Below are 231,874 nucleotides of genomic sequence, written 5' to 3'. Positions count from 1 at the left end.
TTTTGTCCACTCTCCCTCACCCATGGAGTATAAATGAGAAAAACAAAGCTGAATAGCTGTTCCTTAACAGTAAAATAGATACTTTCTGGCCCAACTAACCATTTCTCAGGATGGGAGTGTAGTATAAACATTTAACATGTGAAGGTTGCTGTACATTCTGCCATGCGGCCCAAAAGGCAAGCCCAGTACCTGGGAGGCACTGAGGAGGCTACTGGACAGCTAACAAACCTTAAGTCCCAGAGGAAACCCAGATTAGCTATGAACTTTGCAAGCAAGGGCTGCCCTGCCTGCATTTAGGGGACCATGGAGATTAGAATTAGAATTATAGAAAGAGAAGGTCCATAAACCAAGAACAATGTGATTTTGCTACTATATTTGTTAATTCATTCCCTTGTTCAAGCAGGGGTGATATTAAAACTATACCAATCAGATCAAATGCTAGCTCTAATTATTTGGTAAGTATATATCAGTCCTGGATTTAGTAGAAATTTATTGGGCTGGGAATGCAGCTCAGTGGTAGAATACTTGTGTAGCCTGGATTCAATCCCTAGCACCACACAAAAAAGCAGCTGTTTATTGAGTGCCTACTATATGCCAGCACTGTGCTAGACACTGTATGATTCTGGGCAAGTTATTTCTTTTCTCTGAGCTTCAGTTTTCTCACCTGTAAAAAACAGAAGTAAGTGTTCTCTGGGGTCCCTCCAGGTCTAACATTTACAATCAACAAAATAACTTTTGATCAGTTTTAGGGAAAAAATGGGAGCAGGTATAGAAAAACAGCAGCTGACCCAAGACTCATAATGTGAGGAAAATCCCAAATGATTCCCAGTTATTGTTTGACTTGAGAATTGAACTCAGAACAAATTCTACAATCTTCCCTCCATTATGTTTCCAAAGACACTAGAGGGTAGATAAAGATAGTTCTAATCAAAAGGTGACAAACTTTCTTTTTTGCACCCTCTTTCCAGCTGCTACTGCCCTCACATACTCTTTCAGTGGCTAGCAATGGATTGTCCATGCTGGCAAGAGTCCATGCTCCAGGCCTTTCCTAACTTCCTCAGTTCAGTCTTGCCTTGCCTCATTTCCTGTTTCTTTTGGGTTCTGCCTCCTCGTAAGACATTCAATCAGTTCAAGTTTGGATAAGATTCATCTTATAAGCAGCCTCCTCCAAACCATGCTACCACTTTAATGGTGGGTGTTTAAAAGCCTATTATTGTGGGAAGTATACATCGCTACAAGTTAAGAAACATTTAAAAAAAATAAGCTGGGCCAGCCTGGGCAAATAGTTTGCAAGATTCCATCTCCAAAGACATAACCACAGCAAAATGGACTGGAGGTGTGGTTCAAGTAGTAGAGTGCCTTCTTTGCAAGTGGGAAGCCCTGAGTTGAAGCCCCAGTACCACCAAAAGTCTGGACACAGTGAGTCACACCTGTAGTCCCAGCTACACCAGAGGCTGAGGAGGAGGGATGGCTTGAGACTCCATTTCAGAAAACCCTGAAGTATACACTTTTAAAAATAAAAAAAATTGCTTAGTGTTATCAAATATCCACTCAATGTCACATTTCCCCAGTTGTCTTATGAATGTTTTTTCTACAATTTGCTCAAATCAGGATCCAACAAAGTTCATGGTGGCTTTTTAAAATACTAATGCTTTGTGATATATAGGGGTAAGCTTTTGGGAAAAAAATGATTGACACTTAAAAGTTGTTCTATATCAGTACGTAGTAATGAATAGGGCCCTGTCACCTCAAAGTAGCTCCCTTTTCCCTCCCAGATTGCTGTTATTAAATATTTGTTTACTATCTCACTGGATTCAGGAATTTGTTTATAAGCACACTAAGACACTAGTAGAAATGTAAAAGGAGTGAAAGCTCAAGTTTGGCCTTGAAATTTTTAATTTTTTAAACATCCAAGACATAGTCTTCCTTTTAAAAGATCTGGTTTGGAAGTATAGCTCAGTGGTATGGTGTGCTTAGTGTGCTTAGGTTCCATCCCTGGCACCCAAAACAAGACAAAACAACTCTCCCTGTGAGTGCCTACACATACCCATACTTGCCAGCTTCTGATATGTCTAGGGGATGTTTCTGCAAATGGCAGCACAGAGCACATCTGTCTTGTATTATTCCCCACCCCACACACAGGATAAAGACTAAAATAAGCATGTTGGAAATGTAATATTAAAAGAATGAATCAAAAGCATGAATTAATTGACACCAAAATGTTACACCCCCCCCCTTTTGAGTACTGGGGTTTGAACTTGGAGCCTTGAACTTGCTCAGCAATTGCTCTACCACTTCAGCCACGCCCCAAGTCCTTTTGTTTTTTAGTTTGTCTTCAGATAGGTTCTCCTAACAACCTTTCTCTGGACTGGCCTCTGACCATGATCCTCCCACCTCTGCCTCTCAATTAGTTGGGACCATGGTCCTCAACACCGAACCCAACTTGTTTCTGAGATGGGCTCTTGCTTGCTTGGGCTGGCCTCAAATCACGATTCTCCCAGTCTCTACTTCCCAAGTAGCTGGGATTACAGGCATGGCCACCATGCCCAGCCCTTCTTGATAGTTTTAGGTGCACAGAAAACTTGAAATAAGAGTGGAAAAATGGGTTTATGAATCTGAATGTTAAGCTGACAAAAATTATGTGTGGTTATATATGAGCCTCTCAAATATGCTGAGTTCATGCTTGATCATGAAGTTTTCAGTAAGTCACTGCCTTGAATGTCATTGGGAAATACTGAATCAAACCATATGAGTGTCCCCAGTGAGATATATAGATACAAGAAAGTGAAAAAAGGCTGATTACATTGAACCATGGAATCTGGAAATTGTATCCCTGTTGTCAGGAGTTGTTTTATTCCACTTTCCCTTTTTAATCATTCACTCAAGAAGCTTTTAACTGTCTATAGATTTTGTATAAGATGCTGTAGTGGATTCCAACAGAATAGGGCATGCTTTCTATCATATTGTTACTTATAGTCCAGGGAGGGATGGCAGATTTGTTTCATCTAGTGGCCTGGTTTTGCCTGCAGTCCTGTTTTGACAAAACTTTGGAGACTAGATTGGGTTTGGGTTCAGGGGGAAGACAGCTAAGATGATAAGCAGTGGTAGGGCGGTGAGCATTTTTCCCTCTTAGTTACTACCCTGGGCTAAGAGCTCAAGGGAGATTCATACCTATCTATCGAATCTATCTATCTATATCTATCTGTCTATCATCTATCTACCTATCTATACAATGAATACTATATGAGGAAGAATGTTCAAAAATTAAAACTATAAAAGGAGATTCAAGAAAAGTGCTGTGGAGAGGCAGTGAAAAGAATGATGGGGATGTTGGGGCCAGGAGAAGACCTAAGAAAATATTCTTGAAGGAGGAGTCTTGATACATGGGTAGAAGCTGAAAAGGTTAGCAAAAGGAGGGCATTCTTGTCCTTGGGAGCAGTTTGATTAAAGGCATAGATGGCAGAAAGGATTGTGAGGGAAAATGATGGAGAGAAGCAGATGAGCCTGGAAATTAGGATAGAAGCAGTGGGGATATGCCTTGGGCCTGCTAAACTGGAGAAGAGATGAAGGTCTGAAATAGTTTAGAAGTGGACTCACCAGGATTAGATGAATGGGAGGGAGATGCTCAGAACAATACAGTCGTGGTGTGTGTATGCTTGTGATTCCAGCACTTAGGAGGCTGAGGCAAGAGGATCGTGAGTTTCAGGTGAGCCTGGGCTACATAGTGAGAACCTGTCTCAAACACAAAACATACAAAAATTATGTAAGAAAAATCCAGGCTTGGGTGGGGAGGGGTGGATATAAATTCCATTTTGGACAGGGATCCATTAGGTCATGCTTTCTATCAGGAATGGGAGTACTCAGGGATGGCAACAAAAGAACAGCTTTGAAAAACAAGGTCATGGGAGCCAGCCACTGAGAGACCAATGAGGTCACTCCCAGAATGCACTGCAAAATCTAAGCTTGCTGTGTGGGCAGTCGTCAGATGGCAAGCACTCACCAGGCACTTGTAGATCTAGAGTAACATACTGCTGCCACCTGGGGGCCACATGGAGAAATTGTAATGGCAACTTTGTGAAAGCACTTAGAGAAGACTTTATTTTGAAGCCAGCAAAGACCCCCTCCTCTCTAAAACCTTTTATATTTCTTTCTTGAATTCTTTCAGCCTAGTTCTACTTATCTGTCCACAATGAAGAAAACTGTGGAGGCACATGTTCTATGTCATTCTTTCTAGAGTGACCCCTCAATGCAGACCACTTCAATTAGCTACATCCTAGCACTGAATTGAGAGTTGTCCTGCTGCTGCTGCCTTGTAGCTACAGACCAAAGTTCTGGTGTAGCCCACAACTCCCAGCTGAACTCACTGAATCCCACTGAGCTACTGCATGGCTCTGACCTTTGATTCTAGAATACCAAATTTTTGGCTCATTTATGCTTCCTTTTGCTAACATCCTGTTCTGAAGTGGAACTGGATCTTCATTTGTTCATTCACTCAGTCAACAAACTCATTGAGTGTCTATGGCGTGCCAGGTACTGGGGGAATACATTAGGTAGCATAGGCAGATAGAGCCCTTCAACAAGCTGCATTACAGTTTAATTAAAGTCAAAAAAGTCTTTTTTTTCAGTGCTGGACACAGAACTCAGGGCCTTAACACATGAGAGGCAAGCATTCTACCACTGAGCGACATTCCCCAGACCCCAAACATTCATTTTAAATGTGGAAATTGCTATGAAGGAAAGGTTAATGATGTAGTGAGAGAAGGTAATATGGGAATTTGACCTAGTCTTGTAGGGTAGCAAAAACTTTTCGGAGGATGTAATATTTAAGCCAAAATTTGAGCAATTGATAACAATTAGCCAGGAGTTAACTGTTCTGAAAATTATGAAACACCTAAGGCCAGGGAAAAAAGGGACTAGCCTTTTGGTTCCTCTGTCTTAAAATGATAATGCAGCAGGGAAACTTAACCACTTCACACAGGACAGTCTCTAGGAGAATCTTTAATCCTGGGTTGGCATGTCCACTAAAGTGAAAAGTATATGTCTAAAATAAAAAGAATAATTTCAACAACAACGGCGATCAGAAAATTCAGAAATGTAGAAATAGAGAATCCCCCCTCCCAAAAAAAAACCCTAAAAATTAGATTGCCCTGTTTAGAAAGGAATAAGTTTAAATAGATTAAAAAATGCTCAGGGTGGGGATGTAGCTCAGTGGTAGAGTACTTGCCTAGCCTGTGCAAGGCCCTGGGTTCAATCCTCAGCACTGCAAAAGGAATAAAAGTTTCTTAAAAAGAAAAGAGATAACTAATATTTTTGAGGTTTTGAAATACTCTGTTTTAGTTTTTTCATTTTTCTTTTTAGGATTTGAACCCTTCCCCCCCCCTTTTTTTTTGCAGTATTGGCGCTTGAACTCAGGGCCTCATGCTTGCTAGGCAAGGCACTTTACCACCTGAGCCACTCCACCAGTCCTTCTTTTGTGCTGGGTACTTTTGAGATAGGGTTTCCCAAACTATCTGCCTGGGCTGGCTTTGAACCCAGATCCTCCTGATCTCTGCCTCCTGAGTAGCTAGGATTACAGTGTTAGTCGCCAGCGCCTGGCCCATTTTCTTTGTTTTTTCTTTCTTTACTTTTTAAGACAAGGTCTCACTATGTAGACCAGGCTGGCCTAAAATTCATGATTCTCTTGCCTTATCCTCCCTAGTGCTGGGATTATAGGCACGTACCACCATGCTCAGATTGAATTGAACCAATTTTTAAAAAATTCCACATGTACTCATTTGAATAACTCAATAATAATGTCTTAAATCTTTTAATATATCAGACCTGGACCAAATCAAGATATCAAAATCTGCCTGAGTCACAGATTCTTCAATCAAATAGGGATAATAATAATAATAATAATAATAGCTTCTCCTAGTTGTGTGTTTTTTTGAGTCACCACTTATAAAGCACTTAAATCAATGTCTGATACATAGTAAGCACACAATACCTGTTAGTCATCTTATCTCAGGGCTGTTTATACATGTTTAGGAGGAAATACTTTAGGCTGATGGAGCACTGAAGTGGTTTTAACACTGTCATGGAAGAAGCTTACCTAGCATGTGCAAGGCCCTGGGTTGCATCTGTAGGTACACAGGAGCCCACCCTGACACTAGAAATGGTAAGCGAAGAAAAGAATCATGCTCAGTATGTCACTTACAAGTCACTAGTTTGCAAAAGTACACACAGAGAAATTTACTCTGTAGCTCATGCTTACAACAGATCTCCCCTCCCTCATTTCTAATAAGAAATCATCTAGTCTCTGCCTAAATACCCCAGCAACAAAGAGTGGCCTAGTGGCCCAACTGGGGTGGTTTGACCTCTTACTGCACAATTTATAGTCCTGAGAACAGAAACTCCAACAAATATCATGCCAATTTTTCAGGCTGGCTGAGAAAACTTAAGCATTAGAGTCGTAAACATGTATGTTTCCCAAGAAAAGTAGCCACTAAATATGGGGGTGAATTTGAAGATCAAACTGAGGATGTGCTTCTGAATCTTAGTACCTAGAACATAATAAGCCTTCAGTCTAACACCCTCCCGACTGAGCTATTTTGGCAGGGCACATAATAAGCCTTCAATGAATGACTGCCATTGTTCTTGTCATCATTGACTACAAGTGGGCTTGGATATTTAGTATACCTGTCAAGTGACAGGGGACAGGGCTCAAAATGGAAGGGTATAAAAATTTACTTATTTTGCCTGTCTCATAGTTTTGCTTATCTCAATCACCTACTATTCTAAATCGTCAATACTAAAAATGTAATACAAATATTTGAGTTAATTCATTCATAATATCATAGTTCTACCATGAGAATTTTCATAGTGCTTTCATCTCCATGATTTCTTTTGACCCTAGTGACAATCCAATTAGTGCTATTGTTACTGCCTCCATTTTACAAAATGAGGAAACCGGCTCATCCAGAGCTTAGTTAATGGATCACAGAACTGGCATTTGAGCCAGACCTCTAGGTCATACTTTAACACTCCCTTCATTGAAAGTATTCAGGATGACCACCAGCCTAATCTTCTCCCCTCCATTTTGTCAGTGAGCACCCAGGGTTTTCTTCTGCACCCTTCTCAGAGATGAGAGATCTCATCTCTGCCACAACAGCCCAGTCAATCTGTCTGTGGGGATTTTTGAAGTGGCCAGCTCTTTGACTTCACAGTAAGTCCAAAAGGCCACTTAGCTTCAGTCTTCTCAGTTAATCTGGAACAACAGGGAGAGGGTCGGTCTATGTTTTCTGTGAAGGGTTGGTTGGGTGTTAGCCAGGCCCATCTACAGTGGTGCTCTGGTGAGTGCTTTCTTGTGGCAGAGACCTAGGGCAGAGGAGAGGAACTGGTGGAAATAGCAGTTTTAGATGCCAGGTCCCTCATCAGGAGTTTGACACTGGGCTCGGTCAGATTTGGTGGCCTGTGCTCTCCTGTTGGTAATATACTTCCTCTGACCTGGAAATCCTACCACTGTGTTCCTGGAGTTTGGCCAAATTTTAAAAACTTGCTACATTATTGTAATTTAAGCAGCTTCTAGAACACCTATTTACTAGGGTACAGAGCACAAGAGAAAATTTAGGTCTGCTCTTAAATGGCATACTTTCACTGCATAAATTTTCCCAGTATACAAAGCTTTGGAACATGCTATTTCCATACTAAATTATATAAATATGTTATGTTATGGTTTAGAGCTCAAATGTCCTCCAAAGTCCACATGTTGAAAGGCTGGTCCCCAGCCCATGGGGAGGTGGTGGTACAGTCATTGATGGTTGTGCTCTTGCAGGGGATATTGGGACCCTGCCCCTTCCTTTCTTTTTCTCTCTTTGCTTCCTGGCTTCCATGAAGCAAGCACATGTTCCACCATGGGCTCTCACCATGAGGTACAGCCTTGCCACAGGCCCAAAGAGACAGGACAAATCAGTCTTGAACTGTAACCTCTGAAACCATGAGCCAAAACAAATATTTCTTCTTTTTAAGTTGATACTCTCAGTTATTTTGTCATAGTGATGGAACGCTAACATAAAATAGCTTAATAAAACAGTATTTGTAGGGCTGGTGGAATGGCTCAAGTGGTAGAGAGTCTGCCTAAAACAGTATTTGTTTAGAAAATTCTTTGAATTCCCCAGTGATCAATGGTTATGTTCAACTCAAATAAACTTAATGCAGTGGAAAGCACAAAGGCTTTGGAGTTAGATGAACGTGTTTTCAAAACATAACTCTGGCTCTTACAAGCTATGTGACCTTACATCTCAGTTAACCTGAGCATCAGTTTCTATCAAGTATATATCAATTCACAAGATCAGTTTGAGGAATAAGGGAATTGCGTATGTAAAGCACCTAATATAATGCCTGCCACATTGGAACATGCAATAAACATTTATTCCTTTTAATGTCCTTTGAGCTAACTGAAGAGGCGGAACCAATCTTAAAAAGTGAAGCATCAGAAATGTAAATGATTGGGGCTGGGTATTAGCTCTGCAAGCCCCTGAGGTGAATAATCCCCAAGACCATCAGAAAAAGAAAAAAGAAAGAAAAATAAATGTTTTAAAATACAATTCCAGTGTTTCTATGGATCTAAAATAAATGGAGGGAAAGAAAAATAACAGAATGCAACAGGGACTGAGCGTCAAAAAACATTCTCAAGGATTTATGAGGACAATCTTCCCTAATCCTCAGGATAACATTTGAGCTGGATGAGGTTGTAATATCTGTTTACAGATATGGAAACTGAGGCACAGAAGGATCACAAAACTAAAAACTAAGTGGTTGACTTAATGGCAGAATTTGAACCTGGTTGGTTTGGCTGCAGAGCCTGCCTACTTTATCTCTATTACCTTATCCTTCATGCTTTGGTCAAAGAACCAAAGAAATACTTCTTTTTGGAAGGCCAAATGTACCTTGCCCTTTACCCAAACCTTTTCCATCTCTACTCCCTCCTTTAATCTTATGGACACATAATTTATCAACCCCTTAAATATCTGAATTAAATAGCCTGCCCAGTTCAATCTCTCTCTCTCTCTCTCTCTCTCTCTCTCTCTCTCTCTCTCTCTGTCTGGCAGTGCTGGGTATGAAACCCAGGGCCTTGCACATGTTAGGCAAGGGCTCTACCACTGAGCTACATCACTAGCCCTACTTAGTGGTATAGTTCTTGCTTTCTTTTAGCTTTGTCATCTTTATATGCATATCTAAACAATATAGTTTAATTTCACCTGTGTTTAAACTTCTATATGAATCCACATCATAAGTATTTTTTAAAAAGCAGCTTTATAACCAATCCGGGTTATAATACATATAAACATGGGAAATGTCACAATGAAACTCCCTGTATAGCTATCTTATACAAACAAAAATGTCTTTTTTTTTTTTTCAAAAACAGAGAACAGGTAAAATTGTCTGGGGGTTGGCACCAGTGGGAGTGGGGAGGATGTAGCAAAAGGGTGTAGAAAGGGTGTAGAAGGTGTACAATATTCTGTACACATGTATGTAAATGGAAAAATGAGACCTATTGAAACTATTCCAGGAATGGTGGGAGGAGAGATAAAGGAGAATGATGGAGGGGGTGAATTCAACCATGATATATTGTAAGAACTTTTGCAAATGCCACAATGTACCCCAGCACAATAATAATAAAAACAGATAATTTAAAAAGCAGCTTTATTGTGATACATTGTACACACACAAGTTCATTCTTTTAAAGTTGTACAATTTAATAATTTTAATATATAATCAGAGTTATATGTCCATTATCACAATCAATTTCAGAGTATTTTCACCTCAAAAAAAAACCCTATACCCATTGGCAATCATTTTCCTTCTTCCCACAGCCTGTGATAATCATTTACCTACTTTCTACCTCTATGGATTTGTCTCTTCTGAACATGCCATGGAAAGAGAATCATAAAATATGAGACCTTTTGTGTCTGTCCTCTTTCACCTACCATAATGTTTTCAAGAATCATCTATGTTGTAGCGTGAGTCAAAACTTTCCTTTTGTCTGTTCATCAGTGAATGGACATTTGGGTTGTTTCTACTTTTTGGAATTAATAATATTCTGCTATGAGTGTTAGTAAACAAGTTTGGTATGAACATATGTTTTCATTCCTTTTGGGAACTCATCTAGGAATGGAATTGCTAGAACATATGTTGATTCTATGCTTAACTTTTTTTTTGGCAGTACTGGGGTTTGAACTCAGGGCCTTGCGCTTGCTAGGCAGACACTCTCCACTTAAGCCACACCTCCAGCCCTATATTTAACCTTTTGAGGAAATTCCAGACTGTTTTCCTAAGTGGCTGCACAATTTTACCTTCCCATCAGCAATATTTGAGGGTTCCAGTTTCCCCATATCCCTGCAAACACTTGTCAATGTATTTATTTATTACAGCGTATGAAGAGGTATTTCATTGTGGTTTTAATGTGCATTTCCTTGACGTGTAACAATGTGGACATCCTTTCATGTGCTTATTGGCCATCCCTGTATCCTCCCTGGAGAAATGTCTATTCAATCAGGCTTAGTAGTTAGTAAAATGATGACTTCTACTAAAAATAAAACAAAAATAACGCTGGGGGAAACAACAGATGAAACAAATAAGCAATAAATTTATATTTGCTACTTCTTGAATGCTGCTAGCCCATGTCAGGAACTATACCTGACAGTTCATTCTAATCCCATTTATTGCATATAACAAAGTGCAGTTATTTTACCTCAGATTTATATGTGAGGATAGAAGTTAGGTAACGCAACAAAAGTCAGACACTGCTTGTGAGTTGCAGCATTGGAATTTGTACAGAGGGCTGGCTGTCCTGAAAGTCATGTTCTTTCCACAACACTACACGCTTACATATTCTCCTGCCAGAGTTTAAGGCATTGACAATTAAAAAATAAAATGCAGAATAATGTTCGAGCGGTAAGTAATAATATCTGTCATGAAAATTATATTAGTTAATAAAAACATTACTATCATGTTTATGGGTGATCAATTGCAAATGAATTTGATGAGCCATTTTGATTCTCAAATTATTAGAGTTCCTATACAAAGCTCTGTCCTAGCCTGCTGTGTTGTTTTATAATAATGTTACATAACAATAGGAAATTATGTAATGACATGCTCACTCAATGCTAAATCATGTTGCCATTATAATGTCATTGTAACTTTACTATTAAGGTGCTTAATGTCTTTATGCCTCTTTCTGTGGGTATCTAGAAATGTTAGCCCTGTGCACTCTGAGATCTTCTTCTATGAGAAGCAAAGTGCTATCTAACCTAGTATTGACATACATTCATTTGTCATTTTAGAAAAGATACTAGGAGCTTCTGAACAAACCCAAAAGCAAACAAACAAACAAAATGTCTATTTGGACCCTCTGCCCATATTTAAATTGGGTTATTTGTCTTTTTAGTATTAAGTTGTAAAAATACTTTATATATTCTAGGTCAAAGTCCCTTATCAGATACCTGATTTGCACCTGTTTTCTCTCATTCCCTGGATAATTTTTTTTTTACTTTTCCTGACAGTGTCCTTTCATTCACAAACGTTTTAAACTTCGGTGAAGTACATTTTATCTATGTTTTCTTCTGTTATTTATACACTGATGTCATATCTAGGAATGCTTTGTCTAACTTGAGGACACAAAGATTTGCTTCTATGATTTCTTCTAAGACTTTTATAATTTTATTTATTGTACTTAGGATGATGATCCATTTTGAGTTAGTTTTTGTATGTAGTGTGAGGTAGTGGTCCAAATTCATTTTTTTGCATGTGAATATTCTGTTGTACCTACACTATTTGTTGACTAGCTTATTCTTTCCATACTGAATGGTCTGGTTACTCATGTCAAAAAATCAATTGACCATAAATGCATGGGTTTATTTCTGGACTTTCAGTTCTATTCCACTGATCTATATATGTATCACTAGTCCAGACCTGTAGTCTTGATTAATATAGCTTTGTAGAAAGGTTTGATGTTGGGAAGTGTGGCTCCTCCAACTTTTTTGTTTTTGTTTTTGTTTTTTGGCAGTACTGGGGTTTGAACTCAGGGCCTCACATTTGCTAGGCTGGCGCTCTTACTGCTTGAGCCTCTCTGCCAGCCCTATTTCTTTTTTATTTTGTTTGTGTGTGTGTGTGTGTGTGTGTGTGTGTGTGTGTGTGTGACAGGGTTTTACTATATAGCCCAGGCTGGCCTTGAATTAGAGACCCTTCTTCCTCTGCCTCCCAAGTGCTAGGATGACAGTTGTGTACCACCATTGGATTTGTCTCTTTTAAATAGCATGTTGCTGTATTTATTAAACCCATTTGATAATACTTGTTTTTTTTTAACTTGAACATTTAGATCAGAACATTTAATAAAATTATTATTATATTTGGGTTGAAAACTATCATTCTATTTTGTGCTTTTATTCATCCCACTTATGTTTCTTTCACTCTTCTTCCCTAACTTAAAAAAGATTGGGCTCAGGATATAGTTTGGTGGTAGAACACATGCTTTATATGCTTATGTGTAAGGCCTTGGGTTCAATTCTCATCACCCAAATAAATAAAATAACTGAGAATTCTTTTGTTAACTATTCAACTTTTCCCCTCTCAACTAGTTTGGAAATTTATATCCTGTTGGTATTATTTTAATAGTCATATCCAATTAATTACTGTATATATAATTACTTTATCAAAGTGTAAGGCTAATGATCACCTAAAACTAAGTCACTTTTAATATGATACGAGGACCTTGGAAAAATCATTTATGCCCCTTTGGTGACTTTTTTTATTGTATGGTATTTGGATTTTTAAAAACCAAGAATAGATATTTTGTCTGTTTCTTAAATGTTATCTTTTTTATCAATGTTCATATATTGTCCACATAATACTACTGCTTTCCTCACTCTTCCTTCCTGTATTTAGTTCTTCTGAGATCATTTTCCTACTGAAGTACATCCTTTAGAATTTCCATTATTGTGATCTACTAGTGATAAACTCTCTCATTTTTGGTTTGTCTAAAAATACCTTGACTCTCTCTTGAATTTTTTGTGACTGGTGCTGCCCTTAGGGTGTCAGATTGATATGGACAGGTGCTCCCATAAGCATCCCCATGCGAGCTTTGACTTCAATGAGTCCAAATCCTAGTGTTAAGTGCTCATCAGCATTCAGCTCCTTTGGTGGAATCACAATGCCTATCTCAACAGGGTTGCTGAAACCCATAAATAAGATAACCAGTGCAAAACTGCTGGCATAGAGGAAGGAGGCAGCCAAAGGTGGTTATTGTTTCAACTGAAAACTTAGCTATTAACCTTCAGGATTTAAAGGTTTAATTTTAGGAGAATGATGGAGGGGTGAATTTAACTATGATATATTTTAAGAACTTTTGTAAATGTCACAATGTGCCTCCAGTACAACATTAATTAATTTTAAAATAAATTTAATTTTTAAAATTATAAAATAAAATATGGCCCCCTTAAAGGCAGCAGAGCTGAAATCCTTGCAATTGGAACCCCTTCTCTCCCCTAACCCCTCTCCTACAACCTAAGGCCAGGGATAACATATCCTGTATATAAATGCTATACAAATGCTGCATTTATATTGAAGAGACTCTGGTTTTGTTCTGAGGACCTAGCTCAGGAACCTTTACACAATCAGCATTTTTTGACAGTGCTGGGGTTTGAACTCAGGGCCTCATGCTTGCTAGGCAGGCACTTTACCACTTGAGTCAGGTCTTCAGTCCACAATCAGCATTTTTTATCAGTTCTGAGATCTAGCCTTTGTCTTTTTTGATGGTTCCAGGACCCACTGCTGATCACCAGATCTGTTGATGAAACCAACTTAAATGCTGAACAAGATTCTACTTAGAGGTCAGGGTCAGATGTCATAGTACTGGGGAGCAGAAGCCAGAGTTTGAAGAAAACCATAAGCTACTGTTAGCCTCACCCCTGACTGTGCAAGGTGAGCAACCTGCTTTCTCTGTACCTCCAACACCCTCCATCATTGAGCTGCTCCTTTTCTGGGGCCAGTGATGTCACATGCCACAAAAGAGAAGTCCCCTTTGAGCCCACAGAAGAGCAACCTAACAACCTACTCTTAAGCTGAGAAGTGCAAGAACTGTATCATTGACGGGGGCTACTGTTCAAGGGTCTACTCAAATAGTTTCACATACTTCTTCAAGTACTGATTGAAGCAGGAGGATATTAATGAAGAAAGATTGTAGGGGAATGTTTTTTAACCATTACTGGTTCAGTTTTGAAAATCTACAAAGCTATGGTCTTAGAAAAATATACAGTCTATATCAGTTTCCTGTTGCTGCCTGTTCCCCCTCCCATTCATATGTTTCAATTACAACCATCAAAGTGATGGTATTAGAGGGTGGAGCCTTTGGGAGATGAATAGGTCATGAGGAAAGAGCCCTCATGGCTGGATTAATGCCCTTACAATAGAGACTTCAGATAGCTAGCTTGACCCCTTCACTATGTGAGGACAGAGCAAGACAATGCCCTCTATAAACCAGACACTGAATCTGCTAGCATCTTGGAATCCCTGGCCTCCAGCACTATATAAGAAATCAATTTCTGCTACTTATAAACCACCCAGTGTTTGGTATTTGTTACAGCAGTCTGGACAGACTACCATAACAAACCACCACAAACTTGATGGCTTAAAAGTAGAGAAATGCTAGCAAGCACAAGTCCCTGAGTTCAAACTCCAGGGCAACAAAAAAGTATTTTCTCACAGTCCTGGAAGCCAGAAGTTTAGAATCACTTTAACTGGACTGAATCCAAGGTGTTTGCTGGTGTGCACTCCATTCCTTACTTCTTCCAGCGTCTGTTGGCTTCTAGCATCTCTCTGCTTGTGGCCAATCACTCCAATACTCTGCCCTATCTTCACACCTTGGCCTCTTTTGTGTGCATCACCTCTCCCTCTTCCTCTCTCTTATAAAGATACTTGTAATTGAATTTCAGGTCCACCTGGATAATCTCCCCAAGTCAACATCCTTACCTTAATCACATCTGCAAATACCCTTCTACTGCACAAAGTAACACTTACAGGTTCTATGCATTAGGACTTGATATACTGGGGTGGTCATTATTCACCCTGCTGCAGAGCCCAACATCTTTGCATACACTTTCGGAAAGATCATGGCCCTGGTTGCCAAAAGCCAGGTGTCCTTGGCTGACGCTCCCTGCTCAAGGCAGCCAGGCATGAGGGAAGGGTCTGTCAGCTACTATTCAAGGGGCCTATGGGCTCATTCACTGAAAAAAAAATAAAACTTTAAAGGGTGATTACAATAAAGATCAAGAAAATTGACATTATTAACAGTATTCCCCTAACCACAGCCCTCAGAGAGGGTTGGGTTCCTCTGATATGTTTCATCTACACCTCAGAATCAACCAAAAACACAAAATCATACCTACAACTCCTTATAAATCAAAATCCCCTACGGACAGAACCCAGGAATCTGCACCACTAACAAGATCCCCCAAATATTATGGAGCCATGGTGCTCCAAGTCTTCCTTCTGTTAAGTGGACACAATACCACTTCCCTCACAACAAAAGAGATGTCAGCAGTTTATTTTCACAAAGTGTTAATTCCCCTCTCCTTCCCCTTATATTAAGGTGAGGAACTTCCACTGTTTTACTTGATTTGGGTCCTGCCTCATGTTTAATATACTGGGCCTCCATATGGAAATGCAAATCAAAACCACACTAAGATTCCACCTCACCCTTGTTAGAACAGCAATCATCAAAAACACCACCACCATCAAATGTTGGCAAGGATGTGGGGAAAAAGAAACCCTCAGACACTGCTGGTGGGAATGTAAGCTAGTACAACCACTCTGGAAAACAATATGAAGGCTTTTTTAAAAACTAAACACAGATCTGCCATTTGATCCAGCAATACCACTCCTAGGGATATTCCCAAAGGAGTGTGACTCCGGTTACTCCAGAGGCACCTGTACACCCATGTTTATTGCAGCACTATTCACTATAGCCAAGTTATGGAAACAGCCAAGATGCCCCACTACTGACTAATGGATTAAGAAAATGTGGTATTTATACACAATGGAATTTTACTCAGCCATGAAGAAGAATGAAATCTTATCTTTCACAAGTAAATGGATGGAACTGGAGAACATCATCTTAAGCGAAGTTAGCCAGGCTCTGAAGGCCAAAAATCGTATGTTCTCCCTCATATGCGGACTTTAGACCTAAAACAAATGCAGTAATATTATTGGACATAGGCCACACGCTAAGGGGAGAACACATACAGGAGGAATAGGGAAAGGTAGGAAAACCAAAACTTGAAAGTGTTTGATGTGTCCACTGTTGAGGAGCTAATACAGTAACCTTAAAGACAGAGGTCAATATGGGAAGGTGACCAGGAAGTAGTGAAGAGGTCAGGTAAAGATGAATCAGTTCGGGTTGTAATACACATGTGCAAGGAAGCAATGCTAGGAATCTCTCTGTATAGCTATCCTCATCGCGAGTAGCAAAAACGGTGTCTTTCTTATTATTGCTTATGTCTTCTCTTCAACAAAATTGGAGAAGAGGGCAGAACAGGTTCTGCCTGGAAGGGGGGTAGGGGGGCACCAGATGGGAGAAATGGCCCAAACAATGTATACACATATGAATAAGTGAATTTTAAAAAGAGCACAAAGGAGAAAAACAAAATGCACTGGGCCTCAAAACACAGAATTGAGTCTGCGGAGAAGGAAAGAAGATAGAGTCTCAAATTCTGGGGTAAAAATGCAAAGTAGCTCCCTAAGCCTGCAGTGCAATATTCGCTGCGCCAGCTTGTTGCATCCCTCCTTCCCCAGGCCCCCCCATTCCCGTTTCTGGGGGCGTCTGTTCACTTCAGCCAATGCGGCGCCAGGAGCCCGCCCCCGCACTCCACTGATTGGCTGCACTGGTCAGCTCGTCACGCTCTTTTGTCTCAGTGGGCAGGAGATAAAAGCAGCTGTGGCTGCCTTGGGAACCGCGCTGCTTCCATTCGGCTACCCCTTGCTGGGCGGCAGTGTGAAGTAGCTCCATAGGGCAGCCCCCTGGTCGCTTAGCGGCCGAGGAGCCGCCCGCCCTTTTCTCCTGCAGGGCAGCGGGACCAGAAAGCAGGAACTGTTGACCAATTGTCCACTGCCTACCAGCGGCGCACAGGTAAAGGAGGAGGAGAGATTCCCTGGTGCGGAGAGGGAACTGGGAAAGCCTGCCAGTACTGGGTGGCTCCCACCTTCAAGAACTGGCCAACTGTGAGGCAGTTGCCCTATCTTCACATGGGGGTGCTTCTCCCCATGACTCGGCTGCCTTGAGGAAGGAGGTCTGGTTCATCTGGATGCTGCTAATTGGGTAGGATATGTCTGGATTGGAGAGGGGGCAGGGAAGGGGGCCACGCGTGGGAGGAGGGAGAAAGAGGGCAAAGGAAACGTCTTTGTCTTGAACCCCTTTTGCACCTACCTCCTCATAGCTTCCCCGGGAAGATTGCGAGTGGGTGTGTCCAACTCCTATTCCCTTTTTGCATAGCAGCCTCTCAAAGCGGAATCTGAACTTGAATTCTGTGCAGCTGACGTTAGAGCTGGTAAGCCGATGGTCCCCCGGGGTAAAATGGGGGGGGTCATTTTGGATTATGTTCAGAGGGTGGGAGGGAGAATTTTCCGCTTGGCGACTGCAGAGGTGGTGGGAGGGGAGAGGGAACAGCGGGATGACGATTGAGATTGCTTCTGACCCTTTGGTTCCCTGCCCTCCTCCGCTGTGGCGCAGTCTTGATGCCTAGAGCACCCGAATCTGCGATTTTCTGTAGACCGAGATCGATCAGACCCTGGAGGCAAGCTTTCTCACGGAGGGCAGGTTGCAGAGGCTGGAAATAAGGCGCACTCCTATTTTCCCAGCGTGTGTAAGCATCTAAGAAATAACGGGGGCGGTGGGGGAGGGGAGGTTGCGAAGGGGGTGTGGTTAAGACCAACAGGTCATGAAGTTAATGAGATCTTATTTTATTTTCCACGAATCTGTGACAGCTGTTCTCTATTTTGAAAGCCCAGTATCGGTTCTACACGCTGCTCAACCTAGAATTCGGAGCAACAGTTGCAGTACCTCTTGAAGGACTGGAAGGGAGGGGATGGATGTGGCTGCAAAAAGCACCTGTGCCTAGCGCGAGGACACTGGCTAGTTCTGGAAGGTTTTAATTGCCAGTCTCCAGTGTATTTTTAGGGCAGTGGGCAGATATGAAATGTAACGCAGGCTATTGAGGTAGGGAGTGAACACAGCTACAGCTTGTTCCTTTATTAACTGTCCTTTTTTTCTTCTTCTTCTTTACAGACCCTGCTGGAATAGGAGGAAGGCAGAGCCTCCAGCACGCCTGCAGATTAAGCCTTTTTTTTTTTTTCCTAGAAAGCTTGACCATTTTGTTGTATTGAGATACCCTATCGTTTATCAGGCATGGCTAGCATCCTTGCACGTGTGGGTAACAGCCGGCGGCAGAACGCAGCCTTGCCGCCTTGGGCCCATTCCATGCTGAGGTCCCTGGGGAGGAGTCTTGGTCCTTTGATGGCCAACATGGCAGAGAGAAACATGAAGTTATTCTCTGGGAGGGCAGTGCCAGCCCAGGGGGAAGAAACTTTTGAAAACTGGTTGATTCAAGTCAAGGGGGTCTTGCCAAATTGGAATATGTCAGAGGAGGAAAAGCTGAAACGCCTGATGAAAACCCTCAGGGGCCCTGCAAGGGAGGTCATGCGTTTGCTTCAGGCTGCCAACCCCAACCTAAGTGTGGCTGATTTTTTGAGGGCAATGAAACTGGTATTTGGGGAGTCTGAGAGCAGCGTGACCGCCCATGGTAAATTTGTTAACACCCTGCAAGCGCAGGGGGAGAAAGCCTCCCTTTATGTGATCCGTTTGGAGGTGCAGCTCCAGAACGCTATTCAGGCAGGCGTCCTAGCTGAGAGAGATGCGAACCAGACTCGCCTGAACCAGCTCCTTGTAGGGGCTGAGCTGAGTAGGGACCTGCGCTGCAGGCTAAAGGGTCTTCTCAGGATGTATGCAAATGAGCAGGAGCGCCTTCCCAATTTCCTGGATTTAATCAGGATGGTAAGGGAGGAAGAGGATTGGGATGATGCCTTTACTAAACGGAAGCGGCCCAAAAGATCTGAACCAATAATGGAACGAGCAGACAGCCCTGTGGCGTTTCAGGGGTCCCCGCCTAGAGCAAGTAGCAGTGCTGACTGCAATGTGATAGAGATAGATGATACCCTGGATGACTCGGATGAGGATGTGATTCTGGTGGAGTCTGAGGACCCGCCACTCTCACCCTCGGGTGCCCCACCTCTCAGAAGCAGGGCCACATTTGGGGACCAAGTGCTGGTCATTGATTCCCCTGACAATTCCCGGGCTCAGTCTCCTTCCACCAGCCGTGGCTTGGGGCGGAAGAATAATGGTTCTGGGGATGTTCGTAGATCCAGGAAGCGAAAACATGCAAATGGCTGTTCTCATTGTGGCCAGGAGGGCCATTCAAAAGAAACCTGTGACAATGAGAGTGACAAGGCCCAGGTTTTTGAGAATCTGATCATCACCCTGAAGGAGCTGACACATACACAGGAGGAGAGGCCAAGAGAGGCACCTGGGGAACCCAGTGAGCCCTCTGAGCTACAGTAAGGCGCCCACTCTCAGCCTTAAATGAGCCCTTACCTATATTCTGAGTTCAATGGTGGGAAACCAGGAGAGGGCAACTTCTAATTGCATGAATTAATCCACAAAGCGGCTTGCTTTTGGGGTGGAGAAAGGGTCTGGTATACCAACCAGTACAATGGAAGGAGATGGCCTGACCCCTGTCCTTGCTCCCTCTCTCCAAGAGTCTATTTTCTGTGTGTGCCCATTTCCTTGATGGCTTTATTCGCTTTGTGAAAGTGGCTTAATTCATTGTTAGATCTTAAAATATGATTATTTTTAGAAAGTACAAATTACCCAGAACTCTCCACCCTATATAACCACTGTCAGCCCTTTGGTGAATGTCCTTCCAGCTACTTCCCTCTACCTATATACTCAGATATATTTAAAGATAAAAGTGATCAAATATAAGTGCTGTTCTATATGCTGTATTTTTTCATCAAATAATATATGTTGTGGCCTATGTCAATAAATATATATATCAGCATTTACTTTAGTGTCTCTGGTATTATTTTAGGAAGAAGGAAAAAGAAAATATAGTGAAAAGCTATAAAGGAGTGGGGTCATATTCAGAGGTGGGGTTTTATCGTCATTTTGCAGATGAAGAAAAGATTAAATGGGCTGAAATATTTCCCAAAGGTAAAGGATTCCTATACCACAACTAACCTGTCCCCTACCCACAGAGCCAAATTAGGGCATGTATTGCCACTACCTCATTGATTTCTTCTCTGATGTATCCAGAAGAAAGTGACGGGTAGTCTGCTGCTGAAAGGCCCATGCAACATGGAAATTCCATTCCTGTTTGCTGTGGAGAAGGCAGTTCTCCCTCTGGGCAGACTCCTTACATTTCTGCTGTTGTGATTCTGTTCACAACAATGAGTCTCTTCTGTGAGCTGACACTACCCTCTGCCTCCTCCCTGGTTAAGGAGAGAGTAGCCAGTCTTGGGGGCTCAACTCCTGACAGTCCCTGTAAACTCTGGTGCTGTATGCTACATGACTCAGCCCAAGGACTTCAAACTAACTCCATTCCAACCCAAGCTCACCCTTCATAGGGAGGGATGAAAAGCAATCTATTTGCCAGAGCACAAGAAAGAATATGGGAAGCCCTATACACCTTGATAGCAGAGTGGAAAGTATTCCCATGGGAAAGAGAAAAAAGGGGCCATCCTAGAAACCTGCCCCTCATGAGCCCACCCTGTCTCATCTGGTCTCAAATTTAAGGGTGATTAAAGAAGACAGTGTGACCTTAGACCCCGAGGGTTCCTATGCTTCCCGTAGGTACATAAATTCCTATTTTTAAAAGCAGGACAGGGTTAGTCATGGAGTGGGGATGACTGTATGCAAGGTAGAGGAGTAGAGAGAGAGAGAAGAATATATGCATCTGAGGCCCAAGGGAATTTGTCCTGCAGGAAGTAGGGGCTCCACAGAACTGAAAGGAGAAGCATAGAGCTTTATGGGTTGGGACAGGGGTGAGATCACTATGACCAGGGGGACTCACATAGAGATTTCCAAGAACCGCGAAGTCTGGTAGGAATCGCAGAGCTGGTTTCAGGCAACATCCTCGGCTGTGTTGTACCAGGAGTGGCATGGGTTGAGGGTCCCAGAAAAGGGCAATAGGGTTTTAATTATGTTAGCAGTTGATAGCCCACTCAGTAGGGACCCAGGCTGAGGCCCTGAGGGACAGATGGTAGCCAATTGCTACAAGAAGTCTTCCCTGGGCTACCATGCCCAGACCCTCTTTCTAGAAACAGCCCCTCAGCTCCTCCTCAGCTTTTTGTTCCTGCTCCACCCATGACCTTATGATCTGACCTTACCATCACCATACCCTCTCCCTGAAGCCACACTTGTGTTTTGGTGACAGATATTGAGGCTCGCCTACTGTACTCTGCTGCCGTCTTTCTCCTCCTCCAGCACTCAATGGTGATTAGGCCTTCACCTCCAGAAAGAAACTGGGAGGGTCTCTCTGCCTCTGACCCTCTAGCTGAGAACTGAATCGGCTCTGCAAGAAGGCTACTTCTGGCATCCTTCCAGGGTACCTCTGAGCCCCTGGCAGCTCCCTCCTGTACCCCCAGGCAGAAGCAGCAATCCTTGTGCCCCAAAGCCACAGGAGCCCCCGACATACTCTGACTTGCATAGTTTTAACCCATAATTACTATCTACTTCTCCCTAAAACTACCCTTGGTGGGTATCTAGTCCTCACATCTAGTCCAGTTTAGAAAATGGCTCCCTTCCTAGCTCACCTTTTCTTGATTTTATGCTATAAACACTTGTTGAATGATTTGGCCAATAACACAGATTATACTGCCATATTTCCTTCCTTCCTTCTCTCCCTCCCTCCTTCTTTCCTTTCTTTATTGTGGTGGTATTGGTGTTTGAACTCAGGGCTTCACACTTGCTAGGCAGGTGCTCTAGCCATGCCTCCAGCCCTTTTTGCTCTGGTTATTTTGGAGATAGCATCTCCCTTTGAGATTCTCCTATTTTATGCTTCCCACTATGTCTGGGATAACAGCTGTGTGCCACCATGTCCAGCTTTTTTCTGTTGAAATGGGGTCTCACAAACGTTTTTCCCTGGGCTGGCCTGGAGCCTCAATCCTCTTGATCTCAGCCTCCCAAGTGGCTAAGCTTATAGGTGTGAGACACTGCATTCAGCTGATGCTATCATTTCTTTCTGGCACCAGGCTGAGTAGAAAAATGAAAAGAAAAAGAAATCAATTCTGTCCAGACCACCACCCTCCTTTTCACTGGAGTTAGCTGGGGCCTTCAGAATAGACCGCTGTTTGAAAAATCTGTTCTGTGATCCATCCAGTTTTTTTTCCCTCCCTTACCCTCTTCTCTGTGTCCATGTGAAACTGACAAGAATTTAACTTCACTAACCTAATGTATCCAACATTACTTTTTTATTTTGTGAGACATTGGCTTTTCCTTTATGCAAGAACTATGTATTTTCTCCAATTGGATACCTGGGTACTCAGAACACACTAATGGAGTTAGACAAAAGAAGGCTATTAGAGAATTCTGTGTCTGATAGCCTTCCTTTCAAGCTGTGGGCTTATGTTCCTCCTGCTTTCATTCTCATTGGTCACTAAGGGATGAAAACCGCTCCTTTCTCAGAAGAAGCTGGACTCTTGAGTGCCCTTTTGCATTATCTCTCTCCTTCCTGGCATCTTTTCTCACAGTTTCCATGACATCCTTCTTTCATGGCTCCCTCCTCCCTGGCCATTTTGGTGCTCACTTCTTAGTCTGGGTTGCTGACTCTTCTTCCTCTTCCTGATCTTTGTACTGACATTTTGTAGGGTTTGTGTCCCAGGCACCCTGTATTAAATGCACTTGCTCCTTTAATCCTCATACCAACCATGTAAGATATGCATTAATATTATCACACATTTAAGATAAGAAAACAGACTGAAAAATTAACTAGGGTGTGCAGCTAGTCAGTCATGGAACCAGAGGTCAGACTAACTAGGGTGACTAACTCCAAAGTTTATCTTCCTTCTGTGTTCACAGCACCCTACCATGTAGTGCCACTGTTCACATGTGATGCTGTGAAAGGAAAGTGAGGTTTAGAAATCCAGAATAGGGCCTGCCTTTTGTAAGTGTGCCCAGTGTAGGCGTGATTGGCACAGGGACTGCCCCTTGCAGGCTCCCAAAAAATGGCAGCTGCTAGGCCACAACCCATTACTCTGCTACAGAAGGAGGGTCGGGAGACAGGAAATGCTGTCCCTGCCATGCAGACAGTGCTTATTTAGTGCTAATCTGAGAATGTGACAGTCTGCTTCCTTGAGTGACACCAAGCCTGGCTTCTGACAGACATAGTAGTCGATTCAAAAATGCCTGCGATTTAACCATGATGATGATAATGGGATGTTAAATGCTGAAGTGGATTTCTTAGGCCAGAACAACACTAGCCCTATGCGGGTTTGTATACACCTTAGCTATGTATTGTATGGTGTCAATATTTGTCATTTACCTGAATCCTGAGGAAAAGGACACCCACTCTTAGTTGTTTGCTAAGCCCCAGAAACAAACGGCTAGCTTTGACCAGTCCGATAAATACTTCAGGTGGATTATTTTATTTAATCCTCATAAACACCTTGTAAAACAGATACTATTAATATGTCTATTCTATAGATTAGGAGACTGAGGCTGAGTTCACATTCTCTCGGCTACAAATACATATTTTCAGTACCAAAACTTCTTAAACAAAACTGCCTTATTATGTTTTGGTTTTTTTCCACAAGGTTGCTGGGATCCAGATTCAAGATAATTATTTGACCACTCTGTCATCCTGGTCGCCTTGCTTCAGCAGAGAAGGGAGGCCTCCACCCACTCGGGCTTGAGACGGCTCACTTGCGCCCTATGTTGTCAAACCTGGTGCCAGCCATGCTACCATTTTCGCAGCAGAGACCAAGATCATACCACCCTCTCTCTCGCCCAAGTACCACTAATCCATTGTCCGGCGGGGCTCGGCGGAGCTCGGCGGGGTTCGGCGGGGTTCGGCGGAGCTCGGCGGGGCTGGGCGGGGTTCGGCGGGACTCGGCGGAGCTCGGGGATTCTCGGCGAGGTCCGGCGGGGCTCGGGTGGACTCGGCAAGATTCGGCAGGGCTCGGCGAGCTCGGCGGGGCTCGGCGGGGCTCGTCAGGGCTCGTGCTGACGGCTCCGGCTTTGCCTGCTTCCGGACACCAGGGTGCGCTACGGCACAATGGCGTATCCCACGAGGGGCGGCTGCCACGTGACTAGGTATCATGCGCGGGGTCGTGGGGTCATTCGGGGGAGCCCAAGACAGTTGCGAGGAGGGAGCCGCGCGGCACTGTCCAGCCAGCTGGCTGCTTTCCTTCCTCCAAGGCCCTTGTAGCTCTGCGGGGGGGCCGAACGGTGGGGCTGTAGCGGGAAAGCGCCTGAAGTCTTGGCACAGCCGCGTGAGTTTCCCGGGCACTGGTGGCCCAGGGAGGAGACGCCTCCCCCTGACTTTGTGGCGTTTTTTGGCCTTCCCGGAAGACAAAGAAGGAGGGATTTGTCCCAGCCTTTCTCCCAGCTTGGAGATGCCCTTACATCCGGTTTTGCCTCTCCATCACCCTTGGAGAGCTATGCTTTCCCTTGGCGCACCCCCAAGGTAGCGGGATTAAGGGGCGGACTTTGTATCTCTTGGATGATCTGGCAGGACATCCTTGCTCAATAAGCACTGATCGAGTTGCCATTCCCACCTCCCCGCATTAAGTCAGTCACATTCTCACTGGTATGCCATGCTAGAGCAATTCACCTGGTTCTGAAACAGGGGTTGAGAGTTCCAAGAAGTGAACGACCTGAGAAGTTTTTCGCTTGCAGTAGGGGCTTTGGGCACACACAGACTTGAACTAGCAGAGACGTCAGGGAATCCACACAACACGCGCAACCAAGTGGACACACACTGTATACACACACTGTACACCTTAAGACAGTTTCACAGAGAGATGCTAACTTCGATGTTCCTGTTGGCACAACCCCAAGTTTCACCCAACAAAAATGCCTCCGAAACGGAATTCACCACACTTCTTCATAGGGGTAATCTAACTGAGGAGAGGGGTTAGAGAGGAACAGAATAATATGATAAATCGAGGGTTTTTTTCCAGCCTTATCCTTTACATACTATAAAATTCACTCATTTTAAGTATAGTTATTTTTAGTAAATTTATCGAGTTGTGCAACTATCACCACAATTTAGTTTTAGAATGTTTCTATCACCATCCAAAATTTCCTTAAGCTGGTTTGCAATTAATCTCCCTTATCCCCTTAAACCCCAAACAACTACTTAGTCTGCCTTCTGTCCCTATATAGGTGATTTTTCTGGACATTTCATAAGAATGAACTCATATAATGTGTGGTCTTTTGTGACTGGGTTCTACCACTTGATGTCAAGGTTCATTTATGTTGTAATATGATCAATTCTCCCTTTTTTCTGGCTGAATAGTATTCTATTATATGGATATATCACGTTTTGTTTTTCCATTTATCAGTTGATGGACATTTGGATTATTTCCACTTTTTTGCCTATTATGGATAATCCTACTGGTTTCTATAGAAATGTTTGTGTGGATGTATGTTTTCAGTTCTCTTGGGTATGTACCTAGGAGTTGAATTGCTGGGTCATATGATAACTATATGTGTGGCCTTTTTAAGAACTTTTTCCAAAGTGGCTGTAATATTTTCTGTTCCCACTGGTAAATGAGTGAGGATTCCAGTTTCTCTTCACCAACACGTTTTTGTCTTTTTGATTGGCATCTCATTGTGGTATAATTTACCTAGACAATGATTTTTGGTTGTATTTGGTTTATCTAGTTTCACTTCACTTTAGTGAGTGCCTTTTCAATGATATAAAAATTAGGAGCTGAAATGAATGATACATGCTCCCTCCTTGCAAGTAGCCCAGGGAGACAGAGAAACAGGTAATTACAGTAGAGTGTATTAAGTGCTGTGATGGATCTGAGTAGGAGATGCACAAAAGAGAGACAGTGGGAGGAGATGAAAGAAAGAAGTCTTTTCTAGAAGGAGTCTTAATGTACTTCGGGTTTTATTTCATTTATTTTAGCAAAATTATACATGTGCATAGTTTTTAAAAAAATCAAATACTACAAGATTTATACTTTTGTTTTTTAGGGTTTTTTTTGGGGTTACAGGGCTCAGGGTCTTGTGCTTACTAAGCAGGCACACTCTACCTCTTGAGCCACACCCCCAACCCTTTTTGCTTTGGTTATTTTTGAATAGGGTCTTGAATTTATGCCTGGGCCAGCTGGACCTTGATCCTCCCGTTTACGCTTCCCACATAACTAGGATGACAGACGTGTGACCGTGCCCAATTTTTATTGGTTTTGATATGGGGTTTCTACTAACTTTTTGTCCCAGCTGGTCTTGAACCATGATCCTCCCAGTCTACCTCTGGAGTAGCTAGGATTATAGGTGTGAGCCACTGTGTCTGGCTAAGATTTGTCCTTTTTTATTTTTTTATTTAAAAGAATTTCTTGATTCCCTCTCCCTTCTCTGTACTCTGAAAGCAACTGTTTTCTGTTCTTTTAACTCTTTGGGTATTATCGTCTGTATGTGTAAGTGGCATATTTTCATTTGAAAGAGAAAAAAACCAATCAGCCCTGGCATACGCAGATTGATTTTTGATTTTTAAATTGGCCATCCCCATTAAATAGTAACACATAATTAATAATGAAATCCATCTCACAATGCAGTCTACTTTCTGTCAAGCTGAATGAACAGAGACAGGCGTTCTCAGCAGTTAGGTACCAAGTATACATGTTTTAAAGGATTGTCTGAGAAGTCGTTTTCTTCATTGGTAGTCTAGTATCATATAGCTTCAGTAAGCCAGCATCAGAATGCAACTGTGAACTAACAAGAATGCTATTTTCACTCAAACTTGTAAAGCAAAAGCAAAGTCCTCCAAAGCAGTGTGGTGTAGTCCAACAAATTATGACCTTTGAGCTAAGGATGCTGTTTTTCACATGATCACTTACAATTTTCCTGATACAGAAGAGCAGTTTTCAAACTCAATGAAGCAATATGTTATTCTATTCCATTCTTTTTTTGAGCAGACCCACATAACAAAACTTTCTAGTAAGTTATTATTACATTTGGAATTTGATTAATAAAATTTGTGAAACTATGTTTTTCTCATTATGTAAATAATGTTCACATGACATCATTGCTTTTGCTTTTTGGTCCATAAATCCTAAAATATAAACTATTTTGCCGTAAAAGAAAAGTGAATGTTTAATGGAAGAAAAAGAGAACTGAAAAGTAGTTGCTACGTACTTGCTGTGTCACCTTGAGAAGTCACTTCACTTCTCTGGTTTTTGTTTTTATTCTTTATAAAATAGTGATAAAGGGTGATGAGTCAATAAGATAAACTCCAGGGTGAATCCCCCAGTCTCCTAGGTTTCTGTTAATTAATTAATTATTCAGATAGTTATTGAGTTACTATTACATACCAAGAACTGTTAAAGGCATTGGAAATATAGCAGGAAACAAAATTCCTGTCCCAAAAGGAATACTAGTGTACTTGAAAAAAGACTTAAGATGCAACGTGTGTTGTGAGATTGGGTCAAAATTTGAACAAACTAGCTTTATAGGAAAATTTGGGGATAACTAAGGAAATTTGAATATGAGCTGGTCTTAGATGAAATAAAACTTTACTGACATGGAATGGCACAGGTCATTAACTGAGAAGCAGTTGCAAAGCATGCACGGTATCCTCACTTGGTAGAAGTGTGTATATGTGTGTATACACACTTAGGAAAAGATATGGAAGGATATATACTAAGCTGTTAGTAGTGATGATTTCTGTGTGACTGGAATACGATGTTTTTTTATTTATTTTATTTTCTAGCTTTCTACAATAAACATATATTGCCTTTGTAAAAATTAAAGATTATTTTTAATTTTAAAAAGAATCTCTCTTCATGGAGCTTATATGCTAGTGTCTCTTATAAGTATTCATATTATCAAATCTGTCACTTTTTTGTGTTCCCAACTACCGGTAATGAAGGATGAAGGAGCACTCTGTGAAACAGCTATAGAATATTAACTGCTGCTGCTGGAAGTTCCCTTGGAGTGTTACTGGTGAGTAGAGCTTCCTTATACACTAGGAATTTTGAATAGGGTGGGGTTTTGCAGGGCGGTCAGCAGTTACCAAAGAAGGACCTTAGAGGCAAATGTCACAGTGTTCATCTAAGTACTGTTTAGGAAAGAGAGGCCCTGTCTGGTACTAGAGGTATATACAGATCTTTGTTGCATTGTTGAACACTTCAGTCTACTAAAACCTGATGTGATTGAGCGTTCAAATCATGTAAGCTCCTCTAATCCTTATTCTAGGCTATGGGTCAGCACTCCACAGCCTGTGGACCATATGCGGCCAACACCTATTTTTGTAAGTCAAATTTTATTGGGATAGAGCCACAATTACTTGTTTGCTTAGGGTCTGTCCCTGCTTTTGCCCTACAAAGGCAGAGATTAATAGGTGTGACAGAGTCTGCATATAACCTACAAAGTCAAAAACATTTACTATCTGGCCCTTTAAAGAAAAAGTTTGTAGACCCTTTTTCTGAGCTCAGGAAAACACTGTCTCAGTAGCCATTCCTGTGGGAGGAGAATGCTGACTTATGATTGTGTCAACAAGTTGATGTTCTGATTTATAAACCTCATTCTTTCCTGAGATTTATTACCGTGTGCCAGGATTCTCAATTTCTGGCTCTAGATTGGATTTCTTATTCTGCAAAGCTGAGTTGAAGGCCAGGTCATGAAAAATGAGAGGAAATTCATTAAGTTAAATGCTGTCCTGTGAGCTTTATCAACAGCTAGTTGGTGTTCCATTCATACAACTAAGAGCTATCCATGCTTCTAATTCAGTGAAAGTGTTTTCTCCTCTGACTCCACACCCAGATTTCACTGCCCGCACAGGTGCTTCCATTCTACCTTTTGTAAACCTTGATCCTAACCGTTAACATCTGCCCAGTAAATCTTGGATTTTTTCTCTTTCCACTGGAGAGAGAAAGCACCGTATTCACTTGTCTCTTGGTATATCCCCTGAGCCTGGCTAGTAGCTACCTGATAGGGTTTTTCAAGGATTAAATGAGACTTATTAGCTATTCAGTAAATACCTGTTGAATGAGTGGATACATTACATTATAGGAAGTAATTTGGATTGTATTGGGAATTGTGAAATTCTGCGTCAGCAGTACCTGAAGAAATGTGGCACTGTTTTGTTTGTCTTATTTATACAAGAAATAGGTTTTTTCCCTTGTATTACCCACCCAGACTGGAACATCATTCATTTCTCCTTCTCCTTCCCATTTCCCTTCTTCTTCTCCTCCTCTTTCTCTTACTTCTCTCTCCTCCTTCTCCCTAGCCCTCCTCCTCCCTCCTCTTCCTTCCTCTTTCCATAGGGTCTTTTGCCTTCTAAGCACATGTTTTACCACTGAGCCACACCCCAGCCCCTCACCATTTGTCCTATTAGCACTTCTTAAGTGCCTATTGTGTGCCAGATATTATGCTAGATGTTAGGGATAGGAAGGATATATGCAATCTCTGCTCTCATGGAGTTTTCATTCTCATGAGAAAGAGGGTTAATAAACAAGTAAATTGATATGTAAGAATATATTATAGCTGGATACCTGTGGCTCACACCTGTAATCCTAGTTACTCAGGAGACGGAGATCAGGAGGATCACGGTTCAAGGTCAGCCCTGACAAATAGTTCTCGAGACCCCATCTCCAAAATAACCAGAGCAAAATGAACTGGAGGCATGGCTCAAGCAGTAGAGTGCCTGCTTCATGAGCACAAAGCCTTGAGTTCAAAACCCCATTCACACACATATACACACACACATTATGATAAATGATAAAGAAAATAAATAGGCTAAATTGGAGTATTTGATGAAGGCTGTTACACAATTAGTGATTAGGGATAGCTTCTTTGAATAGGTGACATTTGAGATATGACTGGAAGAATCAGCCAACCATGAAAAGAGCTGGGGAAGTACATTTTAGACAGAGAATAGTGTAGTGCAAAGGCCCTGAAGTCAGAAAGGATTTGGCACATTCAAGGAATGAAGAAAGGCAAGGGAAGCTAAAAGAACAAAGAGGTTGGACTCATTCTAGAAGTAGAGAGAAGCCATTTAATGATTTTTAAGAAAATTAAAAAATTTTCTGGGCATGGGGGTGCATGCCTGTAATCCCAACACTCAGGATGCTGAGGCAGGAGGACCAAAAGTTCCAGGCCTGCCTGGTCTACATAGTGAGACCTGGTCTCAAAAAAGAAAAAATAAAGCTGGGCATGGTGGCTCAAGCAGAGATCAGGGGGATCAGAGTTTGAGGCCAGCCTGGGCAAAAAGTCCATGAAACCCCATCTCAAGCAATGGCTGAGTGAGGTGGTGCACCTATCATCCCACCTATGTGGGGAAGTATAACTAGGAAGATTGCATTCTAGGCCAGCCTGGGCTTAAGGCTAGACCCTATCTAAAAAACAACCAAAGTAAAAGGAGAGTTGGGGGGATAGTTCAAGCAGTCGAGCACCTGCCTAGCAAGTATGAGTCTCGCAGCCTGCGCGAGCTCGTCCTAGGAACCTAACAAAGAGTGATGGGAGATTGAGAAAAGACAGAAGACAAACATGCATAAAAGCTTGAGTCAGGTGGGCTCGGCACTCTGGTGGAGACACACAACAGCCTCCACCACCTCCAGCAAATTTATTATATACAGCAACAAACCAGGAAGTAAAGCAACAGTTCTGGGGCGGGAGGAGGCGTGACATTGTAGTTATTGGGAACAGGGGGAACCTGTGATCGCTACTCTCTGGACATAAACATCTTACGAAAAGCAGCCATGCTGTATTTTGCCCTTGCCCCTTTCTGGAGCTGGGGGCTATGCCAAATCCCAGCCTGCAGATTATTTGACATAGCTGTGCTCATGTCAAGTTCTCATAGGCGTCTCATAATCCACTCCCAACATCTCCCCCTTTTTTATTTCTTAAATGCTCCCGATGAAGCCCAACCCTTAATCCAAGGAACTGTGTTTGCACCATGTGTCATCCGACTGAAACAACAAGAAAGCAGATGAACAATAACACACTTATTCCTGCCAAATACCAGAAGGAGTACTTTAGCAAGTTAAACAGATGGAAACCCTTGAGTTCATCCAGGACAGTTTTTGCAATGTTAGCTGGAGAAACAGCGTTATCATAAGCTTTTTGCATGGCCTATATTTGTTGCCTTAATAGCCATAAGTCTACAGTGTCGTTTGTTGTGTTCCCATGCACCCATAAGATGAGCTTTTACCTGTAAAGTTAGTCACTAGACTGAGGCACCAAATGTCCTGAGGAATGACCTCCCATGTGCACCATATCATTGGTAAAGACAGATATAGGGTGGCTTTGCCAAGTGATAGGATGCACCATTGGTGAGTTGGGCATGAAAGTCCAGTATTCATCACCCTGGACAACACCCACCTGTATTGTAATTATGACCAATGCTGCCAGCAATGTTGCTGTGGGATTCCCAGCCATCCCCAGGTTACTGGTTACCAATTGTTGTCATGTCCATTAATTTCTTGATTTGACCCCAGGTGGTTGGCTCACTGTTCTGTGTCTGTCTTGCTGGCAGCTGTCTCCTTGGCCATCCTCTGGTCGATGGAGATGAATCAGCCTCAGGAGTTCCCTGTCCTGGGGCGAGTCTTCCAGTCTCAGCCTCCTTATCTTTGGGACCAGGGGGTCCATGAGGCTTGACAAACAGTGATGGTACCCACACTGGGTGTTCTGCATCTTCAGGAAAAACACAAACATGCCCTCAACCCCACATAGCCAAACAATCAACCTTGTGGCAGTTTTTGTTGTAATAGGCAGCAGTGCCATGCCCAGAAGCATCAGTGAAAATTGTGACAGCCTCTGACCGGGGGGAGGATAGAATAATTTTTGGAAAGACATATGTGTGAAGGGAGGCAAACTGTAAAAATTTTGAATGCAGATGATGTTCCCTGACCTGTCCTGGAAAATTATCCAGTGCAGACTGCCATAAGTCTGAAAATTGCCATAACCAATGCTGTTGATCTATTGAAAATGGGACAACAATGTTACTGGGCTCATGCCCCAGCAATTCACAGCAAGTGCATCCCTTAGCGGTCAGCCTAGCCACCAGCTCATGACATGGTGTAAGAACCTTAGCAGGAGAGTGACCTAAGTGTAACCATTCCAACACCCCCTGCAATTGCCAGAGTGCTTCCACAGCTGCGGCACCACAGGAATGGAGCTAGGTTTGGCCGGCTGAGCTCTTTTAGGAGGCAGGGCCACCTGTGACTCAGTCACTCTTGGGCCCACCTGTTCCCGGCAGTGGTGCTGTGCTCCGCAAATCCTGTTTCTCCCCTCTGACACCAAGGGCATATCTTGGGGAGTCAAGTCAGATACTGAAGAGGAGAATCTTTGTTTATGTGAGGGAGTGGGAACCAAACAATCTCTAATCATGGACCATGAACCGAAAGTAAAAATTGGCATCTAAATTTACTGTGCCGTCCTCAGGGAACCACGGGCAAGTATCCTGTACAAAATCTAAAAACTGCATAAGCTGAAGTGACTTGACCCTGCTTCTTCTAATCTTTAGCATAGCTTTTAAAGCCTGTATATAGAGTTCTCGGCCTTTTAGATTTGTACTGTCCCATGTTTTTACACCTGACTGTATTCACTTCACTCTCCCCCTCACCTTATTTTTTACTACACGCATGCTTCTTGGAGAGTGTCTCCTCCTCTCGGCCTTCAAGTTCCCCATAGTTAGGTCCCTGTTCGGGTACCACCTCCTGTGGCCTGTGCTAGCTCATCCTAGGAACCTAACTGGGAGTGATGGGAGATTGAGAAAAGACAAAAGACAAACATGCAAAATGCTGGGGTCAGGTGGGCTAGGCGCTCTGGTGGAGACCACAACAGCTTCCACCACCTCCAGTGAGTTTATTATATACAGTGGCAAACCAGGAAGTCCAGCAACAGTTCTGGGGCGGAACCTGTGATCGCTACTCTCTGGACATAAACATCTTACGAAAAGCAGCTGTGCTGCATTTTGCCCTTGTCCCCTTCTGCAACTGGGGGCTGTTCCCATCCCAGCCTGCAGATTATTGACATAGCTGTGCTCACTCCCTTCTGCAGCTGGGGGCTATGTCAAATCCCAGCCTTCAGATTATTTGACATAACTGTGCTCATGTCAAGTTCTCATAGGCGTCTCATAATCTGCTCCCCACACTTGAGGCCCTAAGTTCAACCCCCAGTACTGCAAAAAGAAGGAAGGAAGAAAGGAAGGAAGGAAGGAAGGAAGGATGGATAAGTTTAATTTAAAAAGTATCTGAGCCTGACACCTGTGGCTCTTGCCTGTAAGCAATAGGCTGAGATGAGAGTATTGCAGTTCCAAGACAGCCTGGGCAAAAACGTTCATGAGACGCCATCTCAAAAGAAAATGCTGATAACATTTCGTTCTTCTTCATGGCTGCATAAAATTCCACTGTGTATAGATACCACATTTTCTTAATCCATTCGTCAGTAGTGGGGCATCTTGGCTGTTTCCATAACTTGACTGTTGTGAATAGTGTCGCAATAAACATGGGTGTGCAGGTGCCTCTGGAGTAACCTGTGTCACAGTCTTTTGGGTATATCCCCAAGAGTGGTATTGCTGGATCAAATGGTAGATCAGTGTTTAGCTTTTTAAGTAGCCTCCAAATTTTTTTCCAGAGTGGTTGTACTAGTCTACATTCCCACCAACAGTGTAAGAGGGTTCCTTTTTCCCCCCATCCTCGCCAACACCTGTTGTTGGTGGTGTTGCTAACGAAATGTTATCATTAGCCGGTAAATGGGTGGAATTGGAGAACATCATTCTGAGTGAGGTTAGCCTGGCCCAAAAGACCAAAAATCGTATGTTCTCCCTCATATGTGGACATTAGATCAAGGGCAAACACAACAATGGGATTGGACTTTGAGCACATGATAAAATCGAGAGCACACAAGGGAGGGGTGAAGATAGGTAAGACACCTGAAAAATTAGCTAGCGTTTGTTGCCCTTAATGCAGAGAAACTAAAGCAGATACCTTAAAAGCAACTGAGGCCAATAGGAAAAGGGGACCAGGAACTAGAGAAAAGGTTAGATCAAAAAGAATTAACCTAGAAGGTAACACACACACACAGGAAATTAATGTGAGTCAACTCCCTGTATAGCAGGCTATCCTTATCTCAACCAGCAAAAACCCTTGTTCCTTCCTATTATGGCTTATACTCTGTCTACAACAAAATTAGAAATAAGGGCAAAATAGTTTCTGCTGGGTATTGGGGGGGAGAGGGAGGGGGCAGAGTGGGTGGTAAGGGAGGGGGTGGGGGCAGGGGGGAGAAAATGACCCAAGCCTTGTATGCACATATGAATAATAAAAGAAAAAAAAAAGAAAATGATGGTAATGGTGGTATGTGCCTGTCATCCTAGCTATGGCAGTAAAGCATAAAATAGAAGGATCATAGTCTGGGCTGATCTAGGCAAAAAGTGAGACCCTATCTCAAAAATAATCAGAGCAAAAAGGGCTGGAGCTGTGACATAAGTATTAGAGCACCTGCCTAGCAAGTGTGAAGCCCTGAGTTCAAACTTCGGTACCTCCAAAAAAATCTGCTTGGTAGACAGAATATAGGACCCAATGATGTCCACTTACAAATTTCCCAGAACTTGTGAATATGTTCCCTCATAGGACAAAAAGGACTTTCCAAATGTGATTAAGCTAAGGATCTTGTGATGTATTATACTGGATTATCCAGGTAAGCACAATGTAATTATAAAGGTTCTTAGAAGAGGAAGGCAGAAGGGCCAAAGTCAGAGGAAGGAGATGGGAATTAGAAAGCAGGGGTAAAAGCTACAGAGAGATTTAGAAGCACTGTGCTGCTGTCTAGTAGATGGTTGTAGGGGCCATAAGCCAAGGAATATAGTTGGTATCTAGATGCTGCAAAAGACAAGGAAAGACATTCTCCTCTAGAGCCCCCAATGGGAATGCAGCCCTGTTGATGTCTTTATGTTAGCCCCATGAGACCCATTTAAACCTTTTACCTTCGGAACTATAATATAATACATCTGTGATGTTTTCTTTTTTTATTTTTTGGTGGTACTGAGGTTTGAACTAAGAGCCTCACACTTGATAACCAGGTGCTCTACATCTTGAGCCACTCCACCAGCATCTGTGATTTTTTTTAGTAAAAGTAACATTAAAGTTTATTAGGAGAGGAACAGGGGGCAGAAAAGAGAGAGAGAGAGGCCTTTCCTATTCCCCATGGAGGAAATTGGAGCAAAGACTGTTCTGTGATGTTTTGAGCCACTAACTTTGTGGCAGTTTGTTACAGGAGCCCTGTGTGGTGTTCAAACTATGTGGGTTCAAACTGTGTAGCCTCAAACTGATGAGATCAGTAACTTGTCAGGATGGATGGGAACAGGGCAGAAAGAATGGGGGAATAGGAGTGGAATAGAAGGGATGAGAAAGTGCACTTCTTGCAGCATACATTTTTTTATTCATTTACTCACATGTGCATACATTGTTTGGGTCATTTCTCCCCCCACCCCCTTCCCCTGCCCTTTCCCCCTCCCCCTTCACTTCCAGGCAAAAGCTGTTCTGTGCTTTTCTCCAGTTCCATTGAAGAGTAGAAATAAGCAATAATAGGAAAGACATAGCATTTTTGCTAGTTGAGATAAGGACAGCTATAGAGAGAGATTCCTAGCATTGCTTTCATGTACAAATGTGTTACAACCCAGGTTGATTCATCTCTAACTGATCTTTACATGGGTTCCTTCCTGTTCCCCTTCTGTCATTTTGAGGTTTCTGTAGTAATTCCTCTGGAGTGGGGACATCAAATGCTTTCATGTTTTGGGTTTGCTATCTAACCCCATACCTGCCATATATGTTCTCCCCATGTCATGTAATCCAAGTCCTACAACATTGCTGTTTTTGCCCTAGATCTAAAGACTGCATATGAGGGAGAACATACGAGTTTTGGTGTTCTGAGTCTGTCTAACCTCCCTCAGAATGATGTTCTCCAGTTCCATCCATTTACTTTCAAATGATAAGATTTCATTCTTTTTCATGGCTGAGTAAAATTCCATTGTGTATAAATACCACATTTTCTTGATCCACTCATCAGTAGTGGGGCATCTTGGTTGTTTCCATAACTTGGCTATTGTGAGTAGCGTGCAGCATACATTTTTGTATATAGTTACGATTTTTAGGATCATGTTGATGTTTCACCTACAAAAATTAATATGGGCAAAGAGGTGCCCAAAATGGAATACAAATAGACCCAAAGGAACTACATTACAAATAAATTTGTAACTATATTACAAATACATAAGGACCACAATGAAATGATGGGAGAAAATAGCCTAGGTATTATCGACTGAGTTGTGTTCCCTGCAAGTATTGAAGCCTTAATCACCAATGTGACTATTTTTGGAACTAGAACCTTTAAGGAGGTAATTAAGCTTAAATGAATTCATAAGCATGGAGCCTTATAAAAAAAGGAAGAACTACCAGGAGTGCATGCTACAAAAAAGGCTATCTGCAAGCCCAGGAGAGAGGCCTCACCAGAAACCAACACTGCTGACAATTTGATCTTGAACTTCCAGCTCCCAGAACTGTGAGAACAAAATACTTTTTTGGGGAAGTTCTCTTTTCATTTTATTTTATTTTTTTAATACACGATCTTTTTATTTTTTATCATCATATTATTATACTGGGGTACATTGTGACATTTTCAAAAGTGCCTACAATATATCATAGTTGAATTCACCTCCTTTATCATTCTCCTTCATCCCCCTTCCCCCATTCCTGGAATAGTTTCAGCAGGTCTCATTTTTCCATTTGCATACATGAGTACATGATATTTCTACCATGTTCACCCTCCCACAACCCCTTATATCCTCCTCCTCCCACTAGCACCAGCCTCCAGACAAAGCCTGATTTATGTTCCTGTTCTCCGTTTTTGAGAAAAAATACATTTTTTTGTTTTGTTTAAGATATCTATACAGAAAGTTTCATTATGACATTTCCATATATGTATGTATTGTATCCCGAATTGGTTCATCCCCTCCATTTTTCTCCTTTCTAGCCTTGGTGATTTCAGCAAGTTTAAAAATTCTATATTCATTCTTGTATAGAAAGTACCTCAACCATAGTCACCTTCTTTTTTTTTTTTCATTTTTTTTTCTCCCCCCTGCCCCCACCCCCTCCCTTACCACCCACTCCACCCCCTCCCGCTCCCCCCCTCAATACCCAGCAGAAACTATTTTGCCCTTATCTCTAATTTTGTTGTAGAGAGAGTATAAGCAATAATAGGAAGGAACAAGGGGTTTTGCTGGTTGAGATAAAGATAGCTATACAGGGCATTGACTCACATTGATTTCCTGTGCGTGGGTGTTACCTTCTAGGTTAATTCTTTTTGATCTAACCTTTTCTCTAGTACCTGGTCCCCTTTTCCTATTGGCCTCAGTTGCTTTAAGGTATCTGCTTTAGTTTCTCTGCATTAAGGGCAACAAATGCTAGCTAGTTTTTTAGGTGTCTTACCTATCCTCACCCCTCCCTTGTGTGCTCTCGCTTTTATCATGTGCTCATAGTCCAATCCCATTGTTGTGTTTGCCCTTGATCTAATGTCCACATATGAGGGAGAACATACGATTTTTGGTTTTTTGAGCCAGGCTAACCTCACTCAGAATGATGTTCTCCAATTCCATCCATTTACCAGCGAATGATAACATTTCGTTCTTCTTCATGGCTGCATAAAATTCCATTGTGTATAGATACCACATTTTCTTAATCCATTCGTCAGTGGTGGGGCATCTTGGCTGTTTCCATAACTTGGCTATTGCATAGTCACCTTCTTAAACTTCCTTCTTTTACCCTTCCCCTCCAACTAGTGCCCTCTCCTTAGCATAGCCTGTTTTTCATTTTTGTCCTTCATTGTTTTGGTGTCTGTTCGTTGATCACTGGGATTTTTGCCTTGGTATTGTATCTGTACATACATTGTGCTTAAGTCAGTGTAACTCTCCTTCACTGCACTTCCTTGCCCTTTTCTTCCCATTCTGTGTTGTTTAATGGTTTTTAGTGATTTTCTCGTGTCTTGAGTTCAAAATACTTTTTGTTTCATTTGTTGTATTTCATTATGATATTCCTAGCTGATTTAACTTTGTAAAACAATATTTTAACTATAAGAGAGTGGTTCTCAAATTTCAATATGCATCAGAGGGGATGCTAAAACTCAGATTGACAATCCCTGATCCTAGAATTTCTGATCCAATAGGTCTGGGTTGGGGGGGGGGGGGTCCAAGAATTTGCTTTTGTAATTAGTTCCTGAATGATGCTAATGCTCCTGGTCCAGGGACCAGACTTTAGAATTAAAGATGAATTGCCAACTGTAATTCGTATTATTCTCCACAGGAGTATAGTTCTGAATATGTGTATGTTTCAGTCTTGAACAAATAAGTAAATATATGGTGAATAATGAGAGCAGATAAAGACAGAGATCTAGCATTAACCTTGTGGTAATCAGTGCTATCAGTATGAATTGTTTTATATGTGCACACATCCCTTTCCCTCCCATGCTCATACATAAATACAGAAATAGAAATTGATATTTGTGTATATACATATATTTCCTACTTTTCTCTGAAAAAGGCCTAGAAGCAAGGACATTCCAATACCAATGAACATACCTACCACTCAGATCTTGGTTTTAAAATACCATTTTCCATCTTCAACAAAATTGGAGAAGAGGGCAGAACAGGTTCTGCCCTGCCTGGAAGCAAGGGGAGGTAGGGGGGATAGAGAGAGGGTGGGGGGCGTGGCCCAAACAACGTATGCATATATGAATAAATAAAAAATATAAATAAAATAAACATAAAAGTAGTATTTAAAATACACTAATAAAGTAAAATACCATTTTCCAAATAGAGGGAACTGGGATTCCTTGGAAAAATGGCCACCTTCAGGGCCAAGGAAGGAAAAGTATAAGATGAACTTGAAATGTTTTCTCATGCCAGAAAGTAAGAAAGTATTTATGACATAATGGAGACATGTCAAAAAGACACAGGAGTCAACTTGAAGGGATTCCTATTGCCAAAATCTGGGATAATTTAAGCTATAAAGTAAATTAATAATGGATTATAACCCAGAGAATAAAATATGAATCCATGAGTTCCTGCTAATATAAAGAAACAACTGAATAAAATAAATAAATGAGGAAGATGGGAAAGTACATTTTACAGAATTCCAATTAACTGATATAGAGAAAATAATGGAAATAGAAACTTGTCATGTGGTAATAACCACAGTAATAATTGTTTCAAGCAAGAATGGATGCTAAAATTAATGAAAATCAGTATAAGAAAGAGAATATTTATAGCTTCAGAGTATTTCTCCATACTTATAAATTACAAAGGGCCAAATATTAACTTTACTCTGGAGAAACCCAGCAGACACCCTCTTAACCAACGATCAAAGTTAGCATCACTGGGATTAAGAAAATGTGGTATCTATACACAATGGAATTTTATGCAGCCATGAAGAAGCACGAAATGTTATCATTTGCTGGTAAATGGATGGAATTGGAGAACATCATTCTGAGTGAGGTTAGCCTGGCCCAAAAGACCAAAAATCATATGTTCTCCCTCATATGTGGACATTAGATCAAGGGCAAACACAACAATGGGATTGGACTTTGAGCACATGATAAAAGCGAGAGCACACAAGGGAGGGGTGAGGATAGGTAAGACACCTAAAAAACTAGCTAGCATTTGTTGCCCTTAACGCAGAGAAACTAAGGCAGATACCTTAAAAGCAACTGAGGCCAATAGGAAAAATTAGCTAGCATTTGTTGCCCTTAACGCAGAGAAACTAAGGCAGATACCTTAAAAGCAACTGTGGCCAACAGGAACTAGAGAAAAGGTTAGATAAAAAAGAATTAACCTAGAAGGTAACACACACACACAGGAAATCAATGTGAGTCAATGCCCTGTATAGCTATCCTTATCTCAACCAGCAAAAACCCTTGTTCCTTCCTATTATTGCTTATACTCTCTCTACAACAAAATTAGAAATAAGGGCAAAATAGTTTCTGCTGGGTATTGAGGGGGTGGGGGGGAGAGGGAGGGGGCAGAGTGGGTGGTAAGGGAGGGGGTGGGGGCAGGGGGGAGAAATGACCCAAGCCTTGTATGGACATATGAATAATAAAAGAAAAAAATTAAAAAAAATGTTAGTATCACTAGTAATAGAACAGACTGACACCCTGTGCCTCTTGATATGACACGTGAGAAGGATACATCATCACAAATCTGTAGTTTTCTTACCACAACATACAGTCTGAATTGAGTCATGAAGACCATCAGACAAGCCCCAAATTGAAAATGTCAGTGTTTTTGAAAAATGTTAAGCCAATGGGAAAAAAAAATAGTGAGGGGCTGTTTCAGGTCAAAGGAGCTTAAGGAGACATGTGTGATCCTGGAGCAGAAAAAGGATGTTGGTGGGACAATTAGGGAAAAGTGTACATGATATATACATTAGATAATAATAGTAATAATACTTGAATGTTAATTCTTGACATATCAGCACTGTGGTTATGTCAGAATATAATATTTGGGAAATCTTGGTGAAGAATGATGGGGATTTTTTGTACTATTTTTGCAACTTTTTTGGTAAGTCTGTAATTGCTTCAAAATGACAACTTGATGATAAAATATGAGTTATTTGCCTCTCCCCAAGTATCCCTCAGTAATCTGATTGCTCTGTGCAGTATGACTTATGGAGAGGACAGAGTTAAGTGGAGAGACCAGTCAGGAGGCTATTGCACTATACCAAAGGACAGATGATGGTGGCCTGACCTAGAGAGATGATAGTAGTGGAAATGGAAAGGGGTGGATGGATTCAGGATGCATTTTGACATCTCCATGGAAATGACATTGCACAGAGGGAATGGAAGGGGGGAACAACATCATTGAAAAAGGTGGTTTTCTAGGCATTACCTTCAGATACAGTGTGGAATGGAATAGACCCTACATGCATTACAAGTGTTTTCATTAGATGTTGTGGATTCAGAGTACTCTATTGTGCAAGATGGATTGTTTACTGTGGAATTTTTTAAATTATCTTTATCTTTTTTACCCATCATTTTTAGTAGTGTTGCTGTCATCCAAGGGGAAACAAGGAAAGGAGCTTTCTTTGGTTTCCTCTTGTGTTTACCTTTGCCAAAGTCCCTTTTGCTAATCTCTCTCTGTTCTTCTCACTCAAATTGTGTTGTCATACAATCTTTGTCTTCTTAGGTTTCCACATTAATATGTCCTTTCCTACACTTGAGTCTTTACCTAGAATACTGTTATTACAATCTTGTCTCTTTTGGTGAACTAATTCAAGTTATAACACAAATATATATATATATGGAACTGTCACAAAGAAATTCCCTGTACAGCTACCTTAAACAAACAAAAATGTCATTTTTTTTCTTTGACAAAATCAGAGAGCAGAAGGGTGGAACAGGTTGGTACCAATGGGAGGGGGAGGATGTGGGGAGTGTGGGAAGGTGAATAAGGTGCAAATACTGTGTACACATGTATGTAAATAGAAAAATGATACCTGTTGAAATTATTTCAGGAATGGAGGGGAAGAATAAAGGAGAATGACGGAGGGGGTGAATTCAAATATAATATATTTGATACATTGTAAGAATTTTTGTAAATGCCACAATGTACCCCCAATACAACAATAAAAATTATGTAAAAAAATTTGGTTTCTTTTAAGGCTCATCTCAAGAACCATTCTACTCCAAGATGTCTTTCTAGATTTACTCAGCCTCAAAGTAAACCTTCTCTTTTCTAGGCAAGTCATAGCTTTTAGTTTATTCCTCTTATTTCCCCCACATTCACACATTAGCAGTCACACTCACTGCTTTGTACTTACTTATATTTATGATTTACATTCCTTGCCAGATTTTCAATTCTTTGAATGTAGGTACATATGTTGTTCAATTTTATTTATTTATCAGTTATCATATTATTATACTGGGAGTACATCATGATATTTACAAAAGTACTTAAAATATATCTTAGTTATATTCACGCCCTCCATCATTCTCCTTTAACCGCCTTCTCCCATTCTTAGAATAGTTTCTTTTTTTTTAAATTTTATTCATATGTACATACAATGTTTGGGTCATTTCTTTCCCCTTCCCCTCACCCTATTTTGCCCTTTAGTCTAATTTTGTTGAAGAGAGTGTATAAGCAATAATAAGAAGGACCAAGGGTTTATGCTAGTTGAGATAAGGATAGCTATACAGGGAGTTGACTTGCATTGCTTTCCTGTACATATGTGTTACCTTCTAAATTAGTTCTTCTCAAACTAACCTTTTCTCTAGTTCCTGGTCCCCTTCTCCTATTGGCCTCTGTCACTTTAAAGTATCTGCATTAGTTTCTCTGTATTGAAGGCAACAAATGCTATCTAGATTTTTGGGTGTCTTACCTATCCTCACCCCTCCCTTGTGTGCTCTCCCTTTATCATGTGATCAAAGTCCAATCCCCTTGTTGTGTTTGCCCTTGATCTAATGTCTGCATATGAGGGAGAACATACAATTTTTGATCTTTTGAGCCAAGCTAACCTCACTCAGAATAATGTTCTCCAGTTCCATCCATTTACCTGCAAATGATAACATTTCATTCTTCTTCATGGCTGCATAAAATTCCGTTGTGTATAAATACCACATTTTCTTAATCCATTTGTCAGTAGTGGGGCATCTTGGCTGTTTCCATAACTTGGCTATTGTGAATAGTGCTGCAATAAACATGGGTATGCAGGTGCCTCTGGAGTAACTTGAGTCGCATTCTTTTTGGTATATCCCCAAGAGTGGTGTTGCTGGATCATATGGTAGATCTATGTTTAGATTTTTAAGGAGCCTCCAAATTTTTTTCCAGAGTGGTTGTACTAGTTTACATTCCCACCAGCAGTGTAAGAGGGTTCCTTTTTCCCCCCGCATTGTCACCAACACTTGTTGTTAGTGGTGTTGCTAATGATGGCTATTCTAACAGGGGTGAGGTGGAATCTTAGTGTACTTTTAATTTGCATTTCCTTTATTGCTAGGGATGGTGAGCATTTTTTCATGTGTCTTTTTGGCCATTTGAATTTCTTTTTTTTGAGAAAGATCTGTTTAGTTCACTTGCCCATTTCTTTATTGGTTCATTAATTTTGGGAGAATTGTTTTTTGAGTTCCCTATATATTCTGGTTATCAGTCCTTTGTCTGATGTGTAGCTGGCAAATATTTTCTCCCAGTCTGTGGGTGGTCTCTTCAGTTTAGAGACCATTTCTTTTGTTGAGCAGAAGCTTTTTAGTTTTATGAAGTCCCATTTATCTATGTTATCTCTTAGTTGCTGAGCTGCTGGGATTCCATTGAGAAAGTTCTTGGCTATACCTATTAGTTCCAAAGTATTTCCTACTCTTTCCTGTACCAACTTTAGAGATTGGGGTCTGATATTAAGATCCTTGATCCATTTTGAGTTAATATTGGTATAGGGTGATAAACATGGATCCAGTTTCAGTTTTTCGCAGACTGCTAACCAGTTTTCCCAGCAGTTTTTGTTGAAGAGGCTGTCTTTTCTCCATTGTATATTTTTAGCGCCTTTGTCAAAGACAAGTTGGTTATAGTTGTGTGGCTTCATATCTGGGTCCTCTATTCTGTTCCACAGGTCTTCATGTCTGTTTTTGTGCCAGTACCATGCTGTTTGTATTGCTACTGCTTTGTACTATAGTTTGAAGTCAGGTATTGTGATACCTCCAGCGTTGTTCTTTTGACTGAGTATTGCCTTGGCTATTCGTGGCCTCTTGTGTTTCCATATAAATTTACTGGTAGATTTTTCAATCTCTTTGATGAATGTCATTGGGATTTTGATGGGAATTGCATTAAGCATGTAGATTACTTTTGGGAGTATAGACATTTTTACTATGTTGACTCTACCAATCCATGAGCATGGGAGATCTCTCCACTTTCTATACTCTTCCTCAATCTCTTTCTTCAGAAGTTTATAGTTTTCCTTGTAGAGGTCATTCACATCCTTTGTTAGGTTTACACCTAGGTATTTGATTTTTATGAGGCTATTATTGTAAATGGAATTGTTTTCATATATTCTTTCTCAGTTTGTTCATTATTAGTGTATAGAAATGCTAATGATTTTTCTATGTTGATTTTATATCCTGCTACCTTGCTATAGCTGTTGATGGTGTCTAGGAGCTTTTGAGTAGAGTTTTTTAGGTCTTCAAGGTATAGGATCATATCATCTGCAAATAGGGATATTTTGACAGTTTCTTTACCTATTTGTATTCCTTTTATTCCTTCTTCTGGCCTAATTGTTCTGGCTAGGAATTCCAGTACTATGTTGAATAGGAGTGGAGATAGTGGGCATCCTTGTCTTGTTCCTGATTTAGAGGGAATGATTTCAGTTTTTCACCGTTAAGTATAATGCTGGCTGTAGGTTTGTCATATGTAGCTTTTATAATGTTGAGGTACTTTCCTTCTATTCCTAGTTTTCTTAGAGCTTTTATCATGAAATGGTGTTGGATCTTCTCAAAGGCTTTTTCTGCATCTATTGAGATGATCAAGTGGTTTTTGTCTTTGCTTCTGTTAATGTTTATTACGTTTATTGATTTTTGTATGTTGAACCACCCCTGCATTCCTGGGATGAAGCCTACTTGGTCGTGGTGAATGATGTTTTTGATGTGTTGTTGAATTTGGTTTGCCATTATTTTATTGAGGATTTTTGCATCAATGTTCATTAAGGAGATTGGCCTATAGTTCTCCTTTTTGGAGTTGTCTTTCCCTGGTTTTGGGATAAGTGTAATAGTGGCTTGATAAAACGTATTAGGCAGTTTTCCTTCCCTTTCTATTTCATGGAACAGTTTAAGGAGGATTAGTATCTGTTCTTCTTTAAAGGTCTGATAGAATTCAGCAGAGAATCCATCAGGTCCTGGACTCTTCTTTTTAGTGAGACTCTTGATTGCTGCTTCAGTTTCATTTTGTGTTATAGATCTATTCAGGTGATTAATGTCCTCTTGTTCAGTTTTGGTTGATCATAAGTATCTAGAAATCTGTCCATTTCTTTAAGTTTTCAAATTTATTTGAATATAGGTTCTCAAAGTAGTCTCTGATGATTTCCTGGACTTCCATGGTGTTTGTTGTTATCTCTCCTTTTGCATTCCTGATTTTACTAATGTGGGTTTTTTCTCTCCTCATTTTAGTCAGGTTTGCCAGGGGTCTACCAATCTTGTTTATTTTTTCAAAGAATCAACTTTTTGTTTCATTAATTCTTTGTATGTTTTTTTTGGTTTCTATTTCATTGATTTCAGCTCTTATTTTTATTATTTCTCTCCTTCTATTTGTTTTGGGATTTGCTTGTTCTTGTTTTTCTAGGAGTTTGCGATGTATCATTAGGTCATTGATTTGGGATCTTTCAGTCTTTTTAATATATGCACTCATGGCTATAAACTTTCCTCTCAGGACTGCCTTAGCTGTGTCCCATAGGTTCCGGTAGGTTGTATTTTCATTTTCATTGACTTCCAGGAACTTTCAAATTTCCTCTTTTATTTCATCAATGACCCATTGTTTATTAAACAATGGGTTATTCAGTTTCCAGCTGTTTACATGTTTTTTGTCTTTACTTTTGTTGTTGAGTTCTAGTTTTATTGCATTGTGATCAGATAGAATGCATGGTATAATTTCTATTTTCTTATATTTGCTGAGGCTTGCTTTCTGCCCTAGGATATGATCTATTTTGGTGAATGTTCTGTGGGATGCTGAGAGGAGTGTATATTGTGTAGAAGTTGGATGAAATGTTCTGTAGATATCAACTAAGTCCATTTGATCTATGGTATATTTTAGATCTAGGATTTCCTTATTGATTTTTTGTTTGGATGACCTATCTATTGATGATAATGGGGTGTTAAAGTCTCTCACGACCACTGTGTTGGAGTTAATATATACTTTTAGGTCCTTCAGGGTATGTTTGATGAAATTGGGTGTGTTGACATTGGGTGCATATAGGTTGATAATTATTTCCTTTTGGTCTATTTCCCTTTTTATTAGTATGGAATGTTCTTCTTTATCTCGTTTGATCAATGTAGGTTTGAAGTCTACTTTGTCAGAGATAAGTATTGCTACTCCTGCCTGTTTTCAGGGACCATTGGCTTGGTAAATCTTCTTCCAGCCTTTCATCCTAAGCCTATGCTTATTTCTGTCAGTGAGATAGGTGTCCTGTAAGCAACAAATTGTTGGGTCTTCCTTTTTAATTCAGTTCATCAAGCGGTTCCTTTTAATGGAGGAATTAAGTCCATTAACATTAAGTGTTAGTACTGATAGGTATGTGGTGATTCCTGTCATTTAGTTGTCTTAGTTGTTTGAAGGTTTGAATGTGTGTATCTAAATTGATGTTTCTCTCTACTTTCTTGCTTTTTCTTTTCCTGTAATCTGGTACTGCCTGCCCTATCATGGTTATATTGGGTTTCGCTTTCTGTGTGCAGAACCCCTTGAAGAATCTTTTGTAGTGGTGGCTTGTGGTCATATATTGTTTTAGTTTCTGCTTATCATGGAAGACTTTTATTGCTCCATCTATTTTGAATGATAGTTTTGCTGGGTATAGTATCCTAGGGTTGAAGTTATTTTCATTCCGTGCCCGGCAAACCTCACCCCAAGCTCTTCTTGCTTAATGTTTCTGTTGAGAAGTCTGCTGTGATTTTGGTGGGTTTACCTTTGTATGTTATTTGTTTTTTCTCTTTTACAGCCATCAATATTCTTTCTCGAGTCTCTGTACTTGTTTTAATGATAATATGCCATGGGGTAGTTCTATTTTGGTCAGGTCTGTTAGGTGTTCTGGAGGCCTCTTGCACCTATATGGGCATAGATTTCTCTAGATTTGGGAAATTTTCTGTAATTATCTTGTTAAATATATTATGCATTTCCTTTGCTTGCACCTCTTGTCCTTCTTCAATGCCCATGATTCTCAGGTTTGGTCTTTTAATAGAATCAGTAAGCTCTTGCATTTTCTTTTCACAGGTCTTGAGTTGTTTAACTAATAGTTCTTTGGTTTTTCCTTTAATTACCATTTCATCTTCGAGTTCTGAGATTCTATCTTCTGTTTGTTCTATTCTGCTGGATTGGCCTTCCATTTTGTTTTGCATTTCTGTTTCGTTCTTTTTTCTGAGGTTTTCCATATCCTGAGTCCCTTCCTCTTTAATATTGTCTATTTTCAACCTGAGTTCATTTATCTCTTTATTAATTGTGTTCTTTGTTTCACTTTGGTGTTTATACAGTGCTTCTATGGTTTCTTTTATTTGTTCTTGTGCTTTCTCAAAGTCTCTATTTTTGTTGTCTTGGAATTTCTTGAGTGTCTCCTGTACATTTTGGTTGACCATATCCAGTATCATCTCTATAAAATTCTCATTGATTACTTGCAGGATTTCTTCTTTCAGGGTGTGCTGGGAATCATTGGGTTCTTTGGCAAAGTTTATCTTCGCTTTGTTGGAGTCTGGATCTGAGTATCTGTTTTCTTCATTTCCCTCTGGTTCCTGTACTAATTTATTACTGGGGGGGAAACTGGTTTCCCTCTTTTTTCCTTCTTCCTGTCATTGCCCTTACTATTGTTACTGTCCCTGTACTGTGTGTAATTCAGTATTGTCTAGCTTGTAATAATTACAATGGTGATATCTAGAATGGAAGGGTGAGAGGAGAGGGAAAGTAAAGAAGGTAAAGAAAAAGGAAAAAACAAACAAATAATTGAAAAAACAAATAAACAAACAATAAGAAAAAAACAGTGCCAAAGAAATAAACAGGGAGAGATAGTGTACTAATCAACAGTAAGCTAAACAGGCATTAGAGAGACAGATAGAGGGTTAAAAAAACCCCAAAACTCCCCAAGTTCAAATGCAATAAAGTTTCAGTCTTAATAATTGTGGTGTTAGTCCCTCAGCCTCCAATCTTAGATAGTGTCTCAGAAGTAGTTTGGTCATTGTCTCATCAAAGGGGAAAACAACAAAAAACAAACCAAACAGACAAACAGAAAAAACAAACAACAACAAAAAAAACCAAAAATTCCAAGTTCAAATGGAATTTTAATCCTTCAGCTTCCAATTCTACTTCTGTGATTGCCTTATCAAAGGAAGTGAAAATAAAAAGTGTCTGGAGACAGTTCTGTGAATCGCTATCTGAGGCTGTGGCTCACCTGCCCGCTGCTGTCAGCCTGCTGTTGCTGGAGGCTTTATTTATGCAGATCTCGGGAGTGAGCTTAACACTCACCTAGCCCCACAGGCTTTGTTTATTTAGAGTTCTCCTGGGCGCGACCGTCACTGCTACATGCCTTCCCTTCTGCAAGCACACTGGGGGAGGTGGCGCTACACCCGCCTTCTCTGGCCAGCTTGTTTATTTACAGATCGCATGGGAAGTGCCCCTTCCCCAGTCTCCAGTGGAACCCTCCTCATGACACTGTTACAAGCTTTCCCACTCCAAGGTTGCTGGGCAGGGGCCACCACTGCTGCCTTCTCAGGCCAGTTTGTTCATTTACAGTTCTGTGAGGGATTGCCCCTCCCCCACTCTTTGGAGCTCAGGGCACCCTGCCCTCTTTGCTATGTGTCTTTTTGTTGTTATTGTTTAATTATTCAGTTTTTTTTCTCTTTTTTTCCTGGGTGGGGGTCAGTCTGTCCAGGGGGCTATGCTGATCTGGCCCAGGGTTGTCTGTTGGAGTACCGCATGCCGCTTAGCTCACCTGGTGGTCTGCTTCTCTCAAGCTGGTAGGAGCTGGCATCTGGTGGCGCGGGAGCCCTCCTGGTTTCTCCGTTTACCGTGGAGTGGGGGATGCTATACATGGGCTGGGTGTGTGGTGGTGTCGGAGTTTTACCTCTTCTTGGTGTTTTTTCCTGCAAGGTGTATCTCCAGCATCTCTCCAAGATTTTACTTTAGGAAGCATGCTTTCTGCTTCTTCCCTCTAGTCACCATCTTGGAATCTCTCCTTAGAATAGTTTCAAAGGTCTCATTTTTCCCTTTTCATGCATAAGCACATAATATTTTCACCATATTGACCCTCCTTCACCCTTTCTTTATATTCTACACCCCATTGGTACCAACCTCCAGACAGGTCCTGTTTTACCTTTTTATCCCCCATTTTTGAAAAAAGACATTTTTGTTTGTTTAAGATAGCTATACAAGGCATTTCATTATGACATTTCCATGTATATAAGTATTATCTTCTGAATTGGTTCACCCCCTCCATTTTTCCCTTTCTACCTTAGTCCTTTTCTTATGGTGATTTCAACAGGTTTAAAAATTCTATATTGATTATTGTATAGAAAGTACATCAACAATATTCACCTTCTTTGCTTCCTTATTTTACCCTCCCTTTCCTGTTAGTGCCTTCCCATTTGCGTGACCTGTTTTTCATTCCTGTCCTTCATTGTTTAGGTTCATTGTTCAGTCAGTGGGATTTTTGCCTTGGTATTATACCTGTGTATGCACTGTGCTTAAGTCAGTGTGTTGTTTAGCATTTTTTATTATAAATTTTTTATTAGGGTATATTTGTTATACGGGGGGATTCATAGTGACAGTTCTGATTAGGTTTATATTATATACTACTTAGATCACCCCTATCTTCTCTCCCCCTCACCCTCCTCTCCACCTCTCTGATCCACTTAAAGCAATTGCAAGAAGGTTCTTTGTTTTATTTCATATAAGTGTATGATGTCCATCAACCATATACCCTCACCTTAATCTCCTTCATTTACTCTCCCCCTCCCACTAGTACCCCCTCCCCCAGACACACACTGCACCTATTTTACAGTCCTGTCTTTCATTATTAGCATATAAGTTGATGCTCAAAGGGATTTCTCTGTGTCTCCCTATTTGGGTATTTTGAGTATACGTTCAACCCCTTCCTACTCTCCTTTACCCCTCTACCTCACACCCCCCCTTTTCAACAGCTTTCAATACACATCCTTATATCCTGTACTTTACAGATGTTATGTTTTATGATATTATTGATGCTCTATCATTGTCTTTTCCTTTCCCTCTTTCCCCGAGTTCCTTAGAGTAGTTCCACTGTTACAAACATGTTCTACATCTGAGTTTGTATATGATCATGCTTGTTTTGTGTATATGCTTATCTTTTGGATCTATCTTCCATGTATGAGAGAACACATGTCTTTCTGAGCCTGGCTTACTTCACTTAGTGTTGTTCAACTTTAAATCAACCATTTTCCATATTGTCAGATGCCAAAGAGGTTCAACAGTAAAATAAGTTGATAAATTACCCCATGTGCCTGACATTTACTCTTTACTTGCCCTTGTTTCTCTTGAGGACTTTTACTGTGAAATGTTGCAGTTACTTCCTTTGTCTCCAGTGAAGTTACAATGGGGATTGTAACTTCAAGCAGCTGCCTGTTCCTTCTGTTCTACTTTGGTGGAGTTACTTCCACCAGGGGGAGCTCCTTACTACAGATAGGTCAATTTCTTTTTCTTTAGGAGATAAAAGTAAGACTTCCTCCCATAAAATGATAAAGCAATGGAAAAACAAATAGTAAGAAATAGGAACTGAACATCTCCTAGAACATGACTTTGTCCCAGCACTAGCTGGCTACTCAAATGCCACTTCACTTGTCATACTGTGTTTTGGTAGGGTTCTGACTCATGTGTCAAGATTTCTCACTTCCCAATATACTTCATTCATTCCATCTGCAAATACATATTAAGTGCATACTTTGTATTAGGTATTGTTATAGATGCAGAGGCTTCATCTCTGAATAAAACAGTCTGAATCCCTGACTGTATAGAGCTTATATTCATATGTAACAGTCAATAAGTAAGATAAATGAATACAAAACATAGTCTGTTAGATAGGGGTAAACGTGAAACAGAAAAAAAAACAATGTATAGATGGAAAGCAATGGGGAATTTTGAGTAGAAGAATGATATGATCTGACTTTTATTTTCAAAAGATTGTTCTGGTCGTTTTGTGGAAAGTAAACACTAGCTTGAGCCAGGATGGTAAAGGCAGAATTGGGGAGAAGTTGTTGGATTTTCAGATATATTTTGAAAGAAGAGTCACTGGATATGCTAACATACCAGATGAGCATGCAAGGGAAATCAAGTAAAGCAGGGCCACCATGTTGCACAACATCAATAACATTAATGAAAATGTGAATTGTTCCCTCTGGAGTTGTATAACACATCTCTGTCCAAAATGATGCCACATTTTTAATCTGATAACCTGGAAGGATGGAGTTACCACTAACTGCAAGGGTGAGTATTATGGGATGAACAGGGTTGGGAGCATCTCAGAAATTCAATTTTGAAAATGTTGAATTTAAAACGCCAAATAGATATATAAATGGAGATGTTGAATATGTTGAGGGATATATGAACCTGGTATTCAGAGAAGTAGCCTGGGCTGGAGGTAAAAATTTCTGAGTCATAGGCATCTAGATAGTGTTTGAAATATGATATACATGAAATCATCAAAGCAATTTCAGAATAGAGAAGAATAGAGGACCAAACCCCAGGATGCTCCAACATTTGGAAATAAGAATATAAGGAAGAATCAGCAAGAGATTCAGAAATGGTCAGAAGGTAGAAAGAAAACCTAAAGTGAATGGTCTCTTGGAAGCCAAGTGAAGAAAGTACTTTAAGAAAGAAGTTGTGGTCAGCTGTAAAAGATACTACTGGCAAAGTACGCTATATGAGTACACTATATGCATGTATGTAAATATCATGGTGAAACCCCTTTGTACAATTAATTTGTGCTAATAAAATTAAAAGTAAATAAAATTTATTTACACAGTAAACAGATATACGAGGCTGCTACTGGCATAACATGGCGTTTTGTTTTACACTAAGCTTTTTAAAAAAAAGTAGAAGGAATACAATCTAAAATAACAATAAAAATGTATAATAAACACAAAAAAACTACTCTGGGGGCTGGAAGTATAGCTCAGTGGAAGAGTACTTCCCTAGGTGGCATGTGGCCCTGAGTTCCATCCCCAGCACTGCAGATGAAACCAAACCAAACAAAACTTCTGGTTGGCTAACAAGATGAGGGCTAAGAATTTTTTTTTCCGATGGCACTGGGGTCTCACACTTGCTAAATAGGTGCTCTACCAGTTGAGCCACTCCACCAAACCTAAGAATTCTTGGTAGAATTTAGCAAAACAGAGGTCACCAGTAGCCTTGATGACAGCTATTTCAGTTGACAAAAGCTTAATTCAAACATTTCAAAGGAGAAAGGCTGGGAAAATGGTAGACAGGGAGTATAGACAAATTTTTTGAAGAGTTTGGCTATAAAGCAAGGCACAGAAAGAAGGCAGTAACTCAAATGATGTGTGAGGCAAGAGGGGTATTTAGAATGGGAGAAGTATTTGCAAGTTGCCCCAGGAGGTCTCACTGGGAGTTGGAGTTCATTTGTTCTTATTTAAATGCATCAATGGGTGTCTTCATCAGTAATCCTCAGGGAAACTGGATGTCATGGGAGCAGGTATTGGTAATCTGTTTAAGAAGAATGAACTCTACTGAAATTCATGGTCAGCCTTTAATAAAACTGACTCACAACCTCTGTAGTTAGCAAAAGAGTATCATCTGAAAAAAGTGTGAGCAGTGAGGCCTAGCTGTCCCTGCTTGCCAACATAGTGAGTCTAGCTCCTTAGCCAACTTTGATGTGTCTGGCCTCAGTTACACAAACAAAAGGCTGTGGTTCCCCTTCTGGGAACATTGTTTTTTTTTTGTATGGAACACAGAGGCAAATAAATTCCTACAGATACAGAGGATGACTATACCCTGGCTAGAGTTTGAACCAAGTGAAAAAACTGACAAACTCCAGCCACATTTCTGCTAATTACTTCCCTGTTCCTTGCAGAGAACTGGCCTTAGCAGTAAGAAAGAGTGCAGTGCTAGACTTGCTTCTTAGCTTTCTGCTTTAGCAATGATGGCTTTGAAAACACACAAGTTTTCCTGACTTCCATGTAGTGTTTTTGTATGAATTTCTTTCCTATTCTCATTTCTTCAAGTCCCTGCTCATGTGTCAGGGCTGAACTGTGCAGAGCATTCTTTAAGTCTCCTCTCAGGCAAAATGAGTTGTTTCCACAGCCTTTCTCCTTGCTCTTTCCTGGCACATACCAGGAGTATGTTAGAGTAGTGTGCAGTTGAGAACTGAAGAGGCAGTGGAGTGTGGTGGACAAGAGCATGGCCTCTGGAGTTAAGCTGCTATTAGGGTTTGGATCTTAAAGGACTCCTGCAGGTCAGTGTGTTGAACGCTTGGTTGCCAGCATGATGCTACTGGGAGGTGGTAGAACCTTTAGGAGGTTGGGCTTAGTGGAAGGAAGTTAGATCATTGGGGGTATGCCCTTGAAGGGAATATTGGGATCTTAGCGCTCCCCCCACCATGTACTCCCTGCCTGCAGGTATTGCCAAACCAAAGGCCTAAGGCAAAGGGGCCTAGTGACCATGGACTGAAACTGTGAGCCAAAATAAATCTTTTTCTCAGCCTCCCATGCCTCATTTTCTCATCTGTCTCATTTCAGTATGATAATAATAATATTAACAATAATCATAAATTGTTAGGTTTGTAATGGAGATTGTGTAAAGATGATAAAAATTTATACACGATATTTAGAACACTACCTCACACATAGTAAGTACTCAATAAGCTTTTCTCATTTGTTTCTCTTGAGGAATAAGACTATATTTTTATCTTTTTACCATTAATCCTTAGCAGGCTTGGCATGGGATACTAGGTGCTTAATTAATTTGTATGAGCATAAACCAGGTTTCTAAAACAAACCAATTTAAGTCCATGTTTGGTGGTTTCATATGTGTATAGATAGCCTTTTTCCAAGATCATTCATTCAGTCCTGTGTACCACTCTGTAGTGGTTAAGATGAATGCTCTAGAGTCTGATCAACTATTTGGTGTGGTTGTTTTGCCACTTAATAGTTGGGTGAGAAAGGCATGTTATCTAACCTCTTAGTACCTTAGCCTCCTCACCTGGAAAATGAGAAAAAAATATAGGAAGTTAAACACAGAGTTACCAAGCACTCAAATGTTAAAAATACATATTGTTAATATTACCACTAAGGAAATGATTTAATGAACACCCCTGACGTTGCAGGTACTGCCCTGCAGTACTGACAACAGTAATACAGAGAAGAATGAGACTTGGTCTGTGATCCCAGAAAACCTATAAGCTAGAAAGGAGACAAAATGAAAATAAATCTGTATGGGTAGAGCATATCAGGGGAAGAGAACAGTTTTACAGAAGAGGAGCAGTGATAGGGAAAGGCAGGGAAGTAAGGTTTTATAGAGGAGGGAAACTTGAGCTTAGTGTCTGTGAGTTGACAATCCTGGGATATTAATATCAAATAAATATCCAAATCCCTTTTGTAATTCACCAGAAATGAGTTTTATAATAGAGTTCTACCATTACATTTCCTTAAGACTATTTAGCAAGAGGCCCCATCCTATATTTTGAAATCCAGAGAAGCTGTTCCGGGCTGACATTGTGTGACCAGGCCTTCTGAAGTGCAGCAAAAATGGTATTGAACAGTTTTCCTTGGGCTAGCCTCCTTTTTCCTTTTGTAGTTAAGCCAGATGTCTCTGTCCTGCCCACTCCCTCCCTCCCAATAATTTTTCTGAAAAGGTTGGCATTTGGGCTTTTCCCATCCTCACCCCAACAATCAGGCAGGAAGAAAGTAGAGAGTGGCATGTGTTGCAAGAAAAGGTCAGGGCCCTATTCTAGCTCACATTTTTAATAGGGTCTCTCAAAGATGGTGGGAGTAGAGCTATATTTAAATTATTGACATTAAGGATGGGGTGTGAGTATAGGAAAACCTTTATGTCCTCTGCCTCTCAGAAAACTGATCAAGTTCCCCCAAGTAGTTAATGAGAACAATAGAATTTAGAGTTTCTGGTGTTCCTTTGGAGCTGATTTTGGCAGATGATAAGCAGCTTGTAAAAGGGCTTATTATGAGGAGAGCCTTGGCTGCCTGACTTTTAAGGTTGATTATTTATTTTGCATGTTGTATAACAGGAGCATTAGGCAATGCTCAGAAGAGGCCTTGTGGGTCATAGATGTAAGGGCTTCTCTGACTCTCTCTTCCAACAGAATTGGATTCTAGCTGCAGAGTAAAAGGCAAGCTTCTATATAGGGACCAGGCCCTGTGTCTTGTAGAGCCCCCAATCACCAAGCAGACTTCCTCATTGGTTTCTTTAGGGATTGAAAGCATGAGAATTTCTGTCAAGTCCCAATCCCAAGATAAATATTTTTGTGCATATATAAGTTCTCAAACTTATACTGCTAATGTGACTTGCTTTAGAAAGAAATGTTTTTAAAGACATAAACAGTTTGGTCATTTGCAATAAGCAGTCATAATGGGGCCCCTGTCATTTCAGTAAGTAGAAGCCTTGAAAGATAGGGCCTTCAGCTGCTTATTGTGAAAAAATAGATAAGAAGTCTCCCCTCCTCCATGAAGAGTGCAAAGGCCAAAGTTGTTCCAGCTTATTTGTTTCAAACTTTAAAGCATTGTTCCTCCTCTCTTAGACTGGACTTGCTGGCTTACTGAGAGAGCTCTAGAGGCTAGTGAGGGAAGTTCCTCTTCTTCCTATTCTAAACTTTTAAAAAGTGGACTGAGCCTGGGCCCACAAGAAATTGAGATGGTTTTGATAGAGATAAACTTAGTTATAACTGTCTCTTTTGTTTGGTGTTTATGGAGCCTGAATTTATGAGGAAGTTCTGTATACAAAAGCTATAAGCCAGCATTCATGTCTAGTGCTGTCAGTAAAATGGGAAGTAGCAGAAGGAAGTGACGGGTGCCTAGAAAGAGATTTTATGAGCTATTCAATGAATTTTGGATGCTCTATGATATTAGAAGACATGTTATCTTTGGGAGAACTGACATTTCCACTTGAAGTTACTATTTCAAGAAGCCCTTCTCTTCCTCTGAGACGTTTTGTTGAACAGTCTTGGGAAATGTGAAAACTGGTCATCCTGGTAGAATTAGTTTCTTTAAAAGACACTATACATTTTAGTCATGACTAGTTTAATTTCTTACACCAAAGACTCTGGCATTCTTGATTTGGTTCCTTCATTACTCAGGATAGGCTAGACTCTGATGCAGTAACAAACAACATAGGTTTATTTGTTGCTCACATAAATTTTTATGCATAGTGGCTGGCTCTTTTTATCATGTAGCAATGCCATCTGCAGCACCTGATCTCCAAGGACACCATGTCAAAGAAGAAGACAGTTGAAGGCCCATGTGCTTCATTGCCTCATCCTCAAGGTGACACACTTCACTTCTGCATTTATTTCATTGGCAGAAACTAATCCTCTTGCTCCAGTTTAAGTGCAAGGGAGAACGGGATATGAAGGGGCATGTCTGGTAGATTTGGTAGCTATTGGCAGTCTGCTACATTCTCTGGGTACCAACTGACCATTGACTTCCACCCCACTTACAGGGAATGTATGAGTAATGGTGATTTTCTAATTCTGTGAGAGACTAAACCATGAGCATCAGACTGTTGGCTTTGGTCTAACAAACTGCTGCTCCCATCCCAAGAATCACACTCACACTCATAAGAATTGCCCCAGGTCAAGAACTTTTGTCATTCTAGCTTGGAGCAATGGGAGTATTTGTTAAGAAGGTGTGATAGTTGTTCTTTATGAGATTGATCTCACAAGATTGGGCCCTAATGCCTTAGGGTTACTTCGCCACAAATTAATTTATCCCTCTGACAAAGTTAACTGAGGAGAATTCCTTATTGTCCTTAAGCATTACTGAGAGATGGGAAGTTAATGTGGTCCTTCTCTCAGGAGAAGCATTTGTCACTAAAAGTAAAGGCAAATTCTTAGAAGGAACCTAAGTGATAAAAAGTTGACTGTTCCTGACCTGCCCATAGTATTTAACTGAACCATAGCCACCAGTATATACTAGAGTGTGTGTGTGTATGTGCACATGTGCACACGCATATGCTATAATTCTATGTTTTATGGTGACTTTGGTTGCCTGACCCTTGCAACAATTTATTGTTTTCCCTTTGAATTTCAGGGATGAACAAATGAAAGAAATAATTTGTTCTTATTGCCTTTAGGACCTTCCACAGGAAAGGAGTGGTTGGTGTCAGTGTAGATCAACCCAAAGGAGAGGAAATCTGCCAGAACTGCAACTCAGCAGTTCTGAGGGCTTTTCTGAAGGGTAAGCCCTCATAAGTAAGTTATGCACTCTGTGAATAATTGGTTGGTCCATTAGCAGGTTGGCTTAGAAGAGTGGGAGGGGCAGAAACGTAAGGTGGTAGAGGTAAAGAAGGGTTATATCTGACATAGGACTATGATTAGTTTTCACTTTCCTTCCTTTGGTGTCATTGCTATATTCAATGTGGATTTTATTATCTTGAATCTAGATGAGACTTACTCAAATAGTCAGCTCTTGAATGTAAATTACATCCTTTTGTTGAATCACTGCCAAATTCATTATGGTAAAAGATTTTTTAAGACCCAAATGCAGTATTCATTTTGATTTGAGTTCAAACTTTAAATTTATTTCACACACACATATGTACATATATATATATGTATATATCATGTCCTTTATAATGTGCTCCTAATTAATTTTTTCACTTCTCTTAAAAAAATTTCCTCATGTAGTTGGGAAATATCACCTGGCATTTGCTATTTATGTATCCCCATAACAACATTTCAATTCTTCCACTTCACATTCTTCCTCTTTCTACTTTATATCCCAGCAGTTGATCGCTACTTTCCTTCCCTTCCTCAACGTCAAATCCTAAGCTTTCCCCTCTCTTTCATGTCTTCGATTTGAGTTGCTGCGTATGATATTAAGTAAAACTTTTAATTTTCTGAAGGTATCTAACTTTGAGCCAGTTAGAATCTCTCAGATTTATGGGCTCTTTCCAAGGAGTTCAGAGTTATTCACCTTAAAAACACATCCCATTGTACTTCATTTCTCATATTCAAATATTTATAAATGAGGTACAGACCAGGTTTCTCCTCTGTGTTTTATTTTATTGTATTTGTTTCATATATGTGTATACATATTTACTTATTCACTTATTTATTATTTTGAGACAGGGTCTTGCTATGTAGCCCAAGCTGGCCTCAAACTTGCTCTGTAGCCCAGGCTGGTCTCCAACTTTAGATCTTCCTGCCTCAGCCTCCCAAATTTGGGATTATAGGGGTATACCACCATGCCTGTCCTGTGATACCCTTTGTTATTTAAGAAAGGACACAATGTATATGTACTTCAAAATACCACCTTGTAGCTGCATATACATTTATTTTCTATGTCAACCTAAAAATAAATTTGAAAACATATATATATAAATCAAGATTCAGAGATGATGAACAACTTGTCCATTATCATCCTGTTGATTCTTTGATGTTCAGACCAAAATAATGAAATTATGACCAGTGAATTCTGCATGATTACCTCCTTCCTGGGCTACTGAGACAGATTGATGGTAACTGATATACAATTTGTAGGGGTGAATGTCTGGCAGAGGCAGACATTCTGTAGTTAGAGGTCCTTTAAGAAAGGGACCCTAGTGTCTATTTTATATCACATGCATAGCTGAGCATTTGGTATCTGGCCCAGCTCTCCCAGTAGAATCCTACAGAGGGTGTGAATATAGTGGGCAGCTAGTTACCAAGAATGTTATGGACCACACAAATACAGACGTTTTCAAGTATTGCTTCCTAATGTAGCAAATGATGGCTGATGATGGGAGGAAGAATGCCTTTTATATAGCTTATTGAATGAGGTAACTATGAAAGTGGTTTGTAAATTGTGAAACTATGGAACTTGTGATGGTTGTTGCTATGACATTGTAAATTACATGTGTTGCTTTCCTTTCAAGGTTTTCTTTTCTTTTCTTTCTTTTTTTTGGGGGGGGGAGTGGGACTGGGGTTTGAACTCAGGACTGCACACTTGCAAAGCAGGTGCTCTCCTGCTTGAGACACACTTTCAGTCCATTTTGCTCTGGTGATTTTGGAGATGGAGTCTTTTGAACTACTTGTCTGGGCTGGCCTCAAACCATGATCCTCTAGATCTTGCCTCCCAAGTAGCTAGGATTACAGGTGTGAGCCACTGTACCTGACTTCTTCTCAAGTTTCTTACGGAAAACCTCTAACATCTCAAATATTGCTATGATTATGAAAGTTCAAAATTCACCTAATTTAGTCAGGTGTATTGGCTCACACCTGTAATCTCAGCTACTCAGGAGACAGAGTTTGGGAGGATTGTGGTTTGAGGCCAGCCTAGGCAAAAGGTTAATGAGACTCCCATCTCAACAAATAAGCCAGCATGGTTTGGCATGCCTGTCATCCCAGCTATGCCAGAAGCTATAGGTTGGAGTATCTTGGTCTGAGGCTGTCCCAAGCAAAAACATGAGCCCCTACCTTAAAAATAACAAAAGTTTTTACTTTTGTAAAAATGGTAGATCAAATGGTAGATCTCTTGCCTATCAAGTGTGAAGTCTTGAGTTCAATCCCCAATACTGCCAAAAAAAAAATCACCTAATTTAGCTTACTTCTGGATTAGTGCATTTTTTTTTATGTCATTGGGTTTCCCTCAGAATCTGCCTAAGCTCAAAAAGTTGCCTTTTTAATTTCCTCAGTGCTTATAGTTCCTCTGGAAACAGCACAGAGATGCTCGTTGGAGGTTCCCTGAGCCAGTGTTGCCCCTGCTTTGTCAGCATTTACTTCATTTTCTGAAAGAAGAGTCTGGCCTCATGTTTCTTCTTAATTGTTCTTCCCAATATTTTTGTTACTCTGAACTGACTGAGCCAGGGACTCTGCAGGAGAGGGGCTGAAGGCATGATGTAATTTCAGGCACAGCACTTAGCCCCAGGCCGGCTTCTGGCACCCTCTGCTCTCTGAAAAATTGCCTCTACCACAGAAGGAAGAAACAGTGGCTAACTCCCTCAGACATAGAAATAGCACTAAAGCTGTAAACTTTATTCTCCAGACCTTTTCTAGTGTTTTGTTTATAACATAGCTCTAAAGAGTTTTGTAAGCTGGTTTCCTGGCTGTGCAGATCAGAAGCAACAGGATGCGACATTGCAGTGAGGGATGGAGTGAAGTAGCCCAGATAAACTGTCAAGGGAAGTGCCCACTGAAAGCCTGATGTCCTGGGAAGGGGCAGAAAAACAGCATAGCATAATGAAAGATGTGATTGTAATTACCTGGAATTAGTTGGAAAAAGGTTCAAGTGGGTTAAGAAATCTGGGAAGTGTAGACATGGATGACACACATCTGTAATCCCAACACTTGGGAGATGGAGGCAGGAGAATTCTGAGTTCAAGGCTAGCCTGAGCTATGATGTGAGACCCTGTCTCAAATGTATATTTTGTATATCATCAAAATTTAAAAATTTTTAGTGTTAGCTTGGGGATATGGCTCAGTGGTAGAATGCTTGCTTAGCATTTCATGAGGACTTGGGTTCAGTCCCCAGCACTGAAAAAAAAAGTGTTAAAAGGGTAAGTGTTCCTTATATGTCCAAATCCAAGTATTTCTAACTTGATTATAACTCACCTAAGCCAGATTTATAAGTATTTACTATAATGACAATATAATGCTTTTTTATTGTAAGAATTTGAAACCTTGGGTTTATGAAGGTGATTCAGGTATTGAGTAAGAATGTGATTTGGATGAAGAATTCATCCATTCCCTGATTTGGTACCAACAGAGGTATCACTCTTCAGACTTCCTCCGAGGCCCCCTCAGCTGCCCATAGGTTTTTCCTTACATTTCTTCTATTGGACCAGAGCCACTGGGATCCTGCGTGGAAGTTTGGGCAGTTGGGGATCACAGGTTGGGGCTGGGGACCTAAAACAGGAAGTGACTCCAGTCCTCAGACAAGTCCCTGCCAGGTTGTTGCCACATTTGCTGTGCTAATGAACTAGCCTAGCCCATTTGTCAGAGCCTCTGAGTCAGAAACCTGGGCATGGCACAGAGGCTCACATTCAGATTCCGCTGTTATAGCCCATCCTATTCACATGGCCATGAGCTTTCTGACAGGCTGCTGTGAACTGGCAGGCCCTGGGTGCTAGGCAATGCTGCTTGGACCAGAGCTTTCTGCTGCTATCACATGCATCTGCAATTGCCTCCTTCCTTTTGCTTGCTGATTAATAGCCCAGTCACATACCTCTGCCAGCAAGAAGGTCTGCTTTATTCACTCCTCTCACTGACACCCCCACCCCCACCCTATAATACAGAGTAAGACTGACTTGGCTCAAAGCAAAGAAGCATTGAGGCCTCATAGCCCATAAAGCAGTCAGAAACATGTCTCACTTAGCTCTTGCAATTGTAATGCTTTGGCTCTGCCTTGTGCCACCCTTCCCTCTTCTGGCCCTTACCATACTTCATCAAGGAATGACTATTAATTGGGACATTCACTTCTTTGAAGACAATTCTTACAGCTTTAGAACTACAATAAACTGGGCATTAAAATGGAGTAAAGTACTAGACTGGGAATCAGGAAATCTGAATTCTGGTCCTCGATCAGCTGTGGCCAGCTCCATAATCCTGGACATCTTACTCATTTGCCAGAGGAGTGGAGGGGTGAATGTTGCACAAGATGATCTCTCATGTATAAGCACTAAACCTTTCATTTGCTTTCCTATTCAAACAGACCAAGGTGTTGTGGTCCACTTCCTAGAGATACTCTCCTTTTCTCTGTATCCATGTCTCTCTCTCTCTCTCTCTCTCTCTTTCTTGGGTTTGAACTTAGGGCATCAAGCTTGCTAGGCAGGTGTTCTACCACTTGAGCCATGTCCCTAATCATTTTTTACTTTAGTTAGTTTTTATTTTTCAGGTAGGGTGTTGTGTTTGTGCTTGGGGCCAGCCTTGGACCATGATCCTCCTACCCTATACCTCCTGCATAGCTTGAATAATAGGCGTGAACCACTATGCCTGGTTTATTGATTCAGATGGTGTCTCACTAACTTTTTGCCTGGGCTGGCCTTGAACTGCAATCTTTCTGATCTCCACCTCCTGAGTAGCTGGCATGAACAACTATACCTGGCTCTCAACCTCTGTTTTGGTGAAGTAGTTATTCATCTTGCTGATTTGAAACTGTCCTGGGAATATGGTAAGATTGTAACAATACAGGTGCATAGGTCCTAAGAGTTTTTATTTTGGAAATGACATGGAATTAAAGATTAATATCTATTTTAGTCTCATATGAAATTTTAAGCACCAAATCACAGGGAGAACATCCAAGCTAACCATCCTCAGTGCAGTGATATTTGAGAGTGGGTATCTCAGCCTCAGTTTACTCTCTTGCAGGTGACTTGGGTGGGAACAGAAGGAATATGCTGTGCTATCACCTTGCATCATTAGCACTGCCCAGAAAAAAACTGGGGAGACACTGAAAAGGGTGTGGCAGCAAACTTGGACAAGGATACCAGACAAGTGGCAGACTTTATTAAATGCCCACTGTTTGGTAATGTGCCAGGCGTTGTGGAGCAGGGAGACTAACAGGACAGCTTTCTGTAAACAAGCCCTGCCTGTTCTTGCTTTTCAGCCTGCATCAAGTTGTTTTCTTCATTTGGCATGCCCTCTTTCTCCTCTTAACTTATTCAGACTCCTATCCCTCCAACAAGTTCCACCTCTTCTGTTAAGTTCAACAAACCTTCGTTGAGGACAACCCAGTTATTCAGTCCTCTTTTAGTGATACAAAGATGAATAAAGGCCGATTGTATTATATTGTCCTCTTTGGGTCACTATTGCTTCATGTATATTCCTCTTCAGCTAAAAGTTAAGCTCCTGGAGGGCAGTGATTGTGTTTGGGAGGTCCTCCAATCACCTCAAGTTGAGTGATTCACTAGAAGAACTCACAAGACTCAATAGCAGGCTTTACTTACAGCTAAGGTTTATGACAGAAAAGGACACAGAGCAAAGGCATCAGGAAAAATATATGCATTGGTCCAGGACAGGCTTCTAAATCTTTCCTTATGTGGGACCATGCAGGAAATCAACAGCAAATTACTGGAACAACTGTGAAATGTTCAGGAAAACCTGCCCAAGTTTTACAGTCTCTGAGGCTTTTATAGAATGAAGCTCAGGACTCCCAACATCAAAACTAGGTACACTGTGAATCTTGCTAAACAATCTTGAGAAGTCACGACAAGCTAGTACAGCATGCCCTATTGTTCTAGACATGTCAGACAACGTCAAGATATCACCAATCAGTGACATAAAGAACATTCGGGGGACTGTATTCCAAGGGGTGGACCTAGGGGCAACCATAATTCCAGGCTTCCCTGAAATTATGATTACCCCTAGCTCACAGAAGGACTGATCAACCAGACTTTCTATGTTAACCCTTTCTTCAAACATGTCTTACACATTTCACATGTCTCTTCAGAGTATTTAGCATGGAATATCACAAGAGTCCCCATGGACATCATTACCTCAAGATGTCCAAATCTGAACTCAAATTTCCCTCTTCTTACCTTGCTCTTCATCTCGCTAACTGTCAGCATCATTCATACTGCTGCTCAAGCCAAGATCTGGGTGTTATTGTTAATTCTTCTCTCCCTCTCACCTCCCATAGCAACAAGAATTCCTAATGATTCTCACCCAGATGCATATACCAAATGCATCATCTCACATTTTCCCAACCACCTTAGTCTAAACCACCATCATATTTCATCTGGTCTACTTGCTTCCTAAGTGATGCTCTTTGTCTCCCCTGCAGTTGGTTCTCCACTCACCACCTGGAGTGATCCTTCAATATGTGTATCACATTATATCACTTCTGGCCATTCACAACTTCTGGTGGCTTCTCAACAGCTTGGAATAAAATTGAAAAAATATGTTCTTCTGTATACTTATCATACTCTAGCCTCAGACTTAGTGAATGGGTTTGTTTCCTCCTCACATGATATTCCATCTCCCAGGACTGTTCTTTCTCTAACTCTTCAAAGGCCTGGATCCTTCTCCTCCTTTAAATTTCACTTCCACTGTTAGCTCCTTATGAAGCCTTTTCTGACCACCCTATGTAGGGTAGCCCTGCCCTTCTTGTCTGAAATCGTGATTATTTGTTTATATATATTTTTTCAGTCTGTACTTACTATATTGAAGCTCATGAGAGAAGACTTGTCTGTCTTGTTCACAAAAATATCCCCAACATCTAACCCCATGTCAAATTCAGAGTAGGCATTCAGTAAATATTTTCTGATGATTGTAGTATGTAATTAATAATTATATTTGATTCCTTAAAAGTGATGAACTGGTCTCTGCCTTAAAGGTTTACATTCTACTGAAGAGTTGAATAGGAAACCCCCCAAAATAGACAAAATATTTTTGTGCATTCAGGTATCTGACACAGGACACTCCATAATTCTCCTGAACAGCAGCATCCAGCAAGAAACAGAAGGGCCACCTAGAGCAGCTAGAATCTATCCTGCTCAGTATTCTCTCTTGCAGGAGCTTCTGGGCGTGGCATTGGAAGGTAGATCCCAGAAGCTTGTAAGTAAGCAACAGAACCAGGGCTGAACACTCAGAATTTGCATAAAAGCTGTCAGCTGTTGTCATCTTTAGGTAATGGAATTATAGTGGTTTTTATTTTCTACTTTATATTTTCCTTTATGCTCTTAATTTTATATAATAACCACTTATTTTATAATCAGAAAAAATAGTCACTCCATTCAGATGTTCCTGCCACATAGCTATGTACTAATTTCTGGGGGAAGTTTCCAGGGATGAGGGTAGAGCTAAGGGTCTTGAGGCAGGAAACATGAAATATTTACCTTGGGCCTGGCTTCCCCTGCCCTGTGAATAGTTGAGTTTTTTTCCTAAGAGTTTTTTTCCTAAGTACCTACTAGAACTACCTCCTAGCTGTAGACTGGAAAATGACCGCATCATTTTAAATTCCTCACTTCTGAGTAATTAGAATTTGCTAAGGAAAGGAATGGCATGTGAGGCAGTGACAAGGGGCAGGGACTGTCTGATTTCTGAATTTCCCGCTAAAATTGCCTGCCTAAATTCCTGCATTCCATACTGCCTGTATTAGAGCCAGGTGTGATATAGCAGGAGTTCTGATTTGGTACCTCTTTATTGCTTCTGTGCCACTAGACTTTTGCCTTTGACTAGACAGCCACCTTGGTTAGTCCAGGAAGACTTGTTGCCAGTGGATCCACATAGCTTTATGCTATTCCAGAAGTATATTATCTACTGCACCTTCCACTTGATCACAACCAGTCTTTTCCCAAATTTGTTTTTTTGGGGTTCTTTTTTTGAGGGGGGAGTACTGAGGTTTTGACTCAGGGCTTCATGCTTACCAGGCAAGCACTATACCACTTCAGGTACACCTCCAATGCTTTTTGCGTTTTAGTTTGTTTTTCAGTTAGGGTCTCATGCTTTTGCTTAGGCCAGCCTTGAGCTGCAATTCTCTTACTTTCATCTTTGAGTAACTAGGATTATAGGCGTACAGAGCTTGTTTTTTAAAGATAGGGTCCCACTAACTTTTTGTGATAGAATCACAATCCTATCTTTGCCTCCCAAATAGCTGGAGTTTCAGGCATGTGGCCCCAAAACTTGGATCTTTTGAGGAAAGATGAGATGAGGAAATGCATCAGATTCCATGCCAACCCTTCTCTGGGCCTAGGAAAACTTACTCAATACTCTTCTTGTCTTAATAAGAGTAAATGAGCATATGAAAGTAAGACAATTAGCAAGCTTTCCTGAAGGTGAACTCAGATACCTATGAATACAACCTAGCTCTCCTACTTTTTAGACCCCTTGTGCTTGTCTATATTTAGCCAAGCCGCCTCAAGCCTTGTCCACTTCCTCTAAAAGCCAAAGTAGGCACAGTTTTCCCATAAATATTCCTGTCCTTGCCAACTCACACCAGCCAACCATTCAGATGTTGATTTAAAAACATACAACCTCCCCTTGCACCCAGCTCCTAGTGCCTACAGGGAATATATCCCAAGGGGTCAATAGCCTGACTTTTTCCCAAAGTCAAGTGACCTCAGTCGAATGTCCTAACATGAGAGGTGCATCTCCTACTGCTTTATCTGGACAGAGCTCAGCTAATGACTCCCTCTCAAATCCACAGTTCCTGGCTACATTTCTTTGCATGTGTTGACTTCCTTTCTTCTCTTCACAGGAAAAGTAGAAACCAGTAACTCTTGTTTTCAGGATCATTGACTCTTGTCTTCTGACCTTCTAGTCCTTTCTTTGCTCTGTTATCACTCTGCTACAACCACTCCAAACGTCACTGAGCCAGAACTGCATGTTGCTTATTGTCCCCATTCTATAGCTTTGTTTTCAGAGCTAGTATTGCCCACACATCACAGGGATGAAGGAAGAGCCCTCCCCCAGCTTAATTAGAGGGATAAATCTGTTAGGGTTCAGAAGTCAGATGTGGATTGATCTACAATCTATTCTAGAGGACCTTTTGTATTATCCCCTGGTTTTAATAACCTGTCATATCTGTTCTCCATGACCATGGATAAATGAATGCATCATATATAGATCTCCCATCTCTGGGAGCTTTGGGGCCTTTCTGCCTTACTTGTCCCTCTGTGTGGAACAGATTATAACTGCCTGCCTTCTAGCATTCTATCAAATTTCATTTATATTGGCAGTGCCAGCATTGGCCTTTAAAAAGTTTCCAGGTCCTTTTCACCAACTCCAGAGTCATAGTGGCCACAAGAGGTTATACTCTAGTAGTCATCTCCTCTCAGGCAGGTGGGCCAGGGTAGGGTGAGGTCTCCCTCTGGAGAACTAATCAAGCAGCAGGTCAGGTGAGGCAGGGTATGGCTGAAGGCAACAGTTAGGAATCTCTACTTTTTGGGGACCTTTTGTGCTTCTGGTTGTACAGTGTTTCTCTTCTACATAGTCTTCTAGGTTGGAGGCAGGATGAGGATGAATGGAATCTGGATCTCTGCATTCACAAACCAAGAGAGGGGAGGGAGCACCCGGGATGCAAAGGTGCAAAAGTGAGGGAACAGCAGTGATAGAGGGGACAAAGATGAAAGTTATTACTTTGATGAATGCCTCAAATTTTCCCCCAGACTCCAAAGTGAGAAGAGCCAGACTGGCAGAGTAGAAAGGAAGGACCAGCACCTGGAAGAACCTAACAGAGCCTACCCTGTCTTACAACATGCACTCTAGTGCAATACTGTCCTATAGCCTTCCTGTGATTATGCAGATACTCTCTCTGTGCTCTCCCATATGGTAACCGCCAGCTTCTTGTGGCTTTTGAGCACTTGAAAGTTGGCTTGTGTGACTAAGGCACCAAATTTAAAATTTTATATAAATTTGCCTAACTACATGTGTCTAGTGGCTGTCCTTGAAGGTGAAGGTGGTGTAGCTCTAGAGTCACAGTTGGCACTGGTGACTGGAGGTCATCTACCATAGTGATTAAAAAACAGATTCTGTAGTCAGGAAGTCTTGGCATTAAACCTAGTTTGACACTAACTCTGTAACCTTGGACAAGGTATCTAACCTCTTTGAGACCATTCACCCCTCCAAAACATGGAGATAATAAAAGTGCTTAAATTATAGAAGACTGTTGGAAAGATTAAATTAGATAATCCATGTAAAATCTTAACAAGCTGCCTGGCATCTATGCAGCTCTCGGTAAGTGGCTGCTGTTATGAACTCTGTACCAGGCTTCCTTCTCTTTTTATTCTCTTTTATCTTAGGTCATCCATTTCCAGGTCTTTAAATGTTTTCAGTTTCTACAATCCCTATCTCTCACCCTGACCTCACTGAGGCCTACATTTCTATAGCCAGTCATCTATTTAGGATCTGCAGTTAGATGACTAGTATATGTCTCAAACTTAACAAGTCTGAAACTCAGTTTTTAAATTTCTTTGTTTTCAGTATTAAGAGTGGAACCCAGAGCCTTGTGCATGTTAGGCAAATGCTTTACCACTGAACTGCATCTCTAGTGCCAAAACTCAGTTCATGAAGCAACCCACACCATCACCTATTCCTTCCCTAGTCTTTTAGTCTCACAGAATGGCACCCATCTAGTTGTTTAAGCCACAAACCTGGGAGTCTTCTTTGATTTCTCTCTCAATCCCCCCATTACATCAGCAAATCCTGCCAGCCCTATCTCCAATAAACATATTTCATCTCTCTCTATTTCCCTCCAGCTTCTTGGCCTCCACTATCATCTCTCTCAGGTTACTGTAGCAGTCTTGTCCCTGGCCTCCTTACTTCCATTCTCTGTACAACAGCCAGAGCCAACTTTTATATCAGGCCATATCACTCTGCCTGTTCAAAACCTTCCAAAGATTTTCATTTACATTTTGTATAACATGTAAGCTCTTTTACTTGGACTCAATATGATCCAGCCCTTGCTGAAATCCCTGGTCTTACCCCGTACTACTTTCCTTGTTCACTATGCTCCCAACTATAATTTGTTCTTTTCAGGGTATTTGCCATCTGCCTAAAATTTTATTTTCTCACCTTCTGTATCATCACCCAGGTCTCAGCTCAAAAATCAGCTGCTCAGAGAGGCTTTGCCTGATCATCCCAACTAAGTAGCCTAGTGCCCTGGTCAGTGTCTCATCCTCCTGTTTTATTTTCTGCCTACTACTTACTATCATCCAAATGATCTGTTTCACTAATCAGTTTGCTTGCTTATTATATATCTTCCTTACCACTAGAATGTAAGCTGCATGATAGTGATGACTTTATTTGCCTTGTTCCTGCTGGGTGTCTAGTATCTGCCACAGTACCCAGTAGGTGCTTAATGGGTACCTGTTGCTTAATGGAACCTGACTAAGTAAGTCAGATTATGGATGACTGTTTTTTCTTTTTCCTCTTTTGGCAGTAGTGGGGTTTGAACCCAGTGTCTCACACTTGCTAGGCAGGTGCTCTACCACTTGAGCCACTCCACCATCCCTGTGGATGACTGATGTCAAGTCATGAGAAATGTTTGTATGATCACTTCAAGAAAAGCCTGAAAAGTACAGTGTGGATTCTAAAGAGGTGAGTAAGGGAAGGAATGCCTACGAAGCAACTTGGAGGAATAAGCAGAGTGGTAGGAGGAGAAACAAGAACGTGTGATGTTACAGAAGGCAATCCCTAGAAGTAACCAGTGCTAACAGATGGGTGGCTTTCCTTCCAAATCATGTTCTGTATATTTACATACATTCACAAATGTTTATATTACATGAATATGTAGTTTTAGTGTTTGTGTAAATGAGCTCATAGTGCATGTATTATTCTATCACTTGCTTTTTAAAAAACAGCTTTATTGAGCTATAACTCATATACTAAATGATCCACACATTTAAAGTATACAATTCAAGCCTGGCATTATGGGACATGCCTGTAATTCTAGCACTCAGGAAGCTGAAGCAGGAGAATAGCGAGTTTCAGGCCAGCTTGGGCTACATGGTGAGACCCTGTCTCAAAAGAGAGAGATTCTAATGTATGTAAGTTCAGCGGTTTTTAGTATATTCATGTATATACTAAACATCACCATGGTCAATTTTTAGAACATTTTCATCACCTCAGAGAGAAACCCTATATCTTTCAGGTATCTCCCCTGAATCCCTCATGCACTCTGCACCTTTAGCATCCATTAATCTTCTTTGTCTCTGTAAGTATTCTTATTCTGACTTTCATATAAATGGAAGCACATACTATGTGGTCTTTTGTAATTGGTTTATTTTACTTACCACTGTATTTTCAAGATTTATTCATGTTGTGGCATGACTCAATCAGAATTTCATTTTTTATTGCTGAATAACATTGCATTATATATATATCTCACATTTTACACACACACACACACACACACACACACACACACAATACACCACACTTGGTTATTCATTCATCAGTTGGAGAACATTTGGGTTGTTTCCATGTTTCCACTTTTATGATATTATGAATAATGTTATGGGAATTCATGTTCAAGTTTTTGTATGGATGTGTACTTTCATGTTTCTTAGGTATATACTTAGGAATGGAATTGCTGGGTCATTTGGTAGCTCTGTGTTTAAATTTTTTGAGGAATTGATGGACTGTTTTTCAAAGTTGCTAAATCATTTTATACTCTTATATGAGGGTTCTAATTTCTTCACACTCACCAATATTTGTTAGTGCCTGTCATTTTTATTTAGCCATACTAGAGACTGTGATCACTTGCTTTTTTATTCATATGTCTTAAATATTGTTACATATGGGCATATACAGATATCTTACATATTTAACTGCTATGTAATATTCCAGATAGACCATGATTTTCAAGAACGTTCTTTCTTTACCATTGTGTTTATTTCCTCACCCAGGACTTAACAGTCTGGCAATAGAAAACAGCAATGGTGGATGATTGAATTGCTTCAGATCTGGAAGTTGTGTGACAGGTAAGGCAGAAAGGTTGGGTAGAGAAGGATATTGCTGGTAATGGATAAAGAGTACTTGGTGTGAGTTATCAGCCCTACTGCCTGTGAGTCCAAGTGTGTGACAGTGACCAGGAGCTGGAACCCTAAAGAAAGAGGTTCCACATGAAAGTGGAAAGACAGCTTTGTGTTTTGTTATGCCTCTACCCATTTCTTCTATTGAGTTATTTCTGAATTGCATTACTCATTGCTTTTCTTTCTTAAAAAGATGATTCAGAACATAATATAACGTTGTCTTGTGACTCAAGGTGGCCATTATGACCATCTGTTTTTTCCTTGGATCGTGAGGCATGTAGGAACATGCTTTTCTTTATTAAGTGGGCCCAGATTGCAGTGCTGTTGAAGAAGTTCTATGTTCTTCAACTTTCAGCTTACATCCTTTTGGTGCCAGAGCCTGACATCAATGCGCTGGTGCTTCTAATATTCAGCTGTTTGACCAATAGTAGACTGACTATATGTATTTCCTGTGAAGGATTATTAATGAGTTTTATTCATTGTATAGATACTCATTTCTCTTCTAGATTTGTGGTTATATTATGGCAAAGGCTATGAGGAATTAAATTTCCAAAGTGTTGATGCCTTTTCTTTTAGGGGGAGACAGACTGAACTCAGGGTCTGGTGCTTTGTAAACAGGTGCTCTACCACTTACTTGAGCCCCATTCCCACCCTTGTTGGTGCTTCTTTACCTTAATTTGATATAGGCTATTTGATGAGCTAGTTCTCTAGCATTGAAGAATTTAATGAATACACTTGTATTCACCTTGCTCATATTCTTTTTAATAATAAAGAACTGTTCTGTCCAATACAGTAGCCATTAGCTACATTTGGCTTTTAAAATTTAAATATAAGTTAAAAGTAAATAAAATTAAAAATTCAGTTCCTTAGTTGTACTAGCCACATGTGACTAGTGGCTTCCATACTGAAGAACACAGATGTAAAACATTTCCATCATAACAGAAAGTTGTTTTGGACAGCAATGGTGTAGACATGGAACTACTCTCCTGTCAGACTTCATGTTTCCAGACTATTCTCATGTTTTTAGTGTGTATTTGCAGAGCAACCATTCTCCTCCTAGTACTCTACAATACCCTCTGACCTCCAATCCCTGACCATGTTACTATTAATTTTCTATTGCTGTTCTAAAAAAACACAAATGTAGTAGCTTAAAAAACCACAAATATATTATTATACACATAAGTTGTGGAGATCAAAATCCAAAATCAGCCATTTTCTAGCTTCTAGATATTGCTTTCATTCTTTGGTTCATGGCTCCTTACTCTATCTCCAAAGCTAGTAGTATAACATCTTTAAGTCTTTCTCTTACTCTTTGCCTTCTGATTCCATAGCCATATCATTTTCTTTGGCTCTGACCTTCCTTCATCTCTTTTATTTTTTTTTTTTTTTTTCATTTTTCTTTTATTATTCATATGTGCATACAAGGCTTGGTTCATTTCTCCCCCCTGCCCCCACCCCCTCCCTTACCACCCACTCCACCCCCTCCCGCTCCCCCCCTCAATACCCAGCAGAAACTATTTTGCCCTTATCTCTAATTTTGTTGTAGAGAGAGTATAAGCAATAATAGGAAGGAACAAGGGGTTTTGCTGGTTGAGATAAGGATAGCTATACAGGGCATTGACTCACATTGATTTCCTGTGTGTGGGTGTTACCTTCTAGGTTAATTCTTTTTGATCTAACCTTTTCTCTAGTTCCTGGTCCCCTTTTCCTATTGGCCTCAGTTGCTTTAAGGTATCTGCTTTAGTTTCTCTGCGTTAAGGGCAACAAATGCTAGCTAGTTTTTTAGGTGTCTTACCTATCCTCACCCCTCCCTTGTGTGCTCTCGCTTTTATCATGTGCTCATAGTCCAATCCCCTTGTTGTGATTGCCCTTGATCTAATGTCCACATATGAGGGAGAACATACGATTTTTGGTCTTTTGAGCCAGGCTAACCTCACTCAGAATGATGTTCTCCAATTCCATCCATTTACCAGCGAATGATAACATTTCGTTCTTCTTCATGGCTGCATAAAATTCCATTGTGTATAGATACCACATTTTCTTAATCCATTCGTCAGTGCTGGGACATCTTGGCTGTTTCCATAACTTGGCTATTGTGAATAGTGCTGCAATAAACATGGATGTGCAGGTGCCTCTGGAGTAACAGTCTTTTGGGTATATCCCCAAGAGTGGTATTGCTGGATCAAATGGTAGATCGATGTCCATCTTTTTAAGTAGCCTCCAAATTTTTTTCCAGAGTGGTTGTACTAGTCTACATTCCCACCAACAGTGTAAAAGGGTTCCTTTTTCCCCACATCCTCGCCAACACCTGTTGTTGGTGGTGTTGCTGATGATGGCTATTCTAACAGGGGTGAGGTGGAATCTTAGTGTGGTTTTAATTTGCATTTCCTTTATTGCTAGAGATGGTGAGCATTTTTTCATGTGTTTTCTGGCCATTTGAATTTCTTCTTTTGAGAAAGTTCTGTTTAGTTCACATGCCCATTTCTTTATTGGTTCATTAGTTTTGGGAGAATTTAGTTTTTTAAGTTCCCTGTATATTCTGGTTATCAGTCCTTTGTCTGATGTATAATTGGCAAATATTTTCTCCCACTCTGTGGGTGTTCTCTTCAGTTTAGAGACCATTTCTTTTGATGAACAGAAGCTTTTTAGTTTTATGAGGTCCCATTTATCTATGCTATCTCTTAGTTGCTGTGCTGCTGGGGTTTCATTGAGAAAGTTTTTACCTATACCTACTAACTCCAGAGTATTTCCTACTCTTTCTTGTATCAACTTAAGAGTTTGGGGTCTGATATTAAGATCCTTGATCCATTTTGAGTTAATCTTGGTATAGGGTGATATACATGGATCTAGTTTCAGTTTTTTGCAGACTGCTAACCAGTTTTCCCAGCAGTTTTTGTTGAAGAGGCTGCTATTTCTCCATCGTATATTTTTAGCTCCTTTGTCAAAGATAAGTTGCTCATAGTTGTGTGGCTTCATATCTGGATCCTCTATTCTGTTCCACTGGTCTTCATGTCTGTTTTTGTGCCAGTACCATGCTGTTTTTATTGTTATTGCTTTGTAATATAGTTTGAAGTCAGGTATTGTGATACCTCCTGCATTGTTCTTTTGACTGAGTATTGCCTTGGCTATTCGTGGCCTCTTGTGTTTCCATATAAATTTCACAGTAGATTTTTCAATCTCTTTAATGAATGTCATTGGAATTTTGATGGGAATTGCATTAAACATGTAGATTACTTTGGGGAGTATCGACATTTTTACTATGTTGATTCTACCAATCCATGAGCATGGGAGATCTCTCCACTTTCTATAGTCTTCCTCAATCTCTTTCTTCAGAAGTGTATAGTTTTCCTTGTAGAGGTCTTTCACATCTTTTGTTAGGTTTACACCTAGGTATTTGATTTTTTTTGAGGCTATTGTAAATGGAATTGTTTTCATACATTCTTTTTCCGTTTGCTCATTGTTAGTGTATAGAAATGCTAATGATTTTTCTATGTTGATTTTATATCCTGCTACTTTGCTATAGCTATTGATGATGTCTAGAAGCTTCTGAGTAGAGTTTTTTGGGTCTTTAAGGTATAGGATCATGTCGTCTGCAAATAGGGATATTTTGACAGTTTCTTTACCTATTTGTATTCCTTTTATTCCTTCTTCTTGCCTAATTGCTCTGGCTAGGAATTCCAGTACTATGTTGAATAGGAGTGGAGATAGTGGGCATCCTTGTCTGGTTCCTGATTTTAGAGGGAACGGTTTTAATTTTTCTCCGTTAAGTATAATACTGGCTGTAGGTTTGTCATATATAGCTTTTATAATGTTGAGGAACTTTCCTTCTATTCCTAGTTTTCTTAGAGCTTTTATCATGAAATGATGTTGGATCTTATCAAAGGCTTTTTCTGCATCTATTGAGATGATCAAGTGGTTTTTGTCTTTGCTTCTGTTAATGTGGTTTATTACGTTTATTGATTTTCGTATGTTGAACCACCCCTGCATCCCTGGGATGAAGCCTACCTGGTCGTGGTGGATAATCTTTTTGATGTGTTGCTGAATTCGGTTTGCCATTATTTTGTTGAGGATTTTTGCATCAATGTTCATTAAGGAGATTGGCCTATAGTTCTCCTTTTTGGAGGTGTCTTTGCCTGGTTTTGGGATAAGTGTAATAGTGGCTTCATAAAATGTGTTTGGCAGTTTTCCTTCCCTTTCTATTTCATGGAACAGTTTAAGGAGGGTTGGTATCAGTTCTTCTTTAAAGGTCTGATAGAATTCAGCAGAGAATCCATCAGGTCCTGGACTTTTCTTTTTGGGGAGACTCTTGATTGCTGCTTCAATTTCATTTTGTGTTATAGGTCTATTCAGGTGATTAATTTCCTCTTGGTTCAGTTTTGGATGATCATATGTATCTAGAAATCTGTCCATTTCTTTTAGATTTTCAAATTTATTTGAATATAGGTTCTCAAAGTAGTCTCTGATGATTTCCTGGATTTCCATGGTGTTTGTTGTTATCTCCCCTTTTGCATTCCTGATTCTACTAATTTGGGTTTTTTCTCTCCTCATTTTAGTCAGGTTTGCCAGGGGTCTATCGATCTTGTTTATTTTTTCAAAGAACCAACTTTTTGTTTCATTAATTCTTTGTATGGTTTTTTTGGTTTCTATTTCGTTGATTTCAGCTCTTATTTTTATTATTTCTCTCCTTCTATTTGTTTTGGGATTTGCTTGTTCTTGTTTTTCTAGGAGTTTGAGATGTATCATTAGGTCATTGATTTGGGATCTTTCAATCTTTTTAATATATGCACTCATGGCTATAAACTTTCCTCTCAAGACTGCCTTAGCTGTGTCCCATAGGTTCCGGTAGGTTGTGTTTTCATTTTCATTGACTTCTAGGAACTTTTTAATTTCCTCTTTTATTGCATCGATGATCCATTCTTCATTAAGTAATGAGTTATTTAGTTTCCAGCTGTTTGCATGTTTTTTGTCTTTACTTTTGTTGTTGAGTTCTACTTTTACTGCATTGTGGTCAGATAGTATGCACGGTATTATTTCTATTTTCTTATATTTGCTGAGGCTTGCTTTGTGCCCTAAGATATGATCTATTTTGGAGAAGGTTCCATGGGCTGCTGAGAAGAATGTATATTGTGTAGAGGTTGGATGAAATGTTCTATAGACATCTACTAGGTCCACTTGATCTATTGCATATTTTAGATCTTGGATTTCTTTATTGAGTTTTTGTTTGGATGACCTATCTATTGATGATAATGGAGTGTTAAAGTCTCCCACAACCACTGTGTTGGCGTTTATATATGCTTTTAGGTCTTTTAGGGTATGTTTGATGAAATTGGGTGCGTTGACATTGGGTACGTACAGATTGATGATTATTATTTCCTTTTGGTCTATTTCCCCTTTTATTAGTATGGAATGTCCTTCTTTGTCTCGTTTGATCAATGTAGGTTTGAAGTCTACTTTGTCAGAGATAAGTATTGCTACTCCTGCTTGTTTTCGGGGGCCATTAGCTTGGTAAATCTTCTTCCAGCCTTTCATCCTAAGCATATGCTTATTTCTGTCGGTGAGATGAGTCTCCTGTAAGCAACAAATTGTTGGATCTTCTTTTTTAATCCATTTTGTCAAACGGTGTCTTTTGATGGGTGAATTAAGTCCATTGACATTAAGTGTTAGTACTGATAGGTATGTGGTGATTCCTGCCATTTAGTTATCTTAGTTGTTTGAAGGTTTGATTGTGTGTACCTAACTTGATGTTACTCTCTACTGTCTTGCTTTTTCTTATCCTGTGGTTTGGTGCTGCCTGCCTTTTCATGGTTAAGTTGGGTGTCACTTTCTGTGTGCAGGATCCCTTGCAGAATCTTTTGTAATGGTGGCTTTGTGGTCACATATTGTTTTAGTTTCTGCTTATCATGGAAGACTTTTATTGCTCCATCTATTTTGAATGATAGCTTTGCTGGGTAGAGTATCCTGGGGTTGAAGTTATTTTCATTCAGTGCCCGGAAGATCTCACCCCACGCTCTTCTTGCTTTTAATGTTTCTGTTGAGAAGTCTGCTGTGATTTTGATGGGTTTACCTTTGTATGTTACTTGTTTTTTCTCTCTTGCAGCCTTCAATATTCTTTCCTTAGTTTCTGAACTTGTTGTTTTAATGATGATATGTCGTGGAGTAGTTCTATTTTGATCTGGTCTGTTTGGTGTCCTGGAGGCCTCTTGCATTTGTATGGGAATATCTTTCTCTAGATTTGGGAAATTTTCCGTTATTATTTTGTTGAATATATTACGCATTCCCTTCGCTTGCACCTCTTCTCCTTCTTCGATGCCCATGATTCTCAAGTTTGGTCTTTTGATGGAGTCGGTGAGTTCTTGCATTTTCTTTTCACAGGTCTTGAGTTGTTTAATTAATAGTTCTTCGGTTTTTCCTTTAATTACCATTTCATCTTCAAGTTCTGAGATTCTGTCTTCTGTTTGTTCTATTCTGCTGGATTGGCTTTCCGTTTTGTTTTGCAGTTCTGTTTCGTTCTTTTTTCTGAGGTTTTCCATATCCTGGCTGTTTTCTTCTTTATTGTTGTCTATTTTTGTCCTGAGTTCATTTATCCATTTATTCATTGTGTTCTCTCTTTCACTTTGGTGTTTATACAGTGCTTCTATGGTTTCCTTTATTTCTTCTTTTGCTTTTTCAAATTCTCTATTTTTATTGTCTTGGAATTTCTTGAGTGTCTCCTGTACATTTTGGTTGACCCTATCCAGTATCATCTCTATAAAATTCTCATTGAGTACTTGTAGTATGTCTTCTTTTAAATTATTCTTGTAGGCTTCATTGGGTCCTTTGGCATAGTTTATCCTCATTTTGTTGGAGTCTGGCTCTGAGTTTCTGTTCTCTTCATTCCCCTCTGGTTCCTGTACTAATTTTTTGCTGTGGGGAAACTGGTTTCCTTGTTTTTTCTGTCTTCCTGTCATTGTCCTTGGTGTTGTTACTGTCCCTGTACTGTGTGTAATTAAGTATTTTCTAGCTTGTAATAATAACAATGGTAATATTGAGAACGGAAGAGTGAGCTGAGATGGAAAGCAAGAAGTTAAAGAAAAGGGGAAAACAAATATACAGACAAGAGGGAGAAAGCAGAACAAGGTATCAGACAAGAGAGTTTCAAAGGTATAAACAGGGAGTGTTAGTGTACTAATCGACAGTAAGCTGAACAGACAATAGAGAGACAGAGAGAGGATTGAAAATCAAAGATAAAAAAATAAAAAATAAGTATATGAAAGTAATATCTATTTATAAAAATGAATTAAAATAAAATGGAAAATAGGAAATTAAAAAAAAAAAAACCAAAAAACTTCCAAGTTTATATGCAATGCAATTTCAGTCTTAATAATTTGGATGTCCGTCTTAATCTCCAGTCCTGGAGTTGGTGCCTCAGATGTTGTTCTGTAGTTGTCTCATCAAAGGGGATGCATAAAGTAGAACAAAACTACACTCACACACACACAGAAGAAAAAATAAAAAAGCCCCACCAAGTGTCCCCAGTTCAAATGCAATAGTTTCAGTAAGTTTTTCGGCTTGCAGGTGTAATTCGGTTGTTCTCTCATCAAAGGTAGGGAGAAAAAGAAAAAAAAGCGTCTGGAGGCAGTTCTGAGAGTGGTATCTGCAACTGTGGCTTGCCTGCCTGCTGCTCTCAGCCTGTAGCTGGAGGCGTTATTTATGCAGATCTCTGGGGTGAGCTAGCGCTCACCTGGTCCCACAGGCTTTGTTTGCTCAGAGTTCTCCTGTGCGGGGGAGGGGGGCCTCTGCTACAGGCTTTCCCCTTTCCAAGCACTGGGAAAGGCGACACTGCCCCGCGTTGTCAGGCCTGCGTGTTTATTTACAGTTCACGTGGGAAGTGGGTCTTCCCTCCTCTCACAAGCGTCCCCGCTCCTGGTTGCTGGCGCGCCCCGCTCCCGCCAGAGCCTCTCCGGCCCGCCCGGCTCGTTTATTTACAGTCCCGGGAAGGATTCCCTTCCCCCAATCTTCAGCGCTCAGGGCGCCCCACCCTCTTTCCAGCGTGTCTTAACTGTTCTTATTGCTTAGTACTCAGTTTCTCTTTTTTTCCCGGGTGGAGGTCAGTCTGTCCAGGGGGCTATGCTGCTCTGGCCCAGGCTTGTCTGTGGGGGAACCGCGGTACCGCGAAGCTCACCTGGTCCGCGTCTTCCCAAGCCGTATGGGCGCCGGCCACTGGCGGCCCCGGGGGCCTCCTCGGTTCTCCGTTTTACGTGAAGTGGAGATTCTCTGCACCGGCTGGAGATGTGGAGGAGTCAAAGTTATGCCTTTTCTCGGTGATTATGCCTGCAAAGTGTGTCTCCAGCGTCTCTCCAAGATTTCACTATAGGAGGCTCGCTTTCTGCTTCCTACCTCTAGCCGCCATCTTGGAATCCTTCCTTCATCTCTTTTATAAGGATTCTATAATTAGATTAGGCCCCCTTGGATTATCCAGGGTAATCTCATTTAAAAATCCTTCACTTAATCACATCTGCAGAGGTCCTTTTATCTCGTAAGGTATCATATTCCCAGATCCCATGGATTAGCATGTAGGCATCTTTAGGGGATAATTATTCAGCATGCCAATGCAATCTTCTCCAGTGACACCTCATTCTCCTTGAGGACCAATGCTGTACAAGATATATGCCATGCAGTGATAGCCCAAGGTTTTATCCAAAGGGAAGAGAATGTCTTAAAATCTTATTATCTGCCTCTAGCCTATCTGGAAATGCCAAAATTTGGTTGTTCTGACTCCTTAGAATATGATTATTCTGGAGTATAGTTGTACAGGATTATCTTACGGGGAAGACAATCCCACAGCTCACTCAGTGTCCTGTGAAAATGTTTCTCCACTGTAATACAGTCATTTCAGGGCTGATCTCTGCCAGTCTTTCTTCTCAACACACATACACATATCCCTGGTGGCTTGAGATATCATCCAAAGCAAAGCCCCCTGAGCTTCTCTGTGCCCAAGAATGAGTGACTCACGAAAGCCTGTATCATGCTTCTAGGAGAAACAGCAACAAAAATCAATACAAATTAGACCTCCATTTCCAGTCTGGATAAGATGGCCTAGCTCATGTCTTTCTGTTCCTCTCAGCTAAATATAAACCCAGGAAGTGATGCAAAGGATGACTAAATGAAAATTCTGAAAGTTGTAAAGGGGAAGGCAGAATGGTTAGGAACCCCAGAACTGGGGAACCCTAGAATTGGAGGAACACCATAAGTAGCAGGGCTCCTTATCACTCCCAACTCAAAAGATGAAAGCATCCAGGCCCAGCAACAGAAGTTAGGTAGGTTCCTTCCTTCTTTGGGTTGAATGGAAGTCCTGCTAACAATATGAGGAAAGCCTGACAACCCCAGCAAAGGGGATCTGGCAGGTAACACCACTGATAATAAGCAACCAAGAAAAGTGCTCTCTTTCTTCGCCAGGCCAGAGATTCCCCTACCTCATCTAAAGATACTTTACAGCCAGGACACCTTCAAAGAGAAATCCTACAAGTAGCCTTGTCTAAGAAGCCTTTTTGTCTGCATGGTCATGAGGGTCCCTGCTCCCCCTGAGAGATACCAGAAGATCAGGCAGCACTGGCAAGGAGAATTCCATCATAGCAAACAGAGGCAAGAAAGAGTTTTTGTTCCCACACTAGAAAATCATCTTCCTTCACATACCAGAGGCACCAGGCAACCTGGTCTGGGGAAGACTCTGCTTCTGCAGACAGCACCAGCAGGGATCAGTGGACCCATCAGCACCACATTAATCAAGCAGACCTCTGAAAGTAAATTGTCCCTGGAATCATAGCCTATCCAACCAGGCCAGGAGCTATGTGATAAACCTAATCAGGGTAAAGGCCTGCTAAACTAAGATTTAAATAGGAATCAGAATCTCTTAATAGTTAACATATGCAGAATACAATAAAATCACTCTAAGCTGATACCAACACCAAAATGAATTGGATGTTATCTGACAGGGTTTTAAGGTCACTATCACAAAAATCCTTTGATAAATAATTGCAAAGTCTCTTGAAACAAATGAACAAATGGAAAATCTCAGCAAAGAAGTAGAAGTTTTGAAAAAGAGCCAAGTACACTTAAGGGTAGTCTGACATACAGTGCATCTAATTTCTGATTAGGAACATAGATAAGGGCAGGGAGAGGATGAGATGAGAAATAGATATGTGGCTTTGTGATGGAATTGCAGTCAAATTATTTCATCACAAAAGACTTTTATGTTATTAGAGGATGCAGACCTCAACATTGACTGAGTGAGGTTTTCTGAGGAGCAAGTATTTCCTGGGGACTCTGAGCTAGGAAACTTGGTTTTGAGCTTCATGTAGCCCAGTGACTGTCTCTGATCTCCTGCTCTCTGTGAACAGAAATTACTTTGAATCCATGCAGGGAGGCCGATCAAATACAAATAATAATAAACAACCAGATAGTAACCTTTCCTTGTAGTGAGTGCTTACTCTGTGCCAAGCATTGAACCAATCTCTTTATAAGCATTCATTCATGGAATCCTCACAGCAGCCCTCTGTAGAGGGCGTTTTTGAAATCTCAGATTTAATTGGGTTAAAGTCCCACCAGCAGACACCTGTGAGTGGCTGCGAACCTGCAAAGCCATGGGATGGATGCAAGAATAGGTGCTAACCATGATGACATCCTTCACAGATTCACCTAACTAGAACCCATGTCAGGAAGGGGAAAGCATGATCTTGGGATGGAATGACAAGGAAGTCCCAAAGGATGAGTGGGCATGTTGGGAAGACTCCTTAACAGGGATATTTGAATTGGTCTTTCAAATAGTGATGAGAACATGGACACAATGAAGACCTGGATTCAAGTTTTAATTCTTTGGCTTCCTGGCTGTAGGATCTTAGCTAAAGGATTTTACCTAAATGGTACTTGGCTTCCACATATGTAAAATGGTATAATCATTTATATAATCATTTTTTGGGATATTGTAAGAATGAAATGAGATTCTCAGAGCAGCCCCAGGCAGGGGCAGTCTGTGCCTCTTTTCCCAAAGGCTCCTTCTGATGTTCCTTCCTCCAGGAAGTTTTCCTTTATCTCTTCCTCCTCCAAATTCACACTTAATCAAACATTTTGTACCTGATCAAAACACCTGTTCACATGTAAAAAACCAAATGGAAATTACAGAACTGAAAAATGTAATAACATAAGTTTTTAAAGTTTGCTGGGAATAAAAAGAAAAAAAAGTTTGCTGGGATAATATCAGTAGTAGAGTGGAGATGGCAGAGAATCAGTGAACTTACTGACAGGTCCATAGAATTTACACAATCTAAGCAACAGAAAGAAAATAAACTGAAAAAAATGGAGAGAGCCTCAGGTACCTGTGGGAGGTAACAAAATACTGAACATTTTATCATCAGAGCCTCATAAGGATACCAAGACCAATCAAAGACCATATAAAACAAGAAAACTATAAGAAAAGACCAATATCTTTAATGAGTTTAGACATAATCACCAACAAAATAATAGAAAAATGAATGTAACAGTAATATAAAAGAACAATATCCCATGACAAAATGGGAATTTTTCTGTGTATTGCAAGTCTGATTCAATTTTTTCAAAATTCAATTGATGCAATATACTATAGCAACAAACTAAAGAAGAAAAATCATATGACCAGAAAAAGTATTTGACAAAGTCAACGTCTATTAATGATGAAAACTCTCAATACACTAGGAATAGAGGGGACCTCTTTAACCTCATAAAGAACATGTAAAAAAAAAAACCCATACAATTGAATTTATGCTAAATGGTAAGACTGAATAAAGCAAGCATGTCTGTTCTCACTGTTTCTATTTGTTATTGTATTAGAAGTTCTAGCTAGTACAATGGGAAGAAAAAAAATTCTAGCACAACTAGACAAGAAAAAAATAAAAAGGCATATAGACAGGAAAGGATCAAGTAAAGCTATCTCTATTTACTGAAGAATTGATCAATTGCATAGACAATCACAAGCAAGCTTGAAAGTTTTCTCTTAGAACTAAAAATTGACATCAGTAAGAATATATAATACAAGATCAATACACAAAAATAACCACATTTCTATATACTAGAAATGTGGAAATCTAAATAAAAGCACAATATCATTCATAATTGCTCCAAAGTAAATGAAATATTTAGGCATAAGCGTAAAAATGCACAGGATCCCTATACTTAGAATTGCAAAATACTGATGAAAGAACTCAAGACTTTGGTAACTGGAGAGACTTTGTTCATGTACTGCAAGACTCAGCATAACAAAGGTGCCATATAGGTTAATGAAATCCCCCATCAAAATTCCAGCAAGGATTTTATAGACATAGGAAAGATTAATCTAAAATTTATATGTTAAGGCAAAGGGCCTAGAGTAGCTAAATAATTTTGATAAAGAATGAAGTAGGGGGCTGGCAGAGTGGCTCAAGTGGTAGATTGCCTGCCTAGCAAGTGTGAGACCCCAAATTCAAACCCCAGAACCACAAAAAAAAGAAAGAAAGAAAGAAAGAAAAAGGAATGAAGTGGGGACTGGGTATGGTGGTGCATGTCTGCAATCCCAGCTACTTGGGATGTAAAGATATAGAGGATCATGGTTCAAGGCCAGCCAGGCAAAAAAGTTAGTAAGACCCTATCTCAAAAACAGTCTGGGTGTGGTAGCACATATTTATAATCCCAACTACTTGGATTGTGATCCAAGGCCTGCCAGGCAAAGGTGCAAGACAATATCTGAAAAACAAACTAAAAGCAAAAAGGGCTGGGAGCATGACTGAAGTGATAGAGCACTTGTAAGCAAGCATGAAACCCTGAGTTCAATCCCTAGTACCTCAAAAAATAAAAAGAACGAACTAGGGAGAGTCATTCTGCCTAGTGTAAGTGCTTACTGTATAGATACAGCAATCAAAACTATGATAATGGTAATGGGTGGACACATAAATCAATGGAAAATAACAACACAGAAATAAACCCACACAAATTTGCTCAATTGATTTTTGACAAAAGTGTAAAAGCAATTCAATGGAGAAAGGATAGCCTTTCCAACAAATAGTTGCAAAACATGCAAAAACAGAGTCAACTCTTGACAGCCTACTTTATATCAAATCAATTCAAGATGGATCACAGAATTAAATGTAAAGTATTAAACTATACAAGTTAGAAAATAACACAAGAGAAAATCTTCATGATTTAAGGCTCAGCAAAGAGTTCCTAGGCTCGACACCATGAGCATCATCCATAAGTGAAAAAATCCTTTAAATTGGACTTCACTAAAAATTTAGTGTAGCTTAATGAATGCCTCATTAAGAGAATGAAAAGACAAGCTGAATACTGGGCAAAAATGTTTGTAAACCATATCTCCAACAAAGGACATATCTAGAATGTATGAAGAACTCTTAAAACTCAATCCAGTTAGAAAAGGGACAAAAGATATGCACAGACATTTCATCAAAAAGGATGTGCAGGTGGCAAACAACACATGAAAGTATGTTCAATGTCATTAGCCATCAATGACCAGAATGAATTGTCATTACATGCCTCTCAGAATGGTTAAAATTAAAAAAGTAGTGGTGATACCAAATGCTGGCAAGGATACAGAGAAACCAGATTATTTATACATTACTGCTGCTCAGCAATTAATAGAAATGGGTACAGATTCACCCAATATCTTGAGTAAGTCTCCTGGAAATTTTGCTGTGGGGGAAAAAAGCAATCTTAAACAATTCCATATTATATGATTATTTAAAATATCTTGAAATTATATTACAAGTTGGGAACAGATTAGTGTGTCTTATGGGTTAGGCAGTGGGACAGATAGGAGGTTGGGAGAGCTACAAAGGGTAGCAGAAAGGTGATAGTGCAGTTCAGTATTGTGTTGGTGGAGACCTGAATCTACACATGATAAAGTTCCATAGGACTAAATGTACAGACACATAGACACAAACAAATGAGTCTAAGTAAAAGAATGATGGACTGTAGCTATGTCCTAGTTATGACATTATAGTATAATTTTACAAGACGTTACTACTGAGGGAACCTGGGTAAAGTGTGCATAGTATCCCTCTATACTGTTTGTTACAGTTGCATGTGAAACTAAAGTTAACTTGAAATAAAATTTTAATTTAAAAGAAAGATAAAGGAACAAATTTAAGCCTGAAACATTTTGTCAGAAACTGGACTGAGGAATCTGGTTCACTATATAGGCATGAAGCTAATTGTCTATCTGGCTACCAAACTGGATAGTTACAAAGAACAATGACTCCCCATTCCTGGGTATCCAGCACCTTAGGGGTCTGTGCTGATACAAAGAAGTACGTGTCACTTTCTGGAAATCTTGGTAGCCAAATTTAATTAAAAATCACTTTAATGGAAAAACTAGCATTTGCTGTATAAAGCTTCATAGTAGAGGTCAGCACTTAGAAATCAAAATAGGCTATCTTCATCTGTCCTCATCCTAGTCCTTCTAAAACAGGAATCATTTGGTTTTGCATTGTTCATGAGGTCAAGATGTTAGGTTTTCTCAGGCCTGTTAACTCTGAATAGTGAAAAGTCATCTCCCCTAACCCTGAACAGTCAGCTAGCTCTGACAACAAGAACAATAAAGGGGAGTAGAGGCTGTGGGTGATTGACTACAAGCCCCATATCATTGTTAGGCCATGGCCTCTGAACATATGCTCTACCTTCTTCAATTTGACTCCTTCCTTAATAGGAGGTTCGAGAGTTTTCATAACTTTTTCTTCAAAGGTCTTTTCATGCCTGTTTTCAGACCTGGGATAGCTTGAACTTACCACAATTTTTAGAAGACAAACTGATTTTAGAGAGGACTAAACAATGGGAAATGTAATTTTCCTTTTTTCTGAATTTTATTTTTCAAATTATATAGAAAAATTGTAATTGTGTATAGGTGTATGAACTTTAATACCTATCTAGATTCATGTACTCACCACTACAGTTATTCCATCCCCCAAAATTCCTCATGCTGCTCCTTTCTCTCTACCACTAAGTCCTGACAACCACTGATGTATCCTCTATCATTATAATTTTGTGTTTTTGAGAACATCATATAAATGGCATTGTACTATAGGCAATTTTGAAACTGGCTTCTTTCATTCAGCACAGTGTTCTTGAGATTCATTACGTTGTTGCATCTATCAGTAGTTCATTCAAGCACAATTTTTACTTAAAACATGCTCCTCACTTATTTTTTTTTAGATTGGTTCTATAAGCAAGTTGAGGATGGCATAGCAATAATTTAATTTATTTGAAATTAAATCACATTTGGTCAAATGACTGTCATTTACATGTTTCGTTATTTACATATTTCCTTTTTTCAGTTCTTCATCTCTTCTTCTGGTTAAAAAACCCAGAAAGGAAAGAAGTAAATAGTAATTTCATTAAAAAGCATTATGGAGTTCTAAAACCAGAAAGCAGCATCTCTTAATACCTGTACTATTCTTGGATCACTTCTCTGACCAACTAGAGAACCTACTAGGACACAGCATCCAGCTGACTTTTGTCCATACATATGGTTCTTGCCAGGAGCTTCCATGAAATTCTAGAGTCAGTCCCACATACAGGAACAGGTACAACTGTGTCAGAAATTAATATTTTAAGGAGTTCTTAAACTGCCCTCCCAAGTACCTCAAAATGTCTCTTGCTAAGGTTTAAACATGTGTGAACTTTACACAATTATAGTCAGCCATTTGGGCTAAGAAATTCCAGGAGATATCTCTGAAAAATGCAGATGCATCACTTGTGAGGATATGCCATTAGAAAATTGGCCCTGAGGAATTAGAATGACACCTTTTGATTTGAGGTATAGGGAATATCTGGGGTAGTGTTAAGTGATAAGGAATGGGAACCTCAGTGGAAAGAATGGGAACCCCAGTGAAAATTAAGGGTTGAGACAGGAAACAGGTAGATCCAGGTGTCAGCCAGAGATACTGAGACCCAGAAAGTGGGCTAGACATAGAGGAAAATGTCTAAAGAGTTGGAGCATGCTGAGAACAAACTTTTCCTATTTCATAACTAGATTATGTGTTGGTGGGCCAACACATGTTGATGTGTTGATGGACAGCTAGATGCCTTATTTGCTTTTGCCTCATCTACATACCAAATAAACACTAAGTAAAAGCCTTGAAACCCAATTCAATAAAAACAGTATATGAGAATCCAGTGTACTTAGCTAAAACTGGGAGTGAGGGTACCCTCTGGTTGCAAAAGAGCTTTCTTCTTTATTTAGTTTCCTCTCCTTTTGTGTTTACAGTCTTTCTGTTCTCTCCCCAAAGCAAGCACTCTTTAAGTTCTACTTGTAAAAGAAACTCAACTGCCAAGTACTGAAGACTGCCAGTTTCTATAAGGGAAGGGATTCATTCTCAGATGGTAGGATTTGTCCTGGAACCAAGGATAATAGGGCAGTCATTGCATGTTTCATGTAAGAACTGAACTCCCCTTCTGCCTAAGGTGAACCAGAGCCTTAGTCTTTCCCATGAATGTTATTTTACAACTTTCTCCCTACATAGACACAAGTAACTAGTGAAGTAAGGAGTGTAAGTCCAGAACTACAGCTGCATTTCTGTCAATTAGCCATTGCCCAACAACAGGTAAATTAGTAGATAGTGCTTGAATTGACACGCCTTCAATCTAATGGCTTATGAAACAGATGGCTACTTGTTTTATTTATATATAAGTGGCTCTTAGTATATCAAAAGTATGTTTAAAGCAACAAAAGAATAATCAAAAGCATAACTTACCACCTTGGTTCTTAACAGACTCAAGCCACATAATGACAGCATCCCTTGGTTAAATAAGCAAAGCAACAGATTGGCAGCAGAAGTACTAAGGCAACCACAGTCTCATACCTGAAGGGTTATGGCCACAGCACTTTCATACCTTAAAGTAAGTTATATCAGGCAGCTGTGCTCACAAGTGACCTAGGATGAAGGAGATCTGAGAATTAAGATATTCTAAACCTCTTCAAATTAATAGTCATAAATGAAGTGCTATTTGAGAAACAGTAGAAATAAAACATACTTAGGAAGCCAGTAAGGCATTTTTGAGACACAAATGAGAATGGGAAAGAAATGTATCTTTAGAGCTAATATGTTCAGGACCCATTCATGCTGAGGCACAAATATTTTCAGTTGGAGCAGCAACCTTACCTCCATTTTTGTTGATCTCATTTTCCATTTCAGTTGCTCTTTCTCTGTACCCAGCTCCCCTGTGGGGCTGCACACTAATTATCTCATGGTGGTGATACCATCTGCTGAAAAAGCTGGCAGGCGAGCATTCTCCACCTTCCAAAATTGTGGCCTGCCTCTACTTGCCCTGATACAGGAAGGAGAAGTGATGTCCTCTGTACCCTGATCAAGGGACTGAATCAGATTCACAGGTTAAAGCAGAAACTTAGAACTTAACCAGTTCTTCATGCTGGAGTTTCTGCTTGTGATGCTCAGTACTAAAGTTTTGGAACTTAGCTTATGTCTGCACATTGCCTAGATGGTAGACCAGATGACACATTCAGCTTAGTTGTAGCAGTTGTAAGAATTACCAGATGAGGTTCATTGTCCTGAGTCTGATATAAAGGAACTAGTTAATTACTTAGACACTGCTTTTACCTCTTACCATTGGACACACGGGCACATGCACATAAATGCTGTTTGGCCACAAGAGGGAGAGAGGATATGGATGATTTAGAATAATCTCATCCTCAACCCTGGAAAAAAACTTGGAAGGACATGGTTTACTCATAGACCAGTTGTACCATCTTTTTTTTAGAAAAGACAGTACAATTTTATTCACAGTCATCCTCAAGTGTTTTTAACCTTTAGAAAAGAAGTTAGGAACATAGGCATTATACTGGTAAAATGTACCTAGTTGAGAATAAGAAGGTAGTCTAACTACCCCCCACCCAAGTGAAGTTGTATAAGGTTTGTAAGAGGAGCTGGTGAGTTGAGACAGTATTTAAATGTAATTCATTTTTATATATTAAAATATTCTTAATTCTATGACAACTGTGAGGGAATTATAAAGAGAGAATAATTCCACTATCTCCTCAAAAGTTAGCAGGGCTAGGGAATAAATATTTTTTGACCAGGAAAAAAGGTAGTTTGGGTTTCCCCTTTTGAGCCATTGATTTGATCTCAATGGGACACAACCTTACTCTTGTACAGATCAGCACTGACATAAAGAAGGAGCAAGAGGTCAATCACATTTCCCCATTTCTCCTTGCTGATTCTCACTTCCTGTTACTTACCATATTTTATGATTGACTAGGTTCTTTTATTTTCTCCTTTTGTCATGAGTTTATAAAGAATATGGTCAGCTTCTACTCATTTGTATTGTGATACAGCTATAAGAGAAGTATAGGTAATTTAGAAACTAAAGAGTTATAGGGTGTTCCAACTGAAGGAGCCATAGAAACAACTGGGGCCAGCCTCTTCATTTTCACATATAGTAAAACAAACCCAGAGAGGGAAGGCAGCAGATCTCATGTTTCCCATTCCTATTCTTTTCCCAGAGTATAATGTATGACTTTATTGCTATATACCTTCCTTTCTAATTAGGATCTTAAAAAGTTAGTAGTTGGCATTCCTGGGGCATGTAACTAATTAGGTGTTAAGGGAAATAGATCCAAAGCCATACAAATGATAGGGAAAGCTAGAACTAAAACTAAACTCTCATCCCAAATGATCAGCTTGGAGCTCAACTCTAGCTTTCATTGCTAAATGTTGACATTGTCTTAGGTTCTGTCCTTGGCCTTCTTCTCCAAAGAGTAGCTCTGTATTCAGGGTTAGTCCATCTGGCCAACTAATAAGACTAAGTTCGAATTGGAGAGTTATAACTTTAGTTTTTATGATTATTTATCTATTTCAGGGATAATGTGTTACTTTTCCAGTTCAACACCAACATTTCACCTGCCCATCTTTTATAATTCTTTGTTCTTCCATTATGCTGTCTGCTACATTTATAACCTCAACAAAATCTCTTTGTTTTTAACAATAAAACCCTTTTTACTTGGTGTCCACCTCATCTATTACATTGTCAGCTGAGCCTCTTGAAAGAATACTCTATAGTGATGTATTCCTTCCTTCCTTTTTATTCACCCCATGCCATTCCTTCCCAGTTCTCTCCTCTGACTGTTCGTCAAGGAACTAATTTGATACTAATTATTTTGGTGGTTAATGCTCAGCATAAATCTCCTTTATCAGACTACTTCCCAACCTGTACTTCCTCATGGAGTGGTAAAGCCCTGGGGAAATATCCAGTTGGACTGGGATAGATTTCTAACCAGATCTGAATGTCTGACCTGTGGGAGTCCATTCTGCCTCCAAGAAGTAGTGAGATGAAGGGAGCCAGGCTTAGATGTCACTTACACTCACTGTGGCCATGTGAGAATGGATGAGTGAATAGGAGACATTATTTGGCAGAGGGGGGAGTGAGGAAAATAAATCCAATGAACACAGTGGAGGACAAGGAAAAGATATCATGAGCCAAAGAGAGATGTGGAGTAGGAGAAGAAGAAGGAAGAGAGGGAAAGAGATGTGAAAAACAGTAAGAAAAGAGAGAGGAGTGATTAAATAGCATAGGAGAGGGCCTAGAAACTTTCTGGATTTTGTGATATGCCTGTGCTTGCTGCATTAAATTGTAGTATTATTACCCTGTATTCTTATAGTAACTCTTGCGTTTTATTACTTTATTTTAGAGAATTTTTTTCTTGCAAACTTTTCCCCAAGATACGTTTTGCTCCATATCTCAAATTCTCCTTGATTGATCTCATCTACTTTCTTTTGCATAGTTTTAAAATGTTTTTATTCCTATCAATGTCATACATGCTCATAGTTGGTTTTTTTTGAAAAAAATTACCAAAGCCTAATAATGATAGCCAGAGGTCCCCATTGCCCACTTTTTTTCTGCTTCCCAGAAGGAATCACTCTTTGAGATGTTCCTTGGGGCATTTACCTCATTTAAAAATATGCCTTCCTTGTCTTTTAAAACTTATTGAGGTAAAATGTACATAGCTTACAATTTACCAATTTAACCATTTTAAGTACATTTAAGTGGCATCAAGTGCATTCACATTGTTGTGCAACCATTGCCACCATCTAGCTCCAGAACTTTCTCATCATGTCAAACTGAAACTGTATCCATTAAAGAATCACTTCCTGTTTTCTTCCTCCAGCCCTTGGTAACCACTATTCTCCTCCTCCTCCTCCTCCTCCTCCTCTTCCTCTTCCTCTTCCTCCTCTCTTCTCTTCTTTCTTCTTCATCTCCCTATGTAGTCCAGGCTGGCTTCAAACTCTCGATCCTTCTTCCTCAGCCTCCTGTGAGCTGGGTTTGCCAGCATGTGCCAGCAAGTGTGCTCAGCTCTGCTTTTTTCCTCTATGAATTTGATTATTCTAGGTACCTCATGTAAATACAATTATGCAGTATTTCTCCTTCTGTGTCTGCCTTTTTCACTTAGCACAATGCCTTCAAGGTTTATCATATTGTGACATGTATCAGAATTTCCTTCCTTTTAAGGCTGAATGATATTCCATTGTATGGATGTAGCACATTTTGTTCATCCATTCATTCATTGATGGACATTGGGTTATTAGCCTTTTAGCTATTGAACCTTTGCCTATGAACATGCTGCTTTGAGTACAGGTGTATAAGTATCTCCTCAAGTCCTCTTTGTTATTTCTTTTAGGTATGTACTTATGGGTGGATGACCTTAGAAGGACAGTTCTTGGCTATTGTGAATAAATCTGTGAATCATATGATAGTTCCATGTTTACTTTTTGAAGGTACTGCCATACTATTTTCTACATCTTGTTATTTCTTGGCACATAGTTTTGTTTGTTTGTTTGTTGATACTGGGGATTGAACCCATGGCCTTGTGCTTGCTAGACAAGCATTCTGCCACTGAGCCACACCTCCAGCCCTTGGTACACATTTTTAAAACATCATCTCCTGACTATGAATTATGTTAGTTGAGGATTTATCCATTCTTAAAATATTATGTAGCCCCTGTATCCTGATGATTTCCCATCTGTATCTCTAGTTCTACCTTTCCCTTGAGCTATATTGTCCAGATGCTCCATGTAGCAGTTAAGCTCACTGTATCCAAAACAATTAAAATACAGTAGGGGAGCACAAATGGTTATTACACTGTTCCCTACCTCAGTGAGTGTTGCCAGTATCTACCTAGTCACACAAACAGAAAATCTGGATATTACCGAAGTGCTTCTGGACCTTACCATCTTATGGATCACCAAGGCTTCCTGATTTTACCTCTTAAGTATTTATTTATTCCATTTCCTTTTATTTTACTGTCATGATCCTAGTTCAGAATTTTCTTTTTAGCCTGACAAGATGTAAGTTTTATTGGAGAGCATGATTGAGGAGGGTCTAGTAAATTTTAATTATCTATTTTTTGTTATTGCACATCTTGTATTTTAATTTCATTTTTAAGCAGTTGTTAAGATATCGTTGACATATAAAATTGTATACATTTTAAGGTGCACATCTTGATTTTTGTTTGTTTGCCTGGTTTTTGGTGATAACTGAGGTTTGAACTCAGGGCCTGGTGATTTCTAGGCAGGCACTGTATCACTTGAGCCATGCCCCCATCCCTTTTTTTTCCCTCTAGTTATTTTTTAGTTATGGTCTCGCATTTTTGCCTGGGGCCAGCCTCAGACTAAGATCCTCAGTCATCCTTTACCTTTGGCATGTGCTACCACACTCATCTTTACTGGTTGAGATAGGTTCTTGCTAACTTTCAGCCTAGGCTAGCCATAAACCTCAAGCTTCCCAAGCTCTGCACCCTGAGTAGTTAGGATTACAGGTGTGAGCCTGCCTTTTAGCAGAACTGGGGTTTGAACTCAGGGCCTTGTACTTGCTAGGCAAGCACTCTACCACTTTGAGGCACACCTCCAGCTGATGTTTTGCTATACATATATATTGCAAAATGAGCACTGCAATCAAGATAATTAACACATCTATTATCTATATATTTATTATGTATATATAGAAGATTTAATATCTATCCTCTAAGCACATTATGAGTGACTGTTGATACCATGTTGTACATTAGATTTCAAGAACTTTTTTTATCTTGCATAACTGAAATTTTATAGCCTTTGATTAATATTACCTTATTTCCCTCTTCCCCCCAGATCAGCCAACTTCTGTTCTACTCCTTACTTCTTTTCACTTGACTATTTTAGATTGTACGTATTGATGAGATCATATATTTTTTCTCTTTTTGTGTCTGACTGATTTCATTAGTATAATGTTCTCCAGCTCCTTCTATGTTGCTGAAAATGGTAACATTTCTGTCTTAGACTGAGTAATATCCCATTGTGCACCTGTGCATACTATTTTCCTTATTCATTCATCCATCAAGGGACGTATAGGTTGCTTCCACAACTTGGCTATTGTAACTAATGCTTAAATAACCCGGGGATTGCAGATATCTCTCTGCAATCTTGATTTCAGTTCCTTTGGGTATGTACCCAGGGGAGTATTGATAGATGCTATGGTAGTTCTATTTCTAATTTTTTTTGAGGAACCTCTACATTGTTTTCCATAATGGCTATACTACTTTACATTCCTGCCAACAGCGTATGACAGTTCCCTCTTTTCCACATCCTCACGAACGTTTATGACCTTTAGTATTTTTGGTAACAGTCATCTTAACAAGTGTGAGGTGGGATTTCGTGGTGGTTTTAATTTGCATTCACCCGGTAATTAGAGATTTTGAATACCATTTGAATTTTCTTCTCTAGAGGAGTATCTATTTAAGGCTTTTGCCCACTTTTTAATTGGCTTATTTGCATTTTGGTACTAAGTTATATGAATTTCTTTATATATTTGGGTTATTAATCCCTTATTGTATTTATGTTTGCAGTAAGTGTGAGTTCAAACCCCAGTACTATCCAAAAAATGGTCAGAATGTTTATATGTCTGCAAATATTTTCTCTCATCACTTAAGTTGACCTTTCATTTTGTTGATTGCTTCCTTTGCTGTGCAGAAGCTTTTGAGTTTGACGCAGTCCCTATTATTTGTTCATTTGTTGTTGTTGCCTATAATTTTGGTATCATAGTCAAAATATCACTGCCAAGACCAATGTCAAAAAAGTTTTTCTTGGGCTGAGGATGTAGCTTAATGGTAGAGCACTTGCCTAGTATGTGTGAGGCTCTGGGTTCAGTCCCCAGCACCACAAAAAAGGGTTTTCTTTCTATTTTCTCCCAGGAGTTTTATAGTTTTAGGTCTTAGATTTAAATAAGTAATCTACTTTAAGTTGATTTTTGTGTATGATGTGAGTTGTGAATCCATTTTTATTCTTCCACATATGGATACCCAGTTTTATCAGCTCCATTTGTTAAAGAGACTGTCCTTTCTCCATTTTGTGTTCTTGGTATCCTTGTTGAAGTTCAGTTGACCATAGAGATGTGGGTTTATGTCCCAGTCCTCTATTTGGTTCCATGGGTCTGTGTGTCTATTTTTATGCCAATACCACACTTTGATTACTATAGCTTTGTAATCTAATTTGAAACCAGAGAGTGTGATGCTTCTAACACTGTTCTTCTTACTCAAGATTGCTTTGGTTAGTTGGGGTCTCTTGTGGTTCCATGTGAATTTTAGGATTTTTTTCTATTTCTGTAAAGACTGCCACTGGAATTTTGGTAGAGATGACATTGAAGCTCTAGATTATTTTGGGTAGCATAGACATTTTAACAATAATTAATTTTCTAATCCATGAACATGGAATGTCTTTCCTTATTATTTGTGTCTTTAAAATTTTCATTCATTAATGTTTTTATAATGTCTAGTATAGACCTCTTCAGTTAATTTCTAAGTATTTTATTCCCATTTGCTAATGTAAATGTGATTGTTTTCTTAATTTCCCTTCTCGATAGCTTGTTGCTAGTGACTAGGCTTCCACTGACTTTGTATGTTGATTTTGTACATGTAACTTTCTGAAATTCATTTATTACTTCTAACAGGTTTTTTGGTGAGACTTTTCTGCATATATGATTATATCATTTACAAACAAATAATCATACTTCTTTATTTGCAGCACTGGAGTTTTAACTCAGGGCCTTGTAGTTGCTAGGCAAGCATCCTACAACTTGGCCACACTCCCAGCCCTTAATTATATTTCTTCAATTCCAGTTTGAATGCTTTTATTTTTTCTCTTGTCTAATTGCTCTGGCTTGGATTTCCAGTACTGTGTTAAGTAGCAGTGGCAAGAGTAGGTATTCTTGTTACAGATCTTAGAGGAAAAGCTTTTGGGGAAAGGGTGTAGAAGGGTAAATGTGGTGAAAATGTTATGTACTCATGTATGAAAATGGAAAAATGAGACCTGTTGAAACTATTCCAGGAATAGGGAGGGGGGTAAAGGAGAATGATGGAGGGGGGTGAATTCAACTATTATAAGAACTTTTGTAAATGTCACAATATACCCCCAGTACAACAGTAATATGACAATAAAAATAGATAAATGAAATTCTCTTTCCCCTACTGGTTATCATGTTAATGATAGGTTTTCATAAATATGATCTCAAGTTCCTTCTATACTTGTTGTATTGAGAGTTTTTGCTTTTGAAGAACATCAAATTGTGTCAAATGATTTTCTGCATCTATTGAGATAATCATGTGGTTTTTAAATTTTTCTTTCTGTTAATGCAGCACGTCATATTGGGTTATTTTCATATGTTGATGCATCCTTGCATCCCAAGCACTTAGTTGAGGTATGTGATTATTTTAATGTTTTGGATTTGGCTTGCCTAACTTTTTATTGAGGACTTTCTTTTTTTTTTTTTTAACCTATCTCATACATTGAGGACTTTCATCAAGGATACTACTCTGTAGTTTTCTTAGGCTGTCTTTGTTTGGCCTTGGAATGAAGGTGATGCTGGCCTAATGAAATGAGTTTTGAAGTCTTCCTTCTTCGTTTTTCTTGAAAGATTTTAAGAACAGTTGGTATTAGTTCTTTGAATGCTTGGTAGAATTCACTCACAAAGCCGTCTATCTGGTTCTGTGCTTTTCTTTGTTGGAAGCTTTATGATTCCCAGTTCAATCTTCTTGTTTGTTACTGGTCTGCTTAAATTTTCTGTTTCCTTTTTATTCAGTCTCCGTAAACTGTGCTTCTAAAAATTTATTCATTTCTTCAAGATAATGTAATTTGTTGCCATACAGTTGCTCTTTTTGTCCCCTTGTGATCTTTTTTATTTCTGTTTCATCTGTTATGACACCTTCACTTTCATTTCTGATTTGTATTTATTTGAGTATTCTTTGTTTATTTTCTTAGTGTAGCTTAGAGTTGTTGACTTAAACAAAAAAAACCTCTTGGTTTATTGACTTTTCCTGTTGTTTTTCTGTCCTCTATTAGGAATACAACTTATTGAGCTTTCATTTATTTCAGCAATAATGATATCTTTGAATTTAGTTTGTTCTTTTTCTAGTTCCCGTTTAGTTGAGATCTTTCTTCTTTTTTAATGTAGCTGTTTATTGTTCTAAACTTCACTGTTAATTCTGCTTTTGCTGCATCCTTTAAGTTTTGGTAAGTTGTATTTTTATTTATCTCAAGGTATTTTTAAATTTCTCTTATAATTTATTTTTTAAACCAATGATTGTTCAAGAGTGTGTTTCCACACTTTTATAAAATTTCCTTACTTCTTTCTGTTACTAATTTTTAGTTTTATTCTATTGTGTTTCATATGAAATACTTGGTAGGATTTCAGTCTTTTTAAATTTGATGAGACATGTTTAATGACCTAATAAGTGATCTATCCTGAAGAATATTCCAATGCTGCTGTTGATTGAAGAAAATTCTATATACATGTGTTAGGCCCATCTGGTTTATAGTGTTATTTAAGCTAGCTGTTTCCTTGCTGATTTTCTGCCTGGTGTTCTTTTATTGAAACCAGAGTATTGAAGTCTACCAGTATTATTTTATTGCTGTCATTTCAGGTCTGTCAGTATTTATATACTTTAGTGCTCTGATGCTTGGTTCATAAATATTTACAATTGTTATATCTTTATGTTGAATTAGTACTTCTTTTAGACAATTCTGGAGTTTTTTTTTAACTCAGGGACTTGGGCTTGCTGGGCAGACACTCTACCACTTGAGCCATACCCTCAGCCCTTTTTTTGCCTTAGGTATTTTTCAGATAGGCTCTCACGTTGTGCCCTGGGCTGGCCTGGACTGTGATCCTCCTATCTATGGCCTTCAGTGTAGCCTGGATATGAGGTGCAAGTCACCATGCATGACTTATTGAGATGAAGTCTCACTAACTTTTTGCCTGGGCTGTCCTTGAAACTCAATGCTTCTGATCACCACCTCCCAAGTAGCTGAGATTTCAGCTGTGAGCCACCAAGCGCAGCCTAAATTGGCTCTTTTATCAATACCTTTGTCTGCAGTGACAGTTTTTGACTTAAAGCTATTTCATTTAATATAAATATAGCTACCCATGCTCTCTTTTGGTTACCATTTGATATTAAATTTTCTGTCCTTCACTTTAAGTCTAGGCATGTCTTATTTGTTTGTTTTTAAAATAAAGTTGTGCTGAGTAACCAGGTTGTCTTCAAACTCATGATCCTCCTGCCTCAGTCTCCTGAGTGCTGGAATTATAGGTCTATGCCATGACCAGTTCCATGTGTGTCTTTGTATCTAAAGTGAGTTTTGTAGACAGCATATTACTACATATTTTTGTTTGTTGTTTAGGGCTTTTTTTTTCTTTTTTGTATGGTTTTTAAAAAATCCATTCAAGTACTCTAGACCTTTTTTATGGTAGTAGAGTTTGAACTCAGGGCCTCAGGCTTGCTAGGCAGGCATTCCACAACTTCAGCCATGCTCCCAATTCTTTTTGCTTTAGTTATTTTTGAGATAGGGTCTCACATTTGTGCCTGGGCTAGTCTGAACTACAATCCTCCTATTTATGCTTCTCGTGTAGCTGGTGTGATAGCTATGTGCCACCATGCCCAGCTTTTATTGGTTGGGATGAGGTCTTAGGAACTTTTGCCTGGGCTAGCCTGGAACTACGATATTCCCAATCTCTGTTTCCCAAATAGCTAGGATTATAGATATGAGCCACCTAGCCCAGCTATTCTAAACCTGTTGATCAGGGTGTTTAATCAGTTATACTTAGAATAATTATTGGTAGGTAAGGACTTACTATTCACATTTTGTTAATTATTTTCTGTCTGTTTTTGCAGTTATTTTCTTCCTCTCTTCCTTTTTTGCTGTCTTTTATTATTTTTTGTAGTTTATTATTTATTGATTGAAGCTCTTACAGCAGCCTCCTCCTAACTTGTCTCTTTGCATCTATAATCATCCTCCTTAATCATATTGCAAATATATCTAAGCAAGTTAACCTCTCACATCATCAAGGACTTTCCAGTGAATATCAAGATCCTCTAGTTGTGGATTATAGTTCTCATATCCTATAATCTCCCTGCCAAGTGATATGTTCTAATGAAAACACAACTTTGACCCAATTCTGCCAGTCAAACACTATTAGCAATTAGATATAGTTCTGAAACTCTTGAATCAAATACAGCAGATCTCTAGTAGTATAGTCAGGTGTCTCCTCAGATCAGACAACAGAATCTTCCATTAAGTGTTAGGGTACAGAACCCCATAGGTTTCTAGATCTATGGCGCTTCTCTGGGATCCCAGTTCATTAGGCCTCATTCATGTGAGGGCAGACAGACGTTTTGTTCCATATATCCAGAGCACCATTTATTTATTTATTTATTTTTGTCCAGGGTTGCCTGGACTGAGATCTTCCTACCTATGCCAGAGTACCATTTATTTCACCAATGAAAGACCCCTTTTTTTCAGTGAGAAAACCATCTAATTATAGATTTAGGTAGAATGGTTGAAGTTTTCCAATAACTGCCCTCTGGAATGGAGAGTCATAATTGAGGTGTTTCAGATGTTAAGTAAGTATTGGCACAAGTGTGTTCCTTCTTAGAGTACTTCAGATATTAATGGCCCCTAGGATATATGTGTATCTACATGTGAACATGTATGTATAGGTATATGTGTGTTTTTGTATCTCATAGTCTGTGTTAAATTTATTTTTCAAGTAAATTGCAGTTCATATAACAGATCTACCCTCCTATGTATATCTGCCCATCTTGTTCCCTGCATAAAACCCTTCTCTTCTATGGTTCCTTATTGCCTATAAAATAAGGTCCATGTTCCTTCAAGTGACATACAGACCTTCCCAGACCTGCCCCTAACCCTCTCCCTCAGCACTTTACACTCTAGTCAAAAATTACCAAACTGCTTGTAGTTAATGTCCATGACTGCTGTTGCCACTGTCACAGCTATAAAACTCTGTTTGGAGCTCATGCTTTAACTCCTGTCTGGGGCAGCTTTCCTACCTTTCTTCACATGGCTCCCTCTTACTTGTCCTCTATGATTCAACTCAGGCATCAGCCCTTTCAAAATGCTTTTCCCATACCCCTTTCGGAGTTAAGCTCATTTATTTAACAATTAGGTAATGCTTACTCTGTGAATGAACCATTGTAAACACATTTAATCCTCACAACTATATGAATTGGGCTCTATTATTATCCAATTTTCAGATGAGGATGCTGAGGCATTAGAAGTTTAACTTGCCTGTGTTCATATAATTTATAAGTGGCAAGTCCACAGTTCAAACCTGGGCCACCTGCCTTTGACATCTATATCCATATGCTTTTGTTGTTGTTGTTTAGTTTTGATGGGTGTCTATGTTACCTACACTGGTCTCGATCTCCTGGGCTCAAGCAATCCTCCCACCTCAGCCTTCTGATCTATATTCTCTTAACTCACATGCTATGCTGCTTTCCACAGGCCCTTCCTCTGTAGTCTCAAAGCACTTTAGGTACACCTCCACCTTAACATTTAGCATTAATGCTTTGAAAATATCTCTTGTGTCTGCTGGTCTACCATGAAGCTCTTAAAACTTATTAGTGTCTGAAACAACCGAGTATAGTGGTTAAGATCATGGATTTTGGAAGTGAATAGACCTGGGGATAAGTCCTGTCTCTGCTATATACTAGCTGTGCAACCCTAGGCATACTATGGGGTTTGTTTTTCTCATGTGTAAAGTGGGACTAAGCACACTTTACTGGGTATTGAAAAGAACAAAACGGGATGATGTATCTAGAGTGTCTTGATTGTTAGTAATTCTTGACAATTACAACTAGTTATTATCTCTGCTTCTTTATCAAACAGCATAGTGCCTGGGAAATAGATATGTGAGAACTATTTGTTGAACTGAAGTATTCTAGAAAACTTTAGGCTGACATAGATATATGAAGTATATCTTAGTATATTGCCTCCTTTTCTTAGAACAAGGGATTTGGAATTCCCCAGGGCTTTCCATTTTCATAGGATCACTGACATTTTGGTTCTGAAATGCTTATGCAAATTTCCTTCCTGGTGGTCCAAGGCTTTGATCCTTTCTGCTACAAACTTCACTTGTCAAATGGATAAAAAATGCAGTTATCAGACATGCCTGGGTCTCCTTTGGAAAGTGGTATAATGTAATAAAATCTCAGGTACAAATCAAGTGCCTGTGTTCATGCATCCAAGAGCAACAGAAAAGCTGTAATAGATATATATGTCATATCCAGAGAATAGTACAACCCCCTTTGATACGAGGGGAATGGAAGTTCTTAAGGCAAAATTCTGGGGCTAATGGAGAAACTTTATTTGGTTTCAGCTGGCATATCTGTCTGTGCCTTCCAAACCTACTTTTCTGCACTAAGGAGGATGATCTAATGATTATTAACTTTCTCTTCCTTCAGGCAGAGCCTCTAGGCTGATCCCATTATCATCAATGATCACATCTCAGAATTTTAGGTGGAAAGAGAAAGTGGGATAAATTGAACTGAACATGTAATAATCCAAGTCATAGCCTAAAACCCACAGTTTGACTAAACCTCTGATAGTCTATGTTATCACTTTTCTTTTATCCCCCCCATAAACTAATGTATAGAACCTCACCTCCACTGCCAGAAATAAGTCTTTTTTTTTTCTTTTTTCATTTTTCTTTTATTATTCATATGTGCATACAAGGCTTGGTTCATTTCTCCCCCCTGCCCCCACCCCCTCCCTTACCACCCACTCCGCCCCCTCCCTGTCCCCCCCCCTCAATACCCAGCAGAAACTATTTTGCCCTTATTTCTAATTTTGTTGTAGAGAGAGTATAAGCAACAATAGGAAGGAACAAGGGTTTTTGCTGGTTGAGATAAGGATAGCTATACAGGGCATTGACTCACATTGATTTCCTGTGCGTGGGTGTTACCTTCTAGGTTAATTCTTTTTGATCTAACCTTTTCTCTAGTACCTGTTCCCCTTCTCCTATTGGCCTCAGTTGCTTTAAGGTATCTGCTTTAGTTTCTCTGCGTTAAGGGCAGTTGAAGGCTCCAGATTCTCTGGTGTGAGGGAATTTGATATGAAGGAATGGTGACTATAGTATGAGTTTTGTTAGGAAGGTTCTGGAGAAGGTCTCTAGCGAGATAATTGAGGATTGGCAGAGGGTGCCAGGGTTGAAGAAAAGGGGCTGGGTGTGAGCCAAAGCACACAGAGCACATAATGAACTAGAGCTGATGCCTCTGGCTTTATGCTCAAGACAGGGCTGAGATTGCTTTCTGTTTTTCTGTGCGGTGGTCAGAATCAAACTGTGGTAAGTCCAGAAACATAGAGGTTGAAAAATATTCACCCCTAGAAAAGAGCTGAGAGTGTGGAGATGTGATTACTAATTCTGGGTTCTACCACTGACTTGTTCTATATTGGTGGGCAGGTTTCTCAGACTATTTCCTCATCAGTCAGAAAGCAATAGATATATGATCAGGCTACCACAAAAAGCTGGTGGGAGGATTTGGTGAAAACCTACAAATATCCACCAGATATGAGTTACTGAGATACTATTATTAAAATGCAGACATGACGGGAAGATAGACCATCTTCAACCTAGTCAGCTTATATATTACTGGATAATAAAAGCCAACTGCTCACACACTCCAAGAAGTGGGTATAGGTACAGAAAAAAGAAAGGATTTTTTTTTTCAGTTCTGGGGATCAAGTCCAGGGCCTCACACATGCCAGAAAAGTACTACTGAGATACACCCCAGGCCAGAAAAGGAATTTTTTTCCTTTTTTTTTTTTAATTCATATGTGCATACAATGTTTGGGTCATTTCTCCCCCCTTCCCCCTCCCCTCCCTTACCGCACCCACACCCCCCCCCTTACCCACCCTAACCCCTCGCTACCAGGCAGACACTATTTTGCCCTTATCTCTAATTTTGTTGAAGAGAGAGTATAAGCAATAATAGGAAGGACCAAGGGTTTTTGCTAGTTGAGATAAGGACAGGTATACAGGGAGTTGACTCGCATTGCTTTCCTGTACATATGTGTTACCTTCTAAGTTAATTCTTCTCAAACTAACCTTTTCTCTAGTTCCTGGTCCCCTTCTCCTATTGGCCTCAGTTGCTTTAAAGTATCTGCTTTAGTTTCTCTGCATTGAGAGCAACAAATGCTATCTAATTTTTTGGGTGTCTTCCCTATCCTCATACCTTCCTTGTGTGTACTCGCTTTATCATGTGATCAAAGTCCAGTACCCTTGTTGTGTTTGACCTTGATCTAATGTCCGCATATGAGGGAAAACATACGATTTTTGGTCTTTTGGGCCAGGCTAACCACACTCAGAATATTGTTCTCAAGTTCCATCCATTACCTGTGAATGATAACATTTCATTCTTCTTCATGGCTGCATAAAATTCCATTGTGTATAAATACCACATTTTCTTAATCCATTCATTAGTAGTGGGGCATCTTGGCTATTTCCATAACTTGGCTATTGTGAATAGTGCTGCAATAAACATGGGTGTGCAGGTGCCTCTGGAGTAATGTGAGTCACATTCTTTTGGGTATATCCCCAAGAGTGGTATTGCTGGATCATATGGTAGATCTCAATGTTTACATTTTTAAGAAGCCTCCAAATTTTTTTCCAGGGTGGTTATACTAGTTTACATTCACACCAGCAGTGTAAGAGGGTTCCTTTTTCCCGGCATCCTTGCCAACACCTGTTGTTAGTGGTGTTGCTAATGATGGCTATTCTAACAGGGGTGAGGTGGAATCTTAGTGTGGTTTTAATTTGCATTTCCTTTATTGCTAGAGATGGTGAGCATTTTTTCATGTGGTTTTTGGCCATTAAAATTTCTTCTTTTGAGAAAGTTCTGTTTAGTTCACTTGCCCATTTCTTTATTGGTTCATTAATTTTGGGAGAATTTAGTTTTTTGAGTTCCCTATATATTCTGGTTATCAGTCCTTTGTCTGATGTGTAGCTGGCAAATATTTTCTCCCACTCTGTGGGTACTCTCTTCAGTTTAGAGACCATTTCTTTTGTTGAGCAGAAGCTTTTTAGTTTTATGAAGTCCCATTTATCTATGCTATCTCTTAGTTGCTGTGCTGCTGGGGTTCTATTGAGAAAGTTCTTGTCTATACCTATTAATTCCAGAGTATTTCCTGTACCAACTTTAGAATTTAGGGTCTGATATTAAGATCCTTGATCCATTTTGAGTTAATATTGGTATAGGGTGATAAACATGGATGTAGTTTCAGTCTTTTGCAGACTGCTAACCAGTTTTCCAAGCAGTTTTTGTTGAAGAAGCTGTCTTTTCTCCATTGTATATTTTTAGCACCTTTGTCAAAGATAAGTTGGTTATAGTTGTGTGGCTTCATATCTGGGTCCTCTATTCTGTTCCACTGGTCTTCATGTATGGTTTTGTGCCAGTACCATGCTGTTTGTATTGCTATTGCTTTGTAACATAGTTTGAAGTTGGGTATTGTGATACCTCCATCATTGTTCTTTTTACTGTTTGCATGTTTTTTGTCTTTACTTTTGTTGTTGCGTTCTAGTTTTATTGCATTGTGATCAGATAGAATGCATGGTATAATTTCTATTTTCTTATATTTGCTGAGGCTTGCTTGCAGTAGGATATGATCTATTTTGGAGACTGTTCCATGGGCTGCTAAGAAGAATGTATATTGTGTAGAAGTTGGATGAAATGTTCTATAGACATCGACTACATCCATTTGATCTATGGAATATTTTAGATCTAGGATTTCCTTATTGATTTTTTGTTTTGATGACCTATCTATTGATGATAATGGGGTGTCAAAGTCTCCCACGACCACTGTGTTGGAGTTAATGTATACTTTTAGGTCCTTCAGGGTATGTTTGATGAAATTGGGTACGTTGACATTGGGTGCATATAGGTTGATAATTGTTATTTCCTTTTGGTCAATTCCCCTTTTATTAGTATGTAGTGTCCTTCTTTATCTCGTTTGGTCAATGTAGGTTTGAAGTCTACTTTGTCAGAGATAAGTATTGCTACTCCTGCCTGTTTTGGGGGGCCACTGGCTTGGTAAATCTTCTTCCAGCCTTTCATCCTAAGTCTATGCTTATTTCTGCTGGTGAGATGGGTCTCCTGTAAGCAACAAATTGTTGGGTCTTCCTTTTTAAACCAGTTCATCAAACAGTGCCTTTTAATGGGGGAATTAAGTCCATTAACATTAAGTGTTAGTACTGATAGGTATGTGGTGATTACTGTCATTTAGTTGTCTTAGTTGTTTGAAGGTTTGATTGTGTGTACCTAAATTGATGTTACTCTCTACTTTCTTGCTTTTTCTTTTCCTGTAGTTTGGTACTGCCTGCCCTTTCATGGTTATGTTGGGTTTCACCTTCTGTGTGCAGAATCCCTTGCAGAATCTTTTGTAGTGGTGGCTTTGTGTTTACATATTGTTTTAGTTTCTGCTTATCATGGAAGACTTTTATTGCTCCATCTATTTTGAATGATGGTTTTGCTGGGTATAGTATCCTAAGGTGAAGTTATTTTCATTCAGTGCCCAGAAGACCTCACCCCAAGCTCTTCTTGCATTTAATGTTTCTGTTGAGAAGTTTGCATACTTCGTTGAAACATCAATTTGAGATCTTTCAGTCTTTTTAATATATACCTTTGTATGTTATTTGTGTTTTCTCTCTTAGAGCCTTCAATATTCTTTCTCGAGTCTCTGTACTTGTTGTTTTAATGATAATATGCCGTGGGGTAGTTCTATTTTGGTCAGGTCTGTTTGGTGTTCTGGAGGCCTCTTGCACTTGTATGGGCATACATTTCTCTAGATTTGGGAAATTTTCTGTAATTATTTTGTTGAATATATTATGCATTCCCTTTACTTGCACCTCTTCTCCTTCTTCAATGCCCATCATTCTCAGGTTTGGTCTTTTGATGGAGTCAGTGAGTTCTTACATTTTCTTTTCACAAGTCTTGAGTTGTTTAACTAATAGTTCTTTGGTTTTTCCTTAATTACCATTTCATCTGCAAGTTCTGAGATTCTGTCTTCTGCTTATTTTATTCTGCTGGATTGGCCTTCCATTTTGTTTTGCATTTCTGTTTCGTTCTTTTTTCTGAGGTTTTCCATATCCTGAGTCCCTTCATCTTTAATATTGTCTATTTTCATCCTGAGTTCATTTATCTCTTTATTAATTGTGTTCTTTGTTTCACTTTGGTGTTTATACAGTGCTTCTATGGTTTCTTTTATTTGTTCTTGTGCTTTCTCAAATTCTCTATTTTTGTTGTCTTAGAATTTCTTGAGTGTCTACTGTACATTTTTGCTGACCATATCCAGTATCATCTCTATAAAATTCTCATTTATTACTTGCAGGATTTCTTCTTTTAGATTATTCTTATGGACTTCATTGGGTTCTTTGGCATAGTTTATCTTTGTTTTGTTGGAGTCTGGATCTAAGTATCTGTTTTATTCATTTCCCTCTGGTTCCTGTACTAATTTATTGCTGGGGGGAAACTGGTTTCCCTCTTTTTTCCTTCTTCCCATCATTGCCCTTGCTATTGTTACTGTCCCTGTACTGTGTGCAATTAAGTATTTTCTAGCTTGTAATAATAACAATGGTGATATCTAGAATGGAAGGGTGAGAGGAGAAGGAAAAGCAAAGAAGGTAAAGAAAAAGGGAAAAACAAACAAGTAAAACAAACAACAAAAAAAACAGTGTCAAAGAAATAAACAGAGAGAGATAGTGTACTAATCAACAGTAAGCTAAACAGGCATTAGAGAGACAGAGAGGATAAACAAACTCCCCAAGTTCAAATGCAATAAAGTTTCAGTCTTAATAATTTTGGTGTTAGTCCCTCAGCCTCCAATCCTGCAGATGGTGTCTCAGAAGTAGTTCTGTCATTGTCTCATCAAAGGGAAAAAAAACCCAAAAATACAAAACAAACAAAAAAAAAACCATAACACAACAAAATATCCCAAGTTCAAATGCAGTAGAGTTTCAGTAAGTCTTTCAGCATGAGGTTGTAGTTCAGTCATTGTCTCATCAATGGAAGACAAAAGGAAAAAAGAAAAAAAATGGTCTGGAGACAGTTTTGTGAATGTCTATCTGAGGCTGTGGCTCACCTGCCTGCTGCTGTCAGCCTGCTGTTGCTGGAGGCTTTATTGATTGCAGATCTCAGGAGTGAGCTTAACACTCACCTAGCCCCACAGGCTTTGTTTACTTAGAGTTCTCCTGGGCGTGACCGCCACTGTTACAAGCTTTCTCCTTTCCAAGTACACTGGGGGAGGTGGTGCTACACCTGCCTTTTCCAGCCGGCGTGTTTATTTACAGTTCACGTGACCTCTCCAGTGGGGCTTTCCTCACACAGCCACTTTTACAAGCCTTCCCGCTCCAAGGTTGCTGGGTGGGTGCCACCACTCCTGCCTTCTCCAGCTGGCTTGTTTATTTAAAGTTCCGTGAGGGATTGCCCCTTATCCCCACTTCGGCTCTCAGGGCACCCCTTCCTCTTTGCTACTGTGTCTTTTTTTGTTGCTGTTATTTATTATTCAGTTTGGGTTTTTTCTCTTTTTTCCCTGGGTAGGGATTAGTCTGTCCAGGGGGCTATGCTGATCAGGCCCAGGGTTGTTTGTGGGAGTACCATGTGTCTCTTAGCTCACCTGGTGGTCTGCTTCTCCCAAGCAGGATAGGAGCTGGTGTCTGGCATTGTGGGAGCCCTCCTGGTTTCTCCATTTACCGTAGAGTGGGGATGCTATGCGCAGGCTGGGAGTGTGGAGGAGTTGGGGTTTTGCCTCTTCTTGGTGGTTTTTCCTGTAAGGTGTATCTCCAGCATCTCTCCAAGATTTTACTTTAGGAAGCACGCTTTTCTGCTTCCTTCCTCTAGTTGCCATCTTGGAATCTCCCCTAACTTTACCCAGGAAAGGAATTTTTAATAAATGAAGAAACCAAAGCTCAAAGAGCTTCAATCACTCCCTGGTTATTTAGCAGAGACTGTGCCAAAAGTAAATATGAATTACTTCACTATTTTGTACTAAGACCCTAGACACCTATCTGTACCTCTTTGGAAGGTTCCTTACTATTGATTTCAGTCGTGAGAGTTTCAAGGGTAGTAGAAAGCTACTGAAGGGAGTATTTTGAAGGTTGGCAACTGATCTCAAATAAAAGTAGCTTAAGCTCTTTGTGTACCTTAATCCTCATTGATCTCTGAGTGACTTGATAACCCCTTAAACTTCTAGTAGGTAAACCTTTCATTTCACTGCAAACCTTTCTATTTCTACTATAAACCTTTCTACTTCTACTGACATAGAATTATAATAAAATTTATTTTATATACTTTGGCAAAACCTTGTCAATTTTGATTCTGTTCTATATAAACTATATCTCTTTCCTTTGAGGGTAATTTAGAAGCAGGAATTAGGAGTTGATAACCTGAAAAGGGAGGTAATGTCATAGGCAAACAAGTAGTAATTATTTCTGTAGTGAAGTCTCAGGAGAGGAATGGGAGGAGGTAGGAGGGAGGGAGGGGAAAAAGTGAGCATGGCAAAAAACTGCACTTGGTAGAATCACTGTTCAGAGAGTTCGGGTTTGTATCAGAGGGCCAGTGAGCATGTGCCTACAGAGAGTTGGAGGGAGAAGGAGGGTAAGAAGAAGAGAAAGCCAGAGGGAGAGAGAGGCAGAGAAGAAGGAAGAAGAGAGAGGGAAGAAGAGGGAGGGAGGGAGCACATGCACATATGTGCAACCCTGCTGCTCCTCCATACCCATTAACTGAATAGGAGCTCTTCTGATGCTTGTACTTGGTAGTTAAAGCCATTCTAATCTTTCTAGTTTTTGTCAGTCACCACTGTTCTCAGCTACTAGAGAAACTTGACCAAGAGGAAGAGAAAGATAAAAGGAGCATTCAAATTCCTCTCTAAGATATCTTCACTAGCCTTCTAAACATCTCTCCCTTGGGAAGCAGGATTCTGGTGTCCTGGAGTATCTTCCTGCCACTGCACTAAGATGCTGCTACTGCTCTTCCCCCTAATCTCCTTCATCTCTTTTGCCAACATTCAGCATGATCTTTGGAAGAGGTTGTTGGGTACCTTTCTAAAAACATTTGGCAAGTTTCTTCATGATTTGTCAAAATTTAAAGGCTAAAATTTGAACTTTAAACAATTTTAGATTTAAGCAATCTAAAAAGGAACTTAAGTAAACTTATGGCTTCATTGCTGAAGATTAGGCTTCAGTTTATAAAGAATGGGAGATTTTAAAGTGACTATTCTCGTTGACTACACCAGAAAAATCCTCCTTCCTGCATGTCCTTGAATTTAGCTCCGTATATGACAGAATTTTGAATCTAATTTTGTGTATAGTTGATGCCTAAGAGCCATTCCCTTAGCAAAATCTCATTTTTATACCTTTGTTGGATTAAAGAGTTGGTGAAATTTCAAATTTTTGTGTTAACATATAACTGTAATAGAGTCAAAAGATGGCCTTTTGGTAATATTTTCACATTGAATCATTTAAGAACAAAAATTTTGTTTTGGAATTTGTGAATGGAGAGACTCTGGAATTCATCACAATCTTCTGCTCCCCACCCAGTATATTTTACATAAAATTACAGTGACAGATTTCCTTAACAGCTTTAATAGTATGCTATTATAATACAATTGCAATATTATACCAGAAGCATTATCAATGTTAAGTACTCTCCAATTGCATGAATAAATTCTCTAAAACTCTTTAAGACTATCCATTTTTCTTCTGCTAAATAATCTGTCAGTTCAAAAGGTAAAAGGTACAGTTTGGGTGGTAAGAGTTTGGAAGTGAAGGTTTTTGTTTTTTTGGGGAGAAGTACTGGGGTTTGAACTCAGAACCTCACACTTGCTAGGCAGGTGCTATAACACTTGAGCCACACCCCAAGTCTTTTCTTTTACTTTAGTTATTTTTCAGGTAGGGCCTCCTGTTTTTTGCCTAGGGCTGGCATCAGACCATGATCCTCCTACCTACAGCCTCCTGTTTAGCTGGGATGATAGGCGAGCACCACCATGTCTAGCTTATTGATTGAGATGAGGTCTTGCTAACTTTTTGCTTGGCTTGTCTCAAATCATCATCTTCCTGATCTCTGCCTCCTGTGTAGCTGGGTTTACAGGTGTGAGCTACTGTGCCCTGCAGTGGTAGAGTTTGATAAGCATTTGTTATCTCCCTGCTGGCACATTTTAAAACTTCCTTGCCCACCTGATGGCAATTATGGGATTCCCTCTTCCACCTAGGGGCCAAAACATAATATCTAGAGAATTATGTACCCATTAAGGTAGCACTAGCTCTGTCACAACATATGCTATCCAAAGTCACCCTGGATGATGACACCCAGTCAACAGATGGGAAAAGAGAAAGGGTAGAGAGGGTAGAGGAGACATGTGGGCTTCTTACATTGGTCTTAATGTCATATTCACATTCCTTTCACCACCATCCCATTGGTGAGAACTTAACATAAATCCCAACCTAGTTACAAGAAGAACTGAGAAACTGTAGTTCCTGTCTGCAGAGCCACTTCCATAGAAGCTACAATTTAGCATGATAAAGGGTTGGTACAGAAATCTGGGGGATAGCTAAGCATCTTTGCCACAGATTTTACTGGTATTGTCTTTGTCCTAAACCCACCTTTCTATACCCTGCTTTATGATGCTAGTGATAGGATGCAGACCATGTTTCTGCTTTATCTGCTGGCTCTGTGTTAGGTTCTCCCAATAGGGGGCAATAGAGGGAAGACTGCAAAACTGGGAGAGAAAGAGACTTGTTCCTGCCTGTTTGCTGGCTGTGGATTTCCTGTCTGTGGTTCCTCAGAACATCAGCCCAGCCTTGCTTCTTAACCCTGGAAATAGCAAGTTATTTCTATAACACCAGATGATCCAGTTTGCAGTTTTTCCATTAGTTGGAAGAACTATCCTCATCACACTTCACCCAGAAACAACAGGAAGTGGGGTAGGTAAGGGAGGGGGCGGGGAGGGGGGAAGGGGGGAGAAATGACCCAAACATTGTATGCACATATGAATAAAAGAAAAAAAACAGAAACAACAGCAATGTTCTGTGTCCTTCCTCACAAGTCCATATCCCAGGACCACAAACATCCTCCTCCAAGCTCAGAGATTTCAGGACCAGTCAGTGGTGGGTACCCCCTTTTCAGAAGTGTAAGTTTTTGCTTCACAGAACCCCTCCCCCAAGTTTAAGTAATTATCATCTCTTCCCATTTTTCCCACAGTCTAGGAGTGATAGTTGCTTCCTACAGTTTTTGTGATGCCTTAGAACAGCACTGTCCAATAAAAATATAATGTGTATTGCATTTTAATTTTTTATTTAGTAGCCACATTAAAAACAAAAAGAAATGAGTGAATTTAATTTTAATAACATAATATTTAACCTAATATATATGCTATGCTTTCATTTCAATGTATAATCAGCATGAACATTATTAGTAAGGTTTTTTTTTTACATTTTACATGATGTCTTTGAAGTAGGGAGTACATGAAATCTGTAGCAGATTTCAATTTGAATGATAAATTTTTGTCAGAAATACTTGATCTGTGTTTAGATTTCACAAAATATACAGTTCAAAATATAGATTGACATATTCAAGTGGTTCTAGACATACCTAAAAGTTTTCCAACAACTGAATTGAGCATCAGCTTTTAACTTTTTATTTAAAAATAATTAGACACTCACAAGAAGTTGCAAAAATAGTGTAGAGTTGTTCCAGGTACCTGTCACCCAGCTTTCTCCATTGTTGGCACCTTCCATTACTATATAATACATTGTCAAAACCAAAAATTAATTGGGATAATACAACTAACTAAATTACAGATATTAATCAAATTTCACGTATTTCAGCATATGCATATCATGTTTTGTGTGTCTTTGTGATTATATGGAGTTTTTGTAAATGTATAGTTTTGTATATTCTGTCAAGAGACAGAATTGTTCCATCATTACAAGGGAAGTTTCTTGTGGCATCCTTTTATTTTTCACTTCCTCCCTTACCTACACCTAGCCCTTTGCAGCCACTTATGTTCTCCATCACAATATTTATTTGTATAAATAGAATTATGCAGGTTGACATCTTTACTGAAGATAATGCTCTTAAGGCCAATCCAAATTGTTGGGTATGTCAGTCGTTTGTTGCTCTTTATTGCTAGATGATAATATTCCATGATACGGGTGTACCACAATGTACTTAACCATCACCTGTTGAAGAACATCTGGTTTGTTTTTATTTTTTTGGCTATTACAAATAAAGCTACTATGAGCATTTGAGTACAGATTTTTTTAGGTTTCTTTCCTGGCCTCTTACCTCTGTTTAAAGCCCCTCCCCATGTTATTTGATTCTTTTACTCCCTGTAGGGCAGCCTCCAGTAGGCCAATGTACCCTTATCCCTCCCTCCCACTCTGTCCTTTCCTGCTTTAAAAAAATTGTTAGCATATATTAATTGTACAAAAGAGTTTCACTTGTGGGATTTCCAAGCATGTGTACATTGTACTTTGATCAGATTAACCCTCCTCCCACTTTTGTGGGCAGATTTTAGTGGGTCATGTTATGCTATCTTCCTGCGTACACACAATGTACTTTCATATTATTCACCCTATCATTCTCTTTCCCTCTCTTCCCCATTAATTATCCCTCCAAGTAGTCCCACATTTACATGTATGTTGTGTGTGTGTGTGTGTTAGGTCTAGATTCCACATATGAGAGAGAACATGTGGTATTTGTCTTTCTCATCCTGGCTTAACATGATGAGCTCCTGTTCCATCCATTTCTAGAATTACATTCTTTATGACTGAATTATTATTTCATTGTGCATATATACCACATTTTCTTTGTCCATTTATCAGTTGAAGGGCACTTTAGGCTGATTTCATAACTTGGCTATTATGAGTGTGCTGCAAAAATGTAGGTGTGCAAGTGTCTCTATTGTATCCTGACTTAAATTTCTTCAGATACATGCCCAAGAGTAGTATTACCAGATCATGTGGTAGTTTTATTTTTAGTTTTTTGAGAAATCTCTATACTGATTTGCATAGTGGTTCCATTAATTTACATTCTCGCCAGCAGTGTACAAGGATTCCATTTCCCCGGCATCCTGTCCAGCATTTGTTTTTTTTGTGTGTTCTTGATGATAGCAATTCTGTCTGTCTGGGACGAGATAAAATGTCAATGTCATTTTGATTTGCATTTCCTTTATTGATAGGAATGTTGAATATTTCTTCATATATTTATTGGCCATTTGTACTCCTTTTTAAAAAAAATAACATATATGAGTTTTACAGGGTGGATTCATTGTGACATTTACGTATGTGCTTACAATGTATCTTAAGTCGATTCATCCCTCTCGAGACCCCCATCTTAGAACAATTTTTTACAGGTTTCATTGCTCTATTTTCACACATTTATACAAAGTATGTATTTGCCCTCCTTTACGTGCTCCTTTTACCCTCCCCTTCCCACTGGTACCTACCCTCAGATAGGGCCTGTTTACCTTATTTTTAAGTATGTGTTGATTGTTCAAGGGGTTTCGCCTTGGTATTTCACAATGCATATATTGTACTTTAGTCAGCTTAACCCCCTCTATTGCTTACCCTCTCTCTATAGCTCTTACTATTCAACAGCTTTCAACACATTAAATTATGCCCTCTTCATACACAGATACAATGTACTTTGGTATTATTCACTATCATTCTCTTTTCCTCTCTCTAGTCTCCTCAGACAGAGCCACTATTACAATCATGTTCTCTCTCTCTCTCTCCCATTTCTTCTCTCCCCCACCTGCTTTGTGTGTATATGCGTGTGCGTGCGTGTGTGTGTGTGTGTGTGTAAGTGACAAGGCCACACAGGCAGATTTGACCTGAAGTTTATATCTGAGTTTTGGCAGAACTCCTTGTGATGCTACCTTTTATGGTGTGTGAGATAAGGACCACAAGAAGCCTTCACCTTTGGATATTCTTCATCTCCTATATAAATAATATACTGTCTGGATTTTAAAGGGATCATTGTGTTTTTGTTGTCAAATCTCACTTTTCTCACATTTCACCAAATTACTTTTGTACCTTTGTCAGAAATCAGTTGGATGTATTTGTGTGGGTCATTTCTTTTTAACAGATTTGTTGAGGTATAATTGACACACAATAAATGCACATATTTAAGGTTCACAGTTTGGTAAATTTTGACATATGTACACTTGTGAAACCATTACTTCAATGAAGATAATGAACACACCCAAGAGTTTCTAATTGTATATGGTGATGATCCCTCCTTTCCTTCTCCCCTCTATCTCCAGACAATCACTGGTCTATTTTCTGTCACTTTCATTTGCAGTTTTTAGAATTTATGTGTTTTTTCTCCTTTTATCATTTTTACATTTACTTACATGTGTATAGATTGTTTGTGCCACCCCCCCAAGAATTTATGTGTTTTGAACCATACATTGAATTGTACATCTTTTTCTGGCTTCTTTCATTGAGCACAGTGACTTACACATTCACCCATGTTGTTACATATGTCAATAGTCTATTCCTTTTTTGACTGAGTAGTATTTCAACCTGTATGGTTATAAAGGTTGAATATCCCTTATTTGAAATGCTTGGAACAAAAAGTGTTTTCAATTTCAGAGGTTTTTTGGATTTTAGAATACTTTCATACATATAATGAGATATATTGGAGAAGGGGACCTAAGTCTAAACAAAATTTATGCTTCATATGTATTTCTCTTTTTGGTGGCACTGGGCTTTGAACTCCAGGCCTCTTGCTCGGCAGGCACTCTGCCACTTGAACCTTGTCCCCAGCCCTTTATGCTGTAGTTCTTTTTGAGATAAGGCCTCATGCTTTTGCCCAGGCTGGCCTGGATCTCAAGTCTCCTATTTATGGCTCCCACATAGCTAGGATGACAGGTGCACACCACCACTCCCAGCTTATTTGTGGGATCTCACTAAGTTTTTGTCTGGGCTGGTCTTGAACCAAAATCCTCTCAATCTTCACCTTCTGAGTAGACAGAATTACAGCATGAGGCACTGTGCCGAATTTATTTCATGTATATCTTATACACACATAGCCTGAAGGTAATTATGAGAGTGAGGTGTGAAATTTTCCACTCATGGAATCATTCAGTGCTCAAAAAGTTTCAAATTTTGGAGCATTTCAGATTTCAGATTATGGATACTCAATCTGTATCACAATTTGTTTATTCATTCATCTCTTGGTGAACATTTGAGTTGGTTTCAACTTTTACATATTGCAAATAATGCTTCATACACAAGAGTTTCTATAGATGCATACCTTCTTTTCAGAGGTGAGGATCAAATCTAGGGCCTCACACATACTAGACAAGTTCTTTTCCACTCAGCTATATCCCCAGATCATATGCTTTATTTTATTCTGGGTAAATAACTCAGAGAAGAATAAGTGAATCATTTCATAGGTATATGTTTAATTTTTTAAGCAACCATCAAACTGTTTTACAAAGCTACATTCACATATAAACTGTTTTTAAAACATTTCCATTCCTGCTAGCTCCTGTGAGTTTCAGTTGATTGACATTGTTAGTAACATTTTTATGGCCATTCTTTTTCAATTTAAACCATTCTAATTGGTGTGGTATTTCATTGTGATCTTAACTTATATCTCTCTAATGACCAATGACCTCTTTTCATGTGCTTATGTGCCAAATGTATTTCTTCTTTGGTTAAGTGTCTGTTCAAATCTTTTGTCAATTTTGTATCGATTGGGCTTATTTTCTTATTAAATTTTTAGAGTACTTTATATCTTCTCAGTGCAAGTTTTTCATCAACTATATGCTTTGCAAATATTTTCTACCAGTCTATGAATTGTTTTTTCATTGTCCTGTCTTTTAAAGAGCAAAAGTGTTTTTAATTTTCATGAAGTCCAATTTATCAATTTGTTTTTAATGAATTTCACTTTCGGTATCATATCTAAGAAATCATTGCCTAACCCAAGATCATAATTTTATTTCTCTTAAATGTTCATCAAGGATTTTTATAGTTTTAGTTTTTTTAAAGGGAATCCTTTCTGATAGTTTTAGCTTTTATATTCATATCTATGTTCTATTTTGTGTTAATTTTGTTTATGGCACAAGGTATGAATCCAATTTTTTGCATATGTATATCTAGTAGTTGCAGTACCACTTATTAAAAAGGTTATTTATTCCCAGTAAGTTGTCTTTGTACCTTTGTTTAAAAAAATAGAAGTTTTCTATATTTTTGTGGGTGTATTTCTAGACTCTCTATTCTGTTCCATAAATATACTTGTTTGTTTTGACACCAATACTGCACTCTCTTGAATACAGTGTAGCTTTATAATCAGTATAGAAACCAGAGGTTTATAATAAGTATTAAAATAAGGTAGTGTTAGCCCTCCAAATGTATTCTTTTATCAAAGTTGTTTTGGTTATTCTAGGTCATTTGCATTTCCATTTGAGTTTTAGAATTGACTTGTCAATTTTTACAAAAACATCCTGCTGGAAATTTAAAAGAGATTTTCTTGAAGCCATGAACCAATTTGGGAAAAACCACCATATGAACAATATCGAATCTTCTGACACATGAATCTCTACATCGATTTTCTTTAATTTCTCTCAGCAATGCATTACTGTTTTCAGCATAAAGGACTTACACATCTTTTGCCTGATTTATCCCTAAGTATTAAGATTTTAGATGTTATTGTAAATGGTATTTAAAATTTTCAATTGCAATTGTTCATTTCATGTATAGAGAAGTTAAAATAATTTTTAGATATTAATGATGTAGCCTGCAACTTTGTTAAACTTAGTTCTAAAACCAGGTTTAGATTGCATCTTGTTTTCTACACATGAGCAGTTAAATACAAGCAAAGTGAATTGTACTTCTTCCTTTACAAATTGGTGGTTTTTATTTCCATTTCTTGTCTAGTACAGTAGTCTGGTAGTCTGCGTATTTCAAGTAATTAACCTAACTCCTTTCATCTACATCGTCCAATTTATTGACATAAATTTGCTCATAATATTCCCCTATTTTCCTTTAATATTTGTATAATCTGAACTATTACCTTTTATTTCACTCTTGATATTGGTAATTTTTGTGTTCTCTCTTTCCTGATCTATGTAACTAGAGTTTTATCAATTTTTCTGATTATTTTGTTTTCATTGAATTTCTCCATTGATTATCTTTTTTTCTAGTACATTGGTTTCTGCTTATTCTTACTTTGGAAGTAATTTTATTTCAGTTTTCAATTTCTTAAGCGGAAACTGATATTATTGTTCCAAAATCTTTCTTTTCTCACATATGCATTTGATGCTTTAAATTTCTACTACATACTGCTTTAGTGGCTTCTCACATTTTGATGTCTTGTGTTTTCATTTTTATTCAGTTAAGAATACTTTCCAGTTCTCCTTTTGATTTTTCTTTTGAGTGATGTGTTATTTACAGTGTGTCCTTTAGCTTCCAAATAGTCAGAAATTTTCCAGATAATGTATCTTTTATTAGAATCTGATTTAATTCCATTGACATCAGAACATATGACTTGAATATACCTTTTGTTCTTGGTATTTTGTAGCTTTGTTATTAGTACATACATATTAGAATTGTATGTCCTCTTGATGAATTGACCCCTTTATTATTATTGTCCTGTATAATATTGGTTGCTTTGAAATCTCCTTGTCCGTTCCTAATATAGCCACCTGTCTTTCTGGTATCTGGTGTTAACATTAGTTATCTAGGTCTATTATTAGGTTATTGTGGCTACCATAACAGATTACTAAAATCTTGGTAGCTGAAAAAATAAAAACCAGAAATCTCTTCTCTTACAGTTCTAGAGGCAATAAGTCTGAAATCAAGCCATACTCTTCCCCTGGCTCTAAGGGAGAATATGATCCTTGTCTCTTCCAGCTTCTGGTGTCTGTCAGCATTCTCTGGCATGTGGCTGCATCCTTCTCTCTCTGCTCCATGTTCATATTGCCTTCTGCTATGTGCATCTGTATGTAAATTTTCTCTGTATCTCTCTTACAACAATATACGTGATTACACTGAGGACCCTGCTCAGTAAGCTTCTCCTCTCAGAATCTTTAAATTAATCACACGTTTTGCCACATAAGGTAATATTCAGAGGTTCTGGAGATTAGGACATGGACATAATCGTTGTGGCCACTATTCAGTCCTCTATACAAGGTATATTTTTAATGAATCTGTGTTTTATATTCTATGTATGTTTATCATAAAGAGCATATGCTCGGATCTTGCCTTTTTGTAGTCTAATAGTCTTCCTTTTAAACCAGGATGTGTGATTGACTGGATAATGGACACCCAATGATGTCCACATTCTAATCTCTTGAACCTGTAAATATGTCACCTTACATGGCAAAAGGGACATTACAGATGTGACTAAGTTAAGGATCATGAGATGGAAAGATTACCCTGGATTATCAGTTGATCACAATGTAACCACAAAAGTCTTTTTTATACAAAGGATTTCATTGTGGTATTTCCATACATGCATATAGAGTACTTTAATCAAATTCATCCCCTGTATTACAATTCTCATCCACACTCTCCCTGTTTTAAAACAAATTTTAACAGGTTATATTATTCTATTTTGATACATGAGTATAAAGGACATCAACCATATTCACTTCTCCTTAATCATTTTCTTCACCCTCTGCTTTCCACTGGTCCCCACCCCAAACAGTCCCTGTTCTACATTCCCATCATTCATTTTTTAAGGACTAGGTTCTGTATATGAGAGGGACTGTGCAACATTTGTCTTTCTTAGTCAGGCTTATTTCACTTAACATGATGATGTCTAATTCCATCCACTTTCCTGAAAATGATATAATTTATTTCTTCTTTATTACTGAATAATACTCCACTGTGTGTATATACCACATTTTATTTATCCATCCCTCTGTTGATTGGCAGCTAAGCTGCTATTGTGGGTAGTACGCTTATAACCATGAATGTTCAGGTATTTGAACTTTATGTTGACTTAACATTCCTTCAAATATATGCTCAGTAGTGGTATAGCAGAATCATATGGTTTTTTATTTTTATTTTTAAAGGAATACCCATAGTGGCTGCACTAATTTACATTCCCATCAACAGTCTGTAAGGTACCTTTTACCCTGCATCTGCACCAGCATTTGTTGTTTTCTCTTTTCCTTACATTTTTATTAGCATATAGTAGTTGTACAGGGGGGATTTTCATTGTGACATTTACATGCGTGCTTACAATATATCTTAATTAGATTCACCCCCCATCATTTTACCTCATTCCACTCCCCCTTCTTAGAACAATTTCAACAGTTTTCAATGTTCTATTTTCATACACATATACAAAGTACATCGACAATATTCACCCTCCTTCACCCTCTCTGTTTACCCTCCCTCTCCCACTGATAAGCTTCCCTGGACAGAACCTGCTTTACCTTCCTGTCCTTCATTTTTTTAAGTGTATATTGATTGTTAGAGGGGAGTTAACCTTGGTACTTCACACATGTATATATTGTACTTTAATCAGATTAACCCTTTCTGCTATGTACTCTTTCTCCATTGCCCTATTATTCAACAGCATATGATTCATTATGTTAAACTATCTTCATACATAAATGCATTGTATTTCAATATCATTCATTCTCTTCTCTTTTCCTCTCCTACCTCCTCCCTAGTCCCCTCAGGGACCTACTATTACAATATTACAGTCATGTTCTCTTTCTCACTCTCTCTTGATATGCATGTGTGTATATAAAATCATAAATGTATTTATGTATACATTTATCTTTTAGGTCTAGCTTCCACATATGAGGGAAAACACACAACCCTTGTTCTTCTGAGCCTGGCCTTACTTCGCTTAACATGTTGTTCTACAATTCCATTCGTTTACCTGAAAAGGACATAATTTCATTCTTTATGGCTGAATGATACTCCATTGTATATATATACCATATTTTCTTAATCCACTCATCAGTCATGACAGTGTGGGCTGTTTCCAAAGCTTGGCTATTGTGAACAGTGCTACAATAAACATGGCTGTTTAAGTAGCTGTATTGTATCCTGGCTTACATTCCTTCAGGTATGTGCCCAGGAGTGGTATCGCTGGATTCTGTGGTAGTTCTATTTTTAGTTTTTTGAGGAACCTCCATACTGCTTTTCATAGTGGTTGGACTAATTTAAATTCCCACCAGCAGTGGATAAGTGTTCCTCTCCCCTTTCCCCCTGCTTGTTTGCCAGCATTTTTTGTTATTTGTGTGTGATAGCCATTCTGACTGGCGTGAGGTGAAATCTCAGTGTCATTTTGGTTTGCATTTCCTTTATGACTAAGGATGTTGAACATTCTTTCATGTATTTATTATTCATTTGTACTTCTTTTTAAATCTTTCTATTCATTTATCCCCATTTAATAATTGGATTATTTGTTTTTTTGGTGTTTAATTTTTGGAGCTCTTTATATACTCTGGATGTTAATCCTTTATCTGATGAATAACTGGCAGTGATTTTCTCCCATCCTATAGGTTTTGTTTTGATTCTGGTAATTGTTTCCTTTGCTGTTCAGAAGCTTTTTAATTTGATTAAATCCTGTTTGTCAATTCTTATATCCTGAGCAATGGGGATTCTATTTAGAAAAGCATGACCTATGCCTATATCTTCAAGGGTTGTCACTATGTTTTCTTGCAGCAGTTTCAAAATTTCAGATCTTAAATTAAGATCGTTGATCCATTTACATCAAAGATCCATTTAGGTCCATTTAATGTTTATATGGAGTGAGAGATAGTAGTCTAGCTTCAGTCTTCTACATGTGGATATCCAGTTTTCCCAATACCAGATGTTGAAAAGGCTGACTTTTCTCCAAGGTCGAGTTTTGGTGCCCTTTAAAAAAAAAAAAGTCAGACGGCTATAACTGCATGGGCTTATTTCTGGATCTTCTATTCTATTCCATTGATTTACATGTCTGTTTTTGTGTGAGTACAATGACCCTTTTTTTCACTATGGTTCTGTAGTAAAATTTGAAATCAGGTATTATGATAGATCCAGTGTTGCTGTTTTTGCTCAGGATTGCTTTGGTTATTCAGGGTCATTTTTGTATTTCCAAATGAATTTTAAGATTGATTTTTCTAACTGTGAAAAAAACATTTTAATTTTTATGGGGGTTGCAATGAATCTATAGGCTGCTTTCAGTAATACAGCCATTTTTACAATATTGATTCTGGTGATCCATGAGCATGGGCATTCTTTTCATTTTCTAGTGTCATCTTTACTTTCTTTGGTATTTTATAGTTTTCCTTATAGAGGTCTTTCACCTCCTTAGTTAGGCTTTTCCCTAGGCATTTAATTTTTTGTGGCTATTACATGTGGGATTGTTTCCATGATTTCTTTCTCAGCATGTTCATTGTTGGTCTGTGCAAAAGCTACTGATTTTTATGTGGATTTGGTGTCCGGCAACTTTGCTTTGGTGGAGTCTTTAGTGTCTTTTAAGTATCAAATCATATCATCTGCAAATAGGGATAATTTGATTTCTTTATTTGTAATCCTTTATTTCTTTCTCTTGCCTTGTTGTGCAGATAAGAATTTTAGCACTATAATGAGTAAGAATAGAGAGAGACACCCTTGTTTGATTCCTGACTTTAGAGGAAATGGTTTTTTTTGTTTCCACTTAGGACAGTGTTGGCTGCAGGTTTATTATATACAGTATACAAAAGTCCTTTTAGTAGGAAGGTGAAAAGACAGAATGAGAAGAAAGAAATGTGATGACGGAACAGAGGTTTGAGTGATGTGGTTTTAATATGGCAGAAGAGACCATGAGCCAAGGAATGCAATTGGCCTCTCAAAGTTAAAGAGGCAAAGAAACAGATTCCTGCTAGAGCCTGTAGGAGGTTGTTGCCCTACTGACATCTTGATTTGATGTACTATAAGATAATAAATTTGTGTTACTTAAAGCCACTAAATTTGTGGTAATTTTTACAGCAGCATTAGAAAACTAACAGAAGGTATTTAGATGATGGTTATCGATATAGTTATGTTTAAGTCATTCATCTTACTATTTGTTTTCAACAAGTTTGGAAAACTTGGGCAAATCTTTCCTCAAATGTTTTTCTGTTCTCTCCCCCGCACTGCTGCACTTTCTCCTTTTTAGGAATTACACATAAACATTTATTAAGTGCTTGAAGTTGTTCCTTAGCTCATCAAATCTCTTCATTTTTTTATAATTATTTTTATCATTTTCTACTTTACTTTGGATAGTCTATTGAAATGTCTTAAAATTCACTAATCTTTTTTCCTAAAATGTCTAATCTACTATTAATCTTATCCATTATGTTTTTATCTTAGATATTGTGACTTTCATGTGTAGAAACTCAGTTTTCATCTTTTTATTGGCTTGCATAACTATATAAAATTTTGACTATTTAGAATATAATTGTATTAATATAGTTACATTTTAATATTCTGGTTTGTTAATATTCTGCCTGTGCTAGTTATAGGTCAGTTTTCATTCATTTATTTTTAAATTACTTATACATAGTTTTATCCTTTTCAAATTTGCTTTTAAGATCTGCTAGGTTAGAGAGGAACATTGCCTTTTCTAGGGCTAATTATTCCCTCTGACTGAGTAATCTATTCAATTCACCATGAACCATGCATGAGGTTTTCCACTTGGCCTTTGGGGACAAGCACAGTTCTAGGTTCTGTGTATATGTTGGGTACTGTTCCTTTTAATCATCTTGTATGGTTCTTTTCGTGACTTTATAAATTCCCACATATATATGCACCTATCAGGATTCTGCCAAATACTCAAGGGTGACCTTCTGCAGCTTTTTGGAGTCCTTTTTCTGTGAAGTGCTCTCCTTTATGACATTCTGTACTGCCCAGTCTAGCTGTTTTGAGCATCCCAGACGCTCAGCTCTGTCTTCTTAATTCAGGGAATCTTCCAAACTTAACCTCCTCTTCCCTGTGCCATATCCAGGAAACTCTCTGAAGCCAATAAGCTGAGATAATCCTTACTTTTTTCTTACCTCACTTATTTCTCTTCTCTCAGGGATCCCTGTTCTTGTTTGTTTCCCACTGCCTGAAACATCATTTCATATGTTTGTTCAATATTCAGTTGTTTCAAGTAGGAAGGTAAATCCAGTCTCTATTATTCTATATTGGCCAGAAATGGGAGTACCTAGTATCAGTTTTTAAATTTAAATTTAAATGAATTAAATAAAATTTAAGATTAACTTCATTTACACTAGCCATATTTCTAAGTACTCAAAAGGCACATGTAGCTAGTACTATTATAGTGGCCAACACAGCCTTATGTGCTAGATAAAAAGTTTCCTTTTTACTTTTTCAGTTATTTAGCTAACAACTATAATTATATAACACAATTAATAAGTATTTGAATTAAATTTTCTTTGTTCAAATAGCTAATGTGGTTTCATTCTTTTCTTTTCCTTTATTGTTGTGCTGGGTTGGGGTACATTGTGGCATTTACAAAGGTTCTTACAATGTATCAAATATATCATACTTGAATTCACTCCCTATACCCCTTTTCTTTAACCCCCCCACCTCCAGCAGAACCTGTTCTGCCCTCCTGTTCTCCAATTTTGTAGAAGAAAAACATAAACAGAAAAACATGATGTTTTGCGAGTTTGTGATAAAGATAGCTACATAGGGAGATTCCGTGTGCTATTTCAATGCATTATGTATTACAACCCCAATTGGTTCATCTCTTCTAATCTTCTTCACTCCTCCCTAGTCCCCTTCCCATGGTGGCCCTGAGCAGTTTAAGATTTCTATATTCATGTGGACATTAGATCAAGGGCAAACACAACAAGGGGATTGGACTATGAGCACATGATAAAAGCGAGAGCACACAAGGGAGGGGTGAGGATAGGTAAGACACCTAAAAAACTAGCTAGCATTTGTTGCCCTTAACGCAGAGAAACTAAAGCAGATACCTTAAAGCAACTGAGGCCAATAGGAAAAGGGGACCAGGAACTAGAGAAAAGGTTAGATCAAAAAGAATTAACCTAGAAGGTAACACCCACACACAGGAAATCAATGTGAGTCAATGCCCTGTATAGCTATCCTTATCTCAACCAGCAAAACCCCTTGTTCCTTCCTATTATTGCTTATACTCTCTCTACAACAAAATTAGAGATAAGGGCAAAATAGTTTCTGCTGGGTATTGAGGGGGGGAGCAGGAGGGGGTGGAGTGGGTGGTAAGGGAGGGGGTGGGGGCAGGGGGGAGAAATGAACCAAGCCTTGTATGCACATATGAATAAAAAAAAAAAAAAAAAAAAAAAAAAAAGATTTCTATATTCATTCCTGTACATAGAGCACATGTACTACATTCAAGTTCTTGGTTTCCTTCCCTTGTCCTATCCCTCCCTTGCATGGCCTCCCCGTAGTGTGACCCACGTCCCATAATACTGCTGCATTTGTTTTAGGTCTATAGTCCACATATGAGAGAGAACATGCGGCTTTTGGCCTTCTGAGCCTGGCTAACTTCACTTAAGATGATGTTCTTCAGTTCCATCCACTTACCTGTGAATGCCAAAATTTCATTCCTCTTTGTGGTTGAATAAAATTCCATTGTGCATAAATACCGCATTTTCTTAATACATTTGTCAGAAGTAGGGCCACATTTTCTTGATCCATTCGTCAGTAGTGGGGCATCTTGGCTGTTTACATAGTTTGGCTATTGTGAATAGTGCTGCAATAAGCATGGCTGTGCAGGTGTCTTCGTTGTAAGCTGACTCACATTCCTTCGGGTATAACCCTAAGGATTGCTGGATTGTATGGCAGGTCTATTTTTAGTTTTTTGAGGAGCCTCCATATTATTTTCCATAGTGGTTGTACTAGCTTACATTCCCACCAGCAGTGTCTGAGGATTCCTTTTTCCCCACATCCTCACCAATATTTGTTGTTTGTTTTCTTGATGGTAACTATTCTAACAGGAGTGAGGTGGAATCTTAATGTGGTTTTGATTTGCATTTCTTTATGGCTAGGGATGGTGTTTTTTAAGCCCTTTGGACATCTTCCTTTTAAAAGGTTCTGTTCAGTTCATTTGCCCATTTCTTATTGGATCATTGATTTTGGGGGAGTTTAGTTTTTTGAGTTCCCTCTATATTCTGGTTTTGAGTCCCTTGTCTGATGTATAGCTGGCAAAGATTTTCTCCCATTCTGAGATTGGCCTCTTCAATTAAGAAACCATTTCTTTGGTTGTGCAAAAGCTTTTTAATTTCATGTAGTCCCATTTGTCCATCTTTTCTCTTAGTTGCTGAGCCAATTGAGTTCCACAGAGGAAGTCATTGCCTGTACCTGTTGCTTCCAGAGTATTCCCTGTTCTTTTGTGTATTAACTGAAAGGTTTTGGGTCTGATATTAAGTTCCTTAATCCACTTTGAGTTGATACTAGTACAGGGCGACAGACATGAATCTAGTTTCAGTTTTCTGAAGGCAGATAACCACTTTTCCCAGCAACATTTGTTGAAGGGGCTGTCTATTCTCCATTGTATATTTTTGGTGACTTTGTCAAAAATAAGGTGTGTATAGTTGTGTGGATTCATATCTGGGTCCTTTATTCTGTTCCACTGGTCTTTTGTGTAGTACCATGCTGTTTTTGTTACTATGGCAATAAAAAACTGTAGTATTCTAATGTGGTTTCTTTCTGTTGATTAGACCCTGGTTGACAAATTCATTCTGGTAGTTTAATTATCAAAGAAGTAGGGTAATAGGCCTTAGAATCCTAATGACAGGAGTTCATCTGTCATATGCTAGCTATATAAGCAAATTACTTAATCTCTCTAATCCTCAGAATATTACTAGGTAAAATGGGCAGCATAATGGCTACTTCTCAGAGTTTATTGTTAAAGTATATGGGAATACCTGGCATATAATATAAATGACATATATATATAAAAAGGAAAGAAATTATAATTTCCTTTTATTTCTTTTTTCCTTTTATTTATTTATGTATGGATGTGCTCTGTGAAATTTGTTTGAAAAAAGAGTTAAATTGCTAAGAAGAGCCTACCTGAAAAATAGCTAAAGCTAAAATTAAAGGGTCTGGGGCATGGCTCAAGTGGTAGAGTGCAAGGCCCTGACTTCAAACCCCAGTACTGCCAAAAAAAAAAAACCCACCTGTTAGGTGTACCTAGCCAAAGACACAATCCCTTCTTTAATGTAGCTACATTGAAAGGCCATGCCCTTGTTCTATTGGAATGACAACAATAACTTGTCTTTTGGGACTAAAGTTAGATATCACTTCCTTTAGCAAGCTGGCCCTTACCCACAAGGCTGGGTTTGATATTCCCCTTGGCTTATGGGGCATCTGGTGCTTACTTCTATCAAGCAGTTGTCATACTAAATTGTACCTCTCCCTTACCTGCCTGGTAAGGGAGAGGTACTTTCCCTGAAAGTATGGAAGGGATCTTGTTTGATTTGTTTACTTGAAGTCAAGCATGTACAGGACTAGTTGCTCGATAAATGTTTGCTAGTTGATTGAAACATATCCCTATATCATGTTTTTGGGCCATTTTCAATAATAGAAAATCTTTATTCTTTAAATGGAGAATGACTTTTGGAAAACAGATATTATTCAGAAGCAAATTGGGCAAATAAGTTGTCCGTCAAGCTAAATAACACCATCTTTATGTTAAAATGAGCCATGAATAATATACTGACTGCTTTTGTTCTATGATTCATAAGCTGGCTCTGAAATAACTCCAAAGAAGGAATATGAAAGATTTTGAGTAATAAGAGCTTCCAGGGTAACATTTTTGAAAGACTACATTTTTTTTTTTTTGGTTGTATTGGCCTTACACTTGCTAGGCAAGCACTCTACTACTTAAGCTATGCCCCCAGCTCTTTTTGCTTTAGTTTGTTTTCTAGATAGTGTCTCATGCATTTTCATGGGCTGGCTTCAGATTGTGATCCTCCTACCTCTGCCTCCCGAGTAGCTGAGAGTATAGATGTGCACGACCATACCCAGCCTGAAAGACTACATTTTAAGCCTCAATATGTATTTGGAAAAATGTCAAATAAACAAATATTTGCCTTGAAAATTGTCAAACATGTACTCTAGGCTTAGAGCATATAACTTGGAGGTTAAGAGTATTGCTCTGGAGCTGAACTGCTTGAGTTCTAATCCTGGCACTGCAACTTACTTAGCTGTATTGTCCTGCATATTACTCAGTATCTCAGTACAGTTGTATAAACACTAAATGCTCTCCACTCAACACTGTGTCCTAAGAATATGAATGTCTATACAACCAGATGCTTAATGTTCAGGGTAGTCCTAAAAACAGAAGACCTGGGAGTAAAATACTAAAATACTTTCAATATTTTTAAATAAGGGAATGGTGTGTGATACTAATGTCTATGAAATTATTCGATGTTGCTTACTTCACTTTAAATAGAAAGAGTCCTGGACAGAGAAGTCATAAACTCCATCATCAAAATGTCTCTCTGTTTGAAAACTTGATTCTAGTTTCAGGAACTAAGATGGAATTATGCTCTCATCCTGAAAGAACTGAATAATCTAGAAGGCCTTTCTATTTTAACAAGATAATTTACAGCTTTACTATGGGTTAAAATTGAATCAACATGTAAGAACAGTATTGTTTAACAAAGATATAACCTATGTATAACCTGTATTTGAGAAGTATATTGCTTCTTTCATTACTGTATTATTTCTTTTACTGTGCAGAAAATATTCTTCAATTAAAATACTGCTTTTCTTTTTTAAGTAGAGTTTCCTTCTCTCAGAAGTAGTTATGAAGATGACAATTTATTTTGCAATTGGTTATTTTGTATGATTCATGAAGAAACACTTTAAAAATAACTTTGTAATAACGACAGAAAACTTTCTTCACGATTGTGATTCATCATAATTATTTTTGAACATTTGGTAAATCCTATTCCTGTGAACTTTTAAGAAGAACTTAAAAACCCTTTCAGAGCCTGGTTAAAGCCCTACTACATGAATTTTGCAAAGGCTTCATTTTGTGAAGAAAATGGGCTTCAGGTAATAAACATATACAAGACATTACAGTTTTATATATATTCCTACATTCTTCTCATCTTTTTAGTTTCTGTTCTGGGAAGTGCAAAGAAGTCAAGCAATTATTTTGGGGAATTAAAGTAGTTATGGGTCCATAACCCTTCCAATGGCATTTTTTGAGCTTCTGGGCCCAAGGGGAAAGTGGGAAATAGGGTGTTGATTTAAGTCTTCTCTTTCACAAGAGAAGAAGGTAAAGTTACAATGATAGTTTTTAAGAAGAGACCTTATTAACATGGAGCCACAGAAACACTTTCTTAAGAAAGGGAGAGATAATATGGTAGTGGTAACAGGGGCAATGTGCTATATTTAGCATTTGTTCCAGGTTTATTTAGTTGCACTGAATTTTCTGCTTCAAGTTCATAATTCTATTTTGGGAATGGAGAAGATACCACTCTGAGTTGTACAGAATGAGCACACAGCTGTCATCTTTCTTTCCCCCCCAAAGGCTATTAACAGATTGTCCTAAAGTGATGGATTTTATTCTGCTGCATGGATCTTGAGCAGAGTAATCATGAAGCATACCAGTTTGGGGAGGAAAATCTGAATTCTGTGCATGTATATAATCACCATCCTTGGTAGACATGAATAATGATGCCTAGGATTTCCAGACTCACCTGGAACCTCCTGAAGTTCTGAAAATTAAAATTTCCCCAACCACAACTACTATAATTCCTGTTGCAGTTTCAGTCTCAACATTAAAAAGAAAAAAAAAATCCAAACATAGACTTCAATGACAATTTAAATTATGTTGTTCTTCCATGAGATCCCAAGACATCCCTCTCTATCCTGTGAGCTTCTTGCCTCCCTACTTCCCCGTGGGTCCCCTTGACCAAGGCACTTTCACTGATGATGCTACCTCTGGACTGTTCAGAGTCTTTCTGTGTTGCAATGATCCTCCCAATTCTCTCCTCTTGAGGCAATGCTCTCACTTCCCAATCACTGCCTCCCCTCCATGGTCTCTCAGTCTTATTAAAATATTCAACAATAGGGATTTGTTCCCTCAAGGGCCTGATTCAGTCTTCTCAAGGAGAAGTAGGCATTTCTCTAGGAGGTTCATGAATCCTCACTTGACATTGTGAAAGGTTATGCATTTGGTGGGGGGTAACCACAGATTTCTTTGAATTCTTAAAGAGGTCAGTATCCTCCAAAAGTTTAAGAAGTAGGGCAGTGTTGATGATACTGAAGTTGATATAGTTTCATTTGAAGCTTATGTATATTTATGTACATTATGTAAAGCAGGCTCTGATAAGACAAAGTGTATTTGGGAGGACCTCACCATATGATATGGACAACTACTTATTTTTCTGCTGTATTTAATACTAGTGACAAAGGGATTTATGCCTTCTATGTCACCCTGTGGTATGGCCAAAATGACTACAAAGACACATATCTTTTATTTTTTCTTTATTATTGTGCTGGGTGGCACATATTTTAAAATGTTAACACAAATGCTAAAATGGTGTGGGGAAGCATTAAGTCCACCTAAGTTTAGTGAACATTTTTTTTTGGCAGTACTGGGGTTTGAACTCAGGGCCTCATGCTTGCTAAGCAGGTTTTCTACCACTTCAACCACTCTGCCAGCCCTTTTTTGTGTTGGGTATTTTCAAGATAGGGCTTGCAAACTATTTGCTCACACTGGTTTCAAATGTGATCCTCCTGGTCTCTGCCTCCTGAGTAGCTAGGATTACAGGCATGAGCTATGGGTGCCCGGCTTTAGTGAACATTTATTGAGCACACACTCTAAGCATGATGCTAGGTGATAGATGATAGAGAGATAAATAAAATCCTATAAGGTCTGAACCTTCCAGAATCTGAAAATCTCTGGGATGGGGAAATAGACACACACACACACACACACACACACACACACACACACACACACACACACATAAAATAGTATTAACATAAGACAGACTGTGAGATGTATTACTGTATGATATGGGAGAAGTCATTAATGCTAACTAGAAAGCACCTAAGAAGCCCTAACTAAAAGTAGAAATAAGAGCCTGGTGCCAGTGGCTCATGCCTGTAATCCTAACTTCTCAGAAGGCAGCGATCAGGAGGATAGAGGTTCGAAGTCAGCCCCAGGTAAATAGTTCCATGATCTTGTCTCAAAAAAAACCCATCACAACAACAACAAAAAAAGGGTTGGCGGAGTATTTCAAGCGGTAAGAGTGCCTGCCTAGCAAGTATGAAGCCCTGAGTTCAAACCCCAGAGCTGTCAAAAAAAAAAAGAGTGCCAGTAGCTCACACCTATAATCCTAGCTACTCAGGAGGTAGGAGAATTGCAATTCCAAGCCAGCCAGGGCAAATAGTTTGTGAGACCCGATCTCAAAAAACCCTCCACAAAAATAGGGCTGGTGGAGTGGCTCAAGGTGAAGACCATGAGTTCAAGGCCCAGTACAGCAAAAAAAAAAAAAAAAAACAAAGGCCACGGGCCACTGACCTTCAAACTCCTGGGCTCTTCTCCTTCTCTGATCTTTCTTCCTGTACAGCTACACTCTTCATCCTATTTTTCCCAATGGATAAAGAGATTAGACCCATTTAACTTGTAAGTTTTTTCTTTATTGGAAAGTACTTCAGACCTACAAACTGGTACATAATACACTGTTATAACTACTCATGTGCCTACTGTCCAGCTTAAGAAATAAAGTATTACACTACAGTTGAAATCCTCTGTGTATCCACACATTAGATTTCTCCTCTTTTAGTAGCCCCTCTGCTTTCACTAGCAGCTTTCAAAGATGACCCTCCATGATACCACCTTCTGGTATTCATACGTCATGTAATCCCCTCCCCTTGAATATAGGCTGTACTTAGTGACTTTATTCTAATGAGTAGAATATGATTAAAGTGATGGAATATTGTTTCTGTTATTAGGTTATAAAAGATTATGATTTCCATCCTACTGGAATTCTCACATGCTTACTCTGGTGAAGCCAACTGCCATGCTTGAAAGGTTCTATGGGAAGGCCTACATGGCAAGGAATTAAGGAAGGCCTCAAGCCACTAGCTTGTGAAGAACTGAGTCCTTCGTCCAACAGCTCACAAAGAACTGAGTCCTGACAACAACCACGTGAGTGAGCTTAGATAAAGATCCTCCCTGACAGTCTTCAGATGACACTGCATCTCCAGCTGACACCTGATTGCAGCCCTGTGAGAAGCCCTGAAGCAGAAGACACAGAAAGCCCTGTCTGGATTTGTGAAAATATATGTTTTAAGCTGCTGAGCTTTGGGATCATTTGCTAATTTGTGATGCAACATGATAATTCACCTTCCAAGATGTAACCACTGTCTTCACCGTGCTGTTTATCATTCCCATGCATATCTTTATATAAAGACACACACACATGTATATGTATGTATGTATGTGTACATGAGAAACACATCCTATACTTGTATGCATCATTCCCATTCATATATATATATATATATATATATATAGTGTCCTTCTGGACACTATATTCATTTTTCCACTTCCACCACTTAGTATTTGCTTTTCCAAGAAGACTTTCTCTGTCTCAGCCACTATGAGTTCTAGTCTCCTCCTCAGCCCAGTCTTTGGTATTCTGTTCCGTTTACTTTCAAGAGTCCCAAGCCAGTGAATTAAGTCTGATCTTGCCTTAAATGAGGCTCACTTCTTCAAACTCTGAACTGAAATCTGGTCATAGACTCTTCAACATTGCATAAGCCTATAGGCTTACCTGGGCCATCACTTTGGTTTTCTTTGATAGTGATTCTTTCTTGATCAGTGTGTATCTTAACATTTATCTGTGGACCTTGTTAAAACATGATTGTGATTCACTAAATCCACAGGAGGCCTGAGATTATGCATTTCAACAGCACTTTTAGGTGTTGCTGATGCTGTTGACACATAAGCTACATATTCAGTAGTATGTTTTCGGAAGCTAAGCATTTATATCTCTTTTTATAAAAATTGATTTAACTTTAACCACTTATATTGAACAGAAATACAACTTAAAATAGGCTTGCCCAATGATTGAATGTGATAGCTTTCAGAGAAGGTAAGTTGGACCAAAAACACAAATAATGTAAGGAAAAACTTTACTCGGTGTTTTTCTTTGCCTAAAGCAAGCCAAAGGAAGAAAATAATAGATTGAAGTGGAAATGTAATGGAAGAGATAATAGAGAAAATCAATGAAAACAAAACCTGGTTCTTTGAAAATATCCACAACATGTCAAACCTTTGGCTAGGTAGACCAAGGAAAAAATTTGAGAGAAGACTCAAATAACCAGAATTAGAAAGAAGGAACATTATTTCTTACCTTATATAAATAAAATGGAATACTATGAACAATTGTGTGCCAATACTTAGATGAAATGTGCACATTCTTAGAAAGATGCAAACTACTGAAACAGAGTCAAGGAGAAAATGAATATGAATACTCCTACAACAAATAAAGAGATTGAATTAGCACAGGTTAATCATCCCCAACCCAAAAATCTGAAATCCAAAATGGTATAAAACCCAAAACTTTTTCAGCACTGTCATGGTGCCACAAATGGAAAGTTCCACACCATGAAACTTTGTTCCATGTACAAAATCATTAAAATATTATATAAAATTTCCCTCCTGTTATGTGTAGAAGGTATATCTGAAACATAGATGTAGTTCATGTTTAGACTTGGGTCTCATCCCCAAGATATCTCATTATGTATTTGCAAATATTTCAAAGTCCAAAAATTGTGACATCCAAAACACTTCTGGTCCTAAGCATTTCCAACAATGGGTACTTAACTGTAATTTTTTTAAATTCCCACAGACAAAACCTCAGGCTCAGATGGTTCACCACTGAATCCTAACACATATTTAAGGAACTAACACTAATTGTTTACAAACTTTCTCTAAAATAGAAGAGGATGAAGCATTTCCCAACTCATTAAAGGAGGTAATACTGACCTCCATCTGGATAAGGAAGAAAAAAATAAAACCGTCCCTAGTCACAGATGACATGCTTTCGTGTATATAAAATCCCAAGGAAGCTACAAAAAACCTTATAGCTAATAAACAAGTTCATCAAGGTTGCAGGACATAAGATCAATTCATAAAAATTAATTATATAACTGTATATAATGAACAACTGGAAATGAGATTAAGAGAAACAGTTCCATTTACAATAGCATCAAAAAGAATAAAATACTTAGGAATAAATATAAGAAAAGGAGTGTAAAATTTGTATTTTGAAAACTACAAGTCTCTGTTGAAAGAAATTTAAAAAGTCTGAGTGAATGAAACTATGTCTCATGTTCATGGATGGGAAGACTTAATATTACTAAGATGGTAATTATTCTTAAAGTGATCTAAGATTCAATGTACTCATGTATGAAAATGGAAAAATGAGACCCGCTGAAACTATTCTAAGAAGGGAGGAGGAGGGATAAAAGAGAATGATGGAGGGGGTGAATGTAACTAAGATATATTATAAGCACTTTTGTAAATGTCACAATGTGCCCCCAGCACAATAATATAATAAAAGTAAAGTTAAAAAAGAATTCCAGCTAGCTTTACTTTAAAAATTGGTAAGACAATTCTAAAATGTATGTGGAACTTCAAGTGACTCAGAATAGCTAAGACAATCTTGAAAAAGAACAAGGTGGACATGAAGGTGCAAACCTATAATCCAAGTACTCAGAAGGCTGAGGCAGAAGACTCATGAGTTTGACTCCAGCCTTGGCCACATATTGAGACCCTGTCTCAAAACAAGCAAACAAAAAAAAGTAAGGACTCATATTTCCTGACTTTTTTAAAATTTATGACAACAGTAATCAGGACTGTGACGCTGGCATAAGGATAAACTTATACACCAATGCAGTACAATTGAGAGTCTAGAAATAAAACCATATGTCTATACTCAACTAAACCAAGGAAAGAACTACACTGAGGAAAGAACAGACTGTGCTGAAACAACTGTACAGCCACATGTTGGAGCATGTCCCACACCATATACAAAAATTAACTCAAATGGATCAAAACCCGAAATGTAAGTACAAAACCTATAAATATAAAATTCTTACCAAAAACAAAGGGTAAGTGCTCATGACTTCAGATTTGGAAAATAATTGTTATTTATGACACCAAAAGGATGAGCAGCAATGGAAAAAATAAATTGGACCTCCTCAAAATTGAAAACTTTATGTTTCAAAGGACACCATCAGTAAAGTGAAAAGATGGTGCATACAGTAGGAGAAAATACCAACCACTTTTTTTTAGTCCCCTTCTTACAGTGATTTCAACAGGTTTAAAAATTCCATATTCATTCTTGTATAGAAAGTACATCAACCCTATCATTAATATAAGGAAAGGTCGACTATAAAAAGAACACTTAGAACTCAATAATAAAAAGATAACCTAATTAAAATAGGCAAAGGGTCTCAATAAGCACTTCCTCAGGGAAGATACTGAAATGGACAATAAGTACGTGAAGAGTTTCTCAACATCATCAAGGAAATGTAAATCAAAACTACAGTGAGACACACCTTCATACCCATTTAAAAGTCAGATAACAAGTACGGGCAAGGATGTGAAGGAACTGGAGCCCTCATACACTGCTGGTGGGAAAAGTCTGGCAGTGCCTGAAAAGTTTAAAAAGTTCCCATATGAGCCAACAATCCAGCAACTCCCCTCATAAGTATGGGTCCAAGAATAAGGAAAATATATATCCATGCAAAAAACATGTACAAAATTTGCAGTTGAGTGTTTACAGAAGCATCATTCATAGTAACCAAAAAGTGTAAACAATCCTAATGTCCATCAACTAATGAATGTATAAGCAAAATGTGCTCTATTCATAGTGGAATATTACATGGTCATAGAAAGGAATAAAGTACTGATACATGCTACAACATGGATGAGCCTTGAAAACATGCTGAGTGGAACAAACTAGTTACAAAGACCATATATTAGATGATTCAATTTATTTGAAATGTCCAGCACAGGGAAATCTATAGAGACAGAAAGTAAGTGAGTCATTGCTGAGGGCTGGGGGGGAATGGGGAATAGAGAGATGATAGCAAAGGGCCAGGGAATTTCCTTCCAAGGTGATGAAAATGTTCTAAAATTTGTTACAGTTGTATGTGTCTGTGAGTGTACCAAAACCATCAAATTTCACATTTGAATGGGTGATCCATAGAGCATGTGAATTACAGGTCCATAAATCTTATGTTGGGGCATTCATAGGGCTTTTTTTCTATCTCTTTGGGGTCACTATCCTTTGTTGCCTATTGTCTAGTGACTTAAGAACTCTTGTTGTTGAGAACTTGAGAAAAGGTCTTTGCAGCTCAGGCTGGCCTCAAGCTCATGATCCTCCTGCCTCAGTACTGGGGAATTGAACCCAGGGCCTTGTCCATGTTAGGCAAGCACTCTAACATAAGCCACACTCCCAGCCCTTTTAGTTTTTATTTTGTTTTTGAGACAAGGTCTTAATTATTACTTTGCCTAGGATGGCCTCAAATTTGTGATCCTCCTTGCCCAACTAGCTGGAACTACAGCTGTGTGTCACCATGCGCAGCTTAAAAGTAAATGTCTGACTTGAAACTCTCTGAAAGACTCAGATCAGTCCTCTCTTTCCTCTCAGTTAGCAAGTGGTATATGCACACCTACGTGCAGTATCTTTTGGGAAGTCATTCCTGGGGAAAGAGAAGCAGGTGCCACCATCTCTGGCAACAAAGGGCTTACCATCTGTTTGGGAGAAAATACTATACATGAAACATCTCTCTGATTCAAATGACTCAAGCATGTTTACCCGCAATGTGATGACTCACTGGGCTGTGCAGCCAAGAGAGTCAGGAGGGGTCACAGTGGGGATGGGGTTTTTCTTAGGAAAAGCTTCCCAGAGAAGGCAGCTTTGGAAGATAAGCAGCATCCCTCGAATGGGTGGCAGTAAAGGCAGGACACCATCTCCTCAGGCCTGCATTAACATGTACACAAGTCCTCAAAGGGTCCTTGGCTGTATAGGAAAAAGAGCAATGTTATTCCAGCTGGAAGACAGACCTAGAGAATTTGATGGAAGTCTTGTTGAGAAGACACTGACTAATTGCCACCTCCTTTACCTGCTGCAAAATCAAGTCCTCTCAGGTAAATAGTTTTTATAGGACAAGTGTCTTCACAGGTCATGTCCACTTGAAGCTGCAGGGCTAACACTTAAGACACTAGTAATTCAGTAATTCAGTGAGCGTGTATTGAGCACCTACTATATTTTTGGAGTTATGCTGGGGCCAGGGACCTCACAAGTGTCTAAGATTCATGACTTACCCTAGTTCACAGTCTCAATGAAAAGACAGACCCCCCCCCAGATGATGATGGCATATATCCTTGTGGAAAGGTGCTCTCTCTTCCCACTCCACTCCCTCTGTCAGTCACAGAAGCAGCCAACTCCTTTCTCTTTGCAGACCCATTATTAGAGCCAGGGTGGAACAGGGGAGGGACCCAAGGCCACACAACCTGAAGGGATTTCCATTGAATGTTGGGGATGACAGGGAACACCCCTGGAAGATCAGTCCACGTATCTCCTTTACAGCCTGACTCAAAAGTAACCACACAGAGAAGCCTTCTTTTTCTGCACCTGCCCCAAACCCCAGGCTGTGCTGAATTAGTGATATGTGTGGCCAAGCTTTAGCTCCTCTAGGAAAGTGCAGGCCCTTTAGGGGAAGTGTCTAAGTCTTCCTCAAGTTTGTACCCTCCATAGTACCTGTCACAGGGCTCTGCACAAAGCAGGTGCTTGAAAAATGTTTTTTGATTGAACCAAGGGGCTTTAGACCTGCTATCACCTCAGTGGTGTTTCTCTTCTACCTGCCCAGGGCCTGATTGTCTGCAAAGGACCTCCCGTACCCTTTCTTTTCTTTCTTTGGATGCTCCTATGAGCTTTCTGCCCTTGTGTCCAGGTGTGATTCTTCTGAGATGCTGGGGACATGAGGGATTTCGCCCATCAAGTGAACTCCTGCCTCCACCCCCCACATTCAAGTCAGGAAGTGACTTGGCCCTTGCTGGTCTCTTAGTGACCACCTGTCACCTAGATCACACTGTGGCTACTAATTGAAGAGGCGCAGCCACACAGATGTGCCAGCTCCCTACAGGCAAGGGACGTCAAGGTCCTCAAGCCAAACCCCTCCTGCTGCTCATGGAAACCATGGAAGGGGCAGTGAGCCATTAGAAGTACTGGTCTCTCTCAGGACTACCCCTTGACCCCCATGTATAAAGGAGGTCAGCACACAGGTTCTGTGGCCTGCAGTCCGGCCCCTGGGAGTAAGGTTGCAGGTCAGGGCTCCAACCTTCCTTCTGAGCAGGAACTACAGCTGCAGCAGCTCTGGTTCTACATAAGTTTGCACCACGAAAGGCTCACCTAGCTTTGATAGAATAATACTGCCATTATCTCCTTCTGCACATGCTGGGCCTTGCTGTTCACATAGACAACACTCCATCTCATTGATTCTGTGGGTTTTTTTTTTTAATAAACTGTGACTTTGCCTCCTTGTTCACTTTTCTTCTCTCTGCTGGTTTTATAACTCAGTGTATTTTCCCTCCTTCACAAAATATCTTATTTATACAAGTGCCCCAGATAGAAGCATACCCATGTATCTTCATTGACATTTTCAGTTTGATAACACCATGCTCAGCAATTACAGGGCAGGGACATGCTCCCTGGTGAGCAAACAGAAGAGTTTCATGGGAAATCCCTACAAGAATCCTAGGAGATCAGAAACCTGATTTGCTGAACCAGTGGATAAGAGAGTGTCTATTCAGAGTTTGAAGGTACACTTACTTTAAAAGTTATGGAATTTGAGTTTGTCTTTGTTCTGTTCCTCTGAGTTTTCAGATAGGAATTTGTAAGAAAGAGAGAGAGAGCGAGAGAGAGAGAGAGAGCGAGAGAGAGAGAGAGAGAGAGAGAGACTACTTGTATCCCACAGCTAATTCTTGGCCAAGGCTAGGACTTGGACCCACTCTTTTTGATCCTCAACTTGTTTGTTTGAGCCTCCTTGAGATGGAAGGATTTGCTTACAGTTACTCATTAAACACTAAGTCAAATGGAAGGTGAAAGAATGACTTGAAGGTCAAGGGTTCAAATCCATAGTACACCAATAAGCAATTAAAAATTCAGATAAATCACTTCTGAGGTGATTGTCTTTATAGCATCCACTGGAGAACAGGACTTGAGTTTCTTAAAAGGAGATTTACACATACAGACCTAGAACTCACCTAACAGCATCTTCTTATGAAGTGCATTGGAGACGTCAAGGTGGAAAGCCAGTCATGATCAGAACTTTCCAACCGTAGGACCTTGTTACAGATCACTTCACCTTCCACAATCCCTATTGCTCAGCCTGAATGAAATGATGATAATACTTGGTTCACTTACTCCAAAAGAATCAACTGAGATCATCCACTCAGTCCCGGCATCTGCTCCATTTTACCCTAAATGTCTGGTGAATGCTGGGCTTCTCTCCATCCTCACTATTTTTTCCGAGTTGCATCCTCTTCATTGCATGCACCATGTTGCAGCCAAACAGATCTTTCTAAAAGACAAAGCTAGGCATATCACTCATCTGCTCTAAACCCTTCAATAGCTCCCTGTTATTCTCAGGATAAAAATTCCAACTCACTACCCTGGTCTACAAGGCCCTTTATGGCCTGATATCTGTTGGCCTCTCTAGGCTTATTCCACACCACTCCTTCCTCTTATATTTTAGGCTCTAGCCATAATAAACTAGTAGTTGTTCCCTAAGGCAGCCTCTCTCACTCCCAGCCTTTGTGCTAGCTTCTCATACTACCTAGAACACTCAGCCCCTCCAACTCACCCTTTCCTTCCTTTAACCATGGAGTCCTGCAGAATTCTATGTCCTAACTTCCCACCCAGGAGGCCCTCACCCAGTCTGAGCTGTTCTTCTTCTGTGCTCCCTCCCCCAGCACCCTATGCTTCTGTCTTCTTAGCACTCATCAGCTTTATTAAAACTGCTTTTTAAAAATTTATCCTACTTGGTTCTAGAGCTTGTTGAATGAACAGAGTTTCAGGGTTATGCAAACTTCAACTTACTGTACAACTGTTAAGTATTATGCAATATTGTGTTCAGATTGGTTACTTAGTATTACTGGCCTATCCACCCATTTGATAATAACTAATATTTCAGTTACAACATTTTGGTTCCTTCTTAAGCCAGTACTAAGTAAAGGCTACCACTTAATAAACTGGGCTGGGCTCTGAGGTAAGATTTTATGTATCTCATTTACTCATCATCATGGCAGTCTTATAAAGTAGATTCTATTATAAGCACAATCTCTATTATTTTTCAGATAAAAAAACTGAGGTGAGCTGAAAGAGTAGGTAGCTTCCCCAATGTTTCATATCCAAATTTTGAATGCAGATATTTTGAGTGCAAAATCCAAGTTCTGCAAAGGTCTTCAGAGAAGAAAACTATCAATAGAGTGAAAAGGCAACCTACAGGAGAAAATATTTGCTAGTTATGTATCAGACAAGGATGGAAATTAAAGAATATAGAGAGAACTCCTAAAACTCAACAATATTTTTTAAAAGCAATGTGATTAAAAATGGACATGTGACTTGAATAGATATTTTCCTAAAGAAGATATACAAATGACCAAAAAGCTCATGAAAATATGCTGAACGTCATTAATTATTAGTAAAATGCAAACCAAATGAGATCTCACTTTACACCCATTAGGATGGTTACTATTTAAGAAAAGGACAGAAAATAACAAATGTTGGCAAGGATATGGAGAAACTGGAACCCTTGTGCATTGCTAGCAGTAATGTAAAATGGTACAACTACAGAATCATTAAAAATACAGAAAGACCATATGGCCCAGCAATTCCATGTGAGTATATACCCCAAAGCATCGAAAGCAGCTCATCAGGGAGGCACTTGTACACCTGTGCTTACAGAAGCACTATGCACAATAGCCAAAAAGTGAAGCAACCTAGGTGTCCACTAATGGATGACTAGATAAACAAATGTGTTATACAATGGAATATCATCCAGCCTTAAAAAGAAAGGAAATTCTGACACATGCTACTGCATTAATGAAACCTATGCTAAGTGAAATAAGCTGGTCATAAAAAGCACAATAGAATATGCAGTTACTTATTTAAGTTACCTTGAGTAATCCAGCTGATACAGACAGAAAGTAGAGTGCTGGTACCAGCAACCTGGGGGAAGAGGAATAAGAAGCTAGTGTTGAAAGGGTATATGCAGTATTTTGGCTTTAAAGGTGAAAAAAGTTCTAGAGATGGATTGTAGCAGTGTTTTCACAACAGTGTGAATGTACTTAATGCCACCGAGCCATGAACTTAAAGTGGTTAAAAGGGAAAATTTTTAAATGTATATTTTAGCATAATTGAAAAAATCCAAGCCCCAATTTTCCAGTCTTGCCCAGGTCTTCAGAAAATTCATTCCTGCTGAATGTTTGAGCCTGTGTTTTATTTCGCTTTCCTCCCAGAACCAGAATGCTTTCTGCCAGGGTCTCTAGAGATCCCACATTGCAGAAGGCAAGGACCACCTTCAGACCTGGAGTTCACTCTCCTCCTGGAAAGAAACTGCTTATTCTGACAGCCAGTACATAATTTACTCATAACCACTGGCAGATGGCTGTGAATTCCTTCTGTTCCCAGAAATCACATCGGGACTAGCTGCACTGTGCATTTTCCATCACTGGTAGCAAATCTGAATAATGGCATTGGGCATCATTATTAATAGGGGAAGAACAGATATAAAGAGAAAAGGGAACTTGCTTCAGCTGAGTCACACAGCAAAGTTAAAACTCCAAGCTCACAGCGACTAACTTCACCCTGGGCTCTGTCCCACACACCTGGCAGCTCCACAGACTTAGTCCTTTTTATACTTTGTGCAACAGACTCCCTGGCTAACAAAGCGGGTCTGACTTGTCTAGCAGAGAAGTGAAGCAAATCTTCCTTGGGATGGTATTTTGTGATCTTGTTTCTACTGAACTCTGGCAGGAGACCAGCATTCCTACTACTTGCTGAGTGACCTTGAACACATCACTGAGGTAGGGAGAAAAGCATCGGGGTGTAGTCTGCTCTGCACCATCCTTTACACAGGTGAACACCAAGCCTAGCTGAGCATCACAATCATGTGGGTAGCCTTTAAAACTACAAATTCCAGGGCTGGGGATGTAGTTCAGTGGTACAGCACTTGCACAGCGTGTGCAAGGCCCAGCACCATCCCCAGCACCAGATACACACACACAGATCCTGGACCTTGGCCAGCCCAATGTACTTGGAATTCTCCTCCTTTTCCTAGGCCACCCCGCCCCCAATCTGAAGGGAGCCCCCTTGATTTGAGAAGCAGCTATTTAAATCCTCTCCCACCTAGCTTCAAGACACTTTCTGTCTGTAAAATGGTAAACCCCACTGTCTGTCCTCCTTGATTACGCCCTTGGACACTCTGGTCCTCCCATGTTGGCATTTCTTAAGTACTGCCTGTTGTTTTTACTTAACTGTTTCAAATCTTTACCTCTTGTTTCCTCTGTGAAGGATAAGGACTGTGTCATATCTTTCTTTTAACTGCTCTACAAATGCCAGCTCCGTTAGCACACAGTACATGTTCAATGAATACTTACTGAATTGATGGAAGTCTTGTAGGTAGAAAATCTGAAATAATTTCTTACTTATTTGGAGAGATGTTCTGTGTCCTTTGAAAGCTTTCTGATGATGTCGAAAAACTCTAAACAAAGAGACAGGAATTGTAGCTTCCAATCCTGGCTGTGTCCAAACCCCCACTGTGACCTGCAACAAGTCCTTATCCTTCTCTGGTACTCACTGTACTCATCTGTTAAACCAGAGCTGCTGATTTTGGGTAATGCTGGGTTTGAGCTACTCTATATAGCAAAGGGGAGTCTTCTTTTTTCCCATGTGAATGCCTTTAATGCCCATGCTATCTTATTTTCCCTGTAAAGACTATAAGTGGGTCTCAGTTTATGAAATGAGAAACTCAGAGAGCAAGTGTATGCTTTGACCAAGCTTCCATGCACTGTGTGTGTGTGTGTGTGTGTGTGTGTATGTGTTCTCACTCCTCACTCCATGTCCCTCGGTTTGACCAGACTGTTCCATCACAGAGCTCCTTAGCAGTCCTTTGCAAGGACAGGATTGTCAACCATTCAATTATGTGCATGCACACTCTCTTGCTCTCTCCTTTATAAATGAGAAAGGGCAAAGGTACTTTTCAACTGAGTTTCCTTTTTCCCCTCCGTAGCACTTCCAATCAGTGCCAGTAAGATCTGTTCAAACACTGTCTTCTGAGCAGGACAAGAAAGACACAAGACACCAATCCTTCACCCCACCCTGCCCATAGCATCTCGTCCACACAAGAAGCCAGTATAAGAACGCATGGGGGAAAGATGTACTATACTATGTCAGGAAGGACCTGGGAGCTAAGGGCTCTTCTATCTCCAGTGCCTGGAACAGTGTCTGACCCATAGAAGATGTTCAACGAATATGCAAAACTGGGTGAAAATTACCGTGGCTTTCAACCTTTTTATTTTAAAGGGTAAGCTTAAATGAAATTATACCTAGAAGCTCACTACATGAAGCAGACGGATGGGAAGTTGCCCTGGCTGAGGGGAGGGAGAGTTGAGTCCTGAGTCCTGCCCACTCTCTCATCTGGGGTCCAGGGAGGTTCCTCAGAGCCTAATTGGAAAACTGTTGCTGTAGTCAGTGAAAATGAGGGGTAGTTCAATTCTTGCTTCCTCTTCCTGGTTCACTTTAGCCAAGTGCAATCAGCAAAATAAATAGAAGAATCTGGTCTTCCAATGGGAATATCTGAATCCAAAATAGTTGCCAACCTTCCCCTGCCCTCCTTCCAGGGGCTCTAATTATTAGATCAGGGAGGAGGAAATTTTGAGTAGGAGACTTTTGAGTTGATCCACAAATGTATATCAAGGTAATATTTGTCTAACTTTAATAAGAAAGAAAACCACTGTGTCAAGTTTTCTAGAATTCAGTAGAAACCCATTTGGTGCTGTGCCACACACAGTGCTGATTACAATGCAACACAGTGGAAAACTCCCTGTGGATTCTGACTAGTGGCTAGGTGGTGCCTTCTGCACCAGCACACCTTGTATCACCCTGACAGCTATTAACAGTCTTGATCAAGTTCATGGCCAGCCTCTCGCACGTGCAACTGCCAAGAGAGGCTGCCTGGAGATCACATCTCTTTTCCATGCCTACAGGACTGTGACCTCACCTTCTCATTTTCCCTGTTACCAACAGATTAAGGTGGGAAAATGAACCCAGGGGGTGCTCCCTTGCCAAGGTGGTCCAAGGAGCAAGGATATCCCAGATCTGTATCTAGAAGACAATATTGAGTAATAAACATCCATTTTTTAGACATGTCAAAAGGATAAAGCTCTTATGAATTAAGGTTTTCATCATTTATTCATGGTCTTTCATATAAATGTCCTTGCCTGCCCTACAGCCTGTCCCTTCTCACAGATGCCAGAAGGGGTAGGCAGATAATTAGTGGCGGGGATCCCATTTAACAGCAGGGGAAACTGAGGGGTGAAAGGAGCCCTCAGACAGCAAGTCACCAGAGGCTCCAGCTTCTTCCCCGTTGCCTGTCACAGCCACCTCTTCTACCACTTGGCCAGTCCCTTGACTGACTTCCCTATGTTCAAAACCTAGCTCAGGCATGACTCTGGCAGAGGACAGCCTTCTAGTCGGCCCTGTCCTGCCACTTCTGCTGGTGACTTCAATCTCCAACACCAGCCACCACGCACTTCATCTGGAATAGTTGTTTATATTTAAGTAGTTGAGTTAGCATCCTGAAATCTGGTTTTAGAATCAAGGCCACTCAAGGTTAGGGCTGAAGGGAACCTTGGAGATCAGGAGATGCTAAATCCTGAAGGAGTTGCCCAATGTCTCATAGCAAGTCATGACAAAGCCAGGGCTTCAAACCAAGTTTTCCTGTTTCTCATGCCTTCCTGGCTATATACTGAGTTTCTCTGTTTCTTTCTTGGTCTCTTCTTTTTTGTATTACTGGATGGTAATTGTATAAAGTGGTTTCATTGTTGATATTTCCATACATGCATATAGTGTAATTTGATCACATTCACCCCCTCTATTACTCTTATCCCTCCTACTTCCTTCCCTTTTCTAGTTTTAAAGGATTTCATTAGGTTATTTCCATACACGTATGTATATTACAAGTATATTACATACATGTATGAAAGGTTATCTCCCAATAACCTTCTCCTCTCCCCTCTACTCTCTTCTTTGGTCTATGTGCTGCTTCCTTTTCCCCCATCACTCTCTCCCTGTCCTGCCTTACCAGAGAGAGGTTCTAGGGCTTGCTGCATAGTACCTGTTCTCTGGGACCTTGGTGTTGGCTCTAGGTGGCATTAATGATGTAAAGAGACAGACCCTGGATGAATTTGGGGGTCCCCAACTCTGAAGTATTTCTTAATGACAACCAAGATCATCCTTGTCATTTGTTCAGAAGTGAAAATGAGGGTCTCAGAGTTTAGGTGATATGCCTAAGGTCACCCAGTTAAGATGTGGCTACAGCTGAAACCACCAACTTCAGGTTTTCAGCCCCTGGGGCAGTGCTCTGCTCCAACTCCTGCTCCTAGAACTGCCCAGGACCCGCAGGCTCTGGAGGGGAGGCTGGGTGAGTCCAGACCCTGTCCCCCTCCCTGAAACAGCGCAACTGGTCTTAGGAAGTGAGTTATTCAGCTAAGGTCTCCTAGGCTGTCTGCTGATTTGTGCGTGTTGCTCCTGTCTGAAATGTGGGGTAGGCAGGAGGCAAAACAGTCTGTGCGGCTGGCCACAAGTCTGCCCGTCTAAAAATGTACGAGGTAGCCTCGAGGCCGCCTGGCCATTGTGAACCAGGCACCGCAGCTTGTGCCTAGGTGTCCCCTCCCACGCAGCCACGCCACCCCACTGTGACGCTCGCTGTCAAAATTCTCCCTTGGCCTTTGGGCTTTGCCTGGATTGCGGACTTTCTCCTGAGTAGCGCTGCTCTTGGCTCCTGTCTTTCGCCTGCCACTCTCCCACGCCCCCAGAGTGCCCACCGGACCCACCCAGCAGGCCCAGTTCTTCTGGCCGCACCCATCCGGCTGGTGGCTCTGCGGGCCGACGGGTCTCCAGCTGGGCGCCGGCTGCCCGCCCCAGCGCTGGTTCCGGTGTTGGGGCGGCGGTGGGGGTGGGGGGAGAAGGAGAAGGGCAAACCGGGAGCCTTCCCCTGGTCCAAGTCAGAAAGCACATCTCTGCGTGTTCCTTGCTTCCCAGCAAGAGCTCTGCCCAACTTCTGTGCCCGCCAGACCAACTGCTCCCAGGCACTTCCTGCGCGGGAGACCAAAATCCCGCGGGAAACCGCACTCACAGCCTTCGTGCGCTCTGCGAAGAAAGCCGGGAGCCACAGTGGGGCTCCTAGGGCTCTCTAGTGAGGACTTCTCGGATGTGGCTATCAACTCTCGTCCTTCAAAGAGCGCAGCCGTTGCCGCCTGGAGGGAGAGCCATGGCCGTCCAGCAAACCCTGTGCACCGCGCCCCCAGATATCAGCCTCTCCAGGGCGGGGCGGGGGGCGGTAGCAAGCGGCTGGCAGAGGGGACCTGTTTGCTGGCCAGTTTGGAGGTGGGATGGGGTTGGCTTTGGAGACGGAAAAGCCTGAGAGAGGAGGTTGAGTTCCTCTCCCTCTTCTAAAAATGACTCAAGTTGCGAGTCGGAAATAAGGCAGTATGTAAACACAAACAACCTCAAAAAGAAGCCAAGAAAAGCGAAGCCAAAAGAAGCAAGCGCAACACTGTTACAAAACTGTCTGGTTTTGTAACAATTTCCCCGCCGCTGGCCAATGAGCAGCGTGGTGGCGCGTCACGTGGTGACGTTTTATATAACACTTTGCTGAGACAAGACAGTTATTAGGCGGCGCGGGGCAGCCGGCATGGAGCTCGCGGAGGCGCGGCAGAGCTCAGTGCCGGGCGGCACGGTGACCGGGACAGCCCCGATTCCTTCCAGGCGCCACCCCTTGCTCCGTGTTCCCGGTCCCTAGACGCCTCTTCCTCGCGCTGGTCCCTCTCTCTCTCTCTTTCTCTCTATGGATTCATTTCAGACTGAACAGATGTTGTGCTTGCCCGCAGGGCTCGGCCACAACAACTTGGAGCTGGCGGAGCCAGCGGAGCGGGCGGCATCGGCAGCAGGAGTAGACTCGGGCGCCCACCCGGAGGCGACTGCGGAGAGCCCCGAACCTCTACAGAGGCGGGAGCTGGAACAAGAGCAGCCTCCCAGGACCTCGCTGCCGCCGGAATGCAAAGTTCTACTCACACAGGCCGGTGCCTTGGCATCTGGGGGGCGCCTTCGGGAAGCCCTCGAGGTGTACAGACAGCTCTCTGCGCGGCAGCAGCTGGTGGCCGAGCAGCTGGAGCAGCTGGTGCGCTGCCTGGCAGAGAGAGTCCCGCAAAATGAGGCGCTGGCGCCCGCGTCCTCCGACCTGAGTAGCGAAGCAAGCTGCACTGTGGCAGTGGAAGAGGCAGGGGCTGCCATGGCCACCGAGGTGTGGGATGGCTTTAAGTGCCGAAAGTGTCAAGGATTTCTATCAGATCCCGTGTCCTTGGCGTGCGGACACACCTTTTGTAAACTGTGCTTGGAACGTGGGCGGGCAGCCGATCGGCGCTGTGCGCTGTGTGGGGTCAAACTCTCCACGTTGATGGTGGCCGCTGGACGAGCGCGCGGGGCCCGGCGGGCTGGGCAGCAGGCGCCCCCGCCGTTGCGGGTCAACGTGGTGCTCAGCGGCCTCCTCGGCAAGTTGTTCCCGGGCCCGGCGCGGGCGTCGCAACTCCGGCACGAGGGCAACCGGCTGTACCGCGAGCGCCAGGTGGAGGCGGCGCTGCTCAAGTACAATGAGGCAGTGAAGCTGGGTGAGACTCTCAGCGCCCCCGGGGCCAGGGGGAGCTTGGTCACGACGCGAGGGGGCGGGAGAATGAACTGGGCTGGGAGATGGGGGATGGACCAGGGCAGAGGAGGGGGGTGGGGGGACCGCGATGGAACATGGCCTGCCCAGGGCAGAGCGGGGGGGGGGGGGAATTTCTGGAACTTTGTCCTTCACACTTTAGCTTTCTCCTGGGTCTCTGCCTCTGCTGCTTTTGGTTTTTTCTTCATCTCCTGTTAGTTTGGGGGAGTTCTGGGTATCTCAGTCTCTGTTTCTGTCCATGTCACCTTTTTACCTCTGTCCCTTTTTCACTCTTTGCATCTTTGTCAGTCTTTTTATCTTGCGAGGTGTCACCCTCTCTATTTCTCTGCCTCTCCTTCCTCCCTGCATGTCCGGACTCCCTCTTACACCTGCCGGCATCTTCCCTGCCAGGAGAGGAACTTCGCACCCTTCCCGCACTCGCGCCGGGTCTCCCTGGCTCTTGCCAGGCGGAGATGTCCGGTCGGCGCCTGCGTCTGGCGCTCCCGCCTCTGGGAGTTGTCCCTTCCGGGGCCGCGGCTCCCTGTGGGGTGGGTCCGGCCTGGAATTAGGTCAGGAGAGCACTGGTTGCATAAGGGCCGCGAGCGGCCCGGGCCGGGCGGCCCCTCCTCCGCGCGGGCGGGCGGGATTGTGTAACGGCTGAGGTAACCGAAGTGGGCCACGCTCGCCTCGCCTCGCCTCGCCTCGCCTCGCCTCGCCTCGCCTCGGAAACCATCCCGCCAGCGGGTGCGGGGAGGGGGAGAGGGAGGGGAGCGCTCGCGCCCCGCTGCCCTGTGACTCATTGTCGCCGCTTCCTATCACACGATCCTTGGCTGAAATAGATGCCCCTCCCCGCTACCGCCAGCAGGCAGCCTGTACCGTCCGTCGCCTCAAACCCCTTAACCCGGCCAGCCCAGCTCGGGATCCCTGAGGAAGCATGAGAGGGCATCCTGCTTCCAAGGTGGGCTTTGCAACTTCACGGGCAGCGTGGGCAGTCCCACACCTCTAGCTGGATTGGAGTCCCCGAGTTCTCGGGGGACCTGCTTGCTCCTGTCCCTCCCCCACTCCTGGACCCAGGAAGTGGCCTCTGAGCCGCCGGCCCTTATTGCCCCGTTCGAGCCTGCTGCCAGCAGCTCTGCTGGCCGGTGGGGCGCGGTGGCCGGTGAAGCATGCCAGGGAGGAGGCAACAGGGCCAGGTAGACAGGGCTCAGGGATCCGAGGGTGCCCTGGACCTGGCTCTGCCAGGGGGGAGGGGAGGAAGTGGGCTGCAGGCTCCATGTGTCCAATCCCCACTCACGCCTGCGACAAGTTATGAAGGACGGAGCGGACCAGGAACTGACTGGGCAAGGGTAGCTTTGAGGGAAAGAAAGACCCCAGCCCTCCCGCATATACACACACCCTATCTGCATGCAGACAGTGCAGGCTGGGAGCTGCCACTGGGCTGGCGTGTGCTACAGAAGAGAAGCAAAAGAAAGACTGTCAACTCTTTGCTAAAGTCTGAAGAGCAAATAGCAGGCACCCAAGCAAGCCCTCAGCACTCTCCTGGGGGGCGGGGGCGGGGGCGGGGGTCAAAGCCTACTGCCCGCAACAGAAGGTGGAGCCCAGCGCCTGGGGAAGAACCGGGCATCAATGAAACAGGGGAAAGCCATTAAATTACAGCTCTCTAAGGGTAGGCCATTTCTTTAGTCATTCCCCAAGGGCCAGCCAAGAAAGCCTTTTCTTGGCCGCCTCCTCCATTTTTGCTGCCATCACTTTGCCCTGGACAGTCTTCCCTGCACTTTTGTTAATCTACTCACAGCAGTCAGGGTAAAAAAAAAAGTGTCAAGACCAGCTTCCGCCTCTCCAAGAGGAAAAGGGACTTCTTCAGATGGCTATTGTCTCATTATCCTAAGTACTGTACCCGTCCTCAATAAAAGGAACCTGTCTCCATCCCAGCTTCAAAGTCTGAACAGTTAGCAATGACTCCAACCAGCTAACTGTGTGACCTTGAGCAGATGCCTTCTCTTCTCTGGCTTTGATTTCCCCAACTGAAAAATGGATTGGTGGAACCAGATGATCTATAAAGGCCTGTCCGGGCCTAGCAAATAGTGATTCTGTGATTCTGAACATTGGTGCAACTCAGTCTCACTTATTCTTAGAAGCCTTGTCCAGGTTCATTCACATTTGGCCACCTGTAATGGGAATAAAGGATCTTGTAAATACACTTCCATCTCCTTCAGGGAAGCTTCATTCAGATGTGCTGGGCTTTTAGAGAGAAATGCTAGCAATTACCAGTCATGCCACCTAGAAGACTAAAGTGGAACTGCCTTGCTGGAGGTTAGGATAGGGCTTACATCTAGCTACCTCTGTCTTTTTCTTCCCTGGACTCACTCAGAAGCTAGTCTTCCAGGATTTTCTCTAGGTCAAAGTTTCTAATGCACCTTAAATACCACAAGACCTCTAAGGAACTGCTTGAGAGAGGGGACAAAAACGGTTTCTTTGCAGTTGGGGAAGCTCCGACATAGAATAGCTGGGGATGTGAAAGGCAGGATGATACCAGGACTGGAAATGGAGCTTAGCCCTTTGGATCCCCAGTAGAAAAATCTTCAGTGGTGTGTCTTTGCTCAAGATCCATCCTCATCCAGGACTTATCACGTGCTTGTGCTGGGGGCCATTAATTGGGGCTTTTTTTGTGTTCTCTTTTTGGCAGCTCCAAATGACCACTTGCTTTATAGCAATCGTTCTCAAATTTATTTCACCTTGGAGTCTCATGAAGATGCACTGCATGATGCAGAAATAGCATGTAAACTCCGCCCAATGGGTTTTAAGGTGAGTGTGGGATAGGAGGGATGGGAAGGGTTATGCTGGAGGCAGGTAGGGCAGGAAGGGCTGCCTCCCTGGGGGAAGGGATGCTAGGGCTCAAAAGGAGCAGGGAGGGTGACTTTCTAAAGGAGCCAGAGGGTAGGGAGCACACCTGGTAAAGGGTGATTCAAATCAGCAAGGGAACTGGATTCTTCCCTAGCTCTGTCTTCAACTGGGGACTTGCAGAGCAGCCTGGGCTTTGTGACTCTCCAAATCCAGAATTGGGAGCCAGAATATGTGGGCTTATGTGCCAGCTCTGCTACTTTTACTATTTGTGTGGCCTTGGGCAAAATTACTTAACCTCATCTCCTAATCTGTAAAAATACTGATATTGAAAGCACCTACTAAATAGGGTTGTTGCAAGGATTATCTGAGCTGGTGTAGGGAAGATGTTTAGAACAGTGCCCAGCATGTAGTATTATGTCCTTGCTGTCACCTCCAACACCACCATCACATCATCATTACCTTTATCATTTCCAGAGAGTAGGAAGAAGAGGGTGAGAGAAGTACTGCTGGCCTGGCCCTGGGGACTTCTACTGATAGCCGAGTGTCTCAGGAGCTTGGCCAACTTTCCTTGAAGAGAGATCCCCACACCCACAATGGTTGTGCCATTTCAAGTCTTTAATGTGTCCCTTGACCTGCCAGTATCCCCAAACATCTAGGTCACATAGGAGGGCTAGGAAAAAGGATAGGAAGGCATCTCTCAGGATGCCTGATACAATACGTCACTTTCTACATCTCTGCCTGGCCTCATAACTGTCCTCTACCACATGGCAATGTTTTGTTTAGAAGATTAGATTTAAGCCTGGGCTCTACTACTTGCAAGCAAAGTGACCATGGAGAAGTGACTTCACTCTTTGAACCCCAAGTGTCCTTATTTATAAAATGAAGCTATTGCTATCTGCCCTGATTGCCTCAAAGGGATGTATAAGGATCCCAAGTGAGCATGGACAAGAGAACATTTTGCGAGATGGAAAGCAACTTATCCAAAACCAGGGCCATGATGGTTTATCTGAATCTCATGGGGCCAGATGTTCTCTGATTCCAGAATGTTTCTGGTTTTAGAAAGACAATAATAATAAGTGAGCTCCGGGACAGTATCACAATCACACTAATTAATCAACCATCTCTGTAGCATATCACATGAAAATTCACACTAAGTAGGACAAATCCTTTACAACACTTTACATCAGTTTAGGCCAGATTTTGTCACCAAATGAATTTTGATGCCAAGCTTGTGAAAATATTGGATTATCAAAAACTTTTGCCTCCAGGAATTTCAGATCAAGCATTATGGACCTGCTACCATCTTGAGGACCTGGGGGTGTCTCAGAAGGTCTTCTGGGAACAGGTTCCCCAGCCCTCAAAGCACACACTAGTTCCAGAACTTTTCCCTCTGCGTAAACATCCTCCTTTATCGTGATGCAGTGACCACCAAGCTGACCACTAAAAGGGGATACCAAGGATGTTCCCATCCAGATGCTTACTGAAGGGAGCTTGTCCTAGGTGGGGCTTGGGATATGCCCTAAGGCAGAACTTGGACTAGCACCCGTTTACCCTTTCTTGGCCAACCTACACTTCCCTATCCTCCTGCCTCAGGCCTGTACACTCTGCATTAATGTCAGGGTGAACGTGTGTGTTCTTTCATGAGAAAGTCTGCTTTGTGGGGAAGAATGTTCTGGGTGTCTTGAAGCCACAGTTCCAGTTCCATTTGCAACTAGCAAACTTTGAACTCTTAGAGGGGTCATGCTCCTTCTTTTGCAAAATGGTCACCAAGTCTAGGTGCCTTCTCAAGCTACTCCTGTCAACTAGGTCTCTGCTTACAAGCCATTACAGAGGAAGACATACTTGGATAGGCCCTGAAAGCTGTGTTAGTATATGGTCAAATGGGGCTTCTGGCTATGTTTGTCATGCCTCATACAATGGTGGGTGAGAGGGCAAAGTGTGGTGCACTGGTTAAGAATATAGGCTTTGGTGTATTCAGCTCCAGGTTCAAATCCATCTTCCACATTTTGCCAGCTGTATGACTTTGGGCAAGTTACTTTTCTGGATCTCAGTTTTGTCTTCTTTAAAATGGGATTCAGAAAAGTTGTCCACATTTTAGGGCTGAAGATGAAAGAGTCACACAATAGTGACTGCTCAGTAAGTACTCAGTAATGGTTATTAATAGTAGCAGCATTAAGAAGGTGATTAAGATGTTTTCTTCTAGGCACACTTCAGAAAAGCACAAGCCTTGGCCACCTTAGGCAAGGTGGAAGAAGCCCTGAGAGAGTTTATCTACTGCGTATCCCTTGACGGAAAGAATGAGAGAGCAAGATGGGAAGCACAAAGGGTGAGTTGGAATGACATCAGGCCCGGTCGTCTAGTGGACCCCCACTTCTCTGTTTTCTCTGGGGAGGCGAATGAGGACGCTGCCCTCCCTGGCATTTGGAGTCTTCCAGGTTTAGGGGATGGGAGGAATACAACACAGTCAATTGATTGCTCAGAAACGCTGTTCTTCTGGTGTGTGCAATCAGATTGCACAGTTCCTGCATTTTGTATGGGCCTGTGAGGAATGCTTTAACTCAGGGTCTACGTTGTCTGTGGAATATAAAACCAAACAAAAGCAAATACCTTAACCTGGAGATGGAGGCTCGCTCAGGAGATTCTGACTGTTAATGAGAAATCTGGGGTGTGAAGCTGCCTGCAGCTGTATAATTTTTCTTTGGCTGAATTACAGTTTCATCAGCCACACAGGCTGGTCAACTCCTAGGAAGGGATGTTGATGGTCTCCTCTTCCCCTGTCATATGCAGAACCCTAACCTTCACCTCCTTTGTTAGAAATGAAACACACTCTCACAAAGGCAAGGCAGAGACCACTACAATATAATCCAAATAGTCATTCCAAATCTTGGATCCCAGGAAAATGTGGTTGTGACAAAAAATTGCATGAAATACTAAAAGTATGATTGAAGGATCACACACCCTCAGTTCATGAACTTTGTTGTTTTTTGTTTTGCAATTTATTCTCCTGGTGTCTGGCTAATTGGCCTGGAAGTTGGATGCTGACAGGTCTGTGGTTGTGTCTACTCTCTTGTGCCCCATTCTCCTACTCACAATCAGGCCACAAGTCCTTCTGTCCCTGTATGGTTTGGCAGTACAGTGGATGAAGAAAGTGAGCAAGAGACAGGACTGGTTTCTGAAGGCTCTTGAAAGGAATCTTTAGCAAAATCAATAAATTTGATGGAAGCTGGGCTGTGGATTTTATGCCTCTAACGGAGAATTTCCTGTCTGGGAAGTTGCTTTGACTTGTTTTGGGTGTGTGGACAAGGTTTTCTTGAGAGGAGCATGAGTCAGGAAGAATTTCTTCAAGCTGTGGATCCTTCCCCAAATCTGAAATGCATCCTATGGTGTATTAACATTTCTTGAGCATTTCCTGTATTAGGGGCTTGAAGAAGAGATAATTGAATTCCCACTACTTCTCTCTGAGGGTACCGGTATTTATCCCCATGTTGCAAATAAGAAAGATGAGGAAGCTTATTCTTGGTGACTTTTCTGAGGTCACACCCCTAGTGACTGATTAGAAAACATTCAAACTTGGACTGCTTCCAAAGTCTGCCCTCTTCACTACTCCTACTTTCTGCTATCCCAGGAGGACATGTCAGAGTCTGAGCACTTACTGATGGGGCTGGGTAAGCAGTAACAGTGGAACTATCAAATTCTTGGATGGAAAGAACTTGACTTTGGGAACAGGATATACAAAGCCTGCAAGAGGCAGGTCTTGGTCTCAAGATGAATGGTTTCTTTACCTCTCTTTTTTCCTTCCCCAGTTGGCCCAAGGTTCTGGTATCATCAGTTGGACTGACCTCTCTCTCCAGTTTGCTTTTATAGATGGGCTGTTGCCATTTCCACACCTATCTGATAGGATGAGAAGCAAGGCATTGTGTGAAGCTCTGGAGACCCAAAGAGGCATAAATTTCTCAAGGAACTTACAATTTTATGTTTGCTAATATTAATGCCAGACAATACAAGTGAGCATGTGCCTGCAATGAGTGTTATAGAGTTCTGAAGTTAGCATAAGAATTTAGAGGCAAATTTCTGCTGAGTGTGATGAGGCTGTAGCAGCCATTTAAGAACTCTGAGGGGCCTCAGCTTTACTTATTCACTGGACTGTTCTACTTTCAGGGCTAAAGATTTCACAAAAATGGTCCAGTTTCACTTGGCATTAATAAGCAGCCTTAGAACTCACAGCCCTGTGTTTCTTTTTAGTGTTTGTTTTTACCTCGGATTCTTTTTTCTTTCCTTCTTGACCTAGTTGGGTCTTTCTAAGGCTGAAGCTGCAGTGGAATTGACTTTCATTCATGTGGAATGATTATGCTCACTGAGAGTTGACCCCAACTTTTGTTTTCCAAAGCCATTGAGAAGGCCTAGAGAGAGATCTTAGGTAGCAAAGTGAAGAAGGGAACTGCTGCTATTATTTCTGCCTTGTTTCCTTTGATTTCTCGCCTTGGCCTCCTTTTCTCTGCTGCCACCCTGTGCCCTTTCATCCTTGTACCTTGGAATGCTATGTAGCCCCTGAAGAACACCGTGTTCCTTTGAGGAGACTGCTTCAGAAGTGGGTTGGTCCTGTTGGGCCCCTCGGTAGGGCTCCTGGGGCACAGGTGCCTCTGAAAGCTGGTATTTATGGCCTTTGAAACTGTGAGTGTCTCCCCATCTCACTCCTTTCCCAGCTTATACCCAGGGAATGGGTTTTCCAGAGCTGAAAAGAAACATTGAGATCTGTCTAAGAACTTTGGACCTGAATGCTAGACTTTTCTTTGGGCTCTGGAAAGAATAACTGTCTTAATTCAATTCCATTCAGTGTGGTATATATTAGGCATCTGTTTTGTGCCCTTCAGAGCTAGCCATCTGTCAGGAGAGAAAAACTTATTTCTGTGACACAATTCCAGGACAACATAAGATGGTGTAGTTTAAGATGTTGTATTATGGTCTGTAGAAAACATGAAAGGGCAGGTACGATCAGAGAGATGGGAGTAGTAAGGGAAGGAGCTGAGATTTTGAAGGCTGAGCAGGGTTTGGCTTCATGGTAAGTGCTGGCATCCAAAGGGACAGTGTGAAGAAACTGATGGGGGCCAGCAAGAGAATAAATCAAACTGGAGTGTGGTGTTCTGTCAAATTCGCTTAATCAGTTAATACCCTGACTGTGTAGCCTGAACAAGGGTTTGGGCACCTTTAGCAGGTCTCAAAGTCTGCAAGGGCTGCTAGGTACAAACACTTGAATATGTTTTAGAAGCTCAGTGACCTGCTTTCCTTGTGTTATATATTATATACCATACATATGTATCACGTGTAATATGATATCATATACATCACAGATGATATGTACATATATGTATATATTCCCTGCTGGTACAGGAGAGAATTAAAGCAAGAATGTTGACAGCTAATGGTGCAGCCCTCACTTGAATGCATATCTTTGAATCCCAGTCCATTATGCTTCTTCTCATCTACCCTCCCATCATGTCCAATTGCAAGCAAAACCAGCAATAGGCTGGAAACTGCCTGCCCTGGGTACTTGAACTTTATCTAACATTTTCTGGAAAGAGAAGGTCCAAATGGGGGAAGGATGGAAGAAGAGGGAGGAAGTTTGAGTTCTGCTTTCCTAACACTTCACTGCTCAGGTCCCTGGCAGGAGTGATGGTGGGGGTGGGGAGGAGAAAGAAAAGAAGCAGTGAGGAACTTAGGAGACCTTTGTAGGCTTCTGTCCACTGGGCAGTTATGGATATGACTCCAGGTTCCTGACAACTGAGGTTTTTCTCCTGACTTCACCACTCTGTGTCTTTTCTTTCAGATGAGTTTTTAAATGCCACCGCAAATATTTCTGCAGCATGATAGCATCAGAGTGGTGGCTCTTAACTTTGGCTAGGTAACAGAGGTAGCTATAGTGCCTTCTCAAAACCCGGATTTCTGGGCCACACTTCAGCCCTCCAGAGACAGGAGTGGGAATGAGGAACCTGGCTTTTTCATAAGCTCCTCAGGTGATTCCGATGCACACTGAAGCAGAGACCCCTGCCCTGCTATGTCCAGGGACACTGGTCCAAGGCTTCCTCCCTGGAATTTTGCCCTATAAGCTGTGCCCCCATCCTTCTGCCCTTCCCCCTTCACCTGAGCACCTGTAGAAACTTAAGTAGTGAAGTCTTCTGTTTTATGTCACAGCTTCTCCTTAGTTTCTTTTCACCATCAGTCCCGGGGGATTCTCAGGAACACCCTCCCGATATCCTGAAGCTGTTGGCACCTCACCCTAGATTAAAGGAACACGTAGAGTCAATGGCTACTGAAGGCACCAGCCATAATCTACCAAAGTTGTCACAGGTAAAACTCGATTCACCCAGCTTGCTTGTGACGCTTCATTTGGCTGTTTTGTGGGCAAACACAGGGAGTGAGCCCAACTTTTCCTATTTTAGTTCCTGAAAAAGAAAAAAATGGAGTCAGTAGTGACTGTGTTCTTTGCTAAAAGGTTATTTCTTAAAGACACAACTGTGAGTTTCAGGCATGGTCCCAAAGTTTATTCTTTATTACATTTATTTTTTAGTCTTGGTCAGATCCAGTCAAAGAGAGATTTGATACAATGACAAAGGGATTGACCCTCTTCCCCTGGAGCTACACACTATGGATGGGCTTATTGGCTCCAGCTCTGGGGCAGAGTCTGGGAATAGTGTGACTGCCCTCTTTTCCTGCTTTTTGCTTGCGCTAGCTTACTGACCTTTGAGCATCAGCTGAGATCCTTGTGGAACAACTCTATTTGATCCCCAAATGGAGATAATTTCATATTCCTGCACTATACCTTACACATCAGTAGTCACCCTATCATATTTGTAGCAGTGAAGAAGAAAGAGATGTGGAAAGAGTGTTGAATTGAAGTTTTTGGGAGAAAGATAAATATTTGTGCCTTTCTTTGAAAATAAGGGAATAGAACACAGAGAGATGGACTCCAGGTGCTGGCTTTTCTAGCACAGGCTAAGTGGGCAGAAGCTGGGGCTCAGAAGCCCAGACTCAAAGGCAGAGTTTAGCACTGACTACCTGGGCACCTTTGGGCAGCAGTTTCCCTTTCATTTGTGCCTGATGTTCTTCACCTATATGTAAGCCATAGATACTCAATTTTCCCAGTTTCTGTCCCTACTGTGGAGAAGGAATAAAATGCAGGCATGCCTGTCTTTTCTTACTGGCAGAACTTGGAGTATGTCCTGAAATCAGAGAGCCCCCAGTGGTCATTATTTCATGAGCGAGAATGGTAATAGTGAATGAACCCAAGTGCCTGAACTTCTACATGTTCTTATTCTGAAATGTAGGAAAATAGCACACCTGGCTCTCTAATTGAGTCAGCTAGAGAACAGGGCATAGATTTCCACCCCAGCTGTGCTTTGCAAGGCAGTGTACACCTGTTTGGACAATGCCTTGGGGTCAGAGAAAGTGAAGAGTTTAATATTTCTATAGTCCAGAAGAAAACCTGAACTTTCCAGAATAGAGACTGAGAAAGCCCACTCCTTTTACTCCTCGCCTCAACATTGTCTTATAACTGTATATCCCTTTTTTGACGTGTGTCTACCAAGTTTTGGTAGGGGTTGGAGGAAAAGCAACAAGATGAGCGTTTTGACCTGTGGACTATAGATTTAGATTGTAGAAAGGTTCTCCGGGTAAATCTGCATAAACACTTCATCGGATTTATTTCTAGATTCGTTTTTGAATATCCTCCTCAAAGAAATTCTTTAAAAAGCAAGAGATGATAGCAATCATTTTGCCAAATGATTTTGCCTCTTTTCCTGGACTTTTCACCCAAATCTAATCAAGGTTTTCCCTTGTCTGTTTGATCAGTGTAACATAGACATATAGAGCATGAGGTGATTTGGCAGCCCTGCAGACAGACCTGGGCCAAAGCCTTACCAAAAGTCTTTTTGAAGCTGGAATTTGAGGATTGCAGATGGCTATGAATGGCAGTGAGGGTGAGAGGAAGTATTAAGTGACAGGAGCTACCCTTACTGCATGCCTTAAAGTGGTTACTGGGAAATGATTCCGATAGGAGGGCGAGTGGGGTTTCCCTTGCATTTCCCTCCCTCCCACTGCGCAGGGAGTATTTCTTCCTCCACGCCTGTTGTCCTTGCCTAGAGAAGTTTCCTTACTCCACTCAAGCTGGGCATGCCTGTGTCACAGATGCCGTGCTGACCGGAAGTAGGAAATAAGCCTCATGACTGCCCCTTAGTTGAGCTATTTGCCCACTAAGTGATCAGGAGTAAGGATCAGTGCTATGTTGTTTTTTCTTTTCCCCTCTGGGGAAGAACATCAGAGGACAATCTTGTTCCTAAGTAGATTCTGATGTTTGGCTCTTTCTTCCTCTAGGAAAATCCAGAGCTCCCGCATTGTTCTAGTCAGGAGGAAGCAGCAGCCATGGGAGACAGGAGCAGCCAGGTGAACGCAGCTGAAGTAAAGGTAGATGATCAACAAGATAACACGAAAGGCCAGGAAGAAGAAGAGGAGGAGAAGCTGAATGCTGCCTCCATCAAGACTGGTAAACACCAGGAAAAGAAAAGGAAGCATTGCCAAATTGAACTCCAAAAAGACACCGAGGTGCCTAATAAAGCCTCCAAGCAAGGTACTGATTCTATCCTAGGAGAAAATGGCTTGGAGCAGATGACTGGGCTTACGGATATATGCCAGTTACCTGAGGGCTCCTCTGGCTCCAGGTCCAGCTTTGGCATTTCCCAGATATGTGACCTTGGGGGTGCTGTGAGGTTTCTGGGAGATCACACGTGATGCCTAGTACACTGTAAGCACTTGAAGATGATTATCAAGGAAAGCCAAGGTCAAGCACAGTATCAAGTAATGACATCTCATGTCTTTGACAGTGTCACTTCCTTCCAGGTCAACTTCTTCTGCCCTCATCCCTGTTCCAAGAATGTAGGACAGGAGAAGTGTGATCAGGCCTCACTCAGTCGTATCCTGAGAAGCAGCAGCTGCAGCTTCATATCTTTCCAAGAGAGGTTGGCAGTGCCAAGTTTCAGTCCCAGCTTTGAAGACCTGGCTCAATTCATGAAGCTGCTGCTGCTTTTGCTGTTGAGTGAAGTGCCCAGTACATTAGAGTAATTCCCCAGAGCTCTTGGGCTTTCATTTCTCTGTCTATGGGGGCTGCTGGAAAACTCTGGGAGCTACTACAGGGAAGCACATTCTCAGTGGCTCAGGTAACCACTAAATAAACCTAGGGAGGTGGCTAGAGTGGCAAATTGAAAAACAGGTTTTTTGTCTTTTTCTTTTTTTTGTCTCAGAAGCATTATCTGTGAAGCCAAAGTTGGTTCAGTTCTGACTTGTTGCTCTCTAAATCACAGATCTTCCCCCAGAGCAGGGGGACAAGCCTGCTCTCAGTATTCCGCTTGCATCTTTTGACGCATCTGACCTCGAATGCTCCCTATGTATGAGGTATGTGACATGTGCTATCGGTGCCTGATATTTCCTCCTCTCTGGTATCTGAATCTTTCTGCTTGTGACCTGCTACTCAGTGGCTAGCACTAAAAAAGAATGGTTCTAATGAAATGAGAGTCACAACATTGTCATGTGGGTCACCTTGTATCCCCTGCTTACAGACTGCATCCTTGATTCCTGACTTGGAAAGATCTGGAAAATGGCACGGAAATGGTCTACTCATAGGTCACAAACTGATGGCTCTCAAGTTGGCTGTGTCTTTTGTTTGACCCTCATTGGGTTTGTTTTTGTTAAATGTTAATGTTCTGAGGCAGGACATACACTTTCCAGTTGGTCGTGATCCTACCCTCACCCATCACTGAGGCTTACATTTGCATTATTTTTCTGGGCCCTGTAGATATTTAAGCTATACTATTTAAGATATTGTGACCCTAGATGTAAGCTTAGCTACTTGATCAAGAGCTCAAAGCTCAAGGGTTAATGTCAATGCCACAGGCCTGCTCTTTGGAAGCCAAGTAGAGGGCCTAACTAGCTTGTGTTTTATGCTGTGCCATGAACAGCAGTTAGTTGTAGATGTGAGACATTTGGTCAAGGACTTCTTCTCCAACTAGTGTCACATCATCTCTACTTTCTCAGCTTTCTGGAGAGACAGATTATTCATATTCCCCCACTACAAAAAAAGAAAGACACTGTGATCATGGTCTCAGTAACATAAAATTAAAAAAAAATTACTTTCATTTGTTTCATTTCACAGCTGTGGCTTAGTGGCTAAGAGAAAGTTCTCCAAAGTCAGAGTTTAAAACCTGGGTCTTTTTGTTTACGGATTGTTTGTCCTAGAGCAAGTGACACTCTCTGCCACCATTTTCTCATCAATATAATAGAGAACAGTAGACTCTACTTCATAGGGTTGTTGCAATTTATCAAGAAAATCTGATTAGTACCTAGAATAGTGCCTGCAATATAGTGAGCACTCAATAAATGTTAAATATTTTTCCCTCCTAGACCACAGGTTCTTAACGTCAGGTCAACAGACCCCTGAGGAGGTTCTGTGTATGGCTTCTACTAGATGTAGAAATTCACCAAATTCCGTTTGTGTGTGTGTGTGTGTGTGTGTGTGTGTGTGTGTTTCTAAGACAAAGGTCAATAGCTTTCAGTAGATTCTCAAATATGGCTGCTTTCCAGAACAGCATTAAAAGGAGGTGAGTTATTTGCCCCCAAACTTTTTAAGATGGTTGGCTAACAAGAAGAGATGTCAAGAAGAGTCCTTTGGTCTACCACACAGTGGATGCAGCCAGCACAGTCCCCTGAGATGTTTGCCTCCTCCTTACAAATACATATTCCTCTCTTGTCAATCGCATGCTTTTGTATTCTGAATGATCTTTCTTGTCATATGAATAAGACTAGGGCCACTATTACCTGAAATGTGGACTTTTGCTTTCTCTTAGAAAAATTATAGTTGGGACTATAGTAGAGTACTAGCCTAGCACATGTGACACACTGGGTTCAATCTCCAGCACTGCAAAATAATGGTAATGATAATAAATAAATAAATCTATGTGGTCAGATTTGTTCAGAAGCTTGGGCACACCTGATAATGAACAGTTCAACAGATGGAACGTAGAAGCAGTCTAAGCAAGCCTTGTGTATACTGTCAGGAGTTTATTTAGGTAGAGTGGACCAGGTTGGGAGGGGCTATATAAGCAGCTCCTTTTCACTTCCCTCTCCCCTCACAACAGAGTTGCATGCAGATCATGCCAAAGGCAAGGTATGAGACAGAGAAGCCCCACTTCCAGGCTGAGAAATGGCCCCTGAGGCTACTACACCATCACCTCCACTGCTATGGCACTAAGCCCATGGTGTGACCTGCAAAGTAGACTTAACTTAGGTTGCTCAGAAAGAGCAGGTCTTTGTTGTTTTACCCTCCTTAACACTCTTCCAGCATCCAGATGACACAAAATCAAACATACAGACTCATCCTGTTTGTTTTTCTCTGTAGACACCAGAATCCTGAAGTTGAACTCTTGTTCCTCTTCCTCTACTTTCTCTCTTTCATCTCATCACGGATCTCAGCAGGGGGGTTTGAAAAAGGATTAGAAATTTGGTCCAAGAACTAAACACCAAGAGGATAAGAACCCCTTCTAGTTTGCACACTCTGAATTTAAAAACTATTATTTTCCTTACCCTGTCTCCCTGATCTAAGTGAAATTTCCACCCCCAAATGCATCTTTGCCCAGAGTAGCAGTTGTATAAGCTTCTGAGTTATAGTCAGACTCACTGCTATATGGTCATAAGAAACCTTTTGCCAAGTCTAGAGAGCCTTTTTGATCTGAGGTTCTTACAACTGCAGCCCTTGGCCAGAAGTTAGACCTCAGATTTTGACAGAGGTTATTTCATATGTGTATATTAGCTTGAATTCTTTCAGGCTTAAAAAGTTTATTTTTCTGCCTCTAATGTTTTTCTTCTTTTTATTATGGTTATAATTACTTTGAGATTCTGTTATTACCTTCACTTGTCTTTGGGGGACAGGGTCTAAGAGTAGAGACTGTCTCCAACAGTCTGCTGGGCCATGAAATTGCACATTTGTACCATCTGTGCAAGTTTCTAGGCTTAAATCTAGTCCTATGGTGTTGCATTGGTAAAAAGACAAGTTAGACCGTGAATTTGTATATTCTGATTCCAGAAAGAAAATCAGGAGTGGGTCATAAGTTTCATAGGGATAGGGTAGAAAGAGTTAATGTGTCCCAGTCTCCTGTACTAAGTTGGGAGACTTCTGCTGAGGGAAGTTGCCCCTAACTGTAATACCTCAGAACCCTATCCCACAATCCCGAATGGCTGAAAATTCTCTTGATACTTACCTGTAATGGATACTCTAACCATTAGGGCTACCTCTTGGGGGTGATAAGGACATTTTGAGATGTGAAGTGAGAATGTTTGATATTTGAACCAGTTACCTAATGGCCCAGTGACCTTATTGTCAATTGAAAGAAGCAGCTTTCTTTTTTAACCTAGTTTTAGCTACTCAAGTCACTGGGTGCAAGGTAGTCAGTTCATTCTTCTTTCTCCCTTTCCCTCTCCCTCCTGCCTCTTCTCCTTCCTTCTTTGCTCTCCTTTAATAGCAAAAGAACACAATACAAGGATGTAACTGGTGGGGAAAGATAGCTCTTTCCAGATAAGCTGAAATTTTTATCTGGGCTGACATCTAACTGAAAGCATTTATTATTGTCATTGTTTACTCCATCCCAGTGAAAATGTAAAATGCTTTCTTCTGAGAAAATCTTGCCCTGCTTTGATTTGCAAATGCTTCCCTGAAATGTTTCCTGAAATCCTTACTTGAAGTGGTAAATAAAAGGGAGAGGAATTCTAGTACACATCTTTATAGGTAAAGATCTCTCTGTGGCTGTTTCTTTCTAAAGAGTGGGGGAAGGACAGAGAGAGAGACCAAGAGGGAAGGAGGAAAGTGTGTATCTACATGTAGATGGATGGCATCTATTTGTGATAGATATAGTCAACATGGTCAACATGGTGTCATAGGAAGATTGGGGAGTCAGATTTGATTTCCTATCCCAAACTTTCTGCTTACCTACTAGCTTTGTGACCTTGGGCAAGTTATTTAACCTGTTTAAGTTTTAATTTCCTCACGAGTACAATTGTGCTAGTCATAATTACCATCTATTCAAATAGTTTATCTGAAAAACAGTATTGCCCACATCCAGAAACATGAGAAATATTCTGCTACTTTGCATAGCCTGTGAAGAGTAGCAGAAGAGCCCTGAATATAGAAGTGAATTGAGCCTTGAAAAGTGATGTATTCTAAGCATCTGAACCTTGACTTAACTCAAAGCAATAATTATGCTGCATCTATGACTATGTTTGCCTGTTACCTCTCATTGAGAGACATTTTAATCGTTCTTACTAAGAAAGTATTGTGTCTGTGTACGTTCCACTCATCTGCCCGCTAAAAGTCAGTATTTATAGCTACATCTTTGCTAATTTATTTAGTTTTATTGTATTTTGATATATTTAGGTATTTGGTATTTTAATAGAATACATTTTTAAATGAACAATAGCCCATTCATGAGGTTCTCAGGAAAAAATAGTTTTATGTATTGGTTGTAGATTCATCAATCATCTTCTTCATTAATTAGCTTATTAAATAATGTACAAAATTGTTTAGATGCATAGGATTCAAGTTACTAAGGCAAATAACCTATTCTGGTTTGCTGCTCTGCTGATTTGGTCACCACAGTGGTTCCCAAATCAGTCCATAAATCACACTTGTGAAACACGTTTTGAATTGTGAAATATTACAGAGTACATTAAATATAGTGTGTTCTCTTAACAAAATATTGTAACGAAGATGCTTATGTAACCCTTCAGTTAAAGAAATAAGATATCACCGGGATCCCAGAAGCTGCCCATATGCCCCCTTTCAATTAGGACCGCACCCATCCTAGCCCCAAACCACTATCTTGACTTCTTCTGTCTTACTTCTCTTTATAGTTTCACCAGCTATGTATGCTTCTCTCCATGGTAAAGTATAGTTTTGACTAATTTTTTAAAAAATTATACAAATTAAATTATCCAGAATGTTTTCCTTCAGTCTGGTTTCTTTTACTCAGAAAGATGCATATGAACTTTGTTCATTTCAATTATTGCTTAGGATCCCATTGTATGACTCTATCACAATTTCTTTATTATTTACCTATTATAGGTGGATGTTTGGGTTGGCTCTAGTTTGTAGATAATATGGACAACATTTATATGAACACTGTCTTTACATACACCGCTGTTTGCCTATTTTCTATTGGGTTCTCTTTTTCTTACAGACTTGCAGGAGCTTTAGGTATGTTCTAGATGCAAGTCTTTTGTTAATCATATGTGTTGCAGATACTTTCTCCTACTATATGGCTTTCCTATTTGCTCTTTTAGTGACATCTTTTGATGAACTTAAAATTTCTCAACTTTAATGCAGTCAAAATTACCAATCTTTTCATTCACAGTTGGCATTTCTTTGTGTTTTGTTAATTTTTTACCTTGATGTCCTAAAGTTATTCTTCCATTTTATCTTCTGAAAGCTATATTGTTTTGCTGTTCACATTTATTTTTACAACTCACATGGAATTGATTTTTACATGTAATGTGACAGATGATCCAATTTCATTTCCCCGGATAGCCAATATAGTATTTATTGAGCATGCTCTATATGTATTAAAAATCCTACCTGAACCCTGCTTTTAAGTGCTATATTTGTCATAAGTCAAGATTCTGTGTCTGAGTCTATTCTTGGGCTTTCTATTCTATTCGACAGGTCTATTTGTCCTGTGGTAATCATGTACTGTTTTACTCACCATAGCTTTACAGTTACTTTTGGTGTCTGCTGGAGCAAGTCCTCTTACATCCTTGCTCTTCAGATGTATCTTGGTTATTGGCCCTGTGCCATTTCCTTATTAAGTTTAGAAATCAACTTGCAACTGCCACAGAAATAAACAAGCAAATAAATGAAATAACCCATTGGGAATTTTATTGGAACTTACGAGGTCGTCTTTACTTTCTTTCAATGAGGTGTTTATAGTTTTTCTCACATAACTGTTAGATTTATTGCTGGGTACTTCATTTTTAAAAGCTGGTGTAAATGTCTGTAAAAATATTTTCTAATATTTATTGCTAATATGTAAAACTATAACTGTGGTTATGTATATTTACCTAGCAATCTCACTAATTCATTTAATTCTTAACTGTGACAATCATTCTTTAGATTCTTTTGTTTTCTAAATTTACTATTCACCATAATACCGTTGGTATGTCATGAAAGGTTTGGTTTTTTTTCCTTTCCAATTCTCATGCTTTAGTCTTCTTGCCTTAGTGTACTGGTTAAGATGTCCATCATAAAGAGGTTTTCTTTTTGAAACTTTACATTTTGGCCAATTTAACAATGAAAATTTATTAATGCTATTAGACAAATTAGCTACCTTTTAAATAAAATTGTAAAATTTAAGAAGTATAGAAAAATGAATATATGAAAGGCCTTTCTTCTATTCCAGACCTTCATGGGCTTGTTAAAAATATCAACTCCATGCTCCTCCCCCATTGACCTGATAATTCTGGAACTGTAACCAGCGGAGCGTCTCTGCATGTATGTTTTTAAAGCTCCATAGGTTACTTTGATACTTATATTTGAAAACCAACACAGAGGTTGGTCTATGCAGAAATGGTAAGATTATGTAGTTCCATGATTCCTAACCTTGGTTGCACATTAAAACCACCCAGAGGGGCTTTAAAAATCCTGATGTTTGGTCTGGCTACTGGGGTCTACTGATCTGGTTCTTCCTAAGTGCAGTGCCAGGCATTTGGAGTTTTTGAAAGCTCCCTAGTTGATTCAGGGGTCAATTGAGATGGGGTGAGGGAAATATTGTGATGGTGGTTTCATGGGTGTGTGCATATATCAAATTTTACCAAGTCTGTTTAGTATATCATATGCTAATTACATATCAGTACAGCCATGTGAAGAGAAAGCTCCCCAGGGGATTTTGATGTACAGCAATGGCACACGACCAGAAGTGAAAGTTATAGAAAACTTGTCTGTGTACACTTAGACAAGCGACTTCACCCCTTCTGGACCTCAGTTTCATTCTACCTAGTGGGTTCAGTTTCTCCTCAACTACTTTTCAGCTAGGACATTTTGATCCTTATACTCAGCCTGGCAGTGCGAGCCTGGCTGCTGGTTCACCTTCTGGCCACACAAGGGAGCTATGCAGCTGCCGGCCTCTTCCTTTCAATTGAAGAGTCTTGAGAGGTCAAATAAGGTTCTCCATCTTTCTGAGCTCATTTTTCCGTGAGTGCTAGCCCCACTTCTTAATGGTGTTCAGTTGCTTCTGCCCACGGGTCCTGCTGCAGGTGAGCCTCTCTTTATCGAAAGTAAATCCATGAATCTCTGAAGGTGCAGAACAGCTTTAATAAAGGATTCCCAGATTGCTTTGAAAATATCCTGCTTTCCCAAACAGCTGAAGTATCTAATTGAAGTACAGCATATGCACAAATACATATTGTATGTGTGTATAGATCAACATATCTCCATATGGACCTCTATTTATCTATTTATCTAGTACATTAACAATACTACTCTACATCCATACAAAGGCAGTTACATGTTCGTTACAGTTGCTATTTCAAGATCTCCAGGCAGTAAATGTTGCTTAGGTGAAAAAAAAAAAAGATTCGAGGTAACAAACCATGTTTTTTCCATGGTAAAATGATGTTTAGGTGTGTGTCTCTGTGTGTGTGTGTGTGTGTGTGAACAGGTTGGCTATGTATTTTTAGAATGGAATCTATTCTGGTACTCTGGGCACTAATCTCTAGTTTTCTTGGACCAGACAGGGAAAACATCGGATGCCCCAGAAGAAAAAGACTGGAAGTAATGTTACAAAATGATCTAGCTATGCCCTAAACTTTAAGAGATGCATTATTTAAAATCTGGCTCAGAAATGAAAAGCAACACTTTTCTGAAGTGCAATGATAGTAGTGATTAAAAACAAAAAGAATTCTCCCCACACACAGATTTTCCAAGTAATTCTATAAAACCTTAATTGTAGGTACCTCTGTCTTTTATTTTTGGTCTTATTATAATTTTCCTCCATTTTGATTTCTAAATTTCAGATTATTTTATGAGCCAGTCACGACACCTTGCGGACACACATTTTGCTTAAAATGTCTGGAGAGATGCCTAGATCACAATGCAAAGTGTCCATTGTGCAAAGACGGTCTTTCACAGGTAATCCAATATTTCTTTCTTAGTTGAGTTAGCTCATTAAGAATTGGGTATTAAAATAGTGTTCAGTTGGATCCCAAACCAGTGTACTATTATAAAAGCAAAATGTACCCTCATATCCTCCTTGTCTCCTGATGCCTAGGCATCCTTTCCCTCTTCTCAAAGTCCTTCAGGAAAATGAGGGAACATATAGTTTTTTATGAACTGTCAGGAAGGAAATTATTTTGCATTGGAAACAAAAGTATTAAATGGATGATAAAGATGGATCCTGGTTCTAATCCCATCGTGGCACATGATAGACTGTAATCTTGGGTAGATATCTTGAACTTTCTAACCTGTGACTAGATTGCTCTGATGTCATCTTATCAACATTGTTTATTATATGTTTTGAAGAAATTACCTTCCAGGGTCCCCCCAAAACCTCACAGATCCTTAATGTTATCTTTGTCCAACCCCTCAGGAACCACTGTACTTATTAGGAGATACTGGGCTACTTGTGAAGTTCTGGGGCTTCCAAGTTCTCAAAAACTGATCACACAAACTCCCACCTTTGTTTTTCAAGTGGACCTTGTGGAATTTTCTGTAGCAAAAGAACACTCAGGAATCTGTCTTCATTTCCCTCCCTTGGGGACTTATGGATTACATTTTACAGCCAGTATTAATGTTCCTTGATCCCTATTCTTCATGAGGAGAGGTTGGAGAAACAAGGCTGTCTCTGGGGCTGTGCATGGTGGTACATGACTATATTCCTAGCACTTGAGAGTCTGAGGCAGGAGAATCTCAACTTTGAGGCCAGCTTGGGCTACATAGCAAGACCCAGTATCAAAAAAAAAAAAAAAAAGAGAGAGAGAGACTATCTCTAGGTGACTGGAGGTCACATGTTGAGAATTTACATGTTGAGATTTCACAAAAGCTCAACATTTACACTAAGAGAACAGAGTGAAATAATCACCCCTGGTTACCTTGAGGTGTGTACTGGGATTGGGGAAATGGTCAAAGTCATATGTTTCATCAGATGGAGGGGTGGGATTTGCTGGCCTGATTATAAATGAGAATTCTATGAACCTTATATTTAAATAGTAACACATTTAAATATAATTATTTTGTTGTGATAATACTATAAATTTCAGATAAACAGAAAGAAGAAAAGTTCACCCATATGCTCAACATCAAGAGAAAACCAGCATTACAGTTTTTGGATGTGCCCTTCCTGGAGTTTTGTTTTAGTTTTACTACATGGATCATCCATTTCTTGAATTGGCCACCTCCTGCTTTCTGCCCAATGACTGGGACTGGAAAATGCAGTTTGTCCTCCTGTGGCCAGGCAATGGTGGTGGCTGATAAGGCATTCAGAGGGCAGACACTGTGGCATTGTGGACTCAGGTGCTATTCACACAGAACCACACTTACACCATTTTACACAGATAAATATTCCAGTCATGTTCATTACAGAATAGAGAAAAATAAAATTGTCTATTGCCAGCAGTTTTGTACTCAGGCGCTCCCCCTGCTGGTCTTGTAAGGGTAGTTCCCTTACAAGACAGTAAGCAATTCACCAATAAAGCATCTATTATTTGGTTCAGGCCATGAAATACACACTCCTTGAAGATTCTTAGATATACATGGGGTACTGGTGTTTGGGAGGAGACTAATAGTGACCATTGAGCCTGAGTTTGCTTCTGAAATTATGACTTTTAACATATCATCAGTGATACCTAGATGGTATATTAAAAATGCAAATGAACAAAATCACCAGTATTTAGCTGTGTATGTTTTTAATAAAGTTAGAACAAAATATATAGGCTTGAAAAGATATCCAGAAGCCAATCATTGGAGTTTGGTAGGACATGACAGGAAAAGGTCAATGAACATGACTTTTTAGTTCCCTAAACTTGAACTACTGACTTTCAGCACACCCAGATAAGACCATTTCTGTGACCTTGTAAACACAATAAACAGAAAAATGAAAGGGGGGATTCTTTATTTTATTTTTGACAAGAAAATGACCTGAATTTCAGTGTTTTACAAAGTGGATGGGATTTTTAAAACTTTAGTGCAAGTTTTTCCCCTGGTTAAAATATTTTCCTAATTATAAAGGTAATCAAGGGCATGTTTTTAAAAACTCTAAGCTCAAACATCCAGAGAACACATATATTATGATAATATCTGCTGCTAAATTATGTGTTGAAATTACTCCAATATGTGCATCACTTGACTATTCTACTGATGGCATCTGAAGCCCTTTGTGTGTTTCTCAGGACAGCATAGTATCTAATCGCCTTATTCCCCCTACAGTGCTTGGCATCAAGAAAATATAGCAAAAATGTAATCATGGAAGAGCTAATAGCTAAATTTCTGCCAGAAGAACTCAAAGAACGAAGGAGGCTATATGAAGAGGAAATGGAAGAACTTTCTAAGTATGTATGTGCTTGTTTCTATATTCAGTTTCATCCACACCAGCTCATGAAAGCTGAATGTGCAACAGTTCTTTCCAGGGATGTCATGTTGGTAGCTTGAAAGTGGCCATGATGGGAGTATTTACACCATAGAAATTAGTGAATGCTACACACCAGGGCTTTCCCCTCTGCCTGAAAACCAGCTGTTAAACATTTACCAGCACACCACTGAAGAAGCATAAACCAAACCACTGAACAGGGCACATCTTGGCACTAGTAATAAGGTGCTTCTGGCAGAAGTGAATTGGAATAGCTTAATTAGGTGAACTCCTGAAGTGTCCAGAGGACTGTCTTCAAATACATAAGAAGCTGCTGGGAGATTAAGAGCTCTGATGCCAGCCACACCTGGGCTATAGACCCAATTCTGTCACAAAGTGAGTATGCTTCATAACCCTAGGCAGATCGCTTTCTGGGCCTTGTTTCCTTGCCTGTAACTTGGAAATAATAATAGATTTCGGACTTGTTATGAAGATCCTATGAGCTGGTGCATAGTAAGCACTTAATAAATGGTGACAGCACTGATGTTATATGCTTCCTCTGCCACACACAGGTCATGTGAGAGGCAAGGATGGAGATGTAAGTGAGGTTCCAGGCTCTCTGCCTGTTCACTTAGCAGAAAAAGCAGGAAGTAATTACTAGTCTCCGCCCCTCTGACTTCTGCCCTCCCCTCTCCCCATCCCCAGAAAATCCTTACAGCATTCAGGACGAGAGCTTCTTGATGGCAAAACACTGTTCTGATTTTAAGCCCACCCCATACAGAACAATTCTAAACTCTAACACCAGTTTGTATGAATGTATCTCTTACTTTGAATAATGTTTTCCTCAGAAATTAGAAATATATTTTTCTCAATTACTTACATTGGAACTACTCAGGACATCTTTTACCTTTTTTTCTCATTCTTCAGTTAGCCTTGATCCTCTCTGAGCCCTTTTCTCCAGTATCACTTATTAAGGTCTTATAAATAAATACTGGAATATATTTGGGGGCTTTCTATTTAAAGGAATCACAAAACTAATCCTTTTAAGGTTTGGGCAAATGGTAGGTTGAGGTACAGATGTCTCTGCATTGGATTTACTAGACAAATAAGAGCACAGGAGGAACTGGCCCAGCCAGAGGTTCCCCAGTGGGGCATGTGTTGGAGTCTTTCAGGCTACTTGTTGAAAAGCAAATTTCTGGGTCCCAATTCCAGAACTAATGCATCAGTATCTCTGGCAGTGTGATGGCCTGGTCATCAGGATTTAAGGTCCTCAGTTGCTGTGATGCACAGGAGAATTTGAGCATCATTGGACTAGATTACTTTTTTTGTCCCCTTTGGCAAAACTGGGGTTTGAACTCAGGGCCTCATACTTACTGGGCAGGTCTTGACCACTTGAGCCACACCCCCAGCCTAGATTACTCTTGAAGGTCTCTTGGCCACTCTTCCTGCTCATTGGCCCTGCTCTGCACATTCCCTGAGACACTTTGCAAATTTGAGATGTGCATGAGGACCTTAAAGAGAATTTCTCTGCCCTTCTGGAAATCCAGGTGCACTTATATCATCAGTACCCTTCCTCATACTGCCAGAAAAATACCTGAAGGGATCATTTTTGCTTTTTGGTTTATTTATTTACTTACATCTTTATTTATTTATTGGTGGGACTGGGGTTTGAACTCAGGGCTCTGTGCTTGCAAAGCAAACACTCCACCACTTGAGCCACACTTCCAGTCCATTTTGCTCTGGTTACTCTTTTGGAGATAGGGTCTCATGAGCTATTTGTCTAATGTGGCCTTGAACTGCAATCCTCCAGATCTCAGTCTCCCAAGTAGCTAGGATTACAGGCGTGAGCCACTGGCACCCCACGGTAGGGATCGTTTTGAGTAGAGAGATGGAAAAGAATTTGCAGTGTAGCTATCACCTACAATGTTAAGGTAGTAGAGAACTTTCCAGCTAAATTAGAATGTGTGCAATGCCAGTTTTAATCTCCTGGACCTTAGACTAACCTCTGCACAAGATAATGGCAATCAGCCCATAGCATCAGTCACATTTCAGTATTTTTCTGTCTGTCATTAAAATGTGATAACTCCTTGCCTTCCCCTGATGGGAACTATGTGATTACATTTGGCCAGCCTTTTTGTGTTCCATCCCCATTGCTTTGAGATTCATTTTATTTGCTCTTCTTGACAGCTTAAATAAGAACGTGCCTATTTTCGTGTGTACCATGGCCTATCCCACAGTTCCTTGTCCCCTGCACATCTTTGAGCCTTGTTACCGCCTGATGATTCGTAGATGCATTGAGACAGGCACAAGACAGTTTGGCATGTGCCTTGGAGATCCTGTGAAAGGGTAAGTGAGGAGCTCTGGGAGTAACTGGATATTGGGAGGAGAGGGATTTTTGGGGGGTGCTTCCAGAGGTGCAGAAACCTAGCTCATGAGGGTTTCCCAGCTCAAAACAAGGGCATTTGTAAGAATCGTGGTCCCTCTGATGCTTAGTTTACTGCATAAGAAGCTGCCTATTTAAAAGAACCACAGAATCAATCTTTTGTTACATAGATTAGATAAATATTATAAAACTTGTTTTATAAGAGTATGGGCCATGGAGTCCAACTGCCTAGGTTCGTATTCTAGTTCCAGTCTTGGAACAAGTTGGACTTTGGGTAAGTTACTTAACCTTTCAGTATCCCATTTCCTTGTAGATCAGTGGATAGTGATAGTGCCTACTTCATTGGGTTTGTTCGTTGGGAGGATTGATGAGTTAATAATGCACATAAAGCACTGAGCTCAGTGCCTGGCTTGGCCGAGTCTATTTTTGGATGCTGTAATAGAATACCATAGACTGAGTAATTTATGAGCAATGGAAATTTATTTCTCATGATTCTGGATACAGAGAAATCCAAGATCAAGGTGCCAGCATCTGACAGGGCCTTTTATTATTTTGTACTGGGGATTAAACCTAGGGCCTCATGCATGCTAGGCAAACACTCTACCACAGAGCTGTATCTCTAGCCTCATCTTATTTTATTTTGAAACAGGGTTTCACAAAGTTGCCAGGCTAGCCTGAAACTTGCAATTCCCTTGCCTTAGCCCCACCAAGTAGCTGGGGTTACAGGTGTGTACCATCACCCCTGACTTGACAATGCCTTCTTGCTGGATCTTAACATGGTATAAGGGCAAAGAAAGGATGTAAAAGAGGAACAGGGACCAACCTTCCCATCTATAATGTACGCACCTCTGGAATAATAGCATTTCATTCATGAGGGGCAGAGCCCTTGTGACCTAGTTGCCTCCTAAAGGTTCCACCTCTTAATAGTGTTACAATGGCAATTAAATTTCAACATGAGCTTCAAGGGGGACAAACCATAGCACTGTATGTACCAACATACACATGGTATGTGTTCAACAAATGGTAGCAGCCACACCTCTACATTTAGATTTTTTGACATAGGTATTGCCTGTTATATAGTTGCAAAATACGTCAAAGTCCCTTGATGCACAGCACTGGGTTACAGAAATGGCTGGGGTCCAGTCTACGTAACTAGAACTCACCAAGATTTAATTTCTTAACTTCATTCTCAACCTACAGGTTTGCAGAATATGGCTGCATCCTAGAGATCAGAAATGTTCAATTCTTTTCCGATGGCCGCTCAGTGGTTGACAGCATAGGCAAAAGACGCTTTAAGGTGCTCCATCAGGGCCAGAGGGATGGCTACAACACAGCTGATATAGAGTACATTGAAGATCAAAAGGTAAGGATGGCCAGTGTCAAGAATCCTAAAGTCAGGCTATCCCTGTAACTTAGCATACAAAGATGATTACAAAGGATTTCTCAGAACTGTCTTGGGGGCTGTGGATACCTCACCAAATTGTTGCAGAAACATTGAATGCTGCTCGATTGCTACCCAATTGCAGAATTGACATTGTCTTCACTGTCCTCGCTTAGCTACTGGGTTGCAGTCATACATAAGAAATGCTACCCCAGACCAATCCTGGGACCCATTCAGCCTAAGAGTTAGGTCTCTGCCGGGGATACCAAGGGCTAGATCTATAGTGGGGCTACACGTGTGTTTTTTAATCTATCAATTTATTTATTTATATCTTCTAACTTGTTTCCTTTGAGATCATTATAGATTCATACGTGCATTTGTATTTTTAAATGTGCTACCTGTCTGAGCCCTTCCCCTAAAGCAGAGTCATCCATTATCCTCTAAAGCAGAAAGATAACATGTCCAATTAATACTTGGTTGTCTGAGCTAATGGGTGGAAAAAGAGGTCAATAATCCCATGTTCATCTATGTTTACATTTACTATGTAGTAGATTAGTAAATAGTTGATTAACAAATAAATGTATTTGACTTTGAAGGTAGTTACACACTGAGCACAGATATATTCATGTCTGTCTTCCCAGCAAACAATGGAAAACTCGATGTGAAAATGAAAAGGGCAGAGGCATAAACCAAGATGACCTGCTATAATCACATGCCTCCACTCAGGCTGGTTTGAGTCTTTTACTGTCTCAGCTACTCTCCCCAGCTGAACCTTTCTCCTCCTCTTCCTTCTCTTCCCATCCCCCCCAACCCCCCTTTATTTACATATAACCCAACACTTGGTTGTGGAATGTTCCACATCTCACACAGGAGAAAGCTGACTGAGTGAGTTTCCCATAGGAAGGCAGGATGGATGCTCAAGAATCAGGTGTCAAAAGCAACTCTGGGAAGGGTGGAGAAGGTACACGATGTTTCACTTCTACTTTGATACTTGCAGGTTCAGGGACAGGATTGTGCTGAGCTCATGGGATTACATAACTGTGTCTATGGGCAAGCGTCATCATGGTTTCATTCACTCAAACCATCTCTGAAGAATAGGATACTCAATCACTTTGGTCCAATGCCAGAGAAAGATGCCGATCCCCAGGTATATAAAAATGTCTATTTATAACACTTATAAATGTCTATCTCCTACCAGATGTGAGTGCCTAGGGTTTGTGATTGGACGGTATGTGGTTGCCCTCCAGCATATCAAGTACAGAGAGGAAGATAGATCCAATTTGATATTGTTTGGCTGGGCAGTAAGCATCACAAGTAAGACCAAAAGAATCCCAAGTCAGAATTGGGAAACTAAGGTAAAGAGCAGGGATGCAGATCTAAGACAGGTGTTGAGAGTTCAATGAGGTGAAAAAAAAATGTAAACATAGACACCACCAACAGAGACCCACCTTCAGTGGGAATTCACACCACAGTAATGTAAGGGTGACAAGATCCTTGCAAAACCCAGGGCTTAAGAGAGTTGGGGCCAAAGGCTGCCACTTCTGGGGAGCTTCATAACCCCTCCTCCATTGCTGCAGGAGCTAGACAGTATTCCATCTGCAAGGCCACCCAAACTTCACCCACCCAGGCCATCCATGCTTAGCCATGCAGGTCTCCACCATCACCATTGTCCTCATCAGGATGAACAGGTCCTGAGAAAGTAACTCCCATCTTTGAATGCACCCTTGACTGAGTTATACCAGAAAATAGTTCATTTGGTTCTACCAGATGGGTCTTCTTCCTGGGGTTCAGGTCCATTTGTGATCTCAAGCTACAGGTCAGAAGCGCTCCAAGAAAGTGGAGAATGGAGAGAGTTCAGTTTCACAGAGTTTTTTTTTTTTCCGTGGGGTGGGGGGGTTCTGGGGTTTGAACTCAGGGCTTGCTTGCTAGGTATATGCTGTACCACTTGAGCCATTCCACTAGCCCATTTCACCAAGCTTTGCTTGCCTGGTTTAAATCAAGGAATACTTTCAGGGAAGTCCAGTTCTGGGAATACTCCTTTCCTAGAGCAAGGCTGGAGATACCCTAATCAAATATTTCCTTACCACCACCTTCCCCATGCTCTGAGCTGGATCTCTCATAGGATCACTCTTGGGACTTCTCTGATTTTTCACTAATGCTTATCCCTGACTCTGTCACAATAGGAAAATCTAAACCCTGGTCCTGCTTACCTTTCTAGCAGCATGACCTTGGGTAAATCCCTTCTCCTTTCTCAACTTTTTCTGAAGTGAGAGAGGTGGAAGAGGAAGTCTCCAAAGTCTTCTCTTCCTCTTGCATTCTGAGGCTTCAAAACACCTGTTTGTTCCCTAATGGGCTGAAACATTTTCCTTTTCCCTCTGCAAAGGCATCATGAGTTTGGAAGGGAGAGAGACCTGGCTCTTGGCTCTGGGCCATGGTGATTCAGGATTACAGCATCACTCTGAGCAAATTCATGATCAACCTTAATGTTCTCCTTCACCTGCTGAAGCAGTCTCCCCAGTCAGGCAAAAGAGAGATCACCAGTGCTAACCTCATCTTCCATGGGAGAAAACACATACGCCACAGTGTGATTCATAAAGGCTCAATGACACAGCAAGCTGAACCCTTGGGTTTCATTTCCTCTCGTATTAATTTTGTTATCATGTTTCATTAGCAGTGGCAGCACCAGAGGTAAACAACAACCCCTCCAGTTTTCTGTGACCACAGCTGTAGCCACAGCAGTCCCATAAATAAGAATGTTCTAAGCCCAAGGAGTTTTCTTAGAAACCACCACAAGTATTAACATCAGCTTAAATATCTGTTGATGATCTTGGGAGAGAAAGTTTAGAATGTCAATCCGATATCCACAACAGAGAGCATGTTGTAGACTGCAATGAGGGTCAAAAAAGAATTAAGATAAAGCTAGGAGGCACAGAGAAGCAGAGGGCAGCAACATTTGGGCAGAATCAGATGAAACAATTTGGAGCCAAATAATCCCAGATTTAGGGGGTTTGACCAGAACGTGGCTCTCTATAGTCCTAAAACCAACTTTATGAAAGTTGTGGGAAGAAAACTCATTGAGGTTTAGTAAAAACAAGTTGTTAAAATGTGTATTCTGAAGCTGATGAAAACCAGATTTTTTTCTGTGAAAAACTGAAGGATTGATAAGGGATAAGAAGGTTCTTTATTAAAGGGAAACATGGAGGCTAACGTGAATGTGTTTTCTAATTGCAATTTTTGCAAAGTGGGGTTGCTGTTCTTTGAGACTGTAAATCATAGCCCTTGGTGTCAGGGGAGAAGATAGCTGTGGGCCTATATAGTGACATGGTATATGTAGGCTATCACCTTCAGCCAATGCAAGAAAATAAAGAGAGTTAAAAGATATGCCAGGCCCAAGGAGTCATGGGAATCAAAGACCTGCATGTTATATGCATTGTGCATTATTGATCCAAAGAATCTAAACAGAATCTTAGAAGTGGGAGAAAAGCCCAGCACCAGTGGCTTATGCCTGTAATCCTAGTTACTCAGGAGGCAGAAATCAGGGGGATTGTGGTTCAAAGCCAGCCCTGGCAAATAGTTCTTGCGACCCTATCTCAAAAATATCCCATACAAAAAAGGGCCCTGAGTTCAAACAACAACAACAGTACCAACAACAACAAAAAAGAAATGAAAGAGACTAAATAGTGAGTATTCCAGCTCAAAAAATTACACTGGCTTGGAGGCATGGTGTGTTTGTAAGAATGTTGGTTTGTTTGCTTTATCAAGTACCAAAATGACCTTGGGTAAATCCCTTCAAATGCAATAGAGGTCCTCAGTCCTGGAGAGGTAGCACCATTCTATTCCACGGAAGCATTGGTGGACCCAGACTCCTTCCTCACAAAACTCTACCATTGTTAGAATGTTGCCTTTGAAGAAGGCTGATCCTCCCTTGTCCACAGTCTAGCTGGAGGAGAGGGGAAAAAAGAGGAAGGCAGAGGGTGCGTGCTCCTTTCTCACAACGTGACCTGGAAGCTACTCATGTCACTTCCATTTACCTCTCGTTGACCAGAACTGTGTCTTATGACCACAGCCCGCTACCAGGGAGGCTGAGAAATGTAGTCTCCTCCAAGCCCAGGGTACTATATGCCCCACTAAAATAAATGGGAAATAAAATAGATGTGGAAGAAATTAGCAGTCTCTGCCACATACAGAAACAGTTGCATCTGGGAAGTTTACTTTGGGCATTTGCAAGTCTGTTCACTGATGACAGCTTGCTTGGGAATACGATGAACCCATTGTGTTTCTCTATTGCAGATTAATCCGAATGGTCCAGCCTGGTGCTGGTGGATATTAGCTGTGCTTCCCTTGGAAAGCCGAGCTCAGCTCCCATTCCTGGCAATGAGGTCCTTGAAGGATAGACTGAATGGTATTCGGCGAATCCTGGCCTTTATATCCCGAAACCAAAATTAGTGACATTGGATTGCTGAAGAGGAGCTCCCACCTTCCCTGCTACTCTAGGGGGATTTTCTTGTACATACATCTAATTGCAATAACATCCTAACAGAAGGGGTGTCAAACAGAGGTGTTACCCTACTTTTGATTACACCGAAATCGCGTAGAAAGACCAAAAGAATGTGACCTGCTTGAAACTTTCTGTCTTAAGATGTTTTGGGACATGCTGCACAACTACACGAACGGCAGAGGTGTTTAAGAACCCAGGAAAAATTGTTTTAACATACAAATTTCTGAAACTTTAAAGTTATTTTGCTTTAACTTTTTTTTCTTTCATAGATGAATGACTGTGTGGTTGAAATGTGAAGATAGTAACAACGTTGCTGCATTGTTTCACTGACTTGAGGTCTCATTCCAAATGGTTCAGGTTTTATAGAGCATTGTGTTCAATAATGTTCATACTTCTTTGTGTTTTAATAATTTATTTTTTGCACTACTGTATCCTTTTTCTACATGTGCATTTGTAACTATTTAAGTGTACATTACTGAAGAGCCTGTTGCTTTATTTATTGATGTGGTTTACCAGGTACCTAGGGGGAGTAATGATGCTAGAAATGTGCTTTTGGTTTTCCTCATTGATCCCAGCTCTTGGACCATTTCCACAGCTCTCCTGGTGTATATTTTTTTAAAATTTCAGAATGATACTAAGATCATCATTTTCACAGATTTCATGTTTTCAGTTTGAATTAAGCATCATTAAATAGTTAAGTGATGTGACAGAGATTATGGTATATGCCAGGGTAAAGTAAAATAACCCATTTTCTGTATGTGTTGTAGAATAAGGCTAGAACAAAAAGGTGAATCAAAAGAGTGTCCTTTATTACAGCCTACTATAGACATTTATTTCTGTAATCTAATTAGAAGTGTATTAATTTCTCCCCAGTACAATTGAGAATAGAATTTTAGGTGGGATACTATTTAATCTTTTACAGAGCATGGCTTTCAATTTGGTACATCACAGCCATTCTAAACTAGCCCGCATACTCCACCTTTTCTCAGGGTCCAAGATCTGGACTAGAACATGCTGAAACATTTGAAGGACTCTTCATTTTTAAAAGTGTACAGAAGCCAGGTAAGATTAAAAAATCTTTTAAAAGATATTCTTAAAAGAACCAACTAATCTATGATTTTAATGTAAACACTGCCTTTCCTCCTAGTTGGAATGGGCCAAAGATTTCAATGTAGGGGAAGAAGAGGAGGTAAGAGCAAGCAGTCATTATTTAGCTTGCTTAGGGTTGAGTTGATTCCTTTGGTGTCAGAAGACTTGAGAAATCCTCTGAATATGGAAGTTATAATGACAGAGTGAAAAGGTTGGGGCTGGGAAGAAGTGAATTGTTACAATCGTACCTTTATACAAATTGCCCCCCACGGATTGTGGACAGCTGCAGTGTATTATTCACATACAGCCTGGCCCCTCTGTGTAGGTGAGAGGGTCATGCTCTAAGTGATCACTGTGACAGAAGATGCTGACTTCTGTCACCATCTGTGGCCAGAAACAGGCAAGGGGGGGATGAGATGATCCAAATAATATAAAAGAGACTCATGTGAGCAAAAGCCAAATGCTTCTTGCTTAGTGGATGCTATTGTCAGAGCATTGTTACCAGGTTTGAAGTCTGGAGTAGACAGGGCTGGTGGAGAATGCAAGAAGATGAAATGGAAGTATAGGCATGGTTACTGCCCCAGAAAACTGTACAAGGCTCAGGAGCAGGAAATTAGAGGCGTCCCACTCCTGCCTGATGCCTAACCACATTGTCAGACCATAGTCCTACTACAGTGGTTTCCTATACTCTAATGTAAACCCAACAAAGAAAGGGTCATAAGCTTCTCCACTTACTAAATGTGTTACTTTGACAAGTGATTTAACTTTTGTGGCACCCCAGTTTCCTCATCTATGAAATGGTGGGGATAAATCGGCATATAGGGTTGGTAGGAGCATGAAATATGTCAGAAAGCCTCACTCAACACAGTGCCTTGACGGGAGACATTGAGCACTGTCTCCCATTGTTAGATTTGCCATCATTATATTTGCATAATACACCACCTATACATGCAGTACCCACTTGCAACCCCTTTCAACTTGGTTGGAGGAATCTGTACCACTAATTTTTGGACCATAGCGATGGTTTACAGGTATTTCTTTTTGGGGTTAAGACCATTGAAGAACAAAATAAGGGTCAGAGATAAGAATGAATCCCATGCCAGCAAACATTTTTTTTTTCATTTCAATAAGGGTGAAGAAATAGTGTTACTTGGAGGTCTGGAACTGCTGATCGAATGGAAGCCTTAGGTTCCAGCTCCATTAGAATAGCCGTCATTAATCCTTGTTCTCCAAAGTGTGTTGAGAATCTCACCCATGCCAGGGTAATTGGCTTTTACAATCTATGACTTTTTTGCTTAGTTCATAGTATTTCTTTATACTGCCCCAAAGAACAAACTCAACAACAATATAATAAAAGCTTATCATGTACTGGGTACTGAGCTAAGTAATACCTGAGCTCATGAAATCATTTATTTCTCAGAGAGCATTTTTACCCCCATATTATAGATGAGAAAACTGAGGGTTGACCAGGTAACACGGTCACCCAGTGAGTGACCAAGCCTGATTTTGAACCCATGACTTTCCAGATTTTTAACATTTTAAATAGTTTGTGTTACACATACTTTTATGTAAGAGGCAAATCACAGAAGCACCCCAGAAACTCAAAATAGGAAGTTGCAGGTCAAGTAAAATTAAGTTGCCAAGCACATCTCTACTTAACCTAAGTCAAAAACGATGCTTGATTTCTTTTCATAGACTTCACCTTGATACAAGAGTATGCCTAACTCCAGAAAATGTGGATCTTGCCTGGGCAGAATTGCACCTTATTCTCAATAGCCTGGATCCATATTTGGGTTGGTTTGCAATAAGCTTATGTTTCAGTGATGGCAAGAGGCAGGATGCAAGGCTAAAAAGCCTTGGCTTTCTTTGGGATGTATTGGAGTGGGATAATGAGTTGGACTCAACCATTTTTACCACTTGGAATTTGGTTTTGCTGCCAGGCTCATAAATGAAGAGTATATATAGAGAAGACATTAAGGTAAATCTAGGCCAGAAGGACAAGATTTCCCCCTTGGTAGATAGTACCACTTTTTAGGTTAGTTTTCCTGTCTTGTGATTGATCCAGTCCTTTCCTAGCAGGTACTTTTCTGTATGTATATATGTCAAGTTATGTGTGCATATGCACACACACATACATATAATAGGTAGCAAGCAGACATCATGCCTTTCTGCTTTGTACCGTACTACTGCTGCTACCTAATAACCAGCAAAATGTAGAAAGTGAAAAATGAAGAAACTAATCTTTTGTGAACATCTTGGAGAAAAGAGCATGTGCCCCGACTTAGGGGAACAGAAAACCATGTCAACAGCTTGCCTTTTCTGAAGGCCGACTGCTTCCAGCTCAGTGCTGCCTCAGCAGCAGGGTCAAGGGTCAAAACATGGTACATGTGGCACTTCCTGCTCTTTCTGTGGAGCTGGCCTCGGCTCCGATAATCCCCTGTGACTGGCCATGGGAGCGGCGGAGCTCCTGAACTGGGGTCACAGCACCCAGAGGTCTCTCACTGTCAACAGGTTGCACACTGTGGATGGGCTGCCAGCCACTGGGGTCTTTGTTCCCCATGCCTACTCCATTTCCAAGATGAGTGTTTTCCTCAGGGACTCATTCCTTGAGTTCTCCACTTGTTGACTTTACACCCATTTCCACTCATCAAGGCAGAATCAGAGGAGAGGTGTGGCAGAGATGCAAAGAGAAGGCAGCCCAAATACTGGAAAAGAGCAGGCTATCAACCTGTTCTTGGGAAGCAGAATGAGCTTTTGATTCCAGCTTAAAGACAGCTCTGAAAAGAAGTCACTGAATGGGCTTCACTTTGTGCCCCTTCCCAGAGTTGAGACAGAAGGAAGGAAAGGAGCAATAAGAAATATATGTATTCAATTCATTCTAGAATGATAGCTCCCACTTATTACACTGTTCAGCCATTTAGTAGTCTGCACTGTGCACATCCAGAGATGAAATGAAGACATTTTCACTTACAAGTGGGTATTTGTGAACATACTAAATTAACCTCCAGAGAGAAGTGCCTGTAATCTGTGTTCCTGGTGTCACTTTAAAGCTTTTGCTTTGTAGCATTTAAAAACTGTTTGCAGCAGCCAAAATGATTAACAGAAGTTTACAAAGCAACACTGTAGCTTATGCATCACTTTCAAAGTCAATTGACATTTTTCTATTGTTAAAGCAATGATAGTAAATAAAAACAAGATAGAAGGAAAAGCAAAAAGAGCTGGGGTGTGGCTCAAGTGGGGTTCCATCCCCAGCACCGCAAAAAATAATGTACTTCCACCATTGTATGCAATTCCCAGTAAATGCCCGGATTAAAATATCCAAGTGAGCCACTTACACGTGGCAAGTGTATATGTGTGTTTGGTGTTGAGCAACCATTTTATTTGTTTGCACTGTAAAGAACTGAAGGGCAGTTAAGATAATGCTCTTTCCTCCCACCATATTGCTATTCAACTACCTCTATGTGCTTGGTTTCTTTTTAGGGATTCCCTTCCAAATCTGTACAAGAAAGTTTCGGCTCTCTATGTTGTAATAGCAATGTAATATAGACAGTCTCTGTGAAAGTTGTTCATTAATTAAAAAAAAATTTCCTGTTGTCTCACTTTGTATTAAAAAAAAATCCTTAGAAGTGGAATTACCTGACTAGCTTTTAGTATCACTTTGTTGGAAACAGACTAGAAAGCAAAGCTATGGGAACATTATTTCATTCTTCTTTCCCTTGGTTGTAATATTTGACCAGAAACCCTTTAAGTAACTGGGTTTGTAGCTCAGTGGCAAAGCACTCACCTCGTATGAGCAAGGCCCTGGGTTTCATCCTCAGCACTGCAAAAAATAAATGAAAATAAAAAGATTCTGCCTGGCATAGTGACTCGAGCCTGTAATCCCAGCTACTTGGGAGGCAGACATCAGAAGGATCACAGTTCAAGACAAGCCCTGGGAAAAAGTTAGCAAGACACCATTACAATCAATAAGCCCAGCAGTGGCACATGTCTGTCAACCCGGCTATGTAGGAAGCATAGGTAGGATTGTGGTCTGAGGCGAACACCAAACAAAACCACAAGACCCTATCTACAAAAATAACCTAAAAGGCAAAAAAGCCTGGGTGTGTGGCTCAAGTGGCAGAGCACTTGCCTAGCAATCATGAGGCCTTGAGTTCAAACTTCAGTACTGCCAAAAAAACAAAACAAAACAGATCCTTTAAGGAAATAGACCTGCACCCAGGTAGCAAACTCTTGTGTATGTGGCAGTGAAGCAGATGTGACTTGGATTAATGAGATTGATGTGTTCTGAAACATGAACTATAACTTGTTTTTTAAAAAAACACCAGAGGCCGGGCACCAGTTGCTCACACCTGTAATCCTAGCTACTCAGGAGGCAGAGATCAGGAGGCTTCTGGTTTGAAGCCAGCCCTGAGCAAATAGTTCATGAGACTCTATCTTGAAAAAAAAAAATCACAAAAAACGGCTGGCAGAGTGGCTCAAGTGGTAAAGTGCCTGCCTAGCAAGCATGATGCCCTGAGTTCAAACTCCAGTACCACACATACACACACAAAACAAACAAGCACACCAGAAAAAAGTTAATTATGTTGAAGCATTTTTTCATTTTCCAATAGTCTTCCCCTAGGTTACTTCTAAATCTAACATCCTTATGTTGTATTTACTTAAAGCAGAGGACACTACCTACTGTTTTCTTCAGCATTATAAAATGTTCATAAAAGCAATTTATACCTTTTCATTTGTATCAAACGGTCCATCACCAATAGGCTAAAACTAAGGCCCAAAGTGCTGAGTTGCAGATCAAACCCAGTGCTTCACACACACTAGGGAAGCTCTCTTTACCACTGAGCTACAACCCCAGCCCAGCATGAATCTTTAGACAGAAAAATCGGTAAAATTGATTTGGACAATGAGTGACTTTAACTAAACTGACCCCAGCAAGAGACTGTCAGCAACACATCGCATCTTCTCTACAGTACTGATTTTTGCCTCATGCCATTGATGGCTTTATACAGTTTCTATTTTACCACTGAAGGAAAAAGGTCATGCTGTAGCAGAGAGGATGATCAGAAGAAAGCAGACTAGCCCTGAGTCCTGAGAAAGTAGCAGGGAGGTAGGGATGTCATAGCAGAGAGATAAAACCTGAGAAATCTGAACATGAGGAAGGTAATGTAGCACCAGGGAGGAGAAAGTCATGTAGCACTAGGGTAAAGTAGCCAATAAAATTAAATATAACCATATATGGACTAGAACTTGCTTTTTGCTTCTTTAACCTGCTTGTAAGTGTATATAAGGTGAGACCCCTTTGTTCTCAGGGCTCAGACTTTGGACATGAGTTCACTGAGTCTGTGCTGGCACAATAAAATGTTACTTCCTGCTAATTGCCTCAAGAATCCTGTATCTCAGCTAGCAAACTCCTGCAACATTTCCTGGGGGCTCATTATCCCCCAGGATGATGGCAGAGATGGTGAGTTATCACTTCCTTTGTCACCGGGGTGCATCCTCCTGGACTGCCAGGAGAAGATCCCACCAGGTGCCAATGGACAGCTTGATCCAGAGGAGGATTCATCTTCCTGGCAAGTCGGGTGAGGGCCTTGGATGCACAATGGAGCCCAGTGAAGCACAGGAACCAGCGAGGAGAGGGGAGCTCTGCTCATCAGACTGGTAAGAACCTGGGTTCAAATTCAGTCTTGCCCCAGGAGGCAGTAGGGGAGCTTGATCACCTCCCAATGGGACACCCTAGTAACTGTCTTTTTGGAGGTGAAACCGTGTCTCTCAAGTTCAGGGAGTGGTATGGAAGTACAGTGCTGTATGAGAGTATATGAAAATGTGAGCTGAGATGCAGCCCAGCTGTGAAGTAAGTGAGGAGTTCCCTCCCCCTCTGTGTCTGTCTGGCTGTCTGGTAACAGGAAAAGATGGGTGGAAATCAGAGTAAAAACACTCCCTTGGAGTGTATGATTAATAACTTTAAAAAGGGATTTAATGGAGACTACAGAGTTAACTCCTAACAAGCTAAAGGTCCTTTGTAAAGTAGATAGGCCTGCCTTTGGTGTAGGATGGCCCCCAGAAGGGTCACTAGATAAAACTGTGATTAATGAAGTTTACAGAGTAATTGTAAACAAAACAAAACAAAACAAACCTAACATCCAGGAGAATGGGAACAGCCAAGAGGCTAAAATTGGTCTTCAAAAAGCAGACTCTGTTGTTTATTTAAGTCCAGGTAGCAATTTACAGACTGAGGAGAAATCAGAGTCTTTTAGCCTTGATGGGTAGCTTTGGTGCCCCAGTTTGCACATCTTCACCCAAAATGGGCATCCTGAAGGAGGACTGAGGCTCAGCACTGAGTTCTTACAAAAATTAACACATGAAGGATGGACTTGCACTGATACATAAGATCTGGTCTGACTTGAAAGAAAAGGAACATTGCAGAAGGGTTGTGAATGTAGAGAGATAAGTGGAGGAATGGAAACAAAATTGGGATGAGGTCTTCATGGATGAAGTGAGGAGAGAGAGAGAGAGAGACTGGAGAGAAAAAGAGGGGAGAGAGAAAAAATAAAATGTCATAAAATGTTTAGAGACAGAAAAGGATGAAAGGTTGAATACACTCCTTCAGTTGAGTTTTTATGTCTTGAAAATAAAAAGTAAATAAAAACAATTTAAGATTATTAAAATATGCCAGAAACACTGAACTTGCTGGCACCTTCTAGGGAGCATAAACAGGGAGAACCTACCTAAAAGGGTGAAAAAAAAGAGCAACTTTGTTGCTGGTAAACAAAAAAACTGTTCCCAAAGGTTGGTGCAGTAAGTGTGGTCTGTTATTGAGACAGTCATGAGATGCTTATGTTTCCCTTGCTAATGGCTGGTCAGATTATGCACCCATCTAATGGTGTGCTCACAACATGTGTTGTGTGTGTGTTTTGTGTGTGTGTGTGTGTGGGTATGTAAGCATCTTCAAAATGGTTCTTAAACTGCTGCTATAAGATTATTATGATACTCAAGGTAACAAAAATTAGGGTATTTGTTTTAAAGATCTCTGTTATAAACTGCTTAGGCTTTTTACACATAAATATGTAAACATCTTGAGAACAGTTCTTATTATAGAGGCAATGTAAAAATTATTACTCTGTTCTGCTGCTACTTTTCAAAAAAACAGGTTTTCAAACTTATTTCAATCAGGTCTCACTAAGATGCAGGCATTGAGGGGTTAACACTCCAGCTCAGACCAGAGGGAAAAAACAAAGAAGAAAAGGGGGACCACAGCCTGGAGCAAAAATCTTGGAATTTGGGTAAAGAAATTACCTTCACATGCTTCATTCTGTCATAAATACAATCTTGAATTAAATTCTCTCTTATAATATATGGGTCTATTAACAAATGGGCTTTCTACAAATTGCTTTTATACAAAAATAATTTCAAGGTTGCTTTCTTGTTTTTTCATACAAATGCAAGGCTCTAAATTAAAAGATTTTATGAGTTATTTTCAACAAGTAACAAAAATATATAAAAGGTATTAAGGATATGGTTTTTAAAAAATAAAAGGTAAAAACAATACTTTTAGATTAAAAAAAGGATAAAGACAAGCTCCCCCAGGGCATACAAAATAAGTTGTCATAAAGGTACAGAGTAAGTTGTTATAAAAAGATGGAGCTTATAGATGCTTATGTAAGTGATTAACTGAAATCCAGTTACATTAAAGCTTTTATAAGGTCAAAACTTAATGTACTGATGTTAAACTAAAAACTTAATTCTCTAAGCTCATAACAACAAAGCTATCTTTAAAATATTGTATTGTTCTTGATAACGTTTACAAAAAAAACTGTCTTAAAATGGTTTTTGTTTTACCAAGATAACTACCAGGAATTTTTGGTGCAACAGGTTAATCCACAAATTTGTCAAGACAAGAGTTTATGAAATCACAGAAAAACAAGAGGCAGCTGAGCACAGGGAATACTGCTGCACTAATGTGAGAGTTAAAACAAATTTACTTATGTAAAGCCAAAGTGCACCTCCAGATAGGATTAAAAAAAAAACTCAAAAAGGAGCACTACACTGGAAGTCAAGTCCTCCAGTTTCCATTGGACTCAACAGAGTGGAGACGTTAGTCCTACTCCTTCCATATGGCAGGTGGAGAAAATTTTTGCCTGGGACAGCCAGATTGGGCCTGTTATTTTAGGGGAGTCTCCATTGACTACAGGTTGGTGAGATCCTGCTATATGTCATGAGCCATATGTTAATGTCAACAATCTGGGATGTGATCCCTTATCAACATCTGAGCCATGATTCTTGGCCACTAGGTTTCCTAACTCCACACCTATCCCCATAAATATTTACCTGTGTTCCCTGGTGTTTTTGTCCGGGTTTTAACTATTAAAGTAACTGAGTCATGTTCATTTAGGAGTTGGTTTATGTTGGGGTTGACAATAAGGACAGCTATGTTAGGACTACATCCCCTTCCCCTTGCAGATGGCTTACCTTTATCTCCCTGGATAGACGCCAAGGACAGATGGGCAGACAGTGACCTAACTACAACTTATCTTTCATGGTTGCCCAGCAACAATATCCCTTAGTGACCTTCCTGGTACTTTTCCACTAGCCCCCTATATCTAGCCCAAGCCTGTGTATGGCAATGGGCTCTAGTTCTCTTGCTGAGGTCTCCCTCCACAAGGCTCCTGCCTAAATAATAAACCCTGTGCTGGTGTTTGAGCCATCTCTCTGCCTCTTCCATGCCTCTTATTTTCTAACCATTTATATAAAACTTTCTAGATGACATCATGGTTAAACAACTGTTGTCTTGGGAGATTCTAATACAGTTGGTACCCTATATGTGTCTGTGACTGGGTTATTTGGGGTCACTGACACTGTTCCCCCCCAAATGATGATAAAAATCCAAGGTTTTACTTCAAGAACAACTAAACGAATATGTGTATATAACTTCTATAGAGCTGTGATGCTGTTGCTGATTCCTATATATTAAATATATTTATGTTTTTCAAGTATATCAAGCCTTCTAAAATACAAAATTTAGATAAACATGGTAACAAAATGTTAGTAGTACTGATGTACTGTTCTGTTAGTTGCTAAATTGTCCATCAGAATTTTAACCATGACTCTTAAGTTTTTGTCATTACAGTTTTGATCCTTCTGGGACGTTTACAATCAAGTCCATAAAAATGACTCTAATAACTACTTATGTGTCAACCAGGTTAGCTTTTTAGACACTGCTTTTGTTGGATTTTGTTTTGTATTGTCCTTGTCTAGACGCCTGCTGCCTAAGAGCCACTCCTTCTAAGCCTCTTTGTTACTTAAATTTGATCAAAAGAGTCTAGTTGGAACTGACTCCCACCTGATCTGCTCATTATTCCCCCCCCCAATGTGGGATCAAAACCAAACAAACAAACAAAATCCAGGAAAGAGTGACCAATCAAGAAAGATCTTCAGTTTACGGCCATACCACCCTGAACGCGCCTGATCTCATCTGATCTCAGAAGCTAAGCAGGGTCGGGCCTGGTTAGTAGTTGGATGGAAGACAGATCTTCAGAAGAGACTGCTCGGAGACAAGCAGTTTGGAGACAAAAGTGGTAATGCCATCAAAGTTCAAATGGAGTCACTGGTGCCAGACCACCCAAAAATAACCAAGGCCGAGAGGACTGAAGAAATGATTCTTATGCATGTGTGCCTATCTGGCATTAAAGATCTTCCAGACACAAACTCATATTTTTAGACAGGGTCTTCTACTAAAATAGAGACAAAATAACTATTTTTGCTGGCTCTAAATATGTCCTTTAATACTTAAAGATGGTGGTTTTAACTTTTTTAAACAATGAGTTTTCTTGGACATATATACTAACAGTATATTGTTGCCAGGGTAATTCTACTCAAAAAAAAAACACTAAAATATCCACCCATTAAAACCCCCTTGGAGCGGCCCTCTTGTTGTTATCTTGTCTATTCTCACCACAGTTAAAGTAGCAGTGATTGCTCCTTGGGTCCACCACAGTTGAGTCAAACCAGCTTCTCTCGAGTGGGAGTGCATCCCTGATCCGGCTTCACCATGCAGGATCACCCTCCAGAACCTGAGCACCCTCCCTCAGCAGAACTCTGCTTCCCAGGAAACAGCAGGGGACCAAGAACAATGGGAGGACAGCACTGCTAAGTCACCCCTAGAAACTGACTAGTCTATGCATGGCAGAAACTTGAGGAATCAGCTCTCCAACAGGACAAATGGGCTGTTTTTTCACCCCAGTTATTTCACTGTAATGCATTGTCACCCCTTGTCTATATCTGCTGCTGTAGTTCTCACCGTAGTCTTTGCCATAGGCTTGGCAGAAAGCTAAGGCTGATTGGTCTCACGGTGAAAGGTTTTTATTTGCTCTCTTCTCTCTCTTTTGGGCAGGATGCATAATTACTGTTTGTTGTTACTGATATGGTTTACCTTGAGGCCCCAGAGCCCTCCTCTGGTGACCTATATATGCATACTACTCAGGCAGGAAGTATTGTCACTAAGACTTTGCTTTTCCATACTCACCATTCCTGTGCAGGAATAGTCATGCTCTCACAAGCCATAGACAAAGGTGGATGTGGAGGTATAGGCTGTGGCTATGGGGGCCTAACTCTATTTTTTTTTATTTTAATTTTTTTTATTATTCATATGTGCATACAAGGCTTGGTTCATTTCTCCCCCCTGCCCCCACCCCCTCCCTTACCACCCACTCCGCCCCCTCCCTCTCCTCCTCCCCTCAATACCCAGCAGAAACTATTTTGCCCTTATTTCTAGTTTTGTTGTAGAGAGAGTATAAGCAATAACAGGAAGGAACAAGGGTTTTTGCTGGTTGAGATAAGGATGGCTATACAGGGCATTGACTCACATTGATTTCCTGTGCATGGGTGTTACCTTCTAGGTTAATTCTTTTTGATCTAACCAATTCTCTAGTACCTGGTCCCCTTTTCCTATTGGCCTCAGTTGCTTTTAAGGTATCTGCTTTAGTTTCTCTGCGTTAGGGATAACAAATGCTAGCTAGTTTTTTAGGTGTCTTACCTATCCTCACCCCTCCCTTGTGTGCTCTCGCTTTTATCATGTGCTCATAGTCTAATCCCATTGTTGTGTTTGCCCTTGATCTAATGTCCACATATGAGGGAGAACATACGATTTTTGGTCTTTTGGGCCAGGCTAACCTCACTCAGAATGATGTTCTCCAATTCCATCCATGTACCAGCGAATGATAACATTTCGTTCTTCTTCATGGCTGCATAAAATTCCATTGTGTATAGATACCACATTTTCTTAATCCATTCATCAGTGGTGGGGCATCTTGGCTGTTTCCATAACTTGGCTATTGTGAATAGTGCCGCAATAAACATGGATGTGTAGGTGCCTCTGGAGTAACCTGTGTCACAGTCTTTTGGGTATATCCCCAAGAGTGGTATTGCTGGATCAAATGGTAGATCAATGTCTAGCTTTTTAAGTAGCCTCCAAATTTTTTTCCAGAGTGGTTGTACTAGTTTACATTCCCACCAACAGTGTAAGAGGGTTCCTTTTTCCCCGCATCCTCGCCAACACCTGTTGTTGGTGGTGTTGCTGATGATGGCTATTCTAACAGGGGTGAGGTGGAATCTCAGTGTGGTTTTAATTTGCATTTCCTTTATTGCTAGAGATGGTGAGCATTTTTTCATGTGTTTTTTGGCCATTTGAATTTCTTCTTTTGAGAAAGTTCTGTTTAGTTCACTTGCCCATTTCTTTATTGGTTCATTAGTTTTGGGAGAATTTAGTTTTTTAAGTTCCCTATATATTCTGGTTATCAGTCCTTTGTCTGATGTATAGTTGGCAAATATTTTCTCCCACTCTGTGGGTGTTCTCTTCAGTTTAGACACCACTTCTTTTGATGAACAGAAGCTTTTTAGCTTTATGAGGTCCCATTTATCTATGCTATCTCTTAGTTGCTGTGCTGCTGGGATTTCATTGAGAAAGTTCTTACCTATACCTACTAACTCCAGAGTATTTCGTCCTCTTTCCTGTATCAACTTAAGAGTTTGGGGTCTGATATTAAGATCCTTGATCCATTTTGAGTTAATCTTGGTATAGGGTGATATACATGGATCTAGTTTCAGTTTTTTGCAGACTGCTAACCAGTTTTCCCAGCAGTTTTTGTTGAAGAGGCTGCTATTTCTCCATCGTATATTTTTAGCTCCTTTGTCAGAGACAAGTTGGTTATAGTTATGTGGCTTCATATCTGGGTCCTCTATTCTGTCCCACTGGTCTTCATGTCTGTTTTTGTGCCAGTACCATGCTGTTTTTATTGTTATTGCTTTGTAATATAGTTTGAAGTCAGGTATTGTGATACCTCCTGCATTGTTCTTTTGACTGAGTATTGCCTTGGCTATTCGTGGCCTCTTGTGTTTCCATATAAATTTAACAGTAGATTTTTCAATCTCTTTACTGAATGTCATTGGAATTTTGATGGGAATTGCATTAAACATGTAGATTACTTTGGGGAGTATAGACATTTTTACTATGTTGATTCTACCAATCCATGAGCATGGGAGATCTCTCCACTTTCTATAGTCTTCCTCAATCTCTTTCTTCAGAAGTGTATAGTTTTCCTTGTAGAGGTCTTTCAAATCTTTTGTTAGGTTTACACCTAGGTATTTGATTTTGTTTGAGGCTATTGTAAATGGAATTGTTTTCATACATTCTTTTTCCGTTTGCTCATTGTTAGTGTATAGAAATGCTAATGATTTTTCTATGTTGATTTTATATCCTGCTACCTTGCTATAGCTATTGATGATGTCTAGAAGCTTCTGAGTAGAGTTTTTTGGGTCTTTAAGGTATAGGATCATGTCCATACTAATAAAAGAGGAAATAGACCAAAAGGAAATAATAATCATCAATCTGTATGCACCCAATGTCAATGCACCCAATTTCATCAAACATACCCTGAAAGACCTAAAAGCATATATAAACGCCAACACAGTGGTTGTGGGAGACTTTAACACCCCATTATCATCAATAGATAGGTCATCCAAACAAAAAATCAATAAAGAAATCCAAGATCTATAATGTGCAATAGATCAAATAGACCTAGTAGATGTCTACAGAACATTTCATCCAACCTCTACACAATATACATTCTTCTCAGCAGCCCATGGAACCTTCTCCAAAATAGATCATATCCTAGGGCACAAAGCAAGCCTCAGCAAATATAAGAAAATAGAAATAATACCGTGCATACTATCTGACCACAATGCAGTAAGAATAGAACTCAACAACAAAAGTAAAGACAAAAAACATGCAAACAGCTGGAAACTAAATAACTCATTACTTAATGAAGAATGGATCATTGATGAAATAAAAGAGGAAATTAAAAAGTTCCTGGAAGTGAATGAAAATGAAAACACAACCTACCGGAACCTATGGGACACAGCTAAGGCAGTCCTGAGAGGCAAGTTTATAGCCATGAGTGCATATATTAAAAAGATTGAAAGATTCCAAATCAATGACCTAATGATACATCTCAAACTCCTAGAAAAACAAGAACAAGCAAATCCCAAAACAAATAGAAGGAGAGAAATAATAAAAATAAGAGCTGAAATCAACGAACTAGAAACCAAAAAAACCATACAAAGAATTAATGAAACAAAAAGTTGGTTCTTTGAAAAAATAAACAAGATCGATAGACCCCTGGCAAACCTGAATAAATGAGGAGAGAAAATACCCAAATTAGTAGAATTAGGAATGCAAAAGGGGAGATAACAACAAACACCATGGAAGTCCAGGAAATCATCAGAGACTACTTTGAGAACCGATATTCAAATAAATTTGAAAATCTAAAAGAAATGGACAGATTTCTAGATACATATGGTTATCCAAAACTGAACCAAGAGGAAATTAATCACCTGAATAGACCTATAACACAAAATGAAATTGAAGCAGCAATCAAGAGTCTCCCCAAAAATAAAAGTCCAGGACCTGATGGATTCTCTGCTGAATTCTATCAGACCTTTAAAGAAGAACTGATACCAACCCTCCTTAAACTGTTCCACGAAATAGAAAGGGAAGGAAAACTGCCTAACACATTTTATGAAGCCAGTATTATACTTATCCCAAAACCAGGCAAAGACACCTCCAAAAAGGAGAACTATAGGCCAATCTCCTTAATGAACATTGATGCAAAAATCCTCAACAAAATAATGGCAAATCGAATTCAGCAACACATCAAAAAGATTATTCACCACGACCAAGTAGGCTTCATCCCAGGGATTCAGGGGTGGTTCAACATACGAAAATCAATAAACGTAATAAACCACATTAACAGAAGCAAAGACAAAAACCACTTGATCATCTCAATAGATGCAGAAAAAGCCTTTGATAAGATCCAACATCATTTCATGATAAAAGCTCTAAGAAAACTAGGAATAGAAGGAAAGTTCCTCAACATTATAAAAGCTATATATGACAAACCTACAGCCAGCATTATACTTAACGGAGAAAAACTGAAACCATTCCCTCTAAAATCAGGAACCAGACAAGGATGCCCACTATCTCCACTCCTATTCAACATAGTACTGGAATACCTAGCCAGAGCAATTAGGCAAGAAGAAGGAATAAAAGGAATACAAATAGGTAAAGAAACTGTCAAAATATCCCTATTTGCAGAAGACCTGGGAGCCTAACTCTAAAAAGAGCCTATATGTCCAATGAAAAGTATATGTGCAGGAGAGACAACTCTTGACCATGTGATGATGTGGGTTCTTATTATTATCCTCATTGGAGTTGTGTTTCATGGGCCACATGAAAAAGGACAAAATATGCAGCCCTCCTTCACAAAGGGAAAGCTGCCCCTAACTACACCTGTGGCACCTGTAACCCTGTAATTTTCACTGTACTTAAGCCATCTGACTAAACATGGGAAAAAGTAATTAACATAAAAATAGATAAAAAGGCTCTTGACCCTGAGAGTCTGATATACCTCAAATTAGTAACTGTTACCCATGAGAGTTCCTCATACCAAGTTTTTCACCTCTTTTATAAGGAGATAAAGAGTGAATTTTCCATCCCTGCAAAAGTTAAAAACTTGTTCCTCTCACTGGCTGAGTCTATAGCCCAGACACTAAATGTCACTTTATGCTATGTTTGTGGGGGACCAACATGGGAGACCACTGGGCTTGGGAAAAAGATGACAAATGGCCTTACATGTAATGATGTTATGAAAATACAAACCCCTAAATAAAGATGATGCTCTTTGACCCTAAGTGGGTTCGAGCATCAAAGGGGGGAATAATGTAGCAGGGAGGAGGATCAAAAGAAAACAGTCTAGGCCTGAGTCCTGAGAAAGTAGCAGGGAGGTAGGGATGGCATAGCAGAGAGATAAAACCTGAGAACTCTGAACATGAGGAAGGTCACGTAGCAACAGGGAGGGGAAAGTCACATAACACTAGGGTAAAGTAGCCAATAAAATTACATATAACCATATATGGACTAGACCTTGCTTTTTGCTTCTGTAACCTGCTTGCTTGCAAGGGTATATAAGGTGAGACCCCTTTGTTCTCGGGACTCAGCCATTGGACATGAGTCCACTGAGTCTGTGCTGGCACAATAAAACATTGCTTCCTGTTAATTGCCTCAAAAATCCCCATATCTCAGCTAGCAAACTCCTGCAACAATGGGAGTGAGGTGATTTAAAAATGAACGGAAGGGCTAGGATATAGCTCAGTATTAGTACACTTGTCTAGCATACACAAGGCATTGAGTTCCATCGCCAGCACTGCAATCAATCAATCAATAAAAAGAATAAATAAATAAATAAATAAAAGGAAAAAAGAACCCATAAGCTAGGTACAGTGTCACACACGTGTAATCACACACTACTCAGGAGGTCAAGGCAGGAGTTCAAGTCCAGCCCAGGCAACAGAGCAAGACCCCATCTCAAAACAAAAAGAGAATGCAATGATAGAAAATTCTATTTGATGTGTCCTTGTTGTGTGTAACAACATCTTTGGGGTAATCAAGAAAAATCTGACCTATGGCCAATTATTAGGCCCCAAAGGGGATGCTTGGCTCTGTCAAACTTTGCCTGTCTGTCCCCAGTCTTTCACTCTCTTGTTCTCATAAGACAGAGTACACTTAAGCTAAAAGCACAACCTCCCTTTAAGACATTCTGTCCACACAGAATGCCTGCACAACTTTCTCTCTGGAGAACTGGACTAGGCCATCCAAAAATAAGGTCCTATTAGCAGTTGTCTCCTAGGCCTTGACTAAAACCAAAGTCACCACTTCTTACTTTCTCTCTTCTGGGCTCCACTTTTACTCCTTTGAGTTCTCCAAGGCCAAAGATGCCTCCTAGAAAGAACTCCCAGTGGTAAAATGAGATTTGAGCAAGAGAAGGAGAAGAAAAATGCTCTAAGCCCACAGGCTCCCAACTCTACACTTCTCCTTCTTGTCTTTATCTTTTATCATTTCTCCACAATCAGGAGAGGCTGATGTAGGGTAGGAAGGGTCTTCCCCATATTGACTTCTTCTATGTAATACAGAAACTTCCTAGCCAGACTTTTCTGTGGTCAGTTGAAGGTAGAGGTAAGCCTCAGTCAAGAAGCCCTGTCTCCGTATCGCCAAGCCCAATGGGCTTACCTACCATGTTTGAGGTTATTAATTTTCCCTTTTCAACAATATAAATCATATCACCATCCCTTGGTTCCTGCCAAGTTATACACATGTATTAGCAAATATCCCTAGTGTAGTAGAAAGTCCTGGAAAAGCTACCACTTGTTGCCAAAAAATATGCACCTCATTGGTAAAGACAAACATTGGCTTAGAGTAAAAGTACAGAAAAAGAGTTTCTAAGCAAATGAAGCCCAAAACAACCAGGAATAGCTATACTCATACCTGACAAAGCAGACTTCAAACCAAAATTAATCAGAAAAGACAAAGAAGGTTACTTCATATTGATAAAGGTAGCAATCCATCAGGAGGCTCTAACAATTGTTAATATATATGTACTGAATGTCAGTTAACCCAATTTCATAAAGGAAACACTACTGGACATGGAAACATAGCTCCCTATGAAATAATAGCAGGTGATTTTAATGCCCCACTCTCACTGACAGGTCATCTAGACAAAAAAAATCAAGGAAACTTTAGAATTATATGACACTAAATATCAGATAGACTTAACAGACATCTATAGAATATTCCACCTGACAGCTGTAGAATACACATTCTTCTCATCAGCCCATGAAACTTTCTCCAAAATAGATCATATCTTAGAACATAAAGCAAATCTTAAAAAATACAAGACAATTGAAATAATTTCAATTTTCGTCAGTCCATAGTGGAATAAAACTAGAAATCAATAACAAGAGAAACTACAGATAATATCTAAACACATGGAGACTGAGCGATTCACTCTCTCTCTCTCTCTCTTTTTTTTTTTTTGCATTACTGGGGTTTGAACTCAGGGTTTTGTGCTTGGTAGGCAGGCACTCTATCACTTGAGCCACATCTCAAGCCCAACAATTCACTCTTGAATGATAAACAAAAAAAAATCAAGGAAACTTTAGAATTAAAACAAGGAAATATGAGGGAAATTTTTTAAAAATCCTAGAATCATGGGGAAATGAAAACACAACTTATCAGAATCCTTGGAACACAGCAAAGGCAGTGCTAAGAGGAAAGATTATAGTCATGAGTACCTTCCTGAAAAATTCAGAGAGATCCAAACTAAATGAATGATGTACCACAGCTCTTAGAAAAACAAGAACAAGCCAAACCCCAAATTAGGAGGTGGAAAGAAATAATAAAGATCAGTACAGAAATTAATGAAATGGAGACTAAAAGAACAATACAAAGAATAAATAAGGGTGGCAGTGTGGCTCAAGTGGTGGAGTGCTTTTGTAGCAAGCATAAGGACCTGAGTTCAAACCCCAGTACTACCAAATTAAAAAAGAATAAATGAAACAAAAAGTTGGTTCTTTAGTGGTACTGGGGTTTGAACTCAGGGCCTTTCACTTTCGAAGCAACTGCTCTATCCCTTGAACTCTACCTTTTTGCTCCCAGCAAAGTTGATTCTTTGCAAAGACAAACAAGATTGACAAACCTTTGCACAAACTAACCAAAAGAAAGAGAGAAGACACAAATTAAAATTAGGTATTTGATATATTGTAAGAACTTTGGTAAATACCACAATATACCCCTATCCAGCACAATAATAAAATAAAAAATTAAACTAAAGATGAGAAAGGGGGTATCACAACAAACACCAATGAGATTTAGAGGATCATTAGAGAATACTTCAAAAGCTTATGTTCTAATAAACTGGTGTATGTATCTTGAAGACATGGATAAATTTATAGATGCATATGATCTACGAAAATTAAACCAAGAGTATATAAGCCACCTAAATAGATCCTTAACAAGCAATGGAATTGAAACAGTACTAGTTTTCCAAGAAAGAAAGGACCAGATGGATTCACTGCTGAATTCTACCAGACCATGAAGGAAGAACTAACACCAATGTTCCTCGGACTACTCCGTAAAACGGGAAGGGAAAGAATGCTACCAAACTCATTCTATGAACCCAGTATTATTCTGATACCAAAACCAGATAAGGACATGACAAAAAAAAAGAAAAGAAAAGAAAATTACAATTTCCCTAATGAACATAGTTGCAAAATTTTTCAATAAAATACTTGCAAACTGAATTCAGCAACACATTAAAAAGATCATACAGCATGAAAAAATTGGCTTCATTCTAGGAATACAAGGATGGCTAAACATATGCAAACCAATGTATGTAATACAGCAATAAACAGAATCAAGGACAAAAACCACATGATCTTCTCAATAGATGTAAAAAATGCCTTTGACAAAATCCAACATCCTTTTATGATAAAAGCTCTGAAGAAACAAGGAATAGAAGGAAAATACTTCAACATAATAAAGACTATCTATGATAAATGTATAGCTAACATCACACTAAATAGGAGAAAACTGAAACTATTTTCTCTAAAGTCAAGAATAGGATTTTTTTTGGTACTGGGGTTTGAACTCAGGGCCTATACCTTGAGCCTCTAGCCCTTTTTTGTGATGGACTTTTTCAAGATAGGGTCTCACGAAGTATTTGCCAGGGCTGACTTCAAACCACCATCCTCCTGATCTCTGCCTCCTAAGTATCTAGGACTACAGGCATGAGTCACCTGCACCCGACTAAGGTTTCTATTCTTATTCAACAAATTGCTTGAATTCTTAACCAGAGCAATAATGGAAGAGAAAGAAATAAAAGGAATACAAATAAGAAAGGCAGAATTCAAATTATTCCTATTTGCAGATGATATGATTTGATATTTAAAAGACCCTAAGGACTCCATCAAAAAACTCTTATGTCTGATAAACAGTTTTGACAAATTAGCAGGATACAAAATCAACATAGAAAAAGCAGTAGCTTTTTTTATATACCAGTAACAAACAGCCTGAGAAAGAAATCAGGAAAACAATCCTATTCACAATAGCCTCAAAAAATTAAATACCTAGGAATAAACCTTAAAATGAAGTGAAAGACCTCTCCAATGAAAACTACAAAACCTTGAAGTATGAAATTAAAGAAGACACTAGAAAATGAAAAGACCTCCCATCCTCATGGTTTGACAGAATTAATATTGTGAAAATTATTATACTACCAAAGCGATCTACAGATTAAATACAATCCCCATAAAATTTCCAATGTCATTTTTCACAGAAATAGAAAAATCAATCCTAAAATTCAAATGGATTTTAAAAAGACCTTGAATAGCCAAAGCAATCCTGAGCAAAAAGAGCAATGCTGGAGCTATCACAATACCTGACTTCAAATTATACTACAGAGCCATAGCAATAAAAACAGCGTAGCACGGAAACAAACATGTAGACCAATGGAATAGAATAGCAAATCCACAAATAAGCCCACACAGCTACAGCCAAAAGCATATGTTAGAGGAAAGACAGCCTCTTCAACAAATGGTATTGGGAAAACTGGATATTCACATATGAAAGACTGAAACTACACCCCTGTCGCTCATCCTGAACAAAAATTATTTCTGAGTGAATCAAATATCTAAATGGAAGGCATGAAACTTTAAAATTATTAGAGGAAAACATACTGGAAACCTTTGAAGATACAGGCATAAGGTGACACCTTTCTGAATAGGACTCTAGTTGCTCAGAATAGAAGAGCAAGAATTGACAAATAGGATTTTATCAAACTAAAAATCCTCTGCAAAGTAAAGGAAACAAAGACCAGAATCAAAAGAGAGCCTACAGAATGGGAGAAAGTCATCACATAAAGGATTAATGTCCAGAATATATAAAGAGCTCCAAAAATTAAACACCAAAAGATCAAACAGACAAGTGAATTGAGCAGATAGTTCTCAAAAGAGAAAGTACAAACGGTTAATAAACATATAAAGACATCTTAGCAATAAAGGAAATGCAAAACTTCACTTAGAGACTGAGAAAGACAAATATTGAATGTTCTCACTTGGTATGTGGAATCTAAATCTTAAAAATATGAATGACACACATGTAAAACAGGGTTGTTTAGGAGTGGGAACCAGGGGAGTGGGTGAGTAAGAGGAGAAGGTGAATAGAATAATGAATCCTATAAAAGTCATTTTAAAAGGGGGAGGGGATAAGAAAGAGTAATAGAGGGGGATTGATTTGATCAAAGTACATTATATGCATGTGTGGAAAAACACAATGAAATCTCTTTCTAAAATTAATATATGCAAATGAAAAAAGAGTTTCATATTGGAAAAAACTTTCATATGGCTTCATACTATACATTTGCATTTTGATTATGATTCCCATAGATTTCTGCTTTGCCAAAAAGAAAAAACAGACAAAAACCCCCACAACTCAGGAAGCCACATTAATATATTTGTTTAAAATATAGTGTGACTCTCTCTAGCCTTTACTGGCTCCCTTCTTCATTTAGAATCCCTCACTTGTCAGAAGTAGCATTACACTTCTCACATCCCTTAGCTGTGGGGCTAACAATAGAACATTCTATCTGGCTAAATAAAGAGGTCATCAGATTCAACGCAGAGGTGTATATTGGGTTCATAAACAAAACAACCTCATTCCACTCTTTTCAAATAGACTTTTTAGCCAGGCTAACAGTCATCTATGATTAATGACTATCAATTTTACAAAACAAGATTATGGAAATTTGCAAAATGGACACTCCACAATGACCTAGAAATACACCGAAAACAAAAAAAAAATAATGTATTTCTGATAATGAAAATGTGGTATCTGCACCAGCTTTTTCAGCTGTTGAATATACACTGAGACTTTTTCAAGGGCAGCGGATCCACATTATTACGAGTCATTTTATACAGAACGTGTAGGAGTCTCCACCCATCTGGCCCTAGGTCATAAATTGATACTTCTCCAGGAACTAGCTAGCTGCCTTTACATAGATTAAAGTCCAATAGGCCTTCCAGTACAATCTCAGGTTAGATTGTTTAAAGACTCCCTGTGTTTTATTTTGGATGAGTGCAGCGACAGATACGCTGGGACATTAACAGAGAAGCAAAAGTAGCTGGTATTACATTGGATTGTAGGAGATGGGTTAGCCTTGTTTGCCTTTTAAAAGAATGGAAGGAATGGAGTTGCGAACCAGCAGTGATTAAGGCAGGTGACAAACTCAGGGTCCTTGTAATATGGAACACTGCATCCCCACCCCAAATTCATATGTTGAAGCCCTAATTCTCAATACCTTTCAATGTGACTGTATTTAGGGAAATAACCCCTTTAAAGACGTCAGTAAATAAAATAAAGCCTGTTAGAGTGGGCTTTAATCCAATCTGACTGGATAAGAAGACAAAGAGCCATGTGAGTACACAGCAAGAAGACAGCCTTCTGCCAACCAAGGAGCGAGGTCTCGGGTGGATACCAGACCTGCTGGTACCTTGATCTTAGACTTCTAGATAGAACTGTGAGAAAATAAATTTTGTTGTTTAAGCAATCCAGTCTGTGTTATTTTGTTAACATGGCCCTAACACACTACTATAATCTCTCTTTCTGACTTCCCAGACTCCAAAGCCTCTTCCAATATGTGGGGAAGGTCCCCATTAATGAGTGTTAGTGGGAGGCAGAGCCTTTCTTTTAGCAGCAACAGTTTCAAGATGGAGTTCCTAGTGCTGAGAGTGCTAATGGGTCAGGCTGCCATGTGTGACTCCTGTTGATGGCAACTGTAGTGTGTCCCGAATGAGCTAGTTCTGTAGTGTGATGGTTATTGTTCTTGCATAGACCTTCTCTTGGCTCTCCAGCTCACCCAGGGACTCTGTGAGCTACCAAGAGCCCTTAAATAATTCATTTTCTCCCTAAACCTGTTAGTGATGGTTTCCGGGGGCTTATAATGAAGAACCCTGCTATGCTACAAGTCTACATTGTTATCTTGGGAGTAACTCACCTAGAAACAGTCCTGGGTGTGAGGCTATTCAAAGCTGAATGGGCCCTGGCCTCAGGGAGACTCAGTTGTCATAATTCTGAGCAGGGCTCCAGCCACCAGAGATGCTGGCAAGGGGGACATTTGACCCAGTATGGAGTGTTTTTTCCTTTTTCCTTCCTAACTTGCTTTTTGTCCTCTTCTTTTGTTCTCTTCCTTGGTTAATGGTTTGACAAGGCCAGAGGTGATATAAACATTGTCCAACCCTGTGTGGGACTCTTGAGAATTAAAAAGCCATGAGCCCTGCTCAGTTTGGGCTCTGATGGGAATGTAAAGCTGCCTTAAAATGGATCCCTCCTGACCCCATCTCATTCCTTCTTTTATACAGCCATGAACACTAGAAAATAATTAACAGTATATTATTTCTATGTAAACTGTGATTCTCCTTTAGTTGGTAATGAAGAGTCAGCCTGGGATATAATGGCAGCTCCAGATTATATAGGAAGAATATAGATAGAAATATATGTCAATTAAGGATAGCAAACGTTTACCAGTGGGAGGTAGGGAAGTGAGCCAAGAAGAGGGGGACACTGGGTTGGCTATGGGACTGTCTTGAAGCTGACTTTGCATAACCAGTACACTACTTCTGTTCACGTGGTCTGTAGTACAGGAGCAGAAATAGCAGAAGTCTCTGATACACTTTTTGCTCATCCTTTACCTAACATTGAAAAACACATGTTATCCTCATCAAGAAGTTTTTTTATTATTTTTTATTTGCGGGTGACTTTGGGAGACTAATAGAAATAAGGGGTCCATATAGCTCCCCCAAATAACTCCTTGGTGCTACCATTCCTGGGCAAGAGTTATCCACGGCTCCTAACCTTACCGCAGAAGATAAAATTCAGCCCCAAGTTCAAGGTTTGCCATTAGGGTTTTTTGCTGTTCTTTAACCACTTGCCTGAGGCCTGACTTTAGATTGTGCAGGGTTCTAACCTCTTTGTTCATTATACTCTCAAGCACAAGAGTCAAGGCTTTAGTGGCCTCATTTCTTGGTTCTAGAGCATAGTCCTTAGTTGACCTTTGCTAATGTGACCGCAGGCTTACTAGACTCTCAGGTGCTTCCAATTATCCTCTGCCATGTGTTGTCAATTTACTCCCCACTATACTCCAGCCTATAGAGTTCAGCCACCACAATGGAGGTCCTTTAGAAAAGGCGTGTGCAACTAACAGATAATACCCATTTTTTCATTTCTCCTTTTGAGAACTCAATTGGCTCATTTGATTGGAAATGTAAAAACACAAAACAGAATAAGAAACCCAGGAGACAGACTGAATTTGTCTGAGGTAGAAGATTTTCAAGCATTTCCCAGTGTGAAAGAACACATTATACTTAAAATGTACCCAATTCCTTGTTGAATAGTTGCTTTGCCTTTTTATTTAACTTTTTATTAGGGAAAGAAAGGTCAGTAGAGCAAGAGTTTCTATAGCAACCTGGCAGCCACACCTTTTGTAACCTATGAAATCATTAAATTGAGAGGTGCAACTAGGTCAGAGAAAAGCTTTATGGGAATTGGCTGACCCATGGTTATGTAATTGGGATAAGTGAAGGTCACAGCCCATTCAGGCAGGAGGGGGCAAGCTGGATTGACCAGGACCTGAGGCTAAATCATACTGCTCTACTGTTAGGAGGGTCTTCACCTTGGGTGAGGGGTGGGGACTGTACATTTTGTATCTGTATTCTCTGGCTGAGAGGTGGTGTCGATGCACTAAGGAGTGAAAGGACAAAACCTGAGAAAACAGAAAGCCTACAGTTTGGGTTAGAAAACTCTGGTGCTACCAGAATGAACCCCAGCTAGAATGATCCCTGCTGTCTGCTACCCTAGGGAGAGGGGGAAACCATTGTTCTTCCTCTCTAGCCAGCTATACTTGGGAGTAAAATGATGGGTGGCCACAAAACAAAATCCACACAGTTAGACCAGGATGGACATGCTGGCAGGTACAAAAAATAGGTTTGGGAGGCTGAAAGTTTAGCCAGGTTAAGATGCTAAACCACTGTGTTCAGGAGACACATCACTTCCAATCCTCATTGTCCCCCATCCCACAACCTATTACAACTAGAAATTCCCAGCATGTCTACAAGTGGAAGATAGAAAATCAGTGATTAACACAGAGGCTGCTAAAAATGAACCCCCACCATTAGGTTCTCTTATCTCAGTGACACCTCTGCAAACCAGATGTAAATAGATTAATCAACCCAGTTTCATTGAATGTGGTATTTTCAGAACATTATATAAAGCAGCTATTTTATTTTGAACCTGCTGATGAGAACAGGGCTTGACGTAGAAAAATTTCTTTCCAGTCTGGGTCATACAATGAAAGAGAGAGAGAGAGAGATGCATCTTATTTTCTCAGTATTCTGTGAGAGGAAATCCTGTTGCCTGGTTAACATCAGCCCTAGTTCAGGGACCGGAGTACCCAGCTTCATCAATCATGCAAACAAGACTGAGGTGCTATCCAATTTCTGGGTCCCAGAAATGACATATTTGGCAACTTCTTTGGTGTCTCAGAACCCACCTCTGCCCTCCCCATTCTCCAAATAGCACAGCCAGGCACCTCATTTGTTACCTTTGATGATATTTGTCAGAGAGAAGATAGAGGAGTGAAAGACTAAAGAATGTCTAACTTTGGGAAGTGATGATGAGAGGTCAGTTGGGGATACCAACCAGAACTACAGCACTCATGCATTGGCTCTAATACTAAAGCCAGGGTCATTTCCAACTTACCAAATGACCTTCAGTCCTCTCTGAGTCACAGCTTCAGCTGAGTCATAGGCAGTAGGAGAAAGGCTGTGTTTTCTGCTTATAGAATTCCTTCCTCGTCCCCTCTCCATATTCTTCCTAGCTAACTGAGAAAGGAGCTGTGCCTCTGGTATTGCAGTGACATTCTATGGCTTTGGAGTCATACAGACTTGTCATTTCCCATCTGTAGGTTACTTCTCCTATCAGAGGCTTAATTTCCTCATCTACAATTGGGATGAAATACATCTTCATAGTATATGGTAAGGGTATTGTGAAATTTAAATGAGATATAAAGAATTTCTGAGTCTCTGTCACACAGTAAGGGTTTAAAGAGTACAAACCATTATTAAATTACACCCAAAATTTAATTGGTGGGTGAAATCCCAACATCTGGGAATCATTGCTATATAGCTGTCAAAGAAGGTGGTCCTCCACTGTGAATGACTAAACTGGCCTTTTGGTTTTAAAATCCATTTTTTGTGAACCACATTAGTGAGGGTCATTTCCGCAGACTTTCATCAATTTGGAGAAAAGGCAATGATCCAATCCAGTTTCTGCATTCTGAAAGCTGAGGACTAATCCTAACCACCCATCAACCCATCAAAGGCACATACCCCAACAAACCATACATGAACGAGCACATGGGCCTCAGAGCCTCTCTTGCACTTGGTAAAGAGTGGGTGAACACCTTAGCTACCTTCAGATTGCCAGGCTTCTGCCAGGGACTGGAAGTATCTTGGGGTTCTCTGTATTGTTACTAATAGAATGGTTTAGTCATCCTCTTTAGAAAGATGATATTGTTCCTCACTGTCAGTGGAACTTGTTCTTTGGTTACCGGAGTGCTTTCTGTGTTCCCTGCACACTTGACTTTGTAGCTCTCAAATTGAAGACTACTTGACTAGTTTCTTTCTCTGGAAGCAGCACAAAAATCAAGATTTCTTTATGTCTTTAACTTTCATTAATTTTTTTTTCTTCCAGAGAAAGGAAAGCCTGTAAGTGAGCATCTATAAAGTTGCTAACTCTTTCCCACAGTAGATTCAGAGAGCCAATCTCAGGGCAGAGTGTGCTTTTAATATTTCCAGAAATCAATAGGAACCAATTTGCCATGTAGTCTTTCAATCCTGGATTGTAGTCATAGGAAATCGACAGGCTTCCAGTCTCCAGAGGCAGCCTTTACTCAGGAACAAATCTTCGATAATGGTTCATACGCACAAAGCCAAAAGCAAGATCAGTGGGGATGTTTTAATTGTTCCAGACACAGTCATCAAAGATCCATTGTGCAGGCACCTTTGAAGCATCCTGGTGTGCTCCAATTGCAAAGAGTAGAGGCACGTAAATATCCACGATAAGGCATGGGCTCTATGCCCTCATTGAGCATGCAAAAGATGTGCTCAAGGGCTGTGCCACCTTCTCCAGTGACTTCTGGCAGAGCTCCTGCTGTGCCCTCCCCTCCCCCCAACAGGCCACAGCCACAGGGAGCAGTGCAAAGCCATGCTGAGGAAACATCATTTATTCTTATAATGTCACAGATTTTTAAAAAGTTTTATTATCGTATTATTGTTGTACCGGGGATACATTGCAACATTTGCAAAAGCTCTTACAATATATCATAGTTGAATTCACCCCCTCCATCATTCTCCTTTATTCTCCCCCCTCACAGACTTTTTTAAAAGCCAATAATTAAAAGCACATTTCACTGTCTTCCCCTTGGGGGTAGTAGGAGGCAGACAAAGTGAACTTTTCTGTAATAAAAGGGTTATGGAATTGTTGTAGTATGATACTGAAAACTGGGAGGGCTCTTAGAAAATATCTAGTCCAGTGTCTTCACTTTTTTTGCAGTACTGGGATTTAAACTCAGGATCTTGCATTTACTAGACAGGTGTTCTATTTTTTGAGCAATACCCTTAGCACTTTTTGCTTTGATTATTTTTAAGATAAGGTCTTGCTTTATGCTCAGACTGGCCTAGACCTCAGTCCTCATGCTTATACTTCCTGCATAGCTGGGATGACAGGTGTGTGCCACCACATCTAGCTTTTATTGGTTAAGATGGATCTCTAGAACTTTTTGCCCAGGCTGGCCTCTAACTGTGGTCCTCCTGACCTCTGCCTCCCAAGTAGCTGGAATTACGAAAGTGACCACTGCAACCGGCTTATCTTTGTTTTTTTAAATAACTGAGTCAAGTAAAGTTCAGAGACATTTTGTTTATTTAGTGCCAAAATCAAATTAGAACTAGAATCCAGGGCTACTGACACCCAATTTAGTGCTCCTTCCAGGACAGCATGCTGCTTTCCACTATATGTAATGACATTTGTTTTATCTTAAATAGTAGCAGTTAGAATTTATCAATCACTCCCTATGTGCCAGAAATTCTACCAAGCACTTAAGCACTTTATCATCTATAACCCACAAAACAACACTAAGAATAAGGGGATTATATTTTCCTTACTTTGTAGATAAAGAGATGGAGGCTTAGAGAGGGCAAATAACTGAACTAAAGTTACACATTGCACCATTCAACTCTTTTAGTAGTTAATTTGCTGGCAACCATCCAATCCAAGAAGAAGACTATTCAGACTAGAGGAGATCCTTGCATTCATCAGAATCTATAAAGCAGAATGTCAGAATTCTGTGTCCATTTGTTTATTTTTATCCTGAGAAGACAATTGCATCAACACAAGTCTATTTTCAGGAGATTCTTCCCCCTTATAAACGCTCTCATTCATATTCACTGCTATGTTCGGGAATGGTAACAGAACAAGCCTTTACAAATGCACACAGGCTGGAATTAAAAGTGGCCTGGTAGAGACTGGAGACCAAGCTAAAAAAGCTGGTCTTACAGGAGTTGAGAGTAGAATGGGTCAGGAAATTCAGCACATCCTTCTAGTTCGTGTTTCTTGCTCTGCTTATCCACGCTTTGCTGTCTCCCCAGTCAGGCTGTTCACTTCTTGTCAGATACCTTCATTAAACCGTCTTACCTACCCCATAGCGGGTTAACATAGTTTGAACCTAAATGAATGCTCAAAACCACAATTGAGAATGTACTAAGAAGGGGGTGTTATGCATTCCGTGTTCCTATAAGCATTTAAGAAACAGCCAGAAGAGCTCCTTGCATGAACATCGTTGGAATTTTCTCCTAACGCTAAAAGCATAAGTAAATTATGTTGGGCTCTGTGTTTAATCAGACTGGAGTTTGAATCTATCTTCTCTGGGCCCTTTGCCACAGTGACAGAGAAAACCCAGCCTTGTATGAATGTCCTTTTGGGAAGTGGAAAGACAATGCACAAGTGTTGGTATGGGAACAGCAGCAGACGGGAGCTGAGTCATCTCCCTCACTGAGGGGTGACCAGGAAAATAGGAAATTACTATGCACAGTGGATTGTGGAATTGTGCTTTGTTGGCAGCTGGTGAGTGGTAGAGCTGGAATAGAAAGCCAGGCAGGCTGGCTCCACAAGCCATGTTCTCAGCTACTAGGTTACACCGTCTCTCAGCAGAATCCTCTGTTAAGGAGCATTTCACTGCTCCTGCCTTTCTAAAATTCGCCGCTCTCTTCTCTGCTCAGGAATGCACAGTCTCTCTCTCTCTCTCTCTCTCTCTCTCTCTCTCTCTCTCTCTCTCTCCCTGTGTGTGTGTGTGTGTGACTGTGTGGGGGTGTGACTCTCTCACTGTGTGTCTCTCTCTGTGTGTGTGACTTTCTCTCTCTCTGTGTCTCTGTCTCTATCTATCGATAGATCTATCTATCTATCTCTATCTCTATCCCTATGTCTATCTCTATCTCTATCTCTATCATCTCTATCTCTATCTCTCATTCACTGATGTATCCACAGTTCCTGGCAGACAATACTTGTTTTTAAAAAAACTTCTGGAAAGAAGTCCTTACAGTGTTCTGTGATTGCCTCTGTCATTTTGCTTAGGATGCTACGATGTAGGAGGTAGGGATGCCTTTGTTTCAGATATTTCTTTGTTTCTGGGAATTTTTGGAATGAACCTGAGTAAGAGGGCTACTTCTGCACTCCTGGGTCATTTTGTGATATACTCACTATGAACATACATGCAGTTGATCAAGCTGGATTTCTCACTTATTACAGGAAGGGAGAAGATGTACCCTGTTGTGAGGCATGTCAGTTAGAGTGTTAGAAAAAGATTTATTATGAGATTTGGACTTTAGTTGGGTGACTTGGAGGAAAGTGAAAGAGAATCGTGGTTTGCTCTAAATCAGTGCTGTCAGAAAGTGGAGAAATTCTGTGATTGGGTGTTTTAAGAAATCTTAGCCACGGTGAGAGCAGACTAAGAGTGGAGTTAAAGCTCTAGTTAGGAAACAAACAGTGGTCATTTATTTTAGACAAGAAAAGGACGTTTTGTCATTTCTGTGGTCTGGACAACTTTTGTAATTTGTCTGGGTTCAGATATTACAGAGTGGTCTGGCTTGTGTCTTGGTCAATCACAGTCACAGAGCTGCCTTGTCTGACGTTGGCGTCTTGTGGAATTATGTCCAACAGAACAACATGCCCTTAGTTTGGTGTTGCTACTACTGCCAGGCCAGCTCCCAGCTACCCCAGGGCCTAGCTGATAGTAGTGCTCCCAGATGTAAGGAAATGCTTTTCCCTTTCTTAGATCAGGATTTTACCAGAAGGATATGTATGGGAGGTTTCCTTAAGTGCATTTCAAAGAGGCCCCTGGCTGCCCTCCATCCCACAGGCATTCCTGCCTCTATGCCTTTGTTCTTTTCTCCCCACTGCATTGCTGTCTCCATCTACCTAGTCCCTGGCATGTTTCTGGGCCTATCCCAACTCCTAACTCGTCTGTGAGTCCATCTCTGACCACTCCACCCCAAAGGACTTTCTTACTGCCCTAATCTTTGTACCTTTACTATTTGATCTGTTTCTTGAGCACTTTCTGGTTATACCAAAGCCATCTGCTTCACTATCCTAAAGCCTAACACTACATATAATCTACTAGTAGATTAAAATTAATGATAGCATGTACTGTTACTTTTTAATGCACATGTCTTTTTTTATTGTGCCGGGTGGGGGTACATTGTGGCATTTACAAAAGTTCTTACAATGCATCAAGTATATCACAGTTGAATTCACCCCCTCCACCATTCTTAACCATCCCTCCATTCCTGGAATAGTTTCAACAAGTGTCATTTTTCCATTTACATACATGTGTACCCAGTATTCACACTCTATTCATCCTCCCATGCACTTTCCCCACCTCCTCCCCCTTCCCACTGGTACCAACCCTGCCCCAGACAAGACCTGTTCCGTCCTTCTGTTCTCTGATTTTGTAAAAGAAAAATGACATTTTTGTTTGTTTACAATAACTACACAGGGAGTTTTCTTGTGGCACTTCCATGTTTATATGTATTATAGCCCAATTTGGTTCACTTCCTCTATTTTTCTTTCTACCTGAGTCCCTTTCTTGTGGTGGTTTCAATTGGTTTAAAAATTCTATACTCATTCTTTTATAGAGAGTATATTCACCTTCTTAACTTCCTTCTTTTACCCTCCCTCTCTCATATGTGATTCCCTTTAGCGTGAACCATTTTTCATAATATTGCTGTATTTGTATTAAGTCTGTATTCCACATGTGAGAGAAAACATTCAGCTTTCGGCCTTCCAAACCTGTTTAACTTCACCTAAGTTGATGTTCTCCATTTCCATCCATTTATCTGCAAAGGACAAAATTTCATTCTTTGTGGTTGAGTAAAAATTCCATTGTGTATAAATACCACATTTTCTTAATCCATTCATCAGTCATGGGACATCTTGGCTGTTTCCATAGCTTAGCTATTGTGAATAATGCTGCAATAAACATGGGTGTGCAGGTGTCTTTATTGTAACCTGACTTATAATCCTTCAAGTATATCCCTAGGAGTGGAATTTCTGGGTCATATGGCAATTCTATTCTTTGTTTGTTGAAGAGCCTCCATACTGCTTTCCATCCTGGTTGTACTAATTTACATTCCCACCAGTGTGTGAGGGGTCCTTTCTCCCCACCATCCCCTCAACTGAACTGTAAGGTACTTGAGAGCAGGAACTGTGTACTGAGAATTCATATGTTACTTATATACCAAGCTCTGTTCTAACACTCACAGCAAGCTTATAAAGAAAATGCTATTATTATCTCCATTTTTCATGTTAAAAAAACATGAAAGCACAGGGAGGCTAAATAACTACCCAAGATTACACAGCTGCTAGGCGGCAGAGATGGAGTTCAAATCTAGATAGTTTAGCTCATGAGTTTGACAAACGCTTCTTAACAGTCTCAACAGGAACATCTGGAGAAAGGCTTCCCATTGTTTATTCTCTGGTATTGCTCAAGGAGTTGGAGAAAGGTGAATTTCTCTAATAGAGGTAGACTGAAAGGTAGAAAATGTGATGGGTGAAAGCTTACAACACAGGTTACTGCATATTACTGACAGCCCTACAGATTCTCTTTCCCTACAGATTCTCTTAAAGAGGAAGTGCCCTTCGTGAATTTCGAATAGGTTCTGATCTGCATTTCCCTTTCAATCCCTCATCAATCTCTCCCCATCCCCATCTAGCTGCCAGTTACTGTAAGACCCAAGTGGAAACCTCTGTAGGAGATTTACAATTTATGACAACATGTGTGTGTGTGTGTGTGTGTGTGTGTGTCTGTCTGTCTGTCTGTCTGTGTAATGTGTGTCATTTAACTTCCAGAAGGCTGTGTAGCTCAGTGGTCTGATGAGGCAATCTACTGCCAAGCAGTGACAAGTGGTCTTTTGAATATGAACCGGACCAGAGCATAGACCCATGGGCTGCACTGCAAAGGGAGTTGTTTGACTGCTGGCATGGAGCTTCCTGAGCTAGACCTGTGAAATAGCCTAGGGAGCTAACTCTACCCTTCCTTTGGTTAGAATCATTTACAGTAGCTCCTTCATGGCTCCAGTGATAGCCCTGCCACAAGAGTCAAGAGCCCCTCTGGCTGGGCATGGTGGAACACACAGGAGGTGGAGGTAAGAGGACTATGAGTTCCATGCCAGCCTGGGCTACATAATGAGACCATGTCTCAAAAAATAAAAACAAAGCAACTTCTTCTACTAACCACTTGGAAGAGAAGGAAAAGGAAAATTCTCTCTCTCTCTCTCTCTCTCTCTCTCTTTCTCTCTCTCTCTCTTTCTCTCTGATTTCTGTTCTCACTTTTCTGAACTGGAATCTTCTCAGATATAGCCTTGCCTGGTCCCTTACCTGTCCATGGCTAGTGGGCCTGCTGCTTTGTCCTGGAGGGATCCATGAGCCACCAGAGCAATGACAGCCTTCAAAGAATTAGTAGGTTAGTTGGCTTCAAAGAATTGCAAGCTGATGAAGACTCTGGAAAAACTTTTCCCCTAGCCTTTTATGCTACCTCTTTTGTAACTTCCTCCTTTACTTCACTCCAAGGCTGGTGGTCGTGCATGTGGATCTCCTCTCCAAATACTATTTTGAGCATAATTCACTTTACATAACACACTTTACATGTCTGGAAAACAGGAATCACTAAAATTGTTCAGTTGAACAGAGCAGCTACAATTTCTGCTTGGATTGCCATAGCATAATTTACTATATGTCAAATTAGATCAATGCAATTTGCTACGTAGTTTTTCCTTAGATCCTCACAATGCTGCTACCCTCGTCCTCATTTTGCATGTAAGGAAACTGAAGCAGAGTAATTCCCAGAAAAAAACAAGAGGAAGACAGGCTAGAGAGACAAAAGATAAGAGAAAGAAAGTGTGGGAAATGTTGCATAGGAGGTTAGAGGATGGTGGTGGAGCTTTGTGGAGGTGGGTTAGGAGAGGTGAGGAAACCTTTTAGGTAGATGTCCTTTTATTGTGAACATGGAAGGACAAGGGAAAAAACCCACGAGGCATTACCTGGTCCACTCTCCCCAAATGAGAAGATCTGAAGTTAGACAAGCCCCACAAATCCTTTTATCATAATTTTTTATTGGCATATAATAGTTGTACAGGGGGATATATTGTGACTTTTACATATGTGCTTACAATATATCTTAATTAGATTCACTCCCTCCATCATTCTCTCATCCCCCCTGCCCCTCCTTCTTCGAACAATTTCAAGGTTTCATTGTTCTATTTTTATCCGTGAATACAAAATTCATTGACCATATTTGTAATCCTTCACCTTTTCTTTATGTCCTTCCTCCTCCCACTGGTACCACCCTTGGAGAGGACCTGTTTTACCTTCTTATCCTTCATATTTTTAAAGTGTATATTGATAGTACAAGGGGATTTTGCCTTGGCATTTCAGACATGTATATACCATGCTGTAATCAGATTAAGAGCCCATTACTTACTCTTTCTCTATCATCCTGCTCCTCAATTCTTCAACAGATTACAGTACGTTGCATTGTATTATCTTCATACATAAATGCAACATTTCAATATTTTTCACTCCCTAACTTCTCTCTTACTGAGGCAAAGCCAGGCCTTTACTCTGATATGTAGAGTCACATTGCTCCACCTAGTGACAATCTTTAGACAGTGTACTTGGAATGTCTGCAGCAGCCAACCAGATTACTGGATCAGAATCTTGAAAGGAGATTATATTATATTATTTTTAAAAATCCCTATGGGGTTCTGATGTGCTGCCACTTTTGGGAATTGCTGACAAAATTTGTGCTTTCTCTAAGACATAGAGATTTTCTCTGGTGCTAGTTGCTATAATAAAATATACTTAGGCAAGGCAGTAACGTAGGCCCTACCTTTGCTTTTTCCATTCTTTCCTCAGGAGGTTCATTCTCTCCCATCAACTACCACTATTTAGGGGTTATTGTATTCTAGGTGCTGGGAATACATCACTGCACAAGATGAACAAGGCCTCTATTCTCATGGAGTTTACAGTGAGAAAGACAGACTGGTAAGTCTGTACAGGTGGTAATAAGTTCTATGAAGGAAGTAGCCATGGCACTGAGTTAGAACATGATTGAAGTCAAAGAAGACCTCTTTGAGGAAGTGACACTGAAGCTTAAAAAACAAAAAGCAGTCAGCCATGGGAAAGGCTGCAGCAGGGACTCTGCCAACCCACAGAGTACCTTTGTTATAAAAAGAAAATTAACTCCCCTCTAGATACACACACACACACACACATCCCTGCTGACTTGTGCTAAATACCCACTGACACCTTGGGGTCAAGAGATAAAAGCTCTTTCCCTAAACAATCCCAGTCCCACACCAAGAAGCACAACTTGACAAGTAGATGGTGAGCTAGATTTCTACCCGCCCTATTCTTCAGCTGGATGCCTTTGCAGGGAGAAAAATCTGCCCAATCTTACATGGGAGTAGTGGGTAAAAAGCTTGCGCAAAAAAAGAACTTCATGTGTCCTAGAAACTATGAGACCACTGGTAAGTAGAGACTAGATGACACAGTCTCGTAAGGTAGAATAAGGACTTTGTGTCATATTTAATTCATAAGAAGCCACTAGAGGTTTTCATATTTTAAGAAAGAATCTGAGTCATTTTTTAAGGCAATCACTCTGGTTGTTGTGCACAGAATCTATTGGAGGGTTATGAAGAGATCAGTCAGTCAGTCAGAGATGCTAATGATTTGGATTAGGACAATAGTAACTAAGAGGGGATAAATGGATAGTTTGAGACATATTTAGGAGGCACATTGACAAATAGATGTAGAGAGGAATAAAGAAGACCACCAGATTTCTAATTAGAGCGATTGTTGGAAGAAGAGCATATCAGGAATATCATTTTAGTTACTTCAATTTAGAAATACCTATGGGATAGTCAAGTGGAGATTCCAAGTAGAATTCAACATAAAATCTGTAGAGGGGTTTAAAGACAGAGGTATCAATTTGGCAATTATTATCACTGGGTTATTTTTAAGGACATGACAAAAGATCAGATCACACAGGAAAAGGAAACACAAAATGTTGAGATTCTAGAACAGAACCCAGAGAAACTCCAGTTGGGGGACTCAAGTAGAGAACAGCCAAAGAGGAAAAAAAAATCACCCAACTGTGGCACCGCAGGGATCCCAGACTTTCAAGAAGAGTAATGTAGTCAGCTGCCACTGAAGGACCAAGGAAGATGAGGACAGAAAAGTGACATGGCTTTGACCATATAGTAGTCACTGGAGACCATAATAAGAGCAAGGAGACCAAACTGAAAAAAACAAGATGTGTCGGGTCAAAGCATGAAATGCTTGAAACTGAAAGTTGGGAAGTGATACGGATTTTGATAAAGGTCTAGGATTTTCAGCAGTAAGTGGCTAAGGCAATGTAGATGACAAGTCAATGGAAATAAAGAAGCTAAGAAACAGAGAGACCTGGGTATTGAATATTGAAATTGTTATACATTTGGGATGGAGAGAAAGCACTGTGAGGTTGACAGGGAATCTTGAGTGTGCTTATGACCACAAATTTGTAGTAAACTCAGCCAATTTTCAATATTTCTAACTACTTTAATTTGAAAATTTTCATCTATTTTAGTTAGGAGCAAACAAAGGAATACTGTGTGGTTTTAACAAGGTTGAGGTTTTTGCCTAGTGCATATAATAGACTAGTGTATATGATAGCTAAGAAGAGAAAGGGATTGGCATGACCAACAGTGAATGTGTGTTGGTTTCTTATTGCCGCTGTAACAAATTATCACAAATCGAGTGACATAAACTACCATCAATGTATTATATTACACTCTGAAGGTCAGAAGTTCTAAGTGGGTCTGACTGGGCTAAAATCAAGGTATTAGTCTGGGTATGTTCTTTCTGCAGTCTCTAGGGGAGAATCTAATTCTTTGCCTTTTCCGGCTTCTACAGGCTGCCCACATCCCTTGCCTCATAGTTTCTCTCGTCAGTCTTATCAACCTTGAGGACCCTGCCTGTAGGGAGCTGGCACACCTCGATGACTGTGTCTCCTCAATTAGTATCCACAGTGTGGTCTGGCTGCTGTGTGCTCACTAGGAGACCAGCAAGGAATCAAATCACTCCCTGACATCTATGTAGTGGGTGGAGGCCCAAGCTCACCTGAGGGGTGAAAGCCCTCAGGTCCCGAGCATCTCAGCAGCATCACACCTGGCTACGAGGACAGGAACCTCACAGGATGCTAATGAGAGCATCCAAAAGAAAGAAAAGAAGGGGATGGGAGGCCCTTTACAGACAGGCCCTGGGCAGGTGGAAAAGAAACACTACTCATGATGATACCAATTCCAAAGCCCCTTGGTTCAATCAACAAACATTTTTCAAACACCTGCTTTGTGCAGAGCCCTGTGACAGGTACTATGGAGGGTACAAACTTGAGGAAAGCTTAGACACTCCCCCTAAAGGGCCTGCACTTTCTTAGAGGAGCTAAAGCTTGGCCACACATATCACTAATTCAGCACAGCCTGGGGTTTGGGGCAGGTGCAGAAAAAGAAGGCTTCTCTGTGTGGTTACTTTTGAGTCAGGCTGTAAAGGAGATACGTGGACTGATCTTCCAGGGGTGGCAGGAATGTCATCCCCAACATTCAGTGGAAATCTTTTCAGATTGTGTGGCCTCAGGTCCCTCCCCTGTTCCACCCTGGACCTGATGGGTGTGCAAAGAGAAAAGATTTGACTACTTCTGTGACTGACAGAGGGAGTAGAGTGGGAAAAGAGAGCACCTTTCCCTAAGGAAATTTGAAATCCTGTCTTGTGCTAGCCTCCTGGGTTAAAGATCAGCTGGGTGATCTGAAGAAGATCACATGGATAGGATAGATGGAGTTAAAGAAAAGGCAGCAACTACACACCAGAAATAGGAAGTGTAACCAGAAATAGGGAGCACATGCTTGGAAGTCTCAGGCAAATGGCTGAAGCTATGGAAACCACCCCATAGACTTCCAGGTCACACACTTGCCATAAAGAGAGCCTCAGTGTGGGAGGTGGGAAGAGATTATCCCTGTTTCACTTTAAGTAGTTACGTTTCACTTCCTGAAGGTACACCTTCTCAGCTTTTTTCTTTCTCCTTTGTTTTCTGGTGCTAACCAGTGCTCCTTCCCTGGGACATGGAGCTAGTTCCAACCTCCTGGGAAGATGGTGCCACTGCAAAGTAACATCTTTTGAGGGATCTTTCTTACTCCTTCACAACAGCTTGCTCCATGGCAAGCCCAGTGCCCAGTCCTACCTACTTGAACAAAGAAGAGAATCCAGGTGTGCACTTCATTGCCAGAGACCAAGGTTAACATTAATTATCATACTGTGTTCAGCTCCACTGCTTAAGTGTAAGAGGCACTGGAGAGGAAATTATTGAGTATAAACTAGAGTCTTGGTAAATATACCAGAGCACTGAAATTCTACGCATCTGGGAGAGATCAGTTTCTGGAGGTCTTGGACAAACTCATTTCCCAAGGGGCACAGGAATGATGGGGCATGAAACACCTGGATACTGACCATGGCCAGTTCTGTCATATTTGGGCTTTTTTTCAGTCAAATAAGAAACAAGTACAGGGCTGGTGGAGTGGCTCAAGCGTTAAGAGCAACTGCCTAGCAAGTGTGAGGCCTTGTGTTCAAACCCCAGTGCTGCCAAAAAGAAAAAAAAGAGGGCTGAGGGTGAGGCTAAAGTGGTAGAGCACCTGCCTAGTTGGTATGAACTCCATACTGCCAAAAAACCCTACCAACTCCCACCTCCCCAAAAAAGAAGTAAGTGTAAATGAGAGTTCCTAGGGGGCATTGCACTGGTACATAGAAGACATTAAAAATTTTTGGCAAATGAATTCTGTCTCGTGCCAACTATCAAATAAAGCATAACAGTTACATGATTAAATGAATAAAGTTGATCACTTTAGGTAGGCGGTCAAGAGGATGGGAAGGCACTGAGACAAGTAGGGATGGGGATGGAGGCATTAAAAGGAGTATGTTCTTGTATGGAAAGCAGAATACCTACTTAGTGATAATTATTATTAGTAACAATTAATTATGAATAGTGACTATGGCCTCAACCTCTTTCCAGGCCAATTTGCCACTTTGCCCTGCTATAACCATTTCATTCCCCTGGCAGGTAGAGATACACACACACACACACACACACACACACACACACACACACACACACAATTTGTCAAGGTTCTCCAGAGAAGCAGAACTATGTGTGTATATGTGTGTGTCCATATATTGGCTCAAGGCTGAGAAGTCCTAAGGTCTGCTCTCTGCAAGCTGGAGACCCAAGATTGGTGATATAGTTGAAAGGACAGAGAGCTGAAAGGACAAAGAGCCAAAAAGCCAATAGTACAAATCCCAGTCTGAGACTGAAGACTGGAGAACCAATAGTGTATGTAGAGAGTAGAATTTCAATGTTTTTATTCAAGCATCCAGGCAGAGAGAACAAATCCTCCCTTCTTCCACCTTCTTCTTCTATTCAGGCCTTTGATGGATTGAATGATGCTTATGCGCATTGAAGAGAGCAATCCACTTTACTCAGTCTACCAATTCAAATGTTACTTTCTTCTGGAAACATCCTCAAAAACATACCTAGACATAATGTTTAATCAGCTGTTTGAGTATCATATGATCCAGTCAAATTAATAGTGACTCTTGTGAAGACATTCCCAGGCACCAATTCTCTTCCCTTCTCTGTTTTTCTAGCTCATAATTCTCTCTCCTGTGTTGAAATAGCACTTGTGCTCATCCCCATTTTAGCATGTAACACTTGTGTTGTCACTGTTTAAGTGTGTATGTCTTTCTCTCTAGTCCATAGAATATGGCAAGTTAATGGGTTCTTGCAAATCTGTGAGTTCCAAGCTATAAGCACAACCCTGAGAACAAGATAGATGTCCAATATATGCCTAGTGAAACACTGAAGGAGTAAGGTCTGAAATGTTCACCCTGCAATTTCACAAGTTGAAAGATGTCATTATATTGCCAGGTTTTTATTTGAGGAGCCAACGCTGTTTTAAGTGACTTAAGAATTAGTCCTTTTGAGTTGTCTGTGTGGAACATTGACAGAGGAGAATATTTCTGAAGTTGAAAAACCACTAATCTAGTATAGCTTGGAATAAAATCTGATAAAATGTTACAATTGATAATGGTGAAAATATATGTGAAGCAGAAAAAGGGGTTAATGAAAAAGCTTACAAAACTTTTGAAAATAGAAAATATTTAACCGTTATTTTTATATGTTGTGTTATTTATCAGCAATTACATTGCAGAAAACATTTTTTTTTCATTTTTCTTTTATTATTCATATGTGCATACAAGGCTTGGTTCATTTCTCCCCCCTGCCCCCACCCCCTCCCTTACCACCCACTCCGCCCCCTCCCTCTCCCCCCCCTCAATACCCAGCAGAAACTATTTTGCCCTTATTTCTAATTTTGTTGTAGAGAGAGTATAAGCAATAATAGGAAGGAACAAGGGTTTTTGCTGGTTGAGATAAGGATAGCTATACAGGGCATTGACTCACATTGATTTCCTGTGCGTGGGTGTTACCTTCTAGGTTAATTCTTTTTGATCTAACCTTTTCTCTAGTACCTGTTCCCCTTTTCCTATTGGCCTCAGTTGCTTTAAGGTATCTGCTTTAGTTTCTTGCAGAAAACATTTTAATTGCTCACAGACTATTCAGCTAATAGCATCAATGGGAAGCTTCATTCACTCACATGAACTTGCCTATTGCAGTTCTGTGAACTTTTGTCAGAAATAGAAGCTGAATATCTTAACCTGCCCTTCCACACAGCAATTCCATGGCTGCACAGAGGTAAAGGATTTCTTCTCTCTCTCTCTCTCTCTCTCTCTCTCTCTCTCTCTCTCTCTCTCTCTTTCTCTCTCAGCTCAGGGCTAATATTGAATTTCTTTGTTTTTAGTTATTGTTGGAATGGGGTCTCACATTTTTGCCCTGGTGGGCCTAGACTACAATTCTCCTATTTATGCTTCCCATGTAGCTGGGATGACAGGCATGAGATGGTTGCCCAGCTATTAGTTGAGATTGGGCCTTGCTGATTTTTGCCCCAGCTGGCCTCAAACTGAGATCCTCCCAATCTCTGCTTCCTGAGTAGCAAGAATTATGAGCATGAGCACCTGGCTTGAATTATTTTTGATCAAGAAAAACACCTCTCAACTGTTATTAAACCCTGAATGGCTCTGGATATTAGCATTTGATGTAAGTTTGATAATGCTTCTTAATGAATCCAACCTAAAATTCCAAGGCAAACATTGCTTATACATGAAACTTATACTGTGGTAAAGTCATTTCAATGATCACTAATACTGTTTAAATCAAAGTAAACTAAGGCTGTTTTATGTACCTCCCTTTCTGTCAAAAGTTAAAACAAGTAAGACTTCCATTCCCACACAAATGTACAATGGATATATCATCCGAGCACAGACTAAAGTCCCAGCATTTCTTCTCTAAAGTTAATTTCCATATTTCAAACTCACTTAACTGTACATTTAAGGAACTTCTGCCTAAAGTTAATTGGAAGTGATTAATGTGCAGTGTAATGACATACTAAAAGGTAAATACCAATAAAAGGATGCAATAGAATGCTATACTGAGGGCTGGGTATGGAGGTGCATACCCCAAATCCCAGCTATGCAGTTGGCAGAGATAGTATTTTGCTTCAGTTTACTTTTCAGATAGGGTCTTGCACTTTTGCTTGGGCTGATTTCTAATCACAATCCTCCTCCCAGCCCAGGCAAAAGTGTAAGACCCTATCTGAAAAATAAACTAAAGCAAAAAGGGCTGGAATTGTGGCTGAAGTGGTAGAGTGGTTGCTAGGAACACACAAGGCCCTGAGTTCAAAACACAGTACTGCCACCTCAAAAAAAGAGAATTCTATAAATGCTTTCCAGAAGATGAATATACTAAATTAAAATCATATGCTTGTGGATTGGTATCAGTGTTTAGAAGTACCTATCCCTTGGATTGACATTAGTATTTGCCAATATCTATGTGTGTGAAAATATTTTCAAAGATGAACTATGTAAAACCTCATTACAGATCAACAGATAAGTATTTGAAATCAATTTTGATGGTAGAGAACACTGATAGTGGACCCCAATTAAGCAAAACATTATCCTCTCAAGAGTTCAATTCTAATTAACAGCCCTATGTCATTTTTAAATGTATTTTTATCTTCAACAATAAAATATTTGTGAAATTTTTTCCTGTTATGTAAATATTTACACAATAACCTCAATTTTGCCTCTGGGTCCTGCAGAACCAAAAATGTCTATTTTCTGCCCTTTACAGAAGTTTCCCTAATTCAGGGTGCTTCCAAATTGGACACTATACGTTTGCCAATAACTGTAAAATAAAAAGGGCAGGATATGTGTGGACCTAACGGGTAACACTGGTCACTAAGGTTTCAAAGAAAAGGTAGGCGATTCTGAGTGATCTTAGAACTTAAGGTTCTTGATCATTCATTGGATGAAGAGCACGTCAATCTTCACTTTTAAACAAATGAGCTTAGAACTTCGAATTCTGTAACCAAGCAAGCATTCAGCCATTTGTTGATTCTTCATGACTTCCCCCCGCCCCATGAGGCAACATAAAATATTTCCAGCCTAGTAGCCACTGGGCCCCTACTCTCCAGGTTGAGCCTCCTCAGGCAGCACCGTTGACTCTTGTGCCCTCAGAGGTCCATTTTTTCCGTGGCCCCCTCTTCCCTCCTCCCCTCAGAAGCCACTACCAACCTGCTTCTTTCAGTGGCTGTCAGCTTGGTGGTCACCATCTTCACTTTGTCGTCGAGGTACCGGTTGGCATTATGTTTGCCCCAGGGGATCGAGACCTGGAAGATGAGGGCCGGGTGAACCCAGTGGAAGAGTGGGTCCCCGCGATTGGAGAGGGCTATGGGATGGGCCCTGATGTAGCCGGGGAAGCTGACGACGCGGGCCCCGGGGTGATGGAGGGCCCGGAGCCCGAGAGAGGCGGCGAGGAGGAAGACAGAGAGCGGGCCCTGAACGAAGCCTCAGAGAGCAATAATTCTGAGGAAGACTCAGACATCGAGCCCGCTGAGGAGGAGATAGGGGACCAGGCGGTGAGGCAAGGCTTCGTTGTGGGTGCCGGTCAGTTCCCCTTGATTGGCTTCAGATTCATATTCTTGGACATGAATCTACTACACCGTATCTACTACAATAACCACGTCTTAATCCGCTCCCGCCGCCACCGCCGCCGCCGCCGCCGCCGCCGCCGCCGGCTGTTAGTGCGACCCCGCTCTGCCACACGCAATGGTTCCAGTGAGCTCCTGGCTCTTCAGGTGCCCTGGAGGCCAAGAGGGATGGCCGCGTCCCTGGAGGGCGAGGGCGAGGGCGAGGGCCCGAGCCTGGGCCTAGGCCTGGGCCTGGTCTTGGGCCTGGTCTTGGGCCTGGTCTTGGCTCTGGGCTTGGGTCTGGGCTTGGGTCTGGGCTTGGGCCTGAGCCTGGGCCTGGGCCTGCCTCTGGCAGCCTCTGTCTCAGAGTTGGAGGAGCCAACAGATGGCACTGCCTTTGGGGTGCGTGATTCTGAGGAGCCTGAAGTTGAGGGGACAGCTGAGGAAATGGTTGACCGCACAGCAGAAGAGCAAGTGATGGACTCAAGTGGTGAGGAACAGGCAGTCAGGTCCCAGGTCCAGTACTGGCTGCCAGCCCCTGGGAAGGGTGGGAAAGTGGTGTGTCAGCCCCTCCTCCAACTTAAGGCCAAATGCACCAGAGTGGAAGCCCAATTCTGTAAGGACCTTTACAGTTTGGACACAACACGTGCTGCTCTCTATCGACCCGTTTAATAAGAAAGCTGAGATTATCGATGCAATTTAGGAGCCCACGTATGAATATTAGTGAGCAACGGGTGTTCAGGAGGGAGCTGGGGACGTACAAGAGTAGTATCACCAGCAGGAAGGTGTCCAGCTATTCTTTTCTTAGTTAATTCCATCTTTCTGCTTCTCCTGAGGGTAAAATATGGATGCCGCGCCTGGTTACAAATTGGGCTATTTTTTCTGTGAGTGTCTGGTCTCAAAATTTGTATTATTCTTCACTAAAGAAATGACTCAGTGTGATTGGAGTGAAGAGAATGAAGACATTGAAGATGAGGAAGAGGAACCAGCAGAAGAAAAGGATAATCCAAAACCTGATCTGGACCCAGAAGGCAGCAGGTCCAGAAAATCCAGGTACAGTTTGAGTATCACTCAACATTCCTGCATTTACTTGTTACTTTGGACTTTATTATTTTTTAATTCTAGTAAATTACAAAAGTATTTATTTAAAAATACATCAAAATTCAATTTAACCTTCTTAGAATGTTACTAGAATACTTCTGTACCTAATAATATAAAATGCAGTGTGTTCTGAAATATACTTCATGGGTTCTCATCTGTTCTTCTGAGGTCTTTTGTCCTCTAGACTACTAACAAGTGGTAAATGTATTAGACTTAGTACCTGAGATCAATATCTGTTCAGAAAACAGAAGCAGCAGTGAAAGTGGCTGGGCCAGGCCCTAGTTGGCCCTTCATTACTTGGCTACAGAAATGCAGTCTCCTATACTAACTAGGAAACAATAACATTTAGAATGTGACTACTGACAAATAGGAAAAAGTTAGGAATTTAAAGTAAGACCACATTTAATGATTAATACTTAAATATTCATGTAGTTGTAGATTTTTACATTTTATGTCAATCAAAAGAAGAGAAACTTAGTCATATTATGATTGTTTAGTACTGAATTGGTAATTAAGTATTAATTGAGTATATTTCAATGATCAATGTTTTTCTTTTTTTCTGTTTTCTCTGCTGTGTATCTCATAAAAGTCTCTTTCTCATATGGTACATATGGAAACAAAGGGTCTGGGAGGGTAAGGGAATATCGTTTGGAATCAGCACACACTTTTAAAGCTGAGAGATTTATTTAAACGCCAGAATGGCCTTTCACATAAAGAAAACAAATATACACAAGGCTGGGAAGTGCAGGTCATCTGGCCCATGGGAGGCCGTAGGTTCAAATCCCAGTACTTCAGCACACACATCTCAAGCATTTCTGGTATTAGGCAAGAGGGTTGGTGTGATCAAATGATTGAAGCCCTTGGTTGCACGTGCACCCTGATATCTAGGGTTTGATTTAAAAAAAGGAAACGTTTTCTTCTCTATTTATTGAAATACCACAAACACAGCAGACTTGCATAAAAGTTATTTTCTTAGCTATAGAAAGCAGGTTAATTTTGTATAATTGTTAATTTTCTCTCATTTTATCTATAGTTGAGAAGAATAGAAAAGAGTCAAAAAAGAAAAAAGTCTTAGAAACCCAAAGACATTTCATCAACATTTACTTCATTCAAAATTTCATCACCCAAAAATGACATCCAATGTTATTTGACTTTCTCTTTAATTCTTAGAGATATATTTTAAAGCATTTGTTCCAGTTAAAAATAATTTTTTAATGATTAAATTCAAATATAGGCAGATATTTCCTCAAGACAACACTCAGATCTCTGTCTTACCCCTTATATCTTCAATTGAAAAGGATTAATTTGCACCATTTTGTACTTATTTTAAATTCTTTTATCTCAGGCAAAATAATTAAAATGTCAAGTTTAAAACAGTTTTTGTAAGGAAAGAGATGGAGATCAAGCCTTTAGTTAAAACTGTGTTGTGATATCCATGACACCTGCCAATTTTCTTACTATGCATATTTTGACTCAAATATCTCTTTTTCCTCTTTGCTTCATCACTTGACTTTCATTTAAAGGTATTTTATTGTAGCCCAAAATAAATTAAAATGCCAAGTTTAAAATAAATTTTGTAAGGAGAGAAATGGGACAAGCCTTTAGCACTATGCTGTTCACTATGTTAGTCATTAGCTACATGTGGCTACTGAGTATTTTAAATGTGGCTAGTCTGATTTGAGATAAACTGTGTGAAAACCAATGTAAAATATCTCATTAATAATTAATTACATGCTGTAACAATAATAAAATTGAATAAAATACAGTGCTAAAATTACTTTCTCCAGGCTTTTTTTTTTTTTTGTGGTACTGGGGATTGATCTCAGGGCTTTGCACTTGCTAGGCAGGCACTTTACCACTTGAGCCAAACCCTCGGTCCTCTTTCTAATTTTTTAATGTGGCCACGAGGACATTTAAATTACACAAATGCATCAAATTATATGTCTGTTGTAGAGCGCTGTTCTTGAGCATGTTTTTGAAGGAAACCTCATGGACAGCCCAAGTTGCCTGGTGGTCACATGGTGCTACTGAGGCTGGCCCCAGACTTTGACCAGGAGCAGTGATTCTTTACATATAATCTCTGCATTAGCAGTGTCAGCATCACCTTAGCACTTGGTAGAAATGCAAATTCTCAGGCTCATCCAAGACTGTTGAATCAGCAACTTTAGATCTGGGGGTGGGGGGGCAGCCATCTATGTTTTAACCAGCCCTCTAAGGGATTCTCATGCACAGTAAGGTTTGAGAATCGCTGGTTTAGAGCAACAAGAAAAATAGCTGAAACTCACATAAGATAGGACCAGTCTTAAGTTACTGTCCTGGACTGTTTTAATTAAACTGAAAGTGATGGCAGGGGCTGGGCTGGAGATGAGACACAAGGGCAAAAATTTGGCAGTGGCAGCAGAAAAATGCATAAGGGCAAAAGCTGGTTCCAGAGGGATATAAACATGATACTATATATATGAAGTTTAAAATCTATGCAAAATGATCACCAAATATTGATTTGTGTATCTGGAGCAAAAAGTAAATATGCAAGAGATGCATATGAAGGTAGTATATGTGGGCATGGTTGGAAACATAAACATCTCATTTAGAATGAGAGTTACCTCTTGGGAAAAGAAAGGGTGGTTCTATTGGTAAAGGCTTCACAGTGGGCATGAAATGTGTTTGCAATATTATATTTCTTAACTTAGGTGGTAGATACATAGATATTTATAATAGCATTCACTATATCATTATGTAGGTCTGAAATATTTTCTTTCCTTTCCTATCTTTTTCTTTCTTTTTTCCCTTCCTTTCCCCTTCCCTTCCCTCTAGACCCCTCCCCTCTCTACCATTATATAGTATTCCTTATGACTAGAACCACACAAGACAGAGGCACAGGGTCCCCTGTCACCATTACTTAAATTGAAAAGGCAAGCCAATGAACAGTTTTCTATACAGTGTAATTTGAGGAGCTCTGAACTGGTTCTGATGTGGTGTTACTGTGTAAGTTGTTAATAGAACATTGCTCTTAGATCTAGGTAAGAAGGACACAATGTCCTGAACTCCATGCTTTAGAAGCCCCACCTTGGCCCTCTTCTAGCTATACCCCTTTCTAGAGGGCTTGTGGGAACAAGGTCTCCCTTCTTGTTAGACCATGTTCTAGGTAGTTGGAGCCCCTAAATAGCTCCAACCCTATTTCCAGGGCCTGCATGCTCCTCTGGGTGCTGTCCATCCTTGAGAAGGCGGAGTGTCCTACCATGGTATGTGCTCCCAGATCTAAGGGATAGTTGTATATCTAGAATAGGGCATAGGTCTGGTCAAGGGGCCAAGCCAGGGCTCAGGGAGGGGGAACCAGAGTGGGAGAAAAGGACCACACCATTGGGACAGGACTTCAAGGAGACTGAGAATTCTAATATCCCACCTGGCCTCTCAGGCCATTATGATGGTACATTTATCATGTAAAGAAATAAACTGTGTTGTATTAGTTGATTAAAACATGGATACCCAACTGATAGTTCTGAACCAAGCTAAATGTCTGGGTGGCCAGGCTAAATGTCTTGTCCATAACTCCTTTTCCTCCCTCACTGCATGCCACACCTTTTTGTCTAAACACAGTGCTCCCGTGATTCTGAAATGGCTGGTTCCAATACCCCTTCTTGCTGTAAGACTTAGACCTAGTCCCTCAGTCAGGTTGGAGTACAGCCACCAACCATGTCCCTTCACTCACCCACCTACACCTTCCTCCACTGAGCTCTCTTTGCTTCCCAGGTGTTCATATCCAAAACCTCTTCAGTCACACTTCTCCCCCACACCAGTGCCCACGAGGAGGCCATCATCTTAGTCAGGCACACATGTGTGGAGGCCCTTTGTGTGCAACACAACCTCTTAGAAACATTTTGCTCCTATGACAACTGTCAGGTCTGAGCTGTCAGCATCATATTTGATCTCACTTCCCATGTCGTAGACAGACTGAGACAAACTACAGAACGGCTTTATTGAATTTATTTGCTTTGCATATATCAAAAATCAAGAAAGCTGAAAAGTTAAAAACATATCAGAATGTATCTCTAGGCATTTTAGAAAAACTTAACCTCTTCACTTAAAAAGGGAATTTTGTTAACAGTGGAAAAGAAATCATTAATATAGAGTTCACAAAGTGAGAATGACCCAATAGCTGTCAACTCTGAGAAAAGAGGAAAGAGAAGTATGACAGCTAGTCTACTAGGATTTACCTAGGTAAAGGCATCTAAATGAACTGTTTATTATAAGAATACAAAGGAAATAAAATCTAATCAATCAAAAACTTAGCATTATCAAAAAGGCAAAGTTACAATATCAGGAAAAATAGAAGTTTTATAAAGAAAATGCAAAATCCAGCATGCAGTTATGTACTGTCACATTATACCATCAGCAGCAAAACCCAGCATGAAGTATTTAAATTAGCTCTGGAATCTCATTTCGTCTCTGGACTGTTTTTTCACACAAGGCAACTCCCCACTCAGAATGTAAAGGCACAATTAGATGTCCTGATCTACCTTTCTGCTTAAGCAAGTTAACCCCAAAATGACAGAGGCTGCTATTCTGAGAAGTCATTTCTGATTCTCCAGGAAAAAGAGCTGAGTTTACTGCACAGGCATCTTAAAATAAGTCCTCATTCAGTGTTTGGTGGACTTGGGGGATGGAATAAAGGGGAAAGACATAGAAAAGAAAATTTAACTAATCACTGTCCAGTGAACCTGGATGAAATTCTAAGGTAACTTTCACCTTGCAAAGAAAGCCAATTGAGGAACCAATTCTAGGAGCAAGGGTATTCACATCATTCCTAGACTGGGAGTTCTTGGTTGAGGCAGTGTCACTGAATAAAATGTCGTGTGGCAGGATGTGGAAGGAGGAGTTGGGATGTGCTGGGCTATTGCCCCCTTCTCTCACAGTGACCAGCCCTCTCATCCTGACTCTTCCTCTTCCACTCCCCTTTTTGAGCCAAATCCTTTCTTCATGGTTGGGGGTGAGAAGGTCACTGGGGAGGTGGTAGGGGCTCTCCAGTCTAGTAACTTTTGAAGTGTGTGCCTCTAGGGATGAGGGTGAAGAGAGGCTGATTTCATTGCTTATGGCTTCCAGGTAGCAGAAAGTTCACTTGACTTTGTGATGGCAGTCTTGCTTTGGGCTGCAACCTTGTGAAGGAGACTGCTGAGGGGAGGGGATTAGAAGCTGAGCTGGAGCCAGAGGGAAGTGGGCTCTCCATTGGCCCCAGACTTGGTCAAGGTAGTGAGCTTGCCATCTACCTGACTGAATATACTGTTTTGGCAATATTATACATACATAGAAATATATGCAGAACATACATCACAAAGTGGAACTGGTAGAGGAGACCAAGGAAGGAGGAAAAGATAATGAGTAATAAGGGAGTTCAATAATGAGATACATCACATATATGTAGGAGCAAGACATAAGGAAACACCCTGAAAACTGTTGACAACACAGGATGGGGGAAAAGGGTAAGAAGTGCAGTGGAGAGGGGCTACATTGACTTAAGCACAATGCATGTACTGGTGTAATACCAAGGCAAAAATACCACTGATAACAGACACCTAAACAATGAAGGATGAGAATGAAAAGCAGGTCAGGCTAAGGGGAGGGGGAGAAAAAAGAAGAAAGTAAGGAAGATGAATATGATTGACATACTTTTTATGTAGGAGTGAATATAGAATATTTAAACCTGTTGAAATTACCATGAGAGGTTGACAAAGGTAGAAAAGAGAAAAATGGAGGGAATGAACCAATTTGGGTTATAATACATATATACATGGAAATGTCATAAAGAAAATTCCTGTAGTTATCTTAAAACAAAAGTGTCTTTTTTCAAAATTGGAGGACAAGAAGGTAAAATGGGATCTGTCTGGGGGTTGGTACCAGTGGGCGGGGGGAGGATGTAAGGAGAGGGTGTAGGAGGTGAATATGGTAGAAATATCATGTACTCATGTATAAAAATGGAAAAATGAGACCTGTTGAAACTATTCCAGGAATGAGGGGAGGCGGAATAAAGGAGAATGATGGAGGGGATGAATTCAACTATGATATATTGTAAAAATTTTGGTAAAAGTCACAATGTACCCCCAGTACAACAACAACAATAATAATGATAAATAACTTTCTTTAAAAAGTACAATGCATATACAGGTATAATACCAAGGTAAAACTCTCACTAAACAACAAACAGACACCTAAATCACAAAGGACAAGAATGAAAAACAGGTCATACTAAGGGGAGGGCACTAATGAGAGAAGGAGGGTAAAAGAAGGAAGTAAAGAAGGTGAATATGGTTGATGTACTTTCTACACAAGAATAAATATAGATTTTTTTAAGGGCTGAAATCAATGAAATAGAAACAAAAAAAAAACATACAAAGACTCAATGAAACAAAAAGTAGGTTCTCTGAAAAAATAAATAAGATTGACAGACCCCTGGCAAACCTGACAAAAATGAGGGGAGAAAAAATCCAAATCAGTAAAATCAGAAATGCAAAATGGGAGATAACAACAAACACCATGGAAATCCAGGAAATCATCAGAGACTATTTTGAGAGCTTATACTTTAATAAATGTAAAAATTTTAAAGAAATGGACAGATTTCTAGAAACTTATGACCATCCAAAACTAAACCAAGAGTATATTAATCACCTGAATAGATTTATAACACAAAAAGAAATTGAAGCAGCAATCCAAGAGTCTCCCAAAAAAGAAAAGTCCAGGACCTGATGGATTCACTGCTGAATTGTATCAGATGTTTAAAGAAGGACTAATACCAACCCTCTTTAAACTGCTCCATGAAATAGAAGGGGAAGGAACACTGCCTAACTCATTTTATGAAGCCAATATTACTCTCATCCCCAAATCAGACAAAGACACCTCCAAAAAAGGAGAACTACAGGCCAATTTCCTTAATGAATATCGATGCAAAAATCCTCAATAAAATAATGGCAAACCAAATCCAACAACACATCAGAAAGATCATACACCATGACCAAGTTGGCTTCATCCCAGGGATGTAGGGGTGGTTCAACATACACAAATCTATAAATGTAATACAGCACATCAATAGAAGCAAAGACAAATACCACTTGATCATCTCAATAGATGCAAAAAAAAGCCTTTGGTAAGACCAAACACCACTTCATAATAAAAGCTCCAAGAAAACTAGGAATAGAAGGAAAGTACCTCAACATTATAAAAGCTATATATGACAAACCTACAGCCAGCATTATACTTAATGGTGAAAAACTGAAATCATTTCCCCTAAAATCAGGAACGAGACAAGGATGTCCACTATCTCCACTCCTATTGAACATAGTACTGGAATTCCTAGCCAGAGCAATTAGGCAAGAAGAAGAAATAAATGGAATACAAACAGGTAAAGAAACTGTCAAAATATCCCTATTTGCAGACAACATGATCCTATACCTTAAAGACCCAAAAAACTCTACCCAAAAACTTTTAGACACCATAAACAGCTGTAGCAAGGTGGCAGTATACAAAATCAATTTACAAAAATCCTTAGCTTTTCTATACACCAACAATGAACAAACTGAGAAGGAATATATGGAAACAATTCCATTTACAATAGCCTCAAAAAAAATCAAATACCTAGGAGTAAACTTAACAAAGGATGTCAATGACCTCTACAAGGAGAATTACAAACTCCTGAAGAAAGAGATCGAGGAAGACTGCAGAAGATGGAAAGATCTCCCGTGCTCATGGACTGGTAGAATCAACATAGTAAAAATAGCAATACTTCCAAACGCAATCTACATGTTTAATGAAATTCCCATCAAAATTCCAATGACATTCATCACAGAGATTGAAAAATCTACTCTAAAGTTCATTTGGAAACACAAGAGACCGCGAATAGCCAAGGCAATACTCAGCAAAAAGAACAATGCTGGAGATATCACAATACCCAACTTCAAACTATATTACAAAGCAATAGCAATAAAAACAACATGGTACTGGCACAAAAACAGACATGAAGACCAGTGGAACAGAATAGAGGACCCAGATATGAAGCCACACAACTATGTCCACCTCATTTTTGACAAAGGTGCCAAAAATATACGATGGAGAAAAGACAGCCTCTTCAACAAATGCTGCTGGGAAAAGTGGTTATCCATCTGCAAGAAACTGAAACTAGATCCATGTCTATCACCCTGTACTAGCATCAACTCAAAATGGATCAAGGACCTAAATATCAGACCCGAATCTCTGAAGTTAGTACAGGAAAGAGCAGGAAACACTCTGGAACTAATACAGATAGGCAAGGACTTCCTCAATAGAACCCCAGCAGCTCAGCAACTAAGAGAAAGGATGGACAAATGGGACTTCATAAAATTAAAAAGCTTCTGCACAACAAAAGAAATGGTCTCTAAACTGAAGAGAACACCCACACAGTGAGAGAAAATATTTGCCAGCTATACATCCTATAAAGCACTGATAACCAGAATATACAGGGAACTTAAGAAACTAAACTCTCCTAAAATCAATGAACCAATTAAGAAATGGGCAACTGAACTAAACAGAACTTTCTCAAAAGAAGAAATTCAAATGGCCAAAAAACACATGAAAAAATGCTCACCATCTCTAGCCATAAAGGCAATGCAAATCAAAACCACACTAAGATTCCACCTCACCCCTGTTAGAATAGCCATCATCAAAAACACCACTAACAACATGTGTTGGTGAGGATGTGGGGAAAAAGGAACCCTCTTACACTGCTGGTGGGAATGCAAGCTGGTGCAATCACTCTGGAAAATAAAATTGGAGGCTTCTTAAAAATCTAAACATTGGCCTGCCATATGATCCAGCAATCCCACTCCTGGGGATATACCCAATAACGTGACACAGGTTACTCCAGAGGTTTTTGCACACCCATGTTTATTGCAGCACTATTCACAATAGCCAAGTTATGGAAACAGCCAAGATGCCCCACTACTGATGAATGGATCAAGAAAATGTGGTATTTATACACAATGGAATTTTACGCAGCCATGAAAAAGAATGAAATCTTATTATTTGCAGGTAAATGGATGGAACTGGAGAACATCATTCTGAGGGAGGTTAGCCAGGCTCAGAAGACCAAAAATCGTATGTTCTCCCTCATATGCGGTCTTTAGATCTAGGGCAAATGCAGCAATGTGGTTGGACTTGGGTCACATGACAAGGGGAGAGCACACACGGGAAGTGTGGGGATAGGTAGAAAACCCAAAACATGAAAGCGTTTGATGTCCCCACTCTAGAGGAACTAATACAGAAACCCTAAAGTGACAGAGGTCAACATGAGAAGGGGATCAGGAACCAGTGTAAAGATCAGTTAGAGATGAATCATCCTGGGTTGTAACACATTTGTACATGGAAGCAATGCTAGGAATCTCTCTGTAGAGCTATCTTTAACTCAACTAGCAAAAAAGCTTTGTCTTCCTTATTATGCTTATGTCTTCTCTTCAACAAAATTAGAGATAAGGGCAGCAGAACAGGTTCTGCCTGGAAGTGAGTGAGTGAGGGAGGAGAGGGTGAGAAATTACCCAAACAATGTACGCACATGTGAATAAATGAATAATAAAAATTTTTTAAAAGAATATATATAGAAATTTTAAACCTGGTGAAATCACCGTAAGAAGAGGACTAAGGTGGAAAGGATAAAAATGAAGGGGATGAAGTAATTTGGGTTATAATACATATATACATGGAAATGTCTTAATGAAACTTCCTGTTTAGGTATCTTAAACAAACAAAACAAATTTTTTTCCAGGCACCAGTGGCTCACACCTGTAATCCTAGCTACTCAGGAGGCAGTGAGCAGTAGGATCACGATTCGAAGCCAATCCCAAGCAGTTAGTTCGTGAGACCTTACCTCAAAAAAACCATCGCTAAAAGGGCTGGTGAAGTGGCTCAAGGTGTAGGCCTGAGTTCAAACCCCAGTGCTGCAAAAAAAAAAAAATGTCTTTTTTCAAAAGGTAAAACAGGATCTGTCCGGGGGTTGATACCAGTGGGAGGGGGAAGATATAAATATATGAAAGGGTGTAGGAGGGTGAAAATGATGGAAATATTGTGTACACATGTGTGAAAAGTGGAAAAATGAGACCTGTTGAAACTATTCTAAGAATGGTAGAGGGGAGTAAAGGAGAATGATGGTGGGGTTAATTTAAGATATATTATAAGCACTTTTGTAAATGTTACAGTGTGCCCTCAGTACAACAATAATATAAATTAAAAAAAATTTTAAAGCAAGTATTGCTTTGGCATCTGCGGAATGTTGAATTTTGACAGGCTTTTAAGTGCTTAAATAGGGTATGTGTGACTGGAGGCACATTTATGTTTCTGGGCAACTGGAGAGGGTCACAGTGGTGTTGAGACAAAAGGCCAAACATTGATGGACTAACTATCCCGAGAAGGAGAATAATCTCAAGAAATGTTCTGCATTGTAAGGAGGTATTCACTGCTGTCAAGCCTGACAGGTTGACGGGGGCATGTGCAAACAGGTGCTCTGTATGAGTGTTGTCTGTTTACTATCACCCAAGTTGAAAGCACTGAGGGGGAGATCCTCAGGGATATGTGCAAGATGTTTCACAGGGTAGTGGACTGATGAGGGAATTGGCTGTGCAACATTTTTCTTGGAGACCCAGAATTGTCACTTCTACCACTTCTTCTAGAAGCCTTTACAAAGCTTGGAGCAGCAATCAAATACTTCAGCACTTACGCTCATGAAACATAAAAGCCAATTTCCGAGCCAGATCTTCTGAATGT

At 40.3% G+C, this 231,874-nt stretch overlaps 2 protein-coding genes and 1 long non-coding RNA gene across 16 annotated transcripts; all 3 read left to right on the top strand.

The window, feature by feature from the left end:
- Positions 1-16,929: 16,929 nt before the first annotated feature.
- On the top strand, positions 16,930-20,148 carry Zcchc12 (zinc finger CCHC-type containing 12). 10 transcript variants are annotated; one of them, XM_074062680.1, is made up of 4 exons: positions 16,930-17,161; positions 17,528-17,579; positions 17,802-17,894; positions 18,317-20,148. In XM_074062680.1, exon 4 carries the CDS (start codon positions 18,437-18,439, stop codon positions 19,643-19,645), a length of 1,209 nt encoding a protein of 402 aa, XP_073918781.1. In that variant the 5' UTR covers positions 16,930-17,161; positions 17,528-17,579; positions 17,802-17,894; positions 18,317-18,436; the 3' UTR covers positions 19,646-20,148. The 10 variants fall into 10 exon arrangements, with proteins under 10 accessions (XP_073918781.1, XP_073918779.1, XP_073918780.1 ...); XM_074062678.1 differs by having other exon boundaries at positions 17,762-17,894; XM_074062679.1 differs by having other exon boundaries at positions 17,525-17,579.
- A 4,119-nt stretch (positions 20,149-24,267) lies between these two features.
- LOC141419706 (uncharacterized) lies at positions 24,268-132,596 on the top strand. Of its 3 annotated transcripts, none has more exons than XR_012444327.1 (7): positions 24,268-24,394; positions 28,182-28,255; positions 56,416-56,506; positions 57,315-57,418; positions 69,038-69,195; positions 70,506-70,580; positions 129,903-132,596. It is a non-coding gene; the product is annotated as an uncharacterized lncRNA (long non-coding RNA). The 3 variants fall into 3 exon arrangements; XR_012444325.1 differs by lacking the exon at positions 24,268-24,394 and adding an exon at positions 24,438-24,767; XR_012444326.1 differs by lacking the exon at positions 24,268-24,394 and adding an exon at positions 24,440-24,573.
- Positions 132,597-144,917: 12,321 nt separating this feature from the next.
- Positions 144,918-177,181, top strand: Lonrf3 (LON peptidase N-terminal domain and ring finger 3). Of its 3 annotated transcripts, none has more exons than XR_012444469.1 (12): positions 144,918-145,920; positions 148,639-148,757; positions 151,000-151,122; positions 157,164-157,416; positions 158,147-158,237; positions 165,894-166,008; positions 168,301-168,422; positions 170,627-170,785; positions 172,023-172,185; positions 173,201-173,350; positions 176,494-176,882; positions 176,971-177,181. XR_012444469.1 is itself a non-coding variant. In XM_020157589.2 (12 exons), exons 1-12 carry the CDS (start codon positions 145,101-145,103, stop codon positions 176,647-176,649), a joined length of 2,427 nt encoding a protein of 808 aa, XP_020013178.2. In that variant the 5' UTR covers positions 144,918-145,100; the 3' UTR covers positions 176,650-177,181. The 3 variants fall into 3 exon arrangements, 2 of the variants coding, with proteins under 2 accessions (XP_020013178.2, XP_020013177.2); XM_020157589.2 differs by adding an exon at positions 154,986-155,141 and having other exon boundaries at positions 176,494-177,181; XM_020157588.2 differs by having other exon boundaries at positions 176,494-177,181.
- Positions 177,182-231,874: the final 54,693 nt, after the last annotated feature.

Source organism: Castor canadensis, chromosome X, assembly GCF_047511655.1.
Source record: "Castor canadensis chromosome X, mCasCan1.hap1v2, whole genome shotgun sequence".
Lineage (NCBI taxonomy): Eukaryota > Metazoa > Chordata > Mammalia > Rodentia > Castoridae > Castor > Castor canadensis.
This window is presented reverse-complemented; position numbering and strand designations above follow the sequence as displayed.

Bases quoted from the DNA above. Each gene is read 5' to 3' on its own strand.
- Zcchc12 (XM_074062680.1), top strand. From the start codon at position 18,437: ATGGCTAGCATCCTTGCACGTGTGGGTAACAGCCGGCGGCAGAACGCA.
- Lonrf3 (XM_020157589.2), top strand. From the start codon at position 145,101: ATGGATTCATTTCAGACTGAACAGATGTTGTGCTTGCCCGCAGGGCTC. The intron at 145,921-148,638 runs GTGAGACTCTCA...TCTTTTTGGCAG, and splicing joins CAATGAGGCAGTGAAGCTGG to CTCCAAATGACCACTTGCTT. The intron at 172,186-173,200 runs GTAAGGATGGCC...TGATACTTGCAG, and splicing joins AGTACATTGAAGATCAAAAG to GTTCAGGGACAGGATTGTGC.